This window comes from Equus przewalskii, chromosome 11, assembly GCF_037783145.1.
Source record: "Equus przewalskii isolate Varuska chromosome 11, EquPr2, whole genome shotgun sequence".
In the NCBI taxonomy this organism is placed as follows: Eukaryota; Metazoa; Chordata; class Mammalia; order Perissodactyla; family Equidae; genus Equus; species Equus przewalskii.
In genome coordinates this window covers 27007268-27277969 of record NC_091841.1, presented here as the reverse complement: position 1 = coordinate 27277969, position 270702 = coordinate 27007268, and the positions used below count along the sequence as shown (strand labels likewise).

Sequence of the window (270702 nt, the reverse complement as noted above, 5' to 3'; positions counted from 1 at the left end):
GCCTTCATCTTCCTCGTTGTCTGCCTCAACACCATCATGCTGGTGGTCCAGACCTTCGCTGAAGTTGAGATCCGGGGTGGTAAGAACCAGGGAGCCCTGTTCACGTGGAGAAGGCCGTTGATGTTGTTCCAGCCCTCCTGTGGGCCTTAACCAGTGCTAGGAGATTTATATAACTTATTTGATCCTCACCTTTGGGAAGTAGACGAAATCACCAAGCATTGGAGATGAGGTTCAGAGAGATCGCTGAGGTCAACCAGCCAGCCGGAGACAGAAAGGCCCCCTAAACTGAAGGATGTGCTTGTCATTTGGGGCTACAGCCACCAGATGGCGCATCTGTTCTAAATATGCGGCCCTGCGCCGGGAGCGTGCCCTGAACCCAGGTTTACCAGGAGGGCCTGGAGACCGGGAGGAGGCTGCCCTGGGGTGAGAGCGGAAAACCTGGAAAGGCAGCCAGCAACACCTCGGGGAGCAGGATGCAGGAAAGGACCTGCCACAGAGCACGTAAACTAAGGAGAGAGGAAGAACGGCTGATGTTTCTTTCGTGCTCGCGGTTTTAGGCTCCCTTCTAAGCACTTTACTGTGTTAAATGCATTTAATGCTTATGAACTCTCTATCAGGTAGGCTGCATTGTCGCTGTTTTACAGGCAAGAAAACTGAGGCACAGAGCAGTTAGGACACACAGCCATTAGAGCAGAGCCAGGTTCTCCCTAAATGGCTGTGTGTGAGGTTCTAGTGGAGAGGAGGAGAGAGGGGCCAAGGTTGCTGGGGATGGTCCTGAGCAAGCCCCTGGTGTCCCCGCAGAGTGGTACTTCATGGCCTTGGACTCCATTTTCCTCTGCATCTACGTGGTGGAAGCTCTGCTCAAGATCATGGCTCTGGGCGTCAATTATTTTTATAACTCCTGGAACAATCTGGGTGGGTGACGATGTGGCCTCTGTGTGTGTGTGTGTGTGTGTCTAGTGGGAGCCACTGCATTGCCTAGGGGAAGCTGAAGACAAAAGGGGACAGGGACAGAAGGTGTTGGCGCTGGGAGGACTGTGGGTCTGGGCCAGCAGCCTGGCAGGAACCTGTCACACCCAGGCCCCCCTGCGCCCCCCAGATTTCTTCATCATGGTCATGGCGGTGCTGGACTTCATGCTCATGCAGCTCAACTACCTCTCCTCACGCACCTTCTACCACCAAAGCTTTCGAATCTTCAAGGTCTTCAAGAGCCTGCGGGCCCTGAGGGCCATCCGGGTCCTGCGGAGGCTCAGGTCAGCCGGCCACAGCCGCCTACCCTGATGTGGGGACTCTGAAGGAAGTGGGGACACAGGCCTGCACTCCCAGGGGATCTGCTTTGCCCTGCTCAAGGGATGGGACTGATCAGCCCACTGGTCAGTCTCCTGCCATCGCTAGGATCAACCTCTTCGTTTTCCAGAGAGGGGTTGGGACTCCTCCCAGGTCACTAGCAAATCAGGGACTTCCTGCCCTCAGTGTCAGCTCTGGCTTCTGGGCACAGAGCACCCCCACTGCTGATCCAGTCTCCCTGCCCATCTCTGTCCACAGCTTCCTGACCAGCCTCCAGGAAGTGACCGGGACCCTGGCCCGGTCCCTGCCGTCCATCACTGCCATCCTCATCCTCATGTTTACCTGCCTCTGTATCCTGTGCTGTGGGGGCTGGCGTGGGAGCCTGCGGGGCTGCCGTAGAAAGGGTTGGGGGGAAGCAACCGGGAGCGGGGGTGGGGGGCTAGGCCCCTGTGAGCCTGGCTTGGCCCTGAACGGCCAGTCCTCTTCTCTGTGGTGCTGCGAGCCTTGTTCCGCCAGTCTGACCCCAAGCGCTTCCAGAACATCTTCACGACCATATTCACCCTCTTTACCCTGCTCACCCTGGACGACTGGTCCCTCATCTACCTGGATAGCCGGGCCCAGGGTGCGGCAGGCCCCAGGCCGGGTGGAGGGCAGGGGGCTGGCTGGGCAGGCAGACCCTGAGGGCTCAGCTCCCCCATCTGCAAAGTGGGGCTTCTGATGCTTGCTGCCCGGGTGAGGGCCGGCAAGGAACTCACAGTTCGAACAACCCCCTCTGTCCAGGCGCCTGGCACATCATCCCCATCCTCATGATTTACATCATCATCCAATACTTCATCTTCCTCAAGTGAGAACCCCGCCCCTGCTCTGCTTTGCCCCACCACCTAAACCCAGGGCGCCCCCTCCCCAGCCCTCTCCCCTTGGTCATGCCACGATGAGGCCAGAGGAGGGTGCAGGGCCTCTCCTACAGCCTCCTCATTGAGAGTACCCTACTGTCCCCCCCAAAGCCTGGTGATTGCTGTCCTGGTGGACAACTTCCAGATGGCACTGCTCAGAGGCCTGGAGAAAGTGAAGCAGGAGGTACTGAGTGGGGCAGGGCAGGTGGACCAATCCGAGAGACACGAGGAGGGAGGCACGGAGGTTGGAGGGGAGGGAGGAGGATGCTCCAGGGATGGGCAGGCCTGGGACTCTGGCAGGACCGAGGCCTCTTCTTCCCAGAGGGCCGCCTGGATCCATGAGAAGCTGCTGGATGACTCACTGACAGAGCTCCGCAAAGCAGGTACCGCCCGCCCTCCTGCCACAATCAGACACGCAATTCCAGGCTCGGGTTTAGAGTCTTAGAGCCAGAAACTCAAGAGAACTTTCAGAGTTTAGAACTTTGGTCCACAGAGCTCTGAGACAATCCTCCAAAGACCACTTAAACTGATCGTCAGTTCTCGAAAGACCCATTTGCAAAATGACTAATTAGCCCAATTAGGATTCACCGAACACCTGTTTCTATTAATAACTCATAAAGTTTATAGCCGTTGGTCTGACATGGGATGGTTTCAACTGCCTTTTTTTGAGGGCTTTGTTAAGGTGTTATACATACTTGTCTGGAGTCGCTCAAAGTGGCTTGAGAGGCTACAACAATGAGTTTCCCACCCCTGTTCATTTTTACACACCTGACTTTCCGGGTGAATTGATTTTGAGCCAGTTGCTTGCTTCCTGCTTAAAGATCTTCAGAACTTTAGAATCCAGAATTCCACTCTTAGGATCATCAACACCAGAGAACTAAGGATCATCAGGGTCACCTGGTCCCTCACGTGCCCTCTCCACTGGGGACAGATACTCAGTGCAAAAAAGCTTAAGCAAAAAGCAGACTTAATTGGCTCAAATTACGTAGCAAATTGAGGGCGTGTGGGCTTTCAGGAAAGGCTTGATCCAGGACTCAATGATGGATGGCATTTGGTCTCCTTCCCTCTGTCTGCTCTGTAGCCCTCTGCGTGGTTTTGTGCTTAGGGTGGCTCTTCCCTTGGGGTGGGGAAATGGCCACCTGCAACTCTAGTCCCAGATCCTCCCAGTTTAGCCATCCCTAGCACTCCAGTAGAGAGATCCTCTTCTTCAGCAGTTCCAACAAAGTCCCAGAAATGAGTATCCTTTACTCCCATTGATCACCTGCCTATTTCTGAACCAATCACTGTAGCCAAAAGTACAGGCTGTTTGGATCGGCCTTGGAGTCACAGGTCCTTGGAGCTGGGAAGTGGAGTTAACCCCAGTTAGACAACATGGACCAAAAAGGGAGGGGGGTAGTTCCTCAGGAACACTGGGAGACTTTTACCAGAAGAAGAGGGAATGGATTGTGGACAAACAACAAACAAACAAAACTGCTACATGCTCCATGCCCGGAGAAGCAATCTCTTTGGGGGCATCCTGGACAAAAACTCCTTTTGAATTTCAAACCCAGTTTGAATATCTCCATGCCATACGAGGTTTCCTCCATCCACTCCCAATCCAGGCGTCTTCCTGACCTCCCCCTTCTTTACATGCAGAGCCTGTAGAGGAGATGAGTGAACACACCAAACAGAAGCAGCTCATGGAGAAGAAATTTGGGACCATGACTGAGAAGTAAGGAGATGCGAAGGGAGGGGAGGCCTCTGGTCTAAGGGGAGAGGTCTGCGGGCCTGACCCATGGGCCAGTAGGGAAAGGGACATTGCCCAACACTCCAGAAGGGGGCGCAGAGTGCCAAGGCTCATGTAGAGCTGTGGGTGGGTCATGAAGACCACGAGAGGCTTCTACTCATCCAGCGTTATCTTGTGCTACCAAGAGAATCCCACCAACAGCACCTAAAGGGCCGTGAGAGCCCCTCTGAGGCCAAGGGCTAAGGGCAGGGGCAGCCGACGGGACCTGGAAGAGCAGTGATTCTGCTCATGTTTTTACTCAAGAAGCATCCCTGACGCCTGCTCTGGGCCGGGCCCTCTGAGGACTTCAGGGACTCCAGGAGGACACAGACTAGCCCCTGCCAGGAGGGCCCCACATTTAAAGCCCTGTGCTGGCCAGGGAGCGTGGGTGGACTTCAGCTAGGTGGAGGGATGAGGAGGGTGGTCAGGGAGAAGCTTGGGTAAAGGCCTGGAAGGCAGATGGGCAACACTCCATTCCTGTTGACTTGAGTGGCCAAGGGGATGCCCGGGGACTCGTGGGGACTTGTGGCTATCCTCACTACTGGGGGACCTGGGCTCCTGCTGCCTGGCTTTCAGGCCTGGAGCCCCAGAGAGCCTTCTCTCTGAAAGCTGGGCCCCACCCCACCACGTCCTGACTAGCTCCAAACCAGTGAACAGGGCTGCCTGACTGCCACCATCCTCGGGCTCTCCGCACCCATGATGGAGCCCAAGCCCCAGAGGCCCTCCGTGATCACGTGGCAGCCACCACCTCGTGCATCCTTGCCCTACCCACACAGTTTCCCAAGTGTAGCACATACCTCTCCACCCCCGGGCCTTTGCCCACACTGTTCTCTCTGCCTGGAATATTCTCTGGCTGCCAATGCCAGGCTCAAGTGACCTAGAGTTGGGAGAGCTGAGTTCTAATCCTGCTTGCTTCACCTCCTGGCCACTCTCCCGTCCACCTCCACGTGCTTGCTTGTTGGCCACTGGCCTAGTCTAGGCCCTTGCTGCCTCTGTGATACTTTCCTTGGGGTTTCTTGGCCTCCAAACTCTTCCCCACTGGTCCACCTCCACCAAGAGTGGTTTCTGGTTTTTTGAGGTGGTGGTCGTGGTTGGTTTTTATCACAAGTGTTAACACACTTGGCTTGCTGTCCTGACTCTGCCACAGAGTTTCTCTGTTTCTTGTTCATTTCCATGTCCTCAGAGCACCTCGTAGTCTTAATTGATTTCAGTGTTATTTGATGGATGGATTGAGAAGACAGGCGGGCAGTGAAGGAGTTAATGAATGGGTAGTCACTGGGTGTGGCTGGGGATGTGGGTGGATGACCGACTGCACAGCATGGTGAAGGGGTGGGGAGTCCAGGGAAGAGCAGGCCGATGGAGGGATAGGTGAGCGAGTGAAAGGCTGGGGTGGTTGGACGGGTGAGTGAATGACGAGGTAGATGGGTGGATGGATGGGTGAGTGGTTGAGCGGCTGCACAGAGAGGTATGGCGTAATCGGAGGGGCAAGCAGATGGGTGGATGGATGGAAGGATGGATGGTTGGGAGGGTAAACAATGAATTGTCAGAATTCTCTGTGGTACAGGCAGACACGGTAGCTTTTTAATATGTGGAAAAGGACACATGCCACAAAAGGCCACACTCAGAAAAGTGACGCCATGGCTGGGAATGGAGGTGTAGGGTGATGAAAATGTGTGGGTGAGGTGAGCAAGAAAGAAGAGCCATCGCGGGGCTCTGGGGGCCCAGCAGGCCCCGCCAGGCAGGTCGGCCCAGCCCCACCTCTGCTCCCCTCCCTCTCCCAGGCAGCAAGAGGTCCTCTTCCACTTTCTGCAGCTGGTGGCCGGGGTGGAACATTATCAGCAGAAATTCCGCTCCCAGGCATCCGTCATTGACGAGATTGTCGACACTACTTTTGAGGTGAAGCGGCCAGGACAGAGGGGAGGGGCCAGAGGGGGGAGGACACTGGAAGGCCAGCTTTGGGGGGCTCGTACCCAGAACTGGCCCTGAGTAACAGTCACACGGGCATCCGGGAAGGCAGAGGCTGGCACTGTTTCAGTCACCCCCCCATCCCACCTCTGCAGGCCGGAGAAGAGGACTTCCGGAAGTGACCCCTGGGGAGGGACACCGGATGCAGACTTCAACCTCTGGCAAGTTTCCCACCAGAGTAGGTCAGGACAAGTGCCCAAATCTTCTGGAATGGTCATCGGGACTGCAGGGCTGGGCCCCAACAGTTTTAAAACCCCAGGTGGCTCTGTGTCCTCACTGGCTAGGCCAAGGCACAGGGCAGGGGGACTTGTGTGTATGCACACGTGTGTGTGCACACTCAAGTGTGTGTGCCTGAGTGTTGCATATGAAAGGCGCTGTTCTTGGAGCCCCTCTAGCCCCGCCAGGGCCCGGCCTCCTAGCACTGCATTAGCCACAGCCAGAGGGGTGACGTGGAAAGTGGCCCAGCTCAGTGCTGGAGGGGGCAGCGGACAGGCCCCCTGCTTTGGGGAGGAGGGCATGTCTGGCCCAGAAGTTGAAAGAAAAAGAACAGGCTGGAACAGCCCACTGTTGTCGGGGCCTGGGGGACCAGTAGGCTCTGGAAACCCGGGCTCTGAGCCCAGGAACTTGGCCTACCAGGCCCCTCAGCATCCAGTATAAGGATATCATGAACCCAGAGATCAGAGGTCATTTCCGAATCCTGTCCCGCCAGGAGTCACACTAAAGGGCCTCAGTGGAGGCGGTGAGAGCAGAGGCTGCTCAAGTCCTTCTGGTTTCGGGGTTACGGTGGGGGTGGGGGCGGGGTGGGGACATGGGTCAGGGTGTGTGGAATGGAGGGGGTGCTGTTAGAGGAACTTTGACGAGGCTCACAGTTGTTCCCATCCTTTCATGATTCCCCCTCACCTGGATGCCCAGAGCCCCTGTCCCCACAGCTGGGGGTGGCAACAGGGTACTGACCCAGGTCCCAAGTGCCTGGGCCTGTGCTGGGTGCTGGAGACCTATGACTGAGTCAAGTTCAGCCCAACCCTGGCCATGGGGGCTCCCCATCCAGAGGGGGTCTTCCACCGTCTACAACACGCCCCTCGCCTCCTCACTTCTAGTAGAGTGAAGCCAGCGTGCAGTGCAGGCTGCAGAGAGTTAGGACTGGGACTCGGGAGTTGGGGCTGGGGAGTGACTGGCAGTTTTGCCAGCTGTCCCCTACCCCTAGGCTGGGCCAGACAGTGGTGAAGCCTCCGGGCCCCAGGACGGAAGCAGCACACCCCCCCGCCCGGCCTAGCTGACGGCGCTGGCTGGCCCTGGGCCCAGGGATAGACTGCAGAGGAAATGCCATCTTGGATTGGGGCACAGATTCCGGGGTGGAGAGGCCACCTGGCGGATATCTCCAGGCCTCGCCTTACCCCACCACCTCACACATTCATTCAACAAGCATTTCCTCCCACCTACCCAGTGCCAGCCCCATGCTGGAGGCTCCTGCTCCGTGGCACCCTGGAGCCCTTCCAAACAGCAGCCCCACCGCCCGGCCCTGGGCCGTCTGAGCCGCCAAATCTGACAGGCCTGAGCGGAAGCAGGACTGGAGTTTCCCCTGCATTCCTCACTCCTGTCAGACACAGCCCCTCACTCCTCAGACTTCCACGTGAGTCGAGTCTACTTTCCACGTCTCCACCGCCACCCCAGTGTGGCCTCCGAGGGCGGAGGGCAGGGCCTGGGAGCTGGGGCCCTTCCTCATTAGGTCCCAGCACTGGGCAGGAGACCAGACAGGCACAAGCGGGGTGTCAGGCCTTGCCTGGAGGGGCAGTGGGCAGGGGCGCTCTCCAGAGCCACCGCGGTTCTGCCTGCCTGGGCCTGGTGGTGCCCACACCTTGTGTTCCCAAGGGATCCTGTGACTGCCTGTCCTGTCCCAGGTGTGGGACAGCTCTGGGTGGGGCATGTGGGCCTCTGGGGTTGTGTGTTTGGGGGTCTGTGAATACATCTCCAGGCTGTGCCTCTGGGACAGAGGTGTTGTTTCTGCGTGTTTGTGTCTATGCTTCTGGGTTGCCAGGTTGTGTGTGTCTGTGTTTTTCTAGATATGTCTGTGGTGTCTGGGAGCATCTGAGTGTGCATTGTGGGTTTCTGTATGTGTGTGTCTGGTGTGTTGAGGAGTTCTGGGGGGGTGAGTGTGTACAGCAAAGATGAATTGCAGCCACAAATCCAGGTGTACAAAAAACGTTGCAAAACTGTTTTCTTTAAATGACATTAAATTGCATCTGTCCCCTCATCCCTCCTGTGGACAGTGGATTTGCCATTGGTCCCCTTGGCGCTCCCTCTCCAGCCCCTTCCAGGGGTCTTGCCCAGGGCAAAGCATTGGGAAGTCCCTCTGGTGTGTGGCCCACAGTGTGTACTTGAGAACCACTGTCCCAGTCCTCATGGTCTCTTGGCTGCAGGTGCTCTGCCATCTCTGGGCCACATGTGGGTATAGGCATCTCCCAGGCTGGGAGCTCAGTGGCCTGGGGCCTGGCTGGCTGAACCCACTTGTACCACTGAGCAGTCGTGGGAGCTGAGAGGGAGCCACGCTCAGGCGCTCCGCAGAGTATCCCCACCGCCTACCCCTTTCCAGTGCTGGGGCAGCCCTGTCCTATAACTTTGTCTCCCACCCCTTAATTCTGAGGATACGTGGAGGCTCTGGAGGTTTGTTCCTCTGTGTTTGTGATGCTGGAGTGTTTAGGGGACTCTGGATTTGGGGGCGGAGCTTTGCACCCTCAGCACTTTCTGGGCTGGGACAGCAGAAACTCAGCTGGGGGTGGGACGGGCGCCCCGGCAGCTGGGGGCAGGAGGAGCTGCCAGCAGTGGGAGTGGAGGACGGGAGAGGAGCAGGAGTGAAGCACTCAGAAGAGACCCATTCAAGAAGTGGTGTTAGCAATTTATTGCCACAGATGTGGCCCAGGGACCTGAAGTGCCCTCCAGCGAGATGCCCGTTTCTGCCTGGTCCCGCCTGCTCCCTCCCACTCCCACGCCGCAGGGGTCTACTGCATGGGCACGCAGTCATGCTTTAGAAGGCTGGAGGTGTTCTGCCAGGGTACCACGAGCACCTCAAAGTCGCAGCGCAGCTTCTGCAGATAGAGCGTGGGGAAAGGAGGAGAGGTGAGCCCAGCTGAGGCCCGACTCCTCCCAACAGTCAGCCCTCTGTCGTAACAGTGCCTGCGACTACGCTCCGGAGCATGAGAGGGGCAGTCACTGGTCCAAGGGACATCGAGTCAGAGGGCCAAGACTAGATCCCAGATCTTTCTAGCCAGCACCCTCACTCCAGGGGGAAGCCCCAGTTTCCTCCTCTCTGCGCCCCACCCTGGCCTGAGTCATCCAGAAGGCAGGGACAGGTTCAGCCAGACATCAGCCTGGCCAGCCAGACCAGTTCAGGCTGGACACCCAGAGGTCTCGGGGGCTGCGCAGGGGTGTGGGGGGGGGGCTGTTACCTCCTGCTGCTCTCCCACAGCCAGAGGGCAGGTGGTGAGGTCTCCAGCCATAGTGTTCTTCCTGCAGGCTGTGCTCGCCATCTCCAGGGTCAGGTAGTACTTGACACCAGCCACCAGCTGAGACGGAGGCAGGGGCATGTCAGGGGTGCCAGCAGACAACCCTTGAGCCGGACCTCCCCTCTCTCCACACCCTCCCATCTCCCATTCCCTTCCCCCTGGACACATTCAACATGCTGGCCTTGGGCTTCAGACTTGGGAAGCTGGGGGTGGGGGGGGGGCGGGGGGATGCTGGTGGGGAGCCCTGGGGAGAGAGGCAGAGGCCTGGGAGGTTGAGACCCAGGGGCGCATGTGGTCCTGAAGCCCACTGCCCCATCTCCCTCACCGCCTCTCCCTCCCCACCCCTCCTCTCCCCTCCCCACCCATCAGAGAAGAGACCACTGTGAAGCTAGTGACGTAGCTGTGCACGCTCAGGGTTGGATCCTGTCTATTTGAAATTTAGATCTTTTGTTCATTGTGAATTTTGGCATTAATTCGATTTTTTAAAATATAGTGTATCAACTATTACCCTGATTACTCTCCTGGCGCCCCCTTACTCTACCGCTGGACCGAGCACCTCCCTGGCCTCACCCTGGGGGGCCCTGCGCTCCCCTCTGCTCCCCTCTCGGCCCCTGGCCCCTGGCCCCGCCGCACCTGGCTCTGCGCCTTGAGGATGTTGGTGTCGCGGAAGTAGTAGATGCTGTTGCTGCCCATGTTGAAGGTGGCCACGGCCATCTGCGCCGCCTTCAGCACCTGCGGGTCGCTGGGCGACAGGTCCCGGCGCTCTCCGACCTTGCGCTCCCCGGGCCGGGCCCGGGCGTCGCGGGGCAGGGCCAGGAGGCAGAGTGCAAGCACGGCCAGGCCAAGCGCCAGCGGGAGGCTGGGACGCGCCATGGTCATCGGTGCCAGGCCAGCGGTCCGCGCGCTTTTACGGCCTTCGCGGCCCCGCCCCGTCCCGCTCCGCCCCGCGGGGCGCCCCCGCCGGCGGGGAGGGACCGCGGGGGCCAGGGGCGGTCCTCGGGGGCCGCCTTCCCAGCGCCCTGGGGGGCAGCGAACAGGCCGGAGCACACCTGAGTGCCGCGATGCTGCCCCGCCCTCCGGAACACACCCAGTCCAGTCCCGTGGGGGAAAAGACAGCGACAGTCCCTAGCAACAAGTGCCATTGGGACAGTTCACGGGAGGCCCATCCGCTGTAAAATACTGACAACAGCTATTAGCAAGCCCTTCCTATGACCACCATTTACTAACTGTGTAACCCTGGAGAAGTTACTTAACCTCTGGCTGCCTCAGTTTCCTCCTCTGTAAAATGGGGTGCAGCGAGGATTCCTTAGGTAAAGTGCTCTCATTAGAGGAGCCGGGCGCTCTGTAAACAGCAGGTCAGTGGGAGACATTGCTGTGCTGAGCCCGTGAGGTTTAACCTCACAACCAGCATGAAGCGGCAATCGGTAATGTTTCCACCTCACAGAGGAGGAAACAGGACACAGAGGGGACAACTGATTTGCCTAAAGACACCAGCTAGTAAAGAGTAAATGGGGGCGCTGGCTTTTGAGCTCGGGCAGTCTAATTCAAATCCGTGTTCTCCAACCAGACGGAGCCCAAAAGATGAGCACTGGCCGGAAGGAAGGGCAGGTATCCTACCAGCTCTGCCATTTACTGACTGGGTCCCTCGACCTCCCAGAGCCTCGGCGTCCTCATCTGAAGAAAAGTGCCAACTCTTGTCTTCAAAGGTTATTCTGACATGAATGGGTCACTCATAGGTAAACTGGACGTGTGCTGGAGGTCCCAGCAAAATAGGCCACTATGACTTTTTTGGAATAATCTGATAATTAATATATTAAAAACTGAATCGAAGTAGTCAACATGGGAAAAGTCTGGATTTTGTTGAGATTCTCTATCTGTGTTTTAGAGTTCAGCCTAGTCTGTACTTTTAATCACATGTTGCTGGGGGAGGCGGGGCCTTTTTCCCCTGAGAGAGTAAGATCTTGTCAGTGCTCAGGGCCTCCAAGGATCTTAACTGGGGCCTGAAGAGGTAGTGGTTAACCGTCCCTGACAAACAGTTGGTATTTAATAAGTGGCAGCTATTAGTATGCTGAATGTTATGAGTAAGCATCCGGCATCTCTCCCCCAATTCCCAGCCTCTCAGAATCCCAGGGCCAGGAAAGGCAGTGCTTTCTCCCAGGGAGATGGGAGCGGAGCGTGGCACTGCCCAGTGCAGCTGCTACCCCACCCCCTCAGCCCAGCTGTGAAAAACAATCTTGGAATTCCAAGGAACTGTCACAAGTTTGTCGTGGGCTCAGGTGTCTGCCTTAAAGGGACAGACCCCAGTTTGTGGGAGAGCTGGAGTGAGCTTGGCTTGATGAGGAGGCCAAGGCCAGGCAGGAACCCCACCCGAGAGAACCCGGGAGAGGGAAGAGGAAGAGGACGCCAGCACAGGGAAAAGTGGGAGCAGCAGCCCCAGGGGGCCGGGAACCTCCTGGGCTCTCCCAGGTCTGCTCTCCTGTCACTTGGAGCTCAGCCATCGCCACACTTACCTCCAACAGCTCCCTGGAAAACTCACCAAGGCCCGGTCTCCGACTCCCTGAGGACCACTGGGTCCCCAGCTCCTTGCCCTGCCCTACCTGTCACTCCTTCACACTGCTGCCGACAAGTCTTTTGTGCCCCAACTTCACAATTTCCAAAGACCTTTCACCCACTGGTCTATTCTCACAAGCACCTCGAGGTAGTAAGCAGCATCCTCATTTTGCAGATGAAGAGAGTTAATCAGAGAGGTCAGAACACTTGTCTAAGGTCACACAGCTAGAAGTGGTGTCTTGGTGAGAAAAGAGGGATGGGGAAGGGAAATTAACAATTACTGGGCTCTTGATATGTGCCAGGCCTTGTGCCAGGGACCTGACATACGTTCTCTTGTCCTCATAACAGCTCTGCAGAAGGAATGATTATTACCTCTTTTTACAAGGAGAAAATGAGGGGTGAAAAGGGAAGGGTCAGTGGTGGGTCCCAGGGTGGCACGCCCACTCCAGCATCCTAGTGTGTGAGTCCTGGACTGCTCCACTGGGATATGAGGTCTTGTGTGCAGGGGGAGGCTCCCTAGGGGTGGGGGTGCCCCGGGAGGATTTTCCCAGGGCTGGGTCGCATCTGGAGAAGAGCCTGGACTCCATCCCCTCTGGACCACCCTGGCTTCTAGAAGGAGGCCTGGGCCCGATGGTAAGCTTGGGCTTGACCATCCCCGCGGGCCACAGGGCACAGCCTCCAGTATTGCTGTGGCCCAGACATCCCAACCCAGGCTGCCCACTGCACCCCTCTCTCGCCTCTGGCTGATGGGTCCCGCTGACCAGGCCGAGCCCTTGACATCCCCTTCCCCCTGGGATCAGGCCACCCAGGGCCTTCATGCTGCCCCCAGAGCACTCTTCCTTGAAGCTTTAGCTAGGTTCCTTCCCCCGGGGCTCTGCTCCCTTTCGCTGTGGGACCACCCCCTGGAAAGGAGACCTTGTAGGGAGGAAAGCTGTGAGCCCCCAGCGGTTAAAGCCCCCCTCTGCGGAGGAGCTCTCCTCAGTGCTGGGGGCTTTAGGTTCATTGGCTGATGGAGTCCTCACCACCCTGCCCCAGCTGACAGACGAGGAGACAAGGCTCAGACCAGTGAAGCATCTTGCTCCAGGTCACACAGTAAGTCAAGGAGGAACTGAGACCAGAACTGGGCCTGGTTGGCTCTCTCAAGCTATCGTCAGGCAAGGCAGGAGTGGCAGCAGAGAGAGCCCTGGGTCCCTGGAGGCAAGGTAGAAGGGGGATGACAGTCACATACTCGTGACCACGTACTGTGAGCCTTTCACACCATCAGGGCCGCCTGGGGCAGGGTGGGGAGGTGTGTCTCAGGCTTGGGTTTGTCCTGTAGCCTCCCCTACCTCCTCTCCAGGGGCAGCAGCACCCCATCAGGGCCCTGCAGTGCATGGTTGGGTTCACTCCATGCTCTGGGCCAGATCTGAGCACTCCTGACTAGACCGGCTGAGGGAACCAAGGTCTGGCTGGGTGCAGCCGGGGAGGGGGCCCCGGGGTCAATGTTTGCTGACTTCCAGGCCCACCCATGCCCCCGGTCAGGCCCGTCCTGTTGGGCAGTGTGAGCTGACATTTACATAACCTGACTCCTGCCTGTCCCCCCAGGTCTGCTTTCTCCAACATTCCAGACCTCGTCCCTTTGTCTTGCCCAGTCGGGGTTGGGTCTCTGAGAGGCCACAGTGTCACAGGTACTTTCTAGATGCCTTTTGTTTCCTGCTGCCCCAGGACTGATCCAGTAAGTTGGGTGGAATGCACTAAGGAGCCCAGAGAGAGGGTTTGGGGCCTGCCAACATGTCGCAGGCACTGCCTGAGCCCCGAGGGAGAGGCGCGTGGGCAGGCTCCAGCCCCTGCAGAGACAAAGCCTGTGGTGGAGGCAGGAAAGAGCCCACGTCGAGGAAGCAGAGCAGGCAGCGCGTCCCACAGGATTCTGCTGGGCGGGCCCCAGGGCCAGAGCCACAGGAGGCAAAACCGGGCCACCAGCGTGGGCAGGACCCATGGGAAGGGCGTCGCGGAGGAGGAGGGAATCTCCATTACCTCAGAGGTGCCAGCAACAACCTGGCAGCGTCAGGGCTGGGGGGGCGGCCGTGGCCCTGCCGAACCCCCACCTAAGCACACCAGGCCTGGGTGACAGCATCCCAGCACAGGGTCGAGGCGGAGGGCACTCTGAGGTGACCCTGGACCCATGCAGGAAAACATCCGAAACAGTACGGCCTGAAACTCCAGGGACAGCCCACATTCCCACCTCGGTCGGGGCTTCAGACTGGCACTCTCCCAGGTGGCCTGTAACACAAGGGGGCTCTGCTCTGGCCACCTGGTGTCCTTCCAAGGGGGCCACTCCCCCTTCCCAGACCCAGCCTTGCACCTAATGAGCATGAGTTTCTGACTACTCGCTCCGTCCGCGGGTCTTTATTTTTGGTCTCCCTTTTATCCTTCTACTGTTCTGAGATGTAGCTAATGGAAAGTACGGAGAACGTTAAGTGTTTACTTTAACCAGCAGACCTGTAGCAGCACCGCACACGACAAGAAATGGAAACCGCCTCTCCCGCCCCCAAGGGCCCCACTCACCGCATCGGGCTCTCTCCCCCAAAGGTCATCACTGCCACTTCTTTTTCTTTACCTTTGACTTTTGCAATAAACATTTGGCTTTTCTAGTTTTACCACCTCTGTAGCAATCCCCAAGCAAGAATTCACTCGTTAACTTGACATGAATGGCATCACATGATGCGCTATTTCGTTTTATTCGCTCAATATTGAGATTCACGGGTCGTACACGGCTGTCACCTGTTCCTTTCCACTGGTATCGCTAGACTGTCATCAGCTAAGCTGCTGGGAATGTCCGCACAGGTGCTGGCGCAAGTATGTGTGTCCCGGGTCACAGCCCCGGGAGTGGAATTGCCGGGTCACGGGATGGGTCTTATCTTCAGTTTTACTAGAAAACGCCCAAATGTTTTCCCCAAGTGTTCATACCGATCTACACTCCCACCACCTGGCTCTCAGTTCCTGTTGCTCTGTTCCCTCACAGCGCGTGGTATTGTCTACAATTTTCCGTACAATGGCATCTCATTTGCATTTGATTACCAATGGGATCAGGCACCTTTTCACAGGCTTATTCACCATTTGGGTATCCACTCGGGCTTTCATCTCTTCTGCCCACTCTCCTATTGTGTCGTCTGCTTTCTCCTGGCTGCACTTCCGTATGTGCTCTGGATCCAAACCCTTGCCGTTTACGGGTGTTGCAAATCTTCCCCACCCTGGGTTAGTCTCTTCACTCTCTTTATGCTATCTTGAGATGAACAAAGTTTCTATTAATGGAGTTCAACTTACCAAGTTTTTCTTCCTAATTTTCTCTACCGAGATCATGAAAATCTTCTGATATTCTCCCAATTTTTGTATTTACTATCTGTCACTCTCTCCTCATCAGACTGTAAGCCCTCTGAGGAAAATTCTATAAGCAGCAGGTCCTCCACGGCGCTCCGCTCGAGGAATGAAAGCCAAGTGGGGCTGGGTGCTACACAGCTAGAGTTTCATCTGATCCTTACATCTCATTTTCTAAGTGGGGAAACTGAGGCTCAGAGAGGCCGAGTAACAGCGCTAAGGAACACAGGGCTCTCAGGTACATGCGTTTCCAAGTTACATTTTGAGGGCCAGCCTGCCTCCTTCCCAGCAGTAAGTCCGTGGACATGCTACTTAGCCTCTCTCAGCCCCTCGTTTCCTCACCTTTAAAACAGAAAATTACTTATTGTGGAAGAAAAAGATGTTGGCAAAGATCTTAGTTGTGGGTCTGGGTCACACTAAGTGTTCAACAAAAAACAGGATGGGGGCCAGTCCGGTGGTGCAGCAGTTAAGTGCACACGTTCCGCTTTGGCGGCCCGGGGTTCGCCCGTTCGGATCCTGGGTGCGGACATGGTACTGCTTGGCAAGCCATGCTGTGGTAGCCGTCCCACGTAGAAAATAGAGGAAGATGAGCACGTACGTTAGCTCAGGGCCAGTCTTCCTCAGCAAAAAGAGGAGGATTGACAGCAGATGTTAGCCCAGGGCTAATCTTCCTCAAAAAAGAAAAACGAAAAAAAACCCACCAGAATGAAAATGTACCAGATACAAGTGTAACTCACTCAAGGCCCCAGCTGTGATGCACAGGCTCTTTCTGCCTCCCTGAGAGAGCAGGGCACGTGGCCAGAGCACTGCCCACTCCTCCAGAGACCAGGAGAGCACGTGAGGATGGGCAGGTGAATGCTAGCCACAGCTGGTCCACCCTCTTCCTGGAACCTCTGACTCCCACTGATTATTCCGCCAGGTGCTGCCCAGCCCCCAGGTGCTGATGGACTTCTGGAACACCATAGCCCATCTGGATCCCAGGAAGGGATCAACCTACACTCTCTCCCACATTACTAAGGGATTGAGACACTCTGAGGCACCTGCCGGAGGCCCACGTGGCTGGGGTGGCTCCCTGCAGGGTGGGAAGGAAGCTGCTGGTTTCGATCTGCACTGATAAGGGGTGCAGCAGACCTGGTCAGTCTGGGGAAAGGACAACTCCCAGCCCACCTGCTTTTCACACACGAAGCCCAGTCGTGAAGGCCACTGACTTTATTGATTTAAAAAACTCTACAAGGATAGGGACTGTCTGCCAAAAAGGGAGCCAAATGGCATAAAACAGACCAGAGGTGAGGGTGGGAGTGAGGCAAGGGGCTAGGAATCCACTCAGAAAAGCTGGTCATCGACATGAAACTGGCAGGGGAAGGAGAAGGGAGATGCATGCAAGAGCGAAAATTCCAAAAAAGTCGAAACGGTGAAGGGAGAGAACTCCCAAAAGACTCGAGTACATCGGAAGTGAGTACGCAACAGCAATCTTTTCCTTTGTAGAGGACGGGGGGGGAGTCCCCACTCGGCTGCAAACTCTGGAGACTCAATGTTGGGGCTGGGGTTTGGGGGCTCCCCGGAGAGCATCACAAGAAGGCGTCGCACCACTCTCGCAGGCACCCAAAGCAGTCCCGGGACTGCTTGGCGTTGGCGCCACACGTGTCCTTCAGCCATTCCCGGAAGAGGTCTTCATCTTTCTTTAGCACCAGAAACTGGCCAAGAACCACATAGGCCTGCGAGACAGGCAAAGAAAGGAGGTGGCGTTAAGTGCTGTTTGGGACTAAGAACAAGACCACTATTGTGGCATCAAGGCACGTGACCCCAACCAACAACCAAACAATAAAAACGCACAAGAACCTCAAAGACAACATAATCTGGCTAGGCCTTCAGATTATACACCGTCTGCCCCCAACAAGTACACTCACGTTCCTTACTCCCAAACTGCAGGGTACACTGTGGTCTGCCACCTCCAGCCCGCCCCAGGTGCGCGCGGCCACCCCACACCTTGTCAAAGCCCCTTTCCTCCAGCTTCTTGCCCAGGACTTCACCAATCCCGGCCAGGCTCCCCACTGGCTTTTCCCCCATGGGCTCGGCCACGAAGTCTCGGTGCTTTTGAGACGTTGTCATCTTGATCAGGCTAAACCTGGGAATCCCAAGAAAAGGTAGGTTAGGGCTGAAAAACGGGGAACTCCAGAGGGCCCATTAGGAATCTCATGAAGAGGAAGCTAGACCAGCCGTGATGGGGCTTTTTTACTCGATTCCTCTCATTCCACGGATGAGAAAGCCGAGACCAAGGAGAGTCTTTTCCCCACTATTCAAAAGAAGTCTTTTCCACTCCAGCGGGAACTCGCTTTTGGTATTGCTCCAGAGGAAAAACTATCCTGCCCTAACAGGTGGCGCACGCGGGTCAGTGGGAAGAGCCCCAGGGTCAGCACTCAGGGGCCGCCCTGAAGTTCTCACTCCCTCTGTGACCTTGGCTGGGCAAAGGCGACAGCGCCTCTACCTGGGCCGGCTACCTGCTCTGAAAAGCAAATAAGGGGTCTGTCCGCCCCACCCGCCCCCACAGGCCGCTCCCAGAACGCAGGCGCAGACCGGGACGCACACACCTGCCCCTCCAGCCCCGCGGGGTCCCCGCCTGGGCTCCCGCTGCGCTCGCCCCGCCGGCTCCGCCCCCAGCGCGCATCGCCCCGCCCCCAGCGCGCCGCTGCGCCCACACGCCGCGCCCCGGCCCCTCCCCGCGCCGCGGCCCAGCCCGGGCCGAGGGCGCATCCCCCGTCCGCCACGGCGCATGCGGCCCTTTCCTGCCCTCCTCCCCGCGCCGCCTCTGGCTTCCAGCCGAGGCCCCGCTCCACGGCTCGCGCTCACCCACGGCTCCGGTTCCCCTAACGGCTCCTCCCGCCAGCCGCCTGCTCCCGCCGCTGCCTCAACCCACTAGAACTTTCCTCCACTTCCGCTTCCGGGTCGTCTCAAGAGCCACCTTAAAAACCTAAATTGGGCACTTCTAGCCGCCTAGAGCCATAGAGATGAGACGCTCCGGATCTCGACGGCACCCTTAATAGGCGCTTCTTTCTGGTCGCTTTACTGGCTGCAAGGCTGCTTTCCAGGGTCTCGCTTCTCGGCAGCATGTCCGGTCTCAGGGAGCAGAGGCCTCGGAGGAGAAAACTTCATTTCCCTGCTGCCCGACACCCGGAACTCTAGGACTTGGCCTCCGCCGACCTGGCGATGGGAAGAGTTAGAGGGACGGACAAGGAGCGGGGGAGGGGTGGGGGTGGCCGAGAGGCTTCCGAGAGGGCCGGAAGTACGGTGCTCGGAAGGGGCCGACTCAGGCTGGCCCCGCGTTGGCCCCGTCGGCGTCGGGCTTGTAGGAGTGGGACGGGATCCGGAGGTGCCGGAGACCTGAGTTCAAGTCGACGCAACTGTCGTGACTGCCAGCAAGTCCTTTTTCTGTGCTTTCCTTGGCTCAGCTGCCAAGTGAGTCGTGGACGAGCCACTCTCAGCGTCCAGCCTGGAGAAACGGGGTCGTTCAGGCAGCACCGTGGGCGACGAGGGCCGGAGAGTAAGTGTGGGTCTCCTTCTCTGAGCGTCTTTCCTCCGGGATAGGGAGGGAGGGGGGCAGGAGGGCAGCTAGAGGTGACACTTCGGAGTTTCCTTTGGAAACCATAGGTCTTGGTGGCACCAGTCCTTGTTTTCGCAGTACCCAAGTCAGGAGTAGAGCAGATGCCGCAGACCAAGCCGGCTTACCCCGACCTTCAGTTAACTCATTCCGGTTTGGACCATCACGGTGGACTCCCACCTGGTCTCTCCCTGTGAGGTGTTGAGAGATTGAGCATCCGTGTTGTGGGGCTCTGCTACGCTTGGAATGTGCAAGCATGCTGAGGACGATACAGTTTATCTAACGCTCGTTCCCCAGCGGTTACCGGGATGATTTCTTTCTCTAGAACACGTAGTTTTTGTGGTTATGCCGGTACTTATAGTACCAGTTGTCTTATGTGTCATACACCGTGGTAAGTGTTCTGTTGTCGTTATCTCTTCCTAATAACAATGCTCCGAGTTAGTTGTTGTTTTTTTCTGAGGCCCGGAGAAGTTGAACAGCTAGGCACAGCCAAGGTAGGATTTGAATCCAAGCAATTAGATTTCAGAGCCGACATTCTTAACCAGGACACTGTCACTCCTCAGTAAAAGGCCCCTCCTTGTCTTCAAAACAGTCCTGGGTTCCGAGCCTGCTGTCCAGGAAACTCAGAAGGAGGAGCTGATAGTCTGTGCGTCCCTCACCTCCCTGGGACAGGACCCAGCATGTCTCAGGCCACCAAGAGGAAGCATGTGGTGAAGGAGGTTCTGGGGGAGCACGTGGTGCCCTCTGACCAGCAGCAGATCGTGAGGGTGAGTGGCATTGGGCACAAGCTGCTCTGCCCACTACCCCTCCACCCCCATTGGGCCCCTGGAGTGGGGGTAGGGTGCAGGGCAGCTCAGAGCGTGTTTGAGCTGGCTGATGAGGCTGACTGGTTCTTGGTTTCTGCTGGACCAGGTACTCAGGACCCCAGGGAACAATCTGCATGAAGTGGAGACAGCCCAGGGGCAGCGCTTCCTGGTGAGCATGCCTTCCAAATACCGCAAGAACATCTGGATTAAGAGAGGTGAGAGAGGCAGGCCTCTAGGAGACAGAAGCGTTTCCTGTGGCCTTGGCTTCCCCCACTGCAAGGAGGACTGACTGCCTTTTCTCCGCTCTCCCTCCAGGGGACTTTCTCATTGTTGACCCCATTGCAGAGGGAGAAAAGGTGAAGGCTGAGATCTCCTTTGTGCTCTGCAAGGACCATGTGCGCTCTCTGCAGAAGGAGGGGCTCTGGTAGGTAGTCCCCTTGGTCTGTGGCTTTCTGGCTTCTGGGGGGATTGACTTCTAGCTGTGGAATCGGGGGTGGGAGAGGATCCTGACATCTCAGGCAAGGACAGCTGGAAACAGCTTTTTGGCTGGGAGATTTCTCTGTCCGTTCTGACCCTGGCTCTTCTCTTGGCACAGGCCTGAGGCCTTCTCCGAAGCGGCTGAGAAACAGAACAACAGGAACAGGTGAGGAACAAGCCTCGGGGTAGGGAGGACAGAAAGTAGGGGTTCAAGCCTTGGTGTCTTGAGAGGAAAATAGAGCCTGCCTTTCTCCCTACGTGGGATCCCTGGTAAGAGCTCTTCAGTGTGCGGTGTAATATGTGGTTATGAGTATGGCTTGAAAGTCAGATGCCCTGGGTTAAAATCCTGGCTTTGCCACTTTTGTGACTTAAAGCAGGTTACTTAATTTCTTAAGCCTCCATTTCCTCACCTTTAAAATGGGAACTTTGGGAGGATTAAAGAAGTTAATGCTTATAAAATTGCCTAGAATAGTACTTGGTATATAATGTGGGTCCATTGAGCGTTAGTCGATGGTAATAGAATCATTATTGTGGCTGGGGCCACCCGCGGCATAGTGGTTAAGTCTGGTGTGCTCCGCTTTGTCAGCTTGGGTTCACGGGTTCAAATCCCAGGCGCAGACCGACACCACTCATCAAGCCATGTTGTGGCGGCCACCCACATATAAAGTAGAGGAAGACTGGCATAGGTGTTAGCTCAGGGCTAATCTTCCTCAAGCAAAAAAAAGAGGGAGATTGGCAACAGATATTAGCTTATTTCACAGCAAATCTTCCTCACCAAAAAACAAAACCCTGTGGCTCCAGTGAACTTTTTTTTTTTAAGGATTTTATTTTTCCTTTTTCTCCCCAAAGACTCCTGGTACATAGTTGTGTATTTTTAGTTGTGGGTCCTTCTAGTTGTGGCATGTGGGATGCCGCTTCAGCATGGCCTGATGAGCTGTACCATGTCCGTGCCCAGGATTTGAACCGGGGAAACCCTGGGCCGCTGAAGCGGAGTGCACGAACTTAACCACTGGGCCATGGGGCTGGCCCCTCCAGTGAACTTTTGAGGTGGAGGTGGACGGTAGTCTTTAGCCTGATTTCCTTGGCCAAGCTTTCTTGCTGTTTGTTCTGACTCTTTCCTTGTCTGATTCGCTGAGCCCTGACTGCTTGGCCATATGGTCCTCCTTTTCGTGAACTGCAGATCTGGTTCCCCAGAAGGCCTTGGGCTAACACTTTCCTTTTCCCTCATGCAGGCAGACTCAGCCAGAACTCTCAGCGGAGCCGCAGTCATCAGGAGAAGACTCCAGCTCTGAAGACGATTCTGACCTCTTTGTGAACACCAACCGCAGACAGTATCACGAGAGTGAGGAGGAGAGCGAAGAGGAGGAGACAGCCTGAGACCCCAGAACCCACTTCTCCTCTTGCTCAGAGACTCCGTGGCTCCTCTGAGCTTGGACATTCCCAGGGTGCTCTGCAGATTTTCCCCACTGGATGGGGACAAGGCAGAGCCCCTCTCTGAACTGACCTTCTGACCCAAGAGAATTAAACCCCTGGTGGGTGGTGACTTGGCCGGTGTCCGAGTGGCTTTCTGGAGGGAAGAGGGACTTGTGATGAAGTTAAAAACTGCTCCTTCGTGGAGGCCTCATGGGCAGGTGGGCTGAATGGCCAGGAAATGGGGAATAGCTGGAATTTCCCTACACTCTCTCTCTCTCCCTGCCTCTCTCATTGGGCACTTAGAAAGTGCCAGGCTCCGTGCTGTGGCTCCTCGCACGTGTTTAATAACTGAGGACAGTACCACTTCATCGCGTGCTTCCAGTTAATGCTGATTCAGGCATCAGGATCACAGCCATAGGGCCTAGTGCCCACCTGCCTCTATGAGACACTCAGGACAAGTTCCATGGTGCCTGGTAAGCTGCTTTCCCTGCCTTTCTAGTCACCTGTGACTGCAGGAGTGCCTGCCTCCCTGCTACTGTGTACCTCCCCTGGTTGGTGCCCTGCTTATGGCTACTCAGACCGTCACTCCTCAGCCGTCTTGCAAACCACATGATCCCACGTTGAAGCGTCTACCTCCGGCTGTATGCTCTCCCTCTTCGTTGCTGGCGTTGACCTTCACTGCTCAGTCATCAAAGTTCACCGTCTGGCTTAGGGTCTTCTACCCCTGCTCGTGTCATTATTTTCCACATCCGTGGATGGGTCTATTCAAAGCTGTGACCCTGTGGCTCCTTGATAGCCCATCACTAATGCCCTTGCCCTCTGTTCCAGGCCTGCTTCCTGCATCGCTAGTCACTCCCTGGACCCCTGACCTTCCTAGAAATTGCAGCACCTTCTGAATTCAAATAGCTGTGCAGTCATTACCTTCTGGCCTTCTTGCTTACTCAGCTACTCCCTCTGCAAAAGTTCTTTATCTTCATGCTCCAAATCAGCCCTGCCACGTTCTCACCATTATGCTCCTGTCTTCACTTCCCTCATTGTGCAGCATCGCTCCCACAGTCTACCCCCTCCGCTCCCTTGTCTCCCTCCATTGTATTCCTCTAGTAAAACCCTAACCCTGGCCGACCCACTCACTCACCTCTGTGCCTGCGCCCACGTTAAATCCCAGAGAAAAGCCAACCTGGCCCCTCGTTTTACCTTAAATTCATAATTACGAACCTCAGACGGATGCTCAGCACTGCCTAGCACGTCTGCTCTGGGCTGTTGTCTGTCAGAACTTCTGTCTTGTCTGTCAGTTCCCCCTTCCCCAGCTGGTTACCAACCGCAGCTCGCACTTCATTAAGAAATAGTAGCCATTGAAGGGGACTCTCGCCTCTCTGTTGCTAACCCTACAAGTGTGCTCACAGATCTTCCTTGTTACTCCCCACTGTAATCCAGTGGGACTTCAACCTTTCCTTTTGTGCTTTGAAGCTTGTCTCTTCTCTCACTTAAGGACTTTTTGTGGGTTTTGTTTTATTGTCGTCCTTTCTGCTGCATGTGTTACCATCGAATGTGCTGTAGAGTCTGCCATCTGAAAAGCAATCAGAGAAACCTGTCTGATCCCACTCTCTCCAGCTACCACTTCATTTACCTGCTCCTCATTCACTTTCTCTTACGTTTGTTTAATATAGCTTTAAATATACACACATATGTATATGTATGTGTCTCTATACACGTATGAAAATGTGTGTGTATATGTGTATATATACACACACTGAAGATAAATTTCAGACAAGTTAAAGATAGATACACACATATCTATCTATCTATGGGAGATAGCTTTTTTCCCTAAAGGGGTAGCCACTTGTCCCTATACCATTTATTGAATGGGCCATTCTTTCCTCAGTGATTTTAAATACCTTTTTAAAATAAACTGAACTCCTGCATGTGTATAGATCTGTCTGGAATTTCTAATCTGTCCCGTTGATCTAGTGTGCATGTACCACATGTTGTAGCACGATTGACATCTCATAGCTCCCTCACCCCTGCCCCTCTGGTGCTTGAAAGTTTCCTATTTTCTCTTACACAAGAACTTTAGAACAAATTTGTCAATTTTATTAAAAAATCCTGTTGAGATTTTCTGTGGCGTGGTTTTAAATCTCATAGATTTGGAGAGAAGTGGTATTTAACAGTTTTGAATCTTCCAACCCAGAAATGAGGTATGTACATTCTTTTGTCAGGTGTTGTCTTCATATGTTTCTGTCATGTTTCTAATTCAATTTAGTCTTAGGAATTTTAGCGTTCTTTGTTATGAGTGAGATCTTTTGAAACTGCATTTCTAACTGTCACTGGCACATAGGACAGCTCTCATCCTTGTGTGCTCCCCTGGTAATCTGATTGAATTCTCGTTAATTCTAATAGTTCTTCACTTTGTTTTCTTGGCTTTCTGGCTGGAGAGTCAAATCATATCCTATTAGAGGCACTTCTGTCCTTTACACTCATTTCTTCTTGTGAATTACAGAGGCCAGGACCTCCAGGACAAGTTGAAAGGCACCCTTGTTTGTTCCTCTCTTAGTGGAAAATGGTTCTCACGTTTCATCACAAAATGGGATTCTTCCTTTAGGTTTCTGGTAGATAACCTTCATCAGGCTGAAGATGTTTTCTTCTGTTCCTAGCTTACTGAGGATTTTTTTCTTTATTCAACACTGATGAGTTTCAACATCTATTGAGATAATCAAAAGATTTTTCTTTATTGTACTGATTTACGTTAGTAGGTTTCCAAATGTTGAACTATCCTTGCACTCTGATATAAACTTTGCTTAGTTTTATGGTATATTATTTATTTAGGATTTTTATATGTATCCCTGGGCCAATTTCACTTTTTATTTTAATGATCTTCCTGCCCCATTTTGATAACAGCATTATGCTAGCCTTATAGAATGGATTAGGAGACATTTACTCTTTTTCTTTGGGCTTGAATAATTTATGGAAAAGAAATTATTGGTTTCTTCAAAGTTTGGTAGAATTTATAAAAACATCTGTGTTCGATGCCCTTTTTTAGGGGTAGATCTTTGCCTGCCTTTTAATTCCTTCTGTGGTATTTTGTCTACTCAGGTTTGCTGTCCTTGAATCAATTTTGGTAATTTATATTTTTTTGGATCGTATGTTTCATATATATTTAAGGTTTTTTGGGCAAAAAGTCATGCATGATATTTGTATTATTGGGGACTTTCTTACTTAGGGACAAAATCTAACTTGAACTAGCAGAAGCAAACAAGGTCTCACTGGCTGAGGTCTAAGAGTAGAGCTTTCGGCAGAGCTGGTGCAGGGCCAGCATGGTTTCGTCAGGGCTTTCTCCTCGTTTGTTTCTCGGCTAGTCTCTGCTCCTCTTGGTAGATCAATCCCTTTGTCCCTACAGGTGTTTTCTGCAGGAAGCTCCAGTTTATACTCAGTCCTTACAAAGAGTTCCCTCTTCGGGGTCCTTGTATTTCTGGGAAGAGTGGTCTTGCTCAGGTCACTCGCCCTCTCCTGAGCAGTCACTGTGGCCAGGGCTCAGTGGGGCGGATAGGGGATTACGGAGAGGCAAGATGAACCACACCTGCTCCATATAATATGCATTTCCCATAGAATAGAAGAAGGGGGCACGGGGCGAGAGCAGATGAAACCAACAAACATTTCTCTTGTGTTCTATGTATTTTATTTTCTTTGACTAACTTTGTGAGATATCTGTCTATTGGCCTTTTCCTTCTATTTCTTTGGGTTTATTTGCTCATTTCTAGCTTCTTGAATTGTATGCTTAATTTCAGTCTTGTTTTCTAATATATTTAGGGCTATAAATTTTCCTCTAAGTACTCCTTTGGCAGTTCCCCACTTTATCCTGTGTGTATGTGACTTTTTTGGCTTTATATCTGTAAGCTTGTCCTTATGTTTTTCTCCAGCACTCAGTGAGTCTGTGATCTACATAATAACCTCTTTTTTCCCCCTAAAACCCTTTAATCTTCCCTTCTCCATGTCTTATCAGCCATTTTCCTCCTGTGGGTTGCAGCTAAGCATCCTGGTGGAGGTAGAGTCTGCTTATTACTCTCCTTTGTCATTCTTTGAGGCTGAGTTCCATCTCTATTCTCCCAACTTGGTGGAATCCAACCGTGTATGAATAGATCTTCTAGAATGAGCTGAGTGTTCTAAGAGCCGTGGTCAGTTCATGTGACTGGTCGCCTCATAGTGCTGCTCCTGCTGCAGTTAAGTTTGACGCTTGTGACCCTTCAGACTCGGCACCTCTGTCACTTTAGGACCAACCTTTATAACCAGATCATTTCCTCTAGAGCTTCCCCGTGCAGCCCAGCTTACTTTCCTCCCTTGTCATCTGGCCACCCATATATATGTGCCGTGGAGCACATAGGGCAGTCTGAGCTAGTCACGTTGTTTTTCTCCTTTAATCTGTAAGTGTGGTGAGATACCTTGATGGTTTCTCACATTAAGACATCTTTGCATTCCTGGAATAAAAGTCATGATGTATTTTTGAATATATTGCTGGTTTTGGTTTTCTGATGTTTGGGGAATTTGGGGCATCCGGGCTAAGTGAGATGGCTTAAGCTTTTCCTCTCCTGCACTGCCCTTGTCTGGTTTTTATATCAACATTATACCAACTCATAAAATGAGTTGGAGAGCATTCTCTCCCTTTATTTTCATTACAAGTGTTTGTATATGATTGGAATTTTGCATTTCTAAAATTTTTGGTATAACTTACTATAAAACCAACCATACCTGGCAGTTCTGGGCTGAGTGGGTAGACTTTTTTTTTTTTTATGATTTTATTTTTCCTTTTTCTCCCCAAAGCCCCCCTAGTACATAGTTGTGTATTTTTAGTTGTGGGTCCTTCTAGTTGTGGCATGTGGGATGCCACCTCAGCATGGCCTGATGGGCGGTGCCGTGTCCGCACCCAGGATTCGAGCTGGCGAAACCCTGGGCCACCAAAGCGGAGTGCACGGCACGAACTTAACCACTTGGCCACGGGGCTGGCCCCAGGGTGGGTACTTTTTTTTTTTTTTTTTGAGAAAGATCAGCCCTGAGCTAACTACTGCCAATCTTTCTCTTTTTGCTGAGGAAGACTGGCCCTGAGCTAACATTCATGCCCATCTTCCTCTACTTTATTTGTGGGATGCCTACCACAGCATGGCTTTTGCCAAGCGGTGCCATGTCCGCACCCGGGCTCCAAACCGGCGAACCCCAGGCCGCCGAGAAGCAGAGCGTGTGAACTTAACCGCTGTGCCACTGGGCCGGCCCAGGGTAGATTTTTAATTCTAGATTTTTGTTGATAATGGATTTGCTCAGGTTTCTGTTCTTGAGTCAGCTATATTTTCAAGGAAAAATATTTGCCTGTTTTATCTGTGGTTTCAAATTTATTAGCATAAAGATATTTGTAGAATTGCCTTATGTTTGTAACCTTGACTGTATCCAAAATTTGTCCCCTTTTTAATATCTAAAATTTATTATACTTTGTATCTTTTTCTATCCTGTCAGTCTTGGCAGAAGTTCATTTATTAGTCTCTTCAAAGCACCAGCTTTTTGTTGTCGTTCATTGTTAGCTTTCTTCTGTCACTGGTTTCTGCTCTTAGCATATTCCACTTTACTTATCCTCCCTTGGGCTCATTCTGTCGTTCTTCTCGTAACCCTTGTGGTTGTGTGCTGAACTAATTAGCTTTCAGCTTTACTTCCGCCCCCATCCCAAACTATTTAGGGAATTTTCAAACCTGAAGAAAAAGAGAAAGAAGGTAAAGTCAGTCCCTGTATACCCTTCAACAGGGTCACCAATTTATAACATTTTTTGCCACGTTCTATTTCTTTATTCACAGATCACACCTAGGTTTTACATTTAGTTGTTAAATATCTTTGACCTCTTTTAATGTAGAACAAACACCTTAATGATTTTTTTCCCTTAAATGGACTCTTTTGACAAGTTTGGGCTAGTATCTTATATCACTCATTTGCATTTGTGTGATTGTTTTTGCAGACAGATTTGGGTTAGACAATTTTAGCAAAAATAGCCTAGAGCTAACGTGCTCTCACTGCGTCACCAGGTGGAGGGCTGGCGTGCGCTTATTGCTCATTGCTCATGAGGCACTTGGTGCAGGATGTCCGGCTACCACCAGGCTAATTTTGATCACCTGGCTAATGGGACGGCTTCTAGATCATTTCCCTAGAAGAGCGCTATTTTCCCCTTATAATTAGTAATTTGTGGGACAGTCTTACACCTTTTAAGGCTAAAATTTCCCTTGATGCAGCTCCATATGTTTTGTATCTAGTTTTGGGTTTTTAAGAAATTAATGAATTAGAATACACATAAAATTTACCGTCTTTACTATTTTTAAGAGTACAGTTCCGTCATGTTAAGTACATTCACATTGGGGCCAGCCCGGTGGCTTAGTGGTTAAGTTCACATGCTCCACTTCGGCGGCCCAGGGTTCATGGGTTCACATCCCAGGCACGGACCTACTCACGAGTCATCAAGCCACACTGAGGCAGCATCCCACATACAAAGTAGAGGAAGATCGGCACAGATGTTAGCTCAGGGCCAGTCTTCCTCACACATGCAAAAAAAAGTACATTCACGTTGTGCAACCAATCTCCAAATGTTTTCATACCCATTAACAACTCCCCTTTTTCCCCTTCCCCAGGCCCTGACAACCACCAATCTACTTTCTGTGTCTGGAGTTTGAGTAGATACCTCAGATAAGTGGGATCATACAATATTTATCTTCATGTCTGGTTTATTTCACTGTGTATAATGTCCTCAAGTTTCGTCCATATTGCATGTGTCAGAATGTCGGTCCTTCTTAAGGCTGAATGATATTCCGTTGTGTCTTTAGACCACATTTTGTTCATCCATTCATCCGTTGATGGAATCTTGGATTTTCCTTCCACCTTTTAGCTATTGTGAATAATGCTGCTATGAACATGGGTGTACAAATAACCTCTTTGACACCTTGCTTTCAGTTCTTTTGGAGATATACCCAGAGGTGGAATTGCTAGATTATATGGTCATTCTATTTTGAATTTTTTAAGGAACCACCACCATACTATTTTCCACTGTGGCTGCGCCATTTTACATTCCCACCAAAAGTGCATAAGAGTTCCAATTTCTCCACACCATTGCCAACACGTTGTTTTCTGTTCTTTTGAGGAAGATTAGCCCTAAGCTAACTACTGCCAATCCTCCTCTTTTTGCTGAGGAAGACTGGCCCTGAGCTAACACCATGCCCACCCTCCTCTACTTTATATGTGGGATGCCTACCACAGCATGGCTTTTGCCAAGTGGTGCCATATCCGCACCTGGGATCCGAACCGGTGAACCCCGGGCCGCTGAGAAGTGGAGCGTGTGAACTTAACGGCTATACTACCGGGCTGGCCCCCGTTCTTTTTTTTTTTTGATAGTAGCTATGCTGATAGGTGTGAAGTATCTAGTATTTTAATAATAGTTTAGTTTTGAGTGTTTTCTAATTTTCATTAAGATTCCTTTTTTGGTCTATAAATTATTGTATTTAAATATTTTAGTTGGTTATTTTTAATAATGTGAGCACCTTCAAACCCACCTCCAAAACAAAAGCTAGGACTTGACAGTAACCCGAGCCACCATATGTCCCCTCCACCGGGCCCCCACCCATCCCATTCTGTTCTCCCACCCGGGGTAACCGTCTCGAGTTCCATATGCCCTTGTTTTCTTTTCATATGGTTTTCTTGTATTTAAAAGTTATTTTAACCTTATGAAAAGGATATGCTGAACGTCCTATTTGGGGACTGACTTCTTTCATTTAATAATTTAATTTGTTATTTAATTATTCACTTTAACTTCCGTCATTGTATTACTGTGGTCCCGCTCATTGCTCTGTGTTGCTGTTGTTCGTTTGTTTTGACTGTCAATGTTTCCTTGTGGGACGGTTTATCCGTTTAGTCTTCTGCTGCCGGCCCTCCATGTCTTCCCATTTTTCTGCCGTTGGAAACATTCTTGTACGTGTGTCTTTGTTCGGGTGGGAGAGCGTCTCTTGGGACGGTACCTAGGCGTGACCTCGCTCTGTCACGACTTTAGGCAGTGCTGCCCACTGTTTTCCGGAGTGGCTGCTCTGATCCACATTCACCAACAGCGGATCCCTGTGGTGGATTTCATGACTTCTTGCTACAGTCTGTCCATGTTTTCTTAATATATTTGGAGTTTATGTTATTTAGCACAACATGTTTAAAATTGCTATCTCTTTTTGTGAATCGAACCCTTCATTATAGCGTGACTCTGTCCATCCCTACAGAAGCTTCTTATCTTAGTTTCTTTCATCTGATGTTCGTGTAGCTGCCCCACGTTTCTTCTGGTTGGGTTAGTATTTTTGCCTGACAAGTCATCGTCCATCCTCTTGCTCTCAAGCTGTGCATGGTCCCTTGCTTTAGATGTCTCTGTGTGGATCTGGATTCTTCAAAGTTGAATCACTAATTTTCTTTTAACTGATACATTTAGTCCATTTAACTCATGGTACTAATTGGAATATTGAGACCCATCTGTCATATTTAAATGACAGTTTGGGTGGATATAAAGTTCTAGATTCTAACTTCTTTTCCTTCAATACTTTGCAAATACTATGTTATTATCTTCTTGTGTCCAGTGTTGCTGTTGAAAAGTCTGATGTCAGCCTGATTCTCTTTCCTTTATATGTGATATGCTTTTCTCTCTGTAAGCGTTATCTCTGATATCCTTAACGTTCTGGATGACGTATGTAACTGCGAGTTATTCCTTTTTTTCCCCCTTTTGGCACTCTTTGCACTTTTTTGATCCAAGGTGCTTCATATTTGTATTACTCCAGGAAATCTGTCTCCGTTATTTCTTCAAATATTTTCTCCTTTCATGTTTATATGTCTCTGTAGAATTCCCATTATTCAGACGTTAGCACCTTTCCTTGTATCTTCCGTATCTCTTAGCTTTTCTTTTACAATTTTATTTCTTCAGTCCTTCCTCTTACAAGGTTTTCTCAATCTAGTCTTCTAGTCAATGTTTCATTTCTAAATTGTATTCCTTCTGTCGTATATCCTGTCTCTTGTGTTCTTTATTTCAGCTCAGGCTGAGTTCTCTAGCAGGGTTAAACTACAGGTGACCATACGGGAAATTTCCTGCATAGAGAACTCTGGGAGCCAGTGTCTGAGACACTTCAACAATAGCCCCCTGCAGGGCAAGGCAGCGGGTGTTTCCCTGTCAGCTCCCACCAGCCGTTGTGGGCGGGCTGCTTCTGGAGGCGTTAGCTGCCAGCCCACCCATGTGCGGGTGGACCAGTAGGTGAGCTGGCTTCAGTGGCCGGGGAAAGTCCTCAGGCAAAGGCAACGGCAGGTGCTTGCCGTTGAAATCTGGCCAGCGTGCACAAGTCTGTTACGTGCTGAGAGGATACGTGTGGGATTCTAGAGAGTGTGCACTTCTCAGTAGGAGACGCAAGTCCATAAATGCAAAAGCCCTGGGGCCAGTGAGTGCTGGTGGGATGTAATTTCCAAAGCTGACGTGAATTCCATGGCCTCTGAAGGAGACTGGGCTTGGTGGCAGGGCTCGGTCTACAGCTTCCTGATCTTCCAAGGCTTCCTGTTGCAGGGGCCCGTTCAAACTTGGTCTCTTGTCTGCTGGTCCAGTACAAAGGCTTTAGTAAAATTCCTAAACGTGGAGTATGCTGCCTTCATACTCAAAGAAGCCATACGTACAAAGAAGCCAAGTTGGTATAGGGCCTCTTTCTTCGTGGTTGGAGGCGTCAGGCCAGCAATTTATCTTTAGCAGTTGCCCAGATGTTTCCTAAGAAAGTCCCTTGGGTTACAGGACCCTGGATTCTGTCTGCCTTCAAGGCCCAACCATGTCTGCTTACCTGTACCTGCAGAACATGCAAGGCAGTGTGGACAGTTTCCTCAGTAGGAACTGCTGTCAGAATATCATCGACGTAAAGGAAAGTCAGGACTGCCACCAAGTGGCTTGTGTTGTGCTCAAGTTTGGTCCATTGATGACATATTGCAAGAGAATCCAAAGTCCCCATGGAAGGTGTAAAGGCACACTGCCTGCCTTCCCTGGTGACACAGGAATAAAGTATTACCAATGTCCAAGGCTGTCTACCAGGTGCCAGTGGCGGCGGCAATCTTTTCAGTTATTGTTATGATGGAACCTGATGATGCCCAAATGTCCATGTCCTTATGAACCCTTGCTAGTTCACTGTGAGGTGCCAAGTACCAGAAACCTTTGTAACTAACTAGTCCAGGTTGCTAAATGTGGAGCTAGTGCTGCGTATCACTCGGTTCTCCTTAATTCTTGTATGAGAAGAGTACTCTCTTCCTCCTTGTCGTGTGCACTGTGGTTCCCACTGCATGACCTCGGCCCAGGGGACGAGGTGTAGTCAGTTCCTGGCTCCGTATTCAGTCGACATTTATAGAAGCTACCAGCAGGGGTCACAATAAACACATCCAACCAGCAAGTGTCCCCGGGCGGCAGCACCCAAACCGTGCATCCCAGCTACACACTCTGGTAACACGACAGCGGTCTCAGTCTAGCCCGAGGGTCCAAGTGCCCCGACAGCACTTGTGATGGTCCTCCGCTGGGAACACAAGTTCCACAGAGGGGAATTCACCGACCAGGCGTTATGGGTCCCCCACCCGCGCAGCACACGCGGACGGAAGCGTGTGCTCAGAGCGCTCAGAGCACCTGGAGAGAGCTGAGGAGCTGCCCCAGTCATCTGTCAGTTTTAAAGAACCCAAATCAGGGCGCATGGGACTCACATAGTAGGATCTGTGACTGTGCATTCCCCTCCCAAAACCCTCTTCAGGAAACGGCCTGGGATTCCAGAGGCCGCGGGACGTTGTAGGGCGGGGAGAGTGGGTGACACCACAGGGCAGTCTCTAAAGCGCTCTGCTTCCTGGGGACCTCCTCACCCCGCTGTTTCAATTGTTCCTCTGCTAGAAACTGCTGAAGCTTTCGGACTCCTCTGTCTGCCTTGCCTCCCTTCACTGGCCTCGTCTCTGAAGCCAGGTGCCTTCCTCTTTCACGTGGGGCCCGCAGTCACCTTATGTCTCCTACAATTTAGCATTTTGCCCATCAAGGTCTGTCTTATCAATCCTCTTTACCGTCCGTGGCCACACAAGGCTTTGCGAGAGGGGGCCTCGGCACGGAGGTCCTCCCCTTTTTTGGTTCCCCATTTCTTTCTGTCCAGGGCTGACAAATCAGACACTTTTTGGAACCCCTCCTGTCTGTCCCCCCTACCCCCCAAGGTGGGGCATACATTGGCACAGAGGGCAATTTTATTTCTCTTAGTGCCCCGTGGAACAGGTGCACAGAAGAGGGAAAGACCACGGGCCTGAGGATGGGCAGGTAACGTGGCGTGTCTGTGTCAGGCAGGGGCATGTTAAGTCTGGAAGCTACGGGGCCTGGAATGGCAGGCTAAGGGATTTTGACAAGGATCGCCTGAAATGGCAGCATCTGGTACGTCAAGAGTTGGGGCGGGGGGAATGGGTGTTGCGGGAAGGGCCAGGACGCAGCCTGACCGGAGCGGAGAGCCTGACTGAGGCCGACTCCGTCTTCCCAGGGTGTTAGGGCCACAGAGAATGCCCATCGGGGAGCGACTCTGATTCTCCCCACAGCCCTGTGAGTGGGGACAGCCATCCCCGCCCTAAACCAGGTGAAGACATTGAGACCAACAGAATGTGGGAGTTTATCACCGACAGACAGAAGGAGCTTCTAGAAGACGAACTTCAGAAAGAATGAAAATGCCTCCAGAGGAGAGGTCTGAGACGAAAAGGAACGAGGAGCAAATTCATTAATGATGATGATGTCTAATTTGGGGGTGGTTCTTAAAAGGTCAAGATAAAGTACTGGCGAACAAAAACAGGGAGTAACAGAGAGGGAACCGTGGTTATTTAAGGGTTCTTAGGCTTTGTTTGAAGGGAGATAGATCTCTTGACTAAGCTTAGACTGTAAAAATGTCCAGGGCAATCTCCGAAAGAGTAGAAATAGTGTCTAACTTCCAAACCAGGTATAAAGAAAAGCATAAAACTCAATCCTTCAAAAAGAAAGCAAGGAAGGAGAAAAACAATAGAAAGCGGGACAAACAGAAAAGTATTATTTGTATAGATAGAAACTACTCTGTTTTTGTTTAAGCAGAAAAGGAATTTTCTAGAACATTTTAGGTGACTCATTGTGATGGTTAATTTTCTATGTCAACCTGACTGGCTGAGGGATGCCCAGGTAGCTGGTGGAACAGTATTTCTGGGTCTGTCTGTGAAGGCGTTCCTGGAAGAGATTGGCATTTGGATCCGTAGACTGAGGATGGGAGGCCCCCTCGCCAATGCAGGTGGCCGTCACCCAATCCGGTGAGGGCCTAAAAGCAAACAAAGTTGGAGGAAGAAGGGCAAATCTGCTCTCTGTTTGCGCTGGGACATCCATCTTCTGCCCTCGGACATCGTCGCTCCTCGGGCCTTGAGACTCAGACTGAGGCTTACACCATCGGCCCCTCTGGCTCTCGGGCCTTCGGGCTTGGACTGAGTGACACCACCGACTTCCTGGGTCTCCAGCTTGCAGGTGGCAGATTGTGGGGCTTCTCAGCCTTCATAATCTTGTGAGCCAATTCCTGTAATACATCTCCTCATCTATATCCTGGTTCTGATTCTCTGGAGAACCCTGGCTAATGCACTCATGGAATCTCAAGAGGGTCAAGAACCCGTCCCAGCGCTTACACAGCCAGGAGAAGCACCAAACTGAAGCCGCCGGTGGCCCCCGCGGGGAAACTGCTGCTCTGGAGGCATCTCGCCGGGCTGGCCCAGGACGTCAGCATCGACCCCCATCACTGTTTCTTCTGGAAGGTCAACCAATGTTAGTGCTTTCACCATCATCGCCATTAGTTTACTGAGAGCTTTTATTTGAAACGGATGATGTATTTTTATCAAATAGAATATAATTGTGTAGTTTTTCAATTTAATTGTATATATAATCAATTATGTCAATAGATTCCCTTGGAGAATCATCCTTACATTTCTGGAATAAACCTCACAGTGTATGATTCTTTTGAAACATTGCTAGATTCGATTAGGTATTTTATTTAGAAAGTTTGCATCTATATTTATAAGCAACATTATTTTTTGTAGTATCCTTGTCAGACGTGGCTATCAACATTTTATCAACACCATAAAATACATTAGAGGGGTTGCCACCTTTTCCTCTGGTCTGGAATATTTATTTTTATTTATTTATTTATTTATTTTTTCCTTTTTCTCCCCAAAGCTCCCCGGTACATAGTTGTATATTCTTCGCTGTGGGTCCTTCTAGCTGTGGCATGTGGGACGCTGCCTCAGCGTGGTTTGATGAGCAGTGCCATGTCCGTGCCCAAGATTCGAACCAACGAAACACTGGGCCGCCTGCAGCGGAGCGCGCGAACTTAACCACTCAGCCACCGGGCCAGCCCCCCTTGTCTGGAATATTTAAATAGCATTTGAACGACCTGCTATGTAAAGGTAAGACGGAACTGTCGGGGTCCAGTGCCTTTTTCCACGGTTCAAAGAATAACCACAACGAAAGTGTACATTGTGTTTAGATTTGGAAAACTAATAGTAGCTCTCTATAGACGCGGCTGTAGCCAGAAGACAGCAAGCTCCAGGCCTGGGAAATGACAGGCCCTTAGAGAGGAGAGAAAGGAGACAGCAGCACTTCTGAGCTGTTTACTAGTTCTTTACACATCCAGTGAATAACCACTGGGAGAGTTTACGGACTTTCCTTAATTCTCACGCTAGACGTTTTTGTTACTTATGTAATTATCCAAAAACAATGCTTGACATATCTTAGCATGAACTCAAAATTTATTTTAAAAGAGAAAAAGACGAACTTCACAGAATGTAAGAACCAGCTTCTACGATAATACAGCCAGTAATAGGAATTTACTTTAGCCTAACAAATTTAACTGGTAAGGGGTAATCTATGACCTTAAAGACGGAGCCAATATTTCTTGTTTGTTTGTTTCTATTCTTTTCTTTTTCTTTTTTTTTTTTTTGAGGAAGATTAGCCCTGAGCTAACATCTGCTGCCAATCCTCCTCTTTTTGCTGAGGAAGACTGGCCCTGAGCTAACATCCGTACCCATCTTCCTCTACTTTATATGTGGGACGCCTGCCACAGCATGGCTTTTGCCAGGCGGTGCCATGTCCGCACCCAGGATGCGAACCAAAGCGGAACATGCGAACTTAACCACTGCACCACCAGGCCAGCCCTCAAAAATGTTTTTTTAATCATTTGTTTGAATCAGGATCCAAACAAGGTCTACGCTGTGTTCCTCGGGCTGTCTCTTGCGTCTTTTTAATTATAACATTCCCCTCTCACCTTTTCTCATGTCTTTTATTTTTGAGGAAACCAGTTCCTTTGCCTGTAGAATTTCCCACGTGCCTGATTCGGCTGATCGGATCCTAGAGCTGGGGTCTCACATGTTCCTCTGTCCCCGCTTTCCTTGTAAACTGTGGGTCAACCAGGGGCCCTTATTTTGGAAAGAATATTTCCCAGGTTTGCTACTGCAGCGCATTGGGAGGCGCGCTCTGCTTTTAATGCTGTGAACCCGATGAGTGGGCTCCAGTGCTGTTGGCAAGGTGCACCTGTTCCCTCTTGACCTTTCACACGGCGGTTGGAGGTCTGTCTAACTTCAGCAGTTTTTATTCTTCAACCTTTTCGCTCTGTTCTACAAGGAACATGCACTGTTTTGTTTAGAAAACAACGGGGCACTTTAAAAACAACTGCTAAAAGGATGACTTCTGAGACTAAAAGCCTGTCTAGGTAGGGACGACCCAGACAGGTCTGTGTCCCTGCGGGGGCAGCTGGGGGGCCATGCAGCCTAGAGTGGGATGTCAGAGGCCCAGTGGGCTGTGGGAGCCTGAGCAGGGTGACGAGGCTGTCCCTGCAGCTCAGGGTGGGCATCAGAGCCCGAGCAGCCTGTGTGGGCATCTCAGGGCAGAGGGGCTGGAGGGGCAGCCTGGGGGGTGAGCGGGGGCCTGAGGGCAGTGAGGGGCCCTCGTCGGGGTGGAGCGAGGAAGAGTCTGCATGGGCAGTGGTGGCATCAACGGCCCAGCCAGGAGCCTCAGAAACTGAGTGAAGTGGGGAGGGGAAGAGGGTGACAGCAGGGACAGGAGTTCTGTCCTGGAAATTGATCCAAGTAAATATCTAGAGGAGAAAGGGAGGCAGCTTCTCACTATCAGAGAAGGGAGGTGAATATGACAAGGGAGAAAAGTAGAGTGAACCCCGTGGTGTGTCGGACTGGAATCGGAGCTACCGCCTAAGTCATGGTTTTCGGTCAACGTAGAAAAAAGTAAATACAGGTTGAAACGTGATCTATTCATTTCCTAGCTCTGTCCACGGAGAGGGCCTGAGAGCGGCGACACCCCAGGAGCCGTGAGCACCAGGGCATCCAGATCTTGGTTTTTAACACCACCCTTCACTAAAAGGAACCAGGGCGCTTTGAGAAAATGGCGGATTCCAGGGTCAGGGCAGGGAAAGTACAAGACGAGCCTGGAACAGTTTTCATTGTTGTTTTACCAGAAAGTAAGAAAGTGCTTAAAGAGTGAGGGAGACATGTCAAAGGAACATCGAAGCCAACTTCCGGGAGCTCCCACTGGTAAAACTCAGGACAATTTGAGGTGGGAACTTCTCTCCCCATCCCGAGGACACAGGGCTCAGCAAGGTCAGGGAATGTGGCCAGGATCGTGCAGAGGGTGACCCGGGGAGATCCAGCCCAGGGACAAGGAGGGAGAGAACGTGAATGTTTGTCATGCTGCCACACCCACCTCCTCTGGGGAACAGCCCCTCCCTGCCCACGACATGGAAGGCGCCGCAGAGCCAGCCCCTTCCGCTCCCCCTAGTCTGCACCTGGGCAGAACCCTTCTTGAGGACACCAAGGGACACAGACAGGACCAGCTGGGGAAGGTGGGGCAGGGAGCCTAGGTCCCGGTCACTCATGGGCTCAGTGCTGGGGGGCACCAAGGACAGCACCTCTGGGGCAGATGGGTGAGAATTCAGCCCACCAGCCATGCTCCCAGGGCCCGTGTCCGGCAGCCCAGAGGGGCACCTTTTTCCAAGTGCACTAGAGTGCCAGGGCCCCGCCTGGGCCTCCAGGGTACAAACTTGGGAGAAAGCGCAGGAGAGAAGCCAGGGCCGCTGCTGGGGCTGGGAGGGGGCGGGTTCCCCATCCTGCGGGCTTCACAGACCTCACCACACCGTGGGGGAGCACAGAAAGGGGCCATCCGTTGACAGGTGGAGCCACAGGCTGGGTATGGCCCCTGGGGCTTGAAGGGGTCTGGAGGACAGGGGCAGGGCGTGGGCACAGCCCGGAGGGAGCCGGACCACCTGAGTGAGGAGGGGACCCTTGCCCCTGCTCAGCGCTCAGGCCACAACCCGCTTCGGACAGTCTGGCCTTTGCACTGAGGATCCCATCACCACGCCCAGCAGGGGCCTTTCTGAGAAGGGGCCCCCTGGGCTGAGCTGGGTGGGAACACAGCAGCAGAGAGCGAAAGGGTCCTGGGCGGTCCCGGGTGCCTTAGCGAGGGCGCCTTGTGGGCTGGCGACAGAGAAGGCCGTGAACCGGCTTCTGGAAATTACAGCTGGGCTCTCTGCAGCCCTTTTGAGGACCCAGGAGCCACGTGGAGTGGCATGGGGCGGACTCCCTCCCATTCCTTTCACACCTAGCGGTCCTTGTTCAGTGGCTCCCACCCATCAGACCCCCATGGGCCCAGGCAGCCTGCCTGGCTCTGCCCCTTATCCTCAGGCCTGCCGCTGGGCAACACTCAGTATTTGCTGAAGTAATGGAGGGATGTTCTCAACCATGCTTCGCACCAGCCCTGGAGGTCTGAGATCACGGCCCCCACGTTGCAGACCAGGACACTGAGACTCAGGGTCAGACAGCTAAGTAAACGGAAGGGCAGCCCCGTGAGTGCCCCAGCTGGCTCGCCCCCAGGCCCTGGCTGAGAGCTCACTGGCCCTCGCACCAGCCTGCATGGAGGCATCGCTGCCCCCAGTGCCCGCAGGCCGGGGGGCGGGGCGGGGGGTGGTGGGAATGAGGGGCGGAGTATTCCCTGTGGGCCCCACTGCTGAGCCTCTCCCTGGGTGCTGCCTGCCCTGGGGGCTCAGGCCTCAAAGGATTTGGTGATCCCCAGCCCCTCCTACTACCCCTGGGGGCTGAGCGGACTCCTTGGTGCCTCCCAGCCTTGGCCAGGAGGGCAGGCACAGCCTGGGAGGAGGGTAGTGTGTCGCAGGGCAGGGAAGGGCAAGCACCTGGCAAGGGACCAGCAGCCACAGGAAGGGGAGGGGAAGCAGGCAGAAGGTGCCACCCAGGGAGGCTTCCTGGAGGAGGCCCCCAAGTGTCTCCAGAAGCCTCTCCTAGTCTCTGGCTCACCACTTACTGTCCACCCCATCACTAGGGTCAGAGAGCCTGGACCAAACCTGGTCATCCCACCCTGGCCACCACTGCTCCAAACAAGGCCTTGGTCTTTTCTGGCTCTGACAGCAGTGACAGTCTCCTAACGGGCCATTGTCTGCAGGGAGTAAGGCATGAGCTGTGACAGGAGCTGGGTGCTACCACGGCAGGGCCACTGGTCCGCCCGCCCCAACACCGGGTGGGCCTCGAGGCTTTCAGGAGAGATGGAGAGCGAGGCCCCGAACCCTAGGCTCGGCCTACACAGTCAGGCCACCGTCCCCGAGCCCTGAGGAGGCAGCCCAAGCGAAGACACATCAGAATCTGACCTCAAAACACAGGGAGACGAGCTCAAGGAGAGTGGGGGGACTGTGCTTGGTGGGTGTGCCAGACAAAAACTGTCATCAAAAGCCATGGGTTAAAACTGTCTTTTGGCCCTTGCTTACATTTTCCCACCCTGAGTTTACTTTTTAAAATTCCCCCTTTTCTTGTATTTTTTTTGTTTCATTAAAAAAAACCCTTGAACCATCTGGAATGCACTTGGGCGTAGCTGGGGGCAGGACACGGGTTCTGTACACCTTCCTCCGGGAGAAGCCTGGGGTGGCCCCTCCGCCGGGCACAGAGCCAAGGCCGGGCCCTGCTGGGCTGCGCAGTCCTGGCCCCGGGGGCAGTGACTGGGGTGGCGCCAGGAGCCGGGAGAGACCAGGGTGACCAAGTCTCTACACCACCTCCCACTTGTTCCCTGAAAGCCGGCCGTGCAGGGGGTAAGGTGACCTCCAACAATCGGCCGAGACAGGTGCTCCACGCTGGGCCAGGTGGTGATGGACGGGGCCTGGGAAAATGAACCGGCTGGCTTCTCTCTGGCGGGCTGGGGCCCAGAGTGGGGTGGAGGACGGCTTCAGAGGATCGGGGCTTGTCCTCTCCCGTCATCTCCTTTAGTTATTCGTGTCATCTGATGACCAGGTCTCACCTAGCAGAGGCCAGATTCTAAGCCACCTCTGAGGGGTCTTGCCCACTTCTGAATTCCAGGTGAATGAATGAATGAATGAGCGAGCTCATTTGATCTTCACAAGACAGCTTAGAAAGCAGAAATGTTCTGATTGTACAAATGGCAGAACTAAAGCCCAGAGAGGTTCAGTGACTTGCCTGAGGTCACACAGCTGACTACAGAGCCTGCCTGAGGGTGGTGTCGCTGACGCTCCTCCCAGGTCTAACCCCAGAATCTGTACCATGACCAGGGGGGAAAAAATAAGGAGGGGACTTTATTTAATATTAAAGTTGGGGTGGGGACCGGAAGGGAGGTTGGCTTCACTTGGTGATGGTGTTCCTGCGGAGAGAAGAGGGCCATGAGGCTGGAGAGTGGGCCCAGGCCCTGCGCTCGCCCCTGCCCGCCCCTGCCCGCCTGCGCCACCCACTCACGCGTTCATGCTCTTGCCGCTGCCACTGAGCACGATGTACGGCGTCTTCTGGGCCTTTTGCTTCTCCTGGAGCAAAGCCACCGTGCCCAGGGGCGTGTCGCTGGAGCTCATCTTCTTCAGGAGCTGCAGAGCGGGGTCGGTCAGCACGGCGCAGGAGGGGCCCCAGCACATCAGCCACCCCAGTACGGGCAGAGGCCACCCCCCCATCCCCGCGGGCCACCCACCGCCTCCTCGTCCAGCTTCTTCATCCGCCGCTCCGTTTTCATCTTGCCCGAGCCCTTCCCGTGGAAGCGGTGGGACAGCTGCCGGAAAGCCTGGGGACAAGGGGCAGGAAGCCTGTTGGAGCCACTTGTGTCCCCAGGGTGGGGATTCAGTGCTGGCCTGGGGGGTGTGTAGGAAGGGGATGGGAGAAGGGCACCGACCCTGGCGCCCCCCCAGGGGCTCCCAGCAGAGTGGGGGAGATGGATGAGCTGCCATGGGGGTGCTGGGACCTGCGCTGAGACCTGCCGTGCGGAGGCCATGCCAGAACACTTGGGCTGGGGCTGCAGGGAGGAGGGCAGCAAACCCGGGGACGGTGGGGAAGGGCGCAGGTGGGGCGGGGCTGGGAGGGAGAGAGGGGGCGGGAGAGGCGCCGAGGGCCGCCAGGTGGAGATGGGGCGTCTCAGAGCTCAGGAGTCAGCCCAGGGTCTGGACACTGCCCGCCAGATGGCGGCCCTCAGGCCAGGTCAAGCCACCGAGGGGGAAGGCAGGCAAAGGAGCCAGGGTGCCTGTTGGGGCCTCCCGCCAGGCCTGCAAGGGGGACTGCAGTGCCCACCAGAGACGGAAACCAAGCACAGAGGTTCTGACACTCCGCCAGGCCCCCAGCCAGCGGTCGGCGAGCCCAGACCCCGGGGCACCGCTCTGCCTCGGCGGCCGCCTCAGAGCCTCACCTCCTTGGGGGTGAGCTTCCGGCCCGTCTCGTCCACGTACTCGATCTTAACGTCGGGCTTGTAGCCGTCCTTCTCCTTGAAGTCCTGGGTGAAGCCACGGTACTCCTCCCGCCGGCTGTACTTGTCATCAATGGCCCTGGCCCGAGACAGGGGGTTCAGTGCCAGCTGCTGCCCACCCGGCCTGGCTCCCCGGCTGTCCCGAGCTGCCGCCGGCCCCGGCCCCCCGCCCGCCCTGCCATCCTCACATCTTGTCCTCGATGCAGTACACGGCGGACGGCAGCGACTTGTTGGGCGCCTTCACGCGCGCCACCTTCTGCACCGTCGTCTCCAGCAGCCCTGGGGAGAGGGGGCGGTCAGACTCCAGGCTGCCCACCCCCTCAGAGAGGGGCAGCCCCCGGGCAGGCCTGACGCCCCAGCGGGCCCCTCAGAGCCAGGCCGCAAGAGTAAAGGCCTTGGGGCCCATTTTGTAGACAGACACTGAAAACAAACAGTCAAAAAGAGAGACTCAGAAATCAGGCCCCTGTCAGCACGTACGTTTGGTGACGGATAAAAATGAGACTCCTGGGGTGAGCACGATGAAGCGCATTCAGAAACTGACAAACAATAACGTACACCCGAAATTACATAACGTTATAAACTGTTATGATCTCAATAAAATTACTTGGGGAAAAAAAGAAATCAGGCCCCTGTCAAGGGCCACTGGCCAAGCAAATGGCAGAGTGGAGCCCAATACCAGGGTCTCTCTGTGCCACAGCCAGGACTGCTCCAACTCCGCCCCTCCTCCCCAGAGGAGATGCCGAGCCTTGAAGGATGAAGGGTGCTCTGTAGGAGCTATGTGGGCAAAGCCATCAAAAACAGGGCACACAGAGCGGAAAGGCCAGCCGCTCCTTGACTGCTCTCGAACCAGGGTGCAGCAGGGGCGGCTCACAGGTCCTGGAGGAGTGGCTCACGGCACCAGGAATGAGAGAGTGGCAGCAAAGGGGACCAGAGGAAGCCATGCCAGCACCTGCCTCACCTGCCATCGCCCACCAGCCCTTCCCACCACAGCCCCCGGGCCCCACCGGGCTCACGGCCGCCCAAGCCCCTCACCTTTGTTCTGACACAGCAGCAGGGCGGCTGCCAGCCCTCTGTTCACAATGGGCTCCTCGTCCAGGATTGTGGTGGAGGAGGCCGAGAACTGGGGGGCAGCACACGGGGAGGGAGGTGATGAGTGGCCCCCCGGGCTTACCCACCAGTCAGCACCCACCACACAAGACTGTGTCCACCCCGTGCACAGGCCTGGGCAACCAGCTGCCACCTCTAATCTCCACGACAACCCTGAGGCTGACAGAGCCCATGAACGGCAGAGGGGACCGGGGCTCTGGGACACTGAGGAGCCACAGCTAGCCCCACCCCAGCGGACTGTGTGCCCTCTGCGCTCGCTCTGCCCGCCCACAGCCCCGCGCCCCTCACATCCTGCTGCTGCTTCTCCTCATCCAGGTTGACTGTGCTCCAGCCAATGTTCTCCTCCCCGTCCGACTCAGAGCCGCCGTTGGCCGAGCGCTCCTCATCCCGTTCAAAGTCCTGGGGGACAGAAGACCAGAGTCGGCCCGGGTGGCCTGGCCCACAGCCCGCCCGCTCCATCCGAGCACTGAGGCTGGTCCCTGAGGACCAGGGGCTGACATCACCACCCACAAGGGCCCCCAGCCAGGAGCAGAGCAGGCCGGGGGGCGGGGTGGGGAGGGGCAGCTGTCTGGGGACCCACCATGAGCTCCTCCTGCTCCTCCCGGTTGCCCGCCAGCCCGTAGGTGGGGATCTCCCCGAGAGTGCGGCAGAACTCCGACGTGGCGTTGAACACGATGGCCCCCTTCCGCTCCGGATCCTCATCCTCCTCCCAGCCCCGCTGGCGCGACTCCAGCTTCTTCACAATCTCCACCACCTGGGGGAGGGAGTGGCTGTGGGCAAACCCAGACATTTCTGGGGTGGTGCCATTGAGACCAGGAACCCAAGATCCTCCCTGGTGGCAGTAAGACAAGCCCTTCCCCCTGCCCACAGTGGACCTCAGACTGGTCTCCACTTCCTCCCTGACCCCTAGTCCGCTCTCTACTCTACACATGCACCAGTTTCACTCTGTCACTCCTCTGCCCCCAAAGCCGTCAATGGCTCCCTACTGCCCTTTGAATATCCAAAATTTTACCCAGCCCTTCAGGACCAGGCCTGTACCGACCCTTCTCCAAAGCCCCTCAACTTGCCACCTCAGCCTCACATGCCCTCCTCAGGACCTGGAACACGCCAGGCCTCCCTTGCCACTCCTCTGCCACCCGCTCTTCCCCCAACAAACTCCTGTTTCAGGACTCGGTGTAAACACTGCTTGTTCCAGAACCCGTTCCCTGAGGCCCCAGATGTGATGCCCCGTGGACCTTCCACATGCTTCCAGCACGGAATCCACCCCCACCCCCACCCTCTGCCTTCCCTCCTGTCACAGCAGAAGCCCGGCCCTGCTCCTACCTCAGGCCACCCTCCACCTGACACGGCTCTGAGGCCCCTCAAAACCCTGTTCCTGACATTGTCCCCCTGACTGCACCCACTGTCGCCTCTATTGCGTCATTCCCATCAGCACACAAGAACTACCTAGGACCTCCCTTTTCAAAAATCCTCCTTCAACCCCAGCAGCCCCACTACTCTTCCCCCTAACAGCAAACTCCTCAGAGAAGTTTCTAGTCAGCATGTCCATTTCTGTACCCCCTTTCCTTCCATTTTATTACATTTATCTTTTAATGAATGTCATCATAAACCTAAAAGGGTTCTGACACATGCATTATGTTTTTTAAAAATAATAATAATCAAACGTCCCTATACCCATCACCCAGCAGAGAAACAACATCATTAACGCCCTGTTTCCTCCCCCATATTTGTGGTCACGATTCACCAGCTCGTCTTTATAGCTTTACCACATAAGGACCTACCCACAAACACTATGCTATTTCACTGTGCATTTTTTAAACATCATGTAATTTGAATCATACTGTATGATTTTTCTGTGATTTGCTGTTTAAAAATATATATATATTTTTGGGGCCAGAATAGCGGTTAAGTTCGTGCCCTCCACTTCAGCAGCCCAGGTTCACAGGTTTGGATCCCAGGCATGGATGTTCGCTAGTCGGCAGCCAAGCTGTGGCGGTGACCCACATACAAAGTAGGGAAGACTGGCACAGATATTAGCTCGGGGCTAATCTTCCTCAAGCAAAAAAAAATATACATACGTCTATTTTTTCAAGATTAATCTTGACATGAGTGGCTACAGTTGATAGCTTTTCACTACAGAATCATACTCCACAATATGAATGTACCTCAGTCTAGGCGTCTGGTGCACCAAGGACAGACTTTTTCTGTTGTCGCAGATGAGGCAGCTACAAGCAATCTGATGCCTAGTTCCTGGTGCAATGTGGGCAAGTGTTTCTCCGGGAACACACTGTGGAGTGGGGACCGTGGGGCCACAGGGCACTCATACTTCACTCTTTGAGAATATGTCAATGTCCTCCCAATCTGCTTAGACTCACACGCCCATGAAAAGGGTGTGTAAGATTCCGGCTGCTCCCCATCCTCACTGACACTTGACAGTGTCAGACTTTGACATTTTTGCCAAATGGTGTGGGTGTGACACGGCCCATCATTGTTTAGCTCACCTTCCCTTGATCACTAATGAAGCCGAACCTCATTGGTTATTTTATTGGCTACTTATCCTTCCACTTCTGTGCAGTGCCTCCTAGGGTCTTTTGCCTATGTCTGTTTTAAGTCAACTTTTGTTCTTTATATATTCTTGACACCAACCTAGTGATGGTTATGTGTACGGGCAAATATCTTCTCTTTCTGGCCTGTCCTTTTTATATTCTTCATGCTATCTTTTTGAAAAAAACTTTAGTTCCTAATTTCTAAGTAGTTAAATGTTAGTTTTTTCCTTCATGCTTTTTTACATTTATATCTTCAGAAATCTTTCTCTGCCACAAAGTCATACGCATAATTTCCTTGATTTTGTTCTGAAATGTTTTTTACTTTGAGTCTTTATCGGTAAGTGAATTTTGTGTGAGGAGTGAGGCACAAACCCAATTTCACCTTTTTTTAAATAGCAAACTGACTGTGTCACTTCGCCCTCTTAGTCCATCCGTATGCCAATCCCACACCGCCTTAATCACTATAACTGTAGAAGGAGCCCTGATATCTTAGAGCAAATCTCACCACCTTATGGTTCAAAACTGTCTTGGCTATTGGGGGCCCTTTGATCTTCTATGTAAATTTTAGAATCAGCTTGCGAGGTTCCGCAAAAATACCTATTGGGATTTTTATTGGAATTGCATTTAATCTATAAATTAACTTGAGGAGACCAACATCTTTATAATATTGAGTCCTATCCATGAACATGGTTGTTATGGACTGAACTGTTGTCTTCTCAAAATTCACATGTTGAGGCCCGACCTCTGTGACTGCCTTTGGAGACAAGTCTTTGAAGAGATAATTAAGGTCACATGAGGTCATAAGAGTGGGCCCCAATCCAACAGGTTGGTGTCCTTATGAGGAAGGAGGGAGACACCAGGATGCAGGCACACAGAGAAAAGGCCATGTGAGGACACAGCGACAAGGCCATCATCTTCACACCAAGGAGAGGCCTCGAGAGAAAGCAAACCTGCCAATGCCTCAATCTTGGACTTCCAGCATCCAGAAGTGTGAGAAAGAAGTTTCTGTTGTTTAAACCATGCAGTGGGAGGTACCTGTTATGGCAACCCCAGCCAACTGAAACAGTCTATCAATTTAATTACGTCTTCTTAATGTCTTTCAAAAATGGACTGTAATTTTTCCCATACAGACCTGGCACATCATTTATTCCTTTTAATTGTGTTGCTATCCTGATCCTTATCCATATTGCCTTCTACTGCTTAGCCACACCATCTCATTATCTACATTGTTTTCATAAATGGTGTATTTTTTAAAATTACATTTTCTATCTCTTGCTGATACACAGAAAGACAACTGACTTTCATTTATTAATCTTGTATCCAGCCACCTTGCTAAACCAGTGGGATCTGGCCTTCATTGCCCATTGCCCCAAAGAGGTGACTTTAGACAAGGCCGTCAATGACCTCCACGTTGCCCAATCCAAAGGTCAATTGTCAACCTCCTGATACGTCCACGTTCTCCACAGGGTTTGTCACAGTTGCTCATACCCTTCCCCTGAAGGTCCTTTCTTCACGTGGCTTCCAAGACGACACCCTTTCCTCTTTTCCTTCCTCACTCGCTCTCCTTCTCAGGCTCCTCTCTTGGAGCCCTGCACTCTCTTCTTTATCTACACTCGCTCTCTTGGTGACTCCATCTGATCCTTCGGCTTGAACTCCTGTCTACATACTGACTTCCACGTTTGTATCTCCAGTCTCAGCCTCTCCCCTGAAGTTCAAATTCACATGTCCAACTGCCTAGTCAACATCAATCACCTCTAATAAAGAGGTGTCTCAAACTTAACCAAAACCAAACACTTGGTTTTCTTCCCCAAACCTGTTCTTCCCCTAGTCTTTCTCATCTCAGTAAATGGCCCTACCATTGGCGGGCTGTTCACGTCAGAATTCTTGGGAACCATCCTCAACCTCTTATTCACTCGCATCCCTCATGCAGTCCATCAGCAAACACTGCTGATCCTACCCCTGAAATACATTCCCAAGACAACCACTTCTTCCTGTCCCCACGGCCGCCACCCTAGCAGACCTCACCTCTTGGCCGGATGACTGCATCCGCCTTCTAACTCCTCTCTTCCTCCCACCAGGAATCTGTTTGTCCTCTTTACAAGCAGCCAGAATGATCTTTGAAAACAAAGAACTCAGATCAAAGTCCTCTAATGGCTGCATCTTCACTGCAACAGTCAGGCTCTGCCTGATGTGGCCTCTGACGCTGTCCTGCGTGTCCTTGCCTATCACTCCTCCCCCTGCCCTCTCTGCGCTGGCCTCAGTGAAGTGCCTGAGCAAGCTCAGTCGCTCCTGCCTCAGGGGCCTGGGTACCAGGTGCTCTCTCACCTCCTCACCTCACCCCCTTTCACTAAGAATTTCAGCACCAGCTTCCTGTCTTCCTCTGCATTTCTATTCTCGTCTTTACTCTTTGTGACCTCCGCATCCAAAACGATGCCTCCAGTAACTGCCCCAGAGGTTCCTTGATGTCCTCACCTCTGATGATCATTTTCTCAACCCCTCCTTAGTCACTCCCTCCAGGGGTCCACACTCTCCTGCCTGGATTTATCATCACCAATGACCATATCCCCACCTTCAAAATCTCAACTCCAAGTGTTCTCTCTGTCTGCAACATCCGCCCTTTCCAGCTCACTTCCTCTATAACCCTCAGTCCAGAAATTCTTCAACCTCATCAAGACTCTAGTCCCCATCTTCACATCCATCACTCTCCTCCTGTTCTGTCCCTTATCATCCAGCCTGGATCCTACGGAGCATCAATACAATCCCTCCTTTGCAAATACTTTAACTGCCCTGCCCTCTTTCCCTGGAAAACCCAATCTTGATTAATCCCAGATGTCACCTACTCAGCTGACCATACTGAGCAGATGAATGGGCTAAAGAAATTCATAAAGGTTCTGGTCAGATGCACTTTAAATTCATGAGAGCTTATTGCAAATGAGGAGTCCCAACTAACCTCCCTGAGCAGTCCACGTGGCCCGGCAGACCTCCTCCCCTCCCGTGGGTGCCTCATCTCCACTCTTCAAAACAAAGTCCCACCTCTCCACCCCCACACCTCTGCCACCTCCTCATTGAAGAACAAAGAAGCAATCAGACAGGAGGTCCCTTGACTTCCTCCACCCAGTTACCTGCATCTGCTGTCTCCTCCCTCGCCTTCCCTCCTGAAATGAATGACACGACCTGGCTTCTCTCAAAGGCCACCCCTCCCTTGTACTCTATGTCCCATCCCTGCCTTGCCTCTTAAGGATTTGCTCCTGAAAATATCTCCTCCTTTCTGCTCTTCCATCATGAATACCTTTCCTGGATCGGCATCAAACATACTCTAGAATCTCTATCACTTACAAAAACTCCTTTGAGGGTGTGAGATGCCTGCAGAAGTACTTAGAGGTGAAAAGTCACAATGTCTGCAACTTACTTCCAGTGGATGAAAAAAACAAAGAGGAAGAGAAGACAAAAAGCACTGTGACAAAAGGTTTATAATTACTGGATCTGACAGGAGGCATAAAAGCATTCATTGGAATATTCTCCCAACTTTTCTGCATGTAAATGATGTGGGATATGGCTCAGATATGTTTAAAAACCTTCCTGGGGCTGGCCTGGTGGTGTAGTGGTTAAGTTTGCAGGCTCTGCTTCAGGAGCCTGGAGTTCATGGGTTTGGATCCTGGGCGCAGACCTGCACACTACTTATCAAGCTATGCTGTGGCAGTGTCCCACATACAAAACAGAGGAAGACTGACACAGACGTTAGCTCAGCGACAATCTTCCCCACCAAAAAAAACACAACAAACGAGAAAACTTCTTTGGTGATACTAATGCACGGCCAGGCTGAGAACCACTGGGCTACATAACCTCTACAACCCTCTCAGCCATAAACTCCATGATTCTTGGATGTAGTTTTTAAATATTAATGCTATTAATCATTAAGTATAAGAAAGGAAAACTTCCTTCAACTCACACCCCCTTCAGCTATTGCCCCATTTCTCTGATCCTCTTTATAGAGCACGTGTGTGCAAATCATGGCCCACCACCTGTTCTTGGAAATAAAGTTTTACTGGAACACAGCCATGCCCGTTCACTTACGCGTTGTCTGTGACGGCTTTCAGTACACTGGCAGAGCACCTGAGTAGTTGTGACTTGGACCACAAACCCTTAAACCTCGAATATTTACTATCTGGGCCCTTTAACAAAAAGTTTGCACACTCCTGCTCTGAGGAATTGTCCCAAGCTGCTGCCCGCACTTCCTCAACTCCCATCTCTTCAATCGTCTTGAAGCCCCTGGAACTGCCTCCACTGTGCCAAATTTGACCTGCCTCTCAGTAGTGTCAGAAGACCCCGACTCCCCTTCTTGAAGCCATTCTTGGCTTCAGAGATGCCTCACTCCTGTGGCTTTCCTCCTACCTCAGGGGCGGGCTGCTGCTTCTCCGACTCCCCTGCCGGAGCCCCTGCCTCTACTCTGCCCCACATGGTGGGCACCCTGCGGTTCACTGCTCCAGCTCCATTCCCTCCCTAGGTGGGAGGTGCAGGGTTAAAAGCGTGGACTCTGGAGTCAAGCTGTTCGAGTCCCAGCTCTGCCATTTATCAGACATGTAACCTTGGGCAACGTGCCTAATACCTCTGTGCCTCAGTTTCCTCATCTGTAAAATGGAGATAACAGAGCCTTCCTCATAGGTGTTGCTGGGAGGATTAAGTGAATCAACACACAAAGCACGTCAGCAGCGCCGGGCACACCTGAGTGCCCCACGTGGGTCAGCGACAACCCCACTGACCTCTCCACTGCAGCTCACACCACCATGCCCTCACTCCGCTCCAGCCTACCCAGTCCTCAAGCATTCTAAGGTCATTTCCCCAAAGGACATCTGCTGTCCCCACAGCCGCCACTCTACTCAGTCCGTCCGCCCTACCCCCAGATCTCTGCAAGGCTGGCTCCTTTGTTATTTAAGTCTCAACACGAAAGTCACCCCTTGAAAGGTCAGCCCTGAACACCCAGTCTGGGACACAACCCTCCACTTACTCTCTCGTCATCCTGGTCTGTCTGCCCAGCTCTAATCACCATCCAAAATTACCCTGTTTGCTCACGTGTTCACAGTTCACTGCTGTTCCCCACCCCTCCTCCAGAAAGGCAGCTCCACAAGCACAGGGCCGCTTGGCTGACCTATTCACAGTGACCCCCCAGCCCTAGGATAATGCCCTATTCACAGGAAGCAGGCGACAGACATACACAGAAAGGAAAAAGGGAGAGAGCCAGCTTACATGAAAACACTGCAGAAATCTAGAAATCTACTAAGAACGTGGTATCAAGCAAAAGAGAAAATCCAAATCGGAACGCAGGTGCTGCATCCAATGGCACACTGACACACGTGCTCATAAGGACAGGTCCCCACAGACACCCCTGTCACCGAAGGCCCCAGCCCTGCGGAGGCCAGCGCCCACCTGCGCCCAGCCTCCAGAGCGCTCACCTTCTCCCCGCTGTCTCGCAGCTGCTGTAGCTGCTGCAGCTGCCGCAGCCGGCGCCCCTTCTCTAGCTGCTTCTGCAGCTCCAGCTCCGCCTCATCCTCCTCCAGCACCTCTGGGGACCCAGATCGCGGTGCTCCGGCCTCCTCTGTGGGAAACACACAGGATGCCTGCTCAGGTCATCTCCTTGGACCCTGGGCACTTTCCCTGCCTTTTCTGCCCACCCCCAGGGGCCGGGCCCCTCACCCTCATCACTGATGTCCATGTTCTCCACTCGGGTGTCATCTGACTGCGGGGGCTGAGGCACAGGCTCCTTCTCCTCCTCCTCCGGGGCCTCCTCGTCTGCCTCGGGCACTCGGCGCCGACCCCGGCCCCGCAGTCTGCAGGAAGAGGCCTCGCCAGTGAGCATCGGCCGCTCGGCCAGCCCAGCCCCCACATCCCACGTGTGCCCAAGCCCACCTGGAACCGAAGTCCCCATCTTGACTCTGGTCCCCAAGAGGCAGCAAGTCGTCAGCCCGCACAACCACCTCCTTCTCCTTCTTGCGGATCTTCTTCACCCTCCGCTTGGTCTTTCTAAAGGTCACCTGAAGGCAGGAGAGGAGAGAAGGGATCAGGAGGGCAGGAGGGGAAGGGCAGCCACAAGCCCATGAGAATGAACGACTCTCTAGCGTTATTCTGTGCCAGCCACTGTCCTGAGCACGTCACATACACGAACAAGACGTGAGGCACATCGACTGTCATCCCACCTGTGAGATGAGGAAAACTGAGGCACAGAGAGGTTAAGTACCTTGTCCAAGGTCACTCAGCTCCTAAGTGGGAGAGCGGGGATTGTGAATCTTGGTCGCCTGGCTCCAGAGTCCTGCTCTTAGCCACTTAGCCTACCAATCCACTGAGCCAGCTGTCTACCTCTGCGTTGACACAGTCATCTCAAATACAAGATCCACATCGAGCTATAAAATGACCACTCACCCACATTACTGCTAATCCTCGTAACAGCCCTCAAGAGGCTGCCATCCCCATTTCAGATGGGGTGCCTCAGGCTCATAGTTGAATGACTCACCCAAGGTACAAGCTGGCTACGTGGCAGAGGCATTTTCAGGACCATCTGGCTCACAGTCCCTGTTCTGTCTACACCCACTGCCTCCCCATAGCACCTCCCAGGATTGCCGTTTACTGCTCATCAACACGGGCCAAGCACCACAGGAACACTCAAATTCTCTCCATAGCTCATTCCGACAGTACGAGACCGGAGGGGAAGGACTCACTACCCCAGATACAAGCACAGGTGGAGGCCAGGGGGCTCACCATCTCCTCGGGCGTGAGGTACTCGGAGGCAAGTCGGGGTCCCACCGTGCTCAGGGACTGGGCCTGCAGCCGCAGCTTGGCCCGGATCTCCTCCAGCTCCCGTTCCCGGAGGCCATCGGCCGTGCCACCCTGGTCCAGACGGAAGGACTGTGGCCGCTCGCCCTCGAGCTCCTCGTCGTACTTGGACAATATAGAGCGGGGTTTTTGCTACAAGGCAAAAAGTACAGATTGGGACCCAGCCTGGCTCCTGCAAAGCCAGAGCCAGCATCTCGTGAGAGCCCCGCTGCTGCCCGCCTGCCTGTGCCAAGTCGTCCACGCTCTCGTCCTCTGCGTAGGGCAGGTAGTCGGGCTTCTTCTTCCGCAGCTCCACGTTTTTCTCTGCCCGCTCCTTATCCACCAGGTTCACATTCACCAGCACATCCTCCTCCTCCTGCAGCACGCCTGCGGACAGGGCAGGGGCGGCGGCCATTCGCGCTTGCCCTCAACTCAGCAGGGCCGTGGCCCCAACGAGAGCACCCCAGCTCCACTCACCTTTGTCCTTGAGGGTGAGGATCAAAGTCTCTCCTTCTCGGAAGGAATCGATGGCGTGCTCCACGGTGAGGCCCTGCAGGTCCCGGGCGCTGTACAGGTCCTAGAAGGGAGGGGAAGGTCTAGCTGAGTCCAGAGCCCCCACCCCCCAGCACGGACGACAGCAGTGCCCCGCCAGCTGCCACAGCAGCCTCACCTGTCGCCTCTGCCCGAACTCCTCCTCCACCAGAGTGCTCACGCCGAACTCTTGGTCCATCTCCTCCAGCAGCTTGGCCTAGAGGATGGGCACGGGGGCGGTGACCTATGACCTCAGGCCATTCAGGATCACCAGAAGACACGCAGACCTTTACCAAGCAGGAGTGCAAAAAGAGCAGGCTTTGCAGGCAAGCCACTGAGAGTCCACAGCAGACGCCGCCGACCACAGACCTCCTGCCTCTGCACCCAGCCTCACCTCCCAAGGGCCAGTCTCCTGCCTCAGCAGCCGCTCAGACCACCCGAGGCACAGAGCAACCACCCCAGCCACCCAGGTCCTCACTCTCTTCTCTGCCAAGTCCTTCTCCTTCTGAAGCTGCCGGCTCCTCTCAATCCAGGCTGCAGTGTCATCCAGCCAGGGGTCATCCTCGCCCAGTGTCTTTATCTTCCTGAAGAGGGGAGAAAGTGACCCTCTGGGAGCCCAGCTTCTGCTCCCTCACCGTAACTCAAGAGCTCCCTGGTGGCCTCCTCAGGCCCTTCCCCTGCCCGCCCTGGCTGGGACCCCCTCACCCCAGCTTTTGGTTCAGGAGGCGCTTTTCTTTGGCAGCCGCCAGCTTCTCTCGTAGCTCCTCTCGCTGTCGCAAAGCCATAGGGTTGATGACCTCGGCTGCCACGGGCTCCTCCTTGGTGCCCGCCTCTGGAAGGGGGGCCCAGACGTGAGGCTATGCCTGCCCATGGCTGGTGGGGAGAGGAGGGAGGCACTCACCCTGCCCCCTTCCAGCTCAGGGGGCCAGAAGGGGCCAGGAGATGGGGGAGGAACCCTGCACCTCCCTACTCCCACTTCATCCCCACACGGTGACTCCTGTGTCACCCCACACGGCATGACAAGACCCTCCATATCTTCCAAAGCCCCTCATATCATGTGTAAGATGTGTAAAAGAAATCCTCAGCTACACAGCCCAGATCAGTTTACAGCAACTGCACACATCCCTTAGTCCACCTAATGCTGCCTCACAGCCAGAGTGAGGATGCTGCGTCAACTATTCAAACTCACAGGATAAGCTGAGCCCCAGATCCCCATTACAACAGCAAAGAGGGGCCTCACGCCTGTCAGCAAGTACACACGCACACCCCCATGACCACTAACTGGGGCTGAACCTGTACTCTAACCCCACTTTCTTCAAAGATCCCTTCAGATGGCCTTTTTCTGCCCCTGCCAATGCCCTCCCTTACTCCCATCCTCAGCCCCACACTCACCCTTCTTGACGGCATTGACCTCCAACGGTTTCAACCCCAACTTGGCCCGGAGTTTACTGAAGACGAGAGTACAAGTGTTAGAAGCTTTCAAAGAAATGGGGGCACCCAACGCATTTCTGGACAGACAGGGTGAAAACAGGATGGAAGTAGGTGGTCCTAAGGGTCCCACACACAGGGCCTGACCTAGGCAGCCTAGGGCCAGCGGCCTCCAAATCAGGGAACATGGGCACTAGGCCTGGCCTGCCCCTAACCAGTAGAATGCCATCATTCCTCTTGGGATTAGTGTCCTCTTCCATAACTCAAATGGTCAGCTAAGATGATTTCTATGGCACTTCCAATTCCAACCAGAACGATTAGTGTGTGACAGCTTCCCCGAGCAGGTGCCCCTGGAGCCACTTGTCTCGGAAAAAAAGAGCAGAAACATACAGGAGACAGTGCTTACTTGGTCTCCTCGATGCTGAGAGACGAGGCATCTCCTGAGCTAGTTTTGGAGCTGGCAGCTGGAACGACAAGAAGCACGGCTCAGGAGCTGAACACAGGGCCCAGAAGCCACATCCTCGGCTCCAGCTGCAGGGCCAAAGCTGAGGGCCCCTCACCAGCACGTGAGCCTTGTTGAGACTCCAGAAAACAGCAGCCTTTTTCCACCCCAGGAAGTCCTTCCGGCTCCCAGTTTCTGAGAACCCTGCCTTTTCTACACACCTTCCTTTGCTGACCCAAAACATCCAACTTTCTGCATCTCTCACTTTGCCACCTCTCCACTTTCGTATATTCTGTGTCCACCCTGCACTGTCCTCCCTGGCCTCACTCTGGCTGACAAACCCTATCCAAACGCAAAGATCGAATGCCCCCTCCTTCATAAGGTCCTGCTGAACTACTGATCAGAATGAACTGCTCTCCCCTGAACTCCACAGCATGATCAGTGGCTTATGGGCCTGTTTCTCTCCACGGCGCAGGGACCAGGCTGGTAGCATGACTGTGTCCTCCGTGCAATTCACACAGTCAAGAAACACTTGCTGGTGCCTGCTCTGTGCTGGATGTTGGGGACACAGAGATAAAAAAACACTTTGGAGCTTCTCCACCCAGCTCACAAACAGCAAGAAACTTCACTTAACACCACAGACAGAAGCTAGACACCCACAGAGGAGCTCCCCAACCAACTGCCACCACATGCTCATCCTTCCTGCATCCCCTCCCGACAACCCACCTCCTCCCCTTCTATTCCACCTGGACCCTGGATCCCAAGCCCTCCAGGCTCTCTCCAAAGTCATCACCCTCCTAATTTCTAAATCCAATGGATTCTTTTCACCTCTGGTTTTGCTTCATCTCCTGCGGTGTCTGACACTGCTCATCACTCACTTCTAACAATGCTCCGTTCCCACAGATCTCGTGACACCAGATCCTATGGCTTTCCCACCTTTTTGGTTATCCTACCTCCCTATTTTGTAGTACCTTGCTCCACCTACTGCTAAAACACGGCATTTCACAGGTTCTACTTCTGACCTGGCTTCTCGTTCCTCACTCTCTAAGGCAACTTCATTTGCCGGCTAAATACTCGTGACTCCCAAATTGCTCTATCCAGCCCAAACCCTGGGTTTCTCCATGCACATCAAACACAACACTCTCCAAAACTGAATTCATTACCTTCCCCCAAAAAGTCTGCTTCTCTCCCAAACCCAATTTTAGTAAATGACACCACCACCCACTTAGTTGCTCACGCCAAAATGCAAGGAGCTATCCTCGACTCCTTCTCCTTGCCACCCTCATCCAAGTATGTTAATTCCTCCTCCAAAACACATCTTCAATCTGTCTGCGTCTCTCCCTCCCACTGCAGCTGCCTTGGTGCAGGCCACCATCAGCCCTCACCCGGCCTCCAGTCTTGTCTACCCTTGATCCAGATCTCAATGCAGTTATCTTTGAAAAATATGATTAACTCACTCTTCAACTCAAATCCATGGCTCTCTACTACCCTCGGGACAAAGTTCAAATTTCTGAACAGGGCCTCCAGGGCCCTTCGTGTTCCGACCCCAGCCGATGTTACAGCCTCCTGTCTCTATTGTGAACTCTACACGATTTGCCCAATACCAGGTTTTCTCTTGCCTATGCACAGGCTGGTACCACTTCATTCATTCAATCAACACATTTATTGAGGGCCTGTGATGTGCCAACTGAGGAAAACAGAAAATCTCTGTCCCCACAAAGCTTAGTAGAGGAAGACAATCTTTAATCCCAAACAACCATAAGAAGACCCTTCAATAAGCGCTGACGAAGAGAGCCTGGGGTGGCTGGGCCAGCCCACCCGCGCCCCCCGCCCCCGCCCCCCGCCCCCGCGCAGGCCCCGCCCCTCACCGGCCTCGTAGCCGTCATCGCGCTTCTCCCGCTTCACGCGCCTCTCGGAAGGCTCGGCCTGGCTGCGCTCCCGCCCGTGCGCGCCGCTGCGGGCCTCGGCTTCGGCCCCGCGCCGCCCGCCCCCGCGCTCGCCCCCACGCTCCCGGCTCCGCTTCCGTCGCTCGCCGCCGCTGCTGCCGCCGCCGCCGCCGCCGCTCCGGTGCTTGTGTTTTTTGTGCTCCCGGTGCCGCGGCGGCTGCTCGGTGGCGCCCCCGGTGCTGGCCGCCGCCGTCGTCCCGGTCGCCTCCTTCTCCCCGCGATGCTTCTTTGACGACCCCATGGTGGTACGTCCGCCCCGAGCCCGGCCGCCGCCGAGCCCCGACGACGCAAAATGGGAACACTTCCGGGTCGCCCGGCAGCCGCTGTCGTGTTGCCGGAAACCAAGAGCGGCTGCTTCCGTTGTTCGCCTTGGGGTCCGCCCCAAAGGCTCATGGGATGGCCGGGATCGGAACCTACTGCGCATTCGCGGCTGGCTTGGGCTAGGGGGCGGTCCTAGAGCTAGTGGTCTGACGGCGCATGCGTTCTTAAAGGTTCGCGGACGCGGTCTGGGGGAGACTGGATCCCAAACATGTAAGGACCTGGAGGTCGTCTCAGCCAGCGTCCCCGGAACTGGAAGCCCTTCCCTGGCCTCCCTCAGAGACTTTCCGTGGACAGAGTCTGCCGCTCCAGGAGGCGTCCTCCTAGTGGATTCCCTGGGGTCGTGGCTCCATCCTGTGTTGGACGACGTAGCCTGTTCTCCTGAGACCCGGAGCTCCACAGCCCGGTCTCCGAGCCCCTACAACCAGTATTGTCAGCAAACGCCTGCCTTCCCACGTTCCCTCGACTGGGTCTTACCTGTGCCCTGTGAACTGCTGAGGAGCTGCATATGAGCTTGTGTGTCTGTGAACCCCTTGAAATCGAGTGCAAAATTTGGCACATCTGTGTGTGTGTGTTTGTTTCTTGAGAGGGGCTCTAACTTGAAGTTACTTAACATTAAAAGCCCAGTTCACACAGTGCCTCCTGACACCACCCCCCCCACAGTTGCTAGATCTGGCGGCCCCTGTGCAGTCCATCTGTTATGGTGTGATGTCTGTGCCCCTTTAAAGGTCTGCCTCCCACCCCCACCAGATTGGAAGTCGTCAAAGGCAGAGGCCATTCTGTCCTACTCGTTCTCGAATTTCTGGGACCCAACATATGTGCTGGGGACTAGGGGTGGAGGCGTCCCAGCTGTTGCTCTCTGAGATGTCCCACCCCTCAGGAGTGTCTGCTGGGTGGGGGCAGCCAGAACAGCCGGAGCTCCTGGGGGATGTGGGAACAAGCTAAGTGAGCTGCCTGCCCACCTGCCACCTCCTCCTCCCAACGCGCAGCCTCTTCTCACTACGACCAGAAATCCCACACTATATTTTCCATAAAACATTTAATTTTTATCTCAGGGACTGGACTCCTGGTCTGGGCTTGGGATGGAGTGCCTGTCAGGCTGGCTGCCCGTGGGTTCTGTCCTTGGGGAGCTCTGAGAAGAGTGCTCCATTCTCATCCCTGTTGACCTGTGGCTCCTTAAAGACGAAGACACAGATAGAGGCCACTGGGCCCTGCAGCTCCCCACCCTCATGCCCAAGGTGACCTGGGCTGTAGGAGGGGAAAGGCTGTTGTCACTGATGATGCGGGTTCAAATCTGGCTCCTCTGCTGTGTGGCCCTGAGCCAGTGACTTCCCCTCCTTGAGCCTCAGTTTGCTTATTGTGATTGGGCTTCATAATCCCTGCTCTGCCCCCAGGTTGTTCTAAAGAATAAGGGACAGTATACCTGAGGTGACTGGCGTGGGTACCAGCCCATAATTGGGGCTTGGTGTGTGGCCACTCGGATGGCCATGGATTCCCAGACTGGCTCTGTTGCTTATTTGCTTCTGTAACCCTGGGCAAGACCCTGCCCCTTAGGCCCCTAGCTTCCTCATTGGGAAGTAGGGGAAATAACCCTGGCCCTGCCTTCCTCAGGTGACATGCAGAACAGGGCCTGGGGAAGGCCCTGCTGACAGCTAGAGCTAGTCCCCCACGCCCGGGGGGTGGCGGGGGCAGGACCGAAGTGTAGATGGAGGGTGGATCAATGTGGCTGCCCACGGAGTCCCGCCTCCTTTGCCCAGGGCAGGGACACAGTTGGGGGAGACTGCAGAGCTCGGAGGGCTGGTGATGTGCCCCTTCTCCCTGCAGCTGGGCAGGGCCGGTTCCTTGGTCTGCTAGACGGCCTCACCTGGGCTTCCTGGAGGTGCCCTCCATGTCCCCCTTTCCTGCCTCCGCCAGCAGCTGCTCCTCATCTACTCCCAGTGCCGACAGCACCTGGGAGAAGCGCCGGGTCACGCTGAGCCGGGCGTTGACCTGAGAAGAGAGAGGAGGGGTTCCCGCTCTGCACCAGGGCTGCCGGGGACACCGTGGGGCTCTGATTACTGAGGGGGTCCCAGGGTTTCCAGATGGGCAGCAGCCAGGGGTCCCATCTAAGAGGGCCCACTCCCACCTCGCTTCCCTACCCACTCAGCCAGGGTGGAGCCCTGTTCTCAGGGAGGCCACCTGCCTGCCCAGGTGCCGGCCCTCACCTGCATGGCCTGCTGGAACAGGTAGGGCCGGGCCTGCACCCTGTGCTGGATATCCTGCAACTCGGCCTGGTACTCAACAAAGCGCTGTCGCTGCTGGCGCCTGTGGGGAGACGGGCCTCTGGGCAGCGAACCGTGGACACAGCCATCCCCACTCCTGAGCCCACGCAGCCTCACTAAGGATTTGATGTTTCTGTCTTTCTGCCCTGGCCTATGCAAAGCCATTTCATTCCCATCCTCGCCCTGGATTCCTCCTGAGGTCAGTGGGGTGGGAATTATTTGCCCCATTTTACCCAGGATGTGCCTGAGGCTCAGAAGAGTTGAGGGACCTGTCCAAGGTTGCACAGCTGGGAAGTGAAGGACTAAGCTCTGAGCCCAGTCTGTAGGCCGTGCAGCCAGGGCTCCCCCAGCTTCCTGGCCACCCCCAAGGGAGAGGGGCCAGCACTGGTTTCTGAGCAACTGTGCATCTGCTTGCAAGTCTCCCCTCTCCTGGTGTCCACACCCCTGCACCCTCTCACAGTGCACCTGTGAGGGGGAAGCTGAGGCCATGGGCAAGGCCCCACTCTGGGCTCTGGGCTCAGTTTTCTTCTCTGTGCCACAGCACGGATTGGGCAAGCTTGTCAGCATCCTCTATGGTTCTGGTAAACAGATAGCTTAGAAAATGGGACAGAAGAACCAAAGAAATGTGTTGCAAATGAAAGAACACATCCCAAAAAGATCAGGGGTCCACTGAGGAAGCACAAATCCATTTACAAAAGCCCAATTTGTCTGGCTGGTCCCGTGGCCAAGTGGTTAAGTTCGCATGCTCTGCTTCCACGGCCCAGGGTTTTGCCGATTCGGATCCTGGGTGCGGACATGGCACCGCTCATCAAGCCACGCTGAGGTGGCATCCCACACAGCACAACCAGAAGGACCTACAACTAGAATATGCAACTATTACTGGGGGGCTTTGGGGAGAAGAAAAAGGGGGGAAGAAAAGAAGATTGGCAACAGATGTTAGCTCAGGTGCCAATCTTTAAAAAAAAAAACCCAAAAACAAAAAAACAAAACCAGTTTGTGAATGTGTCTGCTCAAGAATGTGAGCATCCTGGCAGCAAGAGGGGCTCTCTGGCCAGACCACACACAGGACCAGGCATCCTTTGTAAAGCACGTAAGAGAAGCCACATGGCTGGTGGCAGCAGCCACACTTAGGACAGGAGGGGAGAAGCAGGCAAGATTCTGAGACCTGTGCTGGGACCTCCGGCAAGTGTGCTGGGCTCTGTGGAGAAACACTGCCTTGCCGGGCTCGTGGGCCAGGACCCTTGGCTATGTGCCAGGAAGGAACATTCTTCCATTCAAGAAAAAGGGATGGGTTTGAAAACCATGGTCAGGAACAGAAGTTGCTGCACCAAGAGATCTTCACCATTGGAGAGGGAATTCACAGCAGTTACAAGGGGTGAGGGCTGGGGGACATGTGAGCTGCCATTCAGTTTCTGTCTTGCCCGTGATGTCATAGGCATTTTTCCTGCTTGGTTCTTGATGCTATTTCTGCTAGAACTGAGAGGAAGCCCATGTCTTGGAGCCCCAAGCAAGAAGGGAAGTGGTTTCAGTGGACGCCAGTCCTGTCTGTCATCTCCGAATAAAAGGAAGTCACTTTGCCTGCCTACCACAGGGCGACCTCTTTTGTGCCTGCCCTTCTGGGCAGGACAGAGACTCCAGAGCAGTTCAGACAGAGCAAAGTCCCCAGGCTGTAAGGGCTGAGAGACCCCATGGAAAACATCTGTTCACAAGGAGAAAATAAAAGGGGTGTGTTTACGACATTCCTCTCACTGACGTCCGTCCCTCAGAATTCTGAACCTTACGCTTCCTGCCTTATTAAAAAAAACAATGAACTTGAAGTCTGGCAAGAAGGCATCTCCCCGATCATTGGCCAAGAATTCCCTTAACACACACTTGATCTCTCAAGGGCTCTGCTTTCCTCATCTGAGAAGTTGGCGGTGATAAGGCTGAGCCTCAAAGAGCAGGTGGTCAGGGCCCCACTGAGTCCTCGGTAGCCCCCCGCAGGGCAGGAATGCTCCTGTCTCTCTGCAGCAGCCCACTCGCCATGACCTCATGCTTCTCCCAGGGCGAAAGGAGATGAGGTGTGGAAAGGGCTGCCCCGGTGCCAGCTGCACCCAGTAGGTGCTCAAGGTCAATGGCATTGATGATCATTTTTATTTGTGTTACCTGTTCTGCTAGGTTGGACTTTAGGGGAAGATCCTGGGGCACATTATTTAAAGTTGGGGTATTCGGCGCTCTGAGGCAGTGTAGCTGGTGGCTAAATGGCTGCATGCCTTGGAATCCCAGCCTCGCTGCTCACTTGGGACCTTTGGCAAATTATGGAAGCTCTCAGAGCCTCGGTTTCCTCCTCTGCAGAATTATGGGAGTGGTGATAACACCTACTTCATGGGCCTGTTAGGAATCTAAAAAACATTTGCTTTTAAGGATGCATTCGCCTTTTTTTTAACGGTCAAACTATAGGAAGAGAAGAACACCGATGACTCTTCACCTGACCATGAACAGAGGTTGTCTCCAGCAGTGGGATCATAGGCGCTCTTCCCGTTCTACAAGAATGATTTTGGTAATATTTGATTTTTTATAGTAAGCATGCCTGGCACTTGAAATTGGAAAACCAAGATTGGAAAGTGTAATAATGCAGGTAGAACATTTTAACCTGAGCGTTCCACAGCTGTAGGGCTTATTATTAACTGGGTGACCGTGGCCCAGCCCCTTGTCCTCCCATGGCTTAGTGTCAAGTGCTGCCAGCCTGCTGGGGCGGGAGGATGGCCGGGGAGTTTCAGCCCTGAGGGCAGGCGAGCGCTGGCTCTCCTTGGTCCCTGTCTGACACCTCGCACTGCCTCCCTGGCTCTCCCCACCAGGCCCTCCGCAGCCCCGGCCTCCTACCTCAGCTCCTCCAGCTTGCGCTGGGAAGCCCCTGGCCCCCGGCTCCCTCTGGGTGCGTAGGCCGCCAGGCAGCGAGACACCTGCTGCTGCACCCGCTGCTCCCGGGCCCTCCGCCGCTCAGCCAGCTGCCGCTCCTCCTGCTGCTGTTGCTCCCAGGCCTGGAGCAGGCTTCTGGGGAGAGGGAAAGAAGAGGCGTGGGAGAAGTCTGAGGGAGCAGGAACCTCATGGAGGGTCGGGGTGGGGAGGGGAGGACGGGGCCTGGAGGGAGGGATGGCAGGAGCCCAGAGAGCCAAGGGCCTGGGGGATGCGCTTTGTCGTGGAAGTGCTCGGCCCTCAGGCCCAGCTCAAGGCCGTTCTCCACTCTTCCTGGAAGCCTCCTACCCACTCCAGCCAGCGGTGTGTCCCAACTCTGAACATCCTGCGCCCTGTGGAGCTCAATGCCCACACCTGTGACCTCACCTGTATTGCTAACTTTCACTTGCAAAGCAGCTCTTCTGGAGGGCGGGGGCCAGATCTCGTTCTTCCCTCTCACCCCCATATTTGGTAGGAACTAGGTGAATGCCTTTTGGTTTGAGGGACAGACCAATGGATGAATGGATGAGAAAGAGAAACAAAATGGTGACGGGATCAATGGGCGGATGAAGGGATGAATGAATGGTTTGGATGGTGGAACAGACAGCACCTAGCTGGACCTGGGACATTCTCCTCCCAGATCTCATTGCCAGTTCCTTCTTGTCAACCAGGTCTTTGCTGAAATGTCAAGTAAAGCGAGAATTCCTGACCACCCCATCTACCTCCCAGGGATTTTCAGTCTCTAGCTATACATTTTGGTCATTTCTTTACTAATTATCCTTCTTCCCAAGTAGAAGGTAAGCCTCATGAGAGGAGGGTTCCTTGTCTGTCCTGTTCACCACCAATGTATCTCCAGCACCTAGGACAGTGCCTATCACAGCCAGAAACTCAACATTGGCGAATCCATGCATAATTGAATTGTGGTCCCATAGGAAGATGGACTGACAGGCAAATAAAGGCATAGATGCAGTCATTCAGTCAGCACATATTTATTGAGCACCAACTATGTGCCAGGTCCTGTGTAGGGCACCAGAGAGGCCATGATCAATAAGATCTGGCATCTGCCCTCAGGGAGCCCTCAACCCATAGAAGGGATGGACGGACAGCCCAGCACTCCAGTGCAATGCAGGGTGGCAAAAGCCACGATGGAGGCGAGCACAGAGGAGGGCTTCCTGGAGGGGCACCTGACTTGGGAGTTGAAAGATGCACCTGAGTTAGCCGGGTGAATGAGGGAGAGGGGCAGTCCCAGGACAAGAGGGAGGGAGAGCATGGGGCACAGCCGCTCTGACCAGCTGTCATGGGAGACAGGAGCCTCCTTGCTAAGGTATCTGGGCTTTGTCCCAAGGGCACTAGGAAGCATGGGAGGGTTTCAAGCAGGGAATGATGGGGTAAGAACCGAGGGTCCCACTGAGCCAGCCTCCAAATATCTCTTAAATGGATCCCCCTCTTTCCTTTCACACGGCCACCTGGTTCAGGCCCTTACCATCCCTCAGTGTCTGTTGCATTAATCACTTAGTTCACAGATTAATGCATGGATAGAAGATGAGAACTGCATGAAAAGCGGCTGTGTCAATAGACAGCTGGCCAAGCAGACAGACAGGTGGACGGGTGGCTGGCTGGCTGGCTAAATAGATGATTGGGTGATCAGAAAGACTGGGTGAACGGGTAAGTGGAGGAATGGATGAGAGGATGAATGACAGTGTCTCTTGGAGAACTGGCCCCTTCTCTGCTCCCTGCTCGTGGATTCCCCCCTCTTTCTTCTTCCACTTACCTGGTGGCCTCCTGTCGTTTGTGGAAGGTGCGGTTAGGGAAGTTGGCAAACAGGAAAGTCTCGTCATTTCCCAAGGCACGGGTCTTCCCACTCAGGTGGGAAGCCTGGACGGCAGCCTGCAGCACCTTCCAGGGCTGCTTTGCGGGGCCTATCCACAGGAGAGAGGTCAAGGACTACCCTCTCTCCCAGCCCACTGGGCAATCCCACCCAGCCCTGTCTGAGCTCCTGGTCCAGGCCACCGGCTCCCCGACCTCTCTGCCCACACTCTGAAGCTTCCTAGGGAGCTTAGGCGCTGAGCCCCACACTCACCACTGTCAAAGTCTGGCTGTAACGGCTTCTGTAGCTTCTCCAGGTCCCACGGCCCCTCCAGCTCCTTGGCCCGTGACCTCCTCCTCCGCGGCCTTCGGAGGATGTTGGAGCTGGCGCTGCTGCTCCACTGGCCTTGCGGTTCACCCTCATCTGAGGCCTCCTTGCCAGAATTCCGCCCCTTTCTCTGAGAACTGGCCCTCCTTCTGTGGGGGGTGCTCTGTGCCCCCTCCTCAGCCTCCTCTATGGCCTCTGCAAACTGCTCCTCCAAGATCAAGCCCCTGCTGGCAAGCTGGGGCAGCTCCCTAGGGCTCAGACCCCTCTCAGCCTCCTCAGCACCAGGGGCTTCCAGCTCAGCGGCCTCCTCAGATTCTGATCCTGATCCTGGCCTCTTCTCGGGAAGCTGGAGGCCACATTCGCTGGGCGGCTCCAGCTCTTGGCTCTCTCCTTTGCCAGGCGGGATGGAGATGCAGCCCCGGGACCTCAGTTGCTGTCTCTTCTCCAGGTTTAGAACCTCCGTCTTCCAGCAGAAACCAGGGGCCTCTAGGAGGTTGGCTGTGGCCTTGCACTTGGATTTGTGCTGGGGGACCACTGGGGGCAAGGGCAGGTCTTGGTGGCCAGGAGCCGAGGAGGAGCCAGACTGAAGCAGAGCCCGGCCATCTGCACTGAAGCTCTCCCAGGCCCACTGGAAGGGGAAGGAGGGTTTCCGAGGAGGAGAGGGGAAGAGACTGAGGAGGGAGAGGGCAGGGGGCAGAGTCAGGGCGCCGGCCCCCAGCGGGGCCTGACACTCAGCATCCCTCCCAGCCCCGCCCGCAGTTGCTTACTCCTCAGCCTCAGCACAGCCATGCCCTTTCTTGTTCTGGCCCCTAGGCCTCCGGTCCTTCTGGTCCTTCTTTGAGGTCTGCTCTGCGCTCTGAGACCTCTGCTGCTGGCCCTGAATTACACCATCACTGCTCCCAAGACTCCCCTGGGGGAAGACAGGAGAGGAGGTCCAGCTCCGAGAAGCCTCCTGGACCACCTCACACCTCCCCCAGGGACCCTCTTCTTCTATGCACCCTGGCTGGCCCCTCTGCCCTCATTAGCCCTGAAACTGATCACGACCTCAATTCTTCATACTAAAATAGCTATTTACTCAGCACCTGCTGGGTGCTCAGGACTTTCACGCATTAACGCATTAACTCAAGGACCCTATGACCCCATCATGGGGATGAGAACCCTGAGGCTCAGAGAGGTGAAATCACTTGACTAAGGTCACACAGCCGGTAAGTAGAGCCAGGACCTGAACACGTTGTGTCTGTCCCCAGGGCCTGGATTAGTTACCAGTGCATTGCGCTGCCTCTGGGCCCTGGATGGCTCTTCTGAATGCCCCACAGGGCCCTGGACTTACTAAGCCAAGGTGGAAGGAACTCATTATCTTTCCCGAAACCCTGCTCCTCTGCAGTGTTCCCTAAATTGCTCCAACGGAAGTCTGGGAGTCATCCCCGGGCATCATCCTTGTCTTCGCCCCACACCCTTTAGGCCTCCCCAAGGTTCCTGCCCCCCTTGGGCCCCCCTAACTCTTACCTGGGCCTCAGCTCCAGTCTCATGGCTTCTCAAGGGCCTGCCTCAGCCCTGGCCTCCCCTGACCCAGAGAGCCAGCCTGCCTCTAGGCAGTTGGAAGTCCCCCCACGGAGCCTCCCTCACCTGCTCAGTCTGGGAGATGCCGGCCAGAAGCTTGAGCAGCCCTGTGGGTGTCCCTGGATCCTGGAGCCGTGTGTCCTGCCCTGGTCTCCCCAGTGTGGTCCTGACCGACTGTTGGTGGGTGTTTAGCATACTGACATCCTGCCCCATCCCCCACCCCCATATGCCAGCCTTGGAACTGCCCTCCCTACCATCTCTATGGCGACCAGTCCTCAGCCAGGCTCCAGGGCTCTGGCAAAAAGCTGGCCAGGAAGCGTCAGCCAAGGTATATGAAGCCAAATTCCTCAGAGGGAAGAGAGTTCAGCAGAATACTGAGGAATAGTCTAGGCCTAGGAGTCCAGAGACCCAGGGCCAAGTCCTGCCTCTGCTCTTGACTCTGCAGGACTCCCCGTTGACCTGGTATAAGATCCTTGACCTCGCTTGGCCTGTGTCCCCATCTATCTATAAATGGGAGCTCAGGACTCAGCCATCTGGAAGGGTCCTCACACCCTATGAACTGGGCCAGATGCCCCTGAGGCGGGCCCTCTCCCTCCACCCGCCTCCTGGGCTGCCCCCCAGCCCCGGCTGAGGCCCCATGGGAGCCACACTGAACTCTCACAAGACACTGTTCAAACCACGTGCCCTCCCAGGCCCTGACAGGGTGGGAAAGGCCAGGAAGTTGAATGCCATGCCCAGGAAAAAGGCAGCTGGCAAACCAGAGCCTGGAGGAGGCTCTGGAGGGAGTCAGAGCCTTTCAATCTTACTCCGAACCTCTAAGCATCTTGAAAAATGCTTGACTTGGTAAATCCCCGCGGGACGCCCAGCACTGACCACTACTGTTACCAACACTACGACCAGCAGCATAGGGACATGGTGCTGAGCTGAGGCCCTGCAGGTGGAACGTCCGGCCAGGGCTGGAGGCCCGGCTCGGGCTCTCACCGGCTCTGTGACCTTGGGCAAGTCACTTCTCCCTCTGCAAACCTGGAATCACGGGCGCATCCTGTAGGTTTGTTGCCAGGTTTAAATGAAATCACAAAGACAACGCATTCGGTAAACGTTTGTTCTTATTACCGCTAATAATAACTGCTCATTATCGGGAGGCAACAGAGCATGATGGTCAGAGCACAGAGGGAGCGCTGGGGTCTGCATCCCAGCTCCTCCACTCATCACGTACCTTCTCGGGGCCTCTGTTTCCTCACGGGCAACGTGGGGCTGGTGACAGTCGTGTCTACCTCCCAGGGCTGCGGTGAGGGCTAAATCAGTTAATATATACAGATGCACACAGAACATTCCACGGCTCGTAACGGCTATGTAAGAGTTGTTATTAATTAGCCAATGGTGCGGCCCCAGCGAGGCAGGTCACGGAAGTAAATCCCAGAAAAAAAAAAAGATGTCCGACAGGCATGATTTTCTCAGAGCTTTGTTCCTGTGGACACTCGTCTGCCCTCAGACTCCATCCCAGTGACACCTCTGCAGGGAGCGCATCCCATTTAACTGTCTAAATAAGGCTCCAGGTGAAGCTCTCTCACCACTCAAAATAGGTCAACTCTGTTCTTTCTGGTGGACTGCCATCCCTACCCATCCGAACGTCACCCCCGGGGCCCCAGGTGAAAGGTACATGTGTAGGCTGCTCCATTTTCAGAGAGCAAGCCCCTCCAGGTCCCGGCCCAGTTGATTTCCTGGACAAACTCTGGGCCACTTCCTTCCTTCCTCGGGCCACTATTTTCACGAGGCGCATACGGGCCTCTTTCCTTCTCCAGCCACACTCACTTCTCAAGCGAGCTCACCCTGTCTGACAGCCTTCAGGGACATCTGCTGCCTTCCAACTACCCCGAGTTTACGTATCTCAGCCCCGACTTCCCCCACAAAGTCCAGGCTCATATCCAACGGGCACTGGACGTCTCCACTCGGATGATGAGTAAACCTTTGAATTCGACCTGTTGAAAGTCAGCCTCTCTGTGTGCCCTGCCTCAGTCAAGGCCACATCCATCCTTCCTGTTGCTCAGACCAAAACCCTGGCGTCACCCTGGACTCCTCTCTCTCATCCTCCGCACCCCGTGCGCTAGCACACCCTGCTGGCGCCACCTGCAGAATTCAGGCAGAATCCAGCCACTTCTCCCCGCCTCCACCATGAATAGGCTTCCCCAAACCACCACCGTCTCTTGTCAGGATCACTGCAGTAGCCCCTTCACCTGGCTTCTGCTCTTGCCCTGATTTTGTTCTCTACTTAGCAGCTGGAGAGATCCTGTTAAGACCAGAGCATGTCATGCTTTTGTTCAAAACTCTCAAGTGTATCCCATATCTCATAGAGTAAAAGGCCATCTTACCATGGCCCCCTAGGTCTTGCCTGACCGTCTGCCCTATCTACTGCAGGTCCCATCACTAACGCCGTCACTAACTCTGATCCAACCACACTGTTCCTTCTGTATACCAGTCAGTCCTGCCTCAGGGCCTTTGCACTTGCTGCTGCTGCTTCCTGAAACGTTCTCTCCCTGGAATCCATATGGCTCACTCTCTCACTTCCTTCAGGTTTCTGCTAAAATGTCACCTGTCAAAGACTACCTAAGTAGCACTGTGCCCTCACTCTACTTTACTTCTCAACACTTTATATATATTCATTTGTTTATTGCCTGCTCAAGGATGTGGCTCCAGCAATTGGCCCCTCTCTCCTCAGCAACTTGTTATGCTCTTTGGAATCATTTCCACCAGCACAAATGTGCTGTCATTTCTCTCTTGATCCCACTTCTCCATCCTCAATACTGCCCCATTTTGCTGTTCCCCTTTGCAGCAAAACCTCCTGAGAGTTGACTTTATTTGCCAACGTCAATTTCCCCCTCTCATTTTCTCTTGGATCCGCTCCCATCACCCCTGCTGCCCCAGCTGCCCAGTGAGACTGCTCCTGCCTTGATCACCAATGGCCCCCCCATTACTCACCCCAAGGTGCCGTGGGCCCTCCCCCACCAGCTGCTCCTTCCCAGGAGAAACTTCAGCCCACAGTCCTCTCTGCCTATGCTCACCTCCTGGTGGCCTCCTCTAGGCTCATGTTTAAGGGCTATTTGCAAATGAGTCTCAAATTTGTCAGTAGTCCAGACATCTCTCTCAAACTGGGAACTCGATTCCTCTCTCCCAAACTCTGCCTGCCTGCTCCGCTGCTCCTTCTGGATGTCCCATAGGCATCTCAAATGTAACGCATCCAAGAATGACCTCTTGATCGTCCCCACAGCCCCCATCATCTTAGCCTAATGGCTAGTCTATGCTTCCGGTTTCTTGAGCCAACACCCGGACTCCTCATTCTCTTCCTTGCTGCATCGTCTCCAGCAGTCAATCCTCATGTCGAAGTGTATTCCAATCCTGAACACCTCCTACCACCCCAGTTCAGACCATACTCCACTCTCCCCTGAATCTCCATAGTCTCCTGTATCCTGCTCTGTACAGCCAGCTCTCAAACCAGCAACCCGAACCATTCTTTCAAAAGCTCTGCTTAAAACCCTGCAATGGTGTTTTTATTTTAATTGTGGTAAAATAGACATAACATGAAAATTCACCATTTTAACCATTTTAAGATTACAATTCAGTAGCATTAAGTATGTGCACAAAATGCTGTGCAACCATCACCACTATCAATCTCCAGAGCTTTTTATCACCCCAAATGGAAACTCTCCACTCATTAAACACTAACCCCCGTCTCCCCAGCCCCTGGTAACTACCCATCTCCTTCCCATCTCTATGAATTTGACTATTCTAGGAACCTCCTGTAAGTGGGACCACACAATAGTTGTCCTTTTGTGTCTGCCTTATTTCACTTAGCGTAACGTCTTTAAGTTTCATCCATGTTGTAGCGTGTGTCAGAATCTCCTTCCTTTTGAAGAATGAAGACTATCCCATTGTATGTCTATCCCACATTCTGTTTACCCATCCATCTGTTGATGGGCATTTGGAGTGTTTCCTGCTTTTGGCTACTGTGAATGAGGCTGCTGTGAACATGGGTGTACAGATGTCTGTTCAAGTCCCTGCTTTCCATTCTCTTGGGCACATACCCAGAAGTGGAATTGCTGGCTTATATGGTAAATTCTATGTTTAATTTTTTGAGGAATCATCATATTGTTTTCCACAGTGGTTGTATCATTTTACATTCCCACCAGCAATGCACTATTTTATATTCCCCCCAGCAATGCACAAAGGTTCCCATTTTTTGACATCCTTCCCAACACTTGTTCTGTTCTGTTTTTTTGATAGCAGCCTCCTTGGGGATGTGACCTGCAGTGGTTTTGAAAACGCAAACCCAAAGTCCTCCGGTGGCCTGCAGGGCCCATGTAATCTGGCTCCCCACCCCACCGCCTCTCCGACTTCATCCTCTGCTGCCCGCCGGCCCTGCCCCCAGCCGTCCTTTGGGATCCATCAGGCCAGGTCTCCCCTCTTCCTGGCCGTTCCCTCTGCCCGGAATGCTCTTCCTGCAGAGATCTGTGTGGCTCAGTCCTTCAGCTGCTTCAAGCTCGTGCTCAAATGTTGACTTTTCAGAGACCCCACGCTGACCACCCTACTTAGAACTGCAACCTGCCCCAAAGACACACACACTCGACCCCTCTCTCTCTGCTCTTTTTTCTTTTCTTCCATTGGACTTGTCACTTTCTACCCTTCGCCTTCTGGTATGGGCTGAATTCCTCCTCCCCCAAATTCATATGTTGAAGTTCCAACCCCAGGACATCAGAATGTGACTGTACTTGGAGACAGTCTTTAAAGAGATGATTAAGTTAAAATGAGGTCATGTGGGTGGGCCCTAACCCACTGCGTCCTATGTCCAGGGTCTTTGCAAGAAGAGGAGATCAGGACTCAGACACACACGGCGGAAGCCCGTGTGAACACCCTGGAGGAAGATGGCCGTCTGCCAGCCAAGAAGAGAGGCCTTAGAAGAAACCAGCTCTGCCGACATCTTCGCCTGTGGACTTCTGGCCTCCAGATTCCGTTGGTTAAATTTCTATTGCCCGTGGTACTTTGTTATGGCAGCCCTAGCAGACGAATACATCTGCTGTTAAATTCATGTATTTGTTATGATCACTGTTTGTCCTTCCCGGCTAGCTCTAAGTTCCGTGAGAGCAGAGTCTGAATTTTTGTTCACAGCTGTACCCCTAGCACCTAGCACAGAGCCTGCCCATAATGGACTCTCAGTAACGATGTTTTGCGTGAATGAATGGACAAAAATACACAGCAGAGTCCTAGCATCTCATGGAGAAACCTGTTGGGAATAACTTACGGATGTTTGCAGTTGCTACCTCTCAGGACCTTTTCTTTGGCTTCCAGATTAGGACCCAATAGTGTGTTACTAAAGTGATGTGGACTCAACACGACCTTGCAATAAGTGATGGGCACACACACCAGCATCGTTTGAAATATGTAAACACACACATGGGTATAAAATATATCTCCTCTGAGGCAGGGAAAGGGAGGAGTAGCCGAGGGGCAGGAAGGCACCCTGGGGACCGGCAGGACCCATGCTGAGGCTTTCTCTTTGGGGTACCTTATGGGTGCCCCAGAGACCCCTCTGGGAACTTTCAACCAAAGCTCCTCTGGCAGGAAGGGGGCAAGCCTCTCCTGGGGTGGGCCTCCAGCTTCCAGCTTCAGCCGCAGCCCCTGGCACCGGGAGCTGCCCTGCACCCAGAACACACCTTACCCTGCGTGGTCCTCATCACCCCCGCCATCACCAGGGGCTCGCTTGGACAAACTTCCTGTTAAGCTGGCCCTGGCCTGGCTTGCTACCCCTCAGCTCTTCTGGCCCTGGCGTCACCAGGAGGACAGTGGCTGCCCAAGTCTGTCACCTTTCTATTTCCCTGGGTCCAATCTGACTCCAGTCATTGAGTCCTTCCAAATTTCCAAGAACAAAGAAATTTCTAACTTCTGAGCCCCTCTCAAAGCCTGAGGAGAGAGGGAAGCACAGCTCCCCACCACAGACTCCTCTCCTTTGGCCCTCTACCCTACTTTCTTTTACGCCTTCCGGGTAGGGTGGGTGCCGGGGCTGGCAGTGCCCTCTCTCAGTTCCCCCCCTGTTCTGCCTACAAGGGGGTCTGGACGTGGGGGCCCTTGACTATTGCTTTATGCTTAGCCTTTGATGCAAAAACTGAGACCTGAGACAGTGGACTATTTTAATATCTTGTGATTTTATACGTGTGTGTGTATATATATATATATATACAATTTCTCAACAAAAATGAGATCATACTTTTTTGCTTATCGTGCTTACTAGTATGTTGCGCTCATCTTTCCATGTCAGTACATGCAGAGCCACCTCAGTCTTTACCATCTTCACTGGGTGTCACACTATGACCGAAATAATTACTAAACCCGTCTCCTCCTGTCAAACATGCCTGTGGCTTCCGCTAGCTTCCCTGCTCACAGACACGGCAGCAGCAGACGTCCTTGTAAATGCACCATTGCACGTTGGGTATTTCTGCAAGGTAAGTTCCTGTAAGCAAACTTGCTGGCTCTGAGCAGTTTACATTTTGATAGTGCCCAATTACTGCCCCCAAATGCTCAGTCAATGTAGATTTCCATCAACAGTGTTTACACCCTCACCAGCAAAGCATCTTAGAATTTTTTTAAATCATTGTTAATCTGATAGATGAAAAAATATCTCATTTGTTGCTATAACTTGCATTCCCTTCGTTATGTGTGAGATTTGTGTCTTTTCATACGTTGATGGTCCATTCGTGCTCCTCTGTGAATTGCCCATTTGTGTCCTGTGCATGTGTCTCTTCTTCTGGTCCTCTGGAGCAGAGAGCTGAGTTCATTGGAACTCTTATTTTGCAGTGTATGAGAATCATCAATGGATAAGGGCCACTCTCTTGTTTTGGGTTAGTTTTTTTCTCCTTTATCTTCGATCCCCATTCTCACCCTACTTAAATATGAATGGATCCTTGTGAAACAGCTAGTATCATCTTTGTGCATTTGTGGTTTTAGTTCACATAAATGGTAGCAGGCTATCGATCTCATTTTTATTCATTCTTTTCTTCGAACACAATGTTTTTAAAAGCTGTTGATGCTGTCGCTTGGCGTTCCACAGGTGGCCTCTATTACACGTTACTCAGCCATTCTCCTGAAGACGGATGCCAAGGTCACTCCCAACTTCTGTTTCTGCAAAGGACACTACAGTGAACACATGTGAACTTATTTACCAAGGATTGAGAGTGTGGGGTCTTGGAACAAACGTATAGCTCATTTCAGATTGTTCTGGAGAGAGAGGCTGTACCAGTTTATATGGCTACAGAAGAGACAAGGATTTCTATCGGCCCACACCCTCACCGGACATTGGTTTTATTCACCCTATGAATTTTCACTAACCGCTGGTTATAAAATGGTATCTTGTAATTTTAATTGAAGTGCCTTCATTACTTCTGTGACCCCATCCTCATTCATTTTCTGCCATTTGGGCCAAACTTTCTGTGAGTTGGTTGTTGATGTTTGTTGCCCATTTCTCTGTTGTGTATCTTGTCTTTTCCTTATTGACTTTCAGGACTTCTTTATTCACTAGAGCGCAACCAGCTGTCTGTTAACATTCTCTGTGAGGGTCTTTGTGGACCGGAGATCCTTAATATTGATAAAGCCAGATCCATAAGTGTTCCGAATCAGAGTCTGTATTTTGAATGTCTTAAGCAGTCCTTTCCCCGTCCCGAGAGGGGACATTCTCCTATCTTTTATTCTGCTAGATTATAGTTTAACATCTGTGCTACGAGCGAAGTGCGCTATACTTTCCTTTTCTGATGCTGTCCTTTTCGGCTTGGGAGTCATGTGAGGAAACAGGCAGCGATCTCTCATTCTCTGTCTTCTGGAACAACTCGTAGAAGATAAGGACCATCTGTTCCTTGAAAGGCTGGTGGAACTTCCCTGTAAAAGTGTCCCCTTCAGGGCTCTTTCACATTAGAGTCTTAGATAATTATTTTCTTTACTTGTTATTGATCTATTGAAGTTTTCGATATTTTTGTGCCAGTTTTGGCATTTCATATTTTTCTAGAAAGACATTTGCTTTGTTATATTTACTGACATACAATTATTTGTAATATTCTTCGATCTTTCAAACTTCTGTGGGGACTCAGGGGTCAGAGCATGTGGGGCCTGGTGGCCATGGGAAAGACTCTGGATTCGTCCTAAACATGATGGACAGGATATTGGAGGTTGCGACTGAGGCTCCAGGATAGAAAGGATATGAAACTCTAAAGTGAGCTGCTCCTGGGTAAGAGCTAGGTTTTAAAGAACAGAGAAAGAACTTATTTTGCCACTCTTGAAACTGCTGGACCACCTCAAGAGTATAAAGGGATGGAGAGTGGATTCTGAAAGGAGAATTTCATGATGAGATGGATTTAGAAAGAGCTGCTGTCACGCTGGGTTCCAACACCTCCCTCAGAGGGTGGGGCTAGGGCCTGCCTTCCAATCCTGAATCTGGGGAGAAGTGGTTCAAGGAGGCACCTGGAGAGCTCAAGATGGGCTCCCTGATGTCACGGCAGTCCGGGGGCTGGGGGGGTGGGGGGTGGGCAGCGGTACATGAGACCTCCAGACAGGCTGCGGAAGCTGCAGTGGGACCTGGCCAGTGGCAAGGCAGCAGGTGAGCCTGCCCAGGGGCTCTCTGTTATCTGGCACAGGGCATCCAACATCATGGGTCTGTGTGTGCCAGTCAAAAGGCTACCAGAGCCAGCTCTAAGGGAGGTCCTTCCCGCTTCCCAGGAATTGCGGTCAAGGGGGTGGCCCATAAAGGAGCCATAAAAGCCCCACAGGGGCCCACTTTCATCAAGGCCAATCAAGGAAGAACTTTCTGCACCCACTTCCCTTCCTTCCTTGCTGCACTCCAAGAGCAGGGGGCTCCCGAGCTGGGGGAGCAGGAGGGGAGGGGGAAGGCGCAGACCTGACTTCACTCCCCATCAGCCGGGGCCAAAATGCCTGGGGCAGTGGAGACTGTTTCATCCAGTTTAGAGATTTGTCTACACCACAAAACTGGGCATTCTAATAGAACCTGTTTCATGACGTCAGATGACCATAGCGCTGTGAGAAAGCAGGGCTGGAAAGTCAGGACTTCACATGGGGGCAGAGAGAGAAGTTCCATATAAATCTTAGAGGGACGTCGGGAGACAAAAATAATCTTTCACTATACCTCCTGAGTCTTCTTTGGTCAAAGCAGCCCTCCCAGTAGAGGGTTTTAAGAGGGGGAATGATGTGAGCTGATTTACGTTTTTTTGTTTGTTTGTTTGTTGAGGAAGATCAGCCCTGAGCTAACATCTGTTGCTAACCTTCCTCTTTTTGCTAGAGAAAGATTGTCGCTGAGCTAACGTCTGTGCCAGTCTTCCTCTATTTTGTATGTGGGACACCTCCACAGTGCGGCTTGATGAGCAGTATGTAGGTCTGTGCCCGGGATCGGAAACCACGAACCCCGGCCTCTGAAGCGGAATGTGTGAACTCAACCACCACGCCACTGGGCTGGCCCCTGATTTATGTTTTTCGAAGATCCCTCTGGCTGCTGTGTAGAGATTAGACTGGAGGGCCAGGGTGGGAAGAGGGACTGTCATCCAGGGAAGGGTGGACCGGAGGACTTGGACCAGGGAGGCAGAGAGAGGAAAGAAGAGGAGAGGTCTGGAGATCGAGCCTGCCACCATGTAGAGGTAAGGAGAGGTCAGGGAGACATGGCCATGGAGACTAGACAAGAGAGGCCAGTGGGGAAGACGTGAGCCAAGAGCGTGAGGCTCCCAGCCAAGTGAAGAGTGTGTTTCAAAGAGGAGGGAGTGACCAACTGTGACAAGAGCCACTAAGAGGTCAAGGCAAGGCCAGCAGAGTTAACCAAATTTGACAACCTTACTTGTTTCCTAGGCTCAGACCCCAAGGACCAGATGTAGAAGGCTCATTACAGACTTTGTCTTTTGGGATGTGGCTGGGGTCGGCTTCCACCACAGCAGTCAGCACCTCCTCACAGAGCCCCATCTGAAACTCTTCCTTTGGAGCTAAAATCTAGGTAAAATTTTCTTTCCCTTGAGGAACTTGCAGGCTCTGTCTTCTCTGGGGGCAAGGTGGGGTGGGAGGAGCTAAGTTACTACATCTCCCTTTTTGCTTTGGCTGCCAGGATGCTCAGAGCCAAATTTGACGTTCAATCAACAGAGTGCTTTATGGACTGCATATTTATATATTTATGTTCTTGCTCCTGATCGTCATGTTCTTGTTTTCATTAATATTTTCACATTCTTGAGTCTCCATTCCTATTTATCTTCCTTGTTCTTGTTGGAAGCTACCTCAGGTGCATTGCAAACGAGGCAGGTATGCAAATTAATTCCATCATTCAGCAAATATACACAGATGCCTTATACTAGTTAGGTCCCTTTGGTTTGCAATTGAAGGAACTAAATTAAACCAAAAAAGATAAAATAAGTGATTGGCTTATTTTACTAAATCATAAAAAGGGCCTGACCTCAATTTATCCCTCCCTGGATAGAGGCACTTGAGTCCCTTTGCCTGTGTGTGTGTGTGTATGTGAGCGTGTGTGTGTGTCTTACTTTCCTCCTCCTTTGCTCTCCATTTCTCTCTCTCTGTCGGATTCATTCTCTCTGACGGGGATGTTGGCTGAAGGCAGCACCAGGTTGCTGTCCTTGTACCTTTACTACCAGAGTAGAGGCCTCTTCTCACAAACACAGACTTTGTCTGTGACAGGTAGAAAAAGCCCAGGGAAGGCCTCCGACATGTCCTGCCTTGAGCCTCACGGCCATCCCTGCACCAATCACAGGGACCCAGTGGGGCGGGGACTTTGCCCAGCATTTCTAATGGTACCACCTCATTGGAGTGGGGGCAGCAGTTCTCTAAAGATGGGGATGTGATTTTTGGTGGCCTGAAGGACTAAGGGCAGGGCAGAGCAAAGCACAAAACAAGCCCGCCATACGCCTACCACGTGCCAGGCCCTGTGAGACACACTGGAGATGCAGACATGAATAGATAAGCCCCCCGCCCTTGAGAGGGTCACAGTCCAGTGGGGGAAGTCAAACACGCACACATCACTATAATCCACATCAGAGAATGGGAAGATCCTTGGAAGAGGGACAGGCAAAGGACTTGGGGAGCTCAAAGGAGGGAGAAAGACTTCTCATTCTGGTCATGAGGAATTAAGAAACAGCTACTCTCAGATGTTAGAAAACTGATAGCACAGGCCTGTCATCCCTGAGGAAAGGGAAGCAAACGAGGTGGGCTCAGCCATCGTCCAGGCATCTACGCCTGCCATCTGTCTAGAGGAAACTCCCGTACTGCAGTGCAGGGAGGGAACCAAGTAGGGTCTATCAGCCTCACTGAGTTAAGGAGACAGAGACTAGAGTTTGGAGGGGCAAAGGGCACCTAGAATTTGCGGGGCAGAATATCTAAGAGGAGGGATGGACATAGAGAAAGAGCTTCAAACCCTATAGAGGGGCCCCCTGCAGCTTTGGGAGGCATACTAACCTGTGCATGGCAGAGGGTGGAACCCCACAGGCTGGACAAGAACACCCTTCAAGAGGAGAACATTTACTGCAGAGTGGTAAAACAACTAACTTCCAGAGCTCAACTCACGCAGCACTAGAAATCTGTGGAAGAAGATCCTCTCCAGTCAGAGTAGAGAAATCTCACTGAATACACAGAAAAGTCAGTAGAGGACCCCGAAGGGCCGTGTCTTAGAAGTTGGCCTAATTCAGCCCTTAGTGAAGGCTCCTCTCGACCCACCCTTAAAAGAGCTTGAAACAAATCTTCAAATAGTCACACTAACCCACAAGTAACAACCAAATTGCCAGGAAAAGTTCAACACTCTTTAAAGGACTTCAATAAAATCTAGATCAATAATGCAAAACTCACAATGTTTGGCATTTGATAAAAAATTACTATATAGTCATGTGTTACATAACAACATGCTGGTCAACAATGGACCGCATATATAACGGTGGTCCCATAAGGTTAGTACCATGTAGCCTAGGTGTGTTGTAGGCCATACCATCTAGGTTTGTGCAAGCGCACTCTGTGATGTTCGCACAACAACGAAATCGCCTAACGACTCATTTCTCAGAACGCATCCCCATCGTTAAGCGACACGTGACTGTACATGCAAAGAAGAAGGAAAATGTGATTCATAACCAGGAGAAAATATCTGTCAATAAAAACAAACTGAGAAGATGGCAATATTCTCCAAATTGACTCAACTCAATCCCTATCAAAATCTCAGCTGCCTCTCGCAGGAATTGACAAGCTGATCCTAAAATTTATATGGAAAGTGAAGGGACCCAGAACAGCCAAACAATCTTGAAAAAGAAGAACAAAGTTGGAAGACTCATATCTCCCAATTTCAAAACTCAGTACGAGGCTACTATAATCAAGACAGTGTGTTACTAGCATTAGGATAGACATAGAGATCAGTAGAATAGAACTGAGAATCCAGAAATAAAAGCTCTTACATTTATGGCCAATTGATTTTAGACAAGGGCACCAAGACCATTCAGTGGGAAAAGAATAGTCTTTTCAACAGATGATGCTGGAACAGCTGTATTTGCTCACACAAACGAATGAATTTGGACCCTTACCTCACACCATACACCAAAATTGACTCAAAATGAATCACAGACTTAAATATGAGTTAAAACTATAAAACTCTTAGGTAAACAGCATAACAGTGACCTTGGATTAGGCAATGGTTCATTAGATACAACATCAAAAACACAAGTAACATGGGGCTGGCCCCATAGTCGAGTGGTTAAGTTGGCGCGCTCTGCTTCGGTGGCCCAGGGTTTCACCAGTTCAGATCCTGAGCACAGACACGGCACCACTCATCAGGCCATGCTGAGGCAGCGTCCCACATAGCACAGCCAGAGGGACCTACAACTAGAATAAACGACTATGTACTGGGGGGTTTTAGGGGGAAGAAGAAGAAGAAAAAAAAAAAGATTGGCAACAGATGTTAGATCAGGCACCAATCTTCAAAAAAACTCCACAAGTAACAAAAAGAAAAAAACCATAAATTAGATTTCATCAAAATTAAAAACTCTTGTGTTTCAAAGGACCGGATCAGGAAAGTGAAAAGACAACCCACAAAATGGGAGAAAATATTTGCAAATTATATATCTGATAAAGGACTTATATCCAAAATATATAAAGAACTCTTACAATTCAACAATAAAAAGGCAAATAACCCAATTTATAATTTAATAAATTATTATTTATAAATGGGTGAAGGATTTGAATTGATATTTCTCCGAAGAATATATACAAGTAGCCAATAAGCACATAAAAAGATGCTCAGCATCATTAGTTTTCAGGGAAATGCAAAAAACAAAAACAAAACTCATGAGTGTTGATGAGGATTTGAAGGAATTGGCATCCTTGTGTATCACTGGTGGGAACGTAAATGGTGTGGCTGCCATGGAAGACAGTACGCTGGTTCCTCAAAATCTTAAACATAGAATTACCATATGATCCAGCAATTCCACTTCTGTGTTTATACCCAAAAGAATTAAAAGGACTGGGGGGCCGGCTCCGTGGCCGAGTGGTTAAGTTCACACACTCCGCTTACGGCGGCCCAGGGTTCGGATCCTGGGCGCGGACATGGCACCGCTCGTCAGGCCACGTTGAGGCGGCGTCCCACATCCCACAACTAGAAGGACCTGCAACTAAGATATACAACTGTGTACGGGGTGGGGGGGGGGCGGTTGGGGAAATAAAGCAGAAAAAAAAAAAGATTGGCAACAGTTGTTAGCCCAGGTGCCAATCCTTAAAAAAAAGAAAAAAGAATTAAAAGGACTGGAATAGATATTTGTACACCCATGTTCATAGCAGCATTATTCACAGGAGCCAAAAGCTGGAAACAACCTAAGTGTTTCTTGACAGATGAATGGATAAAGAAAATGTGGTATATATATTGATGAAATATTATTCAGCCTTAAAAAGAAAGGAAATTCTGACACATGCTACAACATGGATGAACCTTGAAGACATTATGCTTAAGTGAAATAAGCTAAACACATAAGGATAAATAGCGTATGATTCCACTCACTCAGGGCTCCTAGAATAGTCAAAGACACAGACACAGCAAGTAGAATAATGGGCACCAGGGGCTGGGGGAACAGCAGGAACGGATGGGGAGGTAGTGTCTGATGGGGACAGAGTTTCAATTTAGGATGATGCAAAAGTTCTGGAGGTGGATGGTGGTGATGGTTGCAAAACAACGTGAAAGAACGTAATGCCACTGAACTGGACACTTAAAAATAGCAAAAGTGGTAAATTTTACGTGTATTTTGCTAGAATAAAGAAAAAATGTAAATGGCGTAAACACACCAATTATTGGAAGAGATTGTCAGATTGCATTAAAAAAGCAAGAGCCAATCATATTCTGGCCACAAGAACCCCACTCTAAGTGTAAAGACACAGATGGGTTTAAATGTAAAAGGATGGGAAAGGATATACGATGCAAACAATCCCCAAGATTGAAAGGAAGGAGAGAACACTTTCAGCCAGGCCTCCAGAAAGCCTTCCTGGAGGAGGTGACATTTGAGCTGAGCTTTAAAGGCTGTGTAGTATTTGGGACTATGAAGACCGGGAAAGCGCGCGTGGGCAAAGACATTGAGTCAGAACGGGGGTGTGTGTGTGGTGAGTGCATTCAAGGAGTTAATTATCACACTGGCGGTGGGGTGTAAGTGGGGTTTGGCAGTAGTTGTGGTTAGATAACTACTTTGGGGGGAGATGAGGAGTTTTCTGTCATGAGGGCAACGGAATTCCAACGGAATTCCCTGTCCACAGGGGCAGACCCAAGATTAAATGGGATCAAATCTGAGCTTACAAAGAGGATCTGGCCCCGCAGTGGAGAAAGACCCAGCAGTGGGGACCCTGACGGCAGGGCAGCTGGTGAGGAGTCTGTTGGGGTAATTCAGGCAAGAGATGATGGTGGCACGGGAGACAGAACAGCCCCGCCTCCTGAAGGCTTAGGAGCAATGCACCGCTCGCTCCAAGTGGCTTTGTGAATTATCTCAGCCTGGTGGTCCTCAACCCTGGCTGTACAGTAGAAGCACCTGGGGAGCTTCCAGAACCTACCAAGGCCTGGGCCTCCCAGCCAGTTAGATCAGAATCTCTGGAGACGGGCCCTGGGCATCAGTCACCTTCAAGGCTCCCCAGTGACTCCAGTGCGCGGTCGGGTTGAGAACTCCCGCCCTCCCCAAAGGTCAGGTATGTGGGGCCAGGGGCGGGGTTTGTTCACAGCCGAATGCCAGTGCCTAGAACTGAGCCTGGCACAAAATAGGTGGTCAGCAGATCTCTGTAAACAGCAGTTAATCCTTACAACAACGCTATGAAGTAGGGAAAACCATGATGCCCATTTTATAATAAGGAAGCTGAGGAACAGAGAGGTCAAGTTATCTGCTCAAAGTCACAAGGCTGATAAGGGGTGGTGCTAGAACTAAAATACAACGAGTAGCACCCCAAACTCTTCCCGGGGTGCTCTCCCCTCTCGAGTGTGGTAGGGAGGTGGATCCCGAGGGGAGACTGGACCAGATGAGCGAGGAAGCGGGGCCTTCTGAGGAGGAACAGAGGGCTCAGGCCCCTACCCCATCCTCGGCCCCCCTACCCTGAAACTGACTGCCTTCCCTGTGACGTTCGAGGTGACTCCAGACAAAGGTGGTGGCGGGGGCAGGGAACCCACAGGCAGAAACAAAACTCAAAGACTCAGGGGAAGGGGAAAGTGAAACCTCCCCTGGGCACCAGGGCAGGGGATGGTGAGAGTCTGCAGCTGGAAACAGAGGCAGCCCTCCATCCGGAACAAGGAAGAGGGCGGAACTCAAGAAATATTTGTTGAGTGAGCAAAGAAAACATATACGACCCCATGAACGCTGTGGCGCCACTGTTTACCTGACACTGTCTAGGAGGATAAATTGGTTTAGCCCATTCTGGAAGAAGACAGTTGGCAATATCTTTTGTGTTTTCTTTTAACATGGGGTGCACAGACGAGCAGTCCATGTTCCTTGGGTTGGGGCACTCCATGCATCACCAGGGTCACCAAAATCCTCCCTTTAAATGGACTTTCCCCTTCAATTCGTCCCCAATCCTATTCCCCATGGGCCCCCAATCTTACATGTTTAACACATGTCCTTCCAATCTGCTTTCCAGGCACTTGTTTCCATGCACGTCAGTAACAGGAGGCACCACCTACTGTGTGCGAGGCAATGTGCTAAGTACTTTATGTGTCATTATCTCATCTAATCGTTACATGTCCCTGAAGGACGAGCTATTGTTGTCCCCACTTTACAGATCAGGAAACCAAAGCACAGAGAGCCTAAGTCACTTGCCCAAGGTCTCAGAGTAGATGGCAGAGACACACGGGACTGTTGTGCTTGTCTGTTTTTCGTTTCTCTAAACACCGCTGTGCTGTAGATCTTGTTCTGTGTTTTTCTGTTCTTCACTCAACACTATGGGTTTAAGCTTTGTCCACATGGCTATCTGCCATGCAGTTCCCCAGTGACAGACACCCAGGCAGCCTCTGCCTCTCTGCCACCTCAAAGCACCCCTGGGACACGTCTTTCTATTTGTGAGAGGGTATACCCAGGAGTGGAACTGCCAGGGGGCACTTAGCTGCCAAACTGCCCTTTCAAACATCCCACCGAAAGCACCAGACTTCATTTACCCGCCGCCGCTGCAGCGAGCGGTCTCATCTGTCTTCCTATTCTTTCTGATTAATCCGATGGGTGTCGTGTGGGATCTTGTGTTTTGCTCTGGAGCTCTCTGATTACTGGGGTGGGTGCAGAAATCTTAGCCCTTATTCTATTTTTTCACATGACATGTGAATACACACACACACATACACACACACACACAAAATAAGAAGGACAAGATTTCAGAATAAGGCAGCTCACTCCAACGACAGGAAGGGAGGCTCACATGGCCCCTGCCCCACCCCCAGCTATGAGGAGCCTCCAGAGTCCAGAGCCTCCAGCCACTCTCACCAAAGGTCCTGTCCTATGAAGGAGGGACCAAACCCAAAGCACCTGGGTCATGGGTGCCACTCCCCTGCTGCAGTGCCCAGAGCCCAGAAGAATGAGAACTTGGTCCCGTCTATGTCCTAGCTTATGCCACCTGAGAGGGACGGGGGACCTCAGGTGGGAGGAAGTTGTTAACAGGTCTGTGTACAAGCCCCGGCCCGCCTACCTCTGTGCCAATGTGCAAACTCAGGCCACTCATCTTACTTCCTGAGCCTCAGTCTCCTCATCTGCAAAATGGGGGTGATGAGGACAGCTCTCCTAGAGGGCTCAGGATGCAGGGGACCCTAATATGGACTCAGCTGTAACAGCACAGGGCAATGAGCTGCTGCAACATGTTGGGGCCCCTCTCAAGCTCGAGGGGCAGTATCAACAGCCCCATTTGGCAGAAGTGGAAGGCGAGGCCTGGAGAGGTGAAGTCACGTGGGTCCAACAGCATGTCAGACCTCCAGGCCAGTGGGTAATGGGCAAGGTCATTCCCACCCCTCAACTCTCCTTCCCCTCCCCAACTCTCCCAGCCCCTGGGGCCACCAGGTCAAGCGGCACCTGGGGCAGGTGTGAGGGAGGAGTGCCTCCTGTGCCCACACGCTACCTTCTCCCCCTCCACGAAGCTTCTAGGGCCCTGAGGGGCTGCCGGTGTCACAAGGTGACACTGCTCAGCCAAGGAAGGCCAAGCACAGGTAGCTCCCGAGTCTGGCCCCTGGGGTGGCTGAGGAAGTGGGAGCCAGGCAAGACTGCAGGGAAACCTGGCAGACTCAAATCCAACCCTCCTGGCCTTTGCCCTCGTGTCCCCTCTGCCTGGAGCCCTCTTCCAACAGAGAGCTCTGTGGCCCCCAACTTCTCGCTTAATGCGGTTTTCTACTCAAATCTCCCCTTATCAGAGTCTCCCCTGAACCCCATATAGAATGGCTGGGGCAGCCCTCTGCCCTGGGACTCCCCACTCCTCCCTAATCGTCCTTTCTTCTCCCCGAGCACGCATCACCATCCAACATACCATTTATCTTCTTTATTGTCTGTCTCTCCGCGTTAGAAACAAACTCCAGGAACATTTTGTTCACGTAATCACCACTACCTGGAAGTGTTTGGTGTGCAATAGGTTCTCAATAGATAGATGGATAAAATAAATACAATTTTTATGAGGCTATCATAACAGTGCATGCATCTTAAGTGCACAGCTTAATATATTTTTATATAGTACCCCCACCCAGTTCAAGCTGTGGAACACTTCCAGAAGACAGCCCTCACCCCCTGAGGGAACCACTAGACCGACTTCCAGCACTATCTATCAGTTTCACCTATCCCTGAACTTGATTTAGATGAATTACGTCATAGTGCGCACTCTGTGTTTGGTTTCTTTTGCTCAACACAATGTCTACAAGATTCACCCGTGATGCTGCACGTAACCGTGGTTTGTGCTTTTTTATTCTTCTATTGTACGATATCCTACCACTTATTCGTGCTCTCGTTGATAGGAGTTCGGAGGGTTTCCCATTGGAGGCTGTGGACATTCTTGGACGTGTCTTCTGGTGGACGGACGCCTAGGAGGCGCACTGCTGGGTCACAGGGCAGTGCGTGTTCACAGACTCAGTGAGAAATGGCCACGCTGCTTTCTAGGGTAGTGCACCAACCGACATTCCCCCAGCACTGAGCGAGGTCTGGCGTTGCCACCTCCTCCCCAGCAGTTGGCAATACCAGACTTTTTCGTTTCAGGCTTCTGGAGGATGACTGCAACTCATTTCCCTGCTGAGCAACGATGCTGGCTGCTCAAGAAGCGTTTGCTGAAGGAATCCTTAGGTGGGCTGTTGAGGGACACTCTTCACTTGGCAGGGATGGGTGGGCCCATACCCTTCACCCGAGGGTCTCAGTCTCTGGCTGCTATGCTGGTCGCAGAAGCTGCTTCCCATTCCACCCACTGGTCACACTAACACCCCAGGGTACAACTGAGGCATTCAGATAGGACCTGGCCCAAGGCTCAAGGCTCCCCAATGGATAGAGAAGAAAGAAAGAAAACCATCTGGTGCCCAGGCAGAGCTCTGAAGATGGGGTGCCCAGGGGTGCCTGCAGGCAGGGCAGAGCCATCTTTCCCGACTCCCAGGAGGCACCCAGGGGCCTGGCCCAGCAAGGAGCACTGTCTCCCCAGGGCCCCTGCCCTCTGACTCAGGAGGCTGCACCCTTACCACTCATCAGATGCTGCGTCAGGCCCTTCCTAACAGGCTGTGAGGTCCTGTGGCTGAAACTGGCTGGTCGGTCCCCCAGGTTGGCTAGGCCACCTTCCCCAGCCTCCCTCAGGGGGAACCTGTGACGGTTCCAGTAGGAGCTGAACAAAGACGATAGGGCCACTTGCAGTCCTGGCCCAGAAAAACCTCCACATGCTCTGAGCTTTCCCCCTCCTCAGTGACCTTGAAAGTCATGGGCTGAGGATAGTGGGGCCACAAGACGCAAGGAGTCTGGCGCCTGAGGTCCCTCTTGTAGAAGCGCCACCCACTGATCAGATGAGTCCCATTATAAACTTTTTGTGAGCAAGAAATAAACTTCCATTGTACTTGAGCCTACACAATTTGAGTTTTACATCAGCCCTTTGCCCTAAGGTACAACTAGTATATACAGCGTAGCATGTATAACTAACACGAGTAATAACTAGCCCTATTTACAGATGAAGAAACTGAGACACAGAGAAGCTACAGAACTTGTCTGAGGTCCACACGTGCAGAAGCTAGGATTTGAACCCGGGGCCTGGCTCCAGAGGTTCCACTTGTAAGCACTCTGCCGAGGCTGAACCAGTGGGCCAAGAGTGCAGAGGCTCCGGCCAGGGCCTCCAGGGCATGTCCCACCCCCACCTCTGCCTCGCGAGCCTCTGCCTAGCTGAAGGGGACTGCTCCCTGCACCCCAGCCTCCTGGCCTTCCCCAGTCGTCACCCAGCCTTGTCTCTCTGAACCCTCCCAGTTCAGGATGTCACCCTTTGGACAGACCCCAGCCACTGGCTCCCAGGGCCTCTCCCTCTCCCACTCCTCACCCCCACTCAGCACACCCTCAGCTCCGTGGAGTCAGGTGTCCCCCTTCCCTGGGACTGTGCCCAACTTGCTGCTAGAGAAAACCGCTCTCGCTCCTGGGCCGACAGGAAGCCCTCCCATTCACGGTCCCTGTCAGCCAGAGCTCCTCAGTGACCAGTGACAGAAACCCAACTGGCTTCTTGGGGAAAGGTGTTTATTGGCTCACATGACCAAGAAGTCCAAGGCGTACAGGCTTCTGGTAAGACCAGGTCCAGGTGTTCCGATGTCACCAGAAATCTGGGCCTCTGAGCCCCCCGGCTCTGCTGTGCTGGCTTTGTTCGCCATCAGGATCACGCCTCGGGGCGGGATGTGGCCTCCACTGCACCTGGCCTAGATCCCGCCAGCTTTGCTACCCCAGCGTGGCCGCCATCATCCTCACTTGGACTCCTGAGAGGTCCCCTGCTGCTGCCCAGGCCATGGGAAAGCCAGGGATCTTGTCAAAACCCCTCCCCAGAGATCACACCTGAAGTCCCAGGGCTCAGCCAGGTTGGCCCATTGGTCAGCTAGGGTGACCACAGCGGGCAGCGCTGTGACTGGCCAGGCTGATACCATGTTCTGGCCCATCAACCCCAGGGAGTGGGGTCAGCTGCCCATGCCACAGGTTGAGTAGAGGAAGTATGATCCTCTAAAAGAAAACAGGGGCACCATAGCCAGAGGGGGTGTGGAGGGGAGGCAGACAGGACCCATGTGCTCCAGGCTCCAGGGCCCACCCATGCCCGCCAGCCCGCCAGCCCGCCAGCCCGCCTCCTAGTTCACAGAGAAGCCAGACCCCATCAAAGGAAAACTGACTACCTGAATCTCCCCCAGGAAAACCCACTCACCACCCTCAGGGTGGGGCTGGCTTCGGGCCACCTCACCTCACTCCATCAGTTGCCCACTCCTGTCCCTCCTTCGTTACAAGCTTTGATTTCTGCCATCTTAAAAAAGAAACCCGAAGCCTTCCTTCATCCTCACTCTGAGCCACTCTGAGCCGCTGCTCCCTCGCCTCCACTTCGCGGCTCTGAGCGCACTTCCGCTCACCTCAGGGTTTCTCACCTCCGCCCTCCCCGCCTGTCAATAGCCACCACCTGAAGCAGTTCTGGCGAAGGCTGCCCTAAAGCCCACGAGGTGCCACACGTTCCACAGCTGAACTCTCTCGTCCCAGACACCCCGGAGGGCACCACCAGTGGCCCTGGGGCCCTGGGTCTGGCCGTTCTTCAGTCTCCTTTATGGTCCACGGCAGTCCCCTGCTCTCTCCCCTGGGCAAGGTCACCTACTCTCAAGGTTCACACATCTGTCTCTACACCCAAGAGCCCATTCCACACCTCTCCTGACATTCACCACAGCCAGACCTGTGACCTTCTCAGTCCTGCCCTTCCGCCTGTGTCCCCCCAGCCGGAAAAGGGCCCCCACCTCTGCCCAAGGAGCTGCAGAAAGAAACCCGGGAGTCCTTGAGGATTCCCTCCCTCTCGGCCCCGCATCCCCTCAGTAAGCAGCACTCTTGAGCCTACTGCCAACAGACTCAAGTCTGGCTCCTGCTGTCCGTGTTGCCTGCCCAGCCCCACCGCCACTGCTCCCTGAAGACACGTCTGCCTTGTGGACACCACAGCTCCGGGGTCTGCTCAGAAATGGGTGTGGACTGACCAGCTGTGTCACTGCCCTCTCACAAGCTGGCTTTTGAGGCCCTCTACAATCCCGCCTACCTCTGCTTCCAATGTCCCTTCGCACATGCCCTTCATGGCACCTGGCCCGAGTTCTAGTTTTCAAGACCTGTTCCTATTACCTGTCCCATCTGTCCCTTTGCATCAGCCCAACATGGGCAGAATGGTCTTCATCAGAAAGACAAGAGGAGGCTGCTCAGAGAAGGCTAGGAACCTGCCCACGGTCACAGAGCACAATGACACAGGTTGTCTCCCAGCATAACCCGGACCTGCTGGCTCAGGCCCTCCACCACTCTGCCCACCTTCCTTCTATCAGCACCCCTGGTCCTGCCCTGGCAGAACTGTGGCCTCCAGCCCCTCCCTTCACTCAGTGGCTGCTTGGCCCACCACCACTCCTGGCCCCAGCTCAGTGTGGGGAAGGCAGGTAGATAGATGGCAAGGTGGCCACAAAGCCCTGGACAGAGGCTGGGACAGACACTGGCATTCCCTTTTATTATTATTTTTTTAATAAATTTAAGAACAATTCTATTTTCTCTCCTCCCCCCAGAGCAACTAAAACCAACTAAAAGGGGGTGTGGCCTGGGGGGCAGAGGGCGCTAGGAGTCATAATCTTCTTCATCCTCTGCATCAGGTGCTGAGGGGCCCGGGGGCGCTGGGGGCAGAGGCAGAGTTGAGGCAAAGGGCATGAAGGGTGTCGGGGGGCTGCAGGGCAGAAGGCAGGAGAGGAAGGTCAGGCCACTGCCCATTCCTGCCCAGTGAGCCACCCCCCGCACCCCCATAGGCAGCATGGAGCCCACAGTCCTCGGTACCAACAGGGAGCCAAGCCCAGAGAATGGAAGGGCCCAGAGCAGGTCACACAGCCCCTGCCCAGTCCGCATCCATTGCCCCACCCAAGGGTAGAAGGGACCTTCTGAGGACACAGTCTTCTGTCTTTAAGCCCTCCCCAGTTTCTCCCCTCCCATGCCCCAAATCCGCCACAACCACCAGAACCCAGAGGCCATGGAGGCCGGGAGGGACAAGTCAGCCTTGGGGAGTCTGCTGGCCCTTTCCTGGCACCACCGAGCTGCTTACCTCTGAAAGTGGGCAGGGGGGTGGCTGGCCTGGGGTGCAGCCTGCGCTGTCTCCTCTTCCCCGTCGGTGTCTGTGTCCTCAGACTCATCCTAGGAGCAAGGTAGGGGTCAGAGGTGACAAGAAAGGCACCGGCCCATCAGTGAAAAGCCTAGACCTCTGGGAATAGCAGAGGCAGGACGAGGACCTCCATCACCCCAATTTACAAACAACGAAAGCAAGGTACAAAGACATCACAGGTGAGGATGGGACCAAGGCTGCAGCCAGCTTGGCCTGACACAAGCCTGCCCTCTGCACCCCATGGGACAGAACCGAGGGCTAGGGGCCTCACTAACCTCCTGCTCCGAGTCTGTCCCCGACAGCTTCTTGTCCTTGCCTTTGCTTCCCATCCCACCGTTCTTCCGACCACCGCTGCCCGACTTCCGGCCCCTTCGGGAAGGTACAGTCCATCTGTCCAGAGGTCACTCCCCTCCTTCGCCACCCCCCAGCCACCCCCAACCCCAGTGGCCTTGGCCTTCTCCACCTGGACACTGGCCCTGGTGCCCCACCTGCGGGCACCCTTGTCCCCATCCACGTGGTTGTCTTCCCCATCCCCCTGCATGTCAGGGACGGAAGCCACCAAATCCTTCAAGAAGTCAAACTGCTGCTCCAGCTCAATGCACTGCTTCCTGGAAGAGATGGGGAGGGGACGGCACTCAGGTGGGGCCCAGATGTCTGAGCCCTCAGCAAGGGACAGTAAGAGGCTCTGGATGTCAGGAGAATGGAGCCTGGAAAACCTCCACACCACCTCCGGCACCCAACCTCCTCGCTTTGCTGGAACACCCACCCCCTCCTCCCCGAGTTCAAACCCACCAGTTTCTGAGGCCTTGCTGGTCTCCCAGCAGCCTCCTGGCCCCCTCACTATCAGGACACTGCCTCCTCTAAGTGTGTGAACTTCTGGGGCGGGGCCTCACCCAGCCCTCCCAGCTCGGCAAACACTCACAGGTGGGATGTGGTCATGGTCTTAGCATTTCGGGACTGGGTCACCTGGCAGGCCTTTTTCAATAGCGACTCCAGGAATAGCTCGAGCGCCCGGGCTGAGAGGTGTCAAGGTGAACGCAGGTAGGGGGTCCCCAGCCCACACAAGCGACCCCAGGCTGCCTCCCTCCTCCACGGCCCTCAACCTGACCAGCCCCCGACAGGATACAGATGATGACAGGCACAGCCGCCGCCACCTTCCCAATCTCTTCGTCCGTCTGCATGATCTTCTTGATCCGCGCCTGGGAATGGGACAGAGAGCTCGGACCCCGTGGCCTCCATCCCAGAAAGGGGCGCTGGGGGAGAACAAGGCGGGTATCCCGGGAGGAAGGGGGCGGGGGGCACTGACGCCGGGAGGGCACGGAAGGGGGCGGGGCGTCCGGGCCCCCGAACACCGCGAAGCGCCCGCCCCCCCAGTGGGGCCTGGGCCCCAGCCTCCCGTAGGGCCGGGCGGCTCCTCCCGGGCCCGGCCACGTGCTCACCGGCGGGAACCGGGCGTTGTACTTCTTCTTCTTGCTCGGCATCTCGGGGACTCTCGCCGCGCCGGGCCCAGCGCCGCCGCCCGCAGCCTCCCGGCCCCCGGGCCTGCTCGCCGCCCGCCCGCCGCGGTTCCCCCGGGTCCTGGCGCCGCCCGCTCCGCCCCCGCCGCTCCCCACGGGGTCCTAGCGCCGCCAGTCAGGACGCCGCCCGCACGGCCCGAGTGCCCTCCCCTTAGAGCCTCCCGGGCTGTGCGCGTCGGCCCGGGACAGGACCGCCACTCCCGCCCGCCCCCAAGGCCCGAGAAGCGGACGTTAGCCCCGCCCCCGCAGGCCCGCCCCTCCCCGAGTTCCCCAAAGGCCCCGCCCCGGGGTCAGCCCCGCCCGGCCCCGCCCCTTCCCTCGCCGGCCCCGCCCCGCGGCGCGGCCGATCCGGCCCGGGGGCCCCGCCCCACGCTGCGCTTGTCTATAAAGTTGTTGTTGAGGCGGCGAAGCGCTAAGATGGCGGCGGCGGCGGCAGCCGTGGCGGGGGCGGGGCGCGGCGGCGGCGGCGGCGCGGAGCCCCGGCAGGAGCGGAGCCGGGCCCGGGGCTGGGCTGGCGCCGAGCGCAGCGAAGGCCGGAGGTGACGGCTGGGCGGCGGGAGCGGGCAGGGCCGGGCGAGGGCGCAGCTCGGGCCGTGGGCGCTAATGGCGGCGGGCGCGGCGGGCCGGAGGCTGGCCCTCCCGCAGGCTCCCACGAGCCCGGGTTCGAGTCCGGGCACCGCCCCACTGGCCCCGGACCCGTCACAGCCCTCTCTGGGCCTCAGTGTCCTGGGTTTTGAGTGGGCCCGATGACGCCCGCCCGGGAGGCCGGGCCCTGCAGGGCCTGCCCCAGTGCTGCGCGACCGTGCGCCTCGTTGCCTCCCTCCATTAAATGCCGACGCTCGCGGACCCAGTGACTGGCAGGGCCGGGAGGTGTGGCTGGGCCGGCGGCTCCCGCACCTGAATGCACGTTACGGCCCTGTCACTCACTACAGGTGTGACCTTGGGTAAGTCCCATCTCTCCGAGCTTCAGTTTCCTGTCTGTAAGTCAGGGAGAGTAGGAATAACGTTAGCAACGACCCTTACGTAGCACCTGTTCCACCTCAGGCATTTAATTCTCAGCAGCGCTACGAGGCAGGAACAGCTGTTAGCCATTTTAAAGATGAAGCAACAGAGGAATGGCAACATTCCGTCTTACCCACTGCCACACAGATTAGTTTAGTGCCCGGCACCCGCTAGGGCCCAGCAAGCTGTGGATGTGCCTTGGACCTGCCCTAATTCGGTTCCCTCATAGCAGGATGGAGCCAGGTGAGGAGCTGGAGGAGGAGGACTCTCCAGGCGGCCGCGAGGATGGCTTCACTGCTGAGCACCTGGCCGCGGAGGCCATGGCAGCTGACATGGACCCCTGGTTGGTGTTTGATGCCCGCACTACACCTGCCTCGGAGCTGGATGCCTGGTTGGCCAAGTACCCGCCATCCCAAGTTACCCGCTATGGCGACCCCGGCTCGCCCAACTCGGAGCCCGTGGGCTGGATTGCAGCATATGGGCAGGGCTATATCCCCAACTCGGGCGATGTGCAGGGCCTGCAGGCAGCTTGGGAAGCTCTGCAGACCAGCGGGCGGCCTGTCACACCGGGTACCCTGCGCCAGCTGGCCATCACCCACCATGTGCTCTCGGGCAAGTGGCTGATGCACCTGGCACCTGGCTTCAAGCTGGACCACGCCTGGGCTGGCATTGCTCGGGCCGTGGTTGAGGGCCGGCTGCAGGTGGCCAAGGTGAGCCCACGGGCCAGGGAGGGTGGGCGCCAGGTCATCTGTGTTTACACAGATGACTTCACGGACCGCTTGGGTGTACTGGAGGCCGATGCAGCCATCCGTGCAGCGGGCATTAAGTGCCTGCTCACCTACAAGCCTGACGTCTACACCTACCTGGGCATCTACCGGGCCAACCGCTGGCACCTCTGCCCCACACTCTATGAGAGCCGTTTCCAGCTGGGGGGCAGTGCCCGCGGCTCCCGTGTGCTGGACCGTGCCAACAATGTGGAACTGACTTAGTGGGGCCAAGTGAGGGAGACCACTCTCTGCCCTTCCTGCCAGGGATGGATCCTCCCGTCTTCCTTGTCCCAAGGAGGCCAAGTCCCCCAGCTCTGGGGACCAGGTCACTCGGGAACTGCCTGCATCTTCAATCCCCTTGAACTTCTGCCCTCTGTTCAGGGCTGACTCAAGTCCCCACCGGCTGGAGGCGCTGGCTCCCTGAGGGCCGGACCCTCAGCCTCTCTCTTCGCTGCTGCTCCCCTTTGCCATCCAGGACCACAGGCTGGGTGCAGACAGCCAGGAGGAGAGCCTCCCTTGGCCGCCCTCATCCCTGGCTGTACCTCCCCCCTCCTGCATCCTCCCCTTCTCTTCCTCCCTCACAAGAGAGAAAACTTAGTGCTTCCGGTCCCTCTGCCTGGAGCCTTCGCAGTCTGGGGGCAGAGGCTCTGCAGGCCTGAGCATGCCATTTTCCTGAGGGCGTGATTGTGCTCACTCAGCCCCTGGCAAAGAGAGAGGATGCCAGGGCCATGGACATGGGGCCTGTCCCTCCCTGCCCCCTCACGGCCTGAACCACCGTCCTCCCTTCCTTCTCTCCCTTGTCATGTGCCTGTTCCTGGCATTTCAATAAAACCCAGCTTGGGTCTGTGTCTTGAGTGTTTTTTAAACTACTGTCTTGATGGTCACTTGCTTTGGTTGCTGGAGAGAGGCAGGGCCAGGAGAGATGGCCCCTCTGCTCTGACTGGGCCCCCGCTAACTGCCCTCAGTGATAAGATACTCCTCCCTGCCAAGACTGGGAACTTAGCTGAGAGCCTCTGCGAAGCCAGCCCTGTTTCCCTCCCTCTCAAGAATCAGAATCCGAATCCGTTTCTCAGTGATTTCCCATAAATCCAGGAGGTTGGCCCAGCAACATCCGAGGGGTCACTACTCACCCACTGGGTGTGTCGGTGCCCATTAGAGAAAAATACCTGCTTGGTCCTGGCGATTCTATGCCAGGGCACGTGGTCTGGGTGTGCAGAGGATGGGCTGGATCTCAGCAACCTAGGCTGGACATCCTTGAGCAGTGAACAACCTGCACAACCATAAGTGGCCCTGGAAGCCCTCCTGTTTTTACTCACCTTTCCTACCACCCTGACCATCACAGGGGACACAGGACAGTTTGCAAAGCACTTACATATGCACTATTTAATCACAACCTGTTTAGAAGGAGATGTTGGTCCCATTCTGTGGTCCAGGAGATTGAGGCCAAGAGGGGAAGGGAATTCTCTCAGGGTCGTGCAGTGAGTCAGGCAGAGCTGGGACTTGCCCCCGGTCCCTGCCTTCTCAGGCAGAGTGTGGTCCTTGGCCTCACCCACAGGGAGCTCTTTACAACCCACCAGGCACGTTCCCTCACGTGATCTCACTGGGCCACCCTGCTCTGCTGAGGCTACTGCAGCCTCAGAGCCTGGCTCGGCACCCCCTGACCCCGCGGCTGGCCCTGGCCTTGATTGGAGGCCAGGGTGTCTGGCAGGGAGCCCCTTGGGATGCTGCTCTCGTGCCGCGCTGGAGCTGACTCATCCTCCAGCAGCCTCACCAAATTGGAATTTGGAGCAGGGGAGCGGAGATGCCAATGGGCTGACTGGGTGGAAGTGGGTGAGTCATGAGATGCTGCCTCAGCCCCCTCCCCAGCTTCCTCCCCACCCCAAGCTTCCCCAGGACTGAGTCCCCCTAGGCCCAGCCCTGGGAAGTCCCCAGAGATGGGTGGTCTCCTCCTGGAGCCTGGTGCCCTGCCTCCCTCACCTCTGCTCTGCGCTTGACCATAGTGGACCAAGGCTTGGGGGGGCCATGGCCAGGCCCTCATGGGTCCCCCAAAGATGTCCAAGTGCTATCAACACTACCTGGTGCTTCCATAGCTAAACATTTCACACGCTCATCCCTTCTCCAGCCTCAGGGCCCTGTTTTAGCCCGTTCACTGTCTCTCTCCCAGACCATTGCCCTTGCCTGCCCTGCGCCGTTCCGTTCCCACTTCCTCCCCCTACCCTCGTCCCCCCACAGTCAGCTCTCCTGTGGAGCTGCCTGTGCCCCTCTCCTACTCAAAGCCTTCTGTGGCTCCCCACAGCCTGCCATAGAGTCCACACTCCTGAGCTGGCCACCACCCAGCCCACCCCCCTAACTGCCCCGGCTTCCCGCAGGCGCCCCTTTCTGCCCATGATCGCCCCAAGGGAGGCAACTGGCACTTCCTTCACCCCCTGGCACGCAGCCCTGGGCCTCAGGCCATTCCTTCTGCCTGAACACCTGCTGTGCAGCAAGGATGGGAGATTACTTACGTGAATGTTTGATCCATGTCTGTCTCCCGCTGGCCCCTGAGCCACATGCCCATGTGGGCTCAGTGAAGACAGGAACAATGTCTGGATCTCAGCCCTGTCGCCAGAGCCCGGCACAGTGCTTGGCTGGAGCCACTTCTCCGTACGCTATTAAATGAATGAACGAATGAATGAATGCTCAAATCCAGGCCCTGCCAGTCCTTCGGGCCCCATCTCCTCCACTCCCTGCTTCACACTTCTTGTTCCAGAATCAGGACCTGCCTGTGGTTTTCTTGCACGCATGCTGGCCTTTGTCACTTTCGTGCCTTTGCTCATGCTGTTGCCTCTGCTTGGTGTGCCTGACCCTCACCCAGCTGACTCCACGTCTCAGACGCACCGGCTCAGGTGTCATCCTCTCAGAGGTTCCTCCCCATCCATCCTCCCCCTAGGCTCCCGTAACACCCACCCACCTATGGCTCTCATCTGTGTATCTGGGGCCCCTCGAGGACAGGGCTGTGCTTTATCCTCCAGGTGTCCTCAGCTTCCAGCAAAGGACCTGGCCTAGCATGAGTGATAAATCAATGTTACTGAAGAAACGAGTGACTGAATGAAAGTCACTCTGTCCCTGGGCCTCACTCTCCTCCTTCTGTTCATGACCAGAGCCAGGCACTGCGCTAGGTGCTCACCTACATTATCTCAGCTAAGCCTCACCTGACTCTGTTATTGCCACTTGCAGAAGACAAAACTGAGGCCTAAAGAAGCTTAGTAATTGGTTTAAGAGTACAAAGCTATAAGTGGCAGAGCCAAAATTTAAATCCAGGTTCTCTGACTCCAGAGTACCTGATGCCTTATTGAGCTCACCCTGCATGAAGGTGTTGTTGGGGTGGGGAGCTGCAAAGATATGTGAGACCCAGCAAGGACTTAGGATCTGATCTGTAAAGCACACAGGTTGGGTCCAACTGCCTACGAGAGAGGCTGGGCCAAGACTAAGATTCCCATTTTACTGATGGAGAAACTGAGGCTCAGAGAGTACAGTGACTAAGCCTACCTGGACTGGAAGGATCTCCCAGGCCTATGGGGGGGACTGCTCCCCCGCCAGGCCAAAGGCTCCCCAAGACCCAGCCCCTCCCCGGGCTAGCAGGGGATTCTCCCCTGTCTGGCTGGGCCCTTCTCACACGGGAGTAAGGATGCAGCCCTGGCACAGGGTGGGCTGGGCTGGGTAGTCTGGACAAGCCCCTGTGCTCTGCTCCCTTTTGTAAAACCACAGGAAGGGTGACTGAGGCTGGGGAAAGGAGACGGGAGACACCCCCTCCAACACCTCCTCCCACTTGTGTGCGCTGCAAACCCCCAAACCCGGGGGGAGGAGGCTCTGCAGGGGTTTCCTGGGGAGTCTGGAGAGTCTCTGCCTGACGACCCCTGATTCCAGCTGGGGCTCGGGGCTGAACAGGGAGGGCAGGAAACAGTGAAGTCAGGAGAAAGCTTTGGCCGGCTGGCGGGGCTTTGGCGAACTTTTGGGGATTTTCCCAGCAGGGCAACTGCACCCTACTCCCGCCAGATGGGAGGGGCCCTGGCAGGGACGAGCCTTGGGTCACACGGCTGATTCATCCTCGGAGGGAAACTCCCCACTGCTCTGACGTGCGTCCCCCAGACACCGAGGAGTAACCTGAGGGCACCGGCCCAGAAAAACCACCAAATCTTCCCCCGATTCCCAGCCTCCTGGCAGGGCATGAAACCCCCAAGGCTGGACAGAGGCATCGAGTCGGGCAGGGTGGCAGGATATCGAGGGCAGCTTCCCAGGGAACAACTCCGGAGACTGGAACCAGAGACTGCTGGACACGGGGCACCTCAGGCGTGCTCCCCTCACCCAATTTTTAGATGAGAAAACTGAATTCAGTAAGAGCAAACCTGTACACAGACCTACTCCGCGCCAGGCTCTACTCTAAGCAGTTCATATGCATTAACTCATTTTGGTCCTCACAGCACTCATGTTCCTGAGGAGGCAATGGCAGCAGAAAGAGGTTAAGTTGGCCACGGTCAAGGCTAGAACTGCTCCAGCAGCCTCCACAACTCCCAAGACCGCTTGCATGCACTGCTGTGGCAGGGAGCTCATCCCTGGTCCCTGAGCAGCTCTGGCCCCTGGCGGCAGAGGCCTCCCTGGGGTGAAGTCTAAATTGGTTTGGGGAGGAGGGGGTGGAAGTGGAATCCTCGGAACCCACAGAGGCCAGGAGAGGGCAGTGAAGCATTCCCGCCAAAATCTTCCTCTCCAGGGCTTTGACTCCCTTCCAAACCCCAATCCTTTCCTCCCTCCCGAGTCAGAGCTTCTCTTTCCTGTCTGCCAACCCCCGTCCCAACACTGCACACACACTCGCGCACGCACACACAGGCACACGCATGCACACTGGGAGTCCAGCCTCCAGGCCCCTGCCCCTCAGCAAGCCTGGGCCGGCCCTGCTCCCTCTGCCCTGGCCAGGGGCCTGCCTGGGGTTGGAGGGGAGCTGAGAGTTGTGGCTCCGTGAGGCATAGCCAAGGGCCCCACACAGGCCAGCTCTGCCGCATCTGGCTCCCACTCACAGGCTCCATGACTCACCCCCTCGCCCCCCATGACTCAGTTTACACGGTGCCCGGAGGTCCTCCCAGCGAGGGTGGGGTTGTTTATTGGCCCAGCCCAGGCCCGCCAGCCTTTCATCCCAGGATGAACACTTCATCGCCCTCCTGGCCCAGAGCAGGAGCTGGCACCTAGAAGCCCGGGGGTGGGGGTAAGCCTCAGGTCTAGGACAGTGACAGGCCCCAACTGCCCTGGGGCTGGGTCTGCTCCAAGAAACTTAAGGGGCTGGGCTGAGCTGGCAGAGCCATCCTGGGTACCAATAGCAGAGTCCTTGATGCCCTCCATTCAGAGGAAATGGTCCACATGGCACAAAACGTAATGGCAAGAAAATTCTACTACATTTATGAATCTCTTACTGTACCAGTCCCTGTGCTAAGTGCCATACACACCTTATCTCATTTATTTCCCCAACAATCCTGAAAAGAAAGTACAACCATTCACATCCCTTTTACAAACGGAGGCATAAAGAAGTTACAGGAATGGCCCAGGTCACACAGCCGGGAAGTGGCTGAGCTGGGACTTAAATCCAGACCATGGGACTCCAGAACTCATGTTGTTCTCCAGACTGCCTCCTCCAGCTGTGCTGGTTGGAGCAGGGGTGGGGGGCCCAATGGTCTCCCCGCCCCTCCCCCCAGTAGATCTTCACTGAAACCTCTGCTTTTAGGGATTCCAGCATGTAATCTGCAAGAAAGGGAAACTGATGCTCCCAGAGAGAAACGGACTGGCCTGAGGTCACATAACAAATCAAAGATGCAGCCAGGGCTGGGACCATGTCTTTGATCCTCTCCTGGATGCCCTGGGCTGGAGAGGAGACTGGCTGGGGATAGGGGAGGGGATACCCAGAGAGGGAGCCTCAGGGTCCTCATCTGCCTCATGGGGACAGGACTGCCATCAGAGGAGGGTGCTGTGAGGCTCAAAGGACAGCAGACAGAGAAGCGTGCGGGGTGGGGTGCTCAGTGGCATCTGGGGAGTGGGGAGGGTGATACGCAGGCCCTGGGAGCAGCAGCCCAGCCCCCCTCTCACCCCATCCCCTTCGCAGCCCAAACTTCTCCCTCTGCCCCCAGGGCCTGATTGGCCAGCCCCAGAAGACCTGCCCAAAGGGACTCCAGCTCCCTCCTCCTCAGACTCCGGCCTCAGTAAACTGAGCACAGGTCACTTCCCTGTTCAAACACCACTCAGGGGTCCCCTTGGCCCCCAGCCCAAGTCAAGCTCCTCAGCCTGGCATTCAAGGGCCCTGGCTTAGGCTTCACTCAGCCCATCCTTCCAGCGCCCGCTGCCAACCCACTTTCCACCACATGCCCTGGACCACAGGGACTGAGGCCCCCCCACCCCCAGGCTTTGTGCCCACTGACTCCAACCCCAGAAACGTCTCCCCCAACCTCAAATACTCCTCTGCCTGGAAGCTCCCCGCCCATCCCAGTGGAAAAGAATCCTTCCTTCCCAGGGGCTCCTATAACACCCCCGGGTGCTCTCCAGCTCCTGCCCCCAGCACCCTCTACCTATCACTGGCGCTGTTTTCCTCAGTGTCTGGTCATCTCTCTGGGCTGTAAGCGCCTTAGGGCCAAGACGAAGTCTTTAATTGTCCCTAGTCCCCCACAGCTGGCTCCATTCAACTGTTAATTCAGTTAATTCAGAAGAATTGATAAAGAAACTTGTCCATCACACAAGGGGACTCAACTCACAATCAAAAAGAGTGCACTACTGCTACACACAACCTGGGTGACTCTCACGGGCGTAATGGTGAGAGATAGAAGCCAGATGCAAAAGGGGACATACTGTATGATTGCGCTGAGGTGAGATCCCAGAAGAGACGAAATTGATCGGTGGCAATAGAGCTGAGATAAGTGACGTCCTCGGGTAGGGGGGTTGACTGCAAAGGGGTGGGAGAGGACTTTCTGGCGGATGGAAGTGTCCTGTATCTTGATTGGAACGTGCTTATGTGGGTGTACATAATGGTCAAACACATGACCACTACAGTGAAAAAATGTGAAGTTTTTTGAACGTAAAATATACCTCCACGCAGTAGATTTTTAAAGAAATGGGACAAATCTCCATCTACTCAGTGAAACGTTTGCCAAGATATAAGAAAACAGAAAAGGAAGGAGCAAAACAGGATGTGGAGCAGGCTCCTCTGGGTAAGAAGATACATAAGAAACCGCTTACAATAGAGAGACGGGCTTTTCACTGCATGCCCTTACGAAACTTCTAGATCTTGAGGCAAAATACTACCTAGTCAAAAAAGAAATGCAATGACAATTTTTAAAATATAAGGCAAAGCAAAAAATAAAAATCAAGTTTCAAAATAATTTCTTCTCCACACTATACATATGTGTAAAATTTCCCCCAAACTCAAAATCTTTAAAAATTATTCTGAGCAGGTTTTTAAAAAACCGTAATACCCTGCATAGTGTTATGGGACTGCATTGCATGAGGGGTTTGACCCAGGTTAGGGACTCACTGAAGGCCTCCTGAGGAAGCAGGGGAAAACTGAGACCTGCAGGATGAGAGTGAGCTGGCCAGGTGAGGGGATAAGGAAGGGCATCCTGAACAGAGGGAACAGACTGTGCGAAGGTGAGAAGTTCAGTCCAGCAGTGAGCCTGGAGCAGAGACAGTAACTGGGTGCTGATGAGGGAGGAGCCTGAGCAGGTGGCCCAGGTCTGGAAGGACCTTGAATGCCTTGTTAAGGCCACTTTTGAGGGACAGACTAGCAAGGCAGTGAGGAGCCAGGCTCTGGAGACTGACTGCTTAGGTTCAAATCCTGGCTCCACTATTTCCTTGCTGTGTGGCTTTTAGCATCTTGCTTAATTTCTCTGTGCCTCTATTCCCTAATCTGTAAAATGTGTATAATACTATTGTCTATCTCTACAGGATTGTTGTGAGGACTAACAAATTACTTTGAACCATGGCTGGTTCATAAGAGTCAATAAGGATGAGCCACTATTTCCCCTCTTGGTCCTCCAAGCCCCACAATTGACATGCAACCTAAAAGAACACAGGGTACATCAAGCATCCCCCTTCCCAGGCCTCACGCCCTCCGCTGTAGTAATTCAAAAGGTGCCGCAGATCAGAAGGGTCCAAGTCTGAGGGTGAAACGGTGAGAATTTTTAAAGATTCCTCTGTGAACATTGTCAGGATTTTTTAAACCCCTCAGGCTGCTGGGTGGGAAATGGAGAGGAGGGGGGTGAGCTGGAGGCTGTGGAGAAGGTCCAGGACAGAGAGATGGGGCCAGGACCAAGGGAAAGAAAGGTTTGTGGATGTGAACCAAAATGTCACCTCCAGGTGTGGGGTGATCGGAACTCTCACCCATTGCTGGTAGGATGTGAAATGCCACAACCACTTTGGAGGACTATTGGAGAGAATGAATTAAAGCTAAACCTGTGTGTACCCCATGGCCCAACGATTCCATCCCTGGGCACACAGCCCAGAGAAATGAATGCTCACTAAGCCCTATTCAGAATAGCCCCAAACTGGAAGAGCCCCCAGTGTCACCAGCAGGAGAATGGAGCCAGTGACTGTGGAATATTCATGCAATGGAATGCTACTCAGCCATAGGAAAGACCAAGTTACTGCTTCACCCAACAATGCAGACAAATTCCTCAGACATGTTGAGTAAAAGAAGCCAGACCCAAAAGAGTACAAATTACATGGTCGCATGGTCCCATTTACATGAAGTTCAAGAACAGGCCAGACGGATCTTTGATGCCAGAAGTCAGAACAGTGGCTACCTATGGGTAGGGAGTAGTGACTGGGAGGGGGCGCAAGGAGGCTTCTGAGCTGCTGGAAATGTCCCCTGTCTTGATCCGGGCGGGAGGCTGGAGCATGGGTTTACACACATGTAAACAGTCATTGAGCCGAACATTCTGGATGAATGCATTTTATTGTATGTACATTAAACTTCAGTTTAGTCAATAACCTAAATATAAGAATGACACTGATAAAACTATTAGAAGAAAACACAGGGGTAAATGTTCATGACTTTGAATTTGGCAGTGCATTCTTACATTTGACACTGGAAGCATGAGCAACAAAAGAAAAAATAGATAAATTGGACTTCGTAAAAATTTTTTAAAACTTTGTGCATCAAAGGACATTATAACCTACAGAAGGAGAAAACATCTGCAAATTATATATCTGATAACAGTTTGGGATCCAGAATATATACAGAACTCATATAATTCAACAACAACAACAAAAACCAAACAGCCCAATGACAAATGGGCAAAGGACTTGACCAGACAATTGTCAAAAAAAAACCCATATATATATAAATGGCCAACAAGCATATGAAAAGATGTTCATTGATCATTAGGAACATGATTGGTTATTAAGGAAATGCAAATCAAAACACAATGAGATACCACTTCACACCCAGGATGTCTTTCATTTGAAAAATGGAAAATAGAGGCCGGCCCAGTGGTGCAGCGGTTAAATTCGCATGTTCCGCTTCTGCGACCTGGGGTTCGCTGGTTGGGATCCCGGGTGCAGACATGGCACCACTTGGCATGCCATGCTGTGGCAGGCGTCCCACATATAAAGTAGAGGAAGATGGGCACGGATGTTAGCTCAGGGCCAGTCTTCCTCAGCAAAAAGAGGAGGATTGGCAGTAGATGTTAGCTCAGAGCTAATCTTCCTCAAAAAAAAAAGAAGAAGAAACCAATTATGAAAAGAACCTTAAAATAAAGAAATAAAGAAATAATGGAAAATAGGGGCCGGCCCAGTGGTACAGCGGTTAAGTTCACATGTTCTGCTTTGGTGGCCCGGGGTTTGTCAGTTCGGATTCCGGGTGTGGACCTACGCACGACTCATCAAGCTATGCTGTGGTAGGCATCCCACATATAAAGTAGAGGAAGATGGGCACGGATGTCAGCTCAGGGCCAGTCTTCCTCAGCAAAAAGAGCAGGACTGGCGGCAGACATCAGCTCAGGGCTAATCTTCCTCAAAAAAATAAAATTAAAATTAAAAATGGAAAATAATGTGCTGGCGAAGATGTGAAGAAATCGGAACGCTCATATACTCATACGCTGCTGGCAGGAATGTAAAATGGTACAATACTTTATAAAACAGCCTGGTAGTTCCTCACAAGGTCAAACAGAGTTACCATGTGACCTAGACATTCTACTCTTAGGTATATACCCAAGAAAAATGGAAACACATGTCCACACAAAAACTTGTTCACAAATGTCCATGGCAGCATTATTCACAATAGCCAAAAAGTGGAAACATCACAAACCCCATCAACTCACAGATGAATAATTGAATTGTGGTGTATACATATAACTGAACATTATTCAGCTCTAAAAAGCAACAAAGCATTGATACCTGCTACAACGTGGATGAGCCTGGAAAACATTGTGCTAAGTGAAAGAAACCAGACACAAAAAATCACGTAATGCTGATTCCATTTCTATGAAACGTCCAGAAGAGGCGAGTCCATGGAGACAGAAAGCAGATTAGCGGTTATCAGGGGAAAGGAGGAGGGAAGAACTGGGAGTGATTACTTAATGGGTATGGGGTGTTCTTCTGGGATGATAAAAAAGTTTTAAAACCAGAGAGAAGTGGTGGTTGCACGACATCATGAATGCACAAAATTCCACAGAAGTGTATGCTTTAAAATGGTTAATTGCATGTTATGTGAATTTCACTTCAATTTTAAAAATATATCAACTTCAATTAAAAAGTGAATGGGAACTGAAAAATGTAAACATCACCTCCAACGCTCTGGGGGCACTGACAGCACCTACTGGGTGCCAAGCACACTCTTCTATGGCCTCCTTTTGCCTCCCTGCAGCCCCAGGAGGTGGGGATTCTCTAGGGCTCAGAGAGGGAAAGTGACTGAGCTAGGCTCACACAGCTGCCAAGCGACAGAGCCAGGGTCTCTCAGACATCCGGGCCCCCAGACTCCCACAAGCAATCGCTGTGGTCTCCTGGCCTCCCAGGGCGGGAGCCGGTGAGGTCAGGGGCCAGGAACGTTTCTGTAGCCACGAGGCGGGAGTCAGTGACTGAGGAGCTTGGAATGTGCTGCCTCTGAAAGGACCTTCTTGTGGCTCCAGCGACGGTTAGAGTGGGAAGGGACTTTCAGAGTCTTGTAATCACACACACACACACACACACTGAGACCTGAGCCCCCGCTCAGTCACTGCCCAGGCTGCTTGGGGAGTCGGGCAGGGTTGTGTTTCTGGAACAGGCAGATGATGCAGTCAAGGCTGACCTATGTCAGGCCTCACATGTGCCACCACCTGGTCCCCTGTGTCCCTCTGACCTATCCAGCTTAGGCTCAGCCAGAGTTCACATACCAGTTAGTGTGTGTGTGTGCATGCTTGTGTGCGTGTGTACTACATGAGGGCCTTAGCATGTGACCAGAGCCGCAAGGGCCCCCACCCCTGAGGCTTTTTATTAACATGTGTATTTATTTTCTCTTTGTCAAGTTCTTATTACATGCTGTGCTAAGCATGTGCGATGATCTTATTTCTGTTCCCCAACAACCCTGAGATGTTGTTAACATTATGTCTCCATTTTGCAGATGAGAAAACAGAGGCTCCAGGAGATTTTCTGCTTCATCTAGGTCACACAGCTGGTGAGCAGCCTAACCAGAATTCAAACCCAGAACCCAGAGTTGTCTGATTCCAGCACACACGTTATTTTCCACATGTCACACTGTCACCAAAAATCTCTCTCCCACACACACCCTCCCCTCTATTTCTCATTCTGGTAAACTGCTGTTGGTTTCTTTCCTTTTTAGAGAAAGACAAGCATTAAGGAGAACAAAGGCAAGGGAGAGGCATGGGGCTGTAACCACCTCTGAGTGCACAGCACTTTACAGCTTACAAAGCACTTTCACATTTGTGACCTCATTCCATGCAGCCCCATGAGGTCAGCGGGCGGCTCAATTATTCCCATTGAGCCTGGGACTCAGAGGGAAGGTGACCCGCCCAGGCGACAGAGACAGAAATGGTAGCTCTGGGACTGGAAGCCCAGAGCCAAGGTGGCCTGCATTTCAACACCTCTCAGCCTCAGTTTCCCCATCTGTAAAATAAGGATGATGATAGCACCTACCTTCCGGGCTTCTTGGCCTTTGGTTGTTGACCTTTGGCCCTGGCCTCACAGTCACACAGACCTTTGACATAATCTCCAAACAAAGCTGGTGACCATATAGTCCCCGAAGGGCAGTGACAGTATTTAAAGACGATGGCGTTTATCAGACCACAGGACAAGTGTGTCCCACTGCAGGCGCTCACTGCTTATCCAGGCTCTGAATTAAAACTCGTTATGGCTCCTCAAATTATCCTGTGAGCAGCACGATTACATTGAGTGGTATTTGCGCGCACCTCAAAGCACTAACTTGTTCGTTGTAAACATTTAAAATATACCACCATTTTTGTAACCCTGGCATCATTTATTCACTTTTTAGAATATCTGAATCCTAATGCCAGCGGAAGGGCCTCACCCTGGATGGCAGTAGCACCGTTCCTGGCATGAAATAAGCACCCAGTAAATAATAATAGTAATATCAATCACATTTATGATCCACTTTACAGTTTCCAGACCCCTTTCACATTCTTCACTCCAACTTCCCACGTGCGGCAGGGTGGCTACGTGATTATTTCGTCCCATTTGACGGATGCAGAAACTGAGGCCAGACCAGGCGGTGAGAGGGCTCCAGGGTGCTGGCCGGGAGCGGGGCTGCGGGCTCGCAGTCTGCAGTCGGCGGCTGGGCGGGACCGGACAGAGCGAGACCGGGCGGGGCGCCCAGCGGCTCACAGGTGCGTAAAGACGCAGGGGAATCCTCGGCTCCACCTGGGCGCGGCGAGGAAATTGCACCATGTATGGGCAGCTACGTCAGAGGGGGCAGGCCCGCCTGCCGCTGGCGGACGCCAAATCCGCCCCTCTCCCCCCACGAAAAGGCCGCAAAAGGACTGTAGGAGGCGTCGAACAGTTCGGGGCGGACTGTCGAAAGGCGGCGCGTCTGGAGAGGTGGAGCCCCGAGGTGACCGGCGCCACTGCGAAACGCCCGCGCCACCCCCCAAATCGAAGTGGTTCAGCCCGAGAACTTTTCATTCATAAAAAGAAAAGACTCCGCAAGGAGCGAGTGAGTCAGAACCGAAGCCGCCGACGCGGACCCCACGAAGCAGCCAGCCCAGGGCATGTACCGAGACTTCGGGGAACCCGGACCGAGCTCCGGGGCCGGCGGTGCGTACGGCGGCCCAGCGCAGCCCCCGGGGACAGGCCAGCAGGTGAGAGAGATCCGAAGCCTGGGGTGCGCGAGTGGACAGCGCCTGGCACGCTGTCGTCCCCCGCGGCACGCTCCGAGACTGGGCCGGGAACCGGAGTAGGGATCGGGTGTGGGGGCTGTGGCCGCAGATCCTGCCGATTCTCCGCTTTCCGGGGGCACTGTCCCCCCACAGCCCAGGGAAACGCGCGCGGCGGGCGGAACAAGGATCTGCGAACGTCCCCTCTCGCCCTCGCCCCCTTGTCCCTCACTGTGTGCTGTCTACTGTCCCTCTGTTTCTGTTACCTTCTTTCTTTCCTCCTGCCACCGCTAATCATTTTGTCCCATCTGCGTCAGAAGGGGGCCCCTTAGTTCGGGATTCATCCTAGCTCTAACATCTATCTCGGGTCTGATCCATCTCGGACTAAATTCCCGAGACCTGAGTCTGAGCTGCGGCCGAGAAGTCCCCACGCAGGAGGGAGGCGGGATCCTCGGCAGGCTGGCCCTGACTAACTGGGAATCCTCGGCGCTGTCTGTGATCATCTGGATGTCTGTCTGTGTGTCTGTCCCTCTCTACCCTATCGCCAAGTCCGTATCCCCTTCTCGGCGCAGTGGAACCTGGTGGGCTCCGGGGGACTGGTTCTTGATCCTTGACGGGATGGAGCCAATAGAGACCGCGAGGTGCGGGGACGTGCGCGGGGACATGCAGCGGGCAACTCCCGCGTCTCCCCGACTCTCGGCATCGAACGGCGCCCGCTGCCGGCTGGGGGTACCCGGGAGGCTGCAGGTGCCCATTTCCTGCGGAGGGGCCGCGAGCACGTGTCGCTAGGAGCGGCGTCCGTTCCGCCGAGTCACGGCGGCCGAGTCACGGTGGCTGACTCACCCGGAGCGCCCCTCCCTTCCTGGCCCGGAGCGGCCCGGGCCCGACAACCTCGGGAGTGGGAGATGCCGCCGGCGGTTCCTCGGGCCCGGAACTGGGGTCACTGGGCCACTGGGCCCACAGCGCTGTGCCCGGGACACCGCTGTCTGGACTCGCCTGGGCTTGTGAGGCGCTTCCCGGAGGACTGGGCGCCCACACCCAGGGCCCAGCCCCAGGGCTCGAACCCAGGGGCAGGTAATCCCGGGAGCGCAAGCAGGGCAGCCAGACATCACGCTGGGAGGTTTCCACCTCATTTACTGAATTTCCCGGAATCTAAGACCTCATTGATTGAAAAACCCACCTTTATTTTGTACCACTAAATCTTTTTCAAGTTGCCAATTAACCTATGATTTCAGAGCTACCCAAGGGTACTTTTTAGTATCAACGAAGTGATGTGATCCTCATCTATGATCATATTAAAAACGAGGAAACTGAGGCACGCTGATGTTAAATAATGCCCAAAGTCACAGCCAGTAAGTGGCTGAGCTAAAATGAGAATAGGGATAGCTTGAACCCAGAGCAATGGCTCTTGCCCACCACAGCCCCTGTGCATAGGGCATCTGCCACTTACCTGGCTCTGTCACACACATTCTCTCACCTGATTCTCACAGCCACCCTCGGGGTTGGGAGCTGTAATGCTCCTCTTTGCGCAGATGGGACTCAGAAGAGTGCCGGAGTGGGTAAGAGCCTGGCTGCTTGTGGCGCAAACCCCGCTTTCCACTTACTGGCTATGTGTCCATGGACAACTGTTTTCCTGTCTGAAAATGATGATACTGTTGTGCAAATTATATGAGTCAGTATTTGTAAAGTGGTTAGGACAGTGCCTGGAATTCACATTCTATAAGTATTAGCTCTGATGGGGAAATGGAGACACAGAGAGGTTATGTGACCTGCCCAAAGTCACACAGCTCATGAGCAGGGATCTGTCACCCAGTCAGGCTCTCTGACTGCCCAACGGGGCTCTTTTTGGTCTCTCAGAACCAGCATTTGCCTTGAGGGTGGACGGCGGTGTGGCTTCTGTTCACTGGAAGCCCCTCCATCCACACAGACCTCATCCTTGGCCCTCCATTTCTTATCCCTCAGAAGTTCCACCTCGTGCCAAGTATCAACGCTGTGAGCGGCAGCCAGGAGCTCCAGTGGATGGTGCAGCCTCACTTCCTGGGACCCAGCAGCTACCCCAGGCCTCTGGCATACCCCCAGTACAGCCCCCCACAGCCCCGGCCAGGAGTCATTCGGGCCCTGGGGCCACCTCCAGGGGTGCGTCGCCGGCCCTCTGAACAGGTAGGGAGCAGAGATGTGGCTGATTCTGATGCCCACAGGGGTGCGGAGGAGAAGCTGTTGCCCAAAAGGAGAACACAGGCTTCGGGGAGGAGGGGTAAAGTGCGGCCACTGTGACTACTGGCCAAGGAAGAAAGTGATTGGAGCCCCTGGGGAGATGCAGGGGCAAAGAGGTCACTTCTGGATCAGGGAAAGCTTCCTGGAGGTGGAGGCGTATTAGCCTAGAAGGATGGGTAGGATTTGCATAGATAGAGAGGAAGGAAATGGCAGTCTGGTGGAGGGGATACCAGGAAGAAGAATGGAGGTGGAGGTGAGAACGTGTAAGGTGTACATGTGAAAAGGTGTGTGGAGAGTAGAGGGTCTGACATGTATGGAGACGGTGGGCTTATGCTGTCTGAGTAGCTGGGGAGAGAACAGAAAGGAGAGACTTCCCTTCGGCTGCTCTCTAGGTCTCAGTTTCCCCATATCATTTAATCCTCACAAAAACCCTCTGGGGAATGTACTCTGGTTCTCCCCATTTTACAGCCAAGGAAATGAAGGCACAGAGAGGTAGTCATTTGCCCAAGATCACACAGGTAGTGAGTAATGAGACAGGTCTGTCCAATTCTAAAGTCAGATCCTAACCAGCAAGCCACACTGTCTCACCGGCAGCTAAGAGAAGGCTTGAAGTAGAGTGAGCTGAAACTCTTGCCTCCGCAACCAGCATTCCCACCCGCGCACTGCTAATAAAGTCCTTACCAAAATAAATACATGGGAGATACCGTCTTTAAGGGAGTGCCTCCTCTTTCCTCTCCCTGGGGCTTTTTGGTATATGGGACTGGGTGAGGTGTGCATAGTAAAGAGCTCACTCTGACAGCAGGGTGGGGGATGGGGAGGGAGGTTGGGGTCCTGGGGAAACTGTGCCATCAGCCAGGGGAAGTGTTCCCACAAACAGAATGACTGGCCTTTGTGACCAACTGGAAGGGGACCGTGGTGCGAGCCGCAGAGGCAGGCTCCTGGACTTCCTTCCTTCAGCCCTGTCCTGAGGGTGGTCTTTTGTTCCTGGGTACTCCTAGACAGGGGCTGCGAGCTGTGAGCCAGGTCCTTGTGGGGGAGGCGGTCTCCATCAGCTGGTCTCTCACTCAGGGTTGAATAGAGTGAGTGGATTTTAATTTCTGCTCTGGGGCCATAAACGAGTTATTCATCCTCCCTGGGCTTCAGTTCCTTACATGGACAGTTGGGTTAAGAATCTATGTAAAGCGCTGAGCTGGCACATAATACGTTCCTGATAAATAACGACATACTCAGCAGCACTCATTGGCCCCTTCTAGTGCTTACAGTCCCTGGGAAAGAGGAGACTAGGTTATCAAGAGATTGAAAAGAATGAGTGAGGGTCCTTGGAAAAGAGTGGCCAAGTCCCAGAGGCTCAGAGGAAGAAAGGCCACTTCTTGCTGGGGAACGAGAGAAAGCTTACCAGAGGCTGGGGCATCTTAGTTGAGTCCTGGGAGATGAGGAGGGTTAAGGTTTGTGGCGTAGGGGTGGGCATTCCGAGGGAGGAATCATAGGAGGCAAAAGCTGGGTGCGGGGAAGAGCTGACTAATCCAAGCTTACTAAAGCGTGAGTGCGGGGAGCCGGTCGGGGTGCGGTGGTCCCTAAACCGCAGGCTGAGGGCGCCCTCGCGCTGCCATGCCCCTTGCCAGGGTCTTGCCACTGGGCCAGCGCAGGAGGCGAGTGTCGGGCAGCCAGCGGCTCTGGGTCCACCTCACTGCTCCCTCTACCCCCAGATCAGCCCGGAGGAGGAGGAGCGCCGTCGAGTGAGGCGCGAGCGGAACAAGCTGGCGGCGGCCAAGTGCAGGAACCGGAGGAAGGAACTGACCGACTTCCTGCAGGCGGTGAGCACCGGCCACTGCGGAGGGTTCCCAGGGTCCGACCCACCGAACCTCAGGGGGGGATCCCGGCTCCCATGAGCCGCGGGGCTCCAGGGGGCGCCGGTATATGAAGTCCCCTCTCCCCAGCTCCCTGTCGGAGGGGCAGTCCTTCAGAGAAAAGGACAAGAAAAAAGCGATTAAAAATTAGTTGCTGCGCGTCCTACTCCGAGCACAGCAGAGCTGAGCTTAAGCTTCGGCAGACCATCTCCTTCTGAGATACCCCTAGGACTGATGGGAGTCATGCCCATTTTCTCCCAGGGGCTCATGGGAGTTGTAGTCCAGACTTGCTGGAGACTCCCTGGCCCTCCCCTTTTCCCTCCACCCCCCCCTGAATCACCACCATCGCGGGAGGCTACGCAGTATTCAGGCCTCATCTTCTTTTTTTTTTTTTAAGATTTTACTTTTTCCTTTTTCTCCCCAAAGCCGCTCGGTACATAGTTGTGTATCTTTAGTTGTGGGTCCTTCCAGATGTGGCATGTGGGATGCCGCCTCAGCATGGTTCCATGAGCGGTGCCATGTCCCCGCCCAGGATTCCAACCGACCAAACCCTGGGCCGCTGAAGCGGAGCGCGGGAACTTAACCACTTGACCACAGGGCAGGCCCCCTGCCCTCATCTTCTTGACTCCTCTCCTAACCCTCTGCAGGAGACCGACAAACTGGAGGATGAGAAATCCGGGCTGCAGAGAGAGATTGAGGAGCTGCAGAAGCAGAAGGAGCGCCTGGAGCTGGTGCTGGAAGCCCACCGCCCCATCTGCAAAATCCCAGAAGGGGCCAAGGAGAGTGACACTGGCGGCACAGGCGGCACCAGCAGCACCAGCAGCCCACCAGCCCCCTCTTGCCCTGTGCCTTGTATCTCCCTTTCCCCGGGGCCTGTGCTTGAACCTGAAGCATTGCACACCCCCACGCTCATGACTACACCCTCCCTGACGCCTTTCACCCCCAGTCTGGTCTTCACCTACCCCAGCACCCCTGAACCCTGTGCCTCAGCCCATCGCAAGAGCAGCAGCAGCAGTGGGGACCCGTCCTCTGACCCGCTTGGCTCCCCCACCCTCCTGGCCTTATGAGGCACCCCAGCCCCCCTCCCTGCTGGTGCCACCCTAGCCAACATATCCAGCCCACATTGGTCCAGCTGGCCTGGACCATATCCCGTGCCCAGCCTCAGCAGGTTCTCCTCCATTCCTCCAGGTGAGACTGAGCATATTTTGCTTCCTGGTAGAGCCAGCCTGGGGCCAGTGAAGCTGCCTGCTGTTTCTCTAGAGCTGGCCTCTCTTGAACAATTTGCACAGAATCAGAGACAAAATATTTCCCATTTGTGCTAGAGAACTCCTGGCAGCCCCAAAGGACTTTGCAGATCCCTAGAGGTCCTCTGGAGCCCTAACCCCCTCCAAACTACCCTTAGAGTCTTCATCACCCTCTTCCTATGATCCACCCAACTCTGACAGAAAGTGATACTCTGCCAGCCTAGAACACTAACTCCCCCAGCCCCACTGCCAGCAGCACCAGGTGACTGAACCAGGGCATCCTGCCGGCCCTCCTGAATGGCACAGCTCAGGAGGGTGCCAGGGGCTTCTGTGATGAGCTGACTGGCAGCCCCCAGCTCTGAGAAGCTTTTAGCTCCAGGGAATGAAGCCTTCACAGCGAGGGCAGCTGCTATTTATTTTCCTAAAGAGAGTATTTTTATACAAACCTGCCAAAACAGAATAAAAGGCTTGAAGCTCTGGCCTGGTCTTATTGGACCCAGAGGCTAAAGGGAGAACATTTGGAGCCAGAAGCTCTAGGCTCTGGTCTCAGCTTCACCAACTCACGGCATGACCTTAGACAAATTCTTTGATATTTTTGGACCTGGACTGTCTTATCTGACAAACGAGGCTACATCTGCTCTGCCTCATCGCTAGCACTAAGAGAAGGAAGAGAGTGCTGTGGGGTGCAAGCCAAGAGGCTTAACATCCTCCTCCTGGTGGGGGCCCACAGTGCTCCTGCGTGTGCCACTGGAGGGCGCTGTTATGTCCCTTCCAGCCTCAGGGGAGGCGGCTAGTGGGTTCTAGGCCCCCAACACCTGCTTCCTGCCCCATTGTCTTGGACAGGAAGGAGCCGGGAAGGGAGCTGGAGCCACTTCAGGGGCCGGATCACGGCCTGTCCCTGGGCCAGACGGGGGAAGTCAGTGGCTTACTATGGTCCCACATCCCACCCCAGACTTGGGGTAACGGGAGAGTCAGCCACCTTAGTTCTGCAGTCCCTCTGGATAGGAATGGAACCCCGTCTCAATGTCCTCGCCCTCGTCCCAACCCTGGCGAGTCTCAAACAGACGCTGCCCAAGCCACAGGCTCTGCTTCCGTCCCAGTTTATTAGCCCCCACCCAGCCCCCAGCAAGTCCCTCCGCTCCAGCCTTCAGTCCCCCTGCTGCCCCGCCAGCGAGAGCGAGGGGCCCTCCTCAGTGCCAGGGTTTCTAAGTCCATCCCAGAGGCCCCACGTGCGCAGCCAGGGTGGCGTCCAGGTCCTGAGGTCCACCTCTATCCCGGCGCTTGGGAAGCACTCCGGGCGGGCGTCGGCACGAAGGAAGCCGTGTCTTCAGTCATCTGGGGAGCAGGCCAGGGGCAACTGATCGGGACTGCCCACGCTGCCAGTACTGGAGCTTCCATCGCCCAGGTCGCGGGGTCCGCAGGGGGGCAAGGCGAGCTCGGGCGTCGGCCCGGCGCCTGAGCCCCCCGCGCCGCCGGGGCCACCGCGGGGGCCCCACTCCTCGCCCAGCGCCAGGCAGAGCTCCTTAAGCGCCAGGTTCTCCCGCAGCAGCTCCTCCTGGCGGCCCTCCAGCTCGGCCAGCTTCTGCCAACAACCGCCCAGGTCCTCGCGCACGGCCCGGGATGCTTGGGTCCCGAAGAGCTGCCACTGGCGTGCGGCGCGCCGCCCGCGCTGGCGCTCCGAGTCTAGGAAGCAGCAAAGGTCGCGCAGCTCGCGGTTCTCGGCCTGTAGGCGCCGGTTGAGCTGCTTGAGCTCGCGGATCTCGCCCAGGTGACCCTGCAGCTGCCGATTCACCTCCTGCATGAGGCGGCCGCGCTGCACCAGAGCCGCCAGGCGCGCCGCCTCCTCCCGCCGCAGGCGCCGCACCAGCTCCTCCTTGCCCAGTGCCGCCATCTCCTCGTCCGTCAGCTCCTCCAGGCCGCCTGCCTCGGCCTCCATGGCTGCTCAGGCCTCTGGAGCATCGCCTGCCCGCCGCCGCAGCCCAGGAGCCCCACGTCGAGCCCGTCGCCGCTCGGGGTCGGGCTCCGGCTCCGCGGGCGGCAGGCTGCGGTCGAGGTAGTGTAGGCTGCAGCAGCCGCCCGGGGGTGGGCACGCGGCGGGGCGCGCGCCGGGGCGGGGCCGCATGACGTCAGGGAAGGACAGCCAATCCGGGAAAGCCTCCCCGGAGAGGGGCGGAGTCTGGACGCAGAGGGAGCTACCCTTCTCCGCCCACTCCGAACCACGGTGCCCGAGACCCCCGCGGACACGGATTCAGTCCCGACATCACCGTCTTTAACAAGCCAACCCTGAACTAGGTGCTTCTACCTCTCAATTCCAAACCTCCTCAAGCTCGAGCCTAAGCCCCTCCGCTGCTTCTGAGAACCAAGACGCAGGCGTTGGCCTCTGACTCTCCTGCCCACCTTCTGACAGAACACAGACGGATTGTCTTTCCATGCTTTCTAGCTTAGCTCGAACTCGAGTCTCGGCTCACTGGGCATCGGTCCCAGCTCCTTGGAACCCTGAGTCCAAACGTTCGGGCTCACCATCAGCCTACACTCCCTCTCAGAGTGTTTCCTGCCTGGGGGGAGGAGCATACGTGGGATTCATTTGTTCAATAAACCTTTATTGTGTGCAAGGCCTACGCAGAAATAAACTTCACCAAGATCCTAATCCTGTCCTCAAAGAGGTAGTAATCTGGCAGGGGAAACAGGCTATGTTAAACAAGCAACAAATGGAGGAGGGGCACGGTCTGAGGGACTTCCCAAAAAAGGTTTCCCAAAAGAGGTAATATCTGATGGGCCCTGAAAGATGTATGGACTTTGCCAAATAAAGAGAGAGCTGTTTCGGGAAAAGGGAATATCCTGGTGAAAGACACTGATGCTCGAAATGGCCTAGCCGTTTTAGGAACTAAAGTGAGAGTAGCTCGATGTTTTTGAAAAGCAGACATGTGGAGAAAGTGGTAAGAGAGGGAGGGAGGCAACAAAGGTAGACGGAGGCCAGATTCTCAAGGGCTTTCAATGCTAGCTTGGAACATTTCCACAGGCCAGTAAGGATTGTAAGCAGGGGAGTAACATTTTAAAATATGCATTTAAAAAAAGATTGTTCGGGCTGCTCTGTGTGGGATGGACCATGGGAGGGGACGTAGGCAGGGACATTAGTAAGAACACTGTGTCGATGGGCAAGGAGAGCTATGCAGAAGGACTGGTCTGGGACAGTGCCAGTGGGGGTGGAGAGGACAAAGATAGTGGAAATATTCAGGAGGCTAATCAGCAGAACTGAATGTGGGAAGAGAGGAGTCTGGGAAATAGCCCAGGTTTCTGGTATGAGAACTGGGTGGATGTTGGGGCTGTCATTGAGACAGGAACACAGGAAAAGAAACAGATTGGGGAGAAGGAGAGGTCTGCCTTGCTTCTGAGAGGCCTCAGAAGGAGTGGGGAGACAGCGCGGGCAGACTCGAAGATACGCGGCCCTCCGGATGTGGACTTCCAGGCAGAGCTCTGAGCTGCACAATAGGGGAGGCCATTAGTTAGTGGTGAGAGGGTGGTTCAAACCACGGCAGCAGGTGCCCCATGCTCAGGAGACGTGCTCATCCGCAGGATGGACTGAGGGGCTCCCAGCAAGTGTCCTTGGACATCGGGCCAGACATCTTTTTAGCAAAGAAAAGATTTAGCATTGAGGATACAGGTCAAAGTAGGGAGGCCCCGAAAAGAGCAGAGAATGTGGGAGAAAAACCAAGAGGAAGTGAGGGCAGGAGGTTGCAGGGGTAGGGGAGACTGGCGGGAAGCCTTGCCTCCGGACACTCTCCCGCACACGGGGCCAAAGGAGCCCGGGAGTCCGGCTTCCGCCGGGAGGAGGGGCTCCTCCACCGCCTCTGCCTCCGCCCCGTCGCGCGCCGCTCCCGACCCCACCCGCTGTGTCCCGGAAGTGGTCCTTCTCTGGCTCCGGGTGCCCGGAGCCGAATCTCCGCACTCCCGGAAGTGGCCCGGCGGCGTGCCGGGCCCGGGCAGTGCTCGGTCCTGCTGGGGCGCCGCGGCCGCGCCCGGGTCCGGGCGTGACCATGACTAGTGAGCTGGATATCTTCGTGGGGAACACGACCCTCATCGACGAGGACGTGTATCGCCTCTGGCTGGATGGTTACTCGGGTCTGTGGGGGCCGTCTGGGAAGCCCGACGGGCGGAGCGGTTGTTTTGGATGGGAAAGGGGGCGGGGCCAGGGCTTGAGAATCCTATAGGGAAGTGGGCAGCGGGAGTAAGGGATGGATAGGGGTCGGGGCGGGAATCCCTGGAGGGCCTCCTGAGTCAGGCGGGGCCTGACGCTAATGCGCACTACCCAGTGGGCGACGCAGTGGCCCTGAGGGTGCGCTCAGGAATCCTGGAGCAGACGGGTGCCACGGCCGCGGTGCTGCAGAGCGACACTATGGACCACTACCGTACTTTCCACATGCTCGAGCGCCTGCTGCACGCACCGCCCAAGTTGCTGCACCAGCTCATCTACCAGATCCCGCCCTCCCGACAGGCGCTGCTCATCGAGAGGTGGGGACGCCAACCAGTCTGACTGTATACCGATTTTGCAGGCTGAAACTGAGGCCCAGGGAGGGGCGGGACTTACCCAGGCCTTGAGAAAGTTGAGAGCAGAGGGGCCAAACCCAGGCCCTGCCAGGCACCCTTTCCTTTATGGGAAGTCAGTGGTGTCCTTTACCTCCACGCAGGTACTACGCCTTTGATGAGGCCTTTGTGCGGGAGGTCCTGGGCAAGAAGCTGTCCAAGGGCACCAAGAAAGACCTGGACGACATCAGCACCAAAACAGGCATCACCCTCAAGAGCTGCCGGAGACAGGTGGGCACCGTACCCCCCCAACACAACTTCCCACCTACAGTCCCCCCTTCACTCCATCCTTTTGGCCACTGCCCCAGCTCCAGCCTCCTCCCCAACCTCCGACTGTGGCAGCTGCTTCATTCCCAGTCTCCTCTCCCTTCTTTTTGTCCCTTCCAAACCATCCTCTACTCTTCAGCCAGAGTGACCTTTCAAAAGCCCAGATCTGACCACAGCTTCCCCCAGCTCATGAACTTTCATTGGTTCCTGCTCCCTCTTGGATAGTAGCCACACCTCTGGCCTTGCCCTGCATACTCTCCTATGACCTGGTCCCTGCCAAGCTCGCTAGGCTGACATTTTCCCATCCCCTGGCTTTCCTTTGCTCATGCTGCTCCTCCCTGGAAGGTATTGGTTTTGGCCATTTCTACCCCTTGAAACCAAGGCAGGGGTTCAGATGCCACCTTCTCCACAAGCCTTTCTGGTGATGCCAGGGAGAACCAACCCTTCTCCTGGGCCTTTAGTGTCTAATCCCTCATTTCTTGTGAGCCCCCTGCATATGGCTTAGCATTTGCTCATTGTTGACTTCCTGGGCCTTAGTCAGGAGGGTGAGCTCCGGCACAAGCTCACGATGCTAAAATAGGGGTGAATGGAGAGGTAGGAGTGAGTAAACATTTATCCGAGGCTCCGTGGTAGAAGTTGGTAGATATTTATTGAACTGATAACAGGTATTAATAATCAGTAGTTTGTGGAAGGAATAACAGATGCTAAGTTAGCAGATGTTGACCGGATAGGTGGGTAGATGAGAGAGGGATTTCAATAAACAGCTTACTAGGGGAGCGACCTCTCACCAGTCCTCTCTCCCCCCTTAACTGCCCTGCAGTTTGACAATTTCAAGCGAGTCTTCAAGGTGGTGGAGGAAATGCGGGGCTCCCTGGTTGATAACGTCCAGCAACACTTCCTCCTCTCCGACCGGCTGGCCAGGTGAGGGGCCAAGAGAGGAGTCAGCCATCTTCCCCTCCTGCGCACTCCTTTCCAGGGCCCTGAGGCTGGCCCACCTTTCCCGCCGCAAACCCCTTGACGTCTGGCTGTGTTGGGGGGATGGTTGTCCTACCCTTGGTCCGTGCTTTGGATCAGACTGGCCTGGGTTCAAATCCTAGCCTGGCCCCTTGCCAGCTGGGCTGTGTGAGGTGCCACATGTAGAGCCCATGGTGCAGCCCCTGGGCTTAGGAAGAGCTCAGTACGTGGTGACCGTTACGCTTGTGGTCTCCCGCTGTATCCCTTAGGAGACCTGGGCTGAAACCTTCTCTTTGCACAGATGAGGAGGCCCAGACAGAAGTGACTTGAAAGACGTCACACAGTGAGTTAGGGCAGAGAGAGGCCAGAACTTGGGTGCCCAGCCAGTGTTGGAATTTCAAGCCCTGACAAGCCCACTGTCCCCTCCCTGCAGGGACTATGCAGCCATTGTCTTCTTTGCCAACAACCGCTTTGAGACAGGGAAGAAAAAACTGCAGTACCTGAGCTTTGGCGACTTTGCCTTCTGTGCTGAGCTCATGATCCAGAACTGGACCCTCGGAGCCGTCGGTGAGGCCCCCACTGACCCAGGTGCCCGGACGCCTCCCCTCTTTCTGGGCCTGGTTCCCCAGCAGCAGTTTCTCCTGCAGGCCCCAGCATCCTTTCTTCTTCAGCGCCCTCCCCTCAGCCACCTCTGCTCCTAGTCCAGTGTCAGTGTCCCCACACACACCTGGCCTGCAGACAGAGGGCCCACTGCTTCTCTATGGCCTGGGGCAAGTCACTGCACCTCTCTGACACTCCGCTTCCTCCTCTGTCTCGTGGGGTGCAGTGAGGTGGTGGGGGGAGGCTCAGGATATCACAGGAGGGGTTTTATCCCCCACCCCAACTCCCTTCACGGGCCTCACTCAGACTCCCAGGTGGATGACATGGACATGGACTTAGACAAGGAGTTTCTTCAGGACTTGAAGGAGCTCAAGGTGCTTGTAGCTGACAAGGACCTTCTGGACCTGCACAAGAGGTGAACCTAGGGGCTCCATGGGGTAGGGCCTGAAGTGGGGGCCCAGGTGGCTCTAATCTCGACCCTGTTTCCCCGCAGCCTGGTGTGCACCGCCCTTCGAGGAAAGCTCGGTGTCTTCTCTGAAATGGAAGCCAACTTCAAGGTCTGTGGCCTAATCCAGCTTCTGTCCCTTGGGCCTCTTCAGCCTCCAGTGCACTGTCCCACTGGGCAACTCTGCTCATGCCCGGGATTGACCAGCAGGTGGCGCTGCTGCCCCCCCTTTGCCCGCCTCACAGGCGGGAGCCTGCTCCTAAACACTGGGGAGTTATTCAATTGAGGGAGGTGGATAGATGTGCGGAGGGGCCTGCTCCTCCTCCGGCCTCTGGGCTCAGCCCCCAGCTTCTGGGACAGAAGGCAGAACTCCCAGGCCCCCTGCCCCACAGAACCTGTCCCGGGGGCTGGTGAATGTGGCCACCAAGCTGACTCACAATAAGGACGTCAGAGACCTATTTGTGGACCTCGTGGAAAAGGTGAGCTGTCCTGCCTGCCGCCCTCTGATCCCCACCCTGGCCGTCCCTGAGCTGTACCAGTGCTGCATGTTCCCTTGGGCCCACAGTTCGTGGAACCCTGCCGCTCTGACCACTGGCCATTGAGTGACGTGCGGCTCTTCTTGAATCAGTATTCGGCGTCGGTCCACTCCCTGGATGGCTTCCGGTGAGAGATCCCAGCCCTCCCGTCCAGCTTGGCCTGGCCCCAGCCAGCCTCCCGCCAGGGCCTAGCCTTCCTGCAGACTCATGGTTCCCTGTTCTGCCGCCCTGTGGGTGGAGGTCTCTCCTTGGACCAGAGTCCTGGCTCCACCTCCTAGAAGTGGTGACCTGACCTTGAGCAGGTCCTTCACCTCTCCATGCCTCAATGTCCTCACATAGAAACTGGGGAGAACGATGATAAGGATTCTAAGAATATTGTGAGGATTAAACAGGTGACAGTATAGAGAGCGTGTATAGCAGTTGTCACAACACGGTGAGGAGGCAGTGAATGTCAGCCATTAGTGTTCCCATTGTCATTGCAGGCACCAGGCCCTCTGGGACCGCTACATGGGTACCCTCCGTGGCTGCCTCCTGCGCCTCTATCATGACTGAGGCCCCCTTCCGCCGCAGGGCCCACACTGACAATAAAGTTGCCATGACTTTGGAGGAGCCTGTGTGTGGGTACACATATCGTCCGTGTGTGGGAGCGTGCGTAGGTGTGCGTGCATATGTCATGGTGTACGTCTATAAGGATGTGTGGGTACATCAACCCCACAGGGACTAGGATGTATCTGGGAATGGTAGGTAAGTTCTCCCCATTTCCCCACTCCAGCTGAGTCCACTTGGAAGACAGGGCTCTTGTCTTGGTTTATTCAATCTGTAGCAAGAAGATTGGGAGCACAGGCCGAGACCTTGGGATGGGGCTAGCAAGGAGGTAGCTGGCACAGCAGGAAAGAGCTGAGGGGCAGCCAGGCGAGCTCAGGGAGGGCAGGAGACTGGCCGCTTCTTACGTGGTTGGTCCACTAGGGCAGTGAGCGCGTACTTGGTGATGCCACATGTATTGCTCCCTCGATGTAGCCGGAAATAGCCCTAGGAAATTAGGGGACCTCAGGGCCAGAAGGATGGCAGATGCCTGTCCTGCCCTGTCCCCCGCAGTAGATCACACTCACCTCCTCGCCCCACTTGGCCCCCCAGGAGTTCTTCAGGATCCAGTATGAGGAGGAGCGGCGAGGACGAGACTGGGATGAGACTGCCCCTGGCCGCCTCCCCTCCACTGACTTGCCTCCACCGAAACCCACCAGCAAGACAGAATGATCCAAATGCTGGGGGTCACAGGTGGTGGGCGTGGCCTTGATCACACCCTTTTGGTATTGCTGCAGAGGCAGGGCAGACGGGCTGAGTCTGGGGCCGCCTCCCCTGTACGCCCCTCCCCTCCTTTCCTCCCCTCTCCCACCTGCAGTAGCTTCATGTTGATGGTCACGGTGATGGGGCCATGGGTGGCCAGGTACTCGGCGATTTCTGGGGGTAGAAGGTGCCATCAGGCCCTGCGTGCCCTGTCCCCCCTGCTCTCAGCTCATGGGTGTCTCTCTCTCTCTCCCCCTTCCACATCCTCACCCCCTCCATCCCTCCATCTCTTTCTATAGCCTGGTCTGTCCATCCCTGTCATTCTCCCCCCACTCCCGCCCATGTCTCCAGCCTTCCCGCACTCTGCTCGTCCTCCGGCAGCCTGATGAAATCCTGGATCCAGGCCACCTTGGGCTTCTTGGCCTGGCACCTGTGGCGTTTGGCATCCCCCCGGAATGGATAGTCCTTTTCACTGGCCAGGCCACCTGGAGATAAGCAAGACCAGGATGGAGCCACGGCTCCTGCACGTCCCCCAGCCCACAGCTGCCCGGAGAGGCAGGGCACTCACTGTTGTTGAGAACAGTCAGGAACGCGTCCCAGACGAAGCCACCCTTGCAGCCATTCCCACAGCGGTCACAGTCGAGCAGCTCTGGTGGAAGAAGGGACAGTGTGGGTGACCAGGCCCCCCTCCTCTCCCTCGTCACACATCCCCACCCCACCCCCCTGCCCCCGGCCCGAGCCCTCTCCCAGCCATACGCTGTATGGAGACTTCCACAGACTGATGGTATGTGATGGCCCACAGGGCCTCAATGTTGCCCGCAGCCGCCATGGCCCAGCAGCAGTTACACATTTCCTGGGTGAGAGGGTGAGGCTGGGGTAAGGTGTCCAGGCTTGCCCTTCTCCTTCCCACGCACCACTGGGGCTGGATTGGACCAGACAGGGTAGGGGCAGATACCTGGTTCTTGACGGATGAGATGACACCGGCTGCCTTCTGCCAGTCACAGGTCTGGGGCACTGTCTTCTCCCACTTTTCAGACTCTACCTTTCTGCCCACGTGGGGGGCCCCTGCAGCCGCCCTCCGATGCCCATAGAGCTGGCCAAACTCCTCCTCTGGGGGACAGATGGGGCCACCAAGACCACAGTTTTGACCCCTTCTGTCTCTCCTACTCCAGCTATCCACTTCCTCAGCCATTTGAGTCCCCATAACACCCTGGGAGACAAAGGCAAGGATGCTGAGGTCTAGAGAGAGGCTGGCTTCCTTGCTGGGTGCATTTCCCTGCACCTGCTGCCTCGCCCCTGAGCTGGGCTGGGCCACAGGCCTCCAGAGTTCCTGCCCCTGCCCTCTGTGATTTGGGACTAGCAGCCAGGCCCCTGGTCCTCAGCATCCCTCTCTGGGACATGAAAACCGAAGGGCTGCCCTGTCCATCTGCCATTATCCCTGGAGAAGGCTCTACTTCCCCACCTACCACCTAGGGGCCAGGCGGGGTCCCAGTACCTGTGAGGTCACTGAATGGGGACACCCCAAACTCAGCCGTGCCCAAGTCGTCCTCCTGCAGTCGCTGAGCCTGAGCCAGGTTGCGGGCAAAGATGTCCAGGCGGTGAGCATACTCTAGACCAAAAGGGGGTTGTCCTAGGCTGGTTCTTGAGCCCACAGGGACAGGAAGTGGCCGCTGGCTGAGCATCCTCCCACCCACACTCACCCAGGTGAGCCCTGACTCCTTTCCTGTGGCTCCTGCAGACCCCGCTGCAGACGCCCAGGCTAAGGAAACGGCTCCCCAGCCCACCTAGGGTTGGGTTTTCCCAGGAGGCAGGAAGGGGGGCCTCTGCCCACCCCAGCGGGAAGCCAAGTAAGGGGTCTGAAGGCAGAGTGACTCAGAAGAGAAAGTAGATAGTTGGAAGCCAGCTTCCTGCCAGGTCACCTCTTCCACCCTCACTTCACACTTCAGACCACGGTTTCAGAGGTGGGACGTGGTGGGGGGTGGGGATGGGGTACAGGGCCATGGCCCAAGCAGCTTGGGCTGAAGGGCAACCCTAGACCATGCCCCTAGGGGAGATGAGACACAGAGGGAGCAGGAGCAGTGCTGGCAACTCCTGGGGGTGGTGAGGGAGTCCCCAGCTTGGGGACAAAATGGGTAGGTATCCTTGGGTGTCTGCTGCATGAAGTCATGACTAGATGGTGATCTGCCTGCTGCCCGGCTCACAGGAAAGTGGCTATGGAGGGAAGAATCCTCTAGGACTGGGCAGACCCCCAACAGCTGCCACCTCCTTCCAGGTTCATAGCAAAGAAATCCTGTCCCCAGTTCTGCATTTGGGAACCAGGGAGTACACCCCAGTCCGGCCACTGTCCTGCGCACTCCCCACCATGAGCCTTGATTTCCTCCTCTGTTAAATGGGAGAAGGGGGATTGGACTGGAGATACGCGTGTCTGGTGATACCTGCTGGGCTCGAGTAACTCCGGTTGTACTGGATCTGGAATAACGTGAAGACCTCTTTCAGCTCCAGCGGCCGGGGCCCTGGGTCCTGGAAGGAACCAAGGGTGGTGTGGGGGAGGTAGGCGAGGAGTCATTGCTGGAACCACACCTCAGCTCCCAGCCAGGCAGACTGGGCTAGGGGATCAGCCCGTTAATCCCGCTCTGTCTCCCTGGGTGAGCGTGGACTCATCACCTCTCTAGTCTCAGTCTCTCCCTCTGGGAAATGGGAACAAGGCAGTTTCCTGAAGGGGTGAGCCCGAGGCATGGAGCCTGTAGAGGGAAGGGGATGGGGTGCAGGTTGGGGGTACTTACCTGGCCCCCGGGGGAGCCATTGAAGCCTTCAGCCAGACCTGCCACCAATAGGGCCAGGAGGCAGGAGAGGTGGACGGTTTGGGCCATGGCGCCGCAGACCAGAGTGCCAGGGGCAGGAAGCTGTGCAGACCAAGCTGGAGGGGCTGAGAGGGCGGAGCTGGAGAAACCACCACACAGGGGAAACTAGGCTGGGAGGGGTTGGACCCCTCAAGCACAAGAGGCTTTCAGGTGGTTGTCCCTGCCTGGCCCTTGGCCTGCTGGCTCTCCACTCCACCTCTCTCTATTCCACAGAGGCTCTCTGCCCACCCTGTTCTGGGCAATTGTAGGGATGCAGAGATGGGTCTGTCCTTAAGGAGACAGATCCTAACTGGGCAGTGACAATATAGGGCCATCAGTGCCATGAGCAGGAAGCCCAGGGGGCTACGGGAACCACGTGCCCCTAATGACTGGGCAAGGATGGAAGGTGCTCACTGCTCCCTGGGGAAGCACTCTTGCTCATCCTGCGAAGCTCAGTCAGCTCGAGGGTCACCTCCAAGAAGCCTTCCCTGCTCCCCATCCTCTGCTGTCACCTGCAGCCCCTTGAGTCCCTGCTGTGCCTGTGCCGGCTGGGCATCTGCCTCCCACCCACAGCAGAGGCGTCTGATGCCCTGTGTCCTCAGTGCCCAGGACGGAGCCAGCACAGAGCAGGCTCGATGAATGTTTGTTGACTGAACAATTGGTCATCACGGGTTTTAAACAGGAAAGTGCAGGGCCCAAGGGACAGCAAGTGGCAGCTACTGCCTCCTGTTCCTTCTTCCTGTCACAGTCTGGGAGTGTGGATGAGGGGTCTAGGTGGGCCTGAGGGGGCAGAAAGATAGCAGGGTTGGCATCTCAGGCAGAGCAAGGCCAAAGCCCGTGAGGCCAAGGGCTGGGCAGGGGTGTTAACACCCATTACTGCTGCCTTGGTTCTAATGGGCCCTTGGGCTGGGGATCTCCCTTATGTGCCTCCAGGCTGGGAGCTAGGCCCCCCAGGCTGGGAACTAGCACCCAAGGCCAGAGATGAATGAGAAGAAGCTGGCTTTCTAGGGGTTCCTTGGGGATGGGAGAGGGGAAGGGAGGAGGGCTCTGATCCTGGGGTTCATTCATTCATGTGCTCACTACCTCATTTCTTCATTCATCAGGAATCTTCCCAAAGCTGTGAGGCCCCATCTTGCTGCGCCCCCTCCGTTACCCCAGATGGTAAGCCCGTGTGGGCACCAAAGGGGGTGTCATAAAACCTGACTCTTGTGGTGGGGGAGTTGTGGAAATTTGGGGGAGGAGGGACTGAGGTGTGGGGCTGGGTGGCCTTCTTTGATCATTTCCTTCCCTCCCTTGAATGTGAGCTCCACGAGGCCAGGAGATCTGGGTGTTTTTTCAATCAGTGCTGTGTCCCCGGTGCCTAGCACAGAGCCTGGTCAATGGTGGCCACTCAGTAAACATTTGTTGAATGACTGCATGAATTTCCCCACTCGCTCACTCATTTGTTCATTCATTTGCTCATCTGAAGCTCCTGGCTGGCGCCCAGTGAAGGCTGGGCTGTGGACTGAAAGGAGCTCACGACCGGGTAGGAGAGGGACACCAAGCAAGATAAGGCCTTGTGACCCGGTGCAGAGGGGATGAGGGCAGCGAAAGTCGTTAGGGTCCCAGAGGTCAGAAGAGGCATTCCAAGGAGGCAACTCCGAGTGGCAGGCACGCCCAGGCCTAATAGTGCAAAGATGAGGCTTGGGTCCAAGTCCGAGTTGCCAACTGCGCACCCAGTCATTCCCCTCTGGGCCTCCCGTCCTCATCTCTGAGTGGCAGTGACAATTCCTTTGAGTGGAATGACACTTTGTGGAGCACCTACGACCCTGGCTGGCACAGAGTAGGTGTTCAAATGGGGGGTCCTTAATGCTCTACTGTGGGGACAAAGAACCCAGAGAGTCTTGGAGGCAGAGAGACTTGAGTTCAAATCCTGTCCTTCCCACTCTGCCTGTGCCTGGACAAATCTCAGCTTCTGTCATCTGCGAAATGGGGTGTTCACGGCACCCCTTCCCGCACTTGGCAGGAGGATTGCGTGAGGTGCACACCGGTGCCTGGAATGGTTAGATCCTGATAATCAAGAGCTAATATTTTTATTATCATTTTTTTCTTTTTTTGTGAGGAAGATTAGCCCTGAGCTAACATCTGTGCCAATCTTCCTCTATTTTTTTGTTTGTAGGATGCCTCCATAGGATGGCTGATGAGCAGAGTAGGTTTGCACCCAAGATCCGAACTCACGAACCCCGGCCACCGAAGCCGAGCAGGCGGAACTTTAACCACTCGGCCACGGGGCCAGCCCCTTATTTTTTTGATAGCGGCTTTATTGAGGTGTAATTCACAAACCATAAAATTTACCCTTTTAGAATGTACAATTCGGTGGTTTTTAGTGTATTTGCATAATTGTGCAACCATTGCCACTATCTAATTTCAGAACATTTTCGTGAAACCGCCAAAAGAAACCCCACACCCATTAGCAGTCACTCCGTGGTGCCCCTTCGCCCTGCAATCACTGATCTGGGTTGTCCCTCAGATTCACCTATTCTGGATGTGTCACATAAGTGGAATATGTGGCCTTTTGTGTCTGGCTTCTTTCACCTAGTGTTATATTTTCAAGATTCATCCATACTGTAGGACATACCAGTACTTCGTTCTTTTTTACAGCTGAATAATACTCCAGTGTATTCCCACATTTTGTTTATCCATTCATCATGCCGGACATTAGATTGTCTCTACATTTTGGTTTTTATGAATAGTGTTGCTATGAACATTGTGTCCAGATATTTTGTGTGGACATATGTTTTCAATTCCCCTGGGTACATACCTAGGCGTGAAATTGCTGCGTCATGTGGTAACATTTGAGGACCTGCCAGACTATTTGCCAAAGCGGGCTGCACCATCTTACATTGCCACCCACAGTGTATGAGGGTTCCAATTTCTCCATATCCTCGCCAACACTTGTTATTGTCTGTCTTTTTGACTATAAAGAGTTATTATTTTTAGCCTCCTAGCCCCTGTGGCTGGAAAGGATTCGGGGGTGGAGGAGGCGCTCTCCAGTTCACCCTGAACCCGGAGGGCTCACCTCGGGACCCATCCCACGTCCCGTCCTTGGCATTCCCCAGCCCCGGGCGGGGCTGCGTTGGGGTTGATCTTGAGGGTAAACACGGGTGGAAAGGGAAGGGAGGGCTCGGCAGTTCCCGCACGCCATCTGCCCCCAGACGGAGAGCCCTGGACACGCGGCCCTTTCCCGTCTGGCCCCGCCCTGAGACGTGGGCAGGGAGAGGCCCCGCCCCTTCCTGGGAGCCAGCTCCGCCCAAACTCCTCCCCAAAGGGCGCGCCCTCCGCTTGCGCGAGGAGGCAGAAACCCCGGGGGAGGAGGGGGGCCGCGGGTGGCAGGAGCGCCGGGAAAGTGCTGGCGTCGGACCCTGGCGTCCTGCACGCCCGAGCCCCATCAGCCCTGTCCGCCTTCTCAGGGGCTTCCATTCATTCTGGGCCAAAAGGGGCCTGCCGCCCCCGCCCCCAAACTGTTGTAATCTCGCAATCGGAGAGCTCGAGGGAGGCTGTCCTGGAGTGAAAGGACCACCTGGCTGAAGACAGCTCTGGGGATGGAGGGGAGAAGGACAGAGATGGACAGTTCTGGGCCAGGGAGCGTCTCGTCCTCAGGCGAGGGTCTGGGGACCCCGGATGAAGTTTTGGTATTTCCAGAGTGACTTTGTCCGTGCACAAAATAAAATTCTGGAGGGCGTCATAGTGAGGATCTGGAAGCCCCGAATTAGGTGGGGTCTGGGTGTCCAGGATAACATTCTGGGAGGCGCAGAAAGAGTCTGGGGGCCCCAGCATGAAGATGTGGGTGCATAGCATGAGATTCTGGGGATTCAGACTAATAGGGTCTAGGTGTGCAGGATGACATTCTGGGGTGCTCAAAGTGAGGGCCTGGGGGCTCCCAGGTGAGTCTGCGGGCCTGGCATCAGGACCAATGCCCCCAGGATCGAGCGCTGGAGGACCCTGGCCCGGCGCCGGGAGGCGGCTCCGGGCGGCGCCGCGGGGGACCGGGTGGGGGCCTGCGGCCGGCCGGGGGCGGAGAAGCGGGGGGTCGGGGTCCCTCCCCCTGGCGCGGGCTCAGGAATCCGCCGAGGGGCGGGCGGAGGCGCCGGGGTGGGCCGCGCCGCGGCGGGCGGGCGGGCGGGGGGCGCTTCCTGGGGCCGCGCGTCCAGGGAGCTGCGCCGTCCGCCCGTCCGTCTGCCCGCAGGCACTGCCCGAACCAGCCGAGCCGCCGGAGCCGCGGGCCGCGGGGGCGTCGCGGGCTCAAGTGAGTGGCCGTCCGTGGGGGAGGGCGCGAGCCGGAGTCTCGGCCGAGTCGGCGTCAGCGAGGAGCCGAGAGGCCCGCGCTCCTGGGCCCGCGGCGCTGGGGGACCGGGCGGGGGCGGGGCGGCCCCGGGCGGGTGGGCCCCGGACCCCGGCCCCCGGCCTGCGCAAGGAGTCGGCCTTCGGCCCTGGGAGGCTCCGGAGCCCCAGGCACGGGCCCAAGGGGGAGGCGGCTGGGGCCAGGGCTCCGGGTCCTGGGACAGGGGATGGGGGGTGCCGTGGCAGAGGCGCCCTGACCCCTGCCCACCACCTCCCAGCCCCAGGATGCTCCCCTTCGCCTCGTGCCTTCCCGGGTCTCTACTGCTCTGGGCACTGCTGCTGTTGCTCTTGGGGGCAGCGTCTCCCCAGGATTCCGAGGAGCCTGACAGCTACACGGTGGGGACGGGACGGGGCCACTGGCCTGGGCTGGGCTGGGCAGGGACACAGAGATCAGGATCCTGGGGTGGCTGCTGCTGGGGAAGAGTCTCCCCTCCCCTGGTTGGTGGAGCAGCTGGGGCCATTGTTTGGAGCAGGCCGGGAGGGTGGCCAGGCTCGGGCCCTGGTCTTGGCCTGGTCAGCTGGAGGGGACGAGGGTGACCACGGCACCTCTGGTCCCCTTGTAGGAATGCACAGATGGTTATGAGTGGGACCCGGACAGCCAGCACTGCCGGGGTGAGTGTGCCTGGGGGACTGACCCACCCCCAGAAACCAGGAAGGGGACTGCAACCCTAGCTCCAGGAGCTGCAGTAGGAGCCCAATGGCCTGTCCTCTGAGCAGCTCTGCTTGGCTGAGGCCAGCTCTGGTTCTCTGGGGACCAGCTCGGCTAGGGGTGGAGGAGCCATCCGGGCCCCTCCCTCTCAGAGAAACCCAGGACACCCTGCCCCCACCCCTCAGTAGGCAAGAGAGCAACAGGGCACTGCCCAAGGAAGCTGGGTCCTGGACACCTTCTCTAACCACTCTCCTATCCAGCTTTGTCCCATCATGTCCCTGGAGGGCAGTGTCCTGGGGGGTGTGGGTAAGGAGGCCTGCGCTTCACTCAAGAGCCAGGCTGAGCCAGGGCCAGGGTTTTGGGGAGAGATAGAGATCTTCTTGGGGGCAAGAGAATGGGGGTGACTGTGGGAACACCTGTTCCACCATCAGCCCTGGCAGGCCCTGGGGAGGGGTCCTGGGCAGGCAGCCTTAGCTGTTGAGTAGAGAAAGCAGGCCCTGCTGAGGTCACACAGCTTAGAGAAGGCCAAGCCGAGCTCCTGCCTCCCACCCCCTCCATAGCCGGCCCAGGAGGCTGGCTGTACCCAGCAGGCCCCTCTCTGCAGATGTCAACGAGTGCCTGACCATCCCCGAGGCCTGCAAAGGGGAGATGAAATGCATCAACCACTATGGGGGCTACTTGTGCCTGCCCCGCTCGGCCGCCGTCATCAATGACCTGCATGGCGAGGGACCCCCACCACCAGTGCCCCCTGCTCAACACCCCAACCCCTGCCTAGCAGGCTATGAGCCTGATGATCAAGAGAGCTGTGTGGGTGAGTGAGGGTCCTCCTGGTGCCAAGCTTCCGGTCCTCCTGCCAAGTGTCTATCGCTGTGTCTTAAAAACTCAGACGTCACATTCCTCCCTTGCTCGAAAGCCTCCTCAGGGCCACTAGGATGATGTCCAGACCCTCATCCAGATACTCACTTGGTGTGGGGCCTGTCACAGGTGGCCCCAAGCTCCTGTTCCCCTGCCCCAGCCAGCCCCTGGGACCCTCCCCTCGACAGCTGCAGACACACTGCCAGAGCTCTGCCTCTCAGCCTCTGCCTCCTGCCCGCTTCGTGATCTGGACCCCGCTCCTGGGAGCCATGGGCCTTGGAGAAGGCCCTGGAATCAGTGCTCCTGGGCATATGGGCAGGGCCTTATTTCCCATGCTTCTCTGGCGTGGGGTCTCACAGTTTAGGGGGTGCCTTTCCCGTTGGCTCCCAGGCTGGTGGACTGTTACGTGTGCTGTTGGGAGGGTCCACTCCATGTGTTCCCAATTTGGGGCTGCCAGTCACCCACATGCCCACATGAGTGGTACCTGACCTGTGTCCTCCCAGTTGAGGTGTCTGTTATGTTGGGTGGTGCACAGGCTCCCAGGCGGGGGCTGAGTGGTGTCTCCTGCAGATGTGGACGAATGTGCACAGGACCTGCATGACTGCCGTCCCAGCCAGGAGTGCCATAACCTACCTGGCTCCTACCAGTGCACCTGCCCTGATGGCTACCGCAAGATTGGGCCCGAATGTGTGGGTGAGTCTGGGGGACAGCCTCTCTAGTCCCTGCTCTGTGCCCCTGGCACCCGACCCCCATTCCAGCCCATCCCAGGCTTCACCTCAGTGCCCTGCCACCCCTGCCTTCCAATCCCCAGACACAGGACTGTGTGGGCGTATGTGTGAGTCCTGGCTGACCTGGCCCAGGCCCTCAGACACAGACAAGTTTATGTGTGTTGAGGCCTTGAGTCCCAGCCGGCCTGAGCCCCACCTGACCTCTTCCCTCTGCCCTCCTTCCCTGCCTCCATCCCAGATATAGACGAGTGCCGCTACCGCTACTGCCAGCACCGCTGCGTGAACCTGCCTGGCTCCTTTCGCTGCCAGTGCGAGCCGGGCTTCCAGCTGGGGCCTAACAACCGCTCCTGTGTGGGTGAGGCTGGGCCGGGCCAGGCTCCTGGGTCCTGGGCAGGGTGGCGTGGGGTGGAGGAGCTCCCTTCCCGAGCAGCCCAGGTGAAGCAGGGGCTCTGGGCTGCTCCTTGGCTTTCACCCCTCCCCTGTTTTTCCTGGCACTCCTAGATGTGAACGAATGTGACATGGGGGCTCCATGTGAGCAGCGCTGCTTCAACTCCTATGGGACCTTCCTGTGTCGCTGTCACCAGGGCTATGAGCTGCATCGGGATGGCTTCTCCTGCAGTGGTGAGAGCTCCACCCCTGCCACGTGTTCCTCCATTGGTCCCCCAGGCCCTGTGTCATACTGTGCCTCCTGCCACATAGGACTCCATTTGATGGCTCCACGTCCCATCCAGTCTGCACCCATGTACCTCTTGTGTACTCCACCCCCAGCTGGTTGCAGGGCACCTGCAGACCTGCCCACCAGAACTCCCAGCCTGGTGGGGAAGGCACAGAGGGGAGAAGTTAGGTCCCCACTGAGCTTTAGTGGGGAGACTGAGCAAGGATGCGGGTGCCCTGACCTGCATTCGAATCCTGGACTAGGGCAAGTCACTCTTCTCTCTGAGCCTATTTCTTCTGTAAAATGAGTTGTCTTGAGGATTAAGTGGGAAAATGATAATAGACAGCCTTCATCAAGTCCCAAGCAGCAAATCTTTCAAGTGAACTTCCATCTCCCGAGCACGTGCCCTGTGTAGGGCGCTGCCCTTACCTACTTGGCTTCATTTAATCCTACCAACCATCCTGTGAGGCGAGTATCATTTTTTCCTTCCTCTGCAAAATGAGGACATTAATAGCTCCTTCAAGGTTTGTTGGGAGGATTACAAAAAAATAATAGCATAAAGTCCTTCAACAAAGAGAGGTCAAGTGACTTGCCCAAGGTCACACACCTAGGGTGAGATGGCGCCAGGGTTCTATCCCAGACTTCTCACTCCATGTCAACTGGCCACGTAGCCTGCTTTGCTGCCGAGTGAGGCCTCATTGGTCCCTGGCTCGGTGCTAGGCAGAATGGGGGGAACCAGAGAAGAAAGCCTGGCTCCTGCCTGTGTAGCTCACAGTTGGCAGGAGGGGTCTGTGTGCTTGGGCTGATTGTGGATTGCAGGAATTGGGCAAGTTATTGAAAACCAAAGCATGTTGGGCCCTCAAAGCTCATCTCGTCTAACTCACTCATTTTATTGACAGGGAACTGAGGTTCCCGAAACTCAGTCAGTAGGATTTAAGCCAAGCCTCTAGATTCCCAGCGCTCTCACTTACCGTCGTTTTACAGACCTGAGGCAAAAGAGGTCTGTGAGCTGGGCAGTCTGGGCAGAGCTTTCTTTGAATCCTCTGTCCCCCTACTGAGCTTTGCAGGGCTTGTCACATCCCCCTCTGTCTTTCCACATTGAGCCTAACATAGGGCTGGGCTCTCCGTAAACGTTTTTGGGACTGAAGTGGGAGGACTGCCCTTGGCCCAGAGTCCTCATCCCCACTCTCCCTCAGATATCGATGAGTGCAGCTACTCCAGTTACCTCTGCCAGTACCGCTGTGTCAACGAGCCAGGTCGCTTCTCCTGCCATTGTCCCCAAGGCTACCAGCTGCTGGCCACGCGCCTCTGCCAAGGTACAGGTTGCCCAGGTGGAGCGGGCAGGGTGGTGTCAGGGGCTGGTGATCTGACGTCCCGGTTCCAGCCCCTCTCCCTTGGCAGACATTGACGAGTGCGAGTCTGGTGCGCACCAGTGCTCCGAGGCCCAAACCTGTGTCAACTTCCATGGGGGCTACCGCTGCGTGGACACCAACCGCTGCGTGGAGCCCTACGTCCAAGTGTCCGACAAGTGAGTCAACTCGACGCCGGGCCCTCGCAGAGACTACAACTCCCAGAGGGCTCTGCGGCTGACTGACGCCTACTTGGACTGGCGAGTGTCCCGAAGGCTGATGGGAGTTGTAGTCCTTCCTGACTAAGTCACGCGAGCTGTTAGAGCAGGAGTGGGAGGATCCTTCTGGGATCCCAAATTTGGGGGTGGGTCAAATTAGGGGGATGGGCTAGGACCTCACTCATGTCCACATTTCGGGATCTCTAGTCGCTGCCTCTGTCCGGCCTCCAACCCCCTGTGCCGGGAGCAGCCCTCGTCCATCGTGCACCGCTACATGAGCATCACCTCCGAACGGAGCGTGCCCGCCGACGTGTTCCAGATCCAAGCGACCTCCGTCTACCCCGGCGCCTACAATGCCTTTCAGATCCGTGCCGGAAACTCGCAGGGGGACTTCTACATTAGGGTAAGACTTTCCCCTAACCCCACCCCTCAACTGACATGCATAATCCAAAATTGAATTCCAGGAAACCTTAAATGGGAGACACGGCTATGCCACCATGCCCGCCTCTTCTCTCAAAGCCCCGCCCCCGGGAGGCGGAATTTCTGTAGAAAGGTAGGGTAAATCCCCTTGGTTCAGACTACAGATTGTTAAATGCAATTCTAAGGAGGCACTTGGACACTGGGGTTGGAGCCCCTGTACTGATTTGCGTATCTGGCCTCAATTTCTTTATTCGTAGAACAAGGGACTGGCATGAGAGGCCTTGCGAGGTAACAGACACAGCTGAGTCCCGGAAAGGCGAGCAAATGGAGTCGGGCCTTGGAGAGAGAGGCAGAGGGGTTGGTGCAGGGGCGGGGATCTGAGAGTCCAGCTCCCTGTAGGTGGAGGTGTTAGGGGGGAGGGTTCCAGGTGTGCCTCACGGGGACAGGGGTGCAAGGGTTTGTCTGGGATCAGGGCTTGTTTTCTCCTTCTGAACTGGGAGTCCTCCTGCTCCAGGTAGCCAAAGGCCCCCCCACTTCTGAGTCTCACACCTGGCCCTGAATCATCAGTTGACCCCAGTTAGACAAAAGAACTAGCTGGAAGGAGTGGGAAGAGCACCAGTGGGGGATTTCTGAGGGCAGGAGCCTGGGTGCAGGAGAGAAGAGATGTCAAGGGTGTCACAGAGCTGGATGAGAGCCTTGGGTCACAGCCTGGCCAGGGCTCTCTCTCCACTTCACGGCCAACTGGTTGTGAGTGTGAGACGTGGGGCAGGGAGGTGATGCTGGGGTAGGATCCTGGTGGGTAGGTTGATGCAATCTACATGCCTCCCCACTGTGTCCTGCAGCAAATCAACAATGTCAGCGCCATGCTGGTCCTCGCCCGGCCCGTGACGGGCCCCCGGGAGTACGTGCTGGACCTCGAGATGGTCACCATGAACTCCCTCATGAGCTACCGAGCCAGCTCTGTACTGAGACTCACCGTCTTCGTGGGGGCCTACACCTTCTGAGGAGTCGGGGGCAGCCCTCAGGGAGGGGGAGGTTCCCTGTAGCCGAGGAGCTGGGGCTCAGGGATGACTGTGTTCTGCTAAAAGGGAAGATGCTGTTGTGAAGGATAGAGAGAGAAAGGCAATAAAGGGAGAAAGAAGGAGTCCTGGTGGCTGAGGTGGGTGGGTGACACTGTAGTGAACCCTAGACTGGGGAAGGGGCCAGGCTTGTGGGAAGCAGGCCAGGTCCCCCTAACGGGGGGGGTGGTCTCTGCTCAGGCTGAGGGGCCCCACTGACAGGAGCTGGGAGCTGCATCCCCACAGCTGGGACTGGTCTAGCTGCCACGGGCATCAGAATCTCCTGGAGAAGGGAGGGGGTGTTGAGACTGCAGACTCCAGGTCCCAGCCCAGAAATCTGGGCTTGGCTGGTTTGCAGGGGCCTGAGACACCCCACTTAGTCAGTGCCAGGAGGCCCTGGGTTTCAATCCTAACTACGCCTCAAACTATCAATTTAGACCAATGCTAGTAGCTGCCTGGGCCTTAGTTTTCCAATCCATAAAATGAAGCAACTGGACTGTTGGTGCTTTTCACACTTTTCTTTTCCAAGCTACAGAACCTCTCATCAAAGGAAATTGTGTTTGATCAGGGACCTTCTGATGACATAAACTGGACTCAAATTTGCAATGCTTCACGGATGCCATCTCCATGGCAGTCTCAGAGCTCCACCAGGGAACCGCAGGGTTCTGAGGAGCTCAGTTTAAAAACCAAGGGAACCAATGGTCTCCCCAGTTTCTGCGTGGATATTTTACAGGCCCCTGGGGCCTACCATCTCCTCCATAATACAGAAGGCTGCAGACACTGAGATTTTTATTGTAGCCCGAAAGATTCTGGTTAAAAGGCTAGCGAGCCGGGGAAGGTGAGGGTCTGTCTCATGGCATAGCTCAGGTTAGGGGGCCGTAGGTGCAGTAGAGCTGGGACAAGGTCCTGCTCAGGGTGGGCCCCAGATTCCTGCATGAAGGGAGAGGCAGGTGAGGGTCAGGCCCTGGGCCACGACAGCCCTGGCCCTGGCCACACCCTCTGGGTTCTGCCTCTTGCCCTCACCTCTGCAGACGGCCACACTTGATGGTGCTCAGCAGCATCTCCTGTTCCTTGGGGGTGGCACAGGTGTCATAGGCGGCCAGTAGGCTGGGGGTGGGGTGGGGTGTTTGAGTTTCTAAGGCTTTGCAATGGCTGACTGCTGGCCCACCTGAGCAAATGGGGCCAGCGTCATAGGAGACAGGCAGGAAGGGGTCAGCACGGGTTAGAGGAGTCAGGACCACTGCCGCACTTCCTGAGCCTGGCATTCGAGGCCCTGTTCCATCCCACTCGCCCTCCCTTCCTGCACAAGCGCTTGGGCAGAGCCGGCAAAGCCTCCAAAAGCTTCCTGCATACAAGGTTCTCCAAGTCTGGCACTTCTTGGCCCAGTGTTCATGGCCCAATCCTCTCCTCCAGGAAGCCTGCTCTGCTGCACCAGGTGGAATGTCTCCCTCCCTCCTGAGGGCTCCCCCAATGCCTGAGATACTGTCTGGGGCTGGCTGGCTCTGTCTTGCTCACCACCCGACTTCCACAAATTCCCTGGGGTTCAGCTGGGTCTGTCCATCTCTCGGTCTGCACAGCCCTCATAGAGCCAGACCCCTCCACAAAGCACTGGTTGAGCTGAATTCCATGCAGGGAGGGCAGGGGCAAAGGACCCCTAAGGGGCCCTGGGGGGGCCTACCTGGCGGGGGTGCTGTACCGATCCACCAGGGCTGCTGCCTTCTCCCCACTCACTCCGCGCACCTGCATCAGCTGCCGGGCGAACACCTCGCGCACCGACTGGGCCTGGGGTCGGGGGAGGACTGTATCAGGAGGGGTCTGGGGCCAGGCCACGTAAGAAGGAGCTGGGCAGAGGCAGTACCTTGTTCTTGATGGCTCCCGCGTTGAAGTCATTGAAGGTGAGGAGCGAGCAGAGAGGGTTTGGGGAGGGCCCAGCCCCTGATTCAGGGTCCCCTGGGGTTCCCCAGGGGCGACTGCGTAACGTGTGGCCCTAAGGGAAGAGGGGGCTGAGGCCAGGCCAGAGCTCTACGGGACAATCCCCAGCCAGTCCTTGCCCAATCCAAGGCGTCAGTGATCCGGCCTGAGAAATCCAGACCTCACTCACCTTGCCTTCCTTGGGGGAACACAGGGCCGAGGTGAGAGGCCAGTGCCCAACAGGTACACCTACTCACCTGGTAGAGTCTCTGAAGGCCCCGCGTGAAGAGGGCCAGGTAGGCAGCTGACTCCTTAATGTCCGCTGTGCGCTTCACAAAGAAGCCATCAATGACCTGGGGAAGACGACCCAAGACAGGGAAGGTGGCTCCTGGGCAGAGCCACAGACCACAGGGTCCCTGCCAGCCTGGCCCTGCCCTCTCGGCTCACCTGAGTGTTGGTGACAGCCTGCAGCAGTGTGCTCTCGGGAAGGCTGAGGTTGTGCACTGAGCCATGCTCCTCCACCAGGTATACTCGGCGTCCCAGGCCACAGCGCTTCAACCGGAACTGGGGAGGCGGACAGAGGGGCGGGGGGGGGGGGGGGGGCGAGGCGGGGTCAGTCTGGATGCCCATATGCTGGGCTGTCCATCATGTCACACTCAAAATCGTCCTGGGATCCTGGTCCCACTCATTCGCCGCCTCGTTCTCCCAGCCTCTCCACCTGTCTCAGGGCGGCTTCCACGCCTTTGCTCATGCTGCTACTCTTCCTCGGAAAGCCCTTCCACCATCTCTGAATGATGCCCATTCTTCAAGCCTCCCTTGGCCTGTAGGTGGCCCCTCTGACTATGGGGTCGGCCCAGCAGCCAGGACCAAGATACAGCGCTTTGGTCCTGCTCCCAAACGTTTGGGCCTTGTACCCTAGACTGCAGGGGCTGGACTCCCAAGGAGTCTTTAAGATGCTCCTGGGCCCAGCCCAGACACCCTGTGCAGCTACTGTGTACCTGGAGGGGCCTCAGGGGGTCTGATCTCGATGCAGCCCTGGAGCGGCCCTAATGGGGGTGTGGCTGGAGTCCCTGGAACTCTGCCTCAAGGCCACCCAGAAGTGCCCCTGGACTCCTCTGGGCTGAGAAGGAGGCCCCCAGAGCAGGCAGGGGGCAGGGAGTGTGGTGAGGCAGTAAGGAACCTTCTGCTCCCGGAAGCGACCATCGATGATGCTGCTACACAAGTCATCCAGCCGCTTGCGCTCCACAATGTGGTCTAGGACTAGTTCCTTCGGTCTCGCTGCCAAGAGGCCAAGAAGGCTCCTGTTGGCCCGTGTCCCCCGACCCAACAGGTCCTGCCTCTGACACCCAGCCACCTGTCCACGCCCCTTACCTGGATCGCTGGGCCTGGTCTCCTGTGCTACCCACACAAAGTCCCCAACGTGCAGCTTGCGCACCGTGTGGGTCACGTGCAGCCGCTGCAGCTCCCGGAGCAGCTCTGGCCTGTGCCCTGCCCTGGAGTTGCAAGGCAGGAGGCCTGGCTCAGGGCAGGCCGTGCCAACCCCCCCAGCACCCTCTCCCTCACTTCCCCCCACCTCACTCACCCCTTGGTCTCGCCAACATCCACACACAACAGCACCCTGTATTCTCCAGGCCCCAGCTCCAGTGGCGGTTGCTGGACGCTCCCTTCGCTGGCACCACTATGGGGAGTGCGGGGGTTGGTATGTGTGAGGCCAGAATCCCAGTGCCAGGGCAGTTCCCCCCCGATCCACAGGAAGTGGGGCAGCCACAGCTCAGCTGTAGGTGATGGAGATAGGGGTGGGGTGCTGGCCTCATTTCCAGGACCCCTCCCGCTCCTCTGTTCTCCTCCTCCCCCTCCTCCTCACAGCTCGGCTGAGGCTGCTCCTGGCACTTCAGGCTGCTCCCCAGGGGGCTCCTCTGGCCCGATGCCCACATTCAGCCAAGTTGGGCCCTCTGACTCGGCCAGCTTCTGGGCCAGCTCCAGACCCTCCGGGGTCAGTGAGTACCTGGTAGGCAGAGGAGAGAAACACAGATCTCCCTTCTTCATTCATACCTGGCAAGCTCTCCTGCCTGCCCTCAGCCAGGCTGGCCTCACCACCCCCTTGGCGACCCTGCACAAACAAGCCCAGCGACTCCCCCACACCCCTGCCGCGTTCCTGCCCCTCACATCAGCTTCCTCTAGACCTGCCCAGGGCCGTTCCTCAGGTCTGCAGCAAATACACATCACACAAACTTCCCCTCCTCCTTGGAAAGCCTTTCTACATCTCTACTCACTGAATTCTAAGATGTGCCAAATGCCATGTCCTCAGCAAAGCCTCTCTCTTCCTCTATTAACCTGTGGCACCCCCTTCTCCCTCCCACCCACTGCTCAGTCTCTCAGACCCTCCTGGGACTCCGTCAGTGTGGGCTCCTGGGGGCAAGACCTCCCTTCCCCAACCTCAACAGCATGAGGCCTGGGATTTGCTGGGTGACTGCAGGGCCCCACTCAGAATGGCACACATGTTCTCTCTCCCTGCTTCCTGTGCCGCTTGTAGTTGGCCCCACCTGGCTGGTTGGTGTGTCCTGAGGACCAGATTCCTGTGGAGGAGGGAGCGGAGGGCTGGCCAGGGTCGAGTACTCCCAGGGGCCACCTGTCCATAGGGGAGAAGACCCTTAGAGAGCTCCTGGTACTACCACGTGTCCAACTCCCTGTGCCCCATGGCACTCCTTGCTCCCAAGAAAGGCAGTCTCTGGTGGCCAGTCTCAGGGTCAGATCCAGAGCCACTCAGCCCCATCGTCCCCTCCTCGGCACTCACCCTGGGAGCCTTCTGCGCACACCTCTGCAGCAGCTCCTCCTTCGTTAAGAAACTGTGGCCACTAGGATTCTGTAACCAAGGCAGAAATGTAACCAGGATAGTTTCGGTGCCCAGCCGGCCTCCTCCTGCCCCCCTGCCTCGGCTCCCCTTACTCCCAGTGCAGCCGCGCACTCACCAGGTGCTCCCTGTAGAGCAGCAGCAGTATTGCTCGTGCTCCTGAGTGCCGAGCTGGCCAGTAGCTGCCAGAACCTCCTGCTTTGGGCTGTGCAGGAACCTGAAAGGTACAGAGGGGCCGTCAGCCGTTATAGACTGCATCCCCGGCAGGGCTGAGGTTCAGGTTCTATCTCAGCAGGCCACAGGGGCCTGGGCAAGTCACTCAGCTGCCTCTCAGTTTCCTTATCTGTAAAATGGGCCAGATGGTGGGATAATCTCCTGCAAAGCTGGGATGAGACCTGGACAGTTGCAGGGGGTGGAGTGGGGGTGTGAGTGTAATCTGCCTGGCCCAGCCTCAGTTCTACCATCCACTGCAGGATAGAACTGGATAACAGCAACCCCTACAACTTACTAGGTTTGGCCCCCTAAATAGCTTGATAATGGAACTCTCTCCACTGATTGATAATACCAATCAATATCCCCATCTACAGATAAGAAGACTGAGTATCAAACAGATAAGTCATTTGCCCAGGGCCAGGCATCATGGTGGGCAGATGTAGACCCAGGCCTGCCAAGGCCCTCAAGCTCGAAGATCTTACTCCTGGAGCTCCTGCCCACTCCCCTTGCCCCCTCCTCACTGGCATGGAAGGGTCCTGGACTTCTTCAGCAGGTGGCCCTTCCGGAGCTGGACTCTTCTCTCCAGATGGTGATCCCAGGGCATGATCACCTGTGAGAGCAGAAGAGAGTCAACCCCGGACCCCAGGGAATTCAGGAGGCGGGAGGGTCTGGGACGCTGCCAGCCTACATGGCAGACAAGAGCGGTGAGGCTCTGAGAGCGCCAGCCACGAGCTGGAGGTGAAACAGCAACTTGGGGACAGGAGTGCGGAGCCTGAAGCCAGGGGATCCCAGGTAGTTACGGAGGCTGCACCTGGGGGAAGCTCAGGTGACTACCGACCGCTGCCCGCAGCGCTCACCGCCCGATGCTCGGTGCTGCTGCAGCCGGTGGTCCAGCATCCGGCAAAGCCCGTCTCCGAAGTGCTGGAGGATCTTAGCTTCCTTGCCGCTGCGCAGGGGCAGTGGGTACCGCCGGAGGGAGCGCAGCGCCTGGCGAGGGTAGCGGGTAGGAAACCGGGTCAGGGCGGGCCTGGTCGTCTGACTTGGCCAGCACCTGACCCCATCAGGCCGGGCCGGGACCCACCTTCTGAAACACGAACTGCGTGCGGCGACCCCTGCTGGCTGCCTCGTCCCGCCACTCGGTCAGCCAGCGTACGAAGAGCGGGTTGGGGCAAGCCGGCAGCGGGCGTTTCCGGCCCAGGCGGACCGGCGCCGCCATGAGCCCCAGGGCGGCTCCTTTGGCGCCTCACACCGGCGGGTCTGAGACGCCGCCAGTTTCGGAGACGGGATTCGAACACCTGGCTCGGGAGGTGAGGGCGGGACCTCTCCAACCACGTGGTCCTACGCTTGGCACTAACTAGAGGATAGCCTCCTGCTGCCCTCCCCTCCCCTGCGCTACTCTAAGTGGTTGGTGCCGACCGCCGTCTCTACGGCCCTTCGCCTCCCCCCGCCCCTCCCGGCCAGACAAGTTTTTTGGGCGCGCCCCACTCAGGCCCCCAGAGCCTTGGCCCGCCTCTTCCTCCCACCCCAGATTCGAGAGCGGGGTCCTCTTTGTGCAGGCGAGAGGAGGGCGGACAGCGCCCCCTGTGGTTGGGAGGGCTGGCTGGGGCGGTGCTTAGCCAAGTAACCTGAGGCTGTCAGTTTCTGCCTCACCCTTGCGGAGAAGGCTAGAGGAAGACTGGGGTTGTGAAGAGCCTGAGAGGTGGGGGGTGGGAGGAAAGTGGCTGCAGGTACCTGTGCAGGAGGGACATCTAGGATAGGGTACAGGGGATAAAGACACAAAGGTAACACAGGAGGAGCTGGAGGACCCTCCGAGGAAATGGTGATCCCGAGCTGGGTGGGGAAGGGTGGGGCGGGGCACCACTGGGCACTGGGGGAGGGGCGCAAAGTCGGGGACGTGCAGGAAAGACCGAAGCTAGGAGGACGGCGGGGGGGTGGGGGGGGAGGAAGGGACAGAAGACAAGTAGAAGGGGGTACAAATAGGTGCTGGGCATCAGGGCAGGTGGGGGGAGGCTGAGATGGGCACGTGGTTAGATTCGGGGGAGCAGGCTGGGTGTAAGAAGCCCAGACAAGAGTGGAAGGGGAGAACACTTCGTCGTTTTTGTAGTTCATTGGGGGTGAGGGACCTTCTGGGACATTTAAAATGGAAACTATGCAAAGGGGTCTCAGGTTGAGGGACACGAGGGTCTCAAGGGCGTTGGAGCAACCCCCAGCTGTTATACGAGAAGTCGCGAGGTGCTTGTCTGGGGCCTTCGAGAAGCGGAGAGGCGGGCGCCGGAGCTCCAGGCCCGCCCCTTCAGACTCCACCTAGCCGCGATCCCGCACCCCCCAGCCAGCTCCGAACTCCCGCCTCCCGCCCGACGCTGCCTTATAAGGAGCCTCCAGCCGGCGTTTGGGCTGGCCCCGCCCCCTCTAGTCTCTTGTCCTAATAAGGACATCTAGGGCATCCCGCGGTTGGGGGCGGGCGAGAGCGCGTCTCCAGGGTAACTGCGAAGTCCTCCTCCCCTTCTCGTTGCTCTTGGAAACCCCGAGGCTCGAAAACGGTGGAGCCAGCCTCTTCTGTCAGGGTCGCTTGCGGGAAGCGGGGGTCGAGCTGCGGCCTCCACCTGGGGCTCTTGGGAGCTCTGTTGGTGGGCGGTGCGGCGGCATGTCCCCAACTACAACCCCCAGCATGCTCTGCGAGGTGCCCTACTCCCGGGGATCGCTCCCCAGGTGGTGAAGACCCGGCTTTCAGCTCTTCATTTGTACTCTTTATTCCGCCTATGGGATCAATGCCCCCGGTTCCCTTGTTTGCGACCCTGTCTTCTCTTCCTGCGGGGTGTGAGGCCATGGTCATTGTTCGAGGTCAACGAAATCTTCCCGGAGTCCCCCACCTCAGCTTATTTTTTTGAAGCTTATCCTCCCACATAGCTTGTGTCTCACTTTGTGAGGGTATTAAATTTAACACGTGCCTGGCTATGAACTAGAGAACGAGATTTAAGTCTGGTTTAATATCTATTTCCTCTTCTCACTGTCAAGTAAAAAGCGTATAATCCTTGAACTGAATGCACAAACCTCTGCCCTTCCTCATTGTCTCGTGAATTTGCCAAACATCTTTAAAACAAGGGCAAAGCTCTATTTTCAAAGATTTCCTCGTAGCCCTTCCCTTGTGCTTTTTTCTCTTATTCTTATTTTATTGACGTTGCATATGGCTTTTTCTCAGGAGACAAGAGTGGCTTTGCACATGGAGGGTGCTCGGTGAATATTGGATTGAAGGGGCATTATACTTGCGATTCTCCTTGTTCTAGGACTGGATTCCAGGCCAATGAATAGTTGCTTGAATTCAGAAAAACAAAATATTAACTCATTCGACATTTTCAGACCCAGGGAACCAGAAACTGCCAAGATAGATCTTAGGAAAACTCTTTCGCTATGGGGTAAAGAGCCGTGAAGTCAGGGCTCATTTTCGGGTCACACTATCCAGCTCGGCGGCCTTTGCTCAGCTCAGAGCGTTTCCTGGAGAATTCGACCAATGGGTGCGCTCTTCATGCCATAGCCCCGCCCCTCTCGGCTGACGCGGACTACATTTCCCGGCACGCAATGTGGCGCTCAGAGGACCGCTAACTAAAAAGACTCTATTACCCAGCGAGCCCGAGGACGGCGCAGGACCCTCGGACTTCATTTCCCGTCGGCCCGCGCGGGGAGCGCCGGAAGCCCGCCCCGCCCCTCATTGTGCGGCTCATACTAAACGGAAGGGGCCGGGAGAGGCCGCGTTCAGTCGGATTCCGGCAGCAGCTGCAGCCGCTCTCGTCTTTTCTGCCTGTCCGTGCTATCTCCTTTTCGCTTCCGGAAACATGGTGAGCGGCAGGTCGCGGCACCTGAAGGGAGGCGGCTGCGAGTCGGTCGTCTGCACGCGCGGGAGGGAGCAGGCGAGCGACGTCGCTCCCCCTCCCCCAGCGCCCCGGGCGGGATGAGGGTCTCGTGCTGAGGGGCGGGCGGTGCCAGGACGCGCGTGCGCGCCCGCGGGCGCCGTGAGGGCCGGCTCGGACGTCGCTCGCGCGCCCCCTGGACTCCCTTCCCCCTCCCCCACTCGCTGGTGCGCCCGCGCGGTCACGGGCCGTGGGGGAGGGGTCCGAGGCGCGCGCGCGCCTGCCCCTCGCGGTGCTGCCTGTGTCGCGCGCCGCGGCGGGGCCGAAGCGGGTTGGTCCACGGGGGCGCGCGCTCGACGGGAGCACGCGGCATCCAAACCGGGCCCGGGGGCGGCGAAGGAAAAGCGCGCGATTGGTCTTGGCGCGCGCCCCACCCAAGGGCTGTTCCTGTCTCCGCGTCACCCTCCCTCGGCAGGCGGCTCTGTGTCGAGAGCAGGTGGCAGAGATGTCTGCGCCCGGGAAGGGCGGGGGCGGCGGGGTCCGAGCGCAGGCGCCTGGGATTAGGAGTTTGCACCGCGCGGCACGGAGCGGACACCGCCGAGGCCACGGCCCCCACGAAGCAAGCTGCCTTCTCCGCCTTCTGCCGCCGGCGCGGGCCGGAACGGCGCCGTCGGCCGGCGCGTGCGCACCGCTCCGGTCTGGCCGCTGGGCCCGAAGCCCTGGCCGAGCGGGGTCGGCGGCTTTCCCGGATGGGGTCTGAGGGTGGAGCCGAGTTTAGGGAAGTGACCCAGGCGGGCACCGCCCGGAAACCACCCCGCCTTCTGTGTCGGGCCCGAGGGCTGCGAGAGGCGAAGGTTGTGTAACTTGCCCAGGCTCCGGCCCGCAGCCGAGGGGCCAAAAAGCCGGTCGGGGAAGGCGATTCTTTGGAGTTGAGGCCTTGGAGGTGCCGCTGCCTCCGGGTACGAGTTTCTTTCGTCGAGGGGGCCAGGCCTAGCAGATCGCCTTTCCCCGCCCACTCCGGAAGCGGCGGTGTCACGTGGCCGGCTTCCTCTGCAGTTCCGGGAGGGGGGACGCGGCCGCTGTTTTCGTGGATGGTCGCTCCCTCTCCTGGCTAGGTGTCCCCCAACACGACCCAGGGTAGAAGTTTAAAGAACTCTCAAGGGACCCGCCCGGTGGTGCAGCGGTTAAGTTCCCACGTTCTGCTTCGGCGGCCCGGCGTTCACCGGTTCCGATCCCGGGTGCGGACATGGCACCAATTCGCAAGCCATGCTGTGGGAGGCGTCCCACGTATAAAGAAGGGAAAGATGGGCACGGATGTTAGCTCAGGGCCTGTCTTCCTCAGCAAAAAGAGGAGGATTGGCAGCAGTTAGCTCAGAGCTAATCTTCCTCAAATAAGGAAAAAAAAAGAACTCTCAAGGACTGTGGGCACTTGAGTTTGGCCTGATAACGTGTGTCAGCCACTTTTGGGGCCCTCACTTTTCCCGGAGGACAGGGAGTTGTCTAGTCGAGACTTAATTAGGGGTTATGGTTCCTTGGTTGAGGAAGACCCCAGCGGAGAAGAGGATAGTTTCTGTAATAACTGCATTGAGCGGTCGTGATGGACTTGCTAGAACTGTTGAGCATATTGGTGTCCCATCCAGCACTGTTGGGTCCCGGTTGTCTCTTTCCAGGAGAGATGACTATGATTGGGTGTATGGGTCTTGATTTAATGTCTGTAAAGTTCTGGGTCAGTATTTTTATCCAAAAAGTTAAGATTGATTTTTATTTTATTTTTTTAAAGATTTTATTTTTTTTCCTTTTTTCTCCCCAAAGCCCCCCAGTACATAGTTGTATATTCTTCGTTGTGGGTCCTTCTAGTTGTGGCATGTGGGACGCTGCCTCAGCGTGGCTTGATGAGCAGTGCCATGTCCGCGCCCAGGATTCGAACCAACGAAACACTGGGCCGCCTGCCTGCAGCAGAGCGCACGAACTTAACCACTCGGCCACAGGGCCAGCCTCCAAGATTGATTTTTATCCAAAAAGTTAAGGGAATGAGTCTGGTACCCTGTGGATTCTTTTAATTCTGGGATCACATGTGAGGCAAGGGTCTGCTTCTCACAAGTGTTCCATTTCTAGCCTGTAAAATGTCGGGGTAGGCAGGAATGGTGTTGAGTTAGATCACCGGAGCTCTCTTCTGTGGCTGCCACTCTAGGGTCATGTCCTAGGTGGTCCTTTGACACCTTGGTTTGCTTGGGAAAATAGTGATTCTTGCCTTGGAAAGGGGATTAATGATCTCTTGGAGCTGTGGACTGTGCGTGTTGGCATCCAGATGGATCTCCTAAGATAAGCAAAGGAGGGACTATCAGGCAGAGTCCCAGAAACCTTTTCCTTATGAGGTGTGTCTGTGTGTGGCTTGTCCCCCAGGCCTCTGGTGTGGCTGTCTCTGATGGCGTCATCAAAGTGTTCAATGACATGAAGGTGCGTAAGTCGTCAACACCAGAGGAGGTAAAGAAGCGCAAGAAGGCAGTGCTCTTCTGCCTGAGTGAGGACAAGAAGAACATCATCCTCGAGGAGGGCAAGGAGATCCTGGTAGGTGATGTGGGCCAGACCGTAGACGACCCCTACGCCACCTTTGTCAAGATGCTGCCAGATAAGGACTGCCGCTACGCCCTCTATGACGCAACCTACGAGACCAAGGAGAGCAAGAAGGAGGACCTGGTGTTTATCTTCTGGTGAGTTCCTGTGCAGGCATTTCTTCTGTCACCTGCCCTAGCTCTGCCCCACCCCCCCTTTCTCAGGATGGGAACGTCTGTGGCTCCTGGTTACCCAGAGCTGTGTTTGGGGGGGGCGGGGAGGGTGTTGTAACAAAACACTTGTCAATGAGGAACTTGATAGAAACTTGAATGCTAGAGGCCAGCTCAGGAGTTTCTGGAAGTCATCTCTTGCCTGAGGGCACGTGCTAGACTTGGAGGAGGGGGCTTTGCTGCAAGTTGTCTGCCTGTGTTTTCCTCCAGGGCCCCTGAGTCTGCACCCCTTAAGAGCAAAATGATCTACGCCAGCTCCAAGGACGCCATCAAGAAGAAGCTGACGGGTAAGGGCCAGCATTGGTGGTGCCACATGTCTTTTTGCTTAGGCCTTGGCTGCAGGGTGGGGCGAATGGCCTGGCAGAGGAGGCCCCCTCCCTCTTCTTCCTTGCCTGCTGGAAGGTAACCTTGTCCCTTCCATCTGTTCTGATTGGCTCCTTCCCAGCCACAGACCCCCCCCCCCCCGACCCCAGTGCTTCCTGCTCACAGATGCCCCCTCTTTTTCCCCACAGGGATCAAGCATGAATTACAAGCAAACTGCTACGAGGAGGTCAAGGACCGTTGCACTCTGGCAGAGAAGCTGGGGGGCAGCGCCGTCATCTCCCTGGAGGGCAAGCCTTTGTGAGCCCCCTCCAGCCCCCTGCCTGGAGCATCTGGCAGCCCCAGACCTGCCCACAGGGGTTGCAGGCTGCCCCCTTCCTGCCAGACCGGAGGGGCTTGGGGGATCCCAGCAGGGGGAGGGCAATCCCTTCACCCCAGTTGCCAAACAGCCCCCCCGCCCCCTGGACCTTCTTCCTCCTCCATTCCTGACGGTTCTGGCCTTCCCAAACTGCTTTTGATCTTCTGATTCCTCTTGGGTTGAAGCAGACCAAGTTCCCCCCGGGCACCCCAGTTTGGGGGGGGCCTGTATTTTTTTTAACGACACCCCAGTTTCCCACCTGTTCCTCCCCATTCCCATGCTGCCAACTTCTAACCGCAATAGTGACTCTGTGCTTGTCTGTTTAGTTCTGTGTATAAATGGAATGTTGTGGAGATGACCCCTCCCTGCGCCGCCTGGTTCCCCTCCCCTTTTCCCCTGGTCGTGGCCGCTCATGGAAGCAGGACCAGTAAGGGACCTTCAATTAAAAAAAAGAAAAACACACACAACCATAAAAAGGCTCACTAATGAGACGTTTGTTTCAGGGTTGGGGACCTTGCAGGGGAGGTAGGCTGGGAGAATGAGCAGCATCTTTTCTGTACCCTGCCTCCAGCCAGCTCTACACCCTCATCTGGCCCCAGGGACTGGTCGAGCCTCCCTTCTGACAGCTGCCAGTCTTAGATTCTACAGGTGGTGCCACAGTTGGCCCCAGACTGGCTGTATAGGAGGTGGCTGAGCCGGGGCATCTGCTGCTGGCTTCAGGGGGCCTGCGAGCAGAAGGGACTTCCTGGCTGAACTGCTTTCTTCTGTAGCCTGGACCCAAGTGGGCAGCACGGCAGTGAGGCCCATTCTCTGATTCCCTGCTCAGTCCTGCCCAATGTGGGCTGTGAGGTTGCAAGTCACAGATTGCGCCCTGAGCTACTTTTTCCACCTTCCAGGTTCTCTGTGGTCTTTTCTGCCTTTTTTCCTGGATGGCTGACTCATTTATGAGGGCCAGGTCCAGTGGCTGCCGTGAATCAGAAGCTAAGTTGAGCCTTTGGCCTTCTGCACATGTGGCTGGAGTCCAGGGTGGGGCCAACCAGGTGGAGCCCAGGACTTCAGACCCAGGTGTCTTGGCCTCCACCTCCCTGTGTTTAACCAAGAGGGTGTTGGCTGGGGCCTGAGCCTTTTGCCAGCACTGCTTTGGACACTCCAGTTAGTACTTTGGGCTTTCAGCTGCCCAGCAGCTGCCTAGAAGTCTCATTCTAGGGTAGGCAGGATTTATTAACCCCACCCCCCACCCCAGTCAACTGAACTACAAAAGCCGCCTGGAATTAGAGCTGGTTCCTTAGTTCCTTGGAGCTTGGCAGTATCTGAGAGGGAGGCAGGACAGGGTAGTTCCATTTTACTGGTTAGGAAATGGGTGTAGAGGATTTGTGATCAGCCTTGTGTGGGGTCTGTACCAGGGTTTATGGGGGTTGTGGCACGCCTTGAAGACTGCTCCTGGGTTCCAAGTTCTGGGTCTTGCACCTTCCCATGGAGAGCCTGCTGGCACTGGAAAATGGCCAAGGATGCTGCAAGGGTGCCTCCTTTGTTGCCCCAGGATCTGGTCTCCATAGCACCCTGACAGGGTGTGCCTGGTGGACCTTGGAGCTGTGGGAAGTAAGGACAAGCAGACTTACTCGCTATAAAATCAGGTGCTTTATTTGTGAACAGGCTGGGGACAAATGAACTCAGGGCCAGAGGGCCGCCCCTCAGCCCCGTGGGGAGGGAGGTCAGGGCCCCTGGGCTCCCCCATTGGTGCTCTGTACATGTGGCCAAGTATGGTGCCCATGCTGCCCTATCTCCCTCTTGCAGGGCCTGGCACCTTTGGGTGGGGCTGGGACTCTGGGCTTGGGCTTGCCCTGGGGGGTCACGGGGCATGGACAGTGGCTGCTGTGGTGGGGAAGGAGGCATCTTGTTAGGGTGGGAGGTCTGGGGGACTTTGTCACTAGAGGTCCCAGCGCAGGCTCTGGCTGCTCTAAGGCTCCCCCTTGAGGGCAACAAGGGTGTTCCGTAGAAGCAGTGTGCTGGCCTGTAGAGGAGAGAAGTCCTTGATGTCCCCTGCTCCCTGAGACAGGGTGCTGCTCTTCCTGTACCTCAGAACTCGGGTCTCTTCCCCACCCACATCCCTGTCCTCAGCAATAACAGTTGCCATCTGAGGGCTTACTACTGATGGGGAAAAGGGACGGGTTCTGGCCGAGACGGGGAAACGCGGCCCTGAACTTCAGCTGGGGCTGCTCACAGCTGCCTTTCCCCTTACCCCCAACACACAGTAGCTAAGAATCTGCAGGCCTGGGGGTCGGGGGCAGCAAGAGGGCTCAGTGAGGCGGGAGGGCTCACCTTGGCATGTTTGAGCTCCAGCTCCGCCAACTCGATGAGGTTCTTGCGGAAAGAGGAGACACGGCGGGACTTGAAGTCCATGAGCTCTGGAGAGGAGAGGGGAGAGGAGTGGGAGCCTTGGGAGCCTTGGCAGGGTAGGTAGCCCAGTGGCAGGGGCTCCAGGGTTGTAGGGCTTACCCTGCTTGGCTGAATCGGAGAGGCGTTCAAAGCGCTGGCAGCACAGTTGCTGGTGGCTCTCGGCGGTCCGCACCTCCCGGTTCCTGGTGCGCGCCTTGTCCAGCGCCTTGTTGGCATTCTCATAGTCAGCCAGTGCCCGCAGCCGCCGGTACAGCAGGTCCTGGGGCCAGCAGGGGCACAAGATCACTTAGCAGCAGCCCTCGCCAGCCTGCCCTCGCCAGTTGCTCCAGTCCCACTGGCCTCTAGCCTTGAGGTCTTGGGGCCACCTCTCACCTTGGCTGCCTGCGAGTCTCGCATGTAGTACCTCAGCATGTCCGACAGCTTCAGGTCCTCGTCAGAGGCCATGCGGCCTTCCAGCTTCTGAATCAGGAATAGTGGGGAGATCTGAGGAGGGAGCTTGCAGAGGGGAAGCTAGGGGCTGGGGGGCTGCTGCTCACCCAGCAGAGTCACTTGGTAACTACAGTAGGTGAAGCCCTGATTTTCAGGGGAGCAGGTCAGAGAAGGCTTCAGAGGAGGTGGCATCTAATGTGGATCTTGGGGGTTGAATAGGAGTCAGACAATAACAAAGGTTTTCAGGTGTGCAAGCCTGGTGTGTGTTCAGGGAACCCTAAGTTCAGTGGGGGCACTTGGACAGCAGTAGCCAGATCACAAAAGGCCTAAAATGTAAGCTGAGGATTTTGGGCTTTGTGTCTTGGACACTTTCTGGAAGGGACGGGTCACAGAGGGGCCTTGAGCAGAGATGAGATGTGGTTCAACAGACGTTTTAGGAAGATTGACACACTCCGCTGACTTTATTGGAGAAGAGTTCAGGAAGTGTGCATCTGGGGCAGGAGGCTGGCAGCACAGTTTAGCTGCCAGAGGCACGTGGCACATCCTTGTAAGTGCCTCTCCAAGCCCGGTTCCTACCCACTCCCACATCACCACACACACACATAAGGCTGGATCCCTGTCTCTACTCTACCTCTTTTAAACTAGTCTGGAGGGTGAGTCCAGGGTGTCACTGGGCCCAAATTATCACTGAACATTCCAAAATGGTCCTGGAGCTACGCCCTCTCCCAAGACTCTTCCCTGTGAAGGATCATTGGGTGGCCTTTCAACACAGAAGGTAATACTCACCCTTAGTCGTTCAAAGAGCTCTGCCAATTTGAGGAAGCTCCTAGGAGGCAGCAGGAAGAGTTAGGGCAGGGGCCTTAGGGGGGTGCTTGAAGCCTGCCTCCCATTAGCCCCCAGCTTGGGGAAATCACCCACTTGTCTCTCTCTCCCAAATCCCAGAAGGAGCTTCTGCACCTCCCATCTAGAGCTGATAGCAGGCTTCTACAGTGACCCCTCATGGGCAGATATGGTATTACAGGCATAGATGGCAGGAGGGGCAAGTGGGAGTCCTCACGTCTTTAGCTGGTTGACTTCCTGTGTTCCCAGACTGCTCAGTGCAGCCGAGATCGGGATATAGTCATCTGCCAGGCCTGTTGGGGAACAGCCCTCCATCAGAGCCCCTTGGTTTGCAGGTCAAGCCCCACCCCTGGTGTTTGTGGCCATGGACAGACACAGGGCAGTCCCTGCTCTCTTCTCTCCCATGGGGAGTAGGACCGCTGGGGAGAGGGGGCAGGGAATCCAGGGCCCCTGGGACTCTGCATACACTTGTGGGAGTGCATGACTCGGTCTGCCCGCAGGCAGGCATCCCTGATGCGGGTGTGGTACTCCAGCAGGAAGGTCCTCTCGTGCTCAAAGAAGTCATCCACCTCCTAAGGGAGCCAGACAGGACCCACTTATGCCCAGTCACCAGGAGCATGGCAGCCATGAACGCCCCTGGGTGGCACAATCTCCCTCGAGGCCAGGCCCCCCCAGGGGTTTCCCTCCCGCAGCCATCCTGGGCCTCAATCTTTGCTGTGAACTTGAGACCCTGGGTTATATCCAGAGAGGGACCTCAGGGCTCACCTTGAGCCCTGACATGCCAGTGATGAGGGCTTCATCTGCAGACTTCACGATATTCCTCAGAAAGCCCCCAAGGAGCTCCTTCCGGTTCTTTCCTCGGACACTCAGCTGAGACACAGGTGGGGAGGGTGTGATGTTGGGTAGGCATGTGCACCGCCTACCCCAGGCACATGCCACTCGACAAGCTGATGAGACAGAGGCTTGAGCCCATCTAGAGCCCTGCCCCCACCCCCGGGGTTGACCCCAGCCCTGGTCCAGCTCACATCCTGGCCATATTCCAAAAAGACAAAGAAATTGTGGTCTCGACGCAGGGTGGGGTGGGCTGCCAGGCGCTGCAGAAAGACTTCGTGCATCGCAACTGTCTTCTTAAAGATAGCCAGGTACTCCCTGCATAGAATGGCAGGCAGCTCGAGGGCCCTCCTTGGCTCTGATCATCCAGCCCCCTTTCCTGTGGCAGCCCTGGGGTCAGAGGTCAGAGTCCCTAAAATCCATAGGGGATAATGAGAGAAATCTTGGGGCTCACAGGAGAGGCTGGGGCTTTGTCATAGACAAGGAAAGGAGGTGGCACTCACGCTTCTAGCTCCTGCTTCATTTTGGCAAACTCTTCCCGCGTGATGGAGCTGTCCCCCTCACCCAGCTTCTGCAGCTTTTCTCTCGAAGCTTCAAAGTCTGGCCTTGGAGGGGCTGGGGGGATCTGCTCAAAGGAGGACAGAGCTGAGAAGCCTCTCATTGCTGAGAAGGCCAGCACCTGCACCTGGAAGCCTGGCCCGGCCTTCCGTCCTCACCCAAGCACCCAGGCCTGCCCCTTGCAGCCCCAGCCCGCCCGGCCCCTCCTCACGATGAGGCCGGCGTACTCCTCATTTTCCACGTAGGCATCATGTAGCCAAATGAACTCCTCGTGCTGCCGCACGACTGAGAACTCCGTCTGGGCGAAGTGAGGGAGGCAGCTCTGGAAGCGGGAAGCCCATCTCAGGTCTCTCCTCCCCTCTGCAAACCCTGCACCCATCAAGCTTCCCGGGCACCCACTTTTAGGCCTCCCCAATCCATATGCCAGGTCAGGTCCAAGTTGGGGCTCCAGTGTCCATGATGTCACTCAGGATGGTGGCCAGGGGATGGTTAGGACACGGGGCCTTAGGCAAAGGCGATCAGAGACAAGATGCCTGCTTTCTCAGAGGGGCAGGGGGCAGGAGCCAAGTTGGGGAACAGGGCCCAAAGGCTACGCTGGCATCTGCCCACCACCCCCAGGTGAGCAGAGGCTGAGGGAAGCTCTTGAAACCTGCGGCGGCAGCCCTCCAAACCGCCCTGTGCCCCCTGCAGCCTCACCTTGGTTTGAACGGTGAATTTCACCTTGTCACGCTCGCTCACGGCGTCAGAGATCTCCACCTGTAAGGAGCTGTCCCCGTGCAGGTCCACTGCTGTGGAGGAGGGCTGTGGGGGAGGGGATGTCCCTGACATGATTGACCATGGCCCCCGGGCCCATCCTCGCCGGAGGCTTCTGGTCCTCCTGCAGAGCCCACCTCAGCAGCATTGCTTCCCCCCTGCCCCGGCGTCACCGGCTGGCCCCAGAAGGATCCTGGTAAGTCAGTGCTCAGGGTTTTACAATTACCACAACACTTTCCCACCCTCCCATCCTCTGAAGCAGGCAGAATTCTCCCCATCTTACGGGGTGGAAGCTGAGCCCACCTGAGAGGCGAAATAACGTATCTGAGATTACACAGCTGCGAAGTGGCAGGGCCAGATTTGAACCCAGTTTCTGGATTCCAAACGCCACGCACTTTCTCAGCTACCTGCCCACCCCTTCCCCAGCTCGGGTACCCTTTTGTCAGGGCCTAGAGTGAGGTGGATAAGGGGTTCCTGAGAACATTCCATTCACTACTTTCAGTGCCAAGAGGCACTGGCTTGTAGTAAAGCCTGTGTATTTCTCTAAGTGAAAAGATCCGTGGGGCACCAGGCTACCAGTCTGTTCTTGCATTGAGCTATTTGACAAGCATTTACTAAACACCCACTATGTCCCTGCTATCGTGCCTAAGAAGGGAAGAGGCTTAAAAGCCACTCTACCTTCAAGCATTGCTCACCAGTATTTAAAGTGTCCCCTGCCCACCTGCCACACCCAGAGGCCTCACTCTCTCCTCTCACAGGTTGTGGCACACATTTGGCACATGTTGGGGACCCCTATTCTGACTTCTATCACATTGATTAATTTTACCTGGTCTTGAACTTCATATAATGCAACTATACACTCTATACTCTTTTGTGTCTGTGTTCCTTAGTGAGATCCATCTCTGTTGCTGAGTGCAGCACCAGTCCTTTTTCATCGCTGTGTAGTAGTCCATGACATGAATATATATATATATAGAGAGAGAGAGAGCTTATGTATCCATTCCACTGTTGGTGGTCATTTGGATTATTTCAAGTTTGGGGCTATTATGAATAAAGCTGCCATGAATATATATATATATATATTTTTTTTTTTTTTTGAGGAAGATTAGGTCTGAGCTAACATCTGCTGACAATCCTCCTCTTTTTGCTGAGGAAGACTGGCCCTGAGCTAACATCCATGCCCATCTTCCTCTACTTTATATGTGGGACGCCTGTCACAGCGTGGCTTACCAAGTGGTGCCATGTCCACACCTGGGATCCAAACTGGTGAATCCCTGGGCTGCTGAAGCGGAACATGCGAACTTAACCTCTGCGCCACCGGGCCAGCCCCTGCCATGAATATTTTTGCATATGTCTTTTGAGGGACCTAAGTACTCAGTTCTGTTGGGCATGAGAAATGCTTGGTCATAAGGTGGGCTTGTGTTTAAAATGCTTTCATAGATATTGCCAAACAGTTTTCCAAGATGGTTGGACCAATTTATACTCCTCAGCATCGTATGCAAGTTCCAGTTGCACCGCATCCTTGTCAATACTTAGAATTGTCAGTCCTTTTTATTTTAGCCATACTGGTGGAGGTATGGTAATAGCACATTGTGGCTTCAACTCGTATTCCCTGGTGAGGAATGATGTTGAACACCATTTGATGTACCTATTGGCCATTTGGATATCTTCTTTTGTAAAGCACCTCTTCAGTCTTTTGCTCCTCCTCTGCTCTCCTCTTTTTAAAATCAGACTATCTTTTTCTTATTGATTTGTAGGAAGTCTTTATATACCCTGGAGACAAGCCCCTTGTCGGTTATGTGTGTTGCCAATATCTCCTACTCTATGGGTTGCTGTTCACTCTCTTAATGGCTTATTTTTATTTTTTAAGATTCTTTTTTTTTTTTTTTAAAGATTTTATTTTCCCTTTTTCTCCCAAAGCCCCCGGTACATAGTTGTATATTTTTAGTTGTGGGTCCTTCTAGTTGTGGCATGTTGGATGCCGCCTCAGCATGGCTTGAGGAGCAGTGCCATGTCCGCACCCAGGATTCCAACTGGTGAAACCCTGGGCCACCGAAGCAGAGCGTGGGAACTTAAGCATTCCGCCACGGGGTGGGCCCAATGGCTTATAATTTTACAAGCTCAATATATCAGTCTTGTCTTTTATGGTTAAGGATTTTTGTGTAGTCGTGGAGAAACTTTTGCCTACCTCAGGGTCATGAAGATATTATCTTTGTTCTTCTTCTTCTAGAAATTAATAGTTTTAGCTTTTATATTTAGGTCTATTATACATTTTCAATTCATTTTGTATACAGTATATGGCATGGGTTATAATTCATTTTTTGCCATATAAATAGCCAGTTATTTTAGCACTATTTGTTAAAAAAAGACTATCTTTTCACTATTGATTTGTTTGGGGCACACCTTGGTAGAAAATCAATTGACCCCATAAGTGTGATCAGTTCTTTACTCTCTATTCTGTTCCACTGATCTATATGGCCATACCTTTGATAATATCACCCTGTCTTGATTACTGTAATTAATAAGTAACCTTGAAATCAGATGGAATTAACTTTGTTTTTCTTTTTCAAAATCATTTTGGCTATTATAGGTCCTTTTGCATTTCTGCATAAATTTTCAAATCAGATTGTTTCCACCCAAAAAAACGTCCTGGGATTTTGATTGAGATTACACTGAGTCTATAAATCAATTTGGGAAGGATAGATATTTTTACAATATTGAATCTTCCATCCCATAAACATGGAATATCTTTCCAATTATTTAGGTCTTCTTTAATTCTTTTCAGTAACGTTTTGTAGTTTTCTCTGTAGAGATTTTGCACATCTTTTGTTAGATTTAGTCCTAGGTATTTGATGATTTTTGTTGTTCTTGTTCCTATTTTAAATAATATTTAAAAAAATTTCATCTTTGGGGCCGGCCCGGTGGTGCAGCAGTTAAGTTTGCACGTTCTGCTCCTTGGCGGCCCGGGGTTCACCGGTTCAGATCCTGGTGCAGACATGGCACTGCTTGGCAAAAGCCATGCTGTGGTAGGCGTCCTACATATAGAGTAGAGGAAGATGGGCATGGATGTTAGCTCAGGGCCAGTCTTCCTCAGCAAAAAGAGGAGGATTGGCAGTAGTTAGCTCAGGGCTAATCTTCCTCAAAAAAATAAATAAAAGTAAAATAAAAAAAAAATTTCATCTTCTAATTGTTTGTTGCTAGTATATAGAAACACACAATCGATTTTTATATATTTACTTTGTGTCCAGGAACCTTGCTAAATTTACTTACTACTTTTAACAGTGTATAGATCTTCGGATTTCCTACATATACAATCCTATAATCTAAAATAATGACAGTTTTAGTTATTCCTTTCCAAACTTTACACCTTTTATCTCTTTTTCTTGCCTTATTGCACTTACTAGGACCACTAGTACAATGCGGAAGTGGTGATATAAAGGAAATCCTTGACTTGTTCCTGATCTCAGAGGGAACGCATTCAACATTTAATCCTGAAGGTGTTTTTTAGGTACTCTATCAGATTAATGACGTTCCCTTCCATGCCTAGTTTGACAGGAGTGTTGATTTTCATCCTTTTTTTTCTCCCTTTATTGAGATATCATATGGATTTTCCTGTTATTCCGCATATGTGCAAAATTTCTTTGATTGATTTTCAAATGTTAAACCACCTTGCATTCCTGTAAGAAGGCCTTCACCATGAAATACTATCTTTTTATATATTGCTTATTCAACTTAATATTTTGTTTGTGATTTTTGCATCTGGGTTCACAAGACATTTTAAACTGCACTTTCCTTTTCTTGTAATGTTCTTGACTGTTTTTTTTGTGGTAAAATATATATAACATAAAACTTACCATCGTAACCACTTCTAAGTGTACAGTTAAGTGGCATTACGTATACTCACTTGTGCAACCATCGCATCATCCATCTCCTCTTGACAGGGTTTTGTATCAAGGTGATGTCGTCCTCCTACAATAAGTGGGAATTTTGCCCTCTGTTTCTGGTGTTGGAATAATTTATGTAAGAATGATACTAGTTTTCCTTTAATGCTTCAAAGAATTCACATGTGAAGTTATCTGTGCTTAGAGAGGTATTTTTGGAAAAGTTTCTAATTACAGCTTTAGTTCCTATAATAGGCATAGACAACTCAGATTTTCTACTTCTTTCTGTTTCAGGTTTGGTAAGTTGCATTTTTCAAGGAGTTTGTCCGTTTCATCTAAATTCTCTAATTTGTTGGCATATACTCATTCTTAAATACTCTTATCTTTTTAATGACTGAAACATCTCTAGAGATGGCCCCTTTATCATTCCTGATATTGGGAATATTTCCTCCCTTCCTCCCTCTTAGTCTCCCTTCTGCTCTCTCTCTATCAGTCTTGCTAGAGGTTTATCAATTTTATTAGTATTTTCAAAAAACTATTTTTGGCATTATTGATTTTCTCTATTTGTATATTTATCTTGTATTTATTGATTTCTGTTCTATATTATTTCCTTCCTTTATTTTCTTGGGGTTTAATTTGCTCTTCTTTTTTTAGCTTCTTGAGATTGAAATTTAGATCATTAACTTTTCAGCCTTTCTTCTTTTCTAAAATATGCATTTGGAGGTGTAAATTTCCCTCTGGACACTGCTTTAGCTGCATCTCATGAGTTTTGATATGTCATATTTCCAAAATAATTTTTTTTCCAAGGAAGATTAGCCCTGGGCTAACATCTGCTGCCAATCCTCTTTTTTTTGCTGAGGAAGACTGGCCCTGAGCTAACATCCGTGCCCATCTTCCTCTACTTTATATGTGGGATGCCTGCCACAGCATGGCTTGACAAGCAGTGCATAGGTCCGTACCTGGGATCCAAACCGACAAACCCCGGGCCGCCTAAGCAGAACATGCAAACTTAACCACTGTGCCACCAGGCGGGCCCAGACTTCAATATTTTAAAATTTTTTGATACTTGTTTTATAGCCTGACATATAATATATTTTGGTAACTGTTTCATGTGCACTTGAAAAGAATGTGTTTTCTACAGTTGTTGGGTATAGAGCTCTACATAAATCAATTAGATCAAGTTGATTAATCGTGTTATTTTAAATCTTCCAAATCCTTACTGATTTTTTTGTCTGCTTGTTCTAACACTTATTGAGAGAGTTGTGTTAAACCTCTAACTGTAATTGTGGGTTTGTCTGTTTCTCCTTTTAATTCTGTGATCTTTTGCTTTGCTTATTTTGAAACTGTGTTATTAGGTGCATATAAATTTAGGGCTTTTATCTTCCTGTTGAATTGACTCTTTAATCATTGTAGGACGTCCCTCTTTATTTCTAGTAATACTTCTTGTCTTACAGTCTACTTTGTCTGAAATTAATAGAGCAACACCAGGTTTCTTTTGTTTGGTGTGTTCATGATGTATATTTTTCCATCCTTTTTTCCCCAATCTTTCTGTGTCATTATATTTAAAGCATGTCTCTTTTAACAGAATAGTTGTCTTTTGAAAGTCCAATCCGGAAATGTTTGTTTTTTAATTGGAGTCTTTTGTCCATTCATAATATTGTAATCACTGATATCGTAGGCTATAAACCTGCCATCTTGATTTTTGTTTTCTCTTTGACCCATCTGTTTCTTGTTCCTTTATTCTTTCTTTCTTGCCTTCTTTTAGATTAGTCAAGTATTTTATATTATTTCATTTTCTCCTCTATTATATTTTTACTTACATATTCACTTATTATTATTATTTTTCTAAAGATTTTATTTTTCCTTTTTCTCCCCAAAGCCTCCCATTACCTAGTTGTGTATATTTTAGCTGTGGGTCCTTCCAGCTGTGGCACATGGGACGCTGCCTCAGCATAGCCTGATGAGTGGTACCATGTCCGAGCCCAGGATTTGATCTGGTGAAACCCTGGGCCACCGAAGCGGAGCGTGTGAACTTAACCACTCCGCCACAGGGCCAGCCCCACTTATTATTCTTTTCATTTCTCTATATTTGAGGGGGATTCTTAGAGAAGGCAATGCTTACTCTAGGGAGCAAGGTCTAATAGTGGACTTTCAGAGAGTCTGGCACCTACAAAGGTTGGGGATGCACCCATCAGTTTGATAACCCAGGACATCTTCAGAACACATAGCATCCCATATGATAACAGTAATAGTAACAATAACAACAACAATAATATAATAGCTAACACGTATATTTGCTCTTCCTATATGCCAGGCACTGCCCTAAGCATTTTATATATGTTAACTAATTTAATCATGAATATGAACATAGAAAAATATTGAAAGTTCTTACTTTGTGTCTCTCAGCCCCTCTCACCTCTCCAAACTCCACTTGAACCCCATTCCTCACTTCTTGGTTTCTCTGACACCCCTAGGGCAGGCTCTGCCTCTGTCCAACCGTCTCCCCCACCCCCAAGAAAACGCAGTCTGGATCATTGGTGCAGTAGGCCCCCAAATGCCCTGTCTCCTTCCTGCTGCCTTAGTATCTCTGCTCTGACCTGCGCCACTTGCTAACTGCTTGAGAGAGGTGGTACTTCAAGGTTGGAGTACAGCTCCTCCATCCTTATCCTCAGCCAAGGCCACTATGCACATGCCTCCAACCCCCCAAAAGTGAGCACCTCTGTGTGCCCAGCCCCTAACCATCCTTGGGGCAAGGATGCTCAATAACTATTTGTTGAATGAAATCAAAAGGAAAGAATGAAGAATGAATTGTCTCATGATTAGATGAACCCAGATACACAAGTGAAGCCATTAGTGCTGAGCAGGATTCCCCCCACCTTGGGAAAGGTGAAGTCAATCCCTAACATCCTTCCCACTTCTACTTCCCCTTCAAGCCAGCATGAGTCGGTCCTGGGGAGCGGAGGAGTGACAGTGACTGGTTCCTTTCCATCTGTCAGGGCAAAAAATGTAAACCCTACCTCCTTCGGCATCCTCACCAGTCCCCATGCAGGTGCCACCCCCTCGTTCAGGTCTCTCCTCTCTCTAGCTCACGCGTGTGCGCGAACACACACTTTACTGCCCGATTGGGCATCATTGGGTATCATGGAGTGAGGTGGAGGTTGGGAGAGCGTTTGCATCCTTTCTTTACCTTCCCCTCCTTCCCAGCCTCTTGATGCTCCTCCATCACTCTCCTTCTCGGCTGCAGCACACAAGGATTCCGCAGCTGGCCACTGCCCGCGCGCTCCCGCAGCTTCGTCCCCGTTAACTCGCCCGGATGAGCAGACCGGGTGGGGATCTTATCAGGTGACGGAGACACCTTCCCCTCCCTGCCAAGGAGTCACCTGGAGTCGGGCGTGGTTCCCACCCGGCTCCCTCGCAGCCGCGCCTTTTGATTGGGTACCAGGTTTATCGTGCGCGACGCCATTGGCTGCAACGCCTGTCAGTCCTGTGCCCAGGCTCCAGCTTTTAAGGGGCAGCGAGTAACCGAAAGGGCCAGGAACAGCGGACAGCGTGGGGCAGGGGTCGGGGGCTCTGGGGTCGCAGAGGTCTCGCGCCGAGTCAGCCTCCGCCAGCAAGTTGGCTGCTCCCGCCCACCGCCGCTCCGGGTCGCGCCTTCCAACGGCCTCGCGAGGTCTGCGCGTGCGCACCAGCCCAGTTTGGAACCTCCAAGCGGTGGGCGGGGCTGCCGGCAGAGTGGGAGGGTGGGGTGGGGTGAGGTGGGGTGGGAGTAGGCTGGGGGGGAATGGGGAGCAGGGGTCGGGGTGGTGGATTAGGGGCGAGGGCAGGGGGTAATATCTGTGGAGAAAGGGGTTCCGTTTGGACTTCCGCTCTGCGGCATGAGGGAGCGGCGGGGTCACCGGCGCAGGGGGGCAAGGGGGCGCCACAAAGCCCGCGGCCAGGGCGCCCAAGGCCAGGCCGGGGTCCGCGGGTGGCCGCAACTGGAGCCGGCAAGCAGAGGGACACAGCTGCTGCGAGAAAAACTATGGGTGCCCTGGAACGGGCTCATTGTGATCGGGAAGAAAATGGAGCTCCTGGGTAGAAACACGCAAAAGCCTAGGATGTGGGACCAGAAGCTTGAGTCTGAGTCCTGGAGACTGGAAGATGTGGAAAAGACGGTGTTGAAAGGGAAGTCAGGCCGGAGTCGGGAAAGGATGGATGTGAAGCTGCTGCACAGTGTAGCAAATGCATTACAGGCTTCAGAAGGTTTGGGGAAAGACAGCCCAAAGGAGGTGTGGGGAAAGCAGCAAGTCAGACGCCAAATAGGGGCTGAATCAGAGAGGGCAGAGACTACAGCAGAGGCTGGGAGGGGGTCTGGGTTGAAAGAGAGTTTGAAGTTTACTGGGGTAGGGACCAGTGGAGAGGACTTGAGAGCCAGAGGATATAAACCAGGGCAGAATGAGGAGGAGCGGAGGTCGAGTGGAGAGAAACTGAGGTCGAGTGCAGAGAAGCTGAGTGGAGAGAAACTGAGGGCAAGTGGAGAGAAGCTGAGGTCCAGTGCAGAGAAGCTGAGTGAAGAGAAACTGAGGTTGAGTGCAGAGAAGCTGAGGTCGAGTAAAGAGAAGCTGAGGTCAAGTAGAGAGAAGCTGGGGTCAAGTAGAGAGAAGCTGGGGACCAGTGGAGAGGATTTGAGATCCACTGGAGATAAACTGCAGTCAAGTGCAGAGAAAGTGGGATCCAGTGGGGAGAAGCTGGGCACCAGTGGAGAGGAGCTGGAGACTAGTGGAGAGAAGTTGGAGGGTTCAAGAATGGAGAGCATAAATGAAGAGAATGTTGAAAGAATGGTAGAAGTTACTGGTGGTGAAAGATTGTTAGAAGTTACTGATGCTGAGATGGAAATTCCTTTTGAAAGAGTGGAAGGGAGTGATGAAGAGCTGGAAGGGACTGAGAAAGGGGTAGCAGGTGAAGAAGATGTCTTGAGTGGGGCGAATGCCATTACTGATGAATCTGTTTCTATGGAGGAGAAAGAGGTTATAGATGAAGAACCCAGTGATGGAGGCAGATGAAGGATTGAAGCTAAAGAAGGAAAGAGCAGCAGATAGGGGAAGTCCTGCAAGTCAACCAGGAGAAATTAGGACCAAGCAGAACGTTGTTGACTCTGAAGGGGTAAATGTGAAAGAGGAAAGGAGAGTGCCTGAGCCTAAGAGAGGAGAGAGTGGGAATGAAATGCTGCTGGGGATGGAGGCGGAGATCAGGACAAAGGAAGTGAAGAAGAGTGAGAATGAGGGACATGAGAACATTTTGAGAGAAGGAAAACGTTTGATAATGTGTTGATAGGTAGAGGAAAAGTGGATATTCGTTTCTTGGAGAAGAGCTATTACCAAGGAGCTTGTAGGGGAATGTTTGAGAAATGGATTTGAGATGGGTTAGAAGGATTTAATTTAACACATGATTGGGTTTATGAGTTGTGAGAGAAGGCAGAATGAGCAAAATGGAAAATTACAGCAAGAGAAAGGATAGATAATGAAAGTTCTGGAAGAAGATGCAGGCTGGAGCGAGGATCCTGAAGAAGAATGTGGAGCTCCAGAGTGACAAAAGCAAGAGAAGAGATCAGAAAATAAAGAAGTGGAGAAAAAAAGTAAGAAGCCAAATCTCATAATAGTGATTATGTTTGTTGGGTTTTAAAGTTATTTCCTTCGCTACATCTCTACCCTCCTCTCCCATGTAGCCAACTTTACAGTCTAACGGGACAGGCCTCTCACAGGGCCCTGTATGTCTGGACCAAGCCGGTCCTCACTGATCTTCCCTCTAACTAGCCCCAAAATCATATTCAAAATAATTGCTGGGCCCCACTATTTTAATCACTTTACCATGATCACCATTTCCTTAGGTTCCTCTCACCTCCACATCAAATTTGAATTGCTCATGTTTCATTTGAATTCATCTCAATTATTTGTATTATTATTGTGTCCATCTTTGACTTTTAATTATTCGTCTGATCACATGGACTTTTTCCCTTGTGTCTGTCTCCTTTGGGGCTTTCTTTTATGTCTTCCACATGCCATCCACCATCCACTGTCATCCCAGGGAAGAGAGGGGACACCCTGTGGGCCTAGTGTCAAGACTTCAGTGTCAAGACTTCAGCTGTTAGATCCTGTTTGTCTCTTGGATAGGAATGTAAGAGGTGGCGAAAAGCATCATGGATCGTTGGGATGACAGGAATACTTTTCGAAGTCTGTAAAATTTCTAAGGAGTAGAAACTTCATCATATCATAACATAACGCAAGTATCGTAACAAATTTATGATAGCCTCATGGGGTTTTTTTTGTTTTGTTTTGTTTTTTTAAAGATTGGCACCTGAGCTAACAACTGTTGCCAATCTTTTTTTTTTTTTTTTTGCTGTTTCTCCCCGACTCCCCCCAGTACATAGTTGTATATTTTTTTTAGTTGTGGGTCCTTCTAGTTGTGGCATGTGGGATGCCGCCTCAGCATGGCCTGATGAGCGGTGACATATCTCGCCCAGGATCCGAACCAGCGAAACCCTGGGCCGCCAAAGCAGAGTGCGTGAACTTAACCACTTGGCCAAGGGGCCGGCCCCCCTCATGTTTTTTAATTACGTTTTCTACATACCCTTTGCTAGTTTTCCCCCAAAGGCTCCAAAGGATCTGTAAATCCCATATTTTTGTTCATATGGTCAAACCTAGCAGATAATCTATCAACTCCATTTTCCCCCTAGAAATTTCCTTCTTGGAGTCCTTCGTCCTCTGGGTCTGATGTCGAGTGGCTGTGTTCTAGGCTGCCTCCATAACTGCTGTCCTGGGCTTCTTACCGCCTCTCTTGGTTCTTCTGAGTTGGGTCTCCGTCTGTCTGGATCTTAGATCTTCTTCCTCTTTCTTGTTTTACAGCCTCATTTTGGTCAACCACGTCATCTAATAGCTTCCAGATAAAGTGACCCTGGGAGGTAAACTTGTGACACCTTATCTGTCTGAAAATATTGATTCTTCTCTCATATCTGACTGAGAGTTCAGCTGGGTATAGGATCCTAGGTTGGAAATATTTTCCCCTTAGAATTTTAAAGGTAAGGACCCAGTATCTTCTAACTTCCAAGTGTTGCTGTTTATGAGTGCAGTTTTGTTCTTTTTTTTTTTTTTTGATTCTATAGATATGACCTGCTTTTTTTGCCTATGTACATTACATGTTTCTCACCACTCCGTGGCTCAGCCTGCACGCTCATCCCATTTTCTGTGGTCCTTCATCGGGATGGTGGATCCTGAATTATAGCTCTTATCTTTTTACTACTTTTGGCCCTCTCTTTTTGTTCTACTCTCTGGACAATTTCATTAACTTTATCTTCTTATCCTTCTATTAAATTTTTTTAATTTTAACTCTCTTGTTCACTGATTGCTTCTTTTTTTTTAATATATGGAATTCCTGTTTTTGTTTGATTGACATATTCTCTTAGCCCTCCAAGGAATTTTCCTCTTTGTAATTTTTCTTCTGCTCTTCACATTGTTGCCTCTGAATTCCCCTCCCCCTTTTCTGTTGTGTGTGTGTGCACGCATGTGTGCGTGTGTATGTGTTGGAAGTTTTCCTCAAGTGTTTGATCTTTGACTGTCTATTCATATTTAAGAATCAGACACTAAGCAGAGCGAATTGGAAACTCTGTGCACAAATGGGGCTTGTTAATTGATGGCCTTCATCCTCAGGTGACCGGAACAGGCAGATTTTTTATTTGGTACCCTCAAATGTCAGAATCTGTAGATCACGTTGCTGGGACAATTCATCTCCAGAGAAGAATTCTCTAGCTTCCTGTCTGGGAAGTATTTGCATGGCCACCACTCTTGAGGTTCTGGCAGCAGGGCAGGGGGGAAGGGGTTGGGTAGGGACGTGGCTCCCGCATTCAGCATGCATGTTTTCACCCACTTCTTTGATCTTCAGCTCAGTGCTCATCCCTACCCTCATCTGTGCCTCGTGTCCCCAAGTCAGGAGCACCCCAGCTTTCGACTGTTTGCAGATTCCATTTCTCCAGAGAATAAACCCTCTGTATCCTGTGGGGAGTTGTTGCTAGGCCAAAAAGGGTTAGAGAGAGGATTTGTGAGTTTAACTGCTTTATGTACAGAGTTCTAAGCAATTTGCGTGTTTTGGCCCTATGGCTTCTCCTTCCACCTGAGGTATCTGGTCCCTCCAGGTCCTGAGCTTTTGGGGCATGAGTGGAGTGAACTGTTACTCTTGTTTATATTCACGTCTTTGAACATAAAAGTCCCAGCGTCCTGCACTCTGCTATCCCGCTCCATCTCCAGAAGTTGCTTCACCTCTCTGATCCACTGTTGTCTGCTCTCCTGTTCTCTTCGTCTTTAGGGTTTTATACCATATTTATTCCTTTGTTTTCATCTTGGTGGGGTTTGGAGATAAACATATGTTCAATCTGCCATGTTTGATAGAAAGTCTCCTCCATGACATTTTGAGTGTTCTTAATTAAATTCTCAAAGAGTAACCCTAATTTTCATCTTGCAGGGGCACTTGCTATTTTCCTTGTGGGCTTTGCTATGTGAAAGTGCTAACACGATGAACCAGTAAACAGTCCCACTGTGCTACTGCAGTGTACAGAAAACCACTAAATGATTATAAACATGCTGTAATTTCCCTCATCTTAAGAAAAACAAAACCTCTCTTGACTCTGCTTTCCCCTCCAGCTACTGCTCCTTTTTCTTGGTCCCTGTGGTAGGCACAAAGGCAGCCCCCAAAGATCATTCCCTTCCTAATCCCAGGAGCCTGCGAATATTACCCCATATGGCAGCAGAGTGAATATCACCTTATATGGCAAAAGATATGATTAAGTTAAAGATCTTGAGAGGAGGAGCTTATTCTGGGTAATCCGGGCGAACCCTAAATGCTACCACAAGTGTGCTTGTAAGAGAGAGACAAGGAGGTCAGACACACACAGAAGAGGAGGAGGGGATGTGGCCCCAAGACGGAGACTGGAGTGACACAGCCACAAGTCAAGAAGTGCTGATAGCCACCAGAAGTTGGAAGGGCAGGGAACGAATTCTTCCCTAGAGCCTCTGTAGGGAGGATGGCCTCTACCAATGCCTTGATTTTGGACTTTTGGCCTCCAGAACTGTGAGAAAATAAATTTCTGTCCTTTTAAGCCATCCAGTCTGTGGTAATTTGTTATAGCAGCTCTAGGAAATGAATATACTCTACAGCAGAATTCCTCCAAAGTGTTGTTCATGCTTACTTTTTCTAAGTCTTCTCCTCCATTCCATTTTTTAATTTTTTAATTTTTTTTTTTTTTTTGGTGAGGAAGAGTGGCCTTGAGCTAACATCTGTTGCCAATCTTCCTCTTTTTGCTTGAGGAAGATTTGCTTGAGGAAGATTGCTGAGCTAACATCTGTGCCAATCTTCCTCTATTTTATGTGGGCTGCTGCCACAGTGTGGCTTGATGAGTGGTGCTAGGTCCACACCTAGATTCAAGCCTGCAAACCCCAGGCCACCAAAGCAGAGCATGTGACCTTAACCACTATGCCACCGGGCCGGCCCCTCCTCCATTCCTTTTTATTTGACTTTTTATATTGGACATTTTAATATATACAGAAAAGTTGAATTATTAGAGCAACGAGCAACTAAATATTCTCTACCTGGATTCAAAGTTGATAACAGTTTGCCCTAATTGCTTTATCTCTGTATACTTCAGAATAAAGAAATTCTCCTACATATCCATAATACCTAAATGAATTAAAAAATGTTTTAATTTAATGAATTAAAAATTAAGAATAATTTCCTAATACCGTCTAATATTCAATCAGTATTTAAATGTCCTTCCTTATCCCAAAAATTATCTTTTGTAACTTTTTTGCCTTGGCCCAGGATCCAATCAGGGCTTGTACGTTGAATGTGATTGTTGACTCTTTTTAATCTACAGTAATCTCCCTCTTATTTTGTTTTTAACAACTTTGATCTTTGAAAGAATTCAGGCCTATTTTCTTATAGATGTCCAACAGTCTGGATTTATCTGGTTATTCCAGATGGTATCATTTAGTCTGTGTCTCTATCCCTGTAGTCTATGTTCTGGAAGTGTGGGCTGGAGGCCCTGGTCTCTTTCTCCGCAGCCCTCGTCACCTCTGACGCAGAGTTTTCCTTCTGTAGTCGCTCTCTTTCTCTCCCCACTCGCATGGAAGCTCCATAACAGAATCAGTGGGTGACTGTTGTGTTACCTGTTGTAGTCTGCCGTCTAACCAACACAGAGTGGGCCCTCAGTGTGTACTCGTGGTATGAATCAATCCGTCACATTCAGTGACTTTAGCTGTCTCGATACTATTTAACATCTATTGAGGAATTGCTGTAGTAATTTCCCCTGTTCCTTAGAACATCTCACGTTTTTTGAAGCCTCAAATGCCTGAAAATGTCTTTATTCCATACTTGAGTTTGTCCAGGGCTAGAATGTTCCCTCAGCAGTGTGAAGGCCTGCCCCTTTGTTTTCTCCCTTCAAGCGTGGCCATGGAGAGTCCAGATCTCTTTTATGCTTGAGCCATGGCACAGACCAGGTGGTCTATGTATGTGACCTGTTTCTTCTCCTCTCTCTGCTATTTCTACTTATTTATTGTTCAGGATTTTATAGCCTGCTCTTTCTTCCACTCTCTAAGAACTCTGATCCCGTAGGTAGGCAGTAAAGGAGAGATATTGGCTGTGGGCAGAGTTGTAAAGATAAGCTGCAGAAGGCTCAAGCCTGGTAGTAGGAGCTTTTTGACAAATGTTGGTAGCTAACATTTACTGAATTCTTATAATAAGAAGAATAATTGCACAGGCATCAAGCTAAGCCCTTTACATGTTCTCTATCATTTGATCCTTCCAACAATTCTTTGAGATGGGAACAATTAGTCTATCAACTCTACCAACTGGAAACTGCCAGGGCCAGGCCTGCGCCCAGGTAGCCTGTTCCCAGAGCCACACTGGAAACTGTTCTGCTGAGTTGCCTTCTTCGTTGTCACTAGCCAAGCCCTGCAGCTCGGTTTCCTAGCCTGCAGAAGCCAGGTCTGTGATCCCGCCTCGGGGGCTGGGAATGAGGCTGTGGACAACCCTTCCATTCATTCAGTGAATGCTTGTTGAATGAGCGCTTCAGTGGCAAGCTTTTAAGAACATAAAGGCGCAAAACAATGATGTTTATTTTCCTTCCCAGATCTCTGCCTTCCTAAGATCGTCCTCTCCTAGATTCCTCTGGTGATTCTCTGAGCGCCGAGAAATTGTTGCCTCTCTCTAAGAGGCCTGCGTGGGCACGAGGTCAAGACGGGCCGTTTTCAGCTGTGTGGGTCTCCAAGATTGCACTGCACTGTATATAAATTATGACCCAAATACTCAGACTTGTTCTTTGGCTGGATTACATTTTGTCCCGGACATCAGACACATCCTACTGGAGCCACAGAAAGAAAAAGTGAAGATCGAGACACTGTGACAAATGGCAGCCACCTTGTAAGTGCAGATATTTTCAATCATCTAGGAAGCTAGAACTTTATATAGAATATCCTTTTTTACTAAAATTAACCAAAATGCACACCTTTCAGGGAATTGAGGGCTCCAGAGTGATTTTATGTATTTTTATGATCCTACTCTTTCTTTGCGTTTTCCCAAAGATCCATGTTTCTTGCAGCAGAATGTGTTAAAAGTGACATTATGTTTTGGCTTTTGTTGAAATCCCTTCCTGGTCGGTGCCATTACTTCATTCAGCAAACACTGAACCCTCACTTCGTGCCAGTTGGGAATGCAAAAAATGTGTAGGACCAGATTCTTGCCCTTGGCCTCCTGTCTCGTGTTGAGACAGATGTCTCGACAAGTAGATGGCCAGATTGTGAGATTGGCTAGAAGGTTGCTACATGCTAAGTGCCGTGGGAAACGCAGAGAAGGGAGGGCCTGACCATGGGGGCTGCTTAGGGGAGTGATCAGAGAAGGCTTCATGGCGGAGGTGGCCTTTTTGGCTTGGACTTAGAAGGATGAGAAGCGGTCAACATCGGGTGAGAAAAGGACAAGTAAACATGCTAAGCAGAAAGAGTAGTGTTGCCGAGGTGCGATGACCGGGAACCACATGGCTGGTTCAGGAAAAGGCAAGAGCAGTAATTGGGTGTGGCTGGAGCAGAGGGAGTATGATAGAGACCAGTAGGAGGTGATGTAGGGGAGACCACGGGGCCAGCCTTGATGGCAGGCTTAAGGAAGTTAGCCTTGTTCTGTAGATGACAGGGAGAACGACACCATCAGACCTTTGCTTTACGTAATTTACCCAGCAGAGAGGTCAAATCAACTAGGCACAGCGTGAGAGTGGGTCACTGTGGGGCACTGAGTAGGTGCTCAGTAAAGCAGGAGGCACGATTAGTAGATGGTTATAATGAGTAGTTCAGGGTAGAGAGGACGAGGCTGTGAACTAAGGCAGGGAAAGTGGGGATGAAAACGAGGATAGATTGGAGAGGGTTTGAAAAGTCCTATTTAACAGGATTTGCTGATTAATTGTGAATGGATGGCGAGGAGCGAGGCACCAGCTGATAGATAATAGCTGATACGTGTCATCAAATGTGCTGACTCGGCAGTTAGGCGCTTTGCAAGCAGTGTCTCATTTAATCCTCTGAGAGGGTTGTAGTATTATCCGCATTTTATAGATGAGGAAGTTGGAGCCCAGAGTGGCCAGTGAGAGTGACAGGGCAGCATGTGGTGGTAGTAGGTAGGAGGAATCGGCGCCTTAGCCACCACGCGGTAGCTTCAGCAGCTGACTGGATTTCAGTGCCTGGTGATTGGCAGGTGAAGTGACCGCCCTGGGAAGCAGTTCGTGAGTGGCAGATTCGGGCCTGGAACCCACTGGAACCACCTTTCTCTCCAGAGCTCACCAACAGGCTACCTGGGCGCCACATCAGGCCATAGACACGTTGTGTTTGGCCCATAGCATACTTTTAAAACAGTTTTTCGTGCTAATTGCTAGCATTTAAAAATCTAGAGATTCACATTAAAACCTGGGTTTCTGGCTTTTCCTGAAAAGTGAGACGCACTCGTCACACTGGGCCCATCCAGCAACCCTTGCTGCCTACTCGCGTCCCCTTCAGCTGGGGCCTGCGCTCCCCAGTTGGCCGCAGCCTGCCAGCCTGCCTGGGGTCCCTGACCCCTCCACAGGTGCCCGAGTTTGCATCTCTCGACCACGAGCTGGTCCAGTTTGATGTCAGCCTGTGCCTGTGCATTTAATCTCGAGTCAAGCCCAGGCCTCCACTTAGGGAATATAAGATAAAAACAACATGTTTTGCTTTGGTTTTTTCCTTCATGCTGTGGGATTGAGAAAAACTAAATACCCACCTATGCTTGAGTGCCCACGGGGAGGAGGGTTACGTCCAGGTAGTGCAGGGCAAAGGTGACTGGTCGTGGTTCCTGAAACGTGCGCCAATTACACTGAAACACCAGTCGTGCAATGGGAGACGGCGAGAGTAACGGCTGCTGTATGAATCATGCTGTGATTTTTTTCTGTTTAATTTGTTTTGTAATTAATAATTTGCTCGAATTTTGAGCTGTGTACTTTGGACGTATTATAAGGAAGCTTTTGAGGAAAATACATGTTTGTGTGTATGCATAGGGTGGGGTGGACTGTAGCTTACACAGCTTGGAATTCTCTGCAGAAATTCGGTTTCAGAACATTTTTTTAAAGTTTTATGCTTTATTTAAGGTTGAAAACATGGTTCAGTACCATTAAGTTAAAATGTGAGGGACAGGACGGCAAACAGGTATTTGTATTAAATATTTTGTTACATCAAAAATGTAACAATCCCAGTGCAGTGGTCAGGTTGGACAAATGGTGGATTTTATGATTGTGTGAGTTTCTCTGCAATTTGTAAACAGCACTCAGAGACACGGGTTCACACAGGTGAGAGAGAGAGAACTGACACCAGACCTTCAGGAGTTTGACTCCTAATCTGCATTCTTTGTGCGACGCCAGACGATTTTCCATCATACCTGGCCGCCTGATTCAGGAACTGGAGGCAGGTGCTGCTGCTGCTGGGCACGAATTTCTCAGAGGCCACCAGGCACTATTCTGGGATAGCCACTGGGTCTGAGGTTCGCTGTCCATCTTGCAAGAGTCATTCGTCCTGTCAGACCACACTGACCCTGCTCTCAAGAGGCCAGCCCTGCAAGCTTTGCCCTGGGAGCTGGAATTAATCGTACAAGTTTCACACTGCAGATCAGTTTGGTCTCGGGAGCCATTTCTACACAGATTGTAATCTGTGTAGATTACACAGTGCGTAGATTACACAGCGTGGCTTGCGAGGTCACACTCTGCTGCTCTTGGACTCTGGCCCTTGCGCAGCACGTCCTCCCTGCTCCTCTCCTCAGAGACTCCCCGCCCCCCATGTGCACGCGTAGGGTGGGACCTGGATGTGTGTTGCGGCCGGCTCTTCCGTTCTTGTCTGTACCATCAGAATCCATTGTTTCTTACTGATATCATACAGACAAGTGCCTAATACTGGGTACTTAGCACCAGGGAGACAACAGACAGGTGCCCTGCCCTTGGGGACAAGAGGAGCAGGCAGGGACTCATTCGTGAACAAGGTGGCACTCTGTCACAGTGCTCTAACAATGGCTATTTTATCTCAGTCACGTTATAGTTTCATTTTTGTGGTGGAGCCTAAAAAGCCTAGGCTCCTCAGAAGATCCAGCCAAGTTCATGGTAAAATTCTACTACTTATCCAATTGTTTAACAGATATTTCTAAAGCACCTATTATTTGCGAGGTACCATTCCGATGTCAGGATTATAACAGAGAACTGTTCTCTTGGCGCTTACGCTGTCGTGGAAGGAGACAGAAAAATTGTCGTCAGTATGTACTATGAGCTAAGAATTTTGAAGAACAACCAAGCCAGCTAAGGGAGAGAGAATGCTGGAGGGGGTGGGCTGCTCTTTCAGATGGGGCGCCTGGGGAAGGCCTTTCTGGTGAGGTGACGCTTGAAGCAGGGCCAGAGAGAGGCGAGGGAGAAGCGGCTGTTTGGAGGAAGTCCCTTCTGGGCAGCAGGCAGCAAGGCTGGAGCCTCTGAGGGGGCAGCGTGCCCGGCCTCTTTGAGGGACAGGGTCACTAACCAAACGTCTGGGTTCCTCAGTTTCCGCATCTGCAAGGCCCTGGGCTTGTGGGGAGGAACCAATGAAATCATTTATGTGGAAATATTTGTGTAAACCATCAAGCGCTGTATAAAGGTTGTTCTCTTTATGTTGACTTCATCAAGTATTTGCGGAGTGTCTAAATCACCATGGATCATAATTATTATATTACACTTCTACCCTTTCATTTTTTTTATTATTGAGATGAAAATCACATGACATCCAATTAACCATTTTAAAGTGTACAATTCAGTGGCATTTAGCGCATTCACACTGTCTTGTAACCATGACCTCTTTCGAGTTCCAAAACTTTTTCATCACTCTGTCTTTTCATTTTTAATATTAGTTCATGTTACTACTCTGGTTTGTTTTGTTTTTTTTTGAGGAAGAATTAGGCCTGAGCTAACTGCTGCCAATCCCCCTCTTTTTGCTGAGGAAGACTGGCCCTGAGCGAACATCCATGCCCATCTTCCTCTGCTTTATATGTGGGACGCCTGCCACAGCATGACTCGCCAAGGGTTGCCATGTCCACACCCGGGATCCAAACTGGTGAACCCCAGGCCCCCAAAGCAGAACGTGCGAACTTAACCGCTGTGCCACCTGGCTGGCCCCTGTTACTACTTTTGGAAAAGGATTTTTTCCACGTATCTGACTTTGCCCTTTCTATTTCTGGCTGGCCTTCACTAATTTCTGTGATTCATCCATGTACTTATTCAACAGATATTTATCAAGGATCTACCGTGCAGTAGGCACTATGCTAGGTAGGTACTGGGGATCCAATGGTGACAAAGGACACACAGGTCCCTAAATTTAGGGGACTCAGAATCTAGTCGAGGATTTAGACCCCAAACATGTAATTACCAGAAAATTAATTTAAATTATGGTAAACGCTTGTGAGAAAAAAAATGCTTTGAAAATTGTGTTTGAAACATATGTGAAGTTATTAAAGCCACTAAAAGTGAGATGCCACTACCTATTACAGTTTAAAATTAGTTCAGAGACGCTGGAGAGAAAGGTCACCTCAGGGAAGTGACCTGGAGTGTGTTAGGGCAGAGAAGAAGGCAGGCAAAAGTAAAAACTGGTACTTCAGTCATTTCCACCTGATCACAACCCTTTGAAGGAGGCAAGGACAGATAGTGTTACCATCGCTCCCATTTTAGAGATGTGGAAACTGAGACTTAGACGGTTGTGCCTTGCCCTGTGCCAGCTGGTGGGACGTCCGTCCGTTATTTCGCTTTAGCCGGCTAGTAAAGCCGAAAAGCATTTTGTCCAATAGAGGGCAGTGGCGCACGTGGCTGGAAGGAGACCTGTGCGCAGGCGCAGGTTGGTCCCTACGCACCCTGCACACATGGTGTGCTCCCAGCCTTCCAGGAGAGGGCGCTGCTAGGCTGGCCTCAGCGTCACCTCACTGGACCTCCCGGGTCCTGCCCTCCTGCCCCCTCCCCGCCCCCACCGCCACCCCCCGCCGGAGACTCATGACCCAGCAAGCTCGCTGCTCCCTCCGGCCTTTTCTTGCACGCTGATGTGTGCATCTCTGTTTTCCTAGATGATTGTTTCTTAATCACACTGTGGAATAACAAATCAGGGCTAGTAACCAAGTCACCCCGAGTGATGAGGTAGTGATCACCCGCCCCGGGCGGGGAGCCACAAAAACTGCTAGCGTGGTCCTTGCGGCCGCGTGGTGCGGCGGTGCCACCGCGGTGCCACTGCGGCACGTCCCTCATGTAAGCGCAATCTTTGGGTTTCTCTCGGCAGGATGACCTGGCAGCATTTCCACCCCACCCACAGCTAGTTTCGATTTCCTAATGTTGTTAAAAAGCGCCTTCTAACTGAAGCAGGGTGGTTGAACAGGTTCCAACATTTTACTTAATTTTTTTATATGATCATTTGTTTAAGATTTCTTCTTTCTAGTGGATCTCTTTCCTTTTTTCTCAGGAAGATGCCCAGAACTGTCCTCTTTGGCATTCGCCCAAAGTCCAGCTTCTAATAGCTTTTCAACTGTGGTTTAATTTTTACCATAAAAGCTTCTTTTGGAACAATTACTTTTTAATCTGAAAAGAGCCCGTTTGAGACAGGGCAATAACACCTCCTGCCTGGAATCAGTAGGTGAAGTTATGTTCATTTACTGCTGACATATCACTTTTTAAAAGGGGAGACTGATTTGGTGGGAAAATATTAAAAATGAAAATCGTGGCTAGGTCAGTTTGGAAGACTGTTTGAAAACTGCTTCAATCAATGTGGAAAACCCCGGGTGTCTGCGCACAGTGGGCTGGGGAGAGAATTGAGGGACAAAACGGTTGAGAGACCCCTGAGTTCAGCCCACTAAGCTAAACGCAGCGGAGAATGGCTTCTTTTTAGAGCTGTCCTGTGGGCAGCCATGTGGCATCCGTTTTCTGGGACAATCTCAATTTCTGAGACAGAGGACACACTGGCGCTTTGCCAGGCCGTGCATCAGACTGCCACCAATTCTCAATTCTGAAAATGTGGTCCCCAGAGAGGCCTTTTGGCAGCAGCAGGCGTTATCTCCTTAGGAATGACCTAAGCTGGGCCGTGAAACCTGGGATGTCCAGCGCTCCGTGCGCTCGTCAGAATATGGCCAATTCCTCTTCTTCCCTTCTAATGCAAGCCGTTTGGTAATAATCACTTGCATTTGTAGGACCTTAAAGAACTTTTGATACAGCAAGACAGAAATCGATTACCTACCTTTTTGCAGTTTAGATGGCAGACTTCTTCTTTGGTAGTTAAAAAAAAAATCAAAGATGAAAAGAATATGGAATATGGAATGGAGACTAATCCTAGAAAAAATGATTTATGCCAGCCCCAGCTGAGGCAAATGAATTTGGAAAGCGTTATTCATTTTACAGAAATAGTCTTCACTTTACAGAGGTTAGTGCTTGGACCTATTTAAATATGAAGCTCTTCTGGGGCATTTAAATAGGAGGGAGGACAGAAAAACCAGAGGCCAACTATCAAAAGCTGTTACCAGTGGAAGGTGAGTCTTAAATGAAAATAAAGGGTCTGATTACCCAGCGAGTCAGTGGGGGCTGAGGCTTCCATTTAGAAAAATCTGACCCTGTGCAGACTCATCTAAGGGCAGGTGCATAAAGCCAGGTATAGCCACACTGGCTTGATCAGTCCTGCAAAAGCTCTTAAAGGCAGGGACTGTGTCTTCCACAGCTCCTCAAAGCTGTGGTTCCTTGTTCAAGACACTCAGTGAATGTCAGAGCAACATGTTTATCGGCTATATTTGATGTACGTATGGAGAAGGGTCCATCCACTCGTGACCTCATCTGGCACAGAATCAGAACCTGGTTTCTCACTTCTCTTGCCTCTGGAAGAGGACTAAAGAAGGCAGAAAGCGAAAGTTTCACATGCCCGGAGGAAAACAGGCTACAGAGATGAGTTTAAAAAAAGAAAGAAAAAGAAAAAGAAAGCTGAGCTAATCTGGCAGTTTGATCACCACTAAGAATGCATTTCTGCCTCATCGTTCAGCTGCCAGCTCAGCCTTCCAGCTCAGACCTGTGCAGCAGCATCTCAGGCAGCTCCTTGTTTCTCAGGCCTTCTCCTTGCCCCCCGGGCACAGTTCCTCATTCAGATGTGGGCTGCTACATCCCTGGACCCCCTCTTTCCTGAGTCCTCCCTATGTACCAACCAAAGGCAGAGGGATTGGAGTGGCACTCTCAGGGTGAGGCTAGGCTCCCCAAAGGGTGCTGTCACCCCCTAGAAAGGACCTCTACTGGGTGATGTCTCCGAGGAGCCCTGGGAGGTAACCAGTTAGGCTCTGATTCAGGTGGGAGAGAGAGAGAGCAGACAGGAGATGCCTATCTCGTCGAGCTAAATCGGCCTGGGGAAGGGTATGTCTGTGTGTCTGACTGGTTTGGGGGTGGGAGAGTGGCTTCGGGAACTTTTACGTCATGAATTCTTAGGATGTCATGATGGTTTTCCAAGATTCCCTTGTCTTGAGGTTTTTATCCATTCCTCCAGCATACACAGGATTGGGACGTCTCCTTTGTCTTGGTTATATCCTCAGAAGCACGGGAAAACCCATGAGAATGACAGGGTCTAAAAGACAAAAGCTCACATAGGAGGCTCAGGCTGTTGGGGCAGATGCCAGCGTTGTGTGGTATTTGAGGGTGACCGTAGACTGACGAGTCCACTGTGAGGGCTGAGGAGAACATTTCCATGTTATCGCTCAGGGAGAAGGGCCCTCTAAATACTCTAATCTTGGAGAGAAAGAACTGGAACCAAAGGCTCAAGCTGGACAGTGTAGTTGCGATAGTTATAAAGTTGTCTGTCTGTTTAATTAATAGATAGTTCCCTGGTGTGGGACAGCAGGGGCACAGACAGCCCTGAATATTAGCAGTGCTGTCCTGGGGCTCTGGAAAAAGTGATGACAAAGTATTCAGCTGCGGGCTTGTTCTTAGCCTCCAGGCTGGCATGGATGAGAAAGAGGAAAATATTGAAGGGGCATCCCAGATATTAGTTCTAAAGAAGGAACCACCCGGAAAGGGAGAGCACCTTTAGATCCAGCCAGGGGAGCAAGGCCCCAGGTGAGTGACGTCACCCACATGTGCCTCGCAGGCGCCCTGCGGCTGTTTGGGATTTGCAGTCAGATGTGGGCCAATACCGCTGACAGTGGTGTTTCCTGAGTTAGATTTACTCTGTCAGCAAGACACTGTTTATGTTATTTGTTTGCCAAATTGTGGCACATTATGCACAATATCTTTTAAGTTCAATTAAATTAGTGTTTAGAAATACTGTAGATGGAAAAGGCTAGAAAAGCACCATGCAAACAATGATTACTGAGATTAGAGTGCTTTGAACTTGAGCGTTAGACAACCCTGCGAATTTGTAGGAATTTAACCAGGACAAGTATAAGAAGCATGTAAGTTTCGAAAGGATGTCAGCGCTGTTGTAAGAGGTATCGCGGCTACCTCTGGGCAGGCGAAGGAGAGAAGGAGAGAGAAAAAACATTGGAAGGCATCTTTGAATACCAAGAGTTATCTCCCCCTGCAAAACACTGGGGCTTGAATTGTCTGGGTCAGTCCCCTGGCTGGAAGGATAAACTGTGAGGAAGAAATCCTCGGAGCGACTCTGGAGGGACTGTTTGGGAATGAATACCCCTAGCACCCTCTTGGATTTCAGAGGTGGAATAGTTGAACCCAGCCCTCGCCACAATATGTAAAAGAGTCACTCCACATTTACAAGCTCATTAAACTTGTATTTTTGACTGTCAACACGTCCAGCTTTAGAGAAAACACACAGAATGCTTCCAGCCACACCTTCTCAAACCACTTAGCTGACGGTTTTTTCTTGTAATTACTCTAGTGAGCGTCTCTGTTATTTACAAAGTTTGGGGAAGGCAGGGCGGGGGGCTTTGGGCTTTGGTACCTTCCCAGCACAGAGGGTCAAGTTCAGCCCATCTTTTGAAATTGTCTGAACTGACAGATTACCAGAGACCGCCTAATAGAGGACGTCACACACACACAAAGTCAGCTGTCTGTCTGATTTGCTATGGCTCTCGGGCCAGGGGCAGGGGTTTTGGTTCATTTTACTTCTTCTTTGACTTTCTGGGTGAGTACTAGCTAGTTCACCTGAAAGCTCCCCCTCCTCAGTCACTTTTTTTTTTTTTAAAGATTGCTGCCTGAGCTGACAACTGTTACCAATCTTTTTTTTTCTCCCCAAATCCCCTCAGTATATAGTTGTATATATATATATATTTTAGTTGTGGGTCCTTCTGGTTGTGGCATGTGGGATGCCGCCTCAGCATGGCTTGATGAGCAGTGCCATGTCCATGCCCAGGACGCGAACCAGCGAAACCCTGGGCCGCTGAAGCAGAGTGAACTTAACCACTCGGCCATGGGGCCGGCCCCCTCAGTCGCTTGTGTTTTGGTGAAATGAGAAGCCTTCTTCCCTTTGCCTCCTTTCTTTCCTTCCTTGGATAGTGGTAAGATCAGTGGGATGATGGTCATAAAGTACTGTAAAGTGCTTCAAGAGGAGTGCAGCCCGACTCACTGTTACACTTGGGTCAGTTCACAAACCCCCACAGTGCAGGGCTTGCATCTACTGCCCTGGGGATGCTGCCCCAGAGGAAGGAGGAGATGCTACGGACACAACCCCGCATGGTTCTGCTGGTTGGAATAGCTTCTTCCTGACCTTGGCGTCAACACTCTCATCTCCAGAAATAGGATGAATGGTCGTTCGGCTGCTGCGCCTCCTCATCACGCGAGCCCTCAGTCATCTCCAGCGTGGCTTCCCAGGCTGCATAGTTCCGGCCCCTGTTCCAGGAACTAATAAGAGGTAGAATGAAAAGGTTGTTCTTCTGATGCACTTTTTCAAGATGTTTTCAAAGATGAGGCAGCAGCGAAATTGGGAACGCTGCTCCCTTGTGGGAGAAGGCGTCGGAATTCTGCCGGGGATGCCCAGGGAAGCCCCAGCTTCCCGGAGAGCTCTTGCTCAGGACAGCCAGTTAGACAGCTGGGGATCAGGGAACATCAAGGTAACCACAAGCCTTGTAAGCTAGACATTGTTGTGCTTTGTAGGCTGATGATGGTGTGACCTGCAACAGCTGGGAGTGTGGTTGAAGGACAGCTGTGGCTTTCACGGGGAGCCCTTTCCACACGAGCTCTTCTTAGGTAATGGCTCTTCATAAGTCTGTGCTATTTCGGGACTGTCAGACTTCTCCTTCCTTCCCTCGTGGTGGTGAAGGAGTTGGATTTCTTAGGAGAAGAATATTAGGTCTCTGTGCCCCAGAGAAGGAACCACTGTATCCATGAGGGTTGTTCACCCCTAGGAGAGCCTCAAGGACAAAGGAATTTTCTAGAAACAATGTGGGAGGTGTTCAGAAGGAGACTCGAGTGAGCCCAGCATCGAGTGGGCGCTCATTAAATCCTGTTGAGAGGAGGGTGGTAGTGGTTTTAGTGAGGAAAGGGAAGCAGAACAGAGGCTGAGAGAGGTTGTGAAGGTGGAGCAATGGCTATGGAGCATGACAGGAGAAGTTTAATTATGTATTAATTATACTGACGAAAAAAGAGTATAACACTTATTTGGTCGCCAAAAGGTGTTCATAGCTGAAAAAAATCGCTGACTCTGCACTGGGGATTGACAAAGCCTTGGTAGCCACCACATTGAAGGAGAGAGACAGCGAGCCTCACAGCTATAAATAGATAGTTTCTGTGTTTCTGCCATCCAGATTTGCCAGTTTGATGTCAAATGCATCTTAGGGTTTGTGTGCAGATGTCTGTGCTGTTAGACTGTCTTCTGAGCAATTCTGAGTTTTAAGAAAATGCTGGCAAAGTCAACAACAACAATTCCAGAGTCTGGGTTCCACCCAGGCCTTGCTCAGGGAAGTGAGGCCCTTCCTCCGGCCATTTACTGTGTGGCACATCTGTCATCCTTCTGGCTAGACACTTGACCTGTCTCCAGGACAGCCAGGCTCCCAGGCTCCTGCCCTGGTGTCTGTGTGTGTGTGTGTGTGTGTGTGTGTGTGAGTGTGGTGTGTGCAGGGTGGGGGCGGGAGGGGGGAGAGAGAGTTCTGCTTCTCTGGTGATTGCCACCAGTCAGTTGAAGGCTTTGAGCTGAGCCAGGGTGAAGCAAGAGTGACACCAAGTGCCAAGAGCAGGAGCTGGCTGTGGCATCAGATGTTTTCTCTCCTCAAATTATAAGAGCAGAGAGAAAGGCTGAGTTCCGGTCGGCAGCATCACCTCGATGGGAGGGTGACCAGCCCCCAGAGGCTGGCTTGACATCCTGTGTTCTGCTCTGCCTGTTTGGACGAAGGGATCGGCTCTCTGTGAATGAGATGGAGAACTGGGGCTTTGAATAGATTTTTAAAATAAAAATCAAGGTGAAACGTCTTGGTGGCTAGAAGGCGATGCAGAGACCCAGGTTGCCATTTCAACCCTACAACTGCCCTTCAGCTTCCTCTGGAGAATAAGCGTACCCCATGGCCGTGGTCTAGACTGCTGGTGACCCTCCTTGCTAGTAACAGTGCTCAGGTTACCAGGCGGTGGTGGGTCACCTTTGTACGCAGAGAACAACCCATTTTCACTTGCTCGAAAAAACACTGACCCACTTCTCTGTGTTTGTTCTAGAGGCTGCTCCTGGCTCAGGGTCCCTATGGCCAGAAATCTATGCCATTAAGCCATGGGTGGAGAACTAAGATGTGTATTCCTGTGGAATGGCCCCCTGGGGGAGCCTGGGCACTTTTGGGGGCAGAGAATTTTGCATGCTGCCTGGAGAGGACTGCCCCCGGTGCAGGCTGGGCCTGCAGTTGTGGCACCCCTCACACATCTCCCCGGGAGGAGTATGCCGGGTTGGTAGCTGCCGTCTGGCCAGTCCTTGTTCTCAGCTTGGAGCCTACTTGGTTTCTTCCTTCACAGGAGATAAGGAGGGAATAGATTTGTTTATCCAGGTGCCACCAGTCCAGTGACTGTCTCGGGCACAGGAGTGTCTTCAGGGCGTGTATCAGACCTGGTCCCCGCGACATCTCTATTCCTGATCTGGGTGTGCTGTCATCAGCAGGTTGATTCAAAACTAGGAGGCATTGGGAAAGCCCTTGGGCAGGAGATTTCGAAATGAGATTGAGATTAGAGAAAACATAGTGGGGTGATGTTCTAAGGAATGAAGGAGACAGAAAAAACTTCCATCCTGGCACTCAGTTAGATAGCGGGGATAAACAGAAGAGCCTAGAAGAGCCTAAAATGGGAGGGAGGCAGCCGAGGCAGCCAAGCCGGAGTGCAAGGCTGTCCTCGACTGCTTCTCCCCATCACCACACACAAGGAGGTGCGCTGTCTCTCTGTTCACCGGGCGAAACCACACCGGGAAGGCGCTTTCAGTCTAGGGCATGTCAGCACCAGCAAGGAGTAGATAAATCAGAGAGCTCCCGCAGAAGAGGGAGGGGCGGGGGGTGGGCAGGGGAATAGAGTTGGCAGGAATATTAGGAGAAAAACTTAGTTACCAGAAGATTTTGAAAGGCTTGTTGGATAATTGAGGAAGGAACTAATCCGGTGGCCCCGATGGGAAGGGGCAGCCCCACGCTGCTGCCCAGTGGCTGTCTTGCTGTCCGTGCTTCCTCACCACACAGTCCTCCGAGCATTAGCTCAGGACGTGCTGGCCTTGGTTGGCTCGGAGTGGCAGGTGCCTGTGACATGAAGAGCACAGAGGAGGATGCTGGCTAGATCCAGAACCAGGGAGAGGTGGGCACGAGGAGAAGGAGAAAGAAACTGAGGAACAAGGAGGGAAAGCAATTAAAATGATTCCAAAGAAGAAAAGGAGGTAAACAGAAGGAAAGATGGGGAGGGGCATCCTGGAAGGAGCAAAACAGGAAGAAGAGGAGAGTGAAGATTATGCATCTCATTTGAGGGACTTGGAGTGGTGCTGTCAAGAATGAGTCTCCAAACTAGGTCAATGCTTAGAAAGCTTGTCGTCTGATCAATAAATCCCCTTCATCTGGTGGAATGAAGAAAGTGGTACTCTTTGAGGATGTTTGGGGCCACACTGTGTGAAAACCATGCGCGGCCCTGTAAGAACCAGCTAACCGGTTATGAATGAGAGGACCTTGTGATTCCTGAGCGTGCCTACCACCTCCGCCCAGAAGCCATGACTTCCCTGTCTTGTGAAGGGTGGGGACCCATCCAACTGGAACCACTACTCAGCCACTCCCAGTCTCCTTAGATGACAAGCTGTGGCATCCTTGGTCCACCCAACTCAGCCCCCAAGCATTTTGCCAAAACATCAGTAAACAAGTACAGTCATGCGCCGTTTAACGACAGAAATATGTTCTAAGAAATGCATCGTTAGGTGCATTGTCGTGTGGTCATCATAGAGTGCATGTACACAAACCTAGATGGCATAGCCTACTACATACCTGGGCTGTGTGGTACCACTATCGTATATGCGGTCTGTCGTTGACCGAAACGTCATCATATGGCCCGTGACTGTATAGGCGAGGGAGCTCTTAGACCTCTGCATTTTGCTGTTTTCTCCTCCTTCCCAGTGCCCAGCACATGACTCACCAGGATTTCTCATCATGGGCTATATATTCTTTCCTCGGAGAGTAGTCAGAAGGTCTCCAGACACCTTCTGAGCTCGGAGTAAGTTTATTTTATTCTTATTTTTATATTCTGTTACTATGGACCAGGAAATCCAAGAGTTTGCCTGAGCCATATGGGAAAGTTGTCCCTCACCTCCGGCATATGCAGCCTTCTCAACCGCCAGCGCAAACTTGACCTCAGCAGCTGGCTACCTTTCTTGCTGAAGTTGAACCAGAGATGAATGTTATTAACGACAACATCTGACATTTGCTTAGGGCCTTATACCTTGCCAAGCAAATAATTATCTTATTTAATCCTCACAATAATCCAGTGTTACTGTTACTTCCACTTTATGGACAGTGACTTTCAGAAAGAAAAAGTGTCTTCCTCAGTGTCAACTAATGGACCTCGGCTTCACTCATGGCCTCTTGACCCCAAATCCTCTGTGCTTTCTCTCCAAGGTCGTGGGCCTCCTGTAGATTCCAGGGGAACCTCAGAGGTGAGATTCCTGGATCTCTTTCCTGACGCCCATCTCTGTTCCCCAGGTGACCTCAGATCTCAGCCTTCCTCCCACCCATTCCCACCCCACCCCCACTTCTCTGACCAGCAATTGGGAGAAGAATCGCCGCTTCTTGGTGACAAGTGTACATGAGGCAAAATGATTCTTAGATTTCCTCTGCCAAGGACTCCTTCAATGTCACCAAGAAGGTTTCTTTTCATTACAAAAGCAATATGGGATCATGGTAGAAAGAGTGCAAAAGATAGACAAACAAATGGAAGAAAATAAAAATCATAATTCCACCACTGAGAAATAACTTAGATTTGTGAACATTGTGGTTTTTTGTCTGCCGTAACTTTTATGACATACACGTGGATTTACTTGTGTTTACAAAAATGGAAAACGTGCCTACCCCATTACACTGTTTTGGAACCTGCTTTTTAAACTTAATAGATTGTAAACATTTTCCTGTTAGTATATATTTTTACAATATCATATTGAATGGATACATAATATTTCAATATAGTTTTTAACAGTAGCCTAGAGTTAAATATTTAGATTGTTCTGTGTTTTCATTCTTATAACCAGTTTTCTGGTAGACTTCTATATCTGATTTTAATTTTCATTTCTTTGATTATGAATGAAGTTGAGTTTTTTCATATGATTTTTATCATTTGAAGCTCTTTGGTGAATAGCTCATCCATACTATTTGCCAGTTTTCAATGATGTGTATTTCCTTTTGTTTATTGATATGTGAGAACTCTTTTATATTAAGGTTAAAATTTTATCTGCCAAAAACTCATTTTCACATCACATTTTAATGCACCATTTGGAATTTGGGTACATATTGATTTCCGCTGACTCTCCCAACCAGACACGGATGCTTTGTGCTTTTTCCTCTATTTTCTCTTTAACAAATTCCCCCCCAAGCAAAGCAAACTTTGTAGAGGGCTCCTCCTCCAGTGCTCACCCCCAGAAGCACCCTGGCCTCCTTAGGGAATGCCAGTCCTCCCCAGCTGGGCACCAAGCCCAGAAGGGTGGCTCCCATCCCTTCTGCCCTGACTTCCAGAACCTCACTGTCTCCTCTCCTTACACCCGCCTCTGCCTGGTGGGTGATGGAAGACCCCAGAGGTTCCCACATGATGCTTCAGAAACCCTGTCATGAACCTCTCAGAACTCCTGGGAGAATGGTGGGAGAGGACGTGTGGGGAGCATTGTCTAAGAGGGGAATCATCTTGTTGCGGGGGAGGAAGTACTAGTGAGGTCTGTCACGGCAGGATCACAGGGAACCCCACTCTTCAAGAGCCCCTCTGGCTTCTAAGCAAGGCCCTAATGGCAGGGGTGCCCTGGCATGGGGCTTCTGGCGGCAGGCCTGCCCTCCTCTTCCTGAGTCTCAGGTGGGTCCGCTCTTTGCCCTGTTATTACCGCTGGCAGGTTCGTTTGTGCCTCTGGCAAAAGGGACACAAGTCCTACCAGTTCTCCTGGAGTCCTTCAGCAACTCGCCCGCTGTGCGTGGGGAGGGGGAGACGCCCAGGCCTGTTACCTGGATTCCCCCCCAGAGGCAGGGGAGGCCGGGAGGGGGCCCGGCAGAGCCAGCTGGCCTGGATGAGCTGAGGTGGTGAGGACAGGATGAATTTCTTACCAACCAAGATCACTCCTTGGAAAACTGGGGCTGTAGGGAGAAGGTCAGGGTACACACGGGGCGTTTGTTTCGGAGCTCCTGTGGGGCTGGCACGTCCTGACCCATTCTCCATCCCCTGGGCGTCTCTTCCCACCCTTCTCAGAGTTAACAGGAATGTTTAAGACAGCAGTGGCCTCGACTTTAACAGGCACAAGCACACCTGGCGTTTCTGTGGCAAGAGCTAGGCCCCGACACCCTTGGTCCCCTTGTCTCCCTCTGAGGACTTTGGCTTTTCCCCTGCAGTTGAGCTTAGGAGTTTCTAGAACTCTCTTTTCTTATATTTCCACACATTTCCTGGGAAGATGGCGTGATGCCCTAGAGAGAGCTGATTGGCTCTGCCGGGTGGCTGCGGTGACCTTGGCGGTTTGTTAACCTCGAGGCTTCACTTTCCTCATCTGCAGAGACAATAATAGCCCCGACCTCGGGGCTGGTGCACAGTGCCCCAGACAGATGGTAGGTGGGGACTCAATGGTGTCAGGCATTCTCCCTCTTTTCCCTTTTCGCAGCTCTGCTGACATGTGTGACATTTGGGAGCTTCAGAGATCTTGGCTCGAGGGCAGAGCCCGGGGGCAGCCTGGCCCCCTTCCATGTCCTCAGTTCCCACCCACGAGGGTTCCCAGCCCTTCCACCGCACGCACTGGGCCATGTCTGTCTCCCCCCGGGAGGGTGAAATCCAGGGCACAGGGACTGTGCCTTGTTCATCTTTGCGTCCCCGATGTCTCAGCACAGCGCTTGGCCAGAGCCGGTGCTCAGTGTCCAGAGAGTAAAGGAAGAACCGAAAGGAAAGGGGTTCCCGTTTCACAAGCATTGAGAATCTGAGATGCAAGAGCCCAACCTTAGGGTCCAGCTGACTTTACGCCAGAGCCTGGCTTCATCACTTACTAGTCGTGTGACCTTGAGCAAGATATTTAATTTCCCTGAGCCTCAGTTTCTTTAGCCAAAAATAGTAACAATAATAGCTACCTCCTAGGGTTGTTGTGGGGATCAGTGATGATGTCAGAGAGAAGCTGCCGCCCAGCACGCAGTGGAAGCTCCAGAAATGGCAGTCGTGATTGGCTGCTGTAATTGGACTGTTGACGCGTGTGCCTGAAGCAGAACACCTGCTCCAGGAGCTCTGTGTTTAGCAGTGAGTGAGACGCGTCATCTCTCGGGGCCCCAGGAGCCTCTCCTGGGTTGATCTCTCACCCCGAATACCATCCCTCTGCTCTGGGGAATGAGACATGCTGCTGTGACCCTAATGGGCAATGTGGCCTGGCGCACAGAGCAGCTGACCCTGTGGCACTCGGTCACTCTCTGCCATGGGCAGCTCTGCTCAGGTGTCCTCTCTTGGGGGTGGGGGAGTGCGGGGCATGTTAGCTGCCCCTCAAAGTCAGAGTTGAGGTCTGAGGACAGGTGGGGTGCTCCTGTTTGAAATTTAGGCAGTTACATGGGACAGCTGGCTCCCACCCCTCACATCTCTGAGCACAGTCTTAGATACCGGGTTTGGTTTTATTGTAAAAGATTGATTGGGGTCAAATTATTCGCACCCATTTATGTAGAGAGAACAAGGGAGGAACAGATGAAATCCGTCCCTTGATACCCAGCTCTTACATTCAGGAAACAGAACCCGGAAGATGTAATTCTCAATGCACCACCCTTGCCCAGAACTGGAATCTCCACACTTGACTCAACCTCCCCTCCAGCACTGGCCCCGCAGTGGCACAGGCCTGAGCCCCCAGTGTCAGCGAGCCTGCTGCCCTGGAGGAGAGCTGCCAGGCGGGGAGGGCAACTTCAGAGGGAGAACTGAGAGGAACTGACTGGTTGGTCACAGGAACTAGAAAGGCGGGGAGATATTAGCCTGGGGGATGGGGGATGGAGGTCAAAACAGGCTCTAGAAACTTGGGAAGGGGACCGGCATGAGGAGTGAATGAGGGCACGTTGGTCTTGGACGTGAAGAGGGTGAGACAGCCTGGGTCAGGTGGCTGCCATCACTTGAGGGAGTGGACTGGCCCTGGGGGGCCCAGAGGATGGGCAGAGCCAGCGGCGGTGAGCGGTGAGCCCCTTTCCGTAACCTTGGGGTCTCATCACCCCAAGCCCAGAGGACAGGAACAGCCTCGCAGCTGGTCTCACTCACCAGTGTTTTCTTTTCCATTCCATTCTGTTCACTAGCATTTTCTCCCTGGCTCTGCCTTCTTGGGAATGGTGATTAGGCCTGGAAGTCATGACCACTGAACTTTGGCCTGACCTTTTAGAATTTCGTGGAAAGAACCTCGAAGATGATTTTGTCTAGCCTTCAGTCCTAAGATGGAGTCTCTTTAGAAATTCCTGACAAATGGCTTCCCCGCCCGGGCCAGCAGCCCTCCAGTGACAGCGCCTGGTGTTCCTGCTTCCCCAGCAGCCACTCCACGGTTAAGCCGTGCCAGGGCTTCCTGCACCGGGGTCTGCTCCCCTCTAGCTCTCACCTGTCAGCCCAGGTTCTGTCCACTGGACCCACCTGGAATAAATCTTTTCCATCTGCTTCGAGCCAGCAGCCATATAATTGGTTTTCCCCACTCACAGAGCAACTTCTCAGCCTTGGACACCTCCTCAGGAGTTTCTTCAAGGGTTTTATGGAGATGGGGGCCTGGAGACATAAAGTCATTATAACAGAAAGGGACTTTCGAACTGAGGAACCCACCTCATTTTATAGATGAGGAAACTGAGAGGGTAGGTCAATTGCCCAAGGCCACACAGACAGCACGAGATAGGGCTGGTCTCCTGATTCCAGGCCACTGCTCTTTCCCTGCCACCCACTGACTGGTGCCTAGCCTAACTCGGAGGGAAGTGATCTTGGTTATTGACGCCACACTTCTGTTATTGGCCAGGATCACGTTAGCTTTTTGGGGAGGGCAGCTCCATCTCCCTGTTGACGTGTTGAACTTCAAGTCGACTAAAACTCCTATATTGCTTTATAACTTAATTTTCTTCTGATTGTAAAAAATAATATATGCTCATTGTAAAAAAATTAGAAAATACATAAAAATATAAAGTATAAACGGTCATAGAACTTCCTGTTGTAAAGGCGTCCCCACCCTGCACTTGGTTGCATTGTTTTTAGGCATAAAAGATAGGACTCTACCTTCGTTTTCCATCAGGCTGTCTTGCTAGGTCCCAGCCAGCTCTCCTGTCTCTCAGAATCTTATTTTGTTATCAGTTCTTCTTATTGACACCTGGGCAGGGCTCAGAAAATGCCCAGGGTGTGGCCGAATGAATGCCACCCCAGCCAGATTGCTTATGGAAATAGTGGGCCCCTCTGCCCACTGCATTACCCACACCTCCTCTCTTCTAGGTCTGATCCCACCCTTGCTCTCCCTGAAACACCTTTCCTCCTTTTTCTTTTCAGATCCTCCCATGTTACCAGCCCAGCTGGACCCCACCTCTTCCAAGATGTCTTTATTCTTTCAGATGCCCAAAACTCCTTTTTGGGTTCCTTAGCTTTTGTAGTCTGGCCACACCATTTGTCCTTGGTTATGTATTGACTTACATTAGTCTCTTCTCTTACTTGTCTGGGGCCTGCTCCCAGTCAGTGGACGGCCCCCATACTTTGCTTGTTTCAGTCCTCAAAGCACCCATCCTACAGTCTGGAGATTATACGCCCTTGAAATGTGACTCTCTTGCCTGAATCTGCTAGGGAAGGGCTCCCCTGAGTGGGGTCCCACCCTTAAGCTCTTCTAAGGAATGGGCAAGAGAGAGCAGAGGCTCAGAAGGAGCCCCAGGCACCCTCCCCCACCCTCATCCCAGGCTTCCTGGAAGCTTGTCCCCAGCTCCTCCTGGAGTTTACATAGCAGTTAATCATCTGGGTTCCCAACAATGGGCTCTGCTCACCTTGGGACATGTGAAAATAGGATCTGGTTGGCCTTTCACATTGGGAGGCTTCTAGAGATAAAGAGAAATCCTCTGTGCCTGGCTGTTTAAAGAGACCTAAGGAGGGTTAGGCCCCTTTCCAATCTCATGGGCTTCTCACAGGGAGCCCTGGAGGTCAGATCAGTGTTCTCCTTTCTCCTCCCAGCACCAGGGCAGCAACCCTCCTGAGCCTCCTGGAACATCACGCCAAGGGCCCAGGCCTGGCAGCGCCCCCCACCTCCTCCTCCTCCATCTGGCAGGGGTGTGATGGAAGAACACTGAGCTGGGACTTGGGGACCAGGGTCCCCAGGGTGATGAGGTCTCCCTGAGTGATCCTGGGTAGGTGATGGGGAAGGCCAGGTAATCTCCAAATGTCCTTGTACTTTGAATTGCTAGAGGTGCCCTGCTGTCTCCTAGTCTCTACGTCGGCTTTGTGCGCAGACCTCGAGCCAGGCTGTCTGGTTTGGATCCTAGCTCCACTACTAGCTAGTGGTGAGACTTTGGGCCAGCTGCCTAACTTCTCTCTGCCAGGTGGTGATAACAGCCCCTTCCTCAGACAGTGGCTGGAAGATCAACCAGCTAATATGCTTAAACACTTACGAGTGTGCCTGGCACAGAACAAGCACTGTGCAAGTGTGGCCATCCTTATAGCCAGGAGTCTAACGTGGAAGTGATGTGAACTCTGTGCCCTATTATTTGGGAATGCGGCTCTTCCTCCTGTGGTCCTGGCTGGGTGCTGGGAAGAAAAGCCAGGACTGGATGCTGAGTGAATGCACCAGCCCGGTGGAGAGCCAGGAGTCAGGGTGTGGGAGCATCAGGCAGGTGAAGAGAGCCCCGGGGGAGGCCCTGTGGCCGCTGCCAAGAGCAAAGGGTGGCCCAGGGGTCATCGGGCACTGACTGCCCAGACCATTGGCAGGCCACTCCATCCATCTGCATCAGGTTCTTGTCTTGACTTGAGGCCCACTGGTAACCATAAAAGGGCAAAGCTTTGAATAGAATGCATCGATTGTTTTGATTAATTTCCCGAGGCGGCGGGGGGCGGGGGGGGGGGGGGGGACGGGGGGCAGGGGGGCGGAAGGAAGCCCTTTAAGACAAAAAAATCAAAAGTGCAAAAAATGATAGTTCTTTGATTTTAATAGTTGCGGGGAAAGTTATAAAATAAAACAGACAACACAGAGCCTTGTGACTCCCTCAGATCAGCAAAGAACACAGGGATACGGAAATGTAAACAAAACAGAGTTTCCAGATAGTGTTATTTTATACTATATAACTTCCAGAATACAGCAGCTCCCCCACACTCTAAAGTAAAATGAACAAGAGTCTTCCAGAACAATCTGTCCACATTCAGGGAAGTCAGAGAGGCGCCTTCCCCTCAGCCCAGGGCTGTGCGGACGCTGCTCCTTCCAGGCACGAGAGGCCAAGGCCGGTTCTGCTGGGGTTTGGCTTCAGCCCACTGGGTCATGGACCTCTTTCGAGTTTGCCTTCTCATTTTTCAGCAGGCTGGCTCCAACCCCTGCCCGTGTCTCCCTGTGACCCACACCTGTTATTAGCAGGAAACCCAGCCATGCCAAGGGAGCCTGGCCAAGTCCCTCAGATGGAGCCTTAGGTGCTCGAGACCCAGCCTACTCATTTGAAAAACAGTCAGAAAAAAGGCTACAAATAGAACTTGTTAATCATCTAAGACTGTCCTCCCTCTCGAGGTTTCTGATGTGTCTGGTTATTATTCTGTTCCAATTTTTTGCTGCAGTCCCAGGGTTTCTGACTCCACCAGGAAGAGAGCAGTCCTGCAGCCTGGCCCGGCTCTTCCCAGCATTTCAGGCCGTGGACTCGGTGTGTCAGACTCATCATCCCACCTGGCTCACCCCTGAAGCCGCAGCTGGACAAACCCTCGACTTCCGGAAGGGTGAGTTATTCCACAAAAGGTCCGTTAGACAAGGAGGCTCCCGGTAACCCTGAGAAGCTTGCCTTGGAAGGATATGGGAGGGAGGCAGAGCCACAGGGGAGGGAAGAACAGAAGACAGGAGGTGCTGTCCCAGCAGACGGGGAAGGACAGAAAGCACAGTGCATCCTCCAGGCCGGGCCGGAGGAAGGTCTTAGGTTAAACATCTCAGGAGGTACAAAGGATGGCGGGGGCCAGCGCAGCCACCGCAGAACCAAGGCACAGAGGAGGTGTGAAATGTCCGGGATAAATAGAATTGCATGGGAGGGAGAAAAGCCAGCTCCATCCTCGCTTAAAAATACTTATGCCATCGGCACCAAAAATATATTAATATCTGTACATTTGTTATCGTTAAAAAAAGGAAATAAAACCTTGTTGGCACCTTGTAGTGATTTCTTAAGAATGAGATGATACGTGGAAAGGCCTCCTGTGTGTGTGTGTGTGTGCACACGTCTACAGCTGTGCATCTCCCTGTCTGAAGGGCAGAGCCCCCTGCGGCCCTGGGCATTAGAAACACTGCCAGGCAGGCAGCCGCCAGCTCCCCCACCGCTGTTGTTTGCAGGGTGCTCTCTGCAGTACTCCTGACTCTGCCGGCCACAGCCATGGGGACCTGCAGCCTCCAGCCCTGCGCTCCAGAGGCGGCAGGCGACAGGGTCACCCTCACATACCTCCTCTGGTAAGATGTCCTGTCTCGTCGGTATACTGCTTCAAATGGAAGGCAGCCTGGGCTCCCCTCCGCCACACCCTCGCACACGCCTGCCCAGGCTCTGAGCGGCCTCTGCTCATAGGACAAAAACGCCAATGTGAGCAGAGGTCAGGGCAGGGCCGGAGCAAGCACATGCACCCGGGGACTCCAGTCCTGATCACCAGTGTGCCGGCAGGAGGCAGAGGAGGGTGGACTGGCCAGGCAGCCGGCAGGTGACCCCCAGCCGGCTCGGGGCCTGCACAGGCCGGGTGGGGCCACTCAGAGGTGGTGGTTGCTCTGTAGCAGGGAGGTGACGGTGTTCTGCAGGGCCATGGCCACCTTCTTAGAGGTCTTGCGCAGCAGCGGGCTGTCGGGGTGGTGCTCCTTCAGGTGCAGGACGTGGCCCTCCTGGCTCTCAGACGTGCAGCCACACTCCTCGCACACGTATAGCTTGGCCCGCCGCTCCTTGTATGCGTACTTCTGCTGCACGCCGTGGATCTTCTTGAGATGAGACTCCAGAGAGCAGCGCTGCGTGAAGGCCTTGTCACACAGGCTGCATTTGTAGGGCCGCACGCCTGCGGGAAGGACAGGGCCAGGTGTCAGAGACCTGATGGGGGCCTGTTGGCAGCTTCCTAGACAAAGAAAGGCTGGGCCACCTAACTCCGGGGAAGAGGAACAGACGGAGCCCTGCCCAGCTCCGGCTGCTCCAGTGACATGACCGATGAGCTGGGAGGACTCTGCCCTGAGCTCCGCAACGCCCCTCCCAGGCCCCCGCTGCCAGGGAGCAGGCTTGCTGCAGCTCCCACGTGGCCCCAGCCAGGCGGGGTCGGGTCGTGTCTGCCTCTAACCACGGGCTCCTCTTACCCGTGTGGGTGCGGACGTGTCTCTTCAGGTCGAAGGTGTCATTGAAGCCCTTCCCACAGTAGGTGCAGAGGTGCCTCTTGACATCATTGTGACACTTCATGTGGCGATTCAGCATTCGCTGGTAGGTGAATGCCTTCTGGCAGATGTGGCAGGTGAAGAGGTCTCCACTGGGACTGTCCCCCAGGGTCACCTGTGGGTGAGGCCAGTGTTTGTGACAGATACCCAGGAGTTGGGGCCGCAGGTTGGCAGACTGGGAGGAACAAACGCTAGCCCCCAGGCCCTCCTGGAAAGCCATGCCCGCCCTCCAGAGGCCACACCTCTGTGCCATTTGCTCACAGAGATATGAAGTGGTGAGGCTGGAAGGAACCTCTGGGTCAATGGTTCAGGTCCCCATTCAGGGCCACCACCCAGCCCCTTCTTTACTAGCTAGAGATGGACAGCCAGCTCACTACAGAAACAGCCCAATTCATCGTCAGCAACCGTCCCTGGGAGAAAGTTCCCTGAGCCCAAATCTTTCTCTGTAGTTTCTGCTCTCTGTTCTCGTTCTCCGCCTAACGACAGGGGAAAATGTCCATGACATGGTCTCTGTGGCAGCCTTCCAAGGCTGAGGCCACCGCGGTGAGCCTGGGATCCCCTCGCAGCCCAGCCCAGCTGCCCGGTTTACTTGACATGGTATGGTTTGAGTCTCTTTGCCACCCTGGTAACTCTCTTGCTGATAAATATTTTTCACTTCTTTTGTAATTACGGAAAATCTCACATCTATTCAGAAGTGGAGACGTGGCCTTGATGCCTCACCTCTGTTAATGTTCGGAGGTTGCTGTCCTTTGTGGGTGGCCCTGTCGCTGGCAACTCCTCCTGAGCTCCCTGGGCATGGGGTGCGCCCTGTTGCACCACACCTCCTTGTTCTGTACCGCTTCTGAAACCTGGTAAATGCCCCTCGTTGCTAGCTAGGCAAGAGCTTTAGGTCAGGACTCCTCCTCTGGCACATCTGCTGTCTTTGCTCACAGAGATCTGAAGTGGTGGGGCTGGAAGAGAGCCTCTGCTCTCTCCCCACGCCCTCCCTTCCCACTGGGGTCCAAGGGCTGGGAAGAAGGGCCTGTGGGGGATCAGGGGCACTGTACTGGCTCTCTGGCCAATTGCCCAGCAGGTGTCTCGGTGGTTCGCCTCCCGTTACAACACCCACTTGGCCTCCGCAGGTAAGAGAGGAAGGAACAGCAGTTCGCTGCCAGCTTTCTCCAGTCTTTTGGCACATAGGATAGCGCTGCAAGAACCCTTCTGCTAGCTCCCTGATGGCAAGTGCTTCCAGATCCTGGAGCTTTCCAGAATGTAGGTGCAGCCAGGGGTAGCCCCGCTATTTGCACTCTTCTTGAAAGCAGGGGCACCCCCACTGCCTCATGCACTCCTTACTGCTTCTGCGGCTGAGCGCAGTGGGGCTGCTCAGCAGGCCCGCCCTGGGTGCATGGCCTTGAGAGCCAATGGGCTGGAAGGAGCACACTTATGACGAGGCGGACACCGCCAGGGACACACCTTGGGGACAGTTAACCACCGAGCGGACTCCAGGCCTCACTCCCAATGCAGCCCAGGAGAAGGTGCTGAGCGGCCTCACGTCTCCCCGCTTTTCCTAGGACTTCTGTGTAAAGAAGTGGCTCCCCGTAAGGCCAGAAATGAAACTCGCCAACCCAAGAATGGACTCCAAAGGGTCAAATGTCTTGTGAATCCCACCACTTCTTCCTCATGCAAGACATTCTCACTTTAGATCGACTCCTCTCCTTTTCCGGCCCCTGTCTGCGCCCCAGCCAGGTTCACTTCTCTGCAGAAACCCCAACCCAGATCCAAGGCCAGCCTCTGCCTAGGTCTCATTTGTGCCACATCTTGTGGGCCAGACACAGGTCTACACATGTCTCTGGTCCTCAGAGACAGCGTGAGGGTCAGTACCTTCATTTTGGTGCGCAGGAAGCCATGGTCTCTGCTCTGGGGGTCTGCCAAGCGGCCCATGTCTTCAGAGGGAAGCTGGGCCACCACGCAGGGCCCAGGGACCACACTGTAGCTGGAGTCCCGAAGGCTCATGTCCAAAGCCAGGGGGCAAGAAGGGGGTTCAGCCACCGATGGCTCTGGCTCCTGGTAGGGCTGTGGTGGGCAGAAGCCCAGGCTGACTGTAGAGAGAAGAACAGCCAGGTGAGGGGCTTGGTGGGGAAAAGAGGATTCAGTCAGATTTCAGGAAGCTTCCCTGGCCATGAGCTGGCTGGAACCCCGAGCCTCCAGCCGGCCTCTTGTAGGCATGTGGCAGAGCAGGGCTGCCCCCGCCCACGGCCGCCTGCACTTCCCTCCCTCCCCATCAAGGTAATCACAGGTGACGCCAGCCAAGTGCCATGGCCCACAGGCCTGCCCACTGAGTAATTTGTGTCTTAGCGGAACTGGGAGGACCGAACCTGCCCTGCCAATTATCCCGCCAGAGTTGTCTGCCGGCCCCACCTGGGCCAGTCCCTCTAGATTCCAGGCCTCCTTCACGCTCCTGCAAGGACAAAGGGCGCCACTGGAGGCCCTCAGCCCAAGGACTCATCCCTGCCCCAGAAGGGGCCCTGGTGGTCTGGGTCACTCTGGGCCTCTCTTCCAGGCGGATTTAGTTTCTGGCCTTGGGGGATTGGCTGGTCCCAGCCCCTTCTCCCCAGGGTGGGCCCGTCCCTGCTGTTGCAGCCCTTCAGGGCTCCAGGCTCCCACTCCTGCTGGCCCAGCTTGGCAGGCAAACAGGCCAGGCAGGGTGGAGCAGGGAGGAGGTCAGGGAGCAGCAGGTGGATGCGGTGTAACAGTCTCATGGGCAGCCTGCCCGGCGGTTACGCAAGCCTCGCCCACAGCCGGGACCGCTCGCTGTGGCCCCGAGAGGGCTGGCAGCCGCCCCCCGCGCAGCACCGATACCTGGCAGCCCTTTGATGGGCCGCTCCCCACAACAGACACCTCACACTGGATGGGGCCGGGGAGGCCTGGCCCTGGGCCTGACCGGAGAGGAGCAGGAAGAATTCTGAGTGACACAGAGGAGACAAGTCTTGAGACTCTTGAGGCAAGTCTCAAGAGCTGGGGCAAACAATCCAAGGTTTCAATGCCATCAGGATTTTTCTTCCAAAAAGGCTAAGCGCTCTACTTAAAACCCATCCACTAGGAACATTTTCCAAGCCTCCGGAGGAAAAACCAAGAAGGGCCTAGAAGAGAAAGGATGAGTGGGCTTCAGAGTTAGAGTCTCAGACCCCTGAACAAGGAAGACCCTGCTGCAGCTGCTGTCCCCAAGCTGGGGACACGGAGCCGACAGCCCCCGGGAGGGCAGCTGCCCTCCCCTCCTCTCCCAGGACACAAGGTCCGAGCAGAGGACAGGATGGGGGCCAGCAGAGGAATGGACTAATGGAGGAGGGAGAGTATGAAAGCACCGAAGTTTCGGGAGAGGCCCCGGCTCTCGCCCCCTCAAAACACAACAAAGGTCTGATGGAAAGAACGCGCCTGCCCGCCGCCCAGAACTCGTTCTGCTGGCACTGGCGTCCGTCTGTCCAGGGACTTTAATGAGCCACCTCATTCTGGGAGTTGATTCACCAGCGCCTGGCCCTGGCCTGGCCTCTGAGCTGGTGTGGACGTGAGGCCCAGGCCCTCCAGGCCTTGGGGTCCCTCTTGTCTTCCTGCAGTGGCGGCTGTCTATGCTCGTGGGATGGGGCCGGGGGAGGACAGGGGCGCGTCACTGTTGGCGGCTTCTGATGCCAGTTTCCCAGCTATTGGAGATCTTGGCAGAGAATTCTAAGCTGAATGACAATTGTCATTTCTCACTCCAGGTAGAGACAGACAGGAACCTCTACCCTCTTCTGTCTTTCAGTACCAGAGAGCGTGAGGAAGACTCCCGAAAGCTGGAGCCGGGCTGTGCCGCCTGCCTGCACACAGAGCAGCAGAGGGAGGAGTGACAGCCGGTGAGGACTAACGGGTTTGCGCTCAAAACGAGTGGTCGCTCTGGGCCCCGTTGCTCCACTGGAGGGGGTTCATGGTTAGGGTTCTGGGGATCCACGCCAGCTTGGGAGGGGGCCTGTTTCCCGGGCCTGCCTCTCCTCTCTCACAGAAACCTGGAAGTGATGGTGCTGGGGAACCGGGCGCAGGGAGAGGGCCTGCCTCATCTGGCCTCTGTGCCGCCTCTACCCCGAGCCGGGGCAGGTGAGGCTGGATGGGCAGCCACATGGCTGCCAGGGAGGGGATGTTGGCCTCATCCCACCCACCCCACCAAACCTGTCTTCCTGCCACCCCCGTGAGCACGTCCCTGCTGCTGCCGCACGCATAGGGAGTGCTCGTTGGTGTGCCGCTCCTGTGGGTGTCACTGAGTGACAAGAGGCAGGAAGCAGAACTGGTTGGGCCCTGCTTGCGCTGCTCTCTGTCCCCTAATTAGATGTTTCCGGCAAGGCGGTGGCCGTTGTGGCCTCTCATTGCCCACCCACAGCTGGGGAATGTGGTAAGGCCAAACCAGCCTGGCCCTCTCCCTCCTCCCTCAGGGGTTCAAGGGTTCCCCTGCTGTTGACCCAACTTGCCTCCACCTGATGACGTTGAGGACACGGGCCTGGAGCAGCTTCCCCACTGAGGGCCTCTCCTCCCTCACTCTCAGCAAGTCTCCTCTCTCTTGGATTGAAAGCTGCTGGCCCAAATACTGGACAGAGTGCCAGGTTCTGCCCCATCCACAGCCTCAGACCAGGGCTGGGCACGAGGCCTGGCCCCCGGCTCTGCGGGGACGGCAGGTGAAGCGGACATGAGCACACCTAGCCTCTGACCACAGCAGGCTGGGGCTGGGGCTGACCTGGGGGAGGTTAACTCAGCTCTGAATGGGGGACCCAGTATGTCAGCACAGCCCAGGTTGGTGTTAGGTGGCCCTGCATCCTTATCAGGAAGGGTGGGGGTCCCCTGTGCCCGTCTCCTCCAGTCCCAGCAGGTCAGCTAGCAGTGCCGGAAAGCAAGCCAGTGCCAGCCAACTGGCAGAGGCGGGCAGCCCTGGAAATATAACGGCGACCTGTTGTTTCCATTCTGTGAATGCCAAGTTTGTCTCTCAGGCAGTATCTTTTCCCCCTTGCCCAGCCGCTTTTCATCCCCTGCCACAATGAAGTCAAAACGGTGTACCTCAGCCCTCACACTGGGGACGACGGCCCTGGCCAGCTGGGAACTATGCTTCTGCTCCCACCCTCCTGTCCAGTGAGGGGCTGGGCACCCCTCTGGGGCTCAACCGACACTTGGTAAAAGTGAACGGCATTAAAAAGGAACCCTGACATCAATAACAGCCACACCTGGCGCCCGTCCTCCCCATGCCCAGAGGACTCGCCCACACCTGCTTGCTTTCTGGGACAAATGGCCTGGCAGGATGCTGCCTCGGGTCACGAAGGCTTGGGACAAACAGCTTGGCAGCTTGGATGACGGCACCCTTGGGCCAGGTAGGAGTCCCATAGAGCCCACTGCCTGGGCCGAGTTGCTCTTCTGTCCCCATCCACTGTCTACTCTCCCAGCCTTGCTCCCTGGAGAGCACGACAGACATGTCCTCCACTGCCAACACTTCCGGGGATTCTAAAAATCGTCATCATCAGAGGCCCGGTCTCACCCGGTCCCCCACTCCTCCCGCCCCCAGATGTGTACTCTGGGGTCCACAGCTGACTTTCTCAGCCTTTCGAACTCGGCCTGGAAAGAGAGCTGCCCAGGTTCCCACACTGCCTCATCAGAGCCAGGCTGAGCCTCCAGTCTCCTCCACCTCGGCCGGCTTCCTCCCTGGGAGGGGCGTGTGCTGTTGACCGGGCAGAAGAGACTGCAGAGGCTCCCAGGCAGGGAAGTGGGTTCTGGGGGCCTGAACGGGGCCCTGGGGTGCTCACGGCCTATCTGGGAGCACATCATCAGTCTACCTGCAAGTGCTTTCCTGGCCTTGTGAGATTTCACTCAGCAGGAGCTTGGCGGGCCCAGCTTCATCCTTGCTCCTCAAGCTTCCCCTTCAGACCAAAGAAAGGAATGTAGCCCCTGGGTACAGGTGCCTGGTTCATCCTCAAGAAACCAGCGTTACTCCCTCACTCCAGTCAATATTGACACAACAAAGGAGGGACGCCAGGGCCGCAGCAGTGAAGGGCTCAAGTGTGCGCTCCTGGGCCTCGAGGGCCCCAATAGTGACCACCAAGCCTTTCGATGCTCCTAGTGTGAGTGGAGCCACCTCCCACCCCGTGAGGCCTTCAGCCCCGAATGCCCACTTCTGGGCTTTTCCCTCTGCTTTGGGAGGAGAGTGAGGCCCAGGGGAGAGGTCCTGCACCAGGGGGTGGGCCCTCTAGGATTGTGCCTCAGGGAGAGATGCCAGAGTGCTGGTCAGACTGGGGCCCTCAGTCAGAGCTGCCAGGCTGGGGCCCCGGGCCAGTACAAGCTTCTCCTTCCAGGTGCTCTCTGATGCTTTAAGGGTCTTAGAGGGCCCTGGAGGGAAGGGCAGACCTCAAACCCTTCCCCGTTCCCCGCCCTCCCAGCACTTTCCCAGTGAGAGCGGATGGGGTCAATGCTTAGCTGGTCACAACGTGCGGAGTTTGGGAGGTGGGGTGAAAGAAACGTGCCCAGCCGGCTCCTGGGGTCACGCTCGACTGGTGATGGAATGGCCCAGCCAGGGGACAGGCCACCACAAAACACTCCCCCGACTCTCCAGCCATCTGAGGCACCCGAGCGTAGCCCGAGAACGTTCCCTTTCTCATTTCCAAAAACTGTGGGAAAACTCTCCAGTGGGCCCCACGGCTTTTGAAGCAAAATTAAGTTCTTTAACTTCTACCCTTTACTCCACCCCACAGGACTCTCCCTCGCCAGAGCAATGAGGGCCGATTCTGACCTGCGCCCTCCAGCTTAGACCCCCACCCAACATCCAGGACGATCCTGCAGAGTGAGCGACCTCTCCCCTCACCCGGACGACAGCAGCAGGTGACACAGACCAGCAGAGCCCTCCCCTGCACTTGAGGGGACAGCACCTGGGGTGTAGGTCTCCCCCGCCACTCCCACCACGGCCACCAGAACTGTGGTGGGGAAAATCACTGGGACACAAGGAAGTCAAGGATTTGAACCAACGGAATTTCTCTGTCCTTTGAAAGAGTCAACACATGATCTGTTACTGATTGGGATGTGAAATAAAACTAAAAATAACAGCACACTGAGTCTCGAGCAGGCTCAGCTCACCTTTAACACAGTCCAAGTTCAGTTTATCAGATCCCAAGGAGCAGCTAAGCAGCAAGTCACACACAGGTGAGGGAGGAGGCAGGAGCGAGGAAGGGGCTGGCGGCCCACGGGCGGCCCCTCTAGAGGCGGAACCCCAGTCATCTTGCAGGGAGCTCGGCAAAGCAAGAAACTATAAACAGAATTCTGGGTCCACACCCTAATCCACCTCAGGGGAGGTTGGCAACTCACTTCCCTTTTTGTCTCAGTTTCCCCACCGGGGTCATCAGGGACCTCTGGCACACTCCTTTGTTTTAAGGAGCCTGTAGAAAAGGGGCTGAGGCGCTTGAGATAAGGTTAAGCTGTGAAACATCCGGGCAGCCTCATAGGCCATTGGATCCTGGTGGATCAGGCCACAGAGACCTCACCACTGCACCCATTGTTGCCAACAATTTACGCAGGAGAGAAACTGAGGCAAGAGCCCTCACAGGGCCCCTCACCGCCCTCATTTTTCCACTTTCCTACAAGGCCTGGGGCGGTGCCAGGGAGCCTCCAGATCAAGGGTCAAAGTCGGTTGGTTAATTACAACCTCTCCCCCCTTGGAGGCGCTGGGAGGGAGCTCAGCGCATCCCCCGCCCCACCCCCAGGCCTGGGGAGGGGGAGTTCCGAAGGAAACCGGCTTTCTCCTGAGCAAAGATTTTGTTGGGGGTGGGGGAGGACAGAAGGAGCAGAAAGGTTCTCAGGGCTAACAGAGGAAGATGCACTGGAGGAAGAAACAACTCGGGTTACTCATTCAAAGGTGACGCCGACGCTGTCGAGGCGTCTTCCAAAAATAAACTGGGTGCACCAGCTTCCCCGGGCCCGGGGCCCCTGGCTGTGGAGTGGGCTCCTTAAAACCACTTTCGGCTCAACTGTGTCCTCTCCAAGGTTGGAGACGGCGCCTTTCTAACAGACAGGAGACCTAATCCCACCTCTGGCTTCAGGGCAAGCGGGGTGCAGCTTCCCCACGGTCTCCGCGCACCCTGTGGGGCCGCCGGCTGGGACCCCCACCGGCCCGAGCCTCGCCGCGAACTTATGGCCACCAGTGGTGGGGGCTAGAACCAGCGATCTATGAAGGCGGCTTCAACTCTTGAGTCTTCTCTCACATTTTGCACAAATCTCGGCCGAAAGTCCAGCTCGCTCCCTGCCCCCCAAAGTGGCATCGCTCCAGTGCCCTCCTCCCGCTTCATAAAAGTCCCGGCTTTCTGGATTTACGACGTGAGAGTGGAGGGTCGCCTGAGCGGTGACACACCCCGTTGCCTCCCCTGCGCCGCGGCTCGGGCCGGTGGAGGGGAGGGCGGCACCGCGCGGACCCGCGCGCTCGGACCAGCCTGCCCCCAGCCCGCCGCGGGACATGGGAACGGCTCTCACCCCCGCCCCCGACGGCCCCCGCCCCCACCCTTCCGACGGCCGGGCCCTGCCCTCCCCTCCCCCCGCGCCCGAAGGCGGCCGCGCCTCGGGCTAACGGGGCCGCGGCCGCTTAAACATTAAATCGGGCGCCTCCACTGCGCCGGCCGCCGGGCTCCGCGTTCTTGCGCCCTGCACGCCCGCCGCCTCGACGGGCCCCGCTGCCCGCTGGGGCGCCGCAGGCTCCATCCAGGGTGGCGGGGGCCTCGGGGCTTGCGGGCGGGCGCCTCACCTGGCACGTAGATCTCGCCGCGCTCCTCGTCTGGGAGCTCGCTCCAGTTCCTCTTGCACGTGGAGACGCACGGCTTCTTCACGAGAAACGCGCGGGGCATTTTCGAACCCTCCTCGGCTGGCACCGTCTGCTTCTGTCTCTAGAGCCGGGAGCCGTCCCACTTTCCCGGGCCGGGCTGGAGGCGGGCGGGGGCAACTCAGGGAAGGAGCCTCCAAAGCGCCCCCACGTTCCGCAGAGAGACCGTGCCCGGGACGGCGTGCGCCGTTTCCAACTCCGCGGTGCTGTCGCCGTCCTCCGTCCGGACGAGGTCCCTCGCAGCCAGGTGCAGCGGGCGGCGGGCGAAGCGGCAGGTAAGCGTCTCCGGGCTCGACTGGCGTCCCCCGCGGCCGCTCGGGAAGTCTTAAAGTGCGAGCCGGACGGACGGGTTCACGCTTTATTGGCTCGCGGCGGTGTGTGTTGGTGGCTGGGGCGGGGAGGGGGGTGATCTGAGCTAATTAGCTTGGAGTGGCCCGGGGAGCGACGGCGCATGCGTTGGGAAATAACGGTGACAACCCACCTATTTGTTACCTGTCGAACCGGTTTCCATTCCGCTGCCGGTGAGGTGGCCTCGCGGCCTGGGCGGGGTGGCCGGGTGGGGGCGGGGGGCGGGCGCAGGGCACCAGCACTGGCTGCCCAGCCTGTCGGGCCGCCGCCCGCCTGGGACCTCCCTGCCGGGAGTGCTAGCGTTCGCAAACGGGAGTTTCGGAGGGAGCGGAGGGGAGGGGAGGGGAGGGAGGGGGCAACGTTATTTGCACCCGCGCTCGCACGCTCTGCAGGTGATGAAATGAAACTCGCCCCACTGAGCCCGGCCCGGCGCGTCCCGGGCGCCTGGGGAGGCGCGAGTCGTCGGGCGGGAACGGACGGCCCGGCCCACACTTGTTGAACCAGGTGTGGGCCAAGGCGGCCCCGGATCCCAAAGGCCTGGCTGAGCAATTCGTGGTTCCGCCCAAAGGTGTTTCTGGGCGCCGGCTTGGTGCGGGAAGGCACGCGGGCAGCGGGAGCGCGCCGGCCGGTGGGCGGCGGGCGGGGACGCACGCGGCCGCGATACCAAGCGGAGAGCTCCCGCTGGGTGCGAGCGCTGACCCCTGCCGAGATCCCGCCTTCTGGTCGGGGAAGCGCGGACGGCTTCGCGTAGGAAGAGGCGTTTAAACCGCTCTGAGTCCACTGAGATCCTGCAGAACTCCAGAGCCTTAGTCATTGGGGCTTACACATGTGCAAAACCCCTCCATCATCCTTGTCCCAAATGGCCAGATTTCAGGTGCAGCAAGGCCAGCGGGGAGCTGAGGCCCGAGGACCTCTGGAGAAGTCAGGCCCAACCTATTTTGTCTGGCTACAGCCACCGCAGAGGCTCGTGTCCGCTTCCCCCATAGCCCACCCTTGGGTGCGGTTCAGCCTGGAATGCCCCCTCCAGCCATTCCTCCTGCTCTGCCCGGTCCCCAGGCCCGGCCGGGGGGATCCCCACCCTCCTCAGAAGCTGGGGATGCTTGGTGGCTTCCAGGAGGCATGTTTAGTGTGGCACTTTGGCCGCTGGCCTGGCTGGGCTTTTCTCACCAGCTGACCTAGTCAAGGCAGGGATAGGACCCTCTTCCTCTTTTTAGCTCCCCTGTCCCCCAGTATAAAATAATCTAACGTCCCAGAATCCCTACCACACAGATACCTTTCTCACGTATTAAATGTTTGCTGGGACAGAGTCGGAGGAAGTGAGTCTGGTAAATGAATTCACACAGTTCAAAAGTCAGGAGTCAAAGAGGAGCAGCCGGCCCTGGTGGACTTGCAGGCATCTAGTGGGAGAGGATGGTTTTTCAAAGGGGGAGACTTGCAGAGGCCCGGCAGGACTTCTGTGGAGCGCCCCTGGGTGGGTGGGGGGAGCGTGGACTGTGGGGGCAGATGGCCTCCTCCTCTGCTCCTTCCTGGAGCCTGAGTTTGGCCAAGGAGCTTTCCTTTCCAGCCTGTTACTTTGTCTGTCACCGCAGAATCTCAGCTACCTCCCAGGTCACTGTGAGGGGTGATGTGAGCTCTGGCAGGGGCGGTAATGTGTGCCCCCTTCCCCAGGGCTCTGCCTTCCCACTGCCCACCCTCCACTCTGACCCTGGACCCTGTCAGTCAACTGACATTAAGTGAGCACCTGTTTCACACTTGTCTTTTGAGCAAATCCTGGAGAAACAACATTGACTAACACAGTCTGTCTAGGAGAGAGGTGAATTTAGTTCATTCATTCAACAAATATTTCTTGAGCACGTTGGTTGTGCCAGACTCTGGCCCGGGCTGGCACACAGGAGGTGCTTAGTAAATGCTGCGGGCAAGTCTTCAGGGATGACCCTGGACACAAGGGACAGCCTTTCTCATCGGGGAAACAACACAAATGTCTCCCCTTGTGGAAAGCAGGTTAATCATTTTTTTTTTTTTTTTTGAGGAAGATTAGCCCTGAGCTAACTGCTGCCAATCCTCCTTTTTTTGCTGAGGAAGACTGGCCCTGAGCTAACATCTGTGCCCATCTTCCTCTACTTTATATCTGGGACATCTACCACAGCATGGCTTGCCAAGCGGTGCCATGTCCACACCCAGGATCCGAACCAGTGAACCCCTGGCCGCAGAGGCGGAATGTGCTCTCTTAACTGCTGTGCCACCGGGCCGGCCCCCAAGAAAGTTACACAGTGTATGGAATGAGGCCCCAGGAGGGAGGGGTATTCGTCCACGCTGTCCACTGCTCTCTCTCTGATATCTGCAACTGTGCCTGGCACGTAGCGGGTTATCAATAAATATTTGTTGAATGAAAGAATATCCTATTTCTCTTTTTTCCCCAATTATTTTATTGAGAGCATAATGGTTTATAACATTGTGTGATTTGAGGTGTACATTATTATTTATCAGTTTCTGTATAGACTTCATTGTGCTTATTTCTCTCGACTCATGTGACCCATTCAGCCTTTCGTGTTCCAATTTTTGGTAGAAGCATAGAAAACAGAGCATATTTCTTTATTATAAGGAAAATAATAGTGCAAGTTCAGTGATGAAAGGCAGCTGACCCTGGCTGTCAGGGAGAGATTAGAGAGTGGTGGGGTCTGTGGAGAATGTCCCTGGTGAAAGGGGCAGTGACAATCACGTCATTCGAGCACAGAAACCCAACATGGGCACATCTATTTTCCAAGAGAAGCTGGAAATCCAGATTTGTATGTGAAATCGGCTGTTTTTAAATGTTGACTCAAATTTTTTTGAAACATGGAATGAGTCAAACAAAATCCCTTTGTGGGTCAGATTCGACCCACAGGTTTGACCATAGGCTGCTGGTGTGTGGTCTGTGGTTTGTGGGCAGCTCTGGGACCAGACAATGTGTGTGAACTTGGGTAAACACCCAGCTGAACTGTGAGCTTCACGAGGGCAGGCACCCTCTGGGCTGCTCACACGGTGCCAGTGAGATGTCATTCATTCATTCCTTAGTTCAGTCCACAAATATTGATTGAATACCCCCCACGTGCTAGGCACTGGGGATTCTGAGATGCAAGGCAAACCGACAAGCAAGGCAACTATTAGTGCGATGTAGGACCTTTAACTAGAAGCAGGATAGTGACAGGTGGGGAGTGCTGAGATCTGAATGAGAGGTAGGAGCCAGCTGGGCAGCACAGGGAAAGGCCTGATCCGAGGAAGGAACAGCTGGTGCAAAAGCGCCTGAGTGGGACTGAGCCGTGTGTGTGCGTGTAACGAACCGAAAGGCAAGGTGGCTGGTCCGTGAGGGGCTGGGAGGGTAGGAACTGAGGTTGGAGAGGCAGGTCAGCCACGTCATGTGAGGCTGAGTGTGGTGGGAAGCCTTAGGGTCTGCCAAGGGGAGAATGGAGTGTGGGGGTCGCGGGGAGGGGTGGTGAGGGTAGCAGTAGGGAGACCACTGAGGCTACTGCAGTGGTCCAAGCAGGAGGTGATGGTGGCCTGGGCCAGCTGCAAACAGAGCCCGGAGGGCTGATTCCAGTTCTTCCGAGTGGACGTCTCTCTGGTACAGCAGACAGAGGGGTGAAGGAGGGTTGAACCCCAGCAGGCAAGTAAGGACTACACTCCCCGAAGAGTGGTGGCCGGCACCCGCCTTCAGTGCTCGGCTCCCATCCCGAGCAGCCTGGGAGAGATAGGGCAGGAGTCGGATGGAGAAAGTTTGGAAAAACCCCTTCCTGTTCTCAGAGAAGTCTTCCCAGTGGGGCCAGGGTGGGGTGGGGGTGCGGCGGGGGCTGGGAAGCGTGGAGGCCAAAGGCAGAAGGGCTTCTGGGAAATGAGCTGTGAGGACAAGCAGGAAAGAACACTGGGCCTGGAGTCACGCTGCCCCAGACTCAGTCCCAGGGACTTGAGCCAAGCTACCTAAGCTCTCAGGACCTCAGTTTACACATCTGTGGGGTGGGGCTCCTAGTTCCAGCTCTGCTACCCAGAGCTGTCAAGAAATGCTGTCAGTTTGTTTTTGCCCAGAAGCCTAGCAGGCCCTTGAAATTGGACTCAGCCTTAAAGCAGGCCATTGGTGCCCCCAGCCACCAAGACCTCTGCTTGGCTCAAAGGGTGGCCTTTCCAGCCCTGTTTGACAGTAGTCCCATGGAGGCTGCAAAGGCCTGACAAACTGTGAAGTGCTGTGGGTGACACTGACTGCTCCATCTCTTGCTGAGTTTCTGCCCACGGGCCTCCCCATCCACTGCCAGGGTGGGCCAGGGCCCCTTAAGGCCTGGCAGGGAGCAGGAGGCCGCCACGTGGGCAGAAAGCTCCTGAGGAGGAGCTGGGGGCGTGGGCAGAGGAGGAGGCTCCCTGGGCCTCTGGAGCAGTGCGGGGGGCGTGAGTTCCTGCTGGAGGGGGCGGAGGAACCGTGTTAGGTTCACCACCGTGGCCATGGGTCTGGTCTGCCAGACTTGATTTCATCCTCACAGTTCCCACAGCCTTCTCGGTCTCCGATACTGGAAGCATCAGCCCCCCAAGTACTCAGGGCCAAAGCCCAGAGTCATCCACCTCCCTCTTCCCTCACCCCACACAGCCACCCACCAGCAAGTCCTGTCAGCTCCAGGTGCATCTGGCATCCATCCACACCTCCATCTCCATGGTTACCAGCCTGGTCCAAACCCCGGCCCATCTCACCTGGACCACAGAACAGCCTCTTGGCCAGCCTCCCCCTCCCCCCCCAGCTGTCTCCCCTCAGCTCAAACCCTTCAGTGGTTCCCATCACAACTGGAATAGGGTCCTTGAGGCCTGGCGCACCCCGGCCCCTGCTGGCCTCCTGACCCCGTGCCTCTCCCTTCCCCTTGGCTCTGTATGGACCAGCCACACTGCTTGCCCTCTGTCCACTGAACAGGCCAGAGCCTGTCCCCACTCAGGCCTCTCCTCTGCTGCTCCTTTGGCCTGGAACGCTTTCCCCACTTGATGACTGGCTACCTCTCGTCACTCAGGTTTCTTCCCAGAGGCCTCTCCAGCCACCCCTAGCTAAATCCTCGTTCCCCGAGTCACCTCTGTCCCATTAGCCTATTCTGGGCCTTTTGCAGCATCTTTTACTCCATGCAGTTTTGGTCTGTCTTGTTTCTTGTCCGTTCCCTTCTCCCCCAGTGTGAGTTCTGTACATGAGAGACTTCTTTTAACACCGTTTTCAGTAGTTTTATTTAGATATGATTCATATACCATAAAATCCACCCTTTTAAAGTGTACAATTCAGTGGATTTTAGTACCTTCACAAAGTTGTGCAACACTCACCCCCGAAAGACACCCTGAACTCATTAGCAGTCACTCCCCATTCCTCCCAACCCCCAGCCCCTGGCACCCACTGCTCTGCTTTCTGTCTAGGGATCTGACTGTTGATGGGTTCTTTTGAAGCCTCTCTGTATCCCCAGCGCCCAGTGCAGTGAGGACGGGTGAGTCACATCCCCCATTTTACAGATGAGAAAACGAAGGCTCAGGAGCCCCAGGAAACTGACTTCCACTTTTCCAAGCCTTTCGTCTAGTGTCTCCCCAGAACTGGGCTGCGCTGGGGAACGTGGAAACTCAGCAGGAAGAGAAGGAATGAGGTGTGGGCACGGAGTGGGGAGTTCCCTGCTCAGCTCTCACCTCGGCCCCGTCACTTGGGAAGTCACTCTCCAGGGCTGGCCTGCTGACAGTGGACTCAGGGAACATTCATGCCCTCAGTGCCGGTGGGCTGAGCTCAACTCTATGCCCAGCCTGTGCCAGGGACAGAAGCAGCCCCACCCTCCCATCGGGTAGCAGACATCCAAGCAGGCAGGTGCGAGCTGCGGGTAGCCAGTGTGGGAGGAGGGCCAGTCAGGGCCAGCAAGGGGCCGTTTGCTGAAGTCCAGGCTCCACCTTTTCGGAGCTCTGTGATTTGGGGCAAGTGACTGCACCTCTCTGGGCCTCCCTTGCCTCCTCGGTGAATGGTACCCATCCTCAGGTACCTCGGGGTTGCTGTGAGCCTCGGTGAGTCCATGTGGATGCTCCCACCACAGCAGCAGGAACCACACATGGATTCCCTCCCTGCAGACCCCGGGCCCCAGGGAGCCAAGGCTCAGAAAGGCTGGCGGCCGTGAGAGGCTGAGCAGGGGCCAGAGCCAGCATCGGATTTCCTAACCCTTTGAAGCCTGTTTCCTCAACTGTAAAAAGGGTTTAATAATCATTTCGCCCTCCCTGCGACTGGGGAGGGCCGGGGCGGTGCAGTTATCAGGACCCTCTGGGCCTCAGACAGGGCAACCAGACAGGCTCCTTGTTACTCCCAAGCTGCCTTCCCTCCCCAGGCTGCTGTCATCCTGGCCTCTTTCATCTGAGGTCTAATTAGCCAGGCTGCCCCACCCCACCGCCTCTTGGGCGGGAGTCATCACTCCCATTTTATAGATGGGGAAACTGAGGCACCTAGAGGGAAGTAGTTTGGGGCTGCCGCCTGTGAGTCAACTGTGGAGCCAGGGCCCAGAGGAGCTGGGACTGGGCTTTCCAGCTGGACCTGTCCCTGGGGGTGGATCCCTGTCTCCAGCCCCCTGGTGCCCCTGGCACCCTGGGCACCCACACAGCCTCTTCTCCAGCCCTCTCCCCCCCGCCACTCTACCACCTCCCATCTGAAGGGCAGCAGGATGGGGTAGGGAAGGGCCTTTGAAGCCTGAGGGAAGGAGAGCAACTAGTTGGCAGCAGCAAGCATGGGGGCTCAGGCCTGTTTCATCTTCAAAGCGGGCTAATTAGAGCCAGAGGCGTTAGTCAGGCTGCGGGCTGTGGGGTCTGGATGCCGGCGGTTCCGTGCCCAGGAAACCAGTGGTCAGTGGGGCATCTGCTGCCTGCGTCCCCGGCCAGAGGCTGCTCAGAGCGCGCCAGGCCCAACCCCCTAAAGCCCCCAAACAGCCCTGATCCAGCCTCTGGAGGTCAAGAGTGCTGGTTTGGGCCGGCCCCGTGGCCGAGTGGTTAAGTTCCCGCGCTCCGCTTCAGCGGCCCAGGGTTTGGTCGGTTGGGATCCTGGGCGCGGAGATGGCACCGCTCATCAGGCCATGCTGAGGTGGCATCCCACATGCCACAACTATAAAGACCTAACTAAAAGTATACAACTATCTACTGGGGGGATTTGGGGAGAAAAAGCAAAAAAAAAAAAAAAAGTCCTGGTTCGGGCACTGGTTGGCCCCAGGTCTTTGGCGGCGAGGCCTCGGTTTCCCGGTCGGTGCTAGGCGTGCGTGCCATGAGCCCCGTGATCCGCCGGGCCCTGCCAGTCCGCACGTCTGCAGCCCGTTGTTTTCCGGCTTCATCCCGGCTTGTCCTCGCCCCGCCAGCTTCACCTCGGCCGGCAGGATTGCGCGACGCGTGCCGACCAGCGGCGGGGCCGAAGGCAAAGGTCAGCAGCTTCCGCCCGCCGCGACCCCGGCGCCAGCTCCGCGCCCCCAAGCCGAGCGGGTGGGGGCCGGGGCCGGCGTCGGAGAAGCGAAGCCAAGCCCCGAGGCGCCCGCCTGACCGGTTCAGCCGGGGCCGCGGCGCGCACTTCCTGCGGGCGCCCTGGGACCGCACCTTGCACACCCCCCAGCGGCCACCCTGGGAGCCCGAGGACCGGCACCCTACGCCACCCCCAGGGGCCGCGCGCGGTGGCGCCGGGTGCGGTGCGCCCGGGCGCCCTTCTCTCCAGCCCAGCGGGCGCTGTCCAGCGGAGGCCCCGGGATCGCGGCCCGCGCGCGGGGGACCCCGGCCTCCGGGAGCCGGGACCCACCCCCCTCCGCCGCCCCTGCCCGGGCCTGCGGCGGTTTCGGGGAAGGGGGGCTGCGCGCAGCGGGACAGTTACTCAGCCCCAGCGAAACCTGCAGGTCGGCACCTGCCGGCCGGGCGGGAGGGGGAGGCGGCGGCCCCGTTACGGCCCCGCCCCGTCTCGGCCGCCCACGCGCCGCCCCGCCCCGCGCCGCCCGCCCGGAAGGAGCCGGCCGGCCCGAGCGCCCGCGGCGGCTGAGTCAGGCGGGGTGAGAGCGGCCGGCCCGTTACCACGGGCGCCGGGGGCCGGGGCGGCGCTGTGGTTTCGGTGCCGGCCGCGGGCGGGCGGCCTAATGAGCTCTCGGCACGCACCCCGCGCTCGCGGCCCGCCCGGCGCCCCGCCTCTGCTCGCCCGCGCTCCTGCCCCGCGGGGACCCTGGCGGCCCGCCCCGGCGTCACCCCCGAAACCTCTGGGTTTCATCTCGAGACCGAGACGCGGGGTCCCCGCTGGCGTCTGCGCGTGGCCGCGGAAGGCTGGGATCTGCGGGGCGGCCCTGGGTGACCGCAGCCCCCTCGGGCTTGGCGCAGGGGCTCGGGCGCCCTCTGGTGGCCTCGGGACCCAGCGCGTCCCCCGGCCAGCGGCCCGATCTTGCTTCGCTCCTCCCTGCAGGGACCGGCGTGCCTGACCATGGGGCCCCCGAGCCGGGAAGCCTGGGCCCAGCGCCTGAGCGCCTTCCGGGCCAGCCCGTCCGCCTTCATGGCAGGTCCCGAGGGTGAGGATCTCGGTCGTGACCTGCTGAGCGACCTGAGGAGTGAGAAGCTGAACGAACAGACCAAGGTAGGCCCGGCACGCGCCCCTTGCCCTGACCCCTACGGTGACCTCAGTCCTCTGCGCCCTGAACCTCGTCCTCGTGATTCTCACCCAAGTCCCCCATCCCCAGGTTTCCTTGCTGGCCCTGAGCTTGGAGTACCCAGCCCAGCTGTGGCCGGACGCCCCTGCGGCCGAGGCAGCCGCCTCCTCCCTGTTGGACACCCTGGTCCTTTTACCCCCGCGGCCTTCAGCGCTGCGGAAGCCCCTACTGCTGGCGGCCACCACAGCCTTGGTGGCAGGAGGCGCGCTGGGCCCCACCTCGGGAGCCTCCCTCCGGCTCCTGCCCCTACTGCTCGGCTTGGCCTCCGGCCGAGATCTGGGGCGAGGCTTCGGCCCCGCCTCGGAGCAGCGCCCCCTGCAGGCCACGGCGTGCGAGTGCCTTCGGGAGCTGGAGAGCTGCCAGCCCGGCCTGCTGGGGGGCTGCCTGGGGCTGCTGCGGGGCCTGCTGGGGCAGGAGGGCGCCGTGGGGCCGGTCCAGCCACTCAGCCTGCTGCTGGCGCTTGCTCTGCGCAACACCTTGGTGATACAGGCCAGGGCGGGCGCTGGCCTGCAGGGCCTGCTCGTAGCCGGGAGCTCTGGCACGGGAGGCAGTCCCTGGACCTGGACACTAGCCGAAGAGGGCGCTGCCCACCTTCAGCCCCAGGCCCCCAGCTGGCTGGCAGCTGAGGAAGGGGAGTGTGGCCTTGCAGCACTAGAGCCCAATCCTGAGGAGGCCCGGGAGCTGCGGGCCGCCGTGGCCCAGCTTCTGGACACCTCCTACCTGCTCGCTCCTGTGGCCCAGGCCCAGCTGCTGTGGCTGCTGGGCTGGGCCCTGCGGGGTCTTCGGGGACAGCTGCCAGTGCTCTTCAAGACGCAGTTGGTCCGGCTGCTGGGCACAGCACAGCTGACGCTGCTGCACGCCGTGCTGGCGCTCAAGGCGGCCTTCGGCGAGGCGCTGTTCACGGCCCAGGATGAGGACCTGCTGCTCCGTCGTCTCACCGCGGCTGCCCAGCACCCAGCCGTGCCCCCGCCTGCCCATCTCTTCTACCTGCACTGCCTCCTGCACTTCCCTGAGAACTGCCCGCTGGGCCCCACGGGCGAGGAGGCTGCCCCGCTGCTGCTGGGGCCCCAGCTGTGCCGCGGCCTCCTGCCCAGTCTCCTGCACGACCCCATGGCTCTCCTGGCCCGCCTGCATCTGCTGTGTTTGCTCTGTGCTGAAGACGAAGAAAAGGAAGAGAAAGGCCAGGGTCAGAGCCCCCAGCTCTACTTAGAGGACCTGCTGGCCGGCCTGCGACAGAGGGCCGCCCTGGATGGGGCCCCCCGGGCCTTGGCCACTCTCTGCTTCCAGGCCTCATACTTGGTTGCTCATTGCCTGGCGGGGCAACCGACGGTGATGACAGCCTTGACCCACGGACTGGTCCAGCTGTACCGAGACCGGCCTGTGCTGGCTCCCCATTTTGTGGACCTCTTGGATCAGGTGGGCCCTGAGCTGGGAGAGCCCCTAAGGGTGGCCTTGCAGCAGGAGGTGGTGGCCAGGCCAGGCAAGGATGAGGCCCTTCGTTGGCACCTGCAGATGCTGGCAAAGGTGGCAGACGGGGATGCCCAGAGTGGCACCCTCAGCTTCCTGCAGGCCGCAGCTGCCCACTGCAAAGACTGGGGCCTCCAGCAGGCCCTGCTGCAGGTCTGCCGGGCTCTGCTGCGGGCGGGCGTCAGGGGAGGCCTCGCGGACTTGCTGCAGGCGCTGGCATGGCAGCTGGAGGACCCTGATGGGCGGGACCACGCCCGCCTCTACTACGTTCTCCTAGCCCACCTGGCAACGCCGAAGCTGCAGGTGGCCCTGGGCCCCTCACTCGTGGCACCTGCACTGGCCTCTTCACTGGTGGCTGAGAACCAGGGCTTTGTCGCGGCACTGATGGTGCAGGAGGCCCCGGCCCCGATTCAGCTGAGCGTGGGGCCCCGCAGAGCTGAGGGCCCCATCCCAGTGCTCCAGCTCCAGGTGGAGGTGCTGGAGCCGGTGTACTCTTTGGAGCTGCGCTTCCGCGTGGAAGGACAGCTCTACGCGCCGCTGGGGGCTGTCCACGTGCCCTGCCTGTGCCCCGGCCGCCCCGCCCGCCCTTTACTCCTGCCCCTGCAACCCCGCCGCCCAGCCCCCACGAGGCTGGATGTGCGAGCCCTGTACACCACACTCACTGGCCTCACGTGCCATGCCCACCTGCCGCCCCTGCCCGTGACCTTCGCTGACCTCTTTCTGCCTTTCCCGCAGCCCCCTGAAGGGACAGAACTGGGCTTCTTTGAGGAGCTCTGGGACTCCTGCCTGCCAAAGGGCACCGAGAGTCGCCTGTGGTGCCCTCTTGGGCCAGAGGGGCTGGAGGCCTTAGTGTCCCGCCACCTGGAGCCCTTTGTGATGGTGGCCCAGCCCCCCAGTAGCTACCACATAGCCATCCGCCTGCCCCCAGACTCGAGGCTGCTGCTGCGCCTGGAGGCAGCCCAGGCCGATGGAGTGCCTGTGGCCCTGCGGACCGATGACTGGGCTGTGTTGCCCTTGGCAGGGGACTACCTCCGTGGGCTGTCGGCTGCTGCCTGAGCCCCAGGGCCGTGCCAGGCGGGGGCAGGACTGTGGCCCTCATAGGGCCTTGTCTAGAAGGGCTTGTTGAGGACCAGGACATGATCCTGTGGCTCCTTTCTAAAAAAATGTACATTCACCGTCTTTTGCTGGTTGGTTTTCTTTTGGTTGGGGGCAGAACCACTGGGGTGGGGGTCAGAGGTCCCAAGAAAGTTTCTAGATGAGGAACTGCCAGAGAGCAGGTCTCTGAAGTTCCTTCCTGCACAAATAGAATTCTCCAGAGTCCCTGCCCAGGAGGCAGAAGAAAAAACATGGTCATCTCTGCTTCCCAGAGAGGGTCTGGCCTGCCCAAAGCCACTCAGCAATTTGGGAACGAGGCTGGAGCTGGACTGGGGCCTCCTGACCTGTGGGCCAGCGCTTTTCAATTCCCGAGGTTTGCAGGGGCTGCCCCAGGGGGCTCAGGCCAAATGGGACCACGGAAGGATGACCAGAAACAGTGAGAGGAGGCTGCAGCTGCCAGCGGCCCCTTCCTTGGAGAGGGAGGCCCCGGGCCGTCGTGACTGGAGCCTCTAGGAAGGGCTGGCTGGTATGTTTCAGGGCTCAGAGGGCCACGTGATCTGGGCTAAAACTGAGCTGGCCTTTCCTCACCCCAGCCCCTCAGGAGCCCCGCCTGTGGACCTAGGAATCTTCCCAGGTCCGAAGAACTAGTTCTCTCAGTTCTTTTTCCAAATATGTGAGTTACTTAGGCTTCCAGCGTATTGAGGCCAACTCTGCTGCCAGTCACCGAGGCGGTGTTTTCCACGGACGCTGCCTTGTTTCATCCTTGCAGCAGCTGGGCAGGGCCCCATGGATGAGGAAATCTGGGCCAGAGGGTTTGAGTGATTTTCCTGCGGTCATCTAGCTAGTTGGCAATCGGGTTTTGTCACCCTGGAGCAGGTTTCCATTACCACACCGTCAAGCAGAGCTCTGCACGGGCTGCAAGGCACAGAGTCCCCAGCCCTCTCTGCCCTGGGCCAGCCCCCGGGAGGCTGGAGGAGCAGCGGTCAGCAGTGCTGGGTGGAGAAGGACCGGAGGCTCGGGTCCTGCTGTTCTGGGGAGGGCCTCTCCAGCGGCCCTGCCTCTTGGGCTCCCAGCCCACAGGTTCCGATGGGCCAGACTTGCCCCTCCTAAGTGCGGCGGGCTAGGGGAGGAGAGACGGGCCCGGGACAAGGCAGGCTGTTACAGGGCAGGTTGGGAGCTCGGTCCCAAGCTCAGGTCCGGCAGTGACTTGCTGTGTGAGCTGGGCAGGCCATTGCCAATCAGGAAGGGTTTGGTTCCAGGAAACAGAAACTTCTCCAGCTCTTTTCAGCAGAAAGGGATGTAAGACAGGTACTTACAAACTCACGGGGAAGGCTGGAGAAGGGAGCCTCCAGGAGGCCACCGCGGGAACTGCTGAGTTCCAGAACGTGCTGCCCTGCCTGCAGTGCAGCTCTTCTCAGTACCCAGAAGCTGGGCCCCGACCCTGGCACATGGGGTGGGGCTGCCACCACTGCCTCTTGACACCAAAGCCAGAGAGCTGACACCGTTGCAGAATAACCGAACCTTCCACAGCCAGCAAACGGCCTCCTCTCCGTCCACATCGTGCAGAGGCATCTTATCAGTGGAATATATTTCTCACGCAGACCTCTAGTGGCAAGGGAGGCCAGAAGACGTACTTGTTTTCTTTCTGACCTCAGAGGCAGAAGATGGTGGTAATCCTTTGACTAAGATGAAGATAATTGGCCCATGGAAGGACTCACTTACTATCCTTTTGTCTGTCTGTCTCACCATTCACACATCCATCCCGTTTTACCCACCCACTCCCCCAGTGCTGGGTACCAGATGACCTCCAGCTCCCCCCACCCACCACAAGTTTGCCGCTGTGGACATTCTTCTCTGTCCTTATGGACTTATGTGACAATCTCCCTGGGATGCGTATCAGGGGCAGAATTGCTGAATTGTAGGGCATGCACACGCATAATGTGACTAAGTGATGTCAGAGTAATTAAAGTTTTAGCTTTGCATCCTCGGTATGCTCAGGAAGGCATGCCAGGAGGTAGGCATGGACACCACCGTCCACCTCTTTGCATCCTCCATATCCACATACTTCTGCTCATACTTTACCTTCTCAAAGATCATAGCAGCAACAACAGGTGCCCGCCTAACCACCCCTCCTGCAACCAAAACGGGACGCCCAAAGTCCCATCAGCCTCTGTCCACCTGTGTGGATGTTACCAGTGTTCACCAGTCCTGGCTCTCCACTTCCAGGCACGCTTGTACCCTTCCCCACTTTCTCGAGGCTAGGCCTGGCCGTGAGACCGGCTTTGGCTCAGGAAGTGCGGAGAATGTCAGTTCTAAGGCAAAACATCTGATGGCCAGTGTGAAGCCATCCCCGCCCCGGTGGCAGGCGTGGAAGCGCACGTCGATGGGACATGCGGAACAGTTTATCTCACCGTGATATCCCACAGCAAATGCAGGGGAGTGCAAAGTCAGTCATCAAGAACACGTTGTACGAAACAAGAGGAAGACGTGGGGAAGGATATTGGTTAATCTGTCCTTTACTCTCAAGGAAGAAATGATTGTGCAATGAATTACAAGGCCATAATTAGAGCCTCCAGCTTTAGCAAATAAAAATAGTGTAGAGGATGCCCCGTTACATTTGCACTTCAGAGAAAGAACAAATAATTTTGTAGTTTAAGTATGTCCCAAACATTAAGACATACTTACACTAAGAAAAAATTAGTTGTTTCTCTGAAATTCAGATAAAACTGGGCATCCTGAATTTTATCTGTCAACCCTAGAGTGGCATTTATAACTTACTTTTTCCACTACCTCTCTTATGTTCCTTATGCCCTCAGGAACCTTTGCCCCATGAGGTGACCTTCATTCCTGAAGCATCGGAGTCCATGGGAATTCTGCCTGATGGAGTCCAGTCTTTGATGAACGTTATCCCCGGACCTGCCAGTCCTGTGTCCCCGGGAATCTCCTGGGTACCACCCTCCCCCGTCCCTCCGATGTGTGGCAGCAACAATTTCTTCCTTGATAATCAGGATCATCCACCTTTTAGAGCTGTTGGTTCTGAGGCATGAAGAGGACAAAATGACAAAGGAACTGGAAACTTCACTTCCAGTTCAAAAGAACCACTGCTGCGTCCATTAGTGGGAGCATTCTCTCTTGGGAACTGAGGATTCGAAGCCAGCAAAGCCCAAAGCTTTGGAGGGATGGGGAGCAAATGTTTTGTGAGAGATTTCCAGGAAGACCGGGGCCGCAGCGTAGGTCCCCGGCTCCCCTTGAAAAACAACATAGGACAAAGAGAAGAGAAAGATTACGAAAACCAAGCCCTCGGTATAACTTGAGGATGGAGAATGCTCAGAGTTAAAAATAACTGTGAGTAGAAACAAACAAACAGCAAATGAGAGCCACAGTCCTGGTCGCGGCCCCACACCGCATGGGCTCGGGGCAAGCAAAGACGAGCTGAGAAAAACCGCGGGGAGAAAGGGAGAGTGGAGTTAGCAGTGGGGCCCATGCTTGATCTAAGACCGTGCCAGCAAGACCTCCCTAAGTCTGAGAATGAGAGTCTGGGGCAGGTTAGAGCTCGGACTACAGGGAAGGGACAGCTTTGAAACACATAGATTGGGGGCAAAAAGGAAGGGAAGTGCCTTTTGGCATCAGAGTGTGAAAGGGGAAGCAGAGGAGAAACTCATGGTTCTGCAGGTCAGAGAACAAAATCAGAGGACTGGGCTCCTCCCCGCTCTCTAAACAAACAAACAAACAAGCTGACACATCCAGGAAAGTGTCTGGACTTCGCATCGTTGACAGAAGAGGGAACATTAAGCCAGAGATCTATGAAACACCCAACACCACAAAAACGAACAAGAAAAAGGCTCCCAGGTTCATACGGAGTGATTGCAAAATATCAGAAAATGAACTTCATCCATACCAACCAAGGAAAATTCACACGCACCCCTGAAAAAACAGCCGCGAAGCAGGAGAAAGCTGTACTACGACACGCTGAACAGAACTAAATATGCTCAAAACCAGCATCTGAAGATGCGTGAGACGACCTTGGGCGAGAAACTTAAAAACAAAGAACAGAAAGAGACAAAACCTAGGAAGAAATGAAGAGAATTGATTGAACTCAGGGTAGAAATGGAAGAAGCAGACAAAATTATCTAGAAATAAAGATTAAGGCGCCGGCCCAGTGGCACAGCGGTTAAGTGTGCACGTTCCGCTTCGGCAGCCCAGGGTTCGCTGGTTCGGATCCCAGGTGCTGACACAGCACCGCTTGGCAAGCCATGCTGTGGTAGGCGTCCCACATGTAAAGTAGAGGAAGATGGGCATGGATGTTAGCTCAGGGCCAGTCTTCCTCAGCAAAAAGAGGAGGATTGGCAGCAGTTAGCTCAGAGCTAATCTTCCTCAAAAAAAAAAAGATTAAATTACAAGACACCCAAGGGAGAACAGACTCAAATAAAAATTTAATAAGGGGCCTTGAAGAAAGAAAGAATATCAATCAAGAGAGTGAAAATGAGATAAAGAAGGAGAAGGGTCAGAAGAAAGTAATAGAACCAAGATACAGAAGGAATCAGATGTGTATTATTGGAGTTCTGACAAAAACCTAAACAATGAACCAGAACTGATATTTAATATTATAATCCGAGAAAACTGTCCATAAATCTGCACTTTGAAAGGGCCCTCTGGGAACCTTGGAAAATTAACCCAGAACAATCCACTTTTAGACATATTCTTGCAAAACTCTTGGGTTTCAAAGATTTTTCTCTTTTTTTAAATCCTCAAGATCTCCAGGCAGAAGGATCAAATAACTTACAAAGGCAAAAGAATTAGGATGGCATCAGGCTTTAAAAAATGAACATACAAAGCAAGACAACAAGGGAGCAGCATTTTGGAAACATTCTACTCTTGAAAGCTCGAACCAAGGATTGTATATTCAAACAAGCTGTCCAAGCGTCAAGGCTACAGGGAAGAGTTGTCTGCCTTTCAACAAGTACCGATGGAATTCTGCACCTGTGTGCCAATCTGAACGAGAATGCACTTCAACCAAGACACGACAGGTATGTATGTAGGATCTGAGGCTAAATCAAGGTGGGCATGAGGGTAAATAACTAAGTAAAAATGTCATATATCGTGATAAAGTAAAAATAATGGAACTCAAAGCATGAGACAAGAAGGGAGAGAAAATGAGGAAAATAGGATAATTTCACTGAAGGCGGTATAGGGGCCTCTCAGGTCCAAATTCACTCTTCATTGCCTGCTCCATAAAAATGGATCTGGGCCCTTTAAATATCTTTCTTTGCTAGCTGGCTCATTGTTGGTTTTGGTTTTTTGTTTGTTTGTTTTTGTAGATGGTGGAGACCAAATTTGGGCTCAGTTGGCCTCTTTTTTTTTTTTTTAAGATTGGCCCTGAGCTATCATCCGTTGTCAATCTTTTTTCTTTTTCTTCTTCTCCTCCCCAGAGCCCCCCAGTACATAGTTGTATATTCTAGTTGTAGGTCCTTCTAGTTCTGTTATGTGGGACGCCACCTCAGCATGGCTTGATGAGCAGTGCTAGGTCTGCTCCCAGGATCGAAGCTGTGAAACCCTGGGCCACCGAAGCAGAGCGTGCGAACTTAAGCGCTTGGCCACAGGGCCTGTCCCTGGCTCATTGTTAAGCTTTGCCGGTAGAGGGCGCAGAGGAGCCATTGCAAAAGGAAGTTTTCCTTCCTCTTTTTTTTCCTTAAAGATTGGCACCTGAGCTAACATCTGTTGCCAATCTTTTTTCTTCTTCTCCCCAAAGCCCCCAGTACATAGTTGTGCATTCTAGTTGTAGGCCTTTCTGGTTGTGCTATGTGGGATGCCACCTCAGCGTGGCCTGATGAGCGGTGCCATGTCTGCGACCAGGATCCGAACCGGCAAAACCTTGGGCCGCCGAAGCGGAGCATGCGAACTTAACCACTTGGCCATGGGGCCAACCCCCTTTCCTGCATCTGATATGCTCACTAGACAATCTCCAGAAGCTTCTCTGGTACCCAAGGCTCCTCCAGCATCAAGCTACTGCAGGGCTCGTGGCCTCTTCAGCACCAAGCTCCTGCCACACATGGCAGCCCACAGTGGCCAGCAGCACCCATCGGTCAGCAGCTTCCCCCAGCACCTGCCGTGGTCAGGGTTGCAGCCGAGTGTCTCCAGTGAGACAACTCCCCATGATCGGCTTTCCCTGGCCCCTAGAGGATGGCTTTCCAGCATGTTCACAGCACTGCAGTGACTTCTCTGCGACCCTGGGAGCCACAGGCATGCTCTGTCCACCAGGTCTGGAGCTCAGACCTGCAGGTGGGACGGGGCGTGCTCTCCCTGGGGTGCTCCGTCTCAGCCCCAGGGATGGGGGCTGCTCCTTACAATCGGTTTTTCCTCTATTCTGTGCAGTTCTTTTGCCTCTTACTGGCCAAGGACTTCAGTCCCCTGTTAATAGTTCTTTACGTTAAACTTCCACTCAGGTTACTGTGTGGTTTCTGCCCTGATTGGACCCTCACTGATACACGAGGCAGCAGCTGGGGGTTAAAGGTACCAGTACAAAGGGATAAGCCAGACAGAGTTTTGAAACTGAGAGTGTTTTTTAAAAGGTATAAGTACACAGGTAAAGACAAGAACAAAATACAAACCTTCCTAAATACCAATTTATTTTGTAAATTAAATATCAAAGAATACACAGCTCATAGAGAAATATAGCAAAATACACATAATTACAAAATATTATGATAGAGAGTTGAGACCAACCATATCAATTGTATTGATAAACATAAATGGGCATAACTCACCTATTTAAAGAAAAAAGTTTTTAATTTGGCTCGAATGGCAAGTCTCAACTCTCTGCTATATACAAGAGAAACACTAAAGGAACCTGATTCAGAGAGGCTAAAGATGAAGGGCCGGACAAAGGGATACCAGGCAAACGGAGACAATGACAGGGCAGAGGCAGTGATCCTGATATCAGACAATGTATAATCCAAGCTGCCAGGCACTAAACATGACAAAGAAGGGCACTTTTAAATGCTAAAAACCAGAATTTACAGCAAAGCTGTAACACTTATGAATATTTATGCACCAAATAGCATAGCAACCGCTTGTAAGATATAAAAACTACAGACGATGCAAGGAAATATAGACAGACATACATGAATCATAGGAGATTTTAATATATTGCTCTCAATATAAGACAGATGAAGAGGACCAGAGATAAGTAAGCAGATAGAAGACACAAACAATGTCTTCAATACAGTCGATCAGGTATCGGCCCCATGGCCGAGTGGTTAAGTTCACGTGCTCTGCTGCGGTGGGCCAGGGTTTCACTGGTTTGGATCCTGGGTGTGGACATGGCACCACTCGTCAGGCCATGCTGAGGTGGCATCCCACAGGCCACAACTAGCAGGACCCACAACTAAAATATACAATTATGTACTGGGGGGACTTGGGGAGAAAAAGCAGAAAAATAACATATAGTCAATCTCAAGGATATTTATTGAACTCTATACAATAGCAATAAACAATCCAAAAAGGAAATTAAGGGAAAAATCCATTTATAATAGCATCAAAAAGAATAAAATACTTTGGAATAAATTTAATCAAGGAAATGCAAGACTTGTACGCTGAAAACTATAAAACGTTTCTGAAAGAAATTAAGATGTAAACGTAGTCATGCCTCACTTAACTACAGGGACACATTCTGAGAAAGATGCATCGTTAGGCAACTTCATCATTGTGAGAACATCCTCGAGTGCATTTACACAAACCTAGATGGTATAACCTTGTAGGGGAGGAACACATTTCCTCTACACACTCTGGGTCCTTCTGGCCAGAAAACAGATTAAATTCACATGAGACAGCATAACAGGAGAAGATTAAACAAAGCTTTACAACATGTATACATGGGAGAGGCTCAGGAAAACTGAGCAACTCCCCAAATGGCAGAAGCTCTCACCTTAAATACCACCCTAAGGTAAAGACAAAGGAGGATGTTGGGGATGGGGGGAGTCAATCATGGGAGGTTACCAAAAAAGGACAGTAAACAAGGGTAAGGTTATTATGCAGATTTGAGTCCTTGCCTTCCTCAGTGATTAAGAGTTTCTAGAGATAAGGTCATCCCTCCTTCTTCCTGGTACAGAGAGGGAGACACCTTTACAGATGGAGATTTCCTTTACAAATGTAAATGTCTCTTAACAAAGGGTAAATCAATTCTACTTTTCAGAGTTTCTTTCCTGTCTGCAGTTTTTAAAAGTATCCAGCCCAAAATAATCCTCATGCCAAAGAGACATATCTTGGGGTGGCCAATTCCAGTCCCCCACAACCTACTACACACCTAGGCTGTATGGTACTAATCTTATGGGACCACCATCGTATATTTGGTCCGTCATTGACTGAAATGTCGTTACGCAGCACATGGCTATAATGGGAAGGCATCCATGTTCATGGATCAAGAAACTTAATATTGTTAAGATGGCAAGACTCCCCAAATTGACCCATAGATTCAATGTAACCCCTATCACAGTCTGAGTCATCTTTTTTGCAGAAATGGAAAAGGTGATCCTAAAATTCATATGGAATTGCAAGGGCAAAAATTAGCTGAAAATGGATCAAAGACCTAAAGTTCTTGCTAAAGCTATAAAACAGAAGGGAAGATAGGGGTAAATTTTCACGACCTTGGATTTGGCAATGGTTTCTTAGATACGACACCAAAAGCAAAAGCAACAAAAGAACAAATAGGTAAACTGGACTTCATCAAAATATTCAGAATTTGTGCCTCAATGGCCACTATCAAGGGAGTGAACAGACAGCCCACAGAATGCAAGACAATATTTACAAATCATATATCTGAGAAGGGTATAGTATCCAAAACATATCAAGAATTCTTACAGTTCAACCTCCAAAAGACAACCCGATCAAAAAATAGGCAAAGAACTAGATTAGCTGTTTCTCCAAGGAAGATATATAAATGGCCAATAAGCACATGAAAAGATGCTCAGCATCCTTAGTCATTAGGGAAATACAAGTCAAATGCAAGACAGAGTGAGGCCACGTGGGAATCAGTGCAAAGACAGCCACCTAGAAGCCAGGAGGAGAGGTCTCACCCAAAACTGACCCTGGCGGCACCTCGATCTTGAACGTGTGCACTCCAGAACGGTGACACAGACAGACTTCTGTCGTTTAATCCACACAGTCTGTAGCATTTGGTTATGGCTCATGGTAGCATCATTCACAAGGACCCCAAAGTGGAAACAACCCAATGTCCATCGAAAGATGAAGAGAGAAACAGAATATGGGGTATCCACACAATGGAATATTATTCAACCATAAAAAGGAATGACCAACTGATCCATGCTACGACATGGATGAACCTTGAAAACGTTCTGCTCAGAGAAAGCAGCAGACACAAAGGGCCACATACTGTATGAGATCATTTTTATGAAATTTCAAGAACAGGCAAATCCATAAAAACAGAAAGTAAATTAGTGGTCGCCAGGGGCTAGAGGAAGTGGGAGATGGAATGTGACTGCAAATGGATACGGCATTTCCCTTTGGGCAATGAAAATATCCTGGAATTAGGTAGTTGTGATGGTTTCACAATCTTGTGAATGTACTAAAATGACTAAACTTTATACTTTAAAAGGGTAAATTTTATGGCACGTAAATTATATATGAGCAACGTTTTTTTTTAACGATGGGGACTTGGTGAATGTACGAAGGCAGGGAATCTGAAGGAGCTCTCCATGGCCAAAGCTGGAACGAGTTAAGCAACAAAATAAATAATGATATTAATGGATTAAAACCTACTGAATTGAATAAATAGGTGAGAGAGAAGGGACAGCTCTGGAATTCCAATTAATAAATGTCTACACTTGCTAACGTAGGAATGATGGAAACAGAACATTCCACTAGGCGGGCGCCACTGCAACTGTGTCAGGCGAGAACCATCGATGAGTGCTAACAGTCGGCAAAAGCATCACACAGAACAGATTGTTGGCATGGTCTCAAAATATCTCCCTACAAGACACTTACTCATTCTAAAATGAAATCCGGTAACTTTACAGGGGGTAACGCTCACAGCCGCCCTCCCCACGCGCTCAGAGCTCACAGCCCAGCCAGCAGCGCGGCGGCGGCCCTGAGACGCGCACAGAGCACTTCTGCCGCAGACTCCCAAGTTTCTCCTGGGAGGAAACACCAGGTAAATCCAGACTAAGAGACATTCTACAAAATACGTGGCCGGCGGTCTTCAAAAGCGTCACAGTCACAGAAGAAATAGAATGACTGGGGAACTGCCGCACACAGCTGAAAACTAGAAGTCGTGACAGCTAGGTGCAATATGGGATCTTAGATGGGATCCTGGACCAGAAAAAGGGCATTGATGGGAACACTGGCAAAATTCTGATATCTTCTACAGATCCGTTAATAGGATTCTATTTATGCTAATTTCCTGGGTTTGATCATTGAACTCTGGCTACATAAGACGTGACCATTAGGGGAAGCTGAGTGAAGGGTATCTGGGAACTCTTTCAAGTTCTCTGCTGGGGCGGGCCTGGTGGCACAGCGGTTAAGTACACACATTCCGCTTCTCGGCGCCCCAGGGTTCATGGGTTCGGATCCCGGGTGTGGACATGGCAGCGCTTGGCACACCATGCTGTGGTAGGCATCCCACGTATAAAGGAGAGGAAGATGGGCACGGATGTTAGCTCAGGGCCAGTCTTCCTCAGCAAAAAGAGGGGGATTGGCAGCAGATGTTAGCTCAGGGCTAATCTCCCTCAAAAAAAAGAAAAGAAAAGAAAAGAAAAGTGAGAAAACAGCACATAATATAGGTCATTGATTCACAGCACTGTTCTTTTTGGGGGGGGTGGAGCTTGATTAACTAATTAATTTTTTAAAATGTCATAAATTTGACGTGTTACAACTTGTAAATTTAAGATGTACAGCATGTTAGTTTGATACATTTCTATATTGTAGTATGATTGCCACTGAAGCAGAATTTGTCACATTACATCACTATATACAGTATCATTGCCTGTGTTAATTACACTGTGCATTAGATCTCTATGGCTTATTTACTGCTCGTTGTAAGTTTTTACCCTTAAACACCATCAATCTTATCCCCCCACCCGTGGTAACCACCATTTTCTTCACATGTTCTGTTTTTTTTTTTTTTTGAGGAAGATTAGCCCTGAGCTAACTGCTGCCAATCCTCCTCTTTTTTGCTGAGGAAGGCTGGCCCTGAGCTAACATCCGTGCCCATCTTCCTCCACTTTATATGTGGGATGCCTACCACAGCATTGCTTGACAAGCGGTGCCATGTCCACACCAGGGATTCAAACCAGCGAACCCCGGGCTGCCGAAGCAGAATGTGCGAACTTAATGGCTGTGCCACTGGGCCGGCCCCTGTTCTATGTTTTCTTAGATTCCATATTTGTCTGTTCAGCATCCACTAATTACAGGACTAAACTAACAGCGAACGTTGTTTTCCTGTCCTGTGTGCTCCGGAGCCTATGCTCTGAGCCACTTCCTCTACCCACCTCTCAAACACCAAGCCACTGCCCTCTGCCCTAAATCAACCCAGGGCCAGGTACCAGACGGCCAGGGACAGTCCCTACGCCACAGTCCACCAGCATTATTCAGACTAGCCAGTCCTGAGCTGCTTACCCTGCCCTGCTTTGCCTTTGCCCCAGAAGCCCGGATAAAGGCTGTGGTCTATGCTGTCCCCTGGCTCCTTTCTGCCTCCTGACCAGCTCTGGTGCTTCCCCATGTGGCCCTGAGAGGCATGTGGCACCTCTTGTTTCTAGGGGAACTGTAAGTAACACTGAACTTTTCTTTCAATGGCATTGACCTCACTGTATCATCACTCGGTCACCTCTATAAATTAAAATCCATGGGTACAATTAGCACAAGACACACCACATCCTATAAGACAGCTGCCTGAAGCTAGCAAGATACTGTCCCCCAGTGGACAGCATAACTGAGTTTTCAACAAGCACGCCACCGTCCTATCTGCCCGCTGTTCTGAGACAGGCTCATGGTGAGACCAGTGATGCCCAGGGTTCTGGTCCCATTGTCTCACTTCTTTTGTAACCAAAAGAGATTCCACACTTGGACACAGTGCTGTGGGGGATACCGCCATGAAAATACTGGTCAAGGCCCCATGGTCAGGGAAGGCAAAGCCATCTCCAGAATAAGCAACTTGTAGTAAGGGATTTCAGCCACCTCCATAATGGGAGGGATCCAGTGTAATCAACCTGAAACTGAGTGTCTGGCTGGTCTCTTGGGATTCATTCTGTTATACCAAATGCCCCTCTACAGGACAAAAGATCCAGTTTCCCCCACCAAATTGTATTAAAAAAAAAAAAACAGAAGGAACCTAAAAATTAAAATGGACTTTAAAAATCTACACCTAGGCATATCATATTCAAACTGCAGAAAACCAAAGATGAAGAAAGAATCTTGAAAGAAGCCAGAGGGGGCATAAGTCTTACTATAGAGGAATGAGGATAAGAATCAGACTTCTCATCAGAAGCCACGCAGGCAAGAAGAGAGCAGAGTGAAATATTTCAAGTGTTGAAGGAAAAAAAATAAAACAGCAACCCAGAATTCTGTATCCAGTGAAATTATCCTTCGAAAGTGAAGGAGACTTTCTCAGACAAACGAAAACTGAGGGTATTTGTCACTAGTACCTGCCTTGCAAGAAATGTTTAAAGTTCTTCAGAGAGAAGGAAAATTATATAGGTCAGAAATTCAGATCTATATAAAGAAAGGAAGACAGAGAAGGAATAATTAAGGTAAAAACAAACCTATTTTATTTTTATTATTCTTAATTGATCTAATAATTATTTATTAAAGGTAATAACAGGGCTGGCCCCATAGCCTACTGGTTAAGTTTGGTGCTCTCCACTTCAGCAGCCCAGGTTTGGTTCCTCTTGGTGGTGGCCATGCTATGATGGCATCCCACATACAAAACAGAGGAAGACTGGCACAGATGTTAGCTCAGGGTGAATCTTCCTCAATCCAAAAAGAAAAAGAGGAAGATTGGCAACAGATGTTAGCTCAGGGTGAATCTTCCTCAGCAAAAAAAAAAAAAAAAAGTAATAATATCAACAATCAAAATATATTGGACAATTATAGCATAGGGATAAGTAAAATGAATGAGAGCAATGTGATAAGGGACAGGAAGCGGAAACTGGGAACACTCTGTTATTAGGTATCTGCCGCTACCATGAAGTGGAGCATTGTTATTTGAAAGTGGACTTAAATTATAAATGTATATGGCAAACTCTAGGGCAACTACTAAAAATGTTTTTTAAAGCATAATTGATATGCTAAGAGAGGAGAGAAAATGAATCATATAAAATGCCAATCAAAGCCAGAGAAGGCAGAAAAAGAGGCAAAAATTTTAAAAAAGAAACAAAAGTGCAATGAAAACAGTTAAACATGGCACATATTAATCCAACTATATCAATAATCATTTTAAATGTAAACATACCAATTAAAAGAGACTGTCATGGGTGTGGATAGAAAAAAAAAAGACCCAAGTCTATGTTGTCTACAAGAAACCCACGTTAAATACAAAGACACAGAAAGATTAATAGTAAAGGATGGAGAAAAATCCACCAGGGTAACACTCATCAAGTGAAAGCTGGAGTAGTTATATTAATTTCAGACAAAGCAGACTTCAGAACAAGGAAGATTATCAGGGATAAAGGGGGCACTGGATAATGATAAAGGGGTTGATTCTCCAAGAGGATATAACAATATTTAATGTATATGCACCCAACAACAGAGCATCAAAACACGTGACGCAAAAGCTTGCTAGAACTGCAAGGAGAAACAGTCAAATCTACTCCAGAGATGGACACTTCACCACCCTTCTATCAGCAACTGACAGAGGCAGCAGGCAGAAGTGCCGCAAGAGTGTAGCTGATCTAAACAGCACCCGGATCAACAGGATTTCATTACAGAATACTTGTATAAATTATAGAATATTCGTAGATTATAGAATATTGCATCCAGCAATACATGTTAGATCAGCAGAATACAGCCTGAAGAACAGCAGAATACATCTTCTTCTCAAGTGCCTATGGAACAGTCACCCAGAGAGACCACATTTTGGGCCATAGAACACACTTTAACAACTGAAAAGAACAGAAATCATACAATGTCTGCTTCTGGACCACAATGGAATTAAATGAGAAATCAAGAACAAAGGTAGAAGCCGGCCCCATGGCCAAGTGGTTAAGTCCGCACGCTCCACTTCGGCAGCCCAGGGTTTCATGGTTTCAGATCCTGGGCGCAGATCTGGCACCACCCACCAGGCCATGCTGAGGCGGCGTCCCACATGCCACAACCAGAAGGACCTACCACTAGAATATACAACTATGTACTGGGGATTCTTTGGGGAGAAGAAGATGAAAAAAAATGATTGGCAACAGATGTTAGCTCAGGTGCCAATCGTTAAAAAGAAAAAAAGAGCAAAGATAGCTGAAAAATTCCCAAATACTTGGAGGTTAAACGACACACTTCTAAATAACACACAGGTCAAAGAAATCCCAAGAGAAAATTTAAAATATCAAACTAGATAAAAATGAAACTATGACATCAAAATCTGTGGGATTCAGTGAAAGCAATACTTAGAGTGAAGTTTATGGCATTGGGTGCATATGTCAGAAAAGAAGACCTAAAATCAATAATCTAAGCTTCCACTTTAGGAAACTAGAGAAAGAAGAAGAATATAACCCCAAATAACGAAAATTAGAGCAGAAATCAATGACATTGAAAACCGGAAATCAAATCACCGAAACCAAAAGCTGGTTCAATGAAAAGATAGTAAAGTTGATAAACCTCTAGCCGAGCTAACTAAGAAAAAAAGAGAAGACACAAATTGCTAATATCAAGAATGAAAGAGGGGTCATTGCTGCTGATCCCAGGGACATTAAAATGATATTAAAGAAATATTATGGGGGCCGGCTCCGTGGCTGAGTGGTTAAGTTCGCGTGCTCCGCTGCGGCGGCCCAGGGTTCGGATCCTGGACGCGGACATAGCACCGCTCATCAGGCCACGTTGAGGCGGCGTCCCACATCCCACAACTAGAAGGACCTGCAACTGAGATATACAACTACGTACCGGGGCGGGGGTGGGGGCGGGGCGGGGCGGGGCGGGGCGGGGCGGGGTGGGGGGGGTTGGGAAATAAAGCAGAAAAAAAAAAGATTGGCAACAGTTGTTAGCCTAGGTGTCAATCTTTAAAAAAAAAAAAAAAGAAATATTATGAACAACTCTGTGCCCACAGTCTGATAATTTAAATGAAATGGACCAATTCCTTGAATGACACAAAGTACCAAAACTTACACAAGGAAAAATAGATAATCTGAATAGACCTGTATCTATTAAAGAGATGGAATAGTTACTAATTATATAGCATATGATCATTAATATTACATATTATTAATATATAGTCTAATAATAAATCTGTGAGGCGATGGCTGTGTCAATGAACTGGACGGGTGGACCCCTCTCACGACGTCTACATGGATCAAATCATCATGATGTCCACTGAATATCTGACAGCTTTGTCAATATGCCTCAGTAAAGCCAAAAGAAATAAAAGTCTCTTTTAAAATGAACAACAAAAAATAATTAATAACCTTGCAAAAAAGAAAGCAGGCCCAGATGGTTCCCCTGGTGGCGGAAAAAAACATCTAAGAAAGAACAACAATTCTCTACATTCTCTTTCAGAAAATAGAAGCAGAGGGAACACTTCGTAACTCATTCCATGTGACCAGCATCACCCTGACACCAAAACCAGCCAAAGACATCACAGAAAAGGAAAACTACAGACCAGTGTCTCTCACGAACATAGGCACAAACATCCTCAACAAAATATTAGGAAGTTGGATTCAATATTCATAAATTTCTGCTAATATTTTAAAAGAGTAAACAATGGAAAGATAAACTAAAATATTTTAAAAGGTTACCTAGAGAGGGCAGGAGAGAAGAGTTGAAGGGGACGGGGGAGAGAGATATATTTCTCTAAAAATATCTTTGTAGGTTTGGCCTTTGGTGGTCTGGTGGTTAAGATTCAGCTGCTCTCATCGCCTCCACTCAGGTTCGTTTCCCGGTCAGGGAACCACACGACGTCAGCTGTCATACTGTGGTGGCTGCGTGTTGCTGTGATGCTGAAAGCTGTGCCACCAGTATTTCAAATACTAGCAGGGTCACCCATGGTGGACAGGTTTCAGCGGAGCTTCCAGACCAAGACAGACTAGGAAAAAGGACCCGACTACCCACTTCCAAAAAATTGGCCATGAAAACCCAGGGAATGGCAGCGGAGCCGCGTCTGATACAGCGCCTGAAGGTGCGAGCGAGGATGGCGCCAAAAGACCAGGCTGGGTTCCCTCTGCTGTACACAGGGTCACTAGGAGTCGGAACCATGAACAGAAGATCTGGAAACATGTAAATAATCACATACTTACAAAGCAAAAGTAAATTTTTTAAAAGCTATCTCAAAATGTTAAAAGCAAAAGGAAACGACTGATCCTAACCATGTATCCAGGTGGTGGCCTAACCACAGGGAGAACGATTTCAAGCGACTTTGAAGAACAGCAATGGGATTGCACATCCCTAGTGGAATATACCTGAAGGTAAAAAAGAACGACAAGAGAAATTCTTAAACTGTGATCATCACATCCTTGGTTGCAGCGTTGTCATTTTTCTTCTGAGATTGTTGTGTATGTAGTATGGAGAAAAAAGATACAAATGTAAGAGCAATGAGGTCAGAAAAAACGCTGTAGTCCTAGAAGTAACAGTATGAACTCATGATGTATTTTCTCTTTAAAAGAGTGAAGTACATACTTCCTGGCTTCGTCCACTGAAAACACCTAGAAACAATAGCCAACTGAGTAGCAATGAGCAAGTCTGATGTCAGGCTGGAGTAGCAAATATCATTTCCTAGCAAAAGGCACCAGAGAGAAACAGAGGATTCCACGTCTGGAGCAGGAACCGCAGTAGATGAGCCAGGGACATCCTGTGGTTCCAGAAAACAAGTCAACCTCTAAGAGACTACTAGGGTCACATCAAAAGACTCGGGAGCTAACTGGAAGAGGCTGCCAGTGGCAAAAGGGGCAATAGTGCCCCATAATATGGGACAATTTGAGCATTAAGAAGAAGAATAAGCACAATTAACTGAAACATATCAAAATGTTAAAAATTCATTATTTAATAATGATACTTTTCTTGAAAGGTTACCACTGGAGCACGCTCAGGAAACAACTTATTTTAAAAACTGGGACATAAAAGGAAACTTCAAGCAATTATTTTGCCTTTCTCATACTCACTATACCAATGGGCAACCAAACAGTTAATGAGGGGGCGTCTTCCTTCCAGACGTAGCCCAGCTGGTAAATGAGGACAAAACGGTGGACTTAACGACATCAGTTTTATCACCCCTGATGAATTAAAGGATCCAGACCCCGATCACCTATGGCTGCTAACCTCACAAAAAGGACAGACAGGAGGTATTACGTCCCTCCTGATGGAAAGACACACCGCTCCCCTTGAAGAAGTCTTGCCCCCCGCCCCCCACCACCAAAAGAATCTGATGAAGCTTCCAGATCTAATTACTAGTTCACAGGAAGTGTAGGGCAGATGAACACACTATAGGAATGCAATCACTAAAATCTAGGCTACGAGAAACTTACACAATCAAATATATAAAAATAAAATCCCACATCTACTCCTGAGTTAAAAACCCCTTCGAAGTACAGTTTTAAGGAGAGACAAGTAACAAATTGAAAGGCAGCTTCCTGATTATCGGGGAAACAGCAAAAGCATCCTCATGAACGTTTCAGAAAGCAGGAAAGGACGTCCGTGGATACTAGGAAGACTTGAGATTGTTCTGAAAGTGCTAGAAAACAAAACAAATTACACAATGTAATGAAGAGGCAAAATTATCATTATTCGGAAGTGAGATGACTAATTCTGGGAGGACCAAGAAAATGAAATGAAAACTATTAGGAATAACAAAAGAATTCAGCAGATATCTGGTTAAAAAATTAGTATGTAAGAATCAACAGCTTTCCCAAAAACTATGGCCTGTTTGTGGGCAGGCCAATCCAGCCCGCTGCCTGTTTTTGCAAATAAAGTTTTATTGGAACACAGGCATGTTTATTCACTTACATATTGTCTGTGGTTTGTTTTTTTTCACCCCAAAGCCCTAGTACCTAGTTGTATATCCTAGTTGTAGATCATTCTAGTTCTTCTACGTGGACACTGCCACAGCATGGCCTGATGAGCGGTGTGCAGGTCCGCACTCAGGATCCCCAGGCGCTGAAGCAGAGGGCGCAAACTTAACCGCTCGGCCACGGCCCACCCCTCCATGGTTGTTTTCACGATACAACGACAAAGTTGAGGAATTGTGACAGAGACTATATGTGAGCTTTGCGAACCTCTGCTATAAATAAAAATCGGAAAATAAAATGAAAGAAAAGATCTAATTTGTAATTGAAACAAATATAAGCCATCAGGAATAAACTTTAAAATATAAAAATAAACTTTAACTATTATAAATGAAGAAAACCTCACAAGTGTACAGAGAGACATAAAAGGAGACATGAATAAACAGTACTACGTATTTTATTCTTGATAGAAAACTAAAGCAAGACTCTCTAAACTGTCAATACCCTCCAGGCAAGGAGCACCGAACACATCTATGGCTGAACAAACGGGTGTATTACTCTTGCGCTGTGGGGCATCTCAGTAAGCGGGTGTTAGGAAGGATTTATAGGATTTGGGCTTGTGTTAGGTGATTTGGGGAGGTTTAAGGAAGTGTGGCTTTTCCGGGAGGCTGTCAGGAAGTGGGAGTATTTCTATGATGGGATATGTTAAATCCTAACTAGACGGAGGCTAAAGCTGTAATTCATAAAGAAGCCAGAGTCATATTATCCAAGATAGAGGGATGTTTCCTCTTTCCTGTGGTTTGGACAATGTTCGTGTCTTTGTCAGTGTTCACGTCATTTCAGGGGACCTTGTTTTTGTCCCGATCCCTCATGTCACAGAAGGATTTCGTCTGAAGTCAATAATCTTTGAAATTGTTCATGTTCAACAGAGCACCAAGGCCAGCTCCTGGATGTTGGGGATGTTTTTCTCTTTCTCAAATCTAAATTAAGTGCAAATTTAATCTTAATCACCAGTTTTGTATGTTTTATGAGAGAACTTGACAACACATATGTTAGGTACCTGAACAAATAAACAATAGGGAAGAGTTAAACCAAAAAAGAGAGCATTGAGAAAACTAAGAGATATCAAACGAAACGGTTGATAAGTTTGACTACGAAAAATAAGTGTCTTGCGTGATAAAAATCACCTATACACGGGTTTGGAAGACAAATCACAAACTCAGATAAAATATCCTCAACAATTTGAGAAAGAACTAACTCCCTACAAATCTATATAAAAAGTATACTCGGAATCGTTTTAAATTTTTTTTACAGGAAGAATGCGCATCTGAAAATTTTTCAAGGAAAAAAACTGGGGACTTGAACACAGAGAGGCGGGGCTTGCAAAGGATCTTCAGGGACGGACTACGCTTCCCCGGAGGCTCTGCGCTGACTGCCCCTGACCTCCCGACAAGCTCCGCGCGCTTTCCGCGCCAGCTTTGGCCTTAGCTAGTGAGCGATCAAACCGCGGCGGAGGATGGAGAGCAGCGACGAGGTAGCCGTCCACAAACACCGCATCCACTTACGCACCGCCACGCTCCGCGACGCCGCCCCCGTCACGCTGCACCTTCTGCCCTGCGAGGTCCCGGTTAACCAGCCCGCCCCCGTGGGGCGCTTCTTCACCCCGGCCATCCGCCAGGGTCTCGGTGGTGAGCGCTCGTGGCCGGACTACGGCTCCCGGCAGTCCCCGCGCCGGCACCGCGCTCTTCTTGGCGAGGACCGGCGCGAGGGCTCCTGGGGATCGTAGTCCACCGGAGGTGGCGGGGAGGCCGCCACCGGGCTTGCCCCGCAAGGCCTGTATCAGGCCCTCAGTGAGGCCCTCCGCCTGCCTCCTCCAGGACTCGAAGTGTCGTTTCGCGGCCGCAAACTACGGGGCGAGGAAGTGTCGGTGCCACCCGGCCTCGTGGGATACGTGATGGTGATGGAAGAGAAGCATGACTTCTCGGAGGGTTCGGAGAATAACGAAGAGCAAGGGGAGCAAGAGCTGGTGGAATCCCCGGAGGCGCTGGAGCGGGACTTCGTGAGCAAAGGGGGACAGGGTTGGAAGGGGGTGCGGGCGAGCGCGCGGCCCCGTGCTGAGCCGAGTCCCTTCCCCAGGACTGCTTTATCGGAGCCACTGCCAGTTTCAGCCGCTTCACCCTGTGGGGCCTGGAGACCATCCCTGGCCCAGATGCCAAAGTGCGCGGGGCCCTAACCTGGCCCAGCCTGGCCGCAGCGGTGAGTACACGGATGGGTCCTCTTCCTGCCAAGCCCCATCCATTCCCCCTCTCTGACTTCAAGGTTATTTCCCGGGTTGTCTAGAACCTTGCTCCTGAGCGGATATGGGGCTTTGGGGCTGGGCAGCACAGGGGGCAGATGGAGTCCCGTCTGCTGGAGCCTCAGACTGGGTAAGGGCAGGGTAGCTTCCCCACCACTCTTCTCTGGCCTGTCTAGAAGGGGCTATCCTCCTGACCAGTTGGGGCCCTCCCCGAGTACGCGGGCCACTCAGCCACTCTCTCAGAATCCAACAGCAGAGGTGACTCCTGTTGCAGATTCACGCACAGGTGCCTGAAGACTGAGAACCAGAGCTTGAAATTGAAAGCCGCTGACCCCTTCACCCCAATAAACCAGCTCTTCACTTTGAACCCACTGATCCCATCACTTCAATAAACACTCTTCACGGCACCTGTGAGTTTTCGGGCACAGTGAGCCCCTAAGCCAGCCATGCCCTGACTCCCGCAAGAACCTTCCATGGCTCTGGCCTACAGAAACAATTTATTGCCGGGGGGGCAAGAGAGGGGCCAGAATTTTAGCAGCCAGTACCCACCCCACTCCCAACTCCTACTTTACAAAAGAAATTTTTACAGCCACCAGTCCTCTGTACAGAGCGCTCCCACCCCCCATCTCACTGTACATAGCTGCCAGGCTCTCTCACGTCCCTGGTTCACAGCAGGCCTGGGCCTTCAGCGAGCTGACCTTGAAGTTGACCTGAACCCTGAGCTCGCCTTGGTGCTGGGTACCAGCTGGCTCCTACCAGGCCTGTCCTCTCCTCGTGGAGCTGTCCTCAGCCCCGTCTCCCTTGGTGTGCCTCTTGCGGGCCCCAGTGGGGGCGGGATCAGCTGTCAGCCCTGCTTCTGCTGACTTTGTTGACACGGCCACAGGCAGTGCCCCGTCACCACTTCCCCCTCTTGCTCCAGTCCTTGGGAGTGAAGTGGAGACACTTGGAGTCGATCCGAAGGAGCCGCTTGAGCATAGCCCGTTCATGCCCATCCACGATGTCCTCCGACAGTGTGAGAATGTACTGGCCCTGGACGGGAGACGGGGCCAGGCAGGTCAGCCCACATGGGGCCTGCAGCGTGCACCCCTACACACACCTGTCTCCCCCTACCCGCCTCCCTACCTTGTAGTAGTTGATAAGGTTGAGGTACTGTAGAGTGGAGATGACATCCTCCTTCTTGATGCTGGTGATTTCACTGATCTCGCTGTGGGAAAGCAAAGATCAGGTCCCATGGGGGCCTTCACCTCTGCCCCAGGCCCCCGGGAACCCCAGGGGTGAGAAAGCCCCGGAAGAGACAGGGCATGCACCCCCCGGTACGTGGGGCCAGGCTCACTTGATGGTGATCTGCGGCCTCTCCCCACTCTCCGACTTCAGCCCCATCAGGATCTCCAGGATGGTCTGGGACCAGTAGCTTCGGTAGGATAGGAGGCCAAGATCTGAGAGGGGCTTCTCAGGGGTCCCCGTTTTCCCTTCCACTTTGGAGAGTTCATAGCCTAAAACAATGGAGCAGGAGTGGGTGGGGAAGCGGTCACAGCTTCATGCAACCAACGTTCAAGAGCACAGCTTGCAGAGACAGACTGCCTGGCTCCCATCCTGGGAACCGTGCCTCAGTTTCCTCCTAAAGGACTGATGAGCATTCACTCTTCACCTGGGTGCTGAGCACAGTGGAGGGTGCTAAGGGCACTGCAAAGAGTAGCTGCAATCAGCTGGGAGGGGTGCTCAGGAGCCAGTGAAGGCTTATGAATAGGGTAGGGGAGTGCAGAGAAAATGGTTTATGGAAAGAAAGTGCCTCGGATTTTCCTGTCATCCCGCACACTCTGCGCCTGGGCACGTGAGGAGAGAAGTGGGGCAGACGCCACCTCTGGTCCAGGCCTGAGGGTGCTTGGCTTCTCACATGAAAGTCCACTGAGCTTGACCTAAGGAGCACTAGCGGCTCGAAGACCAGGCTGGCCTGACCCGGTGGCTGTGAGGATGCCAGGAGAGGAGCACCAGTCAGAGGCAGGCCCTTCCTCAGCAGGTAACGGACCTCCCGTGGCTCCACCCCTCCCACTCTGCTCTGCCCTCCTCCACCGGCTGACTCCTGGGCACTGGCGGCCAGTTGCTGGTGAGACCCTCAGGCCCTGCAAAACCCTGAGTGGCCTGGTGTCTTTGGGTAGAGTCTTCATTCTCCCTGTCAGGCTCTGCGATGTCGCCACTACTTCCAGAAGCCCTTCGCACCCTCAGTCATAACCAGCCTCATGTTGGACCATCGCCCTTTGTTTTCCCCGCCTTGATACATCTCTATCAGCCAGTCTTACCCTCTTGCCCAACTTCCTGTGACTTCCACCAAGCAGCCCAGTGGGAGAGGAACAGAGGCTAGTGCTTTAGAGAAAGGAAGCACAGAGGAGGAAGCCAGTCGGACACCTGGGGTCCGACTCAGCTTTGCTGGGTCCAGTGTATGTGGAATCCTGACAGATCAACTGGAGGCCACACTTGCCTCCTCCGTGGTAGGGAACTCCTGTCCCCTCCCCAGTGAACACCCGCTCACCCTGTGAACTGTCCGCCCAACTGAGCACGCCTCCTTGGTGGCCCCGCCCATGGCCTGTCTCCACTGAGGTCTGAGCTGCAAGGCTTGAGCTGAGTTTAAGCACCTGCCTGCTCCACCAGGCTGAGAGTTTCCTGACGATATGATCCCATCTTGGTATCATTCTACCAACAAAATTTCTCACATGGACCGTGACCTTGATCGAGTCAAGCCTCCGTGTCTTCCCCAGACAGACAGCTAAGGCTCCCTCCCCGTCTCCCAGGTCAGAGCCTGATGACCTCGAGGGTTCAGTGAGTGGTGAGTTGAATGGGACGGGGGAAGAGGCCTGGAAGCAGAGGGTGCTTGGGGTGACACTGACAAGTTCATGAATGACAAGGAGCAGAGTTCCTTCTGGGCTTTAAGAGACTGACCTGACTGAATGCAAGGAACAGGGGCCAAGTTCATGCAAGTCACTGCTTACATTGTCTGCTGAGCTGACAGCATTTTGAACATCTATCTGCAAGGCTCAGGGATACCTGCGGGCCTGAACCACTGGTCCTTGCCCAGGAGTTTGTATGATGACACAGTACCAGACGGATGAGCAACAGTGGCTCACTCGGCTTCTGCCCACGGCCCTGGGCAGGAGCAGATGAGTCAGATTGGGGAAAAGTTGGGTGGTGCTTAGAAGCTTGGCCGAGGCACAGTGAGGGGCTGAGAACCTAGCCCAGATGAGCAGGGCAGCCAGCCTGCGGACGGAGAGAGCCTCGGGAGAGTCCCATCTCTATTTCTGGCCAGCTTCCCTGTGGCTGGGCCACACAGCCAGAGCTGAGGATCATGGCAGCCCTGCTCGTGTGCGTGAGGCTGTGGTGGGAGCACCCCCGCAGCCCCTGGCCAGGAGCACAGGTACTTACTGAACTCTATCAGCAGCTTGCCGTAGCCCCGGCGCTGGTAGGGAGGCAGGGTCAGGATGCAGGCCACGTTGTAGTCTTCCGTCGACTCCTTCTCCTGGGAAAGAGGGGCGGTGAGTGTGAGGGAAGGGACGTGGCGCAAGGCAGGGCTGCGGGCAGCTAGCCCAGCACTGACCTTGGAGAAGTAACCCACGATGTGGAAGCCCTTGCAGTCGTACTCCGTCATGACGTAGAAGAGGAAGGGGTCTGTGTCATAGTACAACGTCTTGTGGTCGAGGAAACACTTTGCCAGGAGACACAGGTTCTGCGAGTAACTCTGCAGAGGAAAAGGCCTGTCACCACTCTGAGTACCCACCTTGAGGGTGGCCGAGGGGCCAGCGTCAGCCAGGAGCTTCCCTGTACCCCATAGCTGACAGGTGATGAGCGCTCCTCCCTGGGGCCCAACCTAGTCCATCAGCCAGGCTGTCCCTGCTGCTCAGGCAGGGCCACTTCTCAGTGTCGAAGAGCCTGTGAACCAGCTGTTTGACAGCCTGCCTCCCCGGTGAGCTGGGCAGGCTTCCCCCCGCTCCCTGGACCCCCACAGTCTGGCCTGGGGCCCTCCACTGTTATAGTTAACAGTCAACAAACGGACATATTCCCAGGAAGAAAGACTGACCAAAGCTTGGGAGGGAAGCTCTGCCTGTGTGACAGTCTTAGGAGTCTGGCTGTCAAAAAACATAACTCTCCCGCCTACGGTCACACCTCCTGGGAACTGATCCATTCCACGACAGAGGTAAGGAACTCTGAAATTGAACCAACAATAGCCTGAGGGATTCCTCAGCAAAGTTACTAATCTTGCTCCTTTATTTTTCCGTGCTTTCTCCTGCATTCAGACCTGGCTTTTTGCCACCTGCTGGGCACTGTCATTTGGATGCCCAAGTCCACAGTGAGGAATACAGAACAGTCGTTACAGCAGCATCTTCCTCTCATGCTCCCCCAGCACCCGAGCCAGAGCTCTCCCCACCAGTCACGGTGCCTGCCTCTCCCTCCCCTCCTCCTGCCCCCGGAGTGGGGGAGTCACTTTCAACGGTCCCTCCAGGTTACTCCCTCCTCCCTCCCCACAGCCACAGACTGAAGCAGTTTTGAAGCCCCAAACCTGGGAGTGTCCTCTACCCCGCCCTGACTGATCTCATTCCCTCCACCTGTGCTCTGTCCCTTATAACAGCCTGGCCTCGTTCTCTCTGCCCTTCAGCCAGAAGCTCCTCGCCTTTCTCACACTCGGTCTCTGTGCCCCCAAGCCTGCCCTGCAGGATTCCCTTACCCACCTCACCCTCCATGTCAAGGCTCTAAGGTCACCTCCTCTGGGAAGCTTTGCTGACCACCTCCCCTGGGTCCTGATAACCCACCCTGTGTTTCATGACACTTGTCAGAATGGGATCTAAGTGGCTGTTGGCACGTCTGTTTTCCCCACGGACTGTGAGCTCCCAGAGAGGAGAGATTCTGTCGAATCCCTGGTTGTCTTTGTACCTCCCAGCACGTGCCCTACAGCAGGAACTCAGTAAAGATGGGAGTGTTGGCCAGACTGGTTAGTGTGTTCCTGGGCAGGAAGAAGCTGCTCATTTATTTCCCCCAGTGCCCCTCAGCCACCTACCTTGTTCTTACGTCCATCGATCTCAAAGAAGGATATGGTGCCCTTGCGGTAAATCTCGTTGCCTGGAGGATGTCGCAGGTCACACTTCGTCTGAGAAAGAGAGGAGGATCAGGGGTGGGGGCAAGGAGGGGAGTGCTAGGAGGGCAGCCCCCTGGGACCCCTCGTACCAAGTGGCGCTGCAGACACTTGAGGCTCCGGCCGTACTTGAGGCAGAACTCGCAGAGGTAGAGGACGGGCAGCGTGGTGAGCTCCTGCGGGTACGGGGAGAAGTACCACGGCTTGAGGCGGTGCCGGCCCAGCTCGATGCACTCGATGTTCTTCATCCGGGTGACGATGTCGTCGTGGCTCCGGTCGGACACCAGGCTCCCAGTCATGCGTGGAGCCGACGGTATTCCATCTGAGCTGTCCTGGGAGTCCTGCCCAGGGCCAGTGGAAGATACCAGATTACAGAAGCAGGACACTACCGCCTACACACCCCTTCCCGAGGTTTCCTTATGCAGGTCTAACAGCAACCCTAGGTACTATCATCCCCTTTCCAGATAAAGAAACCAAGACTTGGGAAGTTTTCATTCAAAACTTGGAAAAGATCTCATCTGAATGAGCTCTGCCTGGTTCCTAATCCCACCAACACCACAGCTGCCCACCCCTCCTTCTTTATTTTCAAACCAGTCACTAAATGCTCCACCCTGCCGGTGTCCCCTGCTTTTCACCCAGCCTCCCCCATCCCCAGACCCACCTCATCAGTGCCCAAACAATTCGATTTGCGCTTCCGTCCAGGCTGAGCTGCCACTGCCCTACGGGCTGATCCATTCTGCAAGTAAGATGGAAGGAACAGAAGGGGGGCTGTGAGATGAGCCTCAGAGGGGCCGCCAGGAGGTAGAAGGAAGGAAGGGAAGAAGAGATGGTTTAGGGGACTCACCTGGGGGAAAACTGAGGTCGGGGCTGTCTCGCTGGGCACGGGAGTTGCCGGTGAAACCACCTCCACCTTCCGTTTCTGTAGAGAGAAACCAAGAAAGGTGGGTCAGAAGGTAGAGAAGGTGGGACCTGAGAGGAAAGCAAGGTCCCTGGAATTGCTGAGGGTACCGTTGAGCGGTGGTTGGGCTGCAGGCAGGAGCTGGAGGAGAGCGGCTGGTCGGGCTCGCCACCGGGAATGGCCTCCCGCTCCTTGGGCAGGTTGAAGCGGAGTGTGATCTGGACCGGGATTGGCAAGGTCTTCCCGCTGGCCTGGGCGGAGGCCGGCTGTAGAGATAGGTCCAGGGTCTTCCTCTGGGGTGGGCTTGGTGGTGGGATGGGAAAGGGAGTAGGGGCCCCTCAGCATAGAGTGATTAAACCCCACCCTCTGCCCTCTCAAGGACACAGGAATAGCCACTGGACTCTGAAAGCTACATCTGCAATTTGGCCCCCATCCTTTGTGAGCTGAAGCCAGGGTGGGAGGGCACTGCCTCCTGCCCATCCAGGAGCCACTGAGGCCTAGAGATGAGAAAAGTAGGAGGCAGGAGAGAAGACGTGAAGCAGGGGACCTACTCACCACCTCTCTCTCTGGAGAGCCGGGGCGGGACCCAGGAAGTCCGTTCTTGGTGGGGGTCTTGGCCTCCTTCTTGGGGAACTGGATCTTCTTTAGGTCCAGCCGCTCGTGGGTCACCCATTCATCCAGGCGTTTATTGACTGCAGCAGGGGGGATGGCTCAGGAGGGAATGCCAGAGGCTGTCCCCCAACCCTGCCCTGCAGCCCCACCTCACCGCAGCCCAGAACTCACAGTCAATGTAATGGACGTAGAAAAGCTTCCGGCCACTGATGTCCTTCACGCTCAGGATCTCGGCCAGGGCTGTGGGAACAGCACAGACGGGGGCCTTAGATAGGCCTGGCCATGAGGCTCCACCCTCCCACGACCTAAACTCCACCCCCGGCCGAATCCCTAAGCCCCAGCACTTGGAAGCTCTCGCCCAAGCCCCCGTTAGTCACCAAGTGCCGCCCTCTCTCCAAGCCCCGCCCTGTCCGTCTCGGAGCTAAAAGCCACGCCCCTGCTGAGTATCTGCGTCCCGCCCGCCCAGGATTCTAGAGGCCCCACCCCCTCCCGAGGGTTCGGTTGACTCTCTCCCGCCCCTCGCCCTTAGGTTCCTTAGCCCCGCCCCCCCGACGTCACTCACGCCACTCATCTTCGTTGTCCTGGTTCCGCCGCAGCACGGGCAGGCGGCAGCCTTCGATTATCTCCCCCTGGGGAGACAGCGCGGCGCCAGGGTCGGCTACTGGGGGGCCTCGGGCTCTACCCACCTCCCCTGGCTCCCTCCGCCCCGCCCCGGGCACCGGACTCACCACCTCCGCCATCTTCCCTCCCTCCACTGCCACTTCCGGCCCCTCTGGGAGACGTCACTTCCGGGACTGAGCGCGCTGTAGGCCTCGGCCTCACGAAGCCGTTTTGGAAGAGGCCCCCAGGGAGACACCGCCGCCCAGCTGGAAGCAAGGAACCAGCCCGCCTGGGCGCCGGGAGTATGGGGTGTTTTAAGTCTCGGGCCTGGTTCTGGGTGGAATCCCCACAACCTGCACAGCGATTGGAGGAAAGCTGAGTCCGTCACGTGACGCCCACCGAGTGCGACGCCGGTCACGTGGATGCGGCGCAGGTCACGTGCGACTGGTGTTTGCGCTTTGCAGGCTGTCGAGCACGGGCGCCTCCTAGTGGCGGTGAGAGGTGTCGCCGGGGGTGAACTGCGCGTCCGGGGCGGGGGGCGGGTCTGGGGGGGTTTGGGAGGCTGGAGAGGTGGGCGGGACCGTGAGGGGACTTCAATGCCTGGCCAAGTTTGTGGACTTCCTTCCTTAGGGATGGGGACTCATGGGAGATGTCTGGGTTTTTTGTTTTGTATATTGGGTTTCTAATTTTAAAAGTAATATGACATTCATTCATATATTCAGCAAATGTTTAGTGATCCCCTACCGTGTGCCTAGCACTGTTGTAGGAGCCTGGAATACATCAGTGAACACAGAACCCTGCCCTCCTGGAGCTTACGTTCTTGAGGGTTGGGAAGAAAAAGAAGGGTATAGATAATAAACAAGTATATTAAAAAGTAAATGATTTAGTCTATTAAAGAGTGATAAGTGTTATGGGAAACCAAAAACAATGAGCAAAGTAAAGGAGATGGGTAGATAGATTGCAGTTTTGAATAGGTTACTCAGGGCAGACCTGGATGGAAGTGTGTTAGTTGAGCAAAGGTTTCACATTAAAACAATAATCGTGCCTGAGATGTGGCTCTCAAATCCTAAAATATTTACTGTCTGGCCCTTACAGGAAATGTTTGTCAACCCCTGCTTTATAGACTCTTGTGCTGTCTAATACAAAAATAAGCTCTCACTGTGTATACTGTTCTGTACCCAGTCGCTAAATATTCCAGAGCACTCTTTTAATGGCTGCATAGTATTCTGTTTAGATGCATCCTGGCTGCCATAACCAATTTCCTGTTGTTGAAGTCTCATGTTATTTCCAATATTCTCCTATTACAAAGAGTACCACAAAGTACACAACTTTCCACATATTCATCCCAGCGTGATTTGCATTTAAGATATAAGTGGAGAGTGATCCTATCTGTGTTTTAGAAAGATCCCTTTGTGGCAGCGTCCTTGGATTGAAGGAGGGAAGACCAGAACAGGGCCATTCGGAAGGCTGTTGAAATCGGCTGTTCACCGATAACAGTCAATAAGTGTTTATGCAGGGCCTGCTAGGTATGGCAGTTAGCAAAGTTTCAGTCCCTGCCCTCTTGTCAAAGTACCAGTGACCCCCACAGTGTTAATCGAATGGTGCTTCTCAGTCCTCTTATCAGTAGGGTTTGGCCTGGCTGGTCCCACCCTCTTCCGTGAAACGCTGTTGTCCTGGCTTCCAGGATACCGGCCCCTCCTTCCAACTTCCTTCCACCTTCCCTAGCTGCTCTTTATCTCCTTTGCTGGTTCCTCTTCCTGTCCACGACCTCAAAAACATTCAGAAATCCCATGTTCAGTCCTAGACTTCATCTCTGTATCCACGCTCACCCCTTTCATGATCCCCTGGGGGCTCATGGCTTTAAATATCATCCATATGCTGAGGTTTCTCAAATTTGTGTCTGCAGCTTAGATCTCTGCCCTGAACTCAGCTCTCAACGCCCACTCAGCATCTCCATTTGGATGTCTGGGGGCATGTCCAAAACCAAACTCCTAATTTTCCTTCCTTACCTGCTCCTCCCACTCTCTTTCTTGTCCCCGTCAGTGATCTTCATCTGTCCAGTTTCTCAGACCAAAACCTTGAAGTCCTCCGACTTCTCTGCTTCTGTCACATTCTACCAGGCAGCGAATACTCTAGGCTCTGTCACTTCTTCGGCCTTCACCACTGCTGCTCCCCAGGACTGTTGCAGTAGCCTCACACACAGAAGCAAGAGGAATTGTTTAAAAATACACTTCAGACCATGTCACTCTGATGATCAGAATCCACCAAGGGTTTGTCCTTTACTCTCAGTAAAACCCCAAATCCCTGTATAAGTCCCGCCCCCGTTACCACTTGGCCCCACCTCCTCCTGCTGTTCTCCCCGCTCACTACATTCTAGCCCCACTGGCCTCCCAGTGTTTCTAGCACATGGCAGGCGTGTTCCTCTCTCTGGTCCTTTCCTGTTTGCTGCCTGCAATATTTCTCTCCATGGATCCACTTGGCTGACTCCCTCAGCTCATTCAAGTCTTTGCTCAAATGCCACCTTCCCAATGAGGCCACCTCTAAGCTCCCTAGTTATATCTGCTCATCCCCCACCCACCTCATCTCCCTCCTCCTCCACTTCACTTTCCTGCACAGCATTTATCCCCAGTTGTCAACTCGCCTGTTTTCCTCATTCACTTGTTAACTATCTGTCTTTCTCTCACTAGAAGGTAAGATCCATGAATGCAGTATTTATACTGTTTGGTCCAGTGCTGTTTTCCCAGCTTCTAGAATAGTGCCTGACTCATAGTAGGTGTTCAGTTAAAAACTGTCAAATGGACGAAGCACATGGTCTCGCTGGGGAGCCAGACATTCCAGGAAGTGAGGACGGCAACAGCAAAAAAAGAAAAAAAGGAGAAAAGAAACAGCTGGCGCACAGGGCATCAGTCATGCACCAGCATTAATTGAGCACCAACTGTGTGCCACATCCTGCAGGAGCCACTTCATTGAAAACAGACGAGGCCCCTGCTCTAGTGGGATGGACAGGAACAGTTAACAAAACAAAGCAAAAATAGTCCCTTTCGATGGTGGTGTAAGTGCAGTGACGATGATGAACCAGTGCGATCTGGCGAGGGGTGAGGAGCGGGGCTTCTCTAAGGGCTGTCAATCAGGTTCCTCCCGCCCACCAAGAGTCTCGCCATGCCATGCCCTGCTCCCCCGGCTGGCTTAATGAGGGACCGGCTGGCTTAATGAGGGACCGTCTTGGTCCATGTGGCCCAAAGGCATGCGGGGCTTCAAGATGGCTTCGCCTGGGGACTCAACAATGTCACGGGTGACACACTTTCCACTCTGGCCTCCTCAGGCTTACCTTCCTCCTCGTTAAGGTGGACTCCTCTTATAGTCGCAGGACTGCTGCCCACTGTCCTAGGGCCCACGTGTGTCTGAGGCCACGTCTGAGGAGAAAATCTTTTCCCCAGCTGTGGGAGTAAAGTCCTGGGCTTCCCTCCGATTGAACCATCTTAGGGCACGTGCTTCTGCCTCAGCCAATCCCTGTGGCCAGGGGGATGGAATTCCACCGGTTTAGACAAACCGGGGCGCACCCGGCAGCTGAGCCAAGGCAACCCCATCCAAGCAGCACAGAGGCTGCAGCTGGGAGAGGAGGGAGCAGCTGTTGGGAGGCAGCCGGTGTGGCCCTGCAGGCGATGACATGTGACCTAAGACCTGAAGGATGAGGAGGGACAGTCTTAGAAGATGTGGGGGAGGCGTTTGCCAAGCAGAGGGAATGGCAGAATCAGAGGTCAAGTTCAGTGTATTCCAGGAAGGCGAAGCCAGTGTGGATGGAAGGGATGACCAGCCAGGAGGCAGAGAGCTGGCAGGGCCCCATCACGAGGCCTTTCCTGGCTTTTTTGTAAGGAAGTCAGATTTTGCTCTAAGTGCCACAGGAAGCCATTGGAGAATTTGAAGCAAGAAAATAATGTGTCTGATTAAAGCTTTAAAAGCTGATTGAGGGCATTAGGGTTGTTGGAGACACTACAAGAGTAACAGCCTGAGTACAGCTAGAAGCTTCTCGCTGCCGTGAAAGCAAGGATTGAAGGGGGCTGGAGATTGAGGTGTGACCAGAAGCATGGTGAGAGAAAAGGGCCTGGTAGGGACCAGAAGACAGAGGCCGTGATACGGTTGGGGGCCAGTGGTTCTCCAGCCAGGCCCCAGATCTCCGGGGGTCTCAGATCCTGCAGGAGGAGAATCCTTCCTGCGAGAACTTATTATCTCCTCGGGAAAAGTAAACATGGACTTCTCTTTTCCAAATGCATGTGCTTTGGCTGTGCTTAATAACCTCCAAATTCATTGAAATGCTTGCTGAGTTCAATGTGAGGCTAAAGGCTCCTTGGCTGAACGCTTGGTCTGGGAATGCTCAGCGTGGACAGCCACAAGGCCAGGAGAGTGCCCACTGGCCTGAGTAGCTGAGTGGTCATCACAGACGTTGGGGGGTGCTGTTAGCAGAGAAGAGGGGAGGAGAAAGCCAGATTATGTAGGGGTGAGGAAATGGAAACAGCACAGATAGACACTCCTTTAGGGCAGTTTGAGTTTGAATGAAAAGTTAGAGAAGCTTAAATGAAAAATAGGAGACAAATTGCAAAAAATTATGAACTTTTTTTTTTGGAAGGAGGGGAGCAATTGGAGGGGAACCAGAGGGGGCTGCAAGGAGGAGGAAGCAAGTTTCTTCAGGACATGGAGCACTTGGACACTCTTGGTTGTAAATAACAGAAAACCAAGAATAAACTGGTTCAATGAATTGGAGTTCTTACCTCCCTGGAGCTCCAAGGCTGTTGACCCAGTGCCTTAGAGATGGCACCCTCACCCACCTAGATTTCTTCCGTCTCTCCATGCCACCAACTTGGTAGGTTGGCTTTATTCTCAAGGGGATTCCTTTTAAGATGCCTGCAGCAGCCACTGGGTCACATGCTTCTGCTTTCGTGTTTCCAAGCGGGAATGACTTCTCAACATTTCTCAGGAAATTTGTGTCTTTCTGAATCCTGAGCAGGGCCGATTTCATGGGCATGAGACCTGTGCAACTGTGCAGGGCCCAGAGCTTAGAAAGATCCTGCACTTCGTTTAATGCTCCGTCATTGCCATCTTGAAAATTCTTAATAATTTTTGATCAAGGAGCCCGCGTTGGGCCCCACAAATTATGTGGCTGGTCCTGATCCTGAAAAAAATCAGTCAAAAAAATCACGTAAAAGTATTATAATTTTCCTGCCACAGTGAAAGCTTAACAAGCAATATGGAGGCATTATGGCTTCAGAAGAACCCACCGATGTTAAGAGGAAATGGGGAAACAGGAGAGAAAGTCCTCATCGTGGACTCAGTCTTGCTGTGGCTGATCCAGCAGCTGTCTCTGCTAACAGTGAGTCATTCGTTTTTTTTAAATTGTGGTAAAATATACATATCATAAAATTTACCACTTTAACCATTTTTACGTGTACAATGCAGTGGCCTTAAGTACATTCACATTGTTGTGCAACCATCACCGCCATCGATCTGCAGAATCTTTTCATCATCCCCAACATAAACACTGTCCCCATGAAACACTAACTGACTCCCCATTCCCCCCTCCCCAGCCCGTGGTAACCACTATTCTGCTTTCTCCCTCTAAAAGTTTAGGGGCCAGCCTGGTGGCGCAGCAGTTAAGTGTGCACATTCCGCTTTTGCAGCCCAGGGTTCGCTGGTTCGGATCCTGGGTGCAGATGTGGCACCGATTATCAAACCATGCTGTGGCAGGCATCCCACATATAAAGTAGAGGAGGATGGGCACGGATGTTAGCTCAGGGCCAGTCTTCCTCAGCAAAAAGAGGAGGATTGGCAGCAGATGTTAGCTCAGGGCTGATCTTCCTCACAAAAAAAATAAATAAATAAAATAAAAGTTTAACTCCTCTAGGTACTTTGTATAATATAAGTGGGATCATAGAATGTCTGTCTTTTTGCATCTGGCTTACTTCACCTAGAATAATGTTTTCTTTTTTTTTAAGATTTTGTTTTTCTTTTTTCTCCTAAAGCCCCCCAGTACATAGTTGTGTATTTTTAGTTGTGGGTCCTTCCAGTTGCGGCATGTGGGATGCCACCTGAGCATGGCTTGATGAGCGGTGCCATGTCCACACCCAGGATTCGAACTGGCGAAACCCTGGGCTGCTGAAATGGAGTGCACGAACTTAACCACTCGGCCGTGGGGCCGGCCCCTAGAGTAATGTTTTCAAGGCTCATCCATGTTGTAGCATGTGTCAGAATTTCATTCCTTTTTAAGGCTGAATAATATTCCATTGTGTGGATAGACCACATCAGTGAGTCATTCCTGCAACTAAAATAAATATTAATAAGTTTGTATGCAGAGTATCCTTTATACAAATCCTGTGAATGGTATTCTGAGAAATAAAGGCATTTAGAAGTAAAAGAAGTCTTAAATTGGTTATTTCGATGTGGGCTTCTGTGTAGCACTGCTAATCTTGCTAGGAGATTCTGAAGTTACATTATTCAAATACTGCTCAGTAATGTTCACTGGAGTACTCCAGTATTTAAGTATTTGCTATAGGCTACGGTTCTTCGTGAATACTTTAAGAGGAGAAATGCAAAGAGATGAAGATGTGAGTGTTGCGAACTGTCTCAGCAGGGAACCAGAATCCGATCTGAAATCTGAATTAACAATATCGATTCCAACAGCAAAACCAAAATTAGGACAAGCAGACAAAATGTTTTCCTCATTAAAAAAAGGAAATGAGCTTCTGTGAAGGAACCTGTAGACCCAAGTTGAAGATGCTGGTGGACGCCCTCTCGACAATTTGACCAGGGTCACTGCAAAATGAAAGAAAGGTTTTTACATCTGGAATATTTGTTATGAAACAACTGTCAAGACTATCGGATAGGGCAATCAATGCTTTGAATATTTTAAATTTTCATTTTAAGAGTAGTAACTTCTAAATATTAAAGATTTAATTAGTATTATTTCTCAATAATTGGCTTTTAGTTGACATTTGTGTTCATTTCCGTTATTTTGATCTTTTCTATTATCAAATGTCTGAATCAAGCAGAGATTATTTTTACTTGTCATTGACATATGTAGATGTGTTGTGATACATTGATTTATAATAATAAATCTTTCAATTATTGTATCTTGTTTTTACAGAAACCTCTGAAACTTTGAGTGCAAACGTATTATAGGAAATGATTCAGTGTTTATGTTCATTTTTTTAAAACATACAAAGTATTGTGAGAAGTACACAATAACTTAGGGTTTTGGCAGGATCATCCATAGAAAGGGGTAGGAGACAGAGAGAGGGAGGGGCCCCCTAGAGGCTGCAGACAGGCAGGGGCCGATGCCTCTCACACTGTGGGTGTCCAGGACTCATTTCCTTCCCCCCACGTGCCTTCTCTCCGACCTCACTGCTCTTCCTGTCTGCCCCTCCTAACTCTTTCTCAGCTCAGATGTCTCTTCCTCCAGGAAGGCCTCTGGACCTCACTGCCTGGATTGCTTGAGATCCAATGATGTGTATGTTTCCACCCTCCCTCCCTGGACTCAGGCTCCATGGGGCTGTGTCTGCGTCGTCCATTCCGATTTCCCCAGCGCCAACATGGCGCCTTCACAAGGGAGGCTCTGAGTGAACAGTGGCTGGAGGAGTGAATCTGACCCCACAGTCACCCTGTGAAGGGGTTAGCTGCTGTACCCAACCCACTGGAGAGGTGAACCACGAAGGCTCAGAGCTGTGGGAACTTAAACCAAGTCATGGAGGCGAGCATTAGCAGAGACGTCATTCGAACACAGACCCTACCTTCCAATCCACTATTCAGCCTACTGCCAGGCCGGCTCCTGGAAGCCCAGAGCCAGCAGGTCAGGGACCTCAGAAGCACAGACCCACCTCAGCAGGGAAGCGAACGTCTGTTGCCAATCTTCTTTTCCTTCTGCTTTTTTTCTCTTGTTCTCCCCAAAGCCCCCCAGTACATAGTCGTCTATTCTAGCTGTGGGTCCTTATGGTTGTGGCATGTGGGATGCCACCTCAGCGTGGCCTGATGGGCAGTGCCATGTCCATGCCCAGGATCCGAAGCTGCCCTCACAGAGGGCGCGAACTTAACCACTCGGCCGGGGGCCGGCCCCTCAAAATTTTTATTTCACCCCTAATGTACTTTTTTTTGCTCTAAAACATTTCTATTCTCTGATTATCCACTACTGTATATCCTCCCATATTTTACCCATACATTTTATTATAATTAAGAATGAACCTGTATATATTCCTACGTATGTGCAAATGTATGTACACAAGATGTGTTTTTCATTTGGTTTTTTTAGTCATTATAAGGGCTTTTACCAAATGCATTTTTCTTCTTTTTTTTTTTTTAAGGAGCATTAGCCCTGAGCTAACTGCTGCCAATCCTCCTCTTTTTGCTGAGGAAGACTGGCCCTGAGCTCACATCCGTGCCCATCTTCCTCTACTTTATATGTGGGACGCCTGCCACAGCATAGCTTGCCACTTGGTGCCATGTCCGCACCCGGGATCCGAACCCAAGAACCCCGGGCCGCGGAAGCGGAACATGCAAACTTAACCGCTGCGCCACCGGGCCGGTCCCTCTTTTCTAGTTCAACAATACCTGTTGGACTCTTCAAATCAACTGTGATAGCCCTGAGTCACTGTTTTTAATGGCTATAATATTCCACAATGTGGAATTCAGCTACCCGCGTGCTTCTGCCTTGTTCGCGGTTTTGTGCCAACATGAACATTGTACCATAAATCCCTCACGGAGTCCAAGGGATGGAGTCCCATGAGTTGGATTGCTGAGTTGAAAGCTATAAGAATTTCAATTTTACTAAATATTAGTTAAATGGGTTTTTTTTAAAGCAGCATATCCCGTTTCCATGAAAAATATATGAAAATCTCTGTTTTCACATAGCTCCATCACCCACAGATGTTAAAGCCCTTTTTAATTTTTGCCAGACTGATCAGTAAGTTGGCAGAGTAGTATAACTTTAGTTTGCATTTCCCAACCTTTTAGGCAGTTTGAGCATCTTTCCCTTTGTTTGTTGGCCGTAGGACATTTCCTTCTGTTAGTTGCCTCTTTGTATGCTTGGCCCATTTTTCTGTTGTGTTGTTTGTCTCATCCTAAGTTCTGGAAACCTTTCTATACAGTGATATTAAGTTGCTGTTGTCTTCTGCTTTGCAAATTTTTCTTTTGGTTTTTTTTTTTTTAGGAAGATTAGCCCTGAGCTAACATCTGCTGCCAATCCTCTTTTTGCTGAGGAAGACTGGCCCTGAGCTAACATCCATGCCCATCCTCCTCTACTTTATATGTGGGACGCCTACCACAGCGTGGCTTGCCAAGCAGTGCTGTGCCCACACCCGGGATCCAAACCTGCGAACTCCGGGCCGCCAAAGTGGAGTGTGCACACTTAACCGCTGCGCCACCAGGCCGGCCCCCTGCAAATATTTTTACTAAAACTATTCTTTGTCTCTTTGTCTCTACCGTCTTTTGCCATGTGTACATTTAATTTTTATTTTTTTTTTGGTGAGAAAAATTGGCCCTGAGCTAATACCTGTTGCAAATCTTCCTCTTTTTGCTTGAGGAAGAATGGCCCTGAACTAACATCTGTGCGCATCTTCCTTTACTATATATGTGGGACGCTGCCACAGCATGGCTTGAAGAGTGGTGTAGGTCCGCACCTGGGATCCAAACCTGGGATCTGGGCCACCAAAGCAGAGTGGACGGAACTTAACCGCTACGCCACTGGGCCGGCCCCTGTTTAAATTTTTTGTTTAGTCAAATACGCCTCTCCTTCCCATCATAGTTTCTGGGTTTCCAGTCTTGGTTAGGAAAGTCTTCTCATCTTTTCAACTTTCTCGCAAGGTTTTTATTACGTTATTTTTAACATTTAAGAGTTTGATCCTTCTGGAATTTATTTTGGTGTAAGAGTTCAGCCCAATTGTATTTTCTTCCAGATGAGTAGTGAGCTGCGTGCCGGCACCTCTCAGTACATAATTCAGCCCTTCGTGTTGAATCAAAATGTCACATGTGTCATATATTAAATCCTAAAATGAACTAGGACTCAGTTCTATATTCCTAATTTGGCTCCATGAATCTTTTTGTCTAGTTCTTTGCCAATATCATATTGATTTGATTATAATGTCCTTATAGTGGTTACTTTCTGGTAAGGCAAGGCCCCTTCACTGTTCTTTTTCATATCTTTGACTATTTCCAGGCTTGTATTCGAGATAAGCATTAGGATCATTTAAACCCATTAAAAGAGAAGACTTGTTAGAATTTGAATTTAAATTGCATTAAATGTATCTATTAATTGTGGGACAAGTGATAATTTTACGCCGCTATATCCAACCATTGCTAAACCTGAGATATCTTTCTGTTTTTCCCTTTTTTAAAGTGTCTTTCAATATGATATAGTTTTGTTCATATGGGTGGGTCTGCACTTTTCTTGAGAAATTTACATTTATCTTTGACCCATTTTGAGTTAATTTTTGTATATAGTGTAAGGTAAGGGTCCAACTTCATTCTTTTACAGGTGAATATCCAGTTTTCCCAACACTGTTTGTTGAAAAGACTGTCTTTTCCCTATTGAATGGTCTTGGCACTCTTGTCAAAAATCCATGGACCATAGACGTGAGGGTTTATTTCTGGGGTCTTGATTCTATTCCACTAGTCCATATGTCTGTTTTTATGCCAGTATCAGACTGTTTTTGGCAAGTTTGGTTTTTTAACCTTATCTGGCAGTTTACATTTTATTGCAAGCATTCAGTCCCTGACATTTAATGTAATGAATGATATACTTGTAATGATTATATTCTTTCAATATTACTTTATGATTAGAATTTACGTTATTATTTCTTTTGCTTTTCTTTATTCTTTTAATTTAAAATAAATCTTGTCTATCTTAAAAATGTTTTAACATACTATTGAGTAAAACTGAGGCTCTGGAAGGAATCCCTGCTCTGCCACTTATTAGCTATATGATTAGACAAGTAATTCAACTTCTCTGAGCCTCAACTTCGTAATCTATAAAATGTGCATAAAAACACCTCTTTCCATTGGTAGATGTGAGAAATAAATAACTGTTGAATATAAAAGGCCTAGAGATGGGGGCCGGCCCCGTGCTGAGTGGTTAAATTCGCACGCTCCACTTCAGTGGCCCAGGGTTTTGCTCGTTCGAATCCTGGGCACGGACATGGCACCACTCATCAAGCCATGCTGAGGCAGCATCCCACATGCCGCAACTGGAAGGACCCACAACTAAAAATACACGACTATGTACTGGAGGGCTTTGGGGGAAAAAGGAAAAATAAAAAAATAAAATCTTTAAAAGGCCTAGAGAATAAGTACACAATAAATAGTAACTAAAATAATTTTTTGAAGAAGAAGAAGATTAGCCCTGAGCTAACATCTGCTGCCAATCCTCCTCTTTTTGCTGAGGAAGACTGGCCCTGAGCTAACATCCGTGCCCATCTTCCTCCACTTTATACATGGGACGCCTACCACAACATGGCTTGACAAGTGGTGCCATGTCCGCACCTGGATCCGAACCGGCGAACACCGGGCCGCTGAAGCGGAACGTGCTCACTTAAGCACTGCGCCACTGGGCCGGCCCCTAAAATAAAATTTATGGAACGAAGACTGCATGTTTATCTTGTGCTGTCATGGGGTTTGGCGCTGCTGAAGTCTCCCGAGGTTTGAGAACCTCTCCCTCCATCTCTGATTTCGAGGAGCAGGAGACCAGGTGGTCTATTGAGAGCACGCATGGGTGTAGAACGAAAAAGAAGTTCAGGTGTGGAATAGTTGAGACTGGGGATTGCAGAAAGAGCTGCCAAGGCATGGGCTGAGATCAGGATGCAAAGTGTCTTCTTTGTGACAGTCAGGGGGCTTCTGGTAGCCTCAGAAGATGGAAGGATCAAGGAGAGAGTAGGGACTTTGCTGGGCAGAGCATGTAGGACCTGGCTGGAAGAGGACGTGCAAGAGAATCTGGGAGAGTGGCTGATAAGAGTGGCTTAGAAGTCAAGAAAGAAGGAGCTGCTGTGGGGCAGGCTGACAAACAGGGAGCGCGGGAAGAATAGAGTGGGGTCTGTCTGTGACATTAAAGAGCAGCCAGCCAGCCAGCCAGCCAGCCAGCCACGCAGCAGTCACATGTTGTGAGAGCAGAGAGCCTTTATTTTCTCCGTAATTCAGCTTAATCTCATCTTTGGGATCTGTCATGCCTAGGGAGTGGGGAACTCAATCTCAGTAGTTTTTAAGATATAGACCTACATCTAAGGTAGAGATGGAGCAAAAGGAGGGGCTTGGTGGGGCCGTGGTGTTGGTCATTTGACCTGGTGGTTGCATGCCATAGCTCTCTTTGGAACAAGAAATATTACCAGGGATGAAGAGAGGCATTGTGTAATTATAAAGGGGTTATTTCATCCAGAAAACATAAAAGTCCTAGCTATGCATTCAATTAAGTGTTTCTAAATGCATGAAGCAAAAACCGCCAGACTAAAAGGAGAAATAGAAAAATCCACTGTTATAGTTGGAGACTTCCACACTCCTCTCTCAGTAATGATGGAGCAAGTACGGAGAATATCAGAAGTATATAGAAGTCCTGAACAAGACTGTTGACGAACTTGACCTAATTGACATTTACAGGCCAAAGATCATGTCTGTTCCCGCCGGTCAGAATGGAAGACTTCATAACCTTTGAGGCGTGGGTCTTAGAAGGGTCTTGCCTGGGTAGTGAGGAATAATTAGCCCAGACTAAATGCTTCTCTGGCCCCACCTATCAGATCTCTGTTATAATAAAAAAATGTATTCAGTCTTTGTCCTGGTTCCTGGCACAGAGCTCCTAAAGCCCTTGGAATTTTCTGAGTGATGGGAATGTCTTTTGTTATTCATAATAAGGCCCTTTCGACCCTACACGAATGTGTGCTAATGAGGTCACTATTGATGGGCTCTGGAGTGGCTTCAGGACTGGAGCTTGTAGCCAGAGGAGCCAACCACGGGAACAGTCAACCTGGAAGGAGAGGATAGGAACTAGATATTGAGTTTGATTACCAGTTGCCAGTGATTTAATCAATCATGTCTACATAATGAAACCTCCAGGAAAACTCTTAAACAACAGGGTGCAGAGTGTTTCCAGGTGATGAACACCCGGTGCGGGCACTGTGGTGTGCCCAGAAAGGGCATGGAAGCTCTGCACCCACCATACCTTGCCCTACGCATCTTTTCCATTTGGCTGTTCCCAAGTTATATCCTTTACAATAAACCAGTAGCTAAGTAAAGCGCTTTCCTGAGCTCTGTGAGTTCTACTGAATTATTGAACCTGAGGGAAGGGGCTCATGGGAACTGCGAAATTTGTAGAAAGTCAGGCAGAAATCTGGGTAGCTTAGGCATCCCATTTGCAACTGGCATCTGAAGTGGGGGCAGTCTTGTGGGACTAAGCCCTTAACCTGTGACGTTCGTGCTAACTACAAATAGTGTCGGAACTGAAATGAATAGTGGACACCCAGTTGGTGTCAGAGAATTGGTGGAGGTAGGAAAAAAATCCTCAAAATCTTAAAAACATGACCGCAAAGCATCAAACTATTTCAAGTAATTTAACTGTGTCCCAGAACACAGCTCAAGAATATTTATAGGAATACAAAAATATCTTAGCACCCAAAAAAGTAAAATTCGTAATGCCTGGCATCCTACAGAGGATTACAAACATGCAGAAATGTAGGTATATATGACTCATAATGAAAAGAAAAATCAATCAATTAAAACTCATCCAGAGCTAATGATGTTAGAACTAGCAAATAAGGACACTTAAAAAAATATTATAAAGGCTGGCCCCGTGGCTGAGTGGTTAAGTTCATGTGTTCCGCTGCAGGTGGCCCAGTGTTTCGTTGGTTCGAATCCTGGGCGCGGACATGGCACTGCTCATCAAACCACGCTGAGGCAGCATCCCACATGCCACAACTAGAGGGACCCACAACGAAGAATATACAACTATGTACCGGGGGGCTTTGGGGAGAAAAAGGAAAACAAATAAAATATTTAAAAAATATATATATATATATATATATATTATAGGGCCAGCCCCGGTGGCCTAGTGGTTAAGTTTGGCACACTCAGCTTTGGTGGCCCAGGTTCGGCTCCCAGGCCTACATCACTTATCTGTCAGTGGCCATGTGGTGGTGGTGGCTCACATACAAAAAAGAGGAATTTGGCAGTGGATGTTAGCTCAGGGTGAATCTTCCTCAGCAAAAAAAATTATATATATATAATATACAATATATAAAATAATAAAATATATAAAAATATATAAAATAATAAATATATTATAACTGTATTCTATATGTTCAAAAAGCTAAGTAGAGACACAGAAGATATAAAAATTCCCAAAATCAAACTTCCTGGGATGAAAACTACAATGTCTGAGATGAAAAATATACTGAATGGAATTAATGGCAGATTAGACATTGAAGAAGAAAAGATTAATGAATTTGAAGATATATCAGAGAAACTATCTAAAATGAAACACAATGGGAAAAAAGAATACAGAAATTGAAAAGTGCATGAGTGAGCTATGGGACAACCTCAAGTGGCCTAATATGTGTGTAGTGGGGGTGGGACAAAAAAATATTTGTAGAAATACTAAGCAAAGATTTTCTAAATTTGGTGAAAACTGTAAACCCACAGATGCAAGAAGTTCAACTTACTTCAAGCACAAGAAACATGAAAAAAGAAAAAAAAATCAAGGCACATCATACTCAAAGTGTTCAAAACTAGTGATAAAAAAATAACCATGTTACTTACAGAGAAATAAAGATAAGGATGACAATAGATTTCTTTTCTTTTCTTTTTTTGAGGAAGATTAACCCTGCGCTAACATCTGCTGCCAATCCTCCTCTTTTTGCTGAGGAAGGCTGACCTTGAGCTAACATCTGTGCCTGTCTTCCTGTAGTTTATATACAGGACGCCTACCACAGCATGGCTTGCCAAGCGGTGCCATGTCCGCACCCAGGATCCCAACCAGCGAACCCCAGGCCACCAAAGCGGAACATCCGCCCTTAACCACTGTACCACCGGGCCAGCCCCCCGACAACAGATTTCTTGTTGGTAACAATGTAAGCAAGAAGTGAAGCAACATCTTTAAAAAAGAAAGAACAAAGCTGTCAGCATAGTAGAGTCTTATACCCAGCAAAAATATTTTTCAAAGATGTTGACAAAATAAAGACTTTTTAAGATATAAAATCCACACTATAAGAAATATGATGAAAAACTTGTTAAGTCCTTAGAGAAGGAAAATGATATCAGGTGGAAATATGGATCTACAAAAAGCAATGAAGTGCACTAGAAATGAGAATGACATTGGTGAATATATAAGATTTTTTCTTTTTTTTTTTTAGGAAGATTATCTCTGAGCTAACATCTGCTGCCAATCCTCCTCTTTTTGCTGAGGAAGACTGGCCCTGAGCTCACATGCCTGCCCATCTTCCTCTACTTTGTATGTGGGACGCCTGCCACAGCATGGCTTGCCAAGTAGTGCCATGTCTGCATCTGGGATCCGAACCAGTGAACCCCGGGCTGCCAAAGTGGAACGTGTGCACTTAACCGCTGCGCCACCAGGACGGCCCCAAGATTTTTTCTTATTTAAATCTTTTTAAAGATTTTATTTTTTTTCCTTTTTCTCCCCAAAGCCCCCCGGTACATAGTTGTATATTCTTCATTGTGGGTCCTTCTAGTTGTGGCATGTGGGACGCTGCCTCAGCGTGGTTTGATGAGCAGTGCCATGTCCACACCCAGGATTCGAACCAGCGAAACACTGGGCCACCTGCAGCGGAGTGGGCGAACTTAACCACTCAGCCACGGGGCCAGCCCCAGGTGATTTTTTTTTTTCTTCTGTGTTCTTTTTCCATGCACATTCTCTGTTTTGAGATTTGGAGAAGCCAGACGGGGCAGGCCAGCCCCTAAATCTTTTTAAAAGATAAAAAACGATAATAAGAAAATATTATGAACACTTTATGCCAATATATTCAATGATCTATGTGAAATGGACAAATTCTTTAAAAAATACAAATTACCAGAATTGACTCAAGAAGAAATAGAAAATAGAAACAGAATAGTCCTATGTCTATTGAAGAAATTGAGTTCATAAATTAAAACCTTTCTACAAAGGAAATGCCAGGTCGAGATGGTTGAATGATGAATTCTATCACAGTTAAGGAAGAAACAATACAAATCCTACACAAATTCTTTCAGAAAACAGAAAAGGGTACACTTCCCACCTCATTTTATAAGGCCAGCATTACTCTGAAACCGAAACTATAGCTACCACAGGGAAAGAATTCAGGGACCAACATCTCATGTGAACATAGATACAATATTCTTTAACAAAATATTATCAAATAATTCCTTTTCTTCATCAAATTTAACTCTACTTGATATGTTGCCTATGCTTGTGTTTATTACCTGTAGCTTCCGAGTATAAGTTCCCTGAGTGCAAGGACTTTATTTGTTTTGTTCATGGCTGTCCTCTCCACATCACCATCCCAGGGTCTGGACCAGTACTTGACCAACACTACATGCTCAATAAATATTTGTTGAGTGCTTGAGTGAGAGAGGGACCCCCAGTTGGTTTCAGGAGACACATTGTTGCTCAGTATGTCCACGTATAGTCAAAGATAACGGGGCACATTTTAAAAACAGATTAAAATGAAGATCCCAGTCTTGGCTACCCTCCTACTATTCTATTTTAAAATGCAGCTAGATATATGCCATGAGTTTATTAATAAAGTTTTGATTCTTTTGTTTTTTTGGGGGAAGATTAGCCCTGAGCTAACATCTGCTGCCAATCCTCCTCTTTTTTGCTGAGGCAGACTGGCCCTGAGCTAACATCCGTGCCCATCTTCCTCTACTTGATATGTGAGACGCCTGCCACGGCATGGCTTGCCAAGTGGTGCCATGTCCACACCCGGGATCCGAGCCGTGAACCGCGGGCCACCAAAGCGGAATATACAAACTTAACCACTGGGCCACCGGGCCAGCCCCTGATTTTTTATTTTGGTAAAATACACATAACAATATTTATCATTTTAGCCATTTGTAAGTGTGCAGTTCAGTAGCGTTAAATACACGCACAATGTTGTATAAGTGTCACCACTGTCCATCTGCAGAATCTTTTTCATCATCCCCAACATACACTCTGTACTGTGAACAATAATTCCCTATTCGTGCCTCCCCAACCCCTGGCGACCTCTATTCTGCTTTCAGTTTCCATGAATTTGCTTTTCTAGGTCCCTCATACGAGTGGAATCATACAATATTTGTCCTTTTGTGTCTGGCTTATGTCACTTAGCGTAATGTCTTCAAGGTTCATCCATGTAAAGCATGTGTCAAAATTTCATTCTGTTTTACGGTTGAATAAAATTCCATTGTATGTATATACCACATTTTGTGTACCCATTCATCTGTTGATGGACATTTGGGTTGTTTCCACCTTTTGGCTGTTGTGAATAATGCTGCTATGAACATTGGTATACACATATCTGTTTGAGTCTCTGCTTTCAATGTTTTTGGATATCTACCTAGAAGTGGAATTGCTTGGTCATATTTTGTTCTATATTTAACTTTTTGAGGAATCACCAAACTGTTTTCCACAGTGCATGCACCATTCTACATTCCACCGGCAATGCAATTTCTCCACATCCTTGCCAGTACTTATATATATATTTTTTAAACTTTTTTTTTATTAATGTTATGAGAGATTACAACCTTGTGAGATTTCAGTTGTACATTTTTGTTAGTCATGTTGTGGGTACACCACTTCCCCCTTTGTGCCCTCCCCCCACCCCCCCTTTTCCCTGGTAACCACTGATCAGATCTCCTTATCAATATACTAACTTCCACCTATGAGTGGAGTCATATAGAGATCGTCTTTCTCTGACTGGCTTATTTCGCTTAACATAATACCCTCGAGGTCCATCCACGTTGCTGTGAATGGGCCAATTTTGTCTTTTTTTATGGCTGAGTAGTATTCCATTGTGTATATATACCACATCTTCTTTATCCAATCATCAGTTTCTGGGCATGTAGGCTGGTTCCACGTCTTGGCTATTGTAAATAATGCTGCGATGAACATAGGGGTGCAACGGACTCTTGAGATTTCTGATTTCAGGTTCTTAGGATAGATACCCAGTAATGGGATGGCTGGGTCATAGGGTATTTCTATTTTTAACTTTTTGAGAAATCTCCATACTGTTTTCCATAGTGGCTGTACCAGTTTGCATTCCCACCAACAGTGTATGAGGGTTCCTTTTTCTCCACAACCTCTCCAACATTTGTCGCTCTTGGTTTTGGATGTTTTTGCCAATCTAACGGGTGTAAGGTGATATCTTAGTGTAGTTTTGATTTGCATTTCCCTGATGATTAGCGATGATGAACATCTTTTCATGTGTCTATTGGCCATATTCATATCTTCTTTTGAGAAATGTCTGTTCATGTCCTCTGCCCATTTTTTGATCGGGTTGTTTGTTTTTTTGTTGTTAAGCAGTGTGAGTTCTTTGTATATTATGGAGATTAACCCTTTGTCGGATAAGTGGCTTGTAAATATTTTTTCCCAATTAGTGAGCTGTTTTTTTTGTTTCAATCCTGTTTGCCCTTGCCTTGAAGAAGCTCTTTAGTCTGATGAAGTCCCATTTGTTTATTCTTTCTATTGTTTCCCTCAACTGGGGAGTTATAGTGTCCGAAAAGATTCTTTTGAAACTGATGTCAAAGAGTGTACTGCCTATATTCTCTTCCAAAAGACTTATTGTCTCAGGACTAATCTTTAGGTCTTTGATCCATTTTGAGTTTATTTTGGTGTGTGGTGAAAAAGAATGGTCAATTTTCAATCTTTTACATGTGGCTGTCCAGTTTTCCCAGCACCATTTGTTGAAGAGACTTTCTTTTCTCCATTGTAGGCCCTCTGCTCCTTTGTCGAAGATTAGCTGTCCATAGATGTGTGGTTTTGTCTCTGGGCTTTCAATTCTGTTCCATTGATCTGTGGACCTGTTTTTGTACCAGTACCATGCTGTTTTGATCACTGTAGCTTTGTAGTATGTTTTGAAATCGGGGATTGTGATTCCGCCGGCTTTGTTTTTCTTGCTCAGGATTGCTTTAGCAATTCGCGGTCTTTTGTTGCCCCATATGAATTTTAGGATTGTTTGTTCAATTTCTGTGAAGAATGTTCAGTACTTATATTTTTTAATTAAAGATTTAACTGTAATAATTATTCAGATTGCATCAAGTTTGGTTGCCCCATGGCTACAGTGAATAATGATATATTTTAGAAATTTGATTGAAATGGATACTGTTTCTAAGCAGCTTTTCTCCTTTTGAGAATGAGATTCAATTTTATAGATTCCAAAAAGAGTACCAACCAAAATCTCAGCAGGCTTTGCTGGTAGAAATTGACAAGCTGATTCTAGAATGTGTACAGAAATTCAAAGGACAGAGAATAGCCAAGGCAATTTTGAAAAAGAAGGATGTGATTGGAGGACTTTCGAGACAGTGTAATATTAGCGTAAGAACAGAAACATATGTCAAAATGTAGAACTGTGGAACAGAATAGAGTCCAGAAATAGATCTGGACGTGTATAGTCGATTGATTTGCAACAAAAGAGTCAGGAGAATTCAATGAGGAAAAAATAGTCTTCTTTAAAAAACTTTGTATTGACATTATGATAGTTTAGAACCTTGTGAAATTTCAGTTGTAATTATTGTCTGTCAGTCATGTTGTAGGTGCACCACTTCACCCTTTGTGCCCACCCCCTATCCCCCCCTTTCCCCTGGCAGCCACTGATGTGTTCTCTTTGTCTCTATGTTTAACTTCCTCCTATGAGTGGAGTCATACAGAGATTGTCTTTCTCTATCTGGCTTATTTCACTTAACATAATTCCCTCAAGGTCCATTCATGTTGTTGTGAATGGGACGATTGTATCCTTTTTTATGGCTGAGTAGTATTCCATTGTGTGTGTGTGTGTGTGTGTGTGTGTGTGTGTGTGTGTGTGGAATACACCATATCTTCTTTATCCAATCATCATTCACTGGGCACTTAAGTGGTTTCCACATCTTGGCTATTGTAAATAATGCTGCGATGAACATACAGGTGCATGAGACTTTTGCAATTGCTGATTTCAAGTTCTTTGGATAGATACCCAGTAGCGGGATGGCTGGGTCATATGGTATTTCTATTTTTAATTTTTTGAGGAATCTCCATACTGTTTGCCATAGTGGCTGCACCAGTTTGCATTCCCACCAGCAGTGTATGAGGGTTGCTTTTTCTCCACAACCTCTCTATCATTTGTCACTCTTGGTTTTGGATATTTTTGCCATTCTAACTGGTGTAAGGTGCTATCTTAGTGTAGTTTTGATTTGCATTTCCCTGATCATCAGTGATGATGAGCATCTTTTCATGTGCCTATTGGCCATCCGTTTATCTTCTTTGGAGAAATGTCTGTTCGTGTCCCCTGCCCATTTTTTTGATCACGTTGTTTGATTTTTTTGTTGTTGAGTTGTGTGAGTTCTTTATATAGTATGGCGATTAACCCTTTGTTGGATATATCACTTGCAAATATTTTTTCCCAATGGATGGGTTGTTTTTTTGTTTCAATCCTGTTTTCCCTTGGCTTCAAGAAGCTCTTTAGTCTGATGAAGTCCATTTGTTTGTTCTTTCTCTTGTTTCCCTTGTCTGAGAAGACATGTGTCCGAAAAGATCCTTTTGATACTGATGTCAAAGAGTGTCCTGCCTATAGAAACAATAGGCTTTTTAACTAATGAAGCTGCAGCAGCTGGATATCGATTGGAACAAAAAAATGAGCTTTGATCCTTACCTCACACCCTATACAAACACTAATTCAAATGGGTTGCAGACCTAGATGTGAAACTAAAGCTATTAAACTATAACTACAAAGCTAAAAGTATGCTTCCAGAAGAAAACGCTGGAGAAAGTTTTTGTGACTTTAGGGTGAGCAAAGATTTCTTTAGTAGAACATAACAAGCATGGACCATAAAAGAAAAAAATCCATGAAATAAATACAAATCTACTCTTAAAAGACATTGTTAGCTAAATGAAAAGGCAAGCCACAGACTGGGAGAACCTATTTGCAATACACACATTGCAAATTCAAAAGACTCGTATCCAGATGTATAAAGAACTCTAAAAACTCAATAACAAAACAAAAAACAAAACGCAAGAGTCAATAATTTGAATAGAGACTTCACAATAGATGACATATAAAGCTAGACACGAAAGAGTACGTATTGTATGATTCCATTTTTATGAAATCCTAGGAAAGACTAATAAAATTAATAGCGGCAGAAAGCAGGTCACTGATTATTGCCTGGGGCACGGGGTGGGTGTGAGGATTGACTGGGAAGAGGCACAGGGAGCATTTGGGGCAATGGAAATGTTCTTTATATTGAATGTGGTGATGGATGTATGGATGTATATGTCTGTCAAGACTCAGTGGACTGGGGCCGGCCCCGTGGCCGAGTGGTTAAGTTCACGCACGCCGCTTCGGCAGCCCGGGGTTTCACTGGTTCGGATCCTGAGTGCGGACATGGCACCCCTCATCAAGCCATGCTGAGGCGGCATCCCACATGCCATAACTGGAAGGACCCACAACTAAAACTGTATATACAACTATGTACCAGGGGACTTTGGGGAGAAAAAGGGAAAAAAAAATCTTTAACAAAAAAAAGAAAAAAACCTCATTGGACTGTATACACAAATCATATGAATTATTGTATGCAAATATATCTTAATAAAATTGATTTAAAGAAACAAGTGAAAATATCTGCCTTGCCACTTCTGTACTGTCCTTGACTGGGTGTCTTCACTTCATGCATCTGTAAAATGGGAATAATAGTACCTGACTAGGTTGTTTTGAGAGGTAGATGAGGTTCATTCATGTGAAAAGTCGTGTTGTGAGCACTCCACAAAGGGGAGATAACATCATCATTGGGGGAGGGGCATCCAGCCCCTGCTGGCGCCCATGGAAAGTTACTTGGTCCCTTCTATGGCATCTTGGCCCTCCCCACCCTGAGGGCAGGGCCAGTCCAGGTCTGCCAGCACCTGATGCCAAGATCACACAACTCTTGGTGGCCGAGAGAACCTTTTTCCTAGGCCCCGATTCCTCCCGATGCCCAGGGGCTCTGTGAAGCCCCTCAGATTGACTCCCAGGCTCCCATTGGCCATCATCCTTGTGGATGCCCTTGACCTTGGCTCCCGCCCAGAAACACAGTGCAGACATCAGGGTTGTCAGCAACCCATCTCTCTGAGTTCTCTTTTCATTTCTACACCTCAGCCAGGATGGGGGCTCATGGAGACGGGGACATAAGCTCTTCCTGGGGACACCCCAACTTCTCCACTCCTTTCTAAAACCTCTGCTGTTCCTCTGTTCTCCCCTCTTTGTCCTTTTATTAGCTCCCTCGGTGGGGGGTGGTAAGTTGATCCACTCAATATCTGACCATTCATTTTTCTGAATCTGTTGTTTATGATGCTGAAACCAGCACCGTGACTTCTTTGTTCCACTGTGTCCTGAGTCAGTGACTAGAGACGGAGGGTCACAGGATAAAAGGAAGTGTGTGTGTGTTTGACTTGTGATACTATCTCAAAATGTTCTCCTGTTCCAAAGCTCTGTGACGGCAGCGTTGGGAGCTGGGGAGGAAGCGTGTAAGTCTGAGGGAACAGCACTGACATTTGATCTTGGCCTATGGCTGGACTGGAGAGAGATTTTAGAGGCAGAAGAGGCCAGAAGACGGGGAGAGCCTGAGACAGGGGCGGCGTGGGGACAACACCGTGCAGTGAGAATAGGCAAGCAAGCTTCAGGCTGGAGACAGGCAGAATGTGGGTTTAGTCAGAAGTGCCCTGGGGCTCCGGCTGTGTGTGGGGTGGGGTGGCAGGCGGTGGTTGCGGTGTGGGAGGGCTCCAGAGTTTGGGAGAGGGTAGGGGGGCTAGTGAATTGGGCCTGTCTGGCTATTTGCTCCTTTGGTGTATGGCAATGGAGAGGCTGGATTTTCTTTCCTTCTTTGCCAGGATTTGGCCAGACTGAAGCTCCGGGATTGCCCTGGACTTGTGGCCACTCCAAGCTCCAGGGACAAACCAGGACGTCGTGCAGGGAGTCATCCCAACCAGCCCTGTGGCCCTGTTCTTTGTGCGGTTACCTCATCTGGGACCACATTTCCAAGGGGTCTTAAATCTGGAATGATCCAGAAAGGTAGAAGGGGGTGGGGAGGGTGTGTGTCACTGTCAACATGGAACTTATGGTCTGTCTCCCCCTTTGAAGTGTCAACTCCCCCAGGGCTTCAACTTTGTCCTCTCACTGCCCTGCCCCAGGCACATTGTGGGCCCCCGGTAAACAGCTGTTGAATGAGTGAGTCAGGCTCCGAGGGCGTTCCCTAGGGTGCGGAGCAGCCTTCTGTCTTCTAGAAGGCCCCATAGGAAGCCAAAGGGAGACAGATTTTGACCCTACATCAGAAAGGACCTTGAAAAGCCAGAGCCGCTGTGCGCATCCTGTCGCCTGGGCTGACCATGTGGGAGCCAGAGGCAGACCTGAAGGGCCCCTGAAGGTCCTTCCAGCCACTACATGTGGGACTTGGCTCCGGGGTCACATTGTGGTAGGTAACTACAATGACATGTCAGTTCTTGAGTGAGACAGAACTGGTTTTAAATCCTGGCTCCTCCGTTAAGCTGTGTGACCTTAGGCATGTTACCCAATGTCTCTGAACTTGTTACCTTGTCTGTAATGTGGAGAGACTATTGGTCCAACACCTACCTCAGAGGCTGGCTGCACGCATTGGATTCAAATGCTCACCCCTGAACAGCACTTAGCGCCACGTCCGGCTCGCAGCCAGCACTCAGCCGACATTAGCTATTGTTACAGCGCTGGAGACGGGCCAAAGGGGCTGGGTCCCAGGGTTCAGTGAACTAGGACAAATCACATGTCGTGTAAGCCAACTGGATGACAGCCAGGAAGGGGCATGGCAGTGCTCTCTTTAAATATCCAAGTCTTGGACATTAGTTTGATACAATTTTGATTCATGCGCTCCCAGATGACCACTGGGAGGACGAGACCCAGAGATGGGAAAGGCGTCATTTCCAGGAGAGTCACAGAAACAGATATTAAATCCATAACTGGCGCAGCTATTCCTCACGTGTGTCGGGAAAAAAAAGGACGGATAACTTGGTTCCAAGTTTCTCACCTAAACAGGGAGGTTGGGGACTGGATTTCTCTTCTCTATTAGAACAACCAGCTCCAACAACAAAACTATTTTGATGGTTTTATGGACAATATTTACACTGTTTCATTCAACTCGGTGTTAATATAAAGTGAATCATTTGTAGAAACGGCCATTTTATCAATAATGACAATAAAATTGCAAGTTTGTAATATTTTAAGTGTTTAGCAAACATAATTAACATTAGGCCGACATTTTCAAATTCTCAGAACAAGAACAAGGATAAAGCGCTGACTTTGAGACCCCCACTTGGAGCTAAACCCACAAGAGAGGCTGAATTAGTCCTAAAATGGATTCAGCGTTCCCAGGGCTCCCACGCCCACTGGAGTGACCACCAGAAGCAGATGGTCCACGAAACAAAGCTTGCCCGAGTTAAGCCTGTGACTGTGGCCTGCTCTCACCAACCACTGCCAAACACAGGAAGGCAAACTGCCACGGGTAAATATCAGCAGAAACAAGAAGCCACTTATGACGCTATTATGAAAGAGCTATAAACATCCTTGTACTTTTTGTAAATGTATTTTTAAAAATTTATATTGGGAAAATGCGTAAGAGTAAAATTGCTGGTCACAGGGCAAACACAGACTCAACTTTATAAGCGCTAAACAGTCCCCCAAGGTGGTTGGACCATTTTACATTCTCACCAGCAAGAGTTCCAGCTGCTCCACAACTTCTCCATCATTTGATGTTTTCGTCTTCTTTCTTCTAGTATATGTGACGTGGTATCTTACCATAGTTTTTTGTGTTTTTTTTTTCTCGAGTAAGATTGGCCCTGAGCTAACATCCATGCCCATCTTCCTCTATTTTTCATATGTGGGACGCCTGCCACAGCATGGTTTGATAAGCGGTGTGTAGGTCCAGACCCAGGATTCGAACCTGTGAACACCTGGCTGCAGAAGCAGAAAGGGTGAACTTAACTGGGGTGCCACTGGCCGGCCCCTTATGGTAGTTTTAATTTGCATTTCTTTGATGACTACCTTTTCATGTGTTTATTGATCATTTATTTATGTATCTTCTTTTTTTTTTTTAAGATTTTATTTTTTTTTTCCTTTTTCTCCCCAAAGCCCCCTAGTACATAGTTGTATATTCTTCGTTGTGCGTCCTTCTAGTTGCGGCATGTGGGACGCTGCCTCAGCGTGGTTTGATGAGCGGTGCCATATCCGCGCCCAGGATTCGAACCAACGAAACACTGGGCCGCCTGCAGTGGAGCGCACGACCTTAACGACTCGGCCACAGGGCCGGCCCCTATTTGTGTATCTTCTTTGGTGAAGTTTCTGTTCAATTCTTTTGCCAATTTTTACTGCTTGTATTTTTATCGTTGATTTGTAGGAGTTCTTTATATACCCTGGATACAAGTACTTTTTCAGATATAGGCATACGTCAGAGATATCGTGGACTCAGTTCCAGGCCACTGCAGTAAAGCGAATATCACACTAAAGCAAGTCACATGGATTTTTTGGTTTCCCAGTGCATACAAAAGTTATGTTTATGATATACTGTAGTCAGTTAAGTGTGCAATAACATTATGTCTAAAAAAACAAGGTACATACCTTATTCAAAAAATACTTTATTGCTAAAAAATCCTAACCATCATCTGAGCCTTCCACAAGTCATGATCTTTTTGCTGGTGGAGGGTCTTGTAAAAAATACAATATCTGCAAAGCACAATAAAGCAAAGTGTGATAAAATGAGATATATTTGTATATGTGTTGAAAATATATTTTTTTCCTGTGGCATATCTAGTAATTTTATTAGTCAGTCCCAGAGAGAAAATATGGAAAGCATGGAGGAGAGGTAATATATTAAGAGATACCGGATATGAATTTTTCACAACTGATGAAAAACATTAATCCACAGATCCAGGAAACAGAATTTATCCCAAAGAAGTTAAGTAGAAAGAAATCTATGCCTAGACAGATTCTAGTGGAACGGAAGAATATCAAAGACAAAGAGGAGATCTTAGAATCAGCCAGAAAGAAAGGACAGGTTTCTAGCAAAGGAGTAACAGCAAGCTTCTTGGCACAACAAAAGAAGCCACAAGATAAAGGAGTGAGATCTGTAAAGTGTGGAGAGAAAATAACCAAGTTAGAATTGTGTAGTTACCAAAATTCTCTTTTAAGAATGAGGGTGGGATAAACCCATTTTCAGATAATCAAGAACTGAGAGTTTCATAGCAGGAAATCTGCTCAAGAACATTTTAAAGGATGTATTTCAAGAGGAAAGGAGGGGCCGGCCCAGTGGCACAGCAGTTAAGTTCGCACGTTCCACTTCGGCAGCTTGGGGTTCACCGGTTGGGATCCCGGGTGCAGACATGGCACCGCTTGGCAAGCCATGCTGTGGTAGGCGTCCCACATATAAAGTGGAGGAAGATGGGCAAGGATGTTAGCTCAGGGCCAGTCTTCCTCAGCAAAAAGAGGAGGATTGGCAGCAGATGTTAGCTCAGGGCTGATCTTCCTCAAAAAAAAAAAGAGGGAAGGAAATTATCCTACAAGGATGGTTCAGGTTATAAGAAGGAATGATGAACTAAAAAAGTGACAAATATGTAGTTAAATCTGAATACACACGGTTGGTTAAAGCAAGGATAATAGTGTGGGGCCAGCCCTTTGGCCGAGTGGTTAAGTTCTCTCGCTCCCCTTTGGCGGCCCAGGGTTTCGCCAGTTCAGATCCTGGGCGCAGACACGGCACCGCTCGTCAGGCCATGCTCACGTGGCATCACATGCCACAACTAGAAGGACCCATAGCTAAGATATACAACTATGTACTGGGGGGATTTGCAGGGAAGAAGAAGAAGAAAAAGAAAAAACAGAAGATTGGCAACAGATGTTAGCTCAGGTGCCAATCTTTGGGGGGAAAAAAAGAACTTTAAAGAATAATAGTGTCTAATTTATGTAATTAAAACAAAAAGTGAAACTGAGATATTCAGTGACGCCTCTCTACAGATCATGGTGGGTAAGATAAAAACCAAAGAGATTTTTTAAGGTCCTTTCATTGTACGGAAGTGAGTGGGGCAGTTAAGACAGTGTTTTACATTAAGAATTTATTAGGTTAAATACGTATGTTCAACATGATCATCTCAACGGACGTAGAAAAAGCATTTGACAAAATCTAACAATCATGACAAAAACTCTCAGCAAAGTAGGACTAGAAAGGAACTTCTTGAACCTGATTAAAGGCATCTATAAAAAAACCCTGCAGCAAACATCTTACTTAATGGTGAAGAGAATGCTTTCCTCCTAAGATCTGGAAGAGGCAAAGATTTCCGTTGTCACCATCACCTTTTTTTTTTTTTAAGGAAGATTAGCCCTGAGCTAACATCTGCTGCCAAGCCTCCTCTTTTTGCTGAGGAAGACTGGCCCTGAGCTAACATCCGTGCCCATCTTCCTCTACTTTATATGTGGGACGCCTGCCACAGCGTGGCTGGACAAGTGCTGCATAGGTCCGCACCCAGGATCTGAACCGGCGAAGCCCAGGCCAGTGAAGTGGAACGTGCACACTTAACCGCTGCGCCACCAGGCTGGCTCCAATCCACCCTCTTTTATTCAGAGTCGTGGTGGAGGTTCTAGCCAGTGCAATAAAATAAAAAATAAAAAATAAAAAAAAGAAAGAAGTTAAAAGACATCTGCATTGGAAAGGAAACAGCAAAGCTGCCTTTATTTGCAGACAAAATGGTCATGTATGTAGAAAATCCTAAGGAACTTACAACAAAAAAGCTACAATAACTAAAATGTCAGTGCAGCAAAGGTGCAGGATGCAATATCCAAAAATAAATCCTATTTCTATGTACAATAGCAACAAACAATCAGAAATTGAAAAATATTTAAAATACCATAAAATATTGAATATTTAGGGATAAATTTGACAAAAGATATGCAAGACCTGTACACAGAGAACACAAAACATTGCATAAAGGAATTAAATGAGTGTAGAGATATACCTGAGATCATGGCTGAGAGACTGGATATTAACATGTCAGCGTTCCCCAGATTGATCCGTAGATTCAGTGCCGTGTTGTAGAAATTAACAAGCTGATGCTAACATTTATAAGGAAATGGAAAGGACTGGAAAAAAAATAAGAGGAAAGTTGGAGGATTTACACTACCTGATTTCAAGATATATGATAATGCTACAGTAATCAACAGTCTGTGATATTGGCATAAAGATAAATAAACGCAAGAGGATAGAGAATCCAAAAATGTACCCACACATGTATGGTCAACTGGTTTTCAACTCAGGTGCCAAAGTGATTCAAGGGAGAAAGGATAAGCTTTTCAACAAATGGCGCTGAAACAACTGGATAGTAGTATGCGGAAAAGAAAAAGAAGGAAGGGTGCCGTTCCCTCACACCATGTTACATACATAATACAAAAGATAACGCAAAATGGATCATAGGCCTAAATGTAAGAGCTAAAACTGTAAGACTTCTAGACATCTAGAAAAAAACAATGGAGAAAATCATATTGACTTTGGGTATGGCAAAGATTTCTTAAATATGACCCAAAAAGCATGAAATACAAAAGAAAAAAAATCAACAAATTGAACTTCAGCCAAATTGAAAGTTTTTATTCTGCAAACTGTTTTGAAAATGGGAAGGCAAGACACAGACTGGGAGAAAATGTTTGCAAAACACACATTCAGTGAAGGACTTGTACTTAGAATACATAAAGCCACTTGTAATTCTAAAAGGTCCACCCAATTTTCTTTTAAAGGCAAACATTTGAATAAACACTTCACTAAAGAAGACATATGGATGTATGGTGATGTATAAAAACTAGACTATGGATGGGGAACACAATGCAGTCTACACAGAAACTGAAATATAATAATGTACACCTGACATTTACACAATGTTATAAGCCAACATGACCTCAGTAAAATAACTTTTAAAAAGAAGATAAATGGATAGCAAATAAGCATAGGAAAAGACTCTCAAAAAACCTCTGGCAAGACTTACACAGAAAAACAGAAAGTACAACTCCATAGTGTAATGAATGAAAAGAGAAACATAGCTATGGTTACGGCAGGTATTAAAAAGATAATAAGAGAATTGTCGTCAACTTAATGCCGATAGATTTGAACACTTAGATAAAATAAATTCCTAGAAAAATACAGCTTTTCAAAATTGACTCAAGAAAATAGAATAGTCCAATAAATACTAAATATTCCTATATCTTAAAGAAACTGAAGTAGTAGTTGAAAATTTTCCCACAGAGAGGTTGTTTTTTAAAGAAAGCCTTATATGTAGATATACATAATTCTGTATTTACCAGTTAATATAATGGCTACTTTAACATACTCTAGGGGGCCAGCCCAGTGGCGCAGTGGTTGGTTAAGTTCGCACGTTCTGCTTCTTGGCAGCCCGGGGTTCGCTGGTTCGGATCCCGGGTGCGGACATGGCACCGCTTGGCAAAAGCCATGCTGTGGCAGGCGTCCCACATATAAAGGAGAGGAAGATGGGCACGATGTTAGCTCAGGGTCAGGCTTCCTCAGCAAAAAGAGGAGGACTGGCAGTAGTTAGCTCAGGGCTAATCTTCCTCAAAAAAAAAAACAACAAAACTCTATAATGAAATACTCCATAATGAAAAGGTAAAAATAAATAAATAAAATAAAATCTATCTATAGAAAAATCAACAGCTCCAGTCAGTTTTACTGGTGAGTTTTACCAATCTTTCAAGGAATAAATCATTCGAAACTTACCTAGACTCCTCCAGAGAACAGAAAGGGAGGGATTTTTCCTCAAATCATCCTATGAGGCTGCTACAACTTTTATACCAAAATTAAACAAGCCCCCCCCCAAAAAAGGAAAATGACAGCCATTTTATTTACAAATACAGTTGCAAAATCCCCTCCTAAAATATCAGTGAATCAAATCCAACCATATAACACACCATGAGCAAGCTGGGTTTATCCCAAGAATATAGGATGGTTTCCTCCTGGGAAATCTGTGTTGTAATCTACACTAACAGATACAGGAGGAAAATCCTATGATATGCTCCCTAGATGGCGGAAAAGCACTGGATAAAAATCAACGCCTATTTATCACAAACATTCTTAGGAAACTAGAAACTAGAACCCGATGATGGATATATACCAAAAAATTGTATATAACCTAAGGACAAGAACTGTAAAAATATACCCTTTTGGGTAATCACATTATTGGCGGTAGGGTTGGTATTGTTCTTCTGAGAGTGTTTTGTGTATAGTGTGAGATAGACCAAATGAGTAATTGGTTGGTGTCACTGAGAACTGAATCTTTTTATTGTGGTAAAATATACATAACAAAATTTACCATTTTAGCCATTTTTGAGTTTCCAGTTCAGTGGCATTACGTACGTTCACATTGTTGTGCAACCATCACCACCATCGATCTCCGGAATCTTTTCATCATCCCCAATATAAACTCTGTCCCCATGAAACACTAACTCCCCCTTCCCCCTCCCCAGCCACGGGGACCGTTATTCTACTTTCTGTCTCTACGAATTTGACTACTCTAAGTATCTCATATAAGTGGAATCATACAATATTTGTCCTTTTGTGTCTGCCTATGTCACTTAGCATAACATCTTCAAGGTTCATCCATGTTGTCGCATGTACCAGAATTTCATTCCTTTTTAAGGCTGAATGATGCCATTGTATGGATATACCATGTCTTGTTTACCGATTCATCCGACCATGGACATTTGAGTTGTTTCTACATTTTGGCCATTGTGAATAACGCTGCTATGAACATTGGTGTACGAAATCTGAGTTCCTTCTTTCACTTGTTTTGTGTATATGCATACCCCGAAGTGGAATTGCTGGATCATATGGTAACTGTGTTTAATTTTTTGAGGAACCGCCATACTGTTTTCCACAGCAGCTGCACCAGTGATGCACCAGGGATCCAATTTCTCTACATCCTTGCCAACATTTCTTTTGTTTTTCTGACAATAGCCGTCCTAATGGGTGTGAAGTGGTATCTCATTGTACATTTTTATTTTATTTTATTTTTTATTTTTTCCTTTTTCTCCCCAAAGCCCCCCGGTACATAGTTGTGTATTTTGAGTTGTGGGTCCTTCTAGTTGTGGCATGTGGGACGCCGCCTCAGCATGGCCTGATGAGCGGCGCCATGTCCACACCCAGGATCTGAACCAGTGAAACCCTGGGCCACCAAAGTGGAGCACGCGAACTTGACCACTCGGCCACGGGGCCGGCCCTCATTGTACTTTTTATTTGCATTTCCTTGGTAGCTGTTATGTCGAGCGTTTTTCATGTGGTTACTGGCTATTTGATATCTTCTTTGGAGAAATGTCTACTCAAGTCCATTGCCCATTTTTGAATTGGGCTGTTCGGGTTTTTTGTTGTTGAATTGTAGGAATTATTTATATATTCTGGATATTAGTCCTTATCAGACATGATTTGCGAACATTTCTTCCCATTCTGTAGGTTGCATTTTTACTCTGTTGAGGGTGTTCTTTGGTGCAAAAAAGTTAATTTTGATGAAGTCCAATTTGTCTATTTTTCTTTCGTTGCCTGGGCTTTTGTGACATAGCCAAGAAATTATTGCCAAATTCAATGCGATGAAGCCTTCCCCCTATGTTTCTTCAAAGAGTTTTATAGTTTCAGCTCTTTAATTTAGGTCTTCAATCCAATTTGGATTAATTTGTATACGGTGTATATGGTGTTAGGTAAGTGTCCAACTTCATTCTTTTGCATGTGGATGTCCAGGTTTCCCAACACAATTTGTTGAAAGACTGTCTTTTGCTCATTGAATGGTCTTGGTACTCTTCAAAAGTCATTCGACTGTTATAGGGGCCGCCCGGTGGTGCAGTGGTTAAGTTGGGGCCTGGGGTTCGCAGGCCCAGATTCCAGGTGCGGACCTACCACCGCTTGTCAAGCCACCCTATGGTGGCATCCCACATAAAATAGAGGAATATCAGCACAGATGTCAGCTCAGTGACAATCTTCCCCAAGCAAAGAGGAAGATTGGCAATAGATGTTAGCTCAGGGCCAATCTTCCTCACCAAAAAAAAAAGATCCAACCATTATATGTGAGAGTTTATTTCTCCAGGCTCTCTATTCTATTCTCTTTTGTTGGTCTACCCATCTCTCTTTATGCCGGCACCACATCGTTTTGATTACTATAGCTTTATAGGTTTTGAAATCAGGAAGTGTTGCTCTTCCAACTTTGTTCTTCTTTTTCCAGGTTGTTTTGGCGAATAAGGTTTTCCTGATATTCCATATGAACTTAAGGATAGATTTTTTATTTTTATAAAAAGAGAATCGAGATTTTTTTGACATGAGAGAAATATGTAAGATAATTGAATTGAAACACTGTAATCCTAAATTTGAAAAGGAGATATCAGTATGAACTCCTGATGCAAGTCATATAAAAATATATACAGGGGCAAGCCGGTGGTGTAGTGGTTAAGTTCGGGTGCTCTGCTTCTGCGGCCTAGGGCTCACGGGTTCCCATCCCGGTGCGAATGTACACACCACTCAACCAGCCACGCTCTGGCAGTATCCCACATACGAAAAATAGAGGAAGATAGGCCCAGATGTTAGCTCAGGGCCAATCTTCCTTACCAAAAAAAAAAATATCTATCTATCTATCTATATATATGTATATGTATATACAGCCTGACTGTTCGCTGAAAAGGACTACAATGACTGATCCAGTAGCAATAAGTATCGCTAGCACTCAGACTGCGGTCATTTCCCGTTAAGAGAAGAAGCAGGACTCCTTAGAAAGCCGTCTGATTCCAGATCTCAGACGCTACTGGAACTGTGTGAAAAGGACTAAAGAGCTGCTGGCCCCGTGGCCGAGTGGCTAAGTTCGCACGCTCTGCTTCGGTGGTCCAGGGTTTCGCCAGTTCGGATCCTGGGTGGGGACACGGTACTGCTCATCGAGCCATGCTGAGGCAGCGTCCCACGTGTCACAACTAGAAGGACCCACAACCAGAAATATGCAACTACGTACCGGGGGGCTTTGGGAAGAAAAAGGAAAAATAAAATCTTTTTTAAAAAAAAGGACTAAAGAATCAACTTGAAAAGGTTCCCACAGCCGAAGATGGAACAGTCTGAACTTCAATAAGAATAATAGTTGCAATAGATTAAAGCATATCAAATATGTTTAAATCTATGCATTCACTGACAATTTTTTTAAATGCTTATTGATCAACTTTGGAGGATGCTAGAGAAGGAAAGAATTATTTTGAAAACAGATGAAGGGAAATTCTTTGCCTGAATAAGTCACTTTTAGGTATATACCTAAGAAAACTCCTGGATACATGTCCAGCAGGAGACATTCACAGGAATGTTCTTAACCACACTATTTAAAATAGCGAAAACCTGGAAACCCCAATGGTCATCCTCAGCATGAATAAATAAATAAATGGTGTGCGGCATCTTTACACAGCGGGATAGTATACAGCAGCAAAAAGTGAATCAACTGTGAAATGGATGGCCCTTGGTAATAGGTTGAATGAAAAAAGGAAATAAAGTACAAAAAAATATGATACGCTCTTCATAAAAGTTCAAAACTAAGCAAAACCAAACAACATATTGTGTAGGCACATATATGTGAGTAAATTTTTTTTCTTTAAAAGTCAAGGGAGTAACAAACGCAGAATTCTGGATGTGGGTGCCCTGCACACGGGATAAGGAAGGGATGAACAGATTAGAGGCAGGAGGGTAGATATG

The 270702-nt window shown here is 52.4% G+C and overlaps 21 protein-coding genes and 2 long non-coding RNA genes across 63 annotated transcripts in view; 12 read left to right on the top strand and 11 right to left on the bottom strand.

The window, feature by feature from the left end:
• Positions 1-11258, top strand: part of CATSPER1 (cation channel sperm associated 1) — a 13882-nt gene extending 2624 nt beyond the window's left edge. For 5 of the 14 annotated variants that reach the window (XM_070565538.1, XM_070565537.1, XM_070565533.1 and 2 more), the window contains 12 exons: positions 1-79; positions 802-915; positions 1100-1253; positions 1546-1637; positions 1766-1909; positions 2068-2131; positions 2292-2364; positions 2503-2563; positions 3816-3891; positions 5727-5841; positions 6006-6071; positions 10978-11250. The exon at positions 1-79 is cut by the window's left edge and continues 134 nt beyond it. In XM_070565538.1, coding sequence (XP_070421639.1) covers positions 1-79; positions 802-915; positions 1100-1253; positions 1546-1637; positions 1766-1909; positions 2068-2131; positions 2292-2364; positions 2503-2563; positions 3816-3891; positions 5727-5841; positions 6006-6032 — 999 coding nt within the window. In that variant the 3' untranslated portion in view covers positions 6033-6071; positions 10978-11250. Of the gene's footprint in view, positions 80-801; positions 916-1099; positions 1254-1545; positions 1638-1765; positions 1910-2067; positions 2132-2291; positions 2365-2502; positions 2564-3815; positions 3892-5726; positions 5842-6005; positions 6072-10974 lie in introns of all 14 variants that reach the window. The other 9 variants (XM_070565532.1, XM_070565536.1, XM_070565530.1 and 6 more) reach the window with 4 other exon arrangements.
• Positions 8783-10467, bottom strand: CST6 (cystatin E/M). The gene is made up of 3 exons (XM_008533093.2): positions 10044-10467; positions 9354-9470; positions 8783-8993 (listed from the first exon to the last, which is right to left on the bottom strand). The coding sequence occupies exons 1-3, from the start codon at positions 10287-10289 to the stop codon at positions 8907-8909; spliced, it is 450 nt and encodes a 149-aa protein (XP_008531315.1). The 5' UTR covers positions 10290-10467; the 3' UTR covers positions 8783-8906.
• A 5250-nt stretch (positions 11259-16508) lies between the features above and the next one.
• On the bottom strand, positions 16509-18549 carry BANF1 (barrier to autointegration nuclear assembly factor 1). Of its 2 annotated transcripts, none has more exons than XM_070565545.1 (3): positions 18162-18549; positions 17301-17439; positions 16509-17029 (listed from the first exon to the last, which is right to left on the bottom strand). In XM_070565545.1, exons 2-3 carry the CDS (start codon positions 17421-17423, stop codon positions 16883-16885), a joined length of 270 nt encoding a protein of 89 aa, XP_070421646.1. In that variant the 5' UTR covers positions 17424-17439; positions 18162-18549; the 3' UTR covers positions 16509-16882. The 2 variants fall into 2 exon arrangements, with proteins under 2 accessions (XP_070421646.1, XP_070421645.1); XM_070565544.1 differs by lacking the exon at positions 18162-18549 and adding an exon at positions 17903-17994.
• Positions 18550-18581: 32 nt separating this feature from the next.
• On the top strand, positions 18582-23720 carry EIF1AD (eukaryotic translation initiation factor 1A domain containing). The gene is made up of 6 exons (XM_008533083.2): positions 18582-18852; positions 19502-19676; positions 19822-19930; positions 20031-20139; positions 20311-20358; positions 21425-23720. Exons 2-6 carry the CDS (start codon positions 19590-19592, stop codon positions 21567-21569), a joined length of 498 nt encoding a protein of 165 aa, XP_008531305.1. The 5' UTR covers positions 18582-18852; positions 19502-19589; the 3' UTR covers positions 21570-23720.
• Positions 23721-40250: 16530 nt separating this feature from the next.
• On the bottom strand, positions 40251-57088 carry SART1 (spliceosome associated factor 1, recruiter of U4/U6.U5 tri-snRNP). Its single transcript, XM_070565525.1, has 20 exons — positions 56139-57088; positions 54235-54292; positions 53793-53848; positions 53106-53232; positions 52879-52984; positions 52540-52617; positions 52347-52446; positions 52114-52256; positions 51816-52022; positions 50970-51094; positions 50757-50890; positions 50516-50658; positions 43100-43273; positions 42808-42918; positions 42445-42532; positions 41601-41691; positions 41356-41491; positions 40651-40740; positions 40428-40549; positions 40251-40335 (listed from the first exon to the last, which is right to left on the bottom strand). The coding sequence occupies exons 1-20, from the start codon at positions 56638-56640 to the stop codon at positions 40317-40319; spliced, it is 2610 nt and encodes an 869-aa protein (XP_070421626.1). The 5' UTR covers positions 56641-57088; the 3' UTR covers positions 40251-40316.
• Positions 57089-57558: 470 nt separating this feature from the next.
• Positions 57559-65709, bottom strand: TSGA10IP (testis specific 10 interacting protein). 3 transcript variants are annotated; one of them, XM_070565540.1, is made up of 8 exons: positions 65490-65709; positions 64631-64773; positions 63810-64534; positions 63501-63648; positions 61658-61828; positions 58739-58838; positions 58399-58523; positions 57559-57709 (listed from the first exon to the last, which is right to left on the bottom strand). In XM_070565540.1, exons 1-8 carry the CDS (start codon positions 65634-65636, stop codon positions 57586-57588), a joined length of 1683 nt encoding a protein of 560 aa, XP_070421641.1. In that variant the 5' UTR covers positions 65637-65709; the 3' UTR covers positions 57559-57585. The 3 variants fall into 3 exon arrangements, 2 of the variants coding, with proteins under 2 accessions (XP_070421641.1, XP_070421643.1); XR_011524174.1 differs by lacking the exon at positions 58739-58838 and having other exon boundaries at positions 65490-65657; XM_070565542.1 differs by lacking the exon at positions 64631-64773 and having other exon boundaries at positions 65370-65640.
• A 21917-nt stretch (positions 65710-87626) lies between these two features.
• On the bottom strand, positions 87627-89999 carry DRAP1 (DR1 associated protein 1). Of its 2 annotated transcripts, none has more exons than XM_070564274.1 (7): positions 89711-89999; positions 89398-89470; positions 89194-89287; positions 88760-88879; positions 88547-88640; positions 88215-88303; positions 87627-87845 (listed from the first exon to the last, which is right to left on the bottom strand). In XM_070564274.1, the coding sequence occupies exons 1-7, from the start codon at positions 89750-89752 to the stop codon at positions 87740-87742; spliced, it is 618 nt and encodes a 205-aa protein (XP_070420375.1). In that variant the 5' UTR covers positions 89753-89999; the 3' UTR covers positions 87627-87739. The 2 variants fall into 2 exon arrangements, with proteins under 2 accessions (XP_070420375.1, XP_070420374.1); XM_070564273.1 differs by having other exon boundaries at positions 88547-88661; positions 89711-89871.
• Positions 90000-90138: 139 nt separating this feature from the next.
• C11H11orf68 (chromosome 11 C11orf68 homolog) lies at positions 90139-92423 on the top strand. 4 transcript variants are annotated; one of them, XM_070564272.1, is made up of 2 exons: positions 90139-90327; positions 91020-92423. In XM_070564272.1, the coding sequence occupies exons 1-2, from the start codon at positions 90206-90208 to the stop codon at positions 91777-91779; spliced, it is 882 nt and encodes a 293-aa protein (XP_070420373.1). In that variant the 5' UTR covers positions 90139-90205; the 3' UTR covers positions 91780-92423. The 4 variants fall into 4 exon arrangements, with proteins under 4 accessions (XP_070420373.1, XP_070420372.1, XP_008531226.1 ...); XM_070564271.1 differs by having other exon boundaries at positions 90154-90327; positions 91023-92423; XM_008533004.2 differs by lacking the exon at positions 90139-90327 and adding an exon at positions 90341-90732 and having other exon boundaries at positions 91023-92423.
• Positions 92424-104530: 12107 nt separating this feature from the next.
• FOSL1 (FOS like 1, AP-1 transcription factor subunit) lies at positions 104531-110670 on the top strand. The gene is made up of 4 exons (XM_008533997.2): positions 104531-104873; positions 106851-107048; positions 108809-108916; positions 109597-110670. Exons 1-4 carry the CDS (start codon positions 104784-104786, stop codon positions 110014-110016), a joined length of 816 nt encoding a protein of 271 aa, XP_008532219.2. The 5' UTR covers positions 104531-104783; the 3' UTR covers positions 110017-110670.
• Positions 110671-111277: 607 nt separating this feature from the next.
• Positions 111278-112129, bottom strand: CCDC85B (coiled-coil domain containing 85B). The gene has a single exon (XM_008533015.2). It carries the CDS (start codon positions 112127-112129, stop codon positions 111521-111523), a length of 609 nt encoding a protein of 202 aa, XP_008531237.1. The 3' UTR covers positions 111278-111520.
• A 1389-nt stretch (positions 112130-113518) lies between these two features.
• On the top strand, positions 113519-118180 carry FIBP (FGF1 intracellular binding protein). Of its 2 annotated transcripts, none has more exons than XM_070565520.1 (10): positions 113519-114312; positions 114504-114702; positions 114879-115005; positions 115862-115962; positions 116429-116562; positions 116902-117010; positions 117089-117152; positions 117433-117519; positions 117606-117703; positions 118059-118180. In XM_070565520.1, the coding sequence occupies exons 1-10, from the start codon at positions 114228-114230 to the stop codon at positions 118126-118128; spliced, it is 1074 nt and encodes a 357-aa protein (XP_070421621.1). In that variant the 5' UTR covers positions 113519-114227; the 3' UTR covers positions 118129-118180. The 2 variants fall into 2 exon arrangements, with proteins under 2 accessions (XP_070421621.1, XP_070421620.1); XM_070565519.1 differs by having other exon boundaries at positions 114091-114312; positions 116429-116583.
• Positions 118181-118372: 192 nt separating this feature from the next.
• On the bottom strand, positions 118373-121802 carry CTSW (cathepsin W). 2 transcript variants are annotated; one of them, XM_070565518.1, is made up of 10 exons: positions 121644-121802; positions 121296-121380; positions 120356-120469; positions 119816-119970; positions 119617-119713; positions 119429-119509; positions 119223-119345; positions 118970-119034; positions 118686-118889; positions 118373-118605 (listed from the first exon to the last, which is right to left on the bottom strand). In XM_070565518.1, exons 1-10 carry the CDS (start codon positions 121728-121730, stop codon positions 118495-118497), a joined length of 1122 nt encoding a protein of 373 aa, XP_070421619.1. In that variant the 5' UTR covers positions 121731-121802; the 3' UTR covers positions 118373-118494. The 2 variants fall into 2 exon arrangements, with proteins under 2 accessions (XP_070421619.1, XP_070421618.1); XM_070565517.1 differs by having other exon boundaries at positions 119617-119731; positions 121644-121798.
• Positions 121803-125824: 4022 nt separating this feature from the next.
• Positions 125825-132508, top strand: EFEMP2 (EGF containing fibulin extracellular matrix protein 2). 2 transcript variants are annotated; one of them, XR_011524169.1, is made up of 12 exons: positions 125832-125985; positions 126299-126416; positions 126644-126692; positions 127334-127540; positions 128155-128277; positions 128551-128667; positions 128814-128933; positions 130164-130283; positions 130369-130495; positions 130742-131087; positions 131212-131311; positions 131797-132508. XR_011524169.1 is itself a non-coding variant. In XM_070565505.1 (11 exons), exons 2-11 carry the CDS (start codon positions 126306-126308, stop codon positions 131956-131958), a joined length of 1332 nt encoding a protein of 443 aa, XP_070421606.1. In that variant the 5' UTR covers positions 125825-125985; positions 126299-126305; the 3' UTR covers positions 131959-132508. The 2 variants fall into 2 exon arrangements, 1 of the variants encoding a protein (XP_070421606.1); XM_070565505.1 differs by lacking the exon at positions 131212-131311 and having other exon boundaries at positions 125825-125985; positions 130742-130937.
• A 276-nt stretch (positions 132509-132784) lies between these two features.
• On the bottom strand, positions 132785-139475 carry MUS81 (MUS81 structure-specific endonuclease subunit). The gene is made up of 16 exons (XM_070565496.1): positions 138069-139475; positions 137845-137974; positions 137509-137597; positions 136893-136991; positions 136718-136786; positions 136467-136552; positions 135788-135928; positions 135506-135601; positions 135295-135416; positions 135104-135201; positions 134371-134487; positions 134181-134276; positions 133871-133999; positions 133691-133794; positions 133036-133119; positions 132785-132942 (listed from the first exon to the last, which is right to left on the bottom strand). The coding sequence occupies exons 1-16, from the start codon at positions 138201-138203 to the stop codon at positions 132876-132878; spliced, it is 1662 nt and encodes a 553-aa protein (XP_070421597.1). The 5' UTR covers positions 138204-139475; the 3' UTR covers positions 132785-132875.
• Positions 139476-140686: 1211 nt separating this feature from the next.
• CFL1 (cofilin 1) lies at positions 140687-144770 on the top strand. Of its 2 annotated transcripts, none has more exons than XM_008532921.2 (4): positions 140687-140820; positions 143236-143543; positions 143826-143902; positions 144128-144770. In XM_008532921.2, exons 1-4 carry the CDS (start codon positions 140818-140820, stop codon positions 144238-144240), a joined length of 501 nt encoding a protein of 166 aa, XP_008531143.1. In that variant the 5' UTR covers positions 140687-140817; the 3' UTR covers positions 144241-144770. The 2 variants fall into 2 exon arrangements, with proteins under 2 accessions (XP_008531143.1, XP_070421624.1); XM_070565523.1 differs by lacking the exon at positions 140687-140820 and adding an exon at positions 140964-141328.
• SNX32 (sorting nexin 32) lies at positions 144767-157700 on the bottom strand. Of its 3 annotated transcripts, XM_070565503.1 has the most exons (14): positions 157171-157700; positions 150046-150150; positions 149561-149671; positions 149295-149416; positions 148986-149109; positions 148726-148830; positions 148427-148532; positions 148178-148253; positions 147907-147946; positions 147064-147150; positions 146791-146950; positions 146614-146699; positions 145695-145884; positions 144767-145379 (listed from the first exon to the last, which is right to left on the bottom strand). In XM_070565503.1, exons 1-14 carry the CDS (start codon positions 157204-157206, stop codon positions 145276-145278), a joined length of 1452 nt encoding a protein of 483 aa, XP_070421604.1. In that variant the 5' UTR covers positions 157207-157700; the 3' UTR covers positions 144767-145275. The 3 variants fall into 3 exon arrangements, with proteins under 3 accessions (XP_070421604.1, XP_070421605.1, XP_008531203.2); XM_070565504.1 differs by lacking the exon at positions 144767-145379 and having other exon boundaries at positions 145622-145884; XM_008532981.2 differs by lacking the exons at positions 144767-145379; positions 145695-145884 and adding an exon at positions 145914-146305.
• LOC103559340 (uncharacterized) lies at positions 157676-195820 on the top strand. Of its 10 annotated transcripts, XM_070565514.1 has the most exons (8): positions 157676-159597; positions 160865-160920; positions 165136-165425; positions 186889-187044; positions 187643-187756; positions 192480-192570; positions 193715-194064; positions 195436-195820. In XM_070565514.1, the coding sequence occupies exon 1, from the start codon at positions 157859-157861 to the stop codon at positions 159023-159025; it is 1167 nt and encodes a 388-aa protein (XP_070421615.1). In that variant the 5' UTR covers positions 157676-157858; the 3' UTR covers positions 159026-159597; positions 160865-160920; positions 165136-165425; positions 186889-187044; positions 187643-187756; positions 192480-192570; positions 193715-194064; positions 195436-195820. The 10 variants fall into 10 exon arrangements, with proteins under 10 accessions (XP_070421615.1, XP_070421613.1, XP_070421616.1 ...); XM_070565512.1 differs by lacking the exon at positions 160865-160920; XM_070565515.1 differs by lacking the exons at positions 160865-160920; positions 193715-194064 and adding an exon at positions 179064-179160.
• OVOL1 (ovo like transcriptional repressor 1) lies at positions 186258-197602 on the bottom strand. The gene is made up of 4 exons (XM_070565521.1): positions 197469-197602; positions 190565-190782; positions 188630-188819; positions 186258-188340 (listed from the first exon to the last, which is right to left on the bottom strand). Exons 1-4 carry the CDS (start codon positions 197566-197568, stop codon positions 188045-188047), a joined length of 804 nt encoding a protein of 267 aa, XP_070421622.1. The 5' UTR covers positions 197569-197602; the 3' UTR covers positions 186258-188044.
• On the top strand, positions 197512-209206 carry AP5B1 (adaptor related protein complex 5 subunit beta 1). 2 transcript variants are annotated; one of them, XM_070565495.1, is made up of 3 exons: positions 197512-197818; positions 206320-206487; positions 206591-209206. In XM_070565495.1, the coding sequence occupies exons 2-3, from the start codon at positions 206338-206340 to the stop codon at positions 209081-209083; spliced, it is 2643 nt and encodes an 880-aa protein (XP_070421596.1). In that variant the 5' UTR covers positions 197512-197818; positions 206320-206337; the 3' UTR covers positions 209084-209206. The 2 variants fall into 2 exon arrangements, with proteins under 2 accessions (XP_070421596.1, XP_070421595.1); XM_070565494.1 differs by lacking the exon at positions 197512-197818 and adding an exon at positions 205807-205918.
• Positions 209207-213538: 4332 nt separating this feature from the next.
• RNASEH2C (ribonuclease H2 subunit C) lies at positions 213539-229968 on the top strand. Its single transcript, XM_070565524.1, has 5 exons — positions 213539-214149; positions 228580-228953; positions 229143-229324; positions 229402-229521; positions 229836-229968. Exons 2-5 carry the CDS (start codon positions 228782-228784, stop codon positions 229860-229862), a joined length of 501 nt encoding a protein of 166 aa, XP_070421625.1. The 5' UTR covers positions 213539-214149; positions 228580-228781; the 3' UTR covers positions 229863-229968.
• Positions 229969-230039: 71 nt separating this feature from the next.
• On the bottom strand, positions 230040-237229 carry KAT5 (lysine acetyltransferase 5). 4 transcript variants are annotated; one of them, XM_070565499.1, is made up of 14 exons: positions 236916-237229; positions 236750-236816; positions 236359-236427; positions 236131-236267; positions 235686-235841; positions 235522-235596; positions 235339-235413; positions 234770-235018; positions 234603-234692; positions 233148-233288; positions 232976-233069; positions 230895-231054; positions 230684-230765; positions 230040-230590 (listed from the first exon to the last, which is right to left on the bottom strand). In XM_070565499.1, exons 1-14 carry the CDS (start codon positions 236925-236927, stop codon positions 230456-230458), a joined length of 1542 nt encoding a protein of 513 aa, XP_070421600.1. In that variant the 5' UTR covers positions 236928-237229; the 3' UTR covers positions 230040-230455. The 4 variants fall into 4 exon arrangements, with proteins under 4 accessions (XP_070421600.1, XP_070421603.1, XP_070421599.1 ...); XM_070565502.1 differs by lacking the exon at positions 235686-235841 and having other exon boundaries at positions 236916-237211; XM_070565498.1 differs by having other exon boundaries at positions 236750-236942.
• LOC139074513 (uncharacterized) lies at positions 237155-254192 on the top strand. Of its 2 annotated transcripts, none has more exons than XR_011524172.1 (3): positions 237155-237281; positions 242011-242152; positions 252153-254192. It is a non-coding gene; the product is annotated as an uncharacterized lncRNA (long non-coding RNA). The 2 variants fall into 2 exon arrangements; XR_011524171.1 differs by lacking the exon at positions 252153-254192 and adding an exon at positions 243460-243907.
• Positions 254193-259425: 5233 nt separating this feature from the next.
• On the top strand, positions 259426-262633 carry LOC139074512 (uncharacterized). The gene is made up of 3 exons (XR_011524170.1): positions 259426-259600; positions 259823-260003; positions 261234-262633. It is a non-coding gene; the product is annotated as an uncharacterized lncRNA (long non-coding RNA).
• Positions 262634-270702: the final 8069 nt, after the last annotated feature.

Coding starts and splice junctions, on each gene's coding strand:
- EFEMP2 (XM_070565505.1), top strand. CDS start 126,306: ATGCTCCCCTTCGCCTCGTGCCTTCCCGGGTCTCTACTGCTCTGGGCA. Junction 126,693..127,333: donor GGACAGCCAGCACTGCCGGG/GTGAGTGTGCCT, acceptor CCCTCTCTGCAG/ATGTCAACGAGTGCCTGACC. Junction 128,278..128,550: donor GATTGGGCCCGAATGTGTGG/GTGAGTCTGGGG, acceptor CCTCCATCCCAG/ATATAGACGAGTGCCGCTAC.
- FIBP (XM_070565519.1), top strand. CDS start 114,228: ATGACTAGTGAGCTGGATATCTTCGTGGGGAACACGACCCTCATCGAC. Junction 114,703..114,878: donor CAGGCGCTGCTCATCGAGAG/GTGGGGACGCCA, acceptor ACCTCCACGCAG/GTACTACGCCTTTGATGAGG. Junction 115,006..115,861: donor TCAAGAGCTGCCGGAGACAG/GTGGGCACCGTA, acceptor ACTGCCCTGCAG/TTTGACAATTTCAAGCGAGT.
- AP5B1 (XM_070565495.1), top strand. CDS start 206,338: ATGGGGCCCCCGAGCCGGGAAGCCTGGGCCCAGCGCCTGAGCGCCTTC. Junction 206,488..206,590: donor AGCTGAACGAACAGACCAAG/GTAGGCCCGGCA, acceptor CCCCATCCCCAG/GTTTCCTTGCTGGCCCTGAG.
- EIF1AD (XM_008533083.2), top strand. CDS start 19,590: ATGTCTCAGGCCACCAAGAGGAAGCATGTGGTGAAGGAGGTTCTGGGG. Junction 19,677..19,821: donor ACCAGCAGCAGATCGTGAGG/GTGAGTGGCATT, acceptor CTGCTGGACCAG/GTACTCAGGACCCCAGGGAA. Junction 20,359..21,424: donor AAACAGAACAACAGGAACAG/GTGAGGAACAAG, acceptor TCCCTCATGCAG/GCAGACTCAGCCAGAACTCT.
- FOSL1 (XM_008533997.2), top strand. CDS start 104,784: ATGTACCGAGACTTCGGGGAACCCGGACCGAGCTCCGGGGCCGGCGGT. Junction 104,874..106,850: donor CCCCGGGGACAGGCCAGCAG/GTGAGAGAGATC, acceptor CTTATCCCTCAG/AAGTTCCACCTCGTGCCAAG. Junction 107,049..108,808: donor GTCGCCGGCCCTCTGAACAG/GTAGGGAGCAGA, acceptor CTCTACCCCCAG/ATCAGCCCGGAGGAGGAGGA.
- CFL1 (XM_008532921.2), top strand. Junction 143,544..143,825: donor GACCTGGTGTTTATCTTCTG/GTGAGTTCCTGT, acceptor GTTTTCCTCCAG/GGCCCCTGAGTCTGCACCCC. Junction 143,903..144,127: donor CATCAAGAAGAAGCTGACGG/GTAAGGGCCAGC, acceptor TTTTCCCCACAG/GGATCAAGCATGAATTACAA.
- CTSW (XM_070565517.1), bottom strand. CDS start 121,730: ATGGCCCAAACCGTCCACCTCTCCTGCCTCCTGGCCCTATTGGTGGCA. Junction 120,470..121,295: donor GAGTTACTCGAGCCCAGCAG/GTATCACCAGAC, acceptor CTTTTGGTCTAG/AGTATGCTCACCGCCTGGAC. Junction 119,971..120,355: donor CCCATTCAGTGACCTCACAG/GTACTGGGACCC, acceptor TCTGTCCCCCAG/AGGAGGAGTTTGGCCAGCTC.
- KAT5 (XM_070565498.1), bottom strand. CDS start 236,927: ATGGCGGAGGTGGTGAGTCCGGTGCCCGGGGCGGGGCGGAGGGAGCCA. Junction 236,268..236,358: donor CTACGTCCATTACATTGACT/GTGAGTTCTGGG, acceptor CCCCTGCTGCAG/TCAATAAACGCCTGGATGAA. Junction 235,414..235,521: donor CGACCTCAGTTTTCCCCCAG/GTGAGTCCCCTA, acceptor TCTTACTTGCAG/AATGGATCAGCCCGTAGGGC.
- RNASEH2C (XM_070565524.1), top strand. CDS start 228,782: ATGGAGAGCAGCGACGAGGTAGCCGTCCACAAACACCGCATCCACTTA. Junction 228,954..229,142: donor CATCCGCCAGGGTCTCGGTG/GTGAGCGCTCGT, acceptor TGCCTCCTCCAG/GACTCGAAGTGTCGTTTCGC. Junction 229,325..229,401: donor AGGCGCTGGAGCGGGACTTC/GTGAGCAAAGGG, acceptor TCCCTTCCCCAG/GACTGCTTTATCGGAGCCAC.
- OVOL1 (XM_070565521.1), bottom strand. CDS start 197,568: ATGCCCCGCGCGTTTCTCGTGAAGAAGCCGTGCGTCTCCACGTGCAAG. Junction 190,783..197,468: donor CGGCGAGATCTACGTGCCAG/GTGAGGCGCCCG, acceptor TTCTCTCTACAG/TCAGCCTGGGCTTCTGCCCA. Junction 188,341..188,629: donor ACACGTCCGCACCCACACGG/GTAAGAGGAGCC, acceptor TCCTTCCCGCAG/GCGTGCGGCCCTACAAATGC.
- BANF1 (XM_070565544.1), bottom strand. CDS start 17,979: ATGCGCGCTGGGGGCGGAGCCGGCGGGGCGAGCGCAGCGGGAGCCCAG. Junction 17,440..17,902: donor CCGCGGGGCTGGAGGGGCAG/GTGTGTGCGTCC, acceptor TGGGATTCCCAG/GTTTAGCCTGATCAAGATGA. Junction 17,030..17,300: donor AGGAAAGGGGCTTTGACAAG/GTGTGGGGTGGC, acceptor CCTGTCTCGCAG/GCCTATGTGGTTCTTGGCCA.
- C11H11orf68 (XM_070564272.1), top strand. CDS start 90,206: ATGGCGGCGGCGGCGGCAGCCGTGGCGGGGGCGGGGCGCGGCGGCGGC. Junction 90,328..91,019: donor GAGCGCAGCGAAGGCCGGAG/GTGACGGCTGGG, acceptor GTTCCCTCATAG/CAGGATGGAGCCAGGTGAGG.
- SART1 (XM_070565525.1), bottom strand. CDS start 56,640: ATGCGCAGTAGGTTCCGATCCCGGCCATCCCATGAGCCTTTGGGGCGG. Junction 53,233..53,792: donor GGTCAATGCCGTCAAGAAGG/GTGAGTGTGGGG, acceptor CCCCCCTTCCAG/AGGCGGGCACCAAGGAGGAG. Junction 43,274..50,515: donor TGCGAGACAGCGGGGAGAAG/GTGAGCGCTCTG, acceptor TCCCTCCCCCAG/GTGGTGGAGATTGTGAAGAA.
- DRAP1 (XM_070564273.1), bottom strand. CDS start 89,752: ATGCCGAGCAAGAAGAAGAAGTACAACGCCCGGTTCCCGCCG. Junction 89,288..89,397: donor GGCTGTGCCTGTCATCATCT/GTATCCTGTCGG, acceptor GACACCTCTCAG/CCCGGGCGCTCGAGCTATTC. Junction 88,304..88,546: donor GGACAGACTCGGAGCAGGAG/GTTAGTGAGGCC, acceptor CCTTGCTCCTAG/GATGAGTCTGAGGACACAGA.
- CCDC85B (XM_008533015.2), bottom strand. CDS start 112,129: ATGGAGGCCGAGGCAGGCGGCCTGGAGGAGCTGACGGACGAGGAGATG.
- MUS81 (XM_070565496.1), bottom strand. CDS start 138,203: ATGGCGGCGCCGGTCCGCCTGGGCCGGAAACGCCCGCTGCCGGCTTGC. Junction 136,787..136,892: donor TGCTCTACAGGGAGCACCTG/GTGAGTGCGCGG, acceptor CCTTGGTTACAG/AATCCTAGTGGCCACAGTTT. Junction 135,929..136,466: donor AGGACACACCAACCAGCCAG/GTGGGGCCAACT, acceptor TCTGCCTACCAG/GTACTCACTGACCCCGGAGG.
- CST6 (XM_008533093.2), bottom strand. CDS start 10,289: ATGACCATGGCGCGTCCCAGCCTCCCGCTGGCGCTTGGCCTGGCCGTG. Junction 9,471..10,043: donor TCCTCAAGGCGCAGAGCCAG/GTGCGGCGGGGC, acceptor CCTCCGTCTCAG/CTGGTGGCTGGTGTCAAGTA. Junction 8,994..9,353: donor CTGTGGGAGAGCAGCAGGAG/GTAACAGCCCCC, acceptor CTCTATCTGCAG/AAGCTGCGCTGCGACTTTGA.
- SNX32 (XM_070565503.1), bottom strand. CDS start 157,206: ATGGAGGAGCATCAAGAGGCTGGGAAGGAGGGGAAG. Junction 149,417..149,560: donor AGGAGTACGCCGGCCTCATC/GTGAGGAGGGGC, acceptor TCCTTTGAGCAG/ATCCCCCCAGCCCCTCCAAG. Junction 147,151..147,906: donor AGCTCTTTGAACGACTAAGG/GTGAGTATTACC, acceptor TTCCTGATTCAG/AAGCTGGAAGGCCGCATGGC.
- LOC103559340 (XM_070565506.1), top strand. CDS start 157,859: ATGAGGGAGCGGCGGGGTCACCGGCGCAGGGGGGCAAGGGGGCGCCAC.
- TSGA10IP (XM_070565540.1), bottom strand. CDS start 65,636: ATGGGGCAGGATGTCAGTATGCTAAACACCCACCAACAGTCGGTCAGG. Junction 63,649..63,809: donor ACAGCCAGACTTTGACAGTG/GTGAGTGTGGGG, acceptor TCCTGTGGATAG/GCCCCGCAAAGCAGCCCTGG. Junction 57,710..58,398: donor GGCACCTCCAGGAAGCCCAG/GTGAGGCCGTCT, acceptor TTCGTCTTTAAG/GAGCCACAGGTCAACAGGGA.